At 42.2% G+C, this 221,867-nt stretch overlaps 17 protein-coding genes, 4 long non-coding RNA genes and 1 pseudogene across 26 annotated transcripts; 13 read left to right on the top strand and 9 right to left on the bottom strand.

The window, feature by feature from the left end:
* The first annotated feature begins 7,299 nt into the window (after positions 1-7,299).
* Positions 7,300-12,471, top strand: LOC125373194 (hepatitis A virus cellular receptor 1-like). Its single transcript, XM_048384155.1, has 5 exons — positions 7,300-7,384; positions 8,798-8,887; positions 9,166-9,567; positions 10,594-10,932; positions 11,251-12,471. The coding sequence occupies exons 2-5, from the start codon at positions 8,833-8,835 to the stop codon at positions 12,243-12,245; spliced, it is 1,791 nt and encodes a 596-aa protein (XP_048240112.1). The 5' UTR covers positions 7,300-7,384; positions 8,798-8,832; the 3' UTR covers positions 12,246-12,471.
* An 8,470-nt stretch (positions 12,472-20,941) lies between these two features.
* LOC124112810 (perlucin-like) lies at positions 20,942-26,098 on the top strand. The gene is made up of 5 exons (XM_046472963.2): positions 20,942-22,541; positions 23,795-23,883; positions 25,303-25,393; positions 25,618-25,828; positions 25,970-26,098. Exons 1-5 carry the CDS (start codon positions 22,487-22,489, stop codon positions 25,986-25,988), a joined length of 465 nt encoding a protein of 154 aa, XP_046328919.2. The 5' UTR covers positions 20,942-22,486; the 3' UTR covers positions 25,989-26,098.
* Positions 26,099-30,108: 4,010 nt separating this feature from the next.
* On the top strand, positions 30,109-31,511 carry LOC124112817 (C-type lectin BML-2-like). Its single transcript, XM_046472974.2, has 5 exons — positions 30,109-30,241; positions 30,359-30,441; positions 30,572-30,662; positions 30,940-31,159; positions 31,391-31,511. Exons 1-5 carry the CDS (start codon positions 30,178-30,180, stop codon positions 31,404-31,406), a joined length of 474 nt encoding a protein of 157 aa, XP_046328930.2. The 5' UTR covers positions 30,109-30,177; the 3' UTR covers positions 31,407-31,511.
* Positions 31,512-37,057: 5,546 nt separating this feature from the next.
* LOC124110306 lies at positions 37,058-38,084 on the top strand. The gene is made up of 2 exons (XR_006857246.2): positions 37,058-37,701; positions 37,955-38,084. It is a non-coding gene; the product is annotated as an uncharacterized LOC124110306 (long non-coding RNA).
* On the bottom strand, positions 37,930-44,336 carry LOC124110298 (sialate O-acetylesterase-like). The gene is made up of 9 exons (XM_046469549.2): positions 44,212-44,336; positions 43,711-44,045; positions 43,194-43,332; positions 39,981-40,146; positions 39,799-39,881; positions 39,576-39,706; positions 39,248-39,405; positions 38,418-38,616; positions 37,930-38,211 (listed from the first exon to the last, which is right to left on the bottom strand). Exons 1-9 carry the CDS (start codon positions 44,255-44,257, stop codon positions 37,975-37,977), a joined length of 1,494 nt encoding a protein of 497 aa, XP_046325505.2. The 5' UTR covers positions 44,258-44,336; the 3' UTR covers positions 37,930-37,974.
* A 900-nt stretch (positions 44,337-45,236) lies between these two features.
* On the top strand, positions 45,237-49,758 carry LOC125373157. 3 transcript variants are annotated; one of them, XM_048384063.1, is made up of 3 exons: positions 45,237-45,949; positions 47,320-47,527; positions 47,625-49,758. In XM_048384063.1, the coding sequence occupies exon 3, from the start codon at positions 48,077-48,079 to the stop codon at positions 49,391-49,393; it is 1,317 nt and encodes a 438-aa protein (XP_048240020.1). In that variant the 5' UTR covers positions 45,237-45,949; positions 47,320-47,527; positions 47,625-48,076; the 3' UTR covers positions 49,394-49,758. The 3 variants fall into 3 exon arrangements, with proteins under 3 accessions (XP_048240020.1, XP_048240021.1, XP_048240019.1); XM_048384064.1 differs by lacking the exon at positions 47,320-47,527 and having other exon boundaries at positions 45,237-45,704; XM_048384062.1 differs by having other exon boundaries at positions 47,320-49,758.
* A 1,888-nt stretch (positions 49,759-51,646) lies between these two features.
* On the bottom strand, positions 51,647-54,228 carry LOC124112268 (sialate O-acetylesterase-like). The gene is made up of 3 exons (XM_048384419.1): positions 53,945-54,228; positions 52,412-52,610; positions 51,647-51,990 (listed from the first exon to the last, which is right to left on the bottom strand). Exons 1-3 carry the CDS (start codon positions 53,989-53,991, stop codon positions 51,757-51,759), a joined length of 480 nt encoding a protein of 159 aa, XP_048240376.1. The 5' UTR covers positions 53,992-54,228; the 3' UTR covers positions 51,647-51,756.
* A 35-nt stretch (positions 54,229-54,263) lies between these two features.
* LOC125373538 lies at positions 54,264-56,922 on the bottom strand. 2 transcript variants are annotated; one of them, XR_007218388.1, is made up of 4 exons: positions 56,778-56,922; positions 54,631-54,796; positions 54,457-54,542; positions 54,265-54,361 (listed from the first exon to the last, which is right to left on the bottom strand). It is a non-coding gene; the product is annotated as an uncharacterized LOC125373538 (long non-coding RNA). The 2 variants fall into 2 exon arrangements; XR_007218387.1 differs by having other exon boundaries at positions 54,264-54,542.
* A 2,743-nt stretch (positions 56,923-59,665) lies between these two features.
* On the bottom strand, positions 59,666-67,799 carry LOC124112823. Its single transcript, XR_006857677.2, has 4 exons — positions 67,519-67,799; positions 63,921-64,067; positions 60,113-60,281; positions 59,666-59,937 (listed from the first exon to the last, which is right to left on the bottom strand). It is a non-coding gene; the product is annotated as an uncharacterized LOC124112823 (long non-coding RNA).
* A 4,106-nt stretch (positions 67,800-71,905) lies between these two features.
* Positions 71,906-75,117, top strand: LOC124110307. Its single transcript, XM_046469573.2, has 2 exons — positions 71,906-72,010; positions 74,535-75,117. Exons 1-2 carry the CDS (start codon positions 71,944-71,946, stop codon positions 75,011-75,013), a joined length of 546 nt encoding a protein of 181 aa, XP_046325529.2. The 5' UTR covers positions 71,906-71,943; the 3' UTR covers positions 75,014-75,117.
* A 6,175-nt stretch (positions 75,118-81,292) lies between these two features.
* On the top strand, positions 81,293-85,046 carry LOC124110323 (immune-associated nucleotide-binding protein 6-like). Of its 2 annotated transcripts, XM_048383858.1 has the most exons (3): positions 81,293-81,417; positions 81,578-81,613; positions 83,222-85,046. In XM_048383858.1, the coding sequence occupies exons 2-3, from the start codon at positions 81,611-81,613 to the stop codon at positions 84,551-84,553; spliced, it is 1,335 nt and encodes a 444-aa protein (XP_048239815.1). In that variant the 5' UTR covers positions 81,293-81,417; positions 81,578-81,610; the 3' UTR covers positions 84,554-85,046. The 2 variants fall into 2 exon arrangements, with proteins under 2 accessions (XP_048239815.1, XP_046325551.2); XM_046469595.2 differs by lacking the exons at positions 81,293-81,417; positions 81,578-81,613 and adding an exon at positions 82,137-82,447.
* Positions 85,047-89,602: 4,556 nt separating this feature from the next.
* Positions 89,603-108,164, top strand: LOC124110315 (1-deoxypentalenic acid 11-beta-hydroxylase-like). Its single transcript, XM_046469585.2, has 9 exons — positions 89,603-89,859; positions 92,952-93,120; positions 95,567-95,624; positions 96,076-96,139; positions 98,854-99,009; positions 99,561-99,619; positions 101,140-101,245; positions 101,550-101,609; positions 105,067-108,164. Exons 1-9 carry the CDS (start codon positions 89,729-89,731, stop codon positions 105,209-105,211), a joined length of 948 nt encoding a protein of 315 aa, XP_046325541.2. The 5' UTR covers positions 89,603-89,728; the 3' UTR covers positions 105,212-108,164.
* A 1,223-nt stretch (positions 108,165-109,387) lies between these two features.
* Positions 109,388-148,226, bottom strand: LOC124110348 (nuclear migration protein nudC-like). Its single transcript, XM_046469649.2, has 10 exons — positions 148,058-148,226; positions 138,996-139,073; positions 137,722-137,937; positions 135,920-135,994; positions 131,114-131,224; positions 129,368-129,436; positions 128,406-128,531; positions 121,192-121,275; positions 111,629-111,747; positions 109,388-110,687 (listed from the first exon to the last, which is right to left on the bottom strand). The coding sequence occupies exons 1-10, from the start codon at positions 148,127-148,129 to the stop codon at positions 110,636-110,638; spliced, it is 1,002 nt and encodes a 333-aa protein (XP_046325605.1). The 5' UTR covers positions 148,130-148,226; the 3' UTR covers positions 109,388-110,635.
* Positions 148,227-148,241: 15 nt separating this feature from the next.
* On the top strand, positions 148,242-161,281 carry LOC124110339. Its single transcript, XM_046469637.2, has 4 exons — positions 148,242-148,393; positions 149,609-150,366; positions 151,245-151,392; positions 160,267-161,281. Exons 1-4 carry the CDS (start codon positions 148,344-148,346, stop codon positions 160,424-160,426), a joined length of 1,116 nt encoding a protein of 371 aa, XP_046325593.2. The 5' UTR covers positions 148,242-148,343; the 3' UTR covers positions 160,427-161,281.
* A 554-nt stretch (positions 161,282-161,835) lies between these two features.
* Positions 161,836-162,666, top strand: LOC125373255 (DNA-directed RNA polymerase II subunit RPB1-like). Its single transcript, XM_048384256.1, has one exon. It carries the CDS (start codon positions 161,836-161,838, stop codon positions 162,664-162,666), a length of 831 nt encoding a protein of 276 aa, XP_048240213.1.
* A 43-nt stretch (positions 162,667-162,709) lies between these two features.
* Positions 162,710-163,666, top strand: LOC124112275 (DNA-directed RNA polymerase II subunit RPB1-like). The gene has a single exon (XM_046472309.2). It carries the CDS (start codon positions 162,710-162,712, stop codon positions 163,664-163,666), a length of 957 nt encoding a protein of 318 aa, XP_046328265.2.
* A 421-nt stretch (positions 163,667-164,087) lies between these two features.
* Positions 164,088-164,777, top strand: LOC125373254 (DNA-directed RNA polymerase II subunit RPB1-like). Its single transcript, XM_048384255.1, has one exon. It carries the CDS (start codon positions 164,088-164,090, stop codon positions 164,775-164,777), a length of 690 nt encoding a protein of 229 aa, XP_048240212.1.
* Positions 164,778-165,159: 382 nt separating this feature from the next.
* On the top strand, positions 165,160-166,476 carry LOC124112295 (DNA-directed RNA polymerase II subunit RPB1-like). Its single transcript, XM_048384254.1, has 2 exons — positions 165,160-165,656; positions 166,389-166,476. Exons 1-2 carry the CDS (start codon positions 165,160-165,162, stop codon positions 166,474-166,476), a joined length of 585 nt encoding a protein of 194 aa, XP_048240211.1.
* Positions 166,477-167,505: 1,029 nt separating this feature from the next.
* Positions 167,506-177,790, bottom strand: LOC124110358. Its single transcript, XM_046469659.2, has 5 exons — positions 177,631-177,790; positions 175,907-175,952; positions 174,432-174,868; positions 171,551-172,514; positions 167,506-169,473 (listed from the first exon to the last, which is right to left on the bottom strand). The coding sequence occupies exons 1-5, from the start codon at positions 177,658-177,660 to the stop codon at positions 167,702-167,704; spliced, it is 3,249 nt and encodes a 1,082-aa protein (XP_046325615.2). The 5' UTR covers positions 177,661-177,790; the 3' UTR covers positions 167,506-167,701.
* Positions 177,791-179,300: 1,510 nt separating this feature from the next.
* On the bottom strand, positions 179,301-182,642 carry LOC124112836. 2 transcript variants are annotated; one of them, XR_006857680.2, is made up of 5 exons: positions 182,564-182,642; positions 181,589-181,709; positions 181,011-181,102; positions 180,411-180,471; positions 179,301-179,381 (listed from the first exon to the last, which is right to left on the bottom strand). It is a non-coding gene; the product is annotated as an uncharacterized LOC124112836 (long non-coding RNA). The 2 variants fall into 2 exon arrangements; XR_006857681.2 differs by lacking the exon at positions 179,301-179,381 and adding an exon at positions 180,162-180,211.
* A 12,356-nt stretch (positions 182,643-194,998) lies between these two features.
* On the bottom strand, positions 194,999-201,599 carry LOC124110365. Its single transcript, XM_046469672.2, has 4 exons — positions 201,447-201,599; positions 198,919-198,980; positions 196,733-196,852; positions 194,999-196,304 (listed from the first exon to the last, which is right to left on the bottom strand). The coding sequence occupies exons 2-4, from the start codon at positions 198,971-198,973 to the stop codon at positions 195,961-195,963; spliced, it is 519 nt and encodes a 172-aa protein (XP_046325628.2). The 5' UTR covers positions 198,974-198,980; positions 201,447-201,599; the 3' UTR covers positions 194,999-195,960.
* A 16,198-nt stretch (positions 201,600-217,797) lies between these two features.
* The window catches only part of LOC124110370, a 14,760-nt pseudogene continuing 10,690 nt past the window's right edge, over positions 217,798-221,867 (bottom strand).

The following is a 221,867-nucleotide window of genomic DNA, read 5'->3' as shown; positions in this document are numbered from 1 at the left end:
GGTGACATGCCGTAGGGGTACGGTGATACGCCACAAGGGTACGGTGACACGTCATAGAGGTACAGTGACACGCCATATGGGTACAGTGACACGGCAAAAGGGGTACGGTGACACGCCGTAGGGGTACAGTGACACGCCATATGGGTACAGAGACACGGCACAGGGATACAGTGGCATGCCAAAGGGGTACAGTGATACGCCGTAGTGGTACGCTGACACGTCGTAGTGATACGCTGACACGCCACAGGGGTACAGTGACACGTCACAGGGGTACGCTGACACGCCACAGAGTCACGGTTATACGCCGTTGTGGTACGCTGACACGTCATAGTGATACGCTAACAATCCATAGGGGGAGAGTGACACGTCGTAGGGGTACGGTGACACTCCGTGGTGGTACGGCGACACGCCGTAGGGGTACGATAACACGTCGTAGGGGTAAGGTGACACGCCGTAGTGGTACGATGACACGTCGTAGGGGGGTACGATAACACATCGTAGGGGTACGGTGACACGTCGTAGGGGTACGGAAACACGTCGTAGGAGTCCGCTGACACGCCACAGGGGTACGGTGACAGGCCGTAGTAGTACGGTGACACGTCATCGTGATACGCTGATACGTGACACGTTGTAAGGGTACGGTAATACGCCATATGGGTATAGTGACACGCCATATGGCTACAATGACACGGCACAGGGGAACAGTGGCACCCTAAAGGGGTACGTTGACACGTCGTAGTGATACGATGACGCGTCGTAGTGATACGGTGACACGCCACAGGGGTACAGTGACACGTCGTAGTGATACGATGACGCGTCGTAGTGATACGGTGACACGCCACAGGGGTACAGTGACACGTCGTAGGGGTACGATGACACGCAGTAGTGGTACGGTGACACGCTGTAAGGGTAGAAAGACACGTTGTAGGAGTACGTGGACACGTCGAAAGAGTATGGTGACACGCCGTAAGGGTACGGTAACACGTCGTAGGGGTACATGGACACGTCGAAGGGGTACGGTGACACGCCGTAAGGGGTACGGTGACACGCCGTAAGGGTACGGTAACACGTCGTAGGGGTTATATACGTGTTAATCGCTTACTACATGTAGTTGTACTGCTCAGGCCCCCAAAGACCTCTAGTGGTAGAGTGTCCGCCCGGAGAGCGGAATGTCCGGGGTTCGATCCCCGTTCGCGTCATACCAAAAGACGTTAAAAGATGGTACTTGTTGTTACCCTGTCTGGCGCTCGGCATTAAGGGACTGAAACAAGGACGAGTCGGCTCGGAGTCAGTATACTGTGTCTGAGTGGGTTTTTCATGTTAAACTGCGGCATGGTATCTCAGTGAGCTAGCGTATAAAAATCGGCATTAGTCCGGACTGGTACAAGCAGCCACACACACACACACACACACACACACACACACACACACACACACACACACACACACGCACACACGCATACACGCACAGACGTGCATGCACTTCGATCGCTATAAAAGTGCAATACTCTTCGACGTTAAACCCCATTTCACCTCATCTCATCTTATCCCCAAAACTTTGTATCAGATTAATGACATTAATTAATTTTTATAAACGTCAAGAGGTTCAGCGACAACAGTCACGTAAATGCCTAGCATGAGTAACGCGTTAACACGCAATGTAATATAGGGAGAATAATATAAAGCAAGTAGAACTATGGATAGCTCGATGTATTGTCACTGCACTTCACCACCCTCCCCTCACCCCCACCCCAGCCACCCACCCAACACCACTTATAGATGTCCCGACACCCTGGATAGTAGGACTCACTGGTAACATGTTGAATCTGTGAACAAACACACACGGATATATCAAGATGCACGCCACTTTCTAATACAACTCGTACTCCTTACCTGGATATATTAGCTTTTAATCCTTATTTCCTTTGTATATGTAGGTTTCTATTATGCGAGTGAATCACCAACATTGGCTTCTTAAACCGATAGACAAGGCTCCACCAACGTGTCAACTGGTTTTAATTATTAATCAGGAAACCCTATACTCATGTTAATTACATGTCAATTACTTTCTACACCAATACATTATTATTGTTGCATCGAGTTAATCTGCAGGTAACATGGGCAATGAAAAGTGATTCGCTTGAAAAGGAATACGGGGCACAAATGTCCAGAGTGGTCCCCATATCAAATGATCATGAGTCTTCTCTGGATTATGGATTGACCTAGTGGTTGCAGTCACGTGCAAACACATGCACGCGCTTTTAACAATGATGCACGTTATACTAGTGCAATCTACGATGAAGTGGGTTTTTTAAAATTAATTGTTATTACTTTTTATATTTTATAAAAAAATTATGTTTTTACATTTGGTTTTTTATTTTTGTTATTAGTTTCATACTTTTTTTAACATGTTTAATGAGGAAGTTTGATTTTGCAAACCACAGTCTTAATCTGCACATGTCCTAGCCTACAGAAAAACGAAGTACAATTCGGCGACCCTGATCACGAAGCCCTTGATTTGCTATCTGAAGACAACAATTATTCGTCATTATAGACCAACTGGGCTCACAATGGAGTCGCTTCCTTGTTGGTGACACTCGCCTAGTTTGCAGACTCGTGTCGTCAACTCGGCAAATCCTTGTCTCCCCTGACCAGGACCAGTAAATAACGTGCATGCGCACAAACTCACATTAAACTTCCTGGTAGATCATAGCAACACACAACATGTTTAGTCACTGTCAGATATCTTATCTCTATACCCAAACAGAACATGTACGTTTGTGTTGCGAAGCGTCAAATAACCCTGGTCATCAATGGCGAATGCAGGGATGTGGTGTTGGGGTGTAGAAATGTGGAACACACCACTGTGCATTCACCCGTTGTATGTTTCTAAATAATTGTAAAGAATACGTTTAACGCTATTAGCCAATGTAAAGTGTTTGCATACACGATACATATGTAGAGTGTACAATAATTGTTGCAAGTATCAATACTCTCGTGAAGTTAACGGACACTGCACTTCATACTTGGTGGTATTTCTAGCCATAATGAGGTGACAGAATGGACAAACGTGAGGTGTACATATACACGCTGTTCTGCTGTAACACTGCAGATATTCCGCGGGTACACTGTACAAAATGTCTTTAGATCCTGAACACAAACCTATGCACGTCCCTTGTCCACAAATGTAACGCGTTTGGAAACCAAACCATGTTTTATGACCCTAGTTAGGTGTATTTTGGCGACTATCACGCCGTTAACGCGTACCGGGGCATGACAATACTCTCTAATTAAATCAGGCTAAACTCTACAGCTAAACGAAGGTGCTCTGTGAATGTAAGATATTCCAAACTGTAATTGTAAAACTGCTGTCCGTAAATATTCGCTTTGACATTAATATTTGATTTATGATAAACTTGCATTGTGTTTCTTGTCTTGCACACATCTACATGCATATGTACTTTCATATAGCAGTAAGTTAAATACCGCTGTGACAATGGCGTTATCCCAGTTGATACGTACTTGGGTAAAGCACACATATGGCCACACAGTTAACGCTGATAACAATATGAAGACTATTACTGTCCCCAAGCTGAACATTATACACGCAAGTGCATTAGACATATATACTTCAAATTCCATGTAAAGTAAAGAAACATATATATATAAACTATGGAACTTTCTGTGTGTATAACCCGCTAAGTGTCATTGTGATATAACAATAGAACGTTCAAACGTTCTGTATTAGTTTGTAATGTGTCAGGTACATCCATTGTTTTCTGTGCATCCAAGTAGTGTCCTACACCTTGTCATACCCTGTTCTCTATCTGTCACATGTGCCAACAAACAATTTAACAACTGTTGACTTAGATACCTGTGTGATGACATGTTACAATGAATCACATATAATTATTTCATTGACAGGGTTAAACTGAATTCAAAGTCGGTTAGTTATATCGTGTATTTTTGTATTAGATCGTTCGTATCACATGAGATATTAAACAAACTATTATTAAGTTGTATACAAGGGCCAGACAAATAATCGTTGTTTTTCTCTCCAGATATTAAACAGCACATACAAGTAATGCTATCGAGAACACGGGGCGTAATGCTGGCCTGTCAGTTGATGAATTATCTTGTGACGTTGAGATTCGGTTTGATGCCCCGTGCAACGTGAACCAGTTATCGGGCGCATGTATACGTACAGCGTCAATATAATGCTGGAATAGTTCCCTATTCATTCACTGACACAAAAACAAAACGTTGTACGACAAACAGTTTTAACAACGAATATGACACTTATAGAATGTTCAGTTCAGTGTGGCAAAAACAAGACAATGTATATTGTGTATAACATCAAGCAAACGTAAGTGTATGGTGCGTTAAGTTAAATATGTGTGTATATTTTGAGTGCTAGTTTATGTCATTGTATGAACCAAGTTCGATTATGCTGACGCTTGGTAATTACGTACAGTGTATGCAAGTAGATTACATGAAGTTATTACAACTTCGGAAATTTCGGAATCTCCCCGTTTGTGATTTTCCGTGTTGGGATAAGCCATTGGAGTGGTTTCGTCCCATCTTATCTACCTTACACTGAACATTTAATTTCATGAAAAACATGAAAACACACACACACACAGACACACACACACACACACACACACACACACACACACACACACACACAGACACACACACACACACACACACACACACACACACACACACACACACACACACACACACACACTAACACACTAACACTAACACACACTAACACACACACTAACACACTAACACACACACACTAACACACACACACACACACACACACACACTGTTATAAACTGTTATAAAAAGTCAAATTAACATTCCTAAATCGGACGAAGACGTTTTCGGCGTCAAGCCTAAATCTGCAAGATAACCGACAAGAAGCATTCTGTTGACAATGCAAACAATACAAACTGACAATCATTGATCATTATTATATACTCTATTTGTAATTCATTATTTGTTCAATCTGGTTCAAGGAGGAATGGTGTGGTATAATGAATAAAAGTAAAATATAAAGAACATGTTCAAACCTTAAGGGCATGGCCCCCCTTGGACCAAGCTGAGTGTGGATTGTCTGGATCTATTGAAAATTCCCTTACCAATTCAGGAGTGGGTTCTTCCACACCAAGATTGTCCATTTTGCCAAACCCATACAAGCATAGAAAATCCACATCGCCTAAGAACTTTTACCTATCTTAAAGGTGTAAATGAGGCGAAGCAGGTGAATATCAATGTAGTTTGTCGACGACTGGGAAGCATAAAACTAATTAAGTCCCATAAAATGCAATTACTTTCGCAAATATACCCTGTTAGTTCGGGGAAATTTTGCGTAGTGCGCGCGTAGCTTTGCAGAAATTTGACAAAATTCCCCTGGAGCTTCTGCTTAGTCTCCCCGGGAATTTTGCGACATAATGTAAATAAATGACTTGGACGTTATAGTGTACGCACAATACATCTATGAATTCAGTGTAGCAGCACACATTTTTACAGCGAGAACGTTAGAAAGGCCCTGTATAGAAAACAAATACGCTTGTACCATGTATATCGTATGGATATGTGATGTGATCTGGCAGACTTGTATTGATATTTGTTTCAGGCACTGTGCTTGCAGTTTTATAGAATATAGTAAATATATATATAAGTCCCCCAGTGTCGGTTGTTATCTGTTACCTCACACAATTCGGGCCGATGGCAATTTAAACAAAAACTCTTTGTCATCTTATTAAACGAAGTACATACATATAGGTACAGGTGGAAATGACATCACAATATACACTGGGGCATCGGCTGAGCGTAGCGGTCAATGTGTTGACTCACCTCGAAGACCTTGGTTTCATTACTGGGAATTGTACATTTCTGGCGTCCTTCTGTCGGGATATGGCTAGAATATTGCGAAAGCACAACCCACCCACTATCTAATAAATACCTAGAAACCTCGTGGCCAAGTGTATGTTGATTCAGTTAGGGTTATGTAGAGGTTTTGTATTAAGGACAACACTGCACATTTAACATGGACTGTTTCTATCGTCATCGTTGATTTCGTCCCTCGTGGTTTAATATGAATCTAGGCATCTTAATTCTAAATGAAGTTAACGTACAATTTAAAGGCATACGGTCCACGATCATGCCATTTCCCTTAACTCAAAGTACACTGCAACCGCTACAGTTGCTTGTTGCGACGTGACCACAAACCTCTGATTAACTTATCTGAGCTAATCGAACTGTGTATATTGTCATAACGTAATTATTTTTTTCCAATTCTCAGTTACCTCATCCCTTTGCTATGGCAATAACTCAGCATACTTGCATGGCGTTTGTATACACGTTAACGTTATGGCAGTTATTAGTTAATAATTGATAAGCAATCTAACGTGAAAGGACGGTGATCTGTGTACATCGAGTCTGGAGTGGACAAACCAGGTATGGCTTAAAATGACACAAACCCTGGCAACCAGGTTACACATTATATCCACCAATGCTGGTGATGTCGCTCTTATTGCACCTGAAGAGCACTCTTTACAACGGATGCTAGATAGTGTAGTCCACTGGTGTTCACAGTGGCATCCTTTTTTCAATGTTAAGAAAATTAAGGTTGTGCATTATCGTCCTATTGCCGTTAAAAGATCGGAATTTAACTTTGTTATTGATTGTGATCAGGTTGAAATAACGCACGCCTTTACATATTTTAGCGTCTGGATACATGAAAACCTCGTTTTGAATTTCAACGCTGACAAAAAAAAGTGAGTGAGTGAGTGAGAATGAGTGAGTTAGTGAGTTGATCTACCCGTGCTCTATTTCATATTTAGTGACTTTATTTCCACATCGAACTGCGGCGCCTTAGACGACTGGGCCACCTTGGTGTTACCCTCTTGATCTTGCTTTAACATATGCTCTGTTTCATATTTAGTGACTTTATTTCCACATCGAACTGCAGCGCCTTAGACGACTGGGCCACCTTGGTGTTAACCTCTTGATCGTGCTTGAAATGTGCTAAAACCTTGTTGGTCGATATTCAAGAGTTCTTTTTCGTACCCGTCTCGTGATACTTGAATAACAATCGATGCAAAGTCAATAATCAACAAAGAGAGATTGATATTCGTTGTCGCCTCATTGGATAAGACGACCGGTCCCTTTGTGTTAATGACGTGAAGAAAGAGCTCCTGGATACCATTGAAGTCTGGAGCTATCGGAATTCAGATTAAAAAAATAACGCAATATACTTACAGTTGTAGACTACAGCTAGTAGCACTCACTAAAATGCAGATAATTATACAAAGGGCCTGTGGTCTGTACTAAGAAGACCTTTACGGAGCCTTTGGACTGCATGGTAGGTACTTGGAAACTTGTATCACATAACGACTATTTAATAATGATTGTATACGAACCTCCTCTAAAGATGTGCGCGCTGCTTTGTTATTATTATAAGGAATTTGAATACTCATAATGTTTTAGGTTGTTGTTTTAATAGCATGGTCTTATGTAATAATTAGTTTGATAATTGGTCTCATTGCTGGTTATGTCGTAGATTATCAATATTAATAATAACCGTCTTTGTATGTATATAAATAGATTGACTTTTAAGCGCCACTCTCTACGTGAGCATACTGACGTTGATAAATGTTTAACAATTTGATTTGTTAGTCAAAACTAGATGTTACCACTGACAACGTCAGTGTTGATGACAAAAACATATAGAAAACTATATGACTTTTATTTGATGGGTTATGGACTGATCACTTCGTATTCCCGAATTCGGAAAACTTGACTTGACAAGGTGACATGAATATCATATAACAGCTCGTTGATTTATTTCTGCAACTCCTTATAAGGAGGATTGGTGTGAAATTAAAGTGTATACTTTTGTTGTTAAACGCCGCACACATTGATGTGACGGTGAGATATAGATAATCGAATCTTGACAAGGCAATGCATGGCCAGTGACTGATACTGTGAGCGTCGTGCCACGTCTTAGGGGCAGGATACAAGCAATCAACCAAACCACCGATGTCGCCTCTAACGACACATATAGGTTTCGGGAGATCTCATCTATCCCGGAATCCCTACGGAATATGTAATCATACATTGTCAGGTCTCGCAGCTGTTGGAACGTATGTAGGGATAGAACATTACCGATAAAATATGTAGGAACGATTTTAAAAGCTTTATTTTTGCCAGATGTTCGTGTGATATCCATGTGTAATTGATGTCAGTATATCTAAGATTGAATGTCACCCGCAAATCTAAAGCATATAATGTTGATCTCTCAACTAAATATATTTTATTTGCACTTACAGTATACTTTAACGTCTCTTTATCTTGCAAACTTGAAAAGGGACGCCCATATCGTCCATCGGAAACAATGACGATAACACAAATCACAACAAACAACACCGGAAAGATTACACAATGTGAGTGAGTAGTGAGTAAGTTGGGTTTAACTCCGCTTTTAACAGTATGCCAGTTCTATCACGGGGTGTCAGCTTAATGTGGGAGGAAAGCCCGAAGTGATGCAGGTATCAGACGTTTACCACTTCGGTGAAACCCACGAGCACGGGTATGGTGCTGACAAATCTAGTAACATAATCGGGGCGAACTGGGATTCGAACAATCATAGGTTTCAGGCGATCCGAAGGGACGCAACTCTGCACAGCGAATCGCGAGCCTTAGACGACAGGACCACCCGTGCCCCCACATATGAAGAAATTGCATAGATTCTTAAGGTATCATGTCCACGCTCCAGGTGCCATTGCAGCGGGAGGATCATACGGAATAAAGATGGTGTCAAAGACGTGGCTGTGGCTCCTTTATTCCTTCACCCTCCACGTCGTCTGTAAGTATGAACACTCAACTCAACAAGTACATACATAGAAGGGGATAAGTAGTGATGTGTTCGCTCTCTTGTTATATCCTTCTGTTTTCTGTTTGATGCAGCACATACCAAAATCTACACAGACTAGAAAACATTGTGAAGTCAGTCTCTGAATTCGAGGGAACATGTACATGTGCTTAATCATTATTATCATCAAAATAAATTAAACATATAATTAAAAACGATTGCGTTTCAAGATAATATGTTATGCTCAGCTTATTTCTTCTTCCACAATACAGATATCGTCGGGACTGAAATGCCTATAAAGGTAGTATGTTATAACAAGATGCTCATCACCGATCCACAATGTGATGCCACTCATGAAAAGATGTATCCGAAAACGTTCACAATCGGCCGCCTTCAAAACCAAGCGTGTTCCAGTAAGATTCATTCGCCTTCGCTAAGACACGATGAATACATACAATGTTGTCACATGAAGGATGGAGACACAGGTGAGACGTATCATCTTCCAGCTGAAGCATACAAGTTTTCTCAACATAACATAATGTACAAGGAGTTTGTGACACAATGCATAGGACAAGCTCGGTGTGAGTTACGCAATCCTGGCGTTGTACACGACACGAATCTACAAGACGGTGACTTAGCGGATTACGTTGCTTTTGAATATGAGTGTGTAGAGGGTAAGTACAGTTACCTAGATTGTTCCGTTCAGGAGTATACTCATGATCAGTACATGATTAAAATCATAATCAATGTGCGCTTTGTGGCACAACCTAATCCCTTGCCGAGGCAAGTTCGACAGGCTACAAGGCAAGGAAACGACCAGCCTCGCTGTCCGCTGCAGTAGGTGAAGGAAAGTGGACACATATTTTAATGTTTAGTGTTTCTATTGAACAATAGTTACAAAACAAAGTACGTATGACATGTCAGCATTGATATCTAGTTGATACCTCACGACCGTGTTCATGTGTTTGATTACCTCCCAGTGATTGTTACGTTCTTGTAGCTGTTTCTTGCAGATCCTGACACCGCACACGAGAATGCTCGTCCAAAGACTTACTTTTACTTCATGTGCGTTAATACATATGACCGTCACAGAAATGGGGCCAAATTGAGTCCATATGAATTTCAATGTTCTGGCCATGACAGCTGCCCCGTGTCCACTGGAAAAGTCAATATCGTGTGATCACATTTTATAATTTAATTCACGTCTATAATGATCGGGTTTCAGACACCAAGTCACACATGTATATTTAAGACCTAAACAGAACTCATCAAAGACCAGAGATGAGATCAAGTTTTTATTGAAGATGTTATCTAAGTGAGGATATCTAAGCAGACCATAATTACAAAGAGGTCAATGATGAATTGTTTCTTATTGCGAACTGTTATATGGAACAGCGGAAATTGTGTGGAAATTGAATTGTATGTCTAGCACATGGTTAAAAGCCGCAGCTAGCTAAGACTTTCATCATCATCGACATTGTCATAGTACAATGATTCCATATTTCTGATGTCCAGAATTCCTTTTCCAATCCCCTACACCGTTTCACGTGACATATGTTATGTTTAATGGAGACCTCAACAAAGTTGATGAATCTTTTGTACAAAAAAAAACAGAGTATAATTAAATCGTCACGTCAATGAATGTACTAAACGCATGGTAGTATATAAAACTGTACAAATGAGTTATGTATCATTTTCAGAGAAACAAATTTTGCATTTCACGGGGGATTCCACTCTAAACGACTCACAGATTTTCTTACTCCACGACCAAGCAGCGCAATCAGTTAAAAACTCTTACTGTGTTGCTTACACATGTCAGTCAAGTATCACAGTTACCCTTGTTGGGAACACTGTGAGCACATCTTCTTGCAACCTCGTCATGTCTGAGGAAGGCCGCACTTCCATCGCTTTCAACTGTCAAGACAACACTACCAGCAACACATTATTTCAAAGCAAAAGCAACAAGATAGGAATCTCCCTGAACATGACTGCAAACTTTGTGACAAGTGCTTCAGAAATGTTGTGGATTCGTGTGAAAGGTAATTTCCTTTCGTCGTGTAATTGGGAGTAACAACTGGTCTTAGTCTCAATTATGAACTGTTTGCATTTACTCTGAATGTATCATTACATGCTTAACAATAGTATGCTATGTTCTGTTCTGGGTATGTAATTGTTCACATGATATAATTTCTAATTTTCATGTTGATAGGTGGTGTGAGCGATCGTGATAACTTGAAATACGTCAGTGTTACAAGAAACACAGAACATACAAAAGTATCTACCTGTACCCTATTACAGTATTAACTTCGAACATTGACTAAAACTTACAAAGCACACGTATTTTTGTAATTTAACAGCTTCTCATGGAGGACTTGTGACTGTGGCATGTGGACCCAAAGTTCCAACAACCGTTACACAACATTGTCCTAAGATGACGACGACCCCTTCTGTCCCATCCGTGAGGCCAACTATCCCAAATACATCAGACATGCCAACTATCCCAGATACACCAGACATGCCAACTATCCCAGACACATCAGACATGCCAACTATCCCAAATACATCAGACATGCCAACTATCCCAGATACACCAGACATGCCAACTATCCCAGACACATCAGACATGCCAACTATCCCAGATACATCAGACATGCCAACTATCCCAGATACATCAGACATGCCAACTATCCCAGATACATCAGACATGCCAACTATCCCAAATACATCAGACATGCCAACTATCCCAGATAGATCAGACATGCCAACTATCCAAGATACATCAGACATGCCAACTATCCCAGATACATCAGACATGCCAACTATCCCAGATACATCAGACATGCCAACTATCCCAGACACATCAGACATGCCAACTATCCCAGATACATCAGACATGCCAACTATCCCAGATAGATCAGACATGCCAACTATCCCAGATACATCAGACATGCCAACTATCCCAGATACATCAGATATGCCAACTATCCCAGATACATCAGACATGCCAACTATCCCAGACACATCAGACATGCCAACTATCCCAGATACATCAGACATGCCAACTATCCCAGATACATCAGACATGCCAACTATCCCAGACACACCAGACATGCCAACTATCGCAGATACATCAGACATGCCAACTATCCCAGATACACCTGACATGCCAACTATCCCAGATACATCAGACACGCCAACTATCCCAGATACATCAGACATGCCAACTATCAGCGCAATACAAGTGAGAACCGGAACAGTGACAACGACCAAATCAACAACAGTTGGGGCAACAGCGGGAACAGCGGCAGCGGCAGCAGCAGCAACGACAACACCGGCTGTTATACGTAAATAGGATCTATCATACATCTACCTATTTGCTAAAGATCTGATACCTTTAGTATATGAGTAATTAAGGGATACAAGATTTAAAGCCAGAATAGATCACGGCGTCTGTTTATAACTTGGATGAAATAAACGTGAATGAGTAGTGTGCTCACTACAAATTAACTACCATATACAATGAGGATAATTCTTTGAACGGAATCTCAACGTATGAGATAAATAGTATTAATAGTTTACCTGATAATAACATGGTTACTGTTACATCATCACGATTAACCTTCTAAATGTAATATGTGAACTAAAATTACATTTAGTACTAACTACTAAATGACTTTATCGCGCGTATCCAAACCATTGGCTAATTACGCCCGTAACCCAATCACCACTTGTAACTCAATCACCCCCGGGTCACCACCCTGCACCGTGCCAGGGGATATTCCCGCGCAAGCATCCTCCCGCCTTTGTTATAGTCCATCATTCGCGCACCGTCTCTCTTCAAGTACACGCGTGTTTCGCTGTATCTAATCGCTTTCGCTTTGTAAGTTTCCTTGGTACGCAATCGCGACCGTTACGCCGATTATGCTTTGAATAACATCTATTTCAACACTCGCCGTATCGCATTTACACAATCGCGACCGTTTTGCCGATTACGCTTTGAATACCACCTATTTCAGCACTCGCCGTATCGAATTTATTTCGTTCTACTCCCGAACTTCATCCTCGTGACATTTTTACACTTGTGGAATACCAACTCACCACCTCGACCTTCAGTGATGCCTCCCAAGAGAAGATCAGCCGTCAACCACAAGCTTGTGAGGGGAGCCAAGCAGGCCAGGACAACCAGAAGACAAACCCCGGGAGTACACATTGTACAGGAGGCAACAGCTGATGGTGAGTCTTCCAATTACGGAAATATCGAAGGTGGCAACACAATTAACGTGCAATCGGCACAGCTCGTAAATGCCGCGCAGGCTGCCAAATCGGCTACCCAGCTAAACGAGCAACTGGAAAAAAAACCTCCAGTTGCTGGAACATTCAGCGCCCGGCCCGGTGAGCGCAAACCAACAGGTAGGGCTTGGTTTTAGTTCTCCCGCCATTTCGCCCAACATAGGGAGAATCCCCGATGCTCACAACGAGGCCGACGGTGACGCGGCTTGGCCAGCCAATCAGAATGCAGGATACGGGGATTCCCTATCCTTCCGTGCGGATGGAATAGACGCACACGTCAAACAGGTGAGGGGAAAAAATCTGGCGTGGCGAGTTTGTCCTATCCTACCAAACACCGAGGAAAGTCACGAGGATGGTACGATTACCATGGCGTACGATTCCTCAGGTAAGATCAATTTTAAACCAATAAAGCAGCAACCTACGACCAACAATTCCGACACAGAATGTCAAGGGACCCCTCACGACGCTGAGACAACATTGACGGGGAGTTGTGGCTGAAGTACATGGTCACACAGCCGGTACGACAACCAGAGGCAGGCGGACGGGGCGCAATGACACGCGTACAGGGGGACATCGCCAGTCAGGTATGCTGGGATTTCAATAAATTTGGCTGTAGCAGGGTCAACTGTAAGTACACTCACAAATGCGGTAAGTGTGGCAAACATTCCCACATCCCTAAACCTGCTTTCGAGGGAATGGGGTCCAACCGACCCCATACAAGCCCAATCAGCCTTTCCCTCACAGAAAACCAGCCGTCAAGGCAGGTAAATTCAATGGCCCCTTCCCCCGTGGATCTCAATGAAATGGCACCTGGTTACACCAATATGCTAAGGTCATTTACAGAGATGCAAATTATTTATGGGTAGGTCTTAGCTTTGGTTTTAAGCTCGAGTTCCAGGGAAGCCGCACTGGTCGCCTGGCACGAAACTTGCGATCAGCCACGCACCAAGACACGGCAGGCTACGTCAAACAAAAGGAAGTCGACCTTTGCAGGATGGCGGGCCCCTTCAAGGACACCCCCCTGGACAACCTCCAAATATCCCCAATAGGCCTGGTGCCCAAGAAGCAGCCAGGCTATGGCCAGCATCTGGGTAAGAATGCGGAGGAATTCCGCCTAATTCACCATCTATCCTATCCCAGGGGTAAATCTATAAACGACTTCATAGACACAGAGGCCTGCTCCGTTGTGTATGCCAGATTTGATTAAGCTACTCATATGGTTCAACAACTTGGAAAGAGAACTACTAGCAAAATTCGACATTTAGTCGGCCTTTAGAATTATACCAGTCCACCCATCCGATTTCGAGCTGCTAGGCATCAGATTCGAAGGTGAGTTCTATCTTGATAAATGCTTATCATTTGGCTGCTCCATATCTTGCGCCATATTTGAAACGTCTAGTACCTTCTTGCAATGGTGCATGCAATCACATCTTCCAACGTGTCAGATCATGCATTACCTGGATGACTTCCTAACGGGGGGCACAGCAGGCACCAGCCACTGCTCAGACAACCTCAACGGAATACACTAGAACAGTTTGGGGTCCCTATTGTGCACGACAAGACGGTGGGCCCCACGACTAAACTGAAATTCTCAGGGCTGGAAATCGACACCAATGCAAGCAGATCAGAATCCCAGAGTCTAAGATCAAGGAGGCGACAAGGGAAATCCAAGACATCCTGTCAACAGGTAACATCAAGGTCACAAACAGGGCTCTTCAGTCCCTCATAGGCAAGTTTAACTTTATGTGCAGGGCTTTACCAATGGCAAGGGCATTCAGCCGAAGGCTAATCGATCTGCTTAGCAAAGGTAAGCAACCATTTCACCACATTAGGATTACCAGCTGGGTCAAGGAAGACCTACAAATGTGGTTAACATTTCTTATGAGTTTTAACGGCATTTCAGTGTTTCAGGACCAACTATGGGTAGACAGCGATTTCCTCCAGCTGTTTTCAGACGCAGCGGGTGGTGCCTACAGTCCTACATGCAGGGCAAATGGTTTAACGGCGCATGGCCAACCCAGTGGGTGATGGATGGAACTACACGGGACTTGACGCTCCTGGAGCTGTTCCCCATCACACTGGCCATCCAACTCTGGGACAAGCAACTTGCAGACAAAAAGGTCCTCTTCTACTGCGACAACCAAGCCGTCGTAGCAATAATCAACAAACAGTCTACCAAGGACCCCAGAGTGATGAGCCTACTCCGTTGCCTAATCCTGCAGTGCCTCCGATATAATATTCTGTTTAAGGCAAAGTATGTCTGTTCCACTGCTAACACTATTGCCGACACTCTCTCGAGGTTTCAGCTCAAATGCTTCCGAGAGGCAGCACCAGCCTCGGACCAGAACCCCACACCTATCCCGTGCAACATATGGCTTATCTGAGGCAGGAAGCCGGCAGACTTCTACAACAATCTCTGTCTACAAACACATGGGCCACTTACCAAACAGGCATCAATGCCTTGCACCAGTACCGGTCCACACACCAGCTACAAGAGGTGTGGCCAGTCCCCCTGGATCAGGTTGTAAACTTTATTGCTTATCTGTCAGTCACTCACCACTCCCCTAACACAGTCAAGTGAGGTGAGGTGAAATTGGGTTTAACGTCGCGTCCAAGATTATTGCACTTATATAGCGACGTGCATGCACGTGTATGTGTGTGTGTGTGGCTGCTTGTACTAGTCCTGACTGATGCCGATTTATAGTGCTAGCTCACTGAGATACCATGCCGCAGTTTAACATGAATACCCCACTCAGACACAGTATACTGACTCCGAGCCGACCAGTCCTTGTTTTAGCCCCTTAATGCCGAGCGCCAGACAGGGTAACAACAAGTACAATCTTTTAACGTCTTTTTGTATGACTAACACAGTCAAGACTTACATTGCAGCGCTGTCTTCACAGCATAAATTCCACGGGCTCACCGACTGTACAAACCATTTCCTGGTGGGCAAGATTTTAACAGGCTTACACAAATCAGCGGCCGGCCAGACACCAGAAAACCGTTCACTGCAGATCTGCTGCAGGTAGTAACCAACAATCTGCCACACATATGCTCATCAGCATATGAAGCCAGACTGTTCAAGGCAGTCTACTGCACAGCCTTCTTCGGTTTCTTTAGGGTTAGCGAGCTGGTCCAAACAGGACCCTCAAAACCAGGTTGCGCCATCCAGAATTTAAGCTTCTTGGGCAACCCCCAGCAGCTTTCAATCCATCCACCACACTCAAAGTCTGATCAGTACAGGATGGGGACAACGGTTACAATGTCATCTATACCAGGAAATCCGCTATGTCCGGTAGTCGCCATCAAGCACTACCTGGAGGCGCGCCCCTCCGGCCCACAACATGCATTCGTTCATTTCGACCATTCCCCCGTTACAGGGTACCAATTCCAGGCACTCCTAAAAAAGGCCTTTGCACACAGCAACATAAACACGGCTTGCTATTCTTCGCACTCCTTCCGCATTGGGGCAGCCACATCAGCAGCCATGAATGGGGTGCCGGAACACCTCATACAGCAATACGGCAGGTGGAAGTCAGATGGCTACAATGCTTACAAATGCTGACCAACAAATTTGATGCTGCACAATTAATTCAAATAGTCTTTTCATGGTACTTACTTCACTTCTTATTGTTTACGGGGGCACGGGTGGGCCAGTCGTCTAAGGCGCGGCGATTCGCTATGCAGAGTTGCGTCCCTTGGGCACGCCAGAAACCTATGATTGTGGGTTCGAATCCCGATTCGCCCCGATTATGTTTCTAGGTTTGTCAGCACCATACCCGTGCTCGTGGGTTTCACCGAAGTGAAAAACGTCCGAGACCTGCATCACTTCGAGCTTTCCTCCCACATTAAGCTTACACGCCATGATATAACTGGAATACTGTTAAAAGCGGCGTTAAACCCAACTCACTCACTCACTCACTCTTATTGTTTAAAGTTTGGATGGTGGGATCCAGCTCCATGGCCAGAGCACGGCAGTACTTGTTCCTGAAGGGCACCAGTCCGAACCAACCGAGGATGCTATAGCTGGCACGAGGGGCGATGAGGTGGAAGGAGCTGGACACCATTCTAGATGCACAGGTCAAGGCGACACGGCGCAGCCCCAGAGCCCTCATCATTCACCTGGGCTCCAACGACCTGTGCTCGGTCAAGGGCAGCCAACTCTACCTTGACATGGTGGCATCAATCCAAGACACCAAGATTATCGTATCCTCAATGCTGCACAGGCGCTACTGGCACGATGCCAGGGATCCACTAAAGATCGAGGGGATGCGGAAGAATATCAACCGCCGACTGGCCAACCGAGTGAAAGAGCTCGGCGGTACAACAGTGCCACATCCCCAGATCCTGGCATCAGACACCTCAGTGACAAAGGACTGTGTTTGTTTACGGACAGTTTATTGCATGCCCTGGCGCTTGTTTTGCGCCAGTAAGGATGTCATCTCCACATGTTAGTGTTTCTTTTCAGTACATAGGCAAGCTGGGCAACAATGCTATCTCCGCGTATCACGTGGCCGTGGGTGTGGGGTAGCACTCTGGTGCTTTGTGGCGGGGTTCTTGTGGGCTACAGTGCTAGTAACAAATTAACTTGCTTCCAAATTAATACTCGTGCTTAAGGCTACCTGCTTTTCAGCGGGAACCTTTCCGGGGTTACCTGCTTCTCAGTGGAAACCTTGTCTTTCCCGACTTTTCAGCCGGGGAATCGTAAAATAGCATACGTTGGGGCAAACAATGGCCACGTATATGGGCCCGGCGGCGGAAGTCGTCTTGTCAAGCGGTAGCTGACAGTTGGGTCCGCGGCGGTAGTCGCGGAATGGTTTTGCTAATGGGGCCAGGCAGTGGGATCTGCTTTGGCCGGCTACCTGGGGCCGGACAGCGGTAGCCTGACTTAGGCCAGCAGCGGTAGCTGCTTTTGGCGGCGTGGTAGTTGCCAAGCAATGGTAGCGTTTAAATATGCTACCGTGGGGGCCGGACAGCGGTAGCAGTCTCAGGCCAGCAGTGCTAGCTGCGAATCAGCGATGGCCACGCTAGTGGCCATGGCAACGGTAGCATTTTGGTATACACAACTAACAGCTTAGTAGCCCACTAGTAGCCCTCGGCCATTTAACCCAATCTCATCTTGTGTTTTTATTATAGGCACGGGCGTCCACGGCTCGGTGGCCCATGCCTCTCCTTGGCATATCGCTGGATAAATGAGTATTAAGTAAAACAGTGACGGGTAGAAAGCGATAGTCTTGTTTCAGTTTTCCTATGGATAACATATGTTTTCAGCAATCGTCGGAACATTTATCGAAGGACGGGCTGCAGGGATTTGTACATGTCTATCCGCCCTTACTTTTGTCATACACAAGAAGTGCAAAACAAAGGTGATCTCTGCTTTAAGACATATCGTGTATTTCTAGAACATTAAGATCAAGTGACGTACAACTAAGGAAAGGCTCAGTTCATCTCGTCTTACAGTCAAATTGTCGCATATGAAATGCGAATTTTAGACATGTTCTCACTAGAAATGTTACTATCCTTCAGTATTATGAATGTATATGTATTGTAGGAGCGACGTGTATGTGGATTTCGCTGTGAACAGAGAACAGAGTTGGTGATCAGCGTGCCAAAGATATAAACGTGGACATGGCCGTTAATACCTTGCGGGTTGGTTTCATATACACAAACATATTGGTGACGTATATGGAGAATATTATTCTCATTCTGGTTAGATACCATAGGAAGTTCACGAGTTTCGCAGAAATGGTGTCAAACGAGAATGAGTGTGGTATTTTATTTATTACCCACGTTAAATATGTATTCAAATGCACATACGTTACAGCTTTCTTTCGTTAACAGACCAAACTTAAACAGGTCGCAAATCTGGTTGCATATGAATATTGATATATGCCCAAATAGGGGCATTGTTGACATTTCTATGCATACGCAGTAACAACATGTTCCTGTTGTTGTGTATGCAAACATGACATCAACGAGACTCAAGATACGTTTTAAAGATTTCTGTAACTTATTGTAGATCTAATTCAAACGCATTGTTGTTTGTACACAAGACAGCTGTAAGAAAACTTAAAAAGTCATTTAGTGTCGTGCTTTGAATCTCGGACCAGCACGTAGTCCTTCGCACCGACAAGTCCCGGCTGTGTATTGAAAATTGTTCGGTTTCCTGGATATATCAGCTGAATTTATAAAATTTGAAAGAGGGAAATCGGAGTGCTCGCCAAAGACGTTTATGTGAACTCTACGACATTATACTGAAGACGTGAAAATCAACAAACTCAAGTCTGCTGTCAATGACAGCTTCGAACGAAGGGCAATTTTGCAAGGTCACCATCAGAATAAGAAAAGACAACCGTGATCTACCCACAGCGTTTTACTCAAGAGATAAATATGGAATGTTATTGTTCACTTTTGAGATGTTTTAGGCCACAAACACAGAAGTCAGGCACATTTCGCGTGATCGCGCAGTCGTGTATGTTTATTCATGAACAAACACCTTCGGAAGCAATGTAACAAAATACGCTTCGAAAGGGGACACTGCTATAAGAAACCGGATTTACGTGTGTTTGGATCGCACAGGAGTGTGGCAGCATATCAAATTTTACACAATGTTTTAAGCAAAGATGTAAACACATAGAGATTCAGAATTGGCATGCTAAAATTATTTCTTCATCATTCTAAACCATTATTCTACATATAAGTCTGTACTCGAACAAGAGAAATATATTATGGAATTATGTCCAAACAAGGATCTTATCCGCATATCATTAAAATTCCGATGTTTGAGCCATAAGTTGGGTGGGTATTCAACACTTTCGTTACAATGACAAAGTCAATACTGATTTACTTAAGTGCAAGAAATGTAATCATAATATAAATTGAAGATGAATACCATTTCCTTTTAGTTTGTCCATTTTATATGGAAAACAGAAAGCTCTACATCCCAAGCTACTATTACCAGTATCGATCACGAGCAAAATTTAATCAACTAGTAGCAACAAAAATGTTAAGCTAATTTAAAATGTTGCTATATGTTTGAAAAGAAATCTGCCTGTATAATGTATTATAAATATTGCATTGAGATAGTATAACAGAATCCACCTGTCCATGTGCAAAGATTTATCTCATGTATTGTACTCTTGGCCATGCGGCCTTTGATACCGAATAATTTTCTTCTTCTTCTTCTTCTTCTTCTTCTTCTTCTTCTTCTTCTACAAATGACACAACCGGGGCATCCAACGTAAGTCTAGATTTCTGTCCGGATAATTTAAACTAACTGCATTTCACCACGCTTAACATTTTACTTTTAATCAAATAAAAGGAGGTCGCGAAAGTGCGTCACGCTCAGGAACCCACGACCTATCGGTAATCGTACATTGCATATGGATATAGCTGATATAGAATGAAAGGCGAACTTGATGCATGTGACGATCTTGTTTGGTTTAATAAAGTATGTGTAAATGTCTTTCATGAGATTCCTTCTGTTCTGCTTTCTTGGTAAAAAAGTGAATGACTTCTCGTATTGTTTTGAATGAAAAACATAGTACCGGTGTGACAGAGGTAACGGCTATCCAAACAAAACGAATAAAACGAGGTCAACCTTGTACGACACACATGTGACGTACGGATTCAGAATCCTACAACCTGTATCTTCACCATGTTGGTAATAAGATCGCATGATAAATATGAGTATTTCAATAATGATATTCATAACTTTAAGAACGAACAACATTTAGTCAACAAGGATAATTATAACATGAAGGTATTCATTACTATTATCAACTACATGTATGTCCCATGGTCATTTCAGAATACACTTGGTCATCCACCTGCCTGGGCTGGTTCTGTCGAAGGAGCAAGTGTGCCTCATTATTCTCAGCTGGATAGCAAGATGCCCCTGCCTGCGCAATTCGGTGCTGCGTCACATCAAACTCCGCATACAGCTAACTCATTACCTCCTATCAGACACATATAAAGTATTGCCATATAAGTATATATGTGTTGCCGTTAGTATTGTTAGGGCGAACTTATTCTAACAGCTACAGGGGGATAGAATAGGTCCGGACGGTTTCATCCTCACGAATGTTCGTTTTTTTCCCGTGTGAAATAATGAAAATTTCCTGAAACGTTGCTTTGTCTGAAAAATCATGATAAGAGGATCTTTTGGTATGCCAGGATAAGATTTGTGATGTGACAAATAACTCGGTATAAGTATCGGTATAAGGTTCCCCCACTGGCGCTTACCATTGTGAAGAAAGGGGTCGCGGGTGATCCACGACAAGTAGTACGATGGATATGTGCTTGTCCTGTCTCGACTAACACTGAGTTCTAGTGGCGAGCTCAATAGCACATAATGGTACGTGGATATGTCAGGCACCAGATCTACAGCAAATTAGATCAAAACAATGTAGAAGTATCGTGACAATGACACTTCTCTTCGTATTCTGATGCAGTTTCTGTATCTGGCGAACAGTGCGCTTGTAAATGTCGAAATCGCCAAGTTTGGATTTGATCACTTGACGATTTCGAAACTTACTTGGGCTAATGAAACTACTCTCACCTTTGTCACGGGCAATACCTTCTGTTATGATGCGCTTTAGCATAAATATACATACCAGTGGCTATGGTAGCTCTTGAGAGTGTATGAGATTAATTTGTACATTGTTTTTTTCATGTAATTATGACAGTATTGGCCCATTTCTCAAGCCTGAGAATGTACGATTTTGCCATGCTTAGCAAGCTTTGACAAGTTTATTTGTTTGTAATGAACAATTATCAAACGACGCTTAGAGAATTCTCGTATCGACTTGTCACACCGACCTCTTAATACTTTGAATATATATGGTATTTAAGTTTGAATATAAGTAGCACGTTATTAACAAGTAATGAAGCATTACTTGCTTGGGGTTTCAATTGTGTAATGCAATCCAATCAGTGGTTGACAAACTGTTTACAGACATAATTATATCCCATCCTTAAGTAATAAGGGGATTTTTGAGTAACATCAAACCAAAACGCGTGGTGAAAATACGTCGCCTCTTTTTTAATGCCGACAGGAATATGTACAGGTCCTTTCCCTTGTCAGTGGAGTAGATAGGGATTCCATGATGACACAAGCACAAAAAAAGTAAACGAGAACGCGCTTTATTGACCTAGGTCCAAATGTCGACTTCATTTTCTATAAGGGTATTATTATCTTATCTTCATAAATATGGTGGCACACCTTAATCTCTGCCTTCGAGTTTTGTATGAAGATATAGATCTGACTACAGAACGTGTTGAGAGTTCAACTTTCTAGCGACAATGATTTTGAACAGTTGCTTAGAATCATTTCTTCTGCTATATTTGTCATCAACAGGTTTGTACTGTCTTCTGTTATATTTGTCATCAACAGGTTTGTACTGTCTTCTGTTATATTTGTCATCAACTGGTTTGTACTGTCTTCTGTTATATTTGTCATCAACAGGTTTGTACTGACTTCTGTTATATTTTTCATCAACAGGTTTGTACTGTCTTCTGTTATATTTGTCATCAACAGGTTTGTACTGTCTTCTGTTATATTTGTCATCAACAGGTTTGTACTGTCTTCTGTTATATTTGTCATCAACAGGTTTGTACTGACTTCTGTTATATTTGTCATCAACAGGTTTGTACTGTCTTCTGTTATATTTGTCATCAACTGGTTTGTACTGTCTTCAGGTAATTATATGTCATCATCAGGTTTGTACTGTCTTCAGTTATATTTGTCATCAACAGGTTTGTACTGTCTTCAGGTAATTATATGTCATCAACAGGTTTGTACTGTCTTCTGTTATATTTGTCATCAACAGGTTTGTACTGTCTTCTGTTATATTTGTCATCAACAGGTTTGTACTGACTTCTGTTATATTTGTCATCAACAGGTTTGTACTGTCTTCTGTTATATTTGTCATCAACTGGTTTGTACTGTCTTCAGGTAATTATATGTCATCATCAGGTTTGTACTGTCTTCAGTTATATTTGTCATCAACTGGTTTGTACTGTCTTCTGTTATATTTACCATTAAATGTCCATTGTACTGACTTTATCTTGTGTTTTCCTGTTAATTATATTGTGTACAAGCATGTCGACAGAGAGAGTGGGTCCGGTTGTCTAAGGCACCAGCATTCGCGGTAAACAGTTGTGCACTTCAGGCATACTTGGATCTAATGATCGTGGTTCGAGATTCGCCCGGATTATGATTCTTGTCAGAACAACAATCCTGCTTTCACCGATGTGGTAAACGTCCGTCCGTCTGCCTCCCACACTAAACTTACATGCAGTGATGAAAGTTGCAGTACATATTGCTCAGTTGTTCAAGCGGCGTTTATCACAACTCACCTACTAACCTCATATTTATGTTGCCCTAATAAAAGTACTTATACATATGCTCCGTTTTGAGTCTACAACGACAGAATATCAATAAAGACTCATGTTAAACATCTGATATACTACAACTGATATGTATCCTAAATCAGTCTGTTACATTACTTTACAACCCGTGTGTGGATTAATGCTGCGTTGAACAGTGATCACATACCTTCTTGGTCAACACTTTATTGAATTTGTATTGGTGAATTGTTTTGCTTCTAGTCACCTCTATTTGCCCCAACGGATGGACAAAGTATGACCAGTCATGTTACTCTCTTTACAAGATGAAGGCATCATGGATAGATGCAGGGGTAAGTTTGGTTTATCATTGTTTCATACGGGTTTTTTATGTTTATATGAAGGCGTTCTTAACCATATTGTCGGTGAAACGGCTTTCATTGTGTAAGAAAATATCCAGACCAAAGGGGTTTCATTGTGTACACAGAATATCCGGACCAAAGAGGTTTCATTGTGTAAGAAAATATCCGGACAATAGGGGTTTCATTGCATGTGAAAAAATCCGGACTCAACAGATTACGATGTGTATAAAATTATCCGCACTAAACAGAGTACGTTGTGAATAAAATTATCCGGACTAAACAGGTTACGTTGTGAATAAAATTATCTGCACTAAACAGATTACGATGTGTATAAAATTATCCGCACTAAACAGATTACGTTGTGTATAAACATATCCGCACTAAACAGATAACGTTGTGAATAAAATTATCCGCACTAAACAGATTACGACGTGTATAAAATTATCCGCACTAAACAGGTTACGTTGTGAATAAAATTATCCGCACTAAACAGATTACGATGTGTATAAAATTATCCGCACTAAACAGATTACGTTGTGTATAAACATATCCGCACTTAACAGATTACGATGTGTATAAAATTATCCGCACTAAACAGATTACGTTGAGTATAAACATATCCGCACTAAACAGATTACGATGTGTATAAAATTATCCGGACTAAACGGGTTTCATTACATATGAAAATATCCGGACTGAAGAGGTTTCATTGTATAACTTATATTCAGAATAAAGGGGTTTCATGGTATATCAATACTATATATATTGATATACAGAGGTACGCAGAGGTACATGTATGTATGTAGGCCAGGTTGATTATGCATAATGTCCAGAAAAGGAACGGATGGCTAATCTCAGATCGTTTTGGTGTACAAGGTTTACGCCCTAGGACGATAAAACATGTATGACATAATGGATCATACAATTCGAAATTTCGTTTAGGTTGGTATATACCTCCATTATTGTCTCTTGCGGTATTCAAAATGCAACATCACAGTCACCCATTATGGAACAGTGTGACGGTACTATATAGCACAGTTGGTTGTACAATTGTTAGTAAGTAGAGTTAGTCGCTGTTGTACAGCTACACACTGGTCAAATAGTTGACTGAAGTACACGTATATTAAACTTGCAGTCTTTTCTTGTAGGGACCCGTAGGGATCCGGGGTAAGAATAGTTTTCCTAGCATATGCTGGCGACATATGCAGGCTCGGTGGCTTGGTTTATTACCTGGCATCGAACCTGGCGCCGTTGGAAGTTGTTCATAATATCAATCACTGGTTTGACTCGATTGTTTACAGATCGCCGGCATACAGCTGGAAAATATTTTTACCATGACGTGAAACAACAGTACAAACAAAATATTCTTGTGTGAGAACAACGTGGCTAAATACTTCCATTTGATTTCAGAGTTACTGCCGTGAATTTGGGGGACACCTTGCAACACTTAACACAACAAGCAAAGTGACCAACATAAAATCGTTTCTGAATTATGTAAATCGTAAGCCAAATACCGCTTTATAAAAAGTGGTTCCTTTACCTTATTGACATCAGTAATTGTATATTGACGTAATGTCATGATCGACGTTTGAATAATGAGTAGTTGATCACAAATATTGAAATAAATGTGAATTATAACATTGTATCATATCGGCAAGTACAGTTTGTACAGACATTAAATCTGCCATTCATATATATCATGAATTTCCTTTTTGTTCCTTCTAGAGAATGCGAACGTTTGGGTCGGCGGTAACGACCTAAGATCAGAAGGGATGTGGGTGTGGGACATTGACCAGGCCAGCTTCACAAACACTGACTGGCACCCTGGTCAACCGAATGGAGGCAGTGAACATTGTCTTGAGCTTTATCAACCCACCCATTTCACGTGGCACGACTCGACCTGCTCTAACAAATATGACTACATATGTGAACGAAGGTATATGTTCACAAACAATAAAGCAATACTCCTCACAACTTACACAAAACATATACACAGAACATATATTCGAGAATTAAACTTTCAAACTGTAAAATTAATTTAACAAAATATAATGACACAAAACCGTGTTTCTTCCAGGTCCGAAGCCTCAAGTTAATATAGTTTGATGTCCCTGCGTCAACAGGTGGTACACCATCAGCACCAAACTCCCAGCGTTTATATCATCGATACCTGTATCGTGTATATAGCCAATAAATGAGTCTCAGAATACTTCTAAAATCAATCTTTATTTTTATGTCACGTTTGTACGAACCATTAGATACTATATTGGAATGATATACTCAACAACAGAAGTTCCCGTGACACCAATATTTTAGTGTATTTTTCAAACAAGTTAAGTTTGGTTTTCAATATTGTAGTACATGTATGGAATCAAGTCACAAAAACGCAACTGCTACAGAAAAGCATGTATTCCATGCAAAAGTTGACTTTATGTAAGCCCCATGCATTTCACTACACAAGAATTGGTGTAAAAACATATGCGTTAACGGGATTCCATGTGCCATGTTTTGCATCGTGCTGACAACAACCACTCAGAAAAACAACAAAATTACGCAATTATTCAACAGTACGAAATGCCACGCCTGTCCGAAAATGAGCGTCTGCGAGGCATTGGTATGCTTGAATCACGATCAAGTCGACGTGATGTTAAGAGAATTTAACGTCCACAGAAACACAATTTGGTGTTTATGGTAACGTTAGCAACAGACGAATGCAGTCAGAGACCATCCTCGGAGTGGCAGGCAACGCGTAACCAATAATCGACAAGACAACTTGATGATCAACACATCTACGAAATCGATTCAAAACAGCAACAGTGACTGCAAGAAGCATCCCTGGCCTTTGACGAATATCTTCACAAACCGTACGTCGTCGCCACAGATGTGCAGGGATTGTCGCCAGAAGACCCTACAGACGTCCCATTTTGACAGGAAACCACCGTCAAGCACGTCTACAGTGGGTTTTTTTTGTCCGTGGGGACAAGTTCTATTCACTGACGAGTCTCGTTTTCACATCAGCCATGGCCACAGCGATGGACGGATTCGAGTGTACCGACGTCGAGGTGAACGTTACTTCAATCATTGTGTCATGGAAGAAGATCGGTTCAGGGGCGGCAGCGTTATGGTATGGGGTGGGGGTGGAAGCTATGGTTCCATCGTGGGATCTTCATTAGTTCCCTGTAGAGTAAGGGCGTTTGTAAGAATATGAATACTAGTATCTAAGGAATAACACATACAAACATAACAGTCTGCGAAATACAATTAAGTGGTGTTTATTTCCATTTTGTGTGGTAAGTTTCCCACAATTTCTACAATGCGTTAAGGTATTTGTAACAATCCAAAATGCTCATATATCCACCAATATATATCTGCGCTGTTTCGCTACCAACTTACACCTATTGAACTTCTCTTGATTGTCGACGTCATATAGCGTCCTTTTTACCTAATACAGTATATGTCCGACATAACTGTTGAATGGTCTATCGTATGGATATGAATGGTAGAGTCGACAAACTCCGCAATGATGACGTTCTTGACACTATTAATATCATTTTCGAACAAGAATAAATGATGCAAGGGCGGGAAACACTGACCAAATTACTAAAATTTCAGTTTTGTATTGATGGTACAGGTAACACCGGACCAAAAACAATCATTATCTACAGGTGCAACTCTAGGCATAGTCACAGTGTTTCCATCCTCATTAACGACAGCAGATTACAATAGACATTGGCAACAATGCGGCGATATCTGAGCATTGAAAATCGTGTCAGAGCTTTTAGGATGTTCCAAATGGTTGATGGTCAACGTCGGGTACAGAACGTTTTAACGTCACTCAGACTCCAAAACCACCGGAACCTTTGCAATTGTCGACCTACACTTAGGGATGATAAGTACCTTCTTACCCTGGTCCTGAGTAGCAGGTTTCTGACCTCACATCATTCATATGGTGATCATTTTCATGACACAAACGTTCACATTATGTTAAAAGCCATCATGAGAAGCAGTTGCCTTCTGGCAGCCTCCATTCTCAACGTTCAAAAAATCATCTATCGCTGACACCATGTCACAGGTAAGATCGTTTCCTTTGGTGCCTACATCAGCGTTGGAATCAGTTCTCTTGTGAGATAAGAGCAGGATCAGTAGATATGGTAGTAGTTCCATGCTGGTCCTGGTGGCATAACAGTTATTTCATTTACACATTCTTGTTGGCAATATCACCGCACAGCGCTACATTAATGATACTAGTATATAATATTAGTCTGAAATGTGTTACCATTAATTTCACGAGACCTATGCGTCGTTATATAGATCTTTCAGGATGGGTTCGTCCCCAACGTGGAACTGTGGTCATTGTCTTTATTCGGCAACAAGGCGTATGCAGTATGTGTTGGCCTGCTTGTTATCTTGACGTTAGCCCTATCGAATATCACTGAGATGAAGTTATAATTAGTCGCCCTGTTCACAGAAGCAAACCTGCGGCAACGTTTCATCCGGGAGAGCAAGGTCACACCATAGGCTGTTATTGCGATACCCGGTAATGATATCGAGGTGAGGGCCCCGGACAGGATCAGAAACAGTGTTGGTTTACACAGATACTGACTACCTACAATGCCCGAAGTATTGTCAGCTGTTGGTTTCAACAAAATGTTACAGGGTACCCTTGATCTGCTCCGAATACTGGCTTCCCTTTGGTTTGATAGCTTTTCATCAATAATGAACTTATTCAACCCTATTCATTCATTTTCAGAGAATATACCTTTACAACTTTCAGAAGTTGTTTTGCCTGTCCCTTATAATGGGAGTCATCCTTCTATACAGTAGACAGAAACCCCGTGGTGGCGTGTTTTATAAATACAAGAAATGAAATCGTATCATGGACACAAGGAAATTCATGCCTCACAGATGTTCTTGAATTCAACATTTACAAACAGCTCCTGTATTACGTTTGGTACTTAAACTTGCTGCCCCCTTCATTCAACATTCAGGATCATTTAACTTACTCTCTATTCCTCAATAAACCGTAAGCGTTGTAAAGCTTGCGCTATGTCATGATCATCTTCCCATCTTGTTGCTTAAGTGAGAATCGCTTGTCGATGTAACCAGCTAAAAGAGCTATGTTAACCATGATGCCACATCCATCCTCGCTCAGCGTCTTCGGCCCAGACAAGGCATAGTCAATAGAGGTTATCACGCGAGTGTGTTTGGAAATGGTAAATATCCTGTATTAGGAATAAACATTGTATTTAGCGAGGCTTGGACTTGTTGGACATATGTGAGGCATGAATTTCCTTGTGTCCATGATACGTTTTCATTTCTTGTATTTATAAAACACGCCACCACGGGGGTTTCTGTCTAATACAGGATATTTACCATCCCCAAACACACAAGCGTAAAAACCTCTTTATCATATAATGTCATTCTTTAATTCTGTGCGTGAAAATCGCTTTCCCTTTCTCACAAACATTACCGAAACATTGCGAGTTTTCCTGGAATGCGCGCATTAATATTTATTACGTCAAAGGGTAAGTGATATGTTAGTCGGACAGAGACAGTAGCCAATATAGTTCCAATTGAAATCTGTTTCTTATACAGTGGCGAAGCAACATATACGCAAAACAACAACTGTTGTTACTTGCCTTTCGCGACAATCCATCGGTCCGTCCGCCAGAGTAACTGCCCTTTGTCAAAGGGAAGCTACTCTTACCCTAGTCTATGAGACGTGACGGCCACGGTCAGACGTTGTTGACAGTCTGGCCTGTCATAACGTTAAGAAGTGCTGTCGGATGTACACACAGCGACAAAACGAAAAAGGGTAACAATTCAAACATATTTCGGCCAAATCCAACTATTTTTATATGTGGAAAAGGTTCCAAGCCGCAGAGGTCTACAAGAACAGATATGTAACGTGATCCCATGTTTGTTTAAAAACATTGAAAGTAGTCCCTACTTGATCTTTGATATTTGCATCTCTATCCGCATATGACACCAACGGATATCGTTTTTATCCGTTGGCTTTATCCGGCCGAGAAACCCATCCATTATATGATAAAGAGAGTCTATCTTACCAATCTCTTTCTTTTAGGTCATGTTTGTCTTCTGTTAAACGAAGCCTCACACTAACACAATTGCCTGCAATCAAATGCTTGAAAATGCGTGTGTTAGATATTTATATCTTATCATATTCGCAGATAAGTAGAAAAACGTGTATTATAAATATTCACAGTGTACATAGGTAGAGATAACCTCGTTCTACTCCGTGTACATTGCTCCGATACCTTCAGTATGCACCGCCTGCTCGCTTTCTGTGTCTGCGTTACACTCTCCAGTTTCACCGTTGAAGTGACAGGTATGACTGAATAACGACTTCCGTTCTAAGTATTAGGATGTACGCTTTCGAAATCATGTATGTCGGAGAGTAATATGTGTACTCTTATAACTGGCATTTGTTGTTGTCATACTACAGGTGTGTGTCCAAATGGATGGACCAAATATGACAATTCCTGTTACTCGTTATTTACCAACAAACATTCATGGCAATATGCAAAGGTGAGTAAGATCTTTCAACGTAAAAGGTAAAGAGACACACAAAGAGGTATTATAATTGGTTGCATAGATGTGCACAAATCAAAGTTGTTTTTAATAGCATTAAATGTGTATGTGTTTATATATTATGCAGGCGTTTTGCATCGAGTTCGGTTCTCAGCTCGCAACACTCAACACAAAGACCAACAATGACAACGCCAAGGAATTTCTCAACTACCTAAGACGTACATTTCTCTCTATATTGTTCATGATTAAGTAAAACGGATATGTTTTAACCAGAAAAGCATCTATTCATTATTGATGCATGACATATAGTAACAATATTATTTTTAAAAAGTGCTCGGTTACTTGTATTATTTACTGCATTAATTTCGACAATCTGTTCTACAAGCACGATAAAGGTACAATACTACGTAATACGTTCACCTTAGTTTCTTTAAGATTATATGTGAGGTCTTTTCTCCAGATAAATCCATTTAATACATTTTTTCTCCTACTAAGTGAACGAAAGTGTTTGGATTGGGGCCAACGACTTACACAAAGAAGGTGCATGGGTCTGGGACAGCGATCAGAAAGCAGTTACCTTCAAAGATTGGGCACCAACAGAGCCAAACCAAACATCTGATCACGAGCAAGATTGTGTACTCATGTATTCTTATCATGGATTCCAATGGGCAGATTCCGGTTGTGCAGTCAAGCACAATTACCTTTGTGAAAAACAGTAAGTGCGTAAATGTGAGCCATAAAACCATGTCTAGAATCCAGTTTGTCGGAACATGTGCATGATGTGATTGCAATTATCCAAGTTGGGACGCTACGATTGCATTTTAGTAAATCAAGGTTTTAAGCTATTGCGAACAGTACATATTGATCCGCGATTTAATGTAACATTTTGCAATGTCAGTGTTAACTGGCTGAATGTTTAGTTAGTAGTAGTTTTCTTTCCTTTCAGGTCAGTTCCACAGTAAAGTCATTACATACGGAACGCAGGACCTGAACGTATTGAAAGGAAATATTTGCCACCCTTGATAGATGTATTTACGTTAAAAGAATAAATTAGATTGAGTTTTCAATGTTTGTTTTTTTCATTATTGATATTATGTGTGTTTTAGGTCTGTCGTTCGTTATAAGATGTAATGAGTTTTGGCATACTTCGATTTTTGACCCAGTCACTGCCTTTGGCCTTTAGACAACCCTCTCTGTGTAAAGTATTGCTCCACTTCCGACATCTCTCCTGAAACGCGTGGCTTTATGAGGCTACAATTGTATGTAGGTGATACCATGTGATGTATTTTGTCCAATATGTCTCACAGATTTCTCATCCAACATATAGAAAATGTAAACTTCGCCAATAACTCAGTTATTTCTGCACATATGATTACGAAATGTGATGAGTAATTATGTGGTGTGACTATTAATAATAATAATAATAATAATAATAATAATAATACACATATATTTATGCAGTGTGATACTCTATATACCGCTGTGGCTTCCAATGGAGCTACGGTAACTATGATGAACAGTTATGCATGTATCATTCCGCCTGTTTGACGGAGACTTCTATTCGCATCCTTCTTTACTTCTTTGACTTCTCTTATCTGTGTACAATATTCAGAAATATTCATGTTAATTTCATCGCTTTGGTTTCACAATGGATTACAGCTACTACATCAAGGTTATATTTTGTGCACCGATACACAATTTACCAGTTTGTTACATACTAGTATATAATATTACACCGCCTTCATTTGATATGTACACTTTTACAAAAAGTTGGGGATCGTGACATGTAAATGTTAATACCAAGTATTAGAAATAAGACAAGTGTTGAAGAAAAAAACATCCTATACATGAACACCAAAACACATCCCATAGTTTGCACGTGCGTAGTGCCATTCCTTTCAAAGAAGGTCGATTAATTTCTGTGGACCATAATATCTGTGGCTATATTTCTAATCCCACTATTTCATTTGTGATTTATTTTGATTTCATTCATTGTTTGTGCACGAACTAGCGAACCGGTGCCTGCAAAGCGCGGAGCATCTACGGGCTATTGGCATGCTGAAAACTGGCAGAAGTCAGCGTGCGTGGCCAATACGTTCAATGTTTCAAAGTTTGTGATAAGCAGACTATAGACCAGGTACCAACAAACCCCAAATTTTGACGACCGACCCCGTTCAGTGCGTACCCAGGTCAACGACAAGAGTGCGAGATCGATTGATCGAAAACGAGCTCAAAATGCGAATCAAATTGCTACAAACATGCATCAGGCGATTGGAGTACGAGTACGCGTCAGACGATTGGAAATCGTCTTCATGTAGCTCATGTTCGACGGCCACGTGTGGTGCCACCCCCTTACAAATCGCCATATTGCCAAAAGACGCCAATGGTGTAAACAACGTCGAATCTGGGGTAATCGTCGCTGGTCGTGTTTTCAGATGATAGGCGTGGTCGTGTCTGGCGACGTCGAAACGAACGTCAAGCCATGTCAACCTGAGACCTCATGACAGATCTGGCGGTGAGGGGTGGAATCACTATGACTAAGCGAACCCCACTCCATATTGTGCAAGGAATGGTTAATGGACACTATCGGGACAACATAGTGACACCCATTGTTGTCCCGTTTGCAAGGCGCGTTGGTCGACGTTTTGTCTTTCAGGACAACAACGCCCGTTCTCGCCGTGCATGAATCGCCAATGCTCACCCTCAGCAGCACAACATCCCATCTTACTCCTATCGTCCTTCAAGATCGTTGGCGGTCATAACATCTACTGTACTGAACTACTGCCAATGTGTTCCAAATTCGTTCATTAGCATCACACAAATGTTACTAGAAAGTAATAATTTTAAGTTATTTCCGAGTATCCCCGAGTATTTCAAGAGTATAAGTCGCGTTCTAACTGCATCATAGACAAACTATTTTAAAGTAGATACTATGCCATACACTATACAGCCGATTGAATCAGTTAGTCGTATGTGTTACAATGTATTTTTTCATTTGTTGTGGTTCTTGTGTGGTAACGTAGAAAGATTAACACCGTCTCCCAACTCATTCTTAACGTGATGACAAAGTCCTTCTTAAGAGATCAAAACTCCTAACAATAATGCTTCCATGTGGCATCGTATGCTTCCGTAGTATGTAGACTACGATGAAGATACTACGTCAATATTTCTGTTGCTGGATTTAAGTCTCCGTGTAGGTTAATTTTGAATTGTGTGAAAATATCAAATGACATTCATTGGGATATGACCTCGATTGGCGAAAGGTGTACCATGGCAGCACTATACATGTACATGTACACAATGTACATGCATACCATTTCCAATTATAGTATATGATTTCTTGGTTTCGTGATAAACGATTAATGTTACCTTTGTTTTTTCGTAAGCGTGATATCCAAAAGTTTGATTGTCTAACTTTAGCCAGGTTATCCGTCAACATATACATTGGTCAGCACTTTCTTTATTGTTCCTCGGAAAGTAATCACTTTGCCCGCACACAACACATGCGATAAAAACTGCTTTTAAAATGTGTTTAAATTCGACTTACCAGAGCAAGTAGCACGGAGAATGTTCTTTTGTCTTCTGAACCATATCGGGGGCACGGGTGGCCCAGTCGTCTAAGGAGCCGCGATTCCCAGTGCAGAGTTGCGTCCCTTGGGCACGCCAGAAACCTATGATTGTGGGTTCGAATCCCGATTCGCCCCGATTGTGTTTCTAGGTTTGTCAGCACCATACCCGTGTTCGTGGGTTTCACATAAGTTGTAAACGTCTAAGACCTGCATCACTTCGAGCTTTCCTCCCACATTAAGCTGACACGCCGCGATATAACTGTAATACTGTTAAAAGCGGCGTTAAATCCAACTCATTCACTCACTCACTCTGAACCATATCTATAAAATGGAACTTCAATTGGCACAAATGTAGCAGAATAAAATCTTAATACGTTTAATTGATGATTTATGAATACACAAACCATGACAGCACACATATACTGCGATAAATAAAGGTTATTCTTTTTAGTTTAAATATATTATTAAAATTATTATTTCCATGTTTCCGTTTTGTTCGGATTTCTAATTTTGTTGTGGTGATTGTCACAAAAAGCTACCTGATATATAAACTTTTCTAAAAATCAGTGTACAAATATATTCTCGAGCTCAGCTTATGCTAACAATCTATAAGATGTTAGTATTGATATTCATTATACTGATAAGATATTAATATTTTCATAACATAAATGTGTAATTCATTAAAAATATGAAATTGTACATGCCTTCCATTGCCGTATAATGTGTATTGACGTTGGCAAGAACAATCCGAAGAACATACATTTATTTTGTGCGTCTGTGTCATAAACAGCGTGTCACGAAACTTCCAGATGTCTATGTATTTAAAACTCTCGCAAGGTTCAGAGAACCTCTGAGATCAAGGTAATCGTCTTAGCTCGACAGCATAGAAAGGTCAACATATAGGTCGCCATGTGTTTTATTCCCTGATCTTTACCTTGGAGTTTTGAAGTACAAAGCCACTGGTGCTATGCACTGAACGCCTCAATACAAAAGCATTTTCCATATCCTACAGTTAAGTACATTTAACATCACTGAAAAAGGCAGAATGTTATACACTAGGGTAGACAACACGTTAGATCGTTCGATCGTCGAGCCAGAGAACCGGGTTCGACAACCTAGTTACACAATGAATTGAGCCTAAGGACGCTTTGAAAATGTACTCCTACATGAAAATCTACTGAAATTCATGACAAATATTACTCAAGTTCAAGATAAATCACTTATATTCATGACCGGGTAAGAATAATGGATACCAAAAACATCGTTTTTTATATATAATAGTAACCCTTCATATATATAATAGCATCGCAACGTGTAGCATATATATTTTACTGCTTACTACTGTGATAGTGCTCCGTACAAATTCGACGAACCCAGTAGACAATCCCTATGTGTAACTATGTTTAACATTCACCTGATGATTTCCACGTGGAAATGGGCCTGCTGGCACAACCACATTATCAGCGGAATACAGCCGTTTTTGAGCTGAAGACAAGTTGGCATTGAACAACATGTGATCTACCAGTGACACCAGCATGTGAAAGAAGTGACAGTGTTTAGGGTCGGGTTTACTTAATTGTGTGTTCTAAAATTTATTTTATCATGTATGATAAGCTGTTCTAAAGGGTTATCGACAGCCATAGTAGAATATGTACTTCGGGTGACAAGCTACATAAACGACGTCTGCAATTTGTATACACAAACACCTTTTTCCACCGATAATCAGTTCAGGTTAATCGTTCTTCACCCTCGTAGTGAGGTTCAGTTTGCAGGTATAACATTGGAAGGTAGGAATGTTTTCAATTGATTTATGACATGATCGGCGCAAAATATATCCGAGCTACTAGAAATGGGAATTTATTTCTTTGTTCGAGGTATGGATTATCCAGCGGTCGATGGACCAGAACAGACATAACGCAGTGTTGCGCCTGTGCAAGGATTACTATACACGAATGTTTAGATGAGCAAAACTGACGCACCTGGTACCCCAGGAAATATATCCTGGCCAAACTACTTAGCTGTAACCAGATCAGTTAATTTTGTAAGGTCCACACGAAGTGTGACGGGGGGTACAGGAACGGAGTCCGTCCGTCCGTCCGTCCTTCCGCTTCTCAATGTTGTCAAGTTTTCTCAAAAACTATTCAAGTTAGAGAAATGAACTTTTAACACTGATGTAACTGATTACGATCTCAAATGAGTTCGAAACTTGGTGTCGTACATAGTGATGGCCCTTGCTCCATGCTTTTGAACTTAGTGCATACTGTGTGAAATTACAAGAATGAAAGTTTGCATGCTTATATATTTAAGGTATAAATTCGCAAACTGGTGCCGTACATTATTGTTTTGCAGAGTCAGTTTGCTTTTCAACTTAGTGCATAGTGTTTGCAATGTGGACAACTTTTTTTCAGAAACTACTGACGTTACATGAATGAAACTTTGCAATCTTATGCAAGAGATACTTGTCAAGACTTGGGTTCGACAATTGGTCCTGCCAAGTATTGTTTTACAGAGTTATGGCCATTGCTCCGTGCTTTTCAACTTGGTGCATACTGTCTGCAATGGGGACAAGTCTTCACAGGAACGAAAGTTTTGCATGCTTATCTAAGAGATACGTGTCAAGACTAAGTTCGAAAATGTTCCCCGTAAATTATTTGTTTTCAGAGTTATAGCCCTTGATCCATGTTATTTTACTTGGTGCATAGTGTGTGCAATGGGGACACTTTTCTCAGAAACTACTGAAGTTAGCTTAGCTATCAAGACTGAGTTAATTTCTGGTGACAAGTGGCTATCTCTTCTAAAGGCTTTATAGGACGCTCTCTCACAGTTTATGGTTTCACGGCTGCATGGATCATGCAGGTGGTCAGCGGCTTGGCTGATTGTATAGTACCCAGACGGCATGGGAGAGTGCGCATATCAACCACTGGCTTCTCGGACCCACAATACAATAGTTGCAGGCTATCAGAATGTAGCTGCATTGCTGCTGAGTGCGCGTCAGACAATTAACAAAACAAACAAATTGTTTCATATGATATTACAATTGATACAGTCAACGAGAGTCTGCGGATCTGGGACAGCGATCAATAGCCAGCCGTCTATACAGCCTGGGCATCAGGAGAGCCTAACCAGACACCTATTCATGAGCAAGACTGTGTTATCATGTATTTCAGTCAGGCATATAAATGGGCAAACTTGGAATGTTCTGACAAACGCCTCTACATTTGCGAAAGATAGTAGGTACCTACGAATAAGCTTCTGACCCTGAAAGTTAAAGTGTTTGCGAGCTAATGTCTGGACCTAATGTATTAAGGTACATGTTTTATGTGTGAAAGCTATGCTAATAATCAAGAAATATGGTCCATCATTAATTATATTTTGGAACGAAACACTTATACTTTTGAAATATAGCATATAAAAGATGGACCATATTTCTGTATTATTATTATTATAATTATTATTATTATTATTATTATTCAGGAACTGTCTAAATAGACACCCATTGGGATGAGAAAGGAACTTAAGTTTTTAATAAAGGTTCCATTTCATCAACTTTACCTGTAACTGTTAGTACATACAAGAAGTTTGGTTTGTTTCAGGTCTGTCCGCCAATGAGTGGATGTTCGTGTTTGTTGATGCGTGTTTAGTCAGTCATTGCTGAAGAGTATCAACAGCAGTTCAACATTTTCCATGGGTATGTTCATGTTCATGTATCATGTCCTTGTTATAATATATAAAGTGTAACATTTCACCGGACAATACTTCTGGCAAAAATATGATCATGACCATCTTTCACAAATCTATCTGAGCCATGAACCGGACAGTACTGTCTGTCATTGGTGGCTATTTGTCCACGAAAAAGGGTTACCAAGAACCAGTAATCATTTAAAACCTTCAAAGATAGTTGTAAAATAGAATCATCAATTATTCATATATTTTATTTGAAGAGAATATTTCCAATCAGTCCCTAAAGTCCGTTGGATGTTTTGAACGGTGGTGCAGGAAGATCGTTGTCCCTGCCATATACAGCGCACGACCTCAAAGGACATGGACTCTCCCACCATAGGTAACGGACATCGGCAGGATGGAGGTTGTTGTTGCAGCCCGATGTCGACAACGTAACTGACGCTATGTCGTGACTTACTATAGGAGCAGCTATCCAGACGTCAAGGGATTGACAGGTCTTGTGCCCAGAACAGCATACCTTTGGCAATGGAACACGTGTAGCACAACCGACCCTAGGATTACTATTTAGGATCGTGGACGCATAACACTGAATGAACTAATCATGCAGGTGATAGCTTTCATGAATCTCAGTGAATTTGATATAAAATAAAAATTATTTTGTGAATGAGTCAATATTTGTAGTTCATAATACATAATACTTGATAAGAAATGTGTTCAACATACCTCGTAACCGTGGTTGTTCCTGACTTCAATCGGCGTCTTCCCATTACTGAACTCAATAGTGAGTGTCTCGGCCGCATTGTCAACTGTATATGAAGACGGGAAGGGTCCTTTATAATCTAGTCCTGTCTTGTGATAGGCTACTGCTAGGGCTGGTAGAATCAGACGGGAAGCCACGTCCTGCTTGAAGCGAGGGTGCACTCTATAAAGTATGACAAATTCCACAAAAGACACAGACCATATAATGTAGTTATTGTTTATCAAAAATGCTCTTTATATCAATGTGCTTGAAAACATAGGAGTGAAGAGGTAGGGACCAAGACCAGGGCCCTGTTCACAAAGCGATCGGAGCGCTAAGATGATCGTAACTCCCATACCTTAACATAGGCTTACGACAGTCGTAGCGCTACGATCGCTTTGTGGAAGGGGGCCCAGGGAGCGATTGACCACAGTCACACAAAACGGAAAGTCATGTCCCACGCTGTGACGATGCTTAAATACTGCTTAAAGGAAAACTAGTATCTGTCCAGTTGGCAGTCCAAATTTGATTCACGTTATTCAAAACCCTAAATGTTTGTCTGCAAGCTCAAATTTGATGAAGCATATCAATCAATTAGTTGACTCTCAGACAATGTCACAGTTGCACCCGTCTAGATATTGACGAAAAATAAATACAAGATCCTTGAGTATCGTTCTCACTTAACATATACTATACCCATTCATAAAGTTTTCATTATAGTATTTACCAATCTAAAGCTATGCTCGATGGAGAGTTACGTAACTGACAATAATATGTTGATAATCTTATTCTGAGTTTGGAAATTCGAACTTACGGCCCCCAAGGGGATGAAAAGTCAGGTAAGTCCAAGGATACAGCCATGAAGACATTCTTCATCTTCGGGTTAGGAACATATCCATAGTTAGCTGTCTGAGCCCAGCGGGTGTCCGGCCAACCGCCGCGATAGTTGCTGTCATTTCTGAAGGCAGCGAGCTGTCGACATGCACACAAAATCACTCCTCATGCTGAGAGTGCATACTCCACACAATATCACGTATATATTCACATATATAAACTATTTATAAATTAACATGGGATATCCTGTAACTACTCGATACCGCGTTGCAGTTGCTGTTTGAGGACTGTGTGTATATTTACATCACCTGTACATATCCAAACGGCAGGTCGGCGTCGGTTTCCCCCATTGACTGTTGGTGCCAGTGTTTTCTCCAGTCTTCGATCATCGTTGGGAAACTGCAGGCGTATCTACTCGCATGGCCGGCGTCATTTTCTCCTTGAATCAAAATAACAGTTCATATACCAACTTTAATGTTATCGCAATATTATGGACTTAGCGTCAAATCCGAGAAACCAAGAGGTCCTCACCTTGATACCAAAGAACACCATATATCGACAGGGGGAGAAGTGGGCTGATCATGGCATTCCACAATTCGAAGTTCTTTGGAGACCTGCAATAATCAGTTAATGATTTCGTACGGATTTAAAGTGGGAATCTGGTTAAAACGTTTCAGCCCATATTTAAATGAAAGTCAAATTGAAAACCATACTCTCGTTTTCCCTGGCTGCTACACTTGGCAACTGCTTCTGGAGAGGACCACCAGTCGATGCTAGTGCCCCACCAGTCCGACTCCACTAATCCAATAGGGTAGTTCAGGTGAGGGTGCATGCGTTCTCCAAACATGAAACATATTGCTGAAAATCCGTTCAGGTCCTCTGCAAAGAAAGTTGTAAGAATGTCTTCTTTGAGAGGCATTTAGAAGTTGGAGTACTAAGTAAGGATAAGATATATGGATGAACAACTTCTTTATTACGAATTAGGAACGACGTTTCGGCGTAGGTTCTAACACCGTTATCAAGCAAGGGATGTACAGAGTATGGTTGACAAGTATATATACAGGATAGGAGGCAGGGTTTATATATAGTTCAGTAGGTTTAAGATGCAGTTACACTGGAGTGGAGAAGCCTGTTATGTACACAGAAGGGTAAAACATATTGGCTGGTGAAGCCAGTAATATAAACAACAAAAGGATTATGACTGATTGAGGTCTTTGATGAGTTAGTGTTACGCTGGTTGTATGTAGTAGCCTTGGTCACAGTTGATTGATTGTTGGTGTCTTGATGTTGATGGCTTCTTGTAGTTTTCTGATTTTGAAGTCTTTGAGGTTGGTGGTGAGGGCTTTGACTTTGTCCCACTGAATGTTGTGGCTTGGGTTATCACGGTTATTGTCTGATGGAGCTGATTTACAGTCATTTTTGGAGACTGAAACTTGATGTTCTTTAATTCGGGTTTTGAGGGGCCTCGGTGGTTTGCTAATATAAACTTGTCCACAATTGCACGGAATGTGGTACACCGCTCCTGATGGTTATTGCTTGTGGCTGGATGGTGGTTTTCCTGTGGATTTAATTGCGTTCTGAATGTTGAGACTTCTTTTGAAAACTACATCAATGTTGGCCTGTTTCTTTTAGAGTCTCTGGATGTTGTGGCTAACTGTTCCAAAGTAGGGGAGGCTGATCAAAGAGTGCAGATTGTTGAAGGGGAGATTTGAGTTTTCTTGGTCATGTTCTGTATTGTCGGTTGTACGGGGTAGTGGTTGTACTGTAAGAACACCTGTTTGAGATGGCTAAGTTCAGTGGTAAGATGTTGCTTCGTAGAACAGATGTTGTCAGCTCGTCTTGTTAGGGTTGAGATGATTCCTTTTTTGACTTGGGGTGGATGATTGGAGGCATAGTGAACCTATTGATCTGTGTGAGTTGGTTTCCGGTAAACAGTGGTCTGGAGTTTGTTGTTGTGGCCTTTCTGTACAATTACATCAAGGAAGGGTAGTTGACGTTTGGCTTCTTCCTCCATGGTGAACTGCATTCGTGGGTTTTGGGAGTTCAGGTGGTCCAATAGGACTCTGGGGTCATTGTTGGGATATAGGATGACAAAGATGTCATCTACTTTGCGGAACCAGCAGAGGGGGTTATGGGGATGTTTCCAGGGCTTTTTCTTCTAGGAGGGTCATACATATCTCGGTGATCAAGGGTGATAGTGGGGATCCCATGGGTTTTTGGATAGAAGTTATCTCTTCAGGTGAAGTATGTTGAGCTGATACAGCAGTGTATGAGCCGGATGATGCTGTCAGTTGTCTAGGTGTCTAGGGATCGGTAGATTTCATTGATGTGGGTTCTGATGATATCAGTGGCCTCGTCTCAGGGTACATTAGTGAACAGGTTGACAACGTCATAGCTGATTAAGGTGCCTAGTTGGGGAAGTCGTGGATCTTCTTGCAGAATTCAGACGAGAGTGCCAAAAAGGACTTGGCATACTTCCCAAGAGGCGGGTTAAGTACTTGGCCGTGTTGTAGTGGACAGTGTCTCTGGAGCAGACTAGAAGACGGGCTTTGACGGTGTCTTTATGAATTGTATGTTTGTCCGGGGATAAGGTGAGGGGTGATGAGTTTTCTATGGAGGGTGGGGACGATTTCATTGTTTTCCTGAAGTTGGTTGAGAAGGGTAATGTGTTCTTTCTGTAGGCTGTTGGTGGGGTCTCTCTTGAGCTGTTTGTAAGGTGGATTGATCATTGATGATGTTGTCGGTTGAGGCATTGAGAAGGGTGGTATTCATGATGACAGTTGCCTTGCGTTTGTCTGCTGAGGCGATGATGATAGTGTTATCAGATTTTAGGTTATTCAGAATTTTCCTTTCGAAATGAGTGAGGTTTGGTTCTGGGGTTGGTCTTTGTTCAGGATGTTGGCAATCTGGTGTCGTAGGAAGTTGATATTACCTCCTGGGGCCAGTTGTTGTAAGCCCTTCTCGATGTTGGCTATGAATGCATCGTTGTTGGTCAGGATGCTGGTTGGTGAGAACTTCAGCCCTTTGGCCGGGACTGCAGTGTGTTGCTTTTTGAAATTCTTGCTGCTTAAGTTGATGACAGTCTTGCTGTGGTAGTTTTCAATGGCAATTTTCAATGGCTTCACCCTTTTGTTTATATTACAGGCTTCCCCGGCCAATATGTTTTACCCTTCTGTGTTCATAACAGGTTTCTCCACTCCAGTGTAACTGCATCTTAAACCTACTCAGCTGTATAAACACTGAGGTTTTAATAAAGAGGTTGTTCATCCATATATCTTATCCTTACTTACTTGTAAGAATGTCGTTCTCCCTAATCAAACGTACATGGTACTGGTCCGACTAAGATTCTTGGTTAGAATAGGTGCAATTAATGTGTGTCGTAAGATTAGATTCATTCAATATGAGAGCGGCGTTTAACAACAAACTAAAACATTATAGAGGTACATTGTAACCAACATACTACTAGGCATACATCCATGTGCTCAGAAATGCTACATTGTAATACCATATTCAGATCTCCTTATGTCGAATTCATTGAAAGCAGAAATAAAAGTATGACACAACCGTTGTGGATGTCTAAATCAAGTATACATTTTCTTCGCCTTGTTTGGAGTGTATATTAAGGAGGAAATAATGTTGTCCATGTATTTTAAATATGTCACATATTGCGACTGAGATGAGACATGATTACATTCATGTTAACATACGGACCTTACAATAGCGAGACAGCCCCACGACAGTCTAATAGGACACATGACACGGAAACGGAATACAATTAATAAGCACGCATATTGGGACACGGAACAGAGGCGTACCAGAGATGTGAAAGAATTATCTCCATGTTTACATCACTTTATGTTAATGACACCAACAAGGGTGGAATTTTGGTAATGCACAAATATTTTGAAGAGATCTGATCTATGTACTTGAATTCGGCGTTGTCCAAGGTATCTTGACCTTCTGTATATCCACGAGTGGTGTTGATGATGTCACATGCTCCGTCTTGAATAGGCGTATGTCAGTGAACTTTAAGCCACTCTGTATTTCATTTGTAGTATTCATAACCTACAAAAATATGATACTTCATATATGGTCCAATCATTACAGAATTACTATCTAACTTCATCGGAATTGGATTAACAAGCAAGCGGTATCCAGCAACTGATACTGGGTATTATTCCACGTCCCAGAAACAGAATATGAGGTAATATTACCAATGCTGTGTTAATTCAAACTGCATTCCTTTGAGTGTCAAATGACAATGTGAAACGTCGTCAGCACATGGTAGGACACACTTGCAAAGACTTCAGTATTGCAATACAGACGAGACACTACGAGCAGGCATTCTTTAACCAGGATATGGAACATGTTATATATGATACTTAAAATATGTCCATGAATATGTAGAAGTACAGTTACGTTATGCGTCATATCACCGAATACCTGATACATGTTAAACTCCATGTTACTCTGTCCGGAACAGACCCAGACATCACCAAACAACACATCATGGAGACTCTTGCTTCCTTCGCTCGATGTGACAGTCACGGCAAAGGGGCCTTTCTGGGTAACCGCTGATAGCTTGACCTTCCAGAATCCTTTCCCGTCCGATGCCTTTGTTACCTTGCCGGTTCCTTGGGCAACACCGTTACCAACTGTTACTGTTACAGTATCGCCTATCCTAGTTGCTCGTCCAGTAATGATGGCATGTTTGGGACCTCGCTGGAGAACCATATGGTCGCCATAGTAAGAAGAGAATGTAATATCCCCATTCACAACTGAAAAGTAAGCATGTTAACCAATCAATATTCCTCCGCGTTTAGTTTTGTATCCTGCACAGGCATTGTACATCATGTACCACCAATATGGAGAATCGAAACAACGCCGCCGTAATGGTCACATTTGAGTCAGTTTAGTTACGTTGTACTTATAAACTAAACTCACCAGACAGAATTAGAAACAAAGGTAATAATCCATTACGAGTCCTCATTGTAACGTCCAAAACGAGAGACCTATTTCACCAAGGTGTGACTTATCTCACTGAAAGCACATGTCGTTTTCCCTGATGCAAAAATGAAAATATGATAGCAACATAATCGGAAGAAAAATCAAGTACACTGTGCATGTTAGTGTCATAGCGTGCTATTAATTCAAAAGGCTAAACTATAATGTCGCCATTTATATTCTGAGTCAAATTAAAAACTTCACATTTTTAAATGACACTTCCGCCTCGAAATCTGTCAACTTCCTGTACACAACACTGGGCGTAACGTTCATGACATCGCCTCCACACCCTCGCCCTACCATCAGCAAATCGGAGATTAAATCGGGATTCAACACTGAAGACGACTTGATTCCAATTCATCTGAGTCCATCGTAAGTGTCGCTGTGCCCACAATTGACGTTGACGTCTGTGTAATTGAGTCAGAATCGGCCCGCAGTATGGCCGTCGTGCTTGAAGGTGAGCAGTTCTCAGACGGTTTCTAACAGTTTGCGCTCTCAGTCTACCCCTAAACACACGTGGTCGACCTGGCCGAGGGCGATCAGCGGTGGTACCCGTTTGCTGTAGACGCGTCTGTAAATCATAAACAGTCCGTCGACTACAACCCATCGTCCTTGCGACTTCAGCTACGGACGTTCCCGTCTGCAACATGCCGATGGCACGTTCACGTTGCACATTTGAAAGGCGTGGCATGACAAATGGCCGTAAAGACTTTTGTTTTCTTGTCTTTTTCTTTTTTTGTTAATGACTGCTAACAAGTATGACTGAAAACACGTGCGGTATTATGGCCACGTGACCAGTTGCACGTGAAAAACCACTTTTGCCACTATAGTGCTGTGCACATGATTTTGATCGATTCACCTGCACAAAAACGGGTGTTATCTGAAGACAATACGTGGTCATTACTGTTTAAATACACAATAAGGGCCCAGTTTTTAATAAGTTTTTAATTTGGTTCAGTAAATATTTACATTTAGTACTAACTACTAAATGACTTTATCGCGCGTATCCAAACCATGGGCTAATTACGTCTGTAACCCAATCACCCCCCGTAACTCAATCACCCCGGGCCACCACTCGGCACCGTGCCCGGGGAATAATCCCGCGCAAGCATCATCCCGCCTTTGTTAGTCGGTCATTCGCGAACAGCCCTTCCCCAAGTACACACGTGTGTCACTGTATCTAATCGCTTTTGCTTTGAATACCACCTATTTCAGCACTCGCCGTATCGCATTTATTCCGTTCTACTCCCGAACTTCACCCTCGGGACAATTTTACGCTGGTGGAATACCTCGACTCACCACCTCGACCTTCGTGATGCCTCCCAAGAGAAGAGCACCCGTCAACCACAAGCTTGTGAGGGGAGCCAAGCAGGCCAGGACAACCAGAAGACAAACCCCGGGAGTGCACATTATGCAGGAGGCAACAGCTGATGGTGAGTCTGCCAATTACGGAAATATCGAAGGGGGCAACAGAATTAACGTACAATCGGCGCAGTTTGTAAATGCCGCGCAGGCTGCCAACTCGGCTACCCAGGTAAACGAGCAACTGGAAAAAATACTCCAGTTGCAGGAACATTCAGCGCCCGGCCCGGTTAGCGCAAACCAACAGGTAAGGCTTGGTTTTAGTTCTCCCGCCATTTCGCCCAACATAGGGAGAATCCCCGATGCTTACAACGAGGTATTCATTTTCATCGTAGTGTCATAGCGACCGAATTGGGACAAAGACTAATTACCCTGCAGCCATGATGTGTATATGTCTAGAATCTAGAAATGGATTAGTAAACAATCGAAGCGCTTATGTTAATACCACTTCATTACCCATAAGACACGATGCAATAAATACATCAGCGAACGTTAGATTAACAAATGAATTGCACATGCCAAGCTAGATGTGTGTATATGAGAAATATATTTGCAGTTTATGTTAAAAAATTCATTTAATTGAACATCTGCCAGTTTTTAATACGAAGTTTTGAATAGAAGCTAATGTTTGGATTTGCTCTTCTTTACTCAAATGCGAATTTCTGCACAGCACTGTGTGTAAAAAATAACCTTGTTGGTAAAAATACATTTCATTTCGAAGAACTTAGTAGTTTGTACACACAAAAGTGTAAAGCATGCTCGGTATGATATCCACAGGAACAGGTTTTAGTATGCAACATGTCTATCATACTGATCTGCATTAAGATCGCTGCAGCCAAGCCTGATGCGAATCTGAATAAATTGACATGCTAATTGCCATTGTTAATCCAGAAGTATTGTACATGGACTGTCTGCCATCCTGAACGAGCCGTGCAACTTTGACATTGTTTATTTCCATAAATAACCACTCACAGTGGTACATGGACATAAATACAAGAAATAGATAACGGAGGCATTCACCAAATTGCATCCATCAATATGTTAGCGATCGTACACCTACATCAGTATGTCCTTACCTGAGAGTTGTGCGTCGGGGTGCATGGCAGTATAGAATGGCAGTCGTTAGTTAGTTACTTGAATGGCAGTCCGGGGGTCCTGTCGCTATATACTTGTCCAACATGAAATGACAGGTTTTAGGGTTTGTGATTTAGTTAGTGTGGGTGATTTTAAGAGTGTTTGTTGAATGGGTGATAATTACTGCTGACGCTATAGATGTAAACATTCATATAATGATGGCAGCAAAGGACAGCCGAAGAGACAATGGCGTTGCCACCACGAGACATGTGTATGGCTTTTACGAGACGGCTAAGGGTATAATTCACTATGTCTATAAATGTTATGTAATCAGTCCTGTAGCGAATCCCTTTCTGAGCAACAGACCGTGTCATTGCATGATTTATTGTGGGCACAACGGAATGGGACTGTAGGCACGTGTAGCTCTTAATCCCATATGAAAACACCAACTTTAGATTCGCGTGGTATCTCTGGTACCACATTCTTTTCTGTAACGCAGATGGCCTAGGTTATGATGATAGTTCGGATAACATTCGTAGAAAATATAGACTGAATGACACGACAGAGTGAGAGCCGATTGACGCCGCTTTAAACAGCATGCCGGTTAGCGAGGCCGACGGTGACGCGGCTTGGCCAGCCAATCACATCGCAGGATACGGGGATTCCCTTTCCTTCCATGCGGACGGAAAAGACGCGCACGTCAAACAAACGGTGAGGGAAAAAATCTGGCGTGGCGAGTATGTCGACCTCGGCACAATCCTACCAGACACCGAGGGAAGTCACGAGGACGGTACGATTACCATGGCGTACGACTCCTCAGGTTAGGTAATTTTTAAACCAATAAAGCAGCAACCAAAGCGCCTGTCCCTGGCAAGCTGGACTTCAGCTTTCCACATTTTCATGTGTATATATGTTAGTAGGCACTCCGAGGTCCGCACAACCCAGGGGTTGCTGTCCTACATGGAAACCATAAGAACGGCGGCACTTCGATTCGGGGGGATGCCTGGTCAACCTACGACCAACAATTCCGACACAGAATGTCAAGGGACCCCTCACGACGCTGGGACAACATCGACGGGGAGTTGTGGCTGAAGTCCATGGTAACACAGCCGGTACTACAACCAGAATCAGGCGGACGGGGCGCAATGACACGCGTACAGGGGGACATCGCCAGTCAGGTATGCTGGGATTTCAATAAATTTGGCTGTAACAGGGTCAACTGTAAGTACACTCACAAATGCGGTAAGTGTGGCAAACATTCCCATAGCTCTAGGACCTGCTTTCGAGGGAATGGGGTCCAACCGACCCCATACAAGCCCAATCAGCCTTCTGCCTAACAGAAAACCAGCCGTCAAGGCAGGTAAATTCAATGGCCCCTTCCCCCGTGGATCTCAATGAAATGGCACCCTGGTTACGCCAATATGCTAGGGTCAATTACAGAGATGCAAACTATTTATGGGTAGGTTTTAGCTCTGGCTTTAAGCTCGAGTTCCAGGGAAGCCGCACGGGTCGCCTGGCACGAAACTTGCGATCAGCCACGCACCAAGACACGGCAGGCTACGTGAAACAAAACTACAAAACGAAGTCGACCTTGGCAGGATGGCGGGCCCCTTCAAGGACACCCCCCCCCCTAGACAACCTCCAAGTATCCCCAATAGGCCTGGTGCCCAAGAAGCAGCCAGGATATGGTCAGCACCTGGGTAAGCATGCGGAGGAATTCCGTCTAATTCACCATCTATCGTATCCAAGGGGTAAATCTATAAATGACTTCATAGACACAGAGGCCTGCTCCGTTGCGTACGCCAGATTTGATGAAGCTACCCATATGGTTCAACGACTGGAAAAGGGAGAACTACTAGCAAAATTCGACATTCAGTCGGCCTTTAGAATTATACCAGTCCACCCATCCGATTTCGAGCTGCTAGGCATCAGATTCGAAGGTGAGTTCTATTTCGATAAATGCCTACCATTTGGCTGCTCCATATCTTGCGCCATATTTGAAACGTTTAGTACCTTCATGCAATGGTGCATGCAATCGCATCTTCCAACGTGTCCGATTATGCATTACCTGGATGACTTCCTAACGGGGGGCACAGCAGGCACCAGCCACTGCTCAGACAACCTCAACGGATGCGCGAATACACTAGAACAGCTTGGGGTTCCTACTGCGCACGACAAGACGGTGGGCCCCACAACCAAACTGACATTCCTAGGGCTGGAAATCGACACCATTGCAATGCAGATCAGAATCCCAGAGTCCAAGATCAAGGAGGCAACAAGGGAAATCCATGACATCCTGTCAACAGGTAACATCAAGGTCACAAAAAGGGCCCTTCAGTCCCTCATAGGCAAGCTTAACTTTATGTGCAGGGCTATACCAATGGCAAGGGCATTCAGCCGCAGGCTAACCGATCTGCTTAGCAAAGGTAAGCAACCATTTCACCACATTAGGATTACCAGCTGGGTCAAGGAAGACCTACAAATGTGGTTAACATTTCGTACGAGTTATAAAGGCATTTCAGTGTTTCAGGACCAACTATGGGTGGACAGCGATTTCCTCCAGCTGTTTTCAGACGCAGCGGGTGGCGCCAGCTTCGGGGCCTACATGCAGGGCAAATGGTTTAACGGCGCATGGCCACCCCAGTGGGTGATGGATGGAACTACACGGGACTTGACGCTACCTTGACATGGTGGCATCAATCCTTCGGAAATACAACCCCAGCTTCCTGACACCAAGATCATCGTATCCTCAATGCTGCACAGGCGCTACTGGCACGATGCCAGGGACCCACTAAAGATCGAGGGGATGCGGAAGAATATCAACCGTCGACTGGCCAACCGAGTCAAAGAGCTCGGCGGTACAATGGTGCCACATCCCCAGATCCTGGCATCAGACAAGACATGGTACGCCTGGGAGGGCGTCCACCTCAGTGACAAAGGACTGTGTGTGTTTACGGACAATTTATTGCATGCCCTGGCGCTTGTTATCTCCACAGGTTTGTGTTTCCTTTCAGTACATAGGCAAGCGGGGCAACAATGGTATCCCCGCGTATTGAGTGGCCGAGGGTGTGGGGTAGCACTCTGGTGCTTTGTGGCGGGGTTCTTGTGGGCTACACTGCTAGTAACAAATTAACTTGCTTCCAAATTAATACTCGTGCTTAAGGCTACCTGCTTTTCAGCGGGAACCTTTCCGGGGTTACCTGCTTCTCAGTGGGAACCTTGTCTTTCCCGACTTTTCAGCCGGGGAATCGTAAAATAACATACGTTGGGGCAAACAATTGCCACGTATATGGGCCCGGCGGCGGAAGTCGTCTTGTCAAGCGGTAGCTGACAGTTGGGTCCGCGGCGTGGGAGCCGCACAATGGTTTTGCTAATGGGGCCGGGCAGTGGGATCTGCTTTGGCCGGCTACCTGGGGCCGGGCAGCGGTAGTCTGACTTAGGCCAGCAGCGTGGAGCTGCTTTTGGCAGCGTGGGAGTTGCCAAGCAATGGTAGCGGTTAAATATGCTACCGTGGGGGCCGGACAGCGGAAGCAGTCTCAGGCCAGCAGCGCTAGCTGCAATCGCCGTTGGCCACGCGCGTGGCCATGGCAACGGTAGCATTTTGGTGCTACGTTCACCTTGGTTCAGATTGGGGTTGAAAGAGAGACAGTCTTAAATTACCTACTGTTCACTGTACTCAACCAAGGCAAATTTAAACATATTTGTATATGTTATTAATTGATTTCAGGAAAACGATCAGACGATTTTATGAATCTCTGTTCATTGATTGTCGAAAATGATACTTTTCGTCAGTTATGTTGCTTCTTATTCGGAAGTTCTGATTGGACTGGGTGTCATATGCTCCATGATGATTGTGGGGGCCGTCTGAATTCGGTGAAATGGCGTAGTCATCACAACCTTGTGCCTTGTCTGATCGTTGGTCATTGACCATGGTATCAACCACTGATTCGATTACTTGCGGGTACAGGTCAAAACGGCCAAAACACGTAACGGCCATGGATGTCAAAGTCAAAACGGACAATGAAAAATGTCAAAACGACAAGTGAAAACTTAAAACGGACAGTTAAAAGGCAAAATTCAAGCAGTGTATATAACATTGTATTTAATGACATAACAAGAACAATATTCATCTGTTTCCACCACAGTGACCACCACACTGTTGTATACATTGCACTTCAATGGCCCATACATTTTCGCGCATATTTTCAGCAACTCAGAGGGTCTGATATCTACTTCTTTGTATAGGTTCAAGGGGGGTAAAGATTTCCTTTTTTTTAGTCGAGGTCTTCTTCACAGTTCACACTACGGGCTTCATATTGGTGAGTGGGGAGTATCTCACTGCGCTTTCTTAGATTTTGTAACCACTTCATCTTCATTGTAGTCGTCTCTTACTACACCCGTTCACCCGGGGTAGAATAGGTCTTCACCAACCCATGCTTAACGTAAAAGGCGACTATGCTTGTCGTAAGAGGCGACTAACGGGATCGGGTGGTCAGGCTCGCTGACAGGATGCAAGTCATTGTATCCTAATTGCGTAGATCGATGCTAATGATGTCAATCACTAAATTGTCTGGTCCAGACTCGATTAATTACAGACCGCCATCATATAGCTGAAATATTGCTGAGTGCGGTGTTAAACAACAAACAAACAAATACTACACCCGCCTGGCCCATTCTACCCCAAACCACTCAGGTATTCATTGTTGCATACATTACAGCTGACCGAGTGTTCTGTGAAAAAGACATAGCAGGGGGTACGTATTGTTTTAAGATAACTTGCATGTTCAGCTATGTTCAATATGGCAGTCAAATTGGCGTATGCAGGATATGGTATGATAAGTTTTCAGCTCACACTGTCCATTGTTTAATTCATATTTTTTTTCAAAAACGTTATTACTGATAGTTGAAACACATTTGAGAGCAGGTGGAGTCAGTTTTCTGATGGCATCAGTCATTTTATTGCATGTATGCATTATATATTCATCGTATATTCAACATGAGAGTAAAGCCCTTTATTGATTCCGGGGTAGTGATATCTACAATGGGCGACTAAAATCCGTCGTATTTCTTAAACGGTGGTGCAGGCAGATCGTTGTCCCTGCCATACACTGCGCATGACCTTAGAGGACACGGGGTCTCATACCATAGATAACGGACACCTGCGGGGTGGCTGTTACCGCACCCCGACGTTGACAACGTAACTGACGCCGTATGGTGACTCACGATAGGAGCTTCTTCCCAATGATCATAGGACTGACAGCTCTTGTGGCCGTAACAGCAAACCTTTCACATTTATTATTATGTAGATCATACAAGTCTGCAATCTGTTGAAAAGTCATACATAAATTGTCAGGTAACGAGCGCATGGTTAAACACGAGACCAACATATATTATGAACAAAAAAGGGAAAGACCATACATATTGTTGGGGATATTGTTATTTTAGTAAAGACTAAGCACACAATTTCATTAATATATCCCAAAAAATATTCAGGATCTTTAACCCTTTATTGTACATGAGTAGCCTTCTGAGTTAGGCATGCTAATATTCTATTGTATAAACTATCTTCAGGGTTGATTTGTATTGCAAAAATTACTTAATTTACTCGGCGGTCAAATATGCTTAATTGACATGTCTTATCTGAGGTCATCAGCGAGTCATTGTTTGTTGTTCTCCAAATCAACTTCACATGTACACAGTGTACCTCATAACCATGGTTGTTCCTGACTTCAATCGGCGTCTTCCCATTGTTGAACTCAATAGTGAGTGTCTCGGCCGCATTGTCAACTGTATATGAAGACGGGAAGGGTCCTTCATAATCTAGTCCTGTCTTGTGATAGGCTACTGCTAGGGCTGGCAGAATCAGACGGGAGGCAATGTCCTGCTTGAAGCGAGGATGCACACTGCCAAGTTCAACAAATACCAGTTGTTAGCAAACAGTGGAATCTTGACGTCATCTACATGTGCTACCATACCACATCTTCAAGGTTCTTCAATGCATCTAATATGGCAGTCTGTACATCATTAACACGCCATCTCACAAACACTATCTGTATTTAGTGTTTATTTATAATACTTTTCTTACACTGGACCGGGCAAATGTGGAGGCCTGAATCGTATGCCTAAACGGACAGAAAAGGTCAGAATTCGCCTCAACATAACCACAGAGGGCGTCTGACGTCAACAGACATTCTGCGCGCATGTACACGAATAGGAGTATCCTGTGTATCTCCTGCCGAAGATGTGTTATAGACAAATGCAAGATCTCCTTCCTTCCATATGCTTAAATATCCTAAATGAAGCAAAATCAAACATTGACACAATACCATCGCCACAATTCTATTGCACGAATATGTCAAGGAGGCCATGAACAGGCCGTGTATGAGACACGCCACCGCGGGAACTGGTTGATAGACTCCCAACACATTCGTGATCGCTTTACAACAGTTACCACTAACGCCTATCTCATTCCTGAAATGGACCCGTGACAATCCGGGGTAGAATAGGTCTTCAGCAACCCATGCTTGCCATAAAAGGCGACTTTGCTTGCCGTAAAAGGCGACTAACGGGATCGGGTGGTCAGGCTCGCTGACTTGGTTGATGCATTTCATCGTATCCAAATTACGTGGATCGATGCTCATAACGTCAATCACTGGATTGTCCAGACTTGATTATTTACAGACCGCCGTTATACTGCTGAGTGCGGCGTTGAAAAACAAACAAACAAACATTCCTGAAATGCGACGGATCTCCGATTAAATCGTGCTTAATCCAATGAGGAAATCTTGTATTCGTGTTCGACATCCTCTCCAACGAAATATCCTGATGCCTCGGGCACATCTAAAGTGAATTAATCGACATCCTGTTAAGTCATTGCTGGGGAGGAGGAAAGTCCTGTTTAGTGGTGAGCTACGAAGGGCAGATGGTAGGAAAAAGGATGTAACAAACACCCAACCTGTCGTTGGGCCTCTGTTGTACATCGTGGCGAGAACTGTTGCTGGTGAGATATGACCTGGATGTGTAGTCGGTGCACACATTGTCGTTACGGTTTAGTTACACATGATTGCATTCAATTATCTTAGTCGGCCTTTCGATGTCATGTTTCGTTTTTTAAGAGTAAATATGCTGATGTTTAGAAATAATTTTGTTCTCTCAAGTTGGTTTGTTCAGACATTTAGACAGGTTTGATTAAACATGTTCTCTTCAATTATCAATCCGGATGTATATATGAACTCACGGGGTATAAGGCGATTCGAAGTCCGGCAGGTCCACAGCTGTAGCCATAAAGACATTCTTCTGTTTAGGATTCGGAGCATACCCATAGTTCGCCGTCTGAGCCCAGCGGAGATCCGGTATACCACCTCGGAAATGACTGTTATTTCTATATCCAGCAAGCTGTCAGGGAATTGTCACACTGTCTCATTCAGCGAAAGAATAACGCAACTGTTTATCAAAACACTTCCGAATTAGTTAGTGAACATATACCTGAGCTATTAAGAGTGATGGTATTTGTAGCTGAGGCTTGATAAGTCTTACCTGGAGAATTGGCTATCAGTTTCCCCCATGGACTCCAGATGCCAGTGTTTTTTCCAGTCTTCAATCATTATGGGAAAGGTGCAGGCGTATCTACTGGCGGAACCAATGTCATTTTCACCTTGACAACAAGAATCAGCTGGCAGTAATGCAGATATATTAGCATATGGGTACAATTATATTTTGTCATATAAGTATGCTTGAATCAGTGCTTACCTTGATACCAAAGAACACCATATATCGAGAGTGGAAGGAGGGGACTTATGATTGCGTTCCACAGTTCGTAGTTCTTTGGAGGCCATCTGCAACAATGGACATGGTTGAGTTGAACGTCCGGCAGATTCATTCATCGTTTACAACCAACGTAAATCCAGATGCAACAAACATTACCCTCGTTTCCCCTGACTGCTGCACTTGGACACCACTTCTGGTGAAGACCACCAATTGATGGCAGTGCCGCCAACGTCAGCTTCCACTAATCCAATAGGTTAGTTCAGGTGAGGGTACATGCGCTCTCCAAACATGAAACATATTGCTGAAAACCCACTCAGGGCTTCTGAAAAGAAAAGGAAATCTGATAATACACCTCAATCAAAATAATTTAACTGGGGAATGTTTAACTTGATCAGTAAAGCTACCTGCCTTCGTTTATTATTATTCTCATACGACAATATAGACTTCAACTGAAATAATGTCTATTTCTGCCAACTTATTTTTTAAAATGTTATTTTGACCTTGCTGATTACGGTTCGTTGCCAAGGTTCGTTGCCAATATTTTTCGAAATACAACTCGGACATGTTAATAGAAATAAGGAATAACTACAATGAAAGTATGCTTCAAAACTTGACACTGAAGCTCTTTCAAGTAAAGTAAGCATAAATTGTGATTCGTTGCTATTTATTATATATGCTATAATTCAGACATGTTGCAAAATACACACATGTACTAATAACATTCTGTAACGTTTCAGTCAAGATAGTAAGGAAGGACGTGTAATATACTCAACAACAAAAGTTCCTGTGACACCACTATGTTAGTGCATTTTTCAAACAAGTAAAGTTTGGTTTTCAATATTGTAGTACATGTATTGAATCAAGTCACAAAAACGCAACTGCTACAGAAGAGCATGCATTCCATGCAAAAGTTGACTTTTATTCAAACCCCATGCATTTCACGACAAAGAATGGGTATAAAAACATATGCGTTAACGGTATTCCATATGCATTTTTTAGCATCGTGCTGACAACAACCACTCAGAAAAACAACAAAATTACGCAATTATTCAACATGACGAAATGCCACGCCTGTCCGAAAATGAGCGTCTGCGAGCCAGTAGTATGCTTGAAGCAGGATCGAGTCAACGTGATGTTGCAAGACAATTTAACGTCGACAGAAACACAATTTGGTGTTTATGGCAACGTTGGCAACAGGAGAATGCAGTCAGAGACCATCCTCGGAGTGGCAGGCCACGCGTAACCAATAATCGACAAGACAACTGGATTCGAACAGCACAACTACGAAATAGATTCCAGCCAGCAACAGTGACTACAAGAAGCATCCCTGGCCTTCGACGAATATCTACACAAACCGTACGTCGTCGCCTCAGATGTGCAGGGATTGTCGCCAGAAGACCCGCCAGACATCCCATTTTTACAGGAAACCACCGTCAAGCACGTCTACAGTGGTGCAGACAACGTCTACGCTGGACGGCCACGCAGTGGGGACAAGTTCTATTCACTGACGAGTCTCGTTTTCACCTCAGCCACAGCGATGGACGGATTCAAGACTACCGACGTCGAGTTGAACGTTACGTCAATCATTGTGTCATGGAAGAAGATCGGTTCGGGGGCGGCAGTGGGATTACAGCAAGACAGAGGACCCGTTTGATAGTGGTAGAGGGAAATCTCAATGGACAGCGCTACCGCGACGAGACGATCATCCCTGTTGTTCTACCGTTTTCAACATGACAACGCCCGGCCTCATATTGCTCGACTTGTTCGGGAATCTCTTCAACAAAACAAAAGGGAATGTCATCCCCTGGCCGGCTCGCTCCCCTGATCTCTCACCAATCGAGCATATGTGGGATGAGATGATTCGGCGCCTTCGACGTCAACCACGTGTTCCACAGACTCTCCAGGAACTTCGAAACATGCTCAAGCAGATATGGACAGATATCCCACAGGACTTTGTGTGACGCCTGGTCCATTCCATGAGACGGAGATGTGTTGCTTGCATCGCAACCAGAGGTGGACACACACGCTATTGATTTGTCAATTGACATTTTGGCATGTTCATGTTTTGTTTTTTTATGGAATCACGCATTTTCTGAAGTCAGTATGGCAAATTAAACCATTTGAACACTTACGGGAGTCTTTTATCTGTTGCAAACCGAAATTGATTCAGATTTGGTAAAAACAAAACTTTGCATTAAATCTTATTCAATGTCACAGGAACTTTTGTTGTTCAGTATATCATTAGGCGTATAGGTATGCTTTAAATGGGAAAGGAAAACATTTGTTTTATATAATGTTTGTACTTGTGTTAGGCGTTGTCCATGGTATTGTGACCCTTTGCAAGTCCATCAGAGGTGTTGACGATGTCACGTGAGCAGCCTTGAAAATCCTAATCTCAAGAAACGATAAGGCCCCCTGTATTTCCACTGACGAATTCAAAACCTACAACACATATGCAGTGCACTTATGCAACTATGTTGACACTTTATGGTTTGGAATATAAAGGCATATATTAAGTATTTACATAGATACCATTTAAACAAATAAAAGTGACAAAACCTTTTCCATAATCATAAGAATTCACTGCTTAAAGCATCGTCCTTTCTACGATGACGACAATATCATTAGCACGTGTTTACGATTCACTTTCAACTGGTCATGATACCAGTTTTTCGCGAAAGGGTGAGCTTATTCTGGCCCCACCGACGGTATCCGTCACAAACACATGCAAAGGCAAAGTAATTGGTTCACCTAAAACATATGGTAGAAGCCAGCATAGGGAATTGCAGCGGACATTGTTTTGGTTACCGATGCGTGAAATATGTAAATGTCCTTCACATGTCAACCATAAAACCTTTTGAAAGCTTTTCTGATGCCATGAATGTTGAAACTTGTCCAACAAAATGTTAGTTGTTTTACTGTCCTTCGTCGACAGAATTTTAAACAGTTTACATATATATTATTAAAGTCAAATTTTGTCTCGTCACGATATGGCTGCAATATTGCTGATGTGACGTTAAATATTAACTCACTCCCTCACCCACAAGTGTTGAGCATGAATCATATGACGCTCTTTGAAATCTTCATAGAAAGAGCATTCTAGATTGTATCTCAAATTTGTGAAACATATAAACCTAAGGCTGAAGCTGTCGTAGTATTATTCGACATAAATGGAGAGTTGACCATATTGTTACCATAGTAAGATGAGAATGTTATATCTCCATAACAAACTGAAAATATACATTATTGTGTTCTCTTGTAGAGTTGCTGATTGTATACAATCTCTGTAAAAGAAATTGTTGTCAGATAAGTATCAACGACAGGAAGTTTTTAACCCAGTACTTGTATCATCTAGACAATGAAACAATGGGCCCATACTGACTTGAACTAATGTTTGTTTCATATTTTATATGTGAACTTACCTGATAGAACTACGAATATACGGAATAACCCTACAAGAGTCCACATGTTGACACTCAAAGTGGCAACAGACATATGAGATTATATAGCCATGGCTCAGCGGCCTGCTTATAATGATCTAGGGCAGATGTAGCATTCTGGATTCTCCTGCTCGGTCAAGGTTATAGTGGGTGTTCAATGTCATGATGATTGACACGTACGTAGGTATCTGGAGAACAGGGGAAATGTGTAACTGATTGACAGTAAAGCATAGCACCAAAGTTATAGAGAGCGTTTGTTTCGTAATAATAGGTTGATTTGGTGCTTTTTAGTATGACCAGCTTGTAACATCAGATCAATGAAATCTTTCAGAGAAGGGCTAAAATAGTTGTTCACGTTTACATTGATGATTGTACAATACCGAGGGCGCGCCCCTGATCATGATTACTTTTATACATCATGTAGATCCAGTTACATATTCGTGTATACGATATTATTTCTCCGATAAAATACTGTATTTATTGGTTGAAATAAAAACCTATTTTCACCGAGGGGAATATCACTTTTGACCCGGACTACTGTATAAAGAAATACTTCCCCAAACTGAAAATGGCTTTATCCCTTTTGTTTCTTGTCTGCTGTTGATTTCATCAAGGAACTTCCCGACATCCCTGATGTTACATCGCGGTTTGAAGAGAAGCCTTGCCGATGATTAAAACTATTTTGTCCACGTTACAACTAACCATTGTCTGACCTATTTGTTTACAGGCATTTTCTTCCAACTCTGCGACCTGTATAGTACCGAATGGTTATAAGCGGCTGATAAGCTGTTTAAAATGTCGGTCCTTGTTTTGAGACAAGATTTCCTTCCCGCTCTCAACCATCGTTATCCTCAATTGTTATAATTTCAAATGGCATTAAATAGTATTCCAAAAATAAATATATTTGTTTTCATTATGGTTGTATAAAATGTCGTTTTGTCTTTTTCGTAGGCCTTGTTGAACTATTCATTCTATCAAATGTGTATTTGAACACCATATCATTAAATATTCCATTGCTTATAATATTCAGGTTGTTTTTGCGTGATTCTGCTTCTCATACTGATTACACGAGCCGACTTGTGTGTTTACGTTCCGATGACGCATTGATCAGACGGCTTGGAATATAACACAGATACAGCGAAATGGGGGATGATCATATGTAATTACATCACACACCCGTGAGAATTCCCAGTAAGAATAGAGGTCCCATCCAACCAATGCTCGTCAGAAGAGGCGACTAAATGAAGTATGTTGTCATCTCGGTGATTTGGTCGACAGTTAAGCTTTGTATCCAATTGCGTGGATCGATGCCCATGATGTTAATCACTGGATTAACAGACGGCCATCATATGGCTTGAATATTGCGAACAGCGGCGTTAAACAGCTCTCTATTATTCTGTTCACAGCTTATTTCCTGATATAACTATAAGTGAAATTAAATGAACGTTTGTTATGTCTGCTGTCAGCTGACAGCATTAACGTTTAAATTACCGAAACAATTGAGAAACAATACATATGAAGAACTAAAACCCTTCTGAATTACAGTGTGAGACAAAATGAAAAATATTTTAAAAATCTGTTTAATTTAATAATGTAATATCCATGGCACCATTCCTATAATGGGAGATGATTTTTTTAAAACTCTGCAGTGTAGCCCTAAGTAAACCGATTGACATCCAACTACCTTTCATTAAGGGATCAACAATGAACACCTTGGAGATGAGAAACTTCAATTTATGCACCAGGTGTATTTACATTTATTAACAGTTATGAGTTATAATAGCAGGGTACACATTCTGAATCGCGGTTTCATTTAAATCCATCGGTCTCCTAAAATGTCTGCGCGGTCAGCTCGTTGTCACGACCATACTGCGCTCTTCGTATCGCTCACGTTCTCTCCAGCCACTCATACTGAACCCCAGACTTGTTGCGGACACGACCAATGCCGTCTGGTGACTCACTATTGGTGCAGGTTTCTTGTGGCCGTAACTGTGATACAGTTTCTCACGATCAGAGCAGTAACCTGAAATGGATAATGTCACTGTAATATTAATAAATGTTGACTGAATTATTCATTTTCACAAGCATTTATTTTATAATTCCATTGATTATGTTATTAGGAGGTATGTTATTCTGCACGTTATATTTTCCAATGCTTACATCAAGTCTATTAGCACATATAAGTTCTTTGCTCATACCGCATAGCCGTCATTGTTCCTGACTTCAATTGGTGTCTTGCCGTCGTTTAATACAAGGATGTGCCTGTTGGGCTTAATATATCGTTATATATTGAGGATGGTTCTTGGTAGTCCAGTCCTATCTTGTGATAGTTATGGCCTAGAGGTGGCAGTGAAACGACCGTGAACACTATAATAGATAGAAAAAATGATTAATGTAAGTGTCCTAACGTTCAGACAATTGCATTGAAGTCCTGTGTAGGAAAAGTATTAAAACGTTACATTAGAGCAAGTTTTGACAGTCGATATCGATATGTTTTAAAGCGTGTTTCAAGTATCCCCACGGCCCAAGGTTCATGTCAACAAGCCATAGATACACTCTTCATGCCGGGACATAGCCATAATGATGTGTCTGGGCACAGTGCACATCTGGCCAGCCCCATCTCATGCTGGGGTCATCACGGAACGCCGCTAGCTACAACTGAAAAACATTACTGGGGTGTAATCATGATAGGAGTGCACATGAAAATCCATGAACTCAATTATAAGTGTATATTTTAACAATTTTTCTGATACTAATGCGCTTGAACAAATCCAAAGGGGAAGGATCCGTCCGTTTACTTGGGGGAGGAGTTATTGGCCATCTCGCTGAGGGTCAGGCCTATACCTACCTGCAGGTTAGGGACAAACTCCCGAATGCCCACATCAAGGGAAAACGTCGGGCAAACTATAAATGTAGAGAGGGCGTGGTTTGATTAACCTGGAGGCTCTTCCTGATAGAATCGTATAGTGCGCTTTTGTACTCATTGCAAACAAGGCATTCCACACTTTTCTTAAAGGTTTTCTGCTCAGGACCAGTCACTCCTCGTTCGAAACCGTCAATGTGTGGTTTTGTATCGAAATGTAAATAAGAAATGTACAATGTCATTATGCTATGAATTTAATAAGACTGTCCAACACATTGTCAGTGGATGCCCAGCTTTGGCACAAACGAAGTACCTTAAGCAACATGATGAAGTGGCACGATCCTTTTACTACCGTATTCGCCATGTTTTTGGTTTTGACAGAGAGGTCCATCCATGGTTCGACCCAGAATATGTAGAGGGCATCATGGAAAATGATCAACATAAAATTCTTTGGAACAGGCCCGTATACAGCCTTAGACGTATACAGCCCAACAAACCTTACCATGTCCTTTTTGATATATCCAATGAAATCATTAATATCTGTATTTTCTGTCCCTTTTGACACTAATGTGATTGACAAGATTCAGGAAAAACATGGCATATATATGCAGACCTCGCTTTCGAAATGTCACGCTTGCATCCCAACTACCAAGTTGTCCGACTCATTGTTCGCGGTGCCTTAGGTTTGGTACCTCCCAATCTGTTGACTGGCGTTGCGAGAGTACCAGGTTTGCTGCTAGGAATACAGCCCTTCTGACAATCTGGGTAATCCAGAAGGCTGCAATGGTGGGAGTCCTCACATTCTCCGACAGATTCTCGGTGGCCAGGATTAGGCAGCGCTTCCTGGGAGAAGTCCCATTCGCTGTCTGGGCTGCTTGTAGAAGGGGCAAGGGCCCTGAGCTGATGATGAGCCTAACCAGCTTGACTGTGTCAGGATCACCCAAATACTCTTTGCTGCATTTATTTTTTAAATCTGTATAATAATAATAATAATAATAATAATAATAGGTCATACATACTCACACGCAAAAAACCGCAAGTCGTGTATGCAGTATACATGTTATTTATTTTCAACAGTAAAGACAAGAAATACTAATAGGGCAAGATTGACAAAAATTTGATGAAGACAGTTTCATGGATTAAAAGGCCTTAAGGGCTTACACAGTTTCGGGTCAATACCCAAAATGTCAGTCAATACCTGGTGTGACCACCATTAGCATTGATCACTGCCACACATCTCCTGTACATTGAGTGGATCAGACGATTTGTGAACGCCCTAGGGATCCTCCTGCACCCATCCAGAGCAGCTGTGCGTAGTTCATCGGCAGTTGTAGGGACTGGGCGCACATTGTGCAGACGCCTTTGAACCTCATCCCGCAAGTGTTCGATGGGGTTCAGATCAGGGCTGAGAGCTGGCCACGGTAGAACACGGATGTTGTGTTGTTGCAGAAAGGCCATGGTAGCTCTGGCAACATTGGGACGAGCGTTGTCCTGCTGGAAAATGTGTTGTTGATGGTGTGCAAAATATGGAACAACGTGGGGTCTGATCACTTGGTCGATATACCGCTGAGCAGTGACGCCGTGTCCCCGACCTTGACCAACATTCACAAAGCACATGGGTCCAAGTCCAATCCCTGCCCATACCATGACGCTAGGTCCACCCCATGGACCCCTTTCCACAACGTTTCTGTCAGCGAAACGATCACCTCGACGCCGCCAAATTCTGACTCCGTCTGCATGGGAGACACAAAAGCGACTTTCATCAGAGAAGATGACACGCCTCCACTCACGATGACGCCAATTGCGATGACCCTGGATAACAGGACGACGTGCTGGTCGGCGACATCTGAGGTTGTTGGAACGGAGACGTAGGATCACAGTGTCCCGGCTCATGTGTCAATTATGTTTTCCTATGGTCTGTTGAGCACTTTCACTTGCAGTTAGGAACGGATGTCGCTGGTGTTGACGGGTAATCTGCCGATCTTGTCGAGGTGTGGTGACCCTAGGACGACCGCTCCGAGGAAGGTCATCTGTGGTCTGTGTAGCATTGTATCGATGCAGGAGACGGTAAATTGTGGTAATGTTAACGTTGAAATGATGGGCAACATCTTGGACAGACTCTCCAGCTTCCAAACGTCCGATAGCCTGGTTTCTCTGGATTTGAGTTAGGCGTGGCATTGTTGACCAAGGAGTGGTAGGTCCAAGATTCGGCCACAGTTTTATACCCACTTCAGTTCGTGACAGTTCGTGCATTTTCGATTTCGCGATAAAGGGGGCATGATACCCACATATTCATTGAAATGGTGCGTTTTGGCTATACGTTTTTTATGTTGCGTTTTTACTCGGGGCTTCCAAAATGCAACCAAAAATATTGATAACACCAACAGGCTTCACTACATGCTAAAATTCGTATCAATTTATGGTTCCGTGTTTGTTACCTATTTGCTTAAAACCACTTGCGTTTCTTTTGCGTGTGAGTGTATATTACGCATATTTCCAATCCACACAGGGGCATGGCCGAAGCCTGCATCTGTCGCCCCAATGTAAAATGTTTTCTCTCGATCATAGAAGGGAAAGCGCATACCATTCACCGTGGCTGGTGTCGTTTTCACCTTGAACATGTATTTAGACATGTTGACAAATAGCATGCATCTCTTCACAGACAAAAGTGTTTAGCCAAGTTCATCGAAGGATAATGATGATCTACTTAAAGAGTATTTGATTGTTTAGTGTACGTTTAAACAGTTTATATTCAGCTTAACCATGATTCCACAGTGCACCGTATTTAGACGAGAGAAGAAGTGGGCTGATCAAAGCATTCCAAAGGTCATAACTATTGGTTGGCCAATGCCCGCTGCAAACACAATATGAAACCAAATGTAGGTGTTATGAATGAAAAACGGGCAGGAAATAGTCATAGATTTATATTTCTTTTCTGTATGAAACAATCACGTCTTCTAAAACATCATCATGCATCCAGAAACATCATTTGATCTACAGTTCCGTACAAATGCTAATACTTCAACCCTCTCGGGCACACACCAATAGTAATGTTCCACTCTGCCCATAAGTCTAACTCACAGTTATTGTGTTTATCCATATTGTCAAACAGTTCACATGCATGTAACAAACTGTGTGCCTACAGAGCTTTCATTGATTCCTAGTTTGACATCACCTCTGGCGAGGACCACCAGTCAGCGCTGTCGCCGCCCCAGTCTGCTTCCACAACAGGTGCAGGTACAGGCGCTCCCCAAACATGAAATACATTGCTGAGAAAGCCTTTGGGGCATCTGAAAATAGCAAAGTATATTTTATATCATTCTTGTACACTATAATGTGACATTTTCAGCAATCATGTTAAACAATGATAGTTCAATATATGACACATCCCACTGACAAGCCAATTGCAGCAGAAATGTATCTGTCATTAGTGCAATAATCAGCAACATAATGGCTCGGTTTCGACTAGGTGTAACAGAAATGATATTGAACAAAGACACCACCAAAAATATATCTATCATTTTTTGCAATAGCTGGTCTCATTATGTGTCCTTCCCATCACCACGCATTAAGCCTTGTCTGTGGTTATTCGTGTCCAGGGCACTTTGGTCAAAAGGTTTGTTCCTTTCGCTTGCAACAATGTAGTTTAAGAGTACTCGTATTCAATTCTGAATGGATTTAACTATGTTGATTAGTTGTGTTATATAAGGAGACATATGTGATAACAGTCCAACAATGTATTGTTTAGAGTGTAGATAATGAATAGCATTGATTAAATCAACTATGGACTCCACTCCAAGAACATTAGGCTACTCAAGGCAGATCACACCACGAACAACTATCCCTGTGTTGATCTGGCGTCTTTGAAAGTGCAGCTAAGCGCTAATTGTAAGGTGATCGTAACTTTAGGATCATTAGACTTTGGACTGTCGTAGCGCTACGATCGCTTTGTGGAATGGGGTTTATTTTGTGCAGAGGTGAAATGCTAATGTGTGGCAATGAAAGTAAGTGATTTTGTGGCAAGAACATTTCCGAAGTAATCAAGGTTCTAAACACTGCACTGTGACAGTCAAAAAGCACGAGACCTTTGGCAGCACCTGACCTTAGACTCGATTGTGAGGAGACGCATATTGTTGTCCTTGAACCAAACGCTCAAAGACACTTTATCAACACATTTAATCATTAAGGAAGCAACAGTTTGGATCATGCGACGTTTGCAGCATGCTGAACGTTTACCTAACATTAACAAGTTGCAGGTGGGCGTACGTCAAACTATTGATGCCCAAACGCTGCAGTCGGCATATTGTTGGCCAGGTACCAACAGGCACATAACGTCGATGATCGACGCCGCTCTGGACGCCCACCACACCAACCGTTAGGAACTATGATATCTGATTGCCTCCTCCTCAACAGATAGGATCATATGATTTCCATTTGTCAATATCATATCTATATCAGAAGATGTGATTCTGATTCCCACTACCCCCTCCTTGTTTGGCATAATATAGTTTTGTCTGAATATTAGGAATGAAGCGCAGAACATTTTCTTATAATACATATACAACTGACTTATCGTTTAGTATAGTCCCGTATATAATCTGTACATGATGGTACATGCTGGATATTGATCTCAATGTTTCTCTGGTAGGAACACACCAACACATCCCCACAAAGGACATCTTGTAGACGATTTGTTCACTCGCTCGATGTGACGCCGCACTCAGCAATATTCCACCTATATGACGTCGGTCTGTTAATAATCGAGTCTGGACCAGACAATCCAGTGGTAACATCATGAGTATCATGCCACGCAACTGGGATACGATGACATGCATCAACCAAGTCAGAGAGCCTGATCATGACCACCTGATCCCGTTAGTCGTCTCTTACGTCAAGCATAGTCGCCATTTCCGAACATGGGTTGCTGAAGATCTATTCTAACCCGGATCTTCACGGGTTAGTGTCTTAGAGACTGTACCTATGCACGTCATGTACAGACAATATTAACCTCCTTTGATTAATTTCTAATTCTACTCGCTCATCAGAATATTCATACTTGAAAAGTATTTATTATCAAGTATTATAGATATCATATATGTTAAAATATGCTACGATAAATAGTCTACGAAGTATTCAAATCGCATAAAGCGCTTTCCATATTTATCAGAAATCTGTACCAAAAGTCGTGTGTAAGATTCCAACTATATCGGTCGTATCTGGTGTTTGCGAAAGGGTTTGCGTTACGTCGTATAACGGCACGGGGCGTTAAGCACGTGGCCACTAACGTGTGAAGAGAGGTTCCAAATAGCTAATGCCACAACGCTTGGTTGTATACCAGCGTGTTATGGTGCCCTGCTCTGATGGTCGTGGGCTGTGGGCATTGAACAGAGATCGGTGTTTTGCATTTGTGACACAGACAGTTATACACGTGCCAATAGTTGATCACATGTCAGAGAAAAAATATATTGCTTCACATTTTAAAGTGAGTGAGTAAGGTTTTACACCACTTTTAAAATATTCCTGCTTTAACAACGGGGGACACCAGCGAACGATGGAATATGTAGGGGTTTGAACATGTTCACGTGTTCTGTATTCAAACGACCTATTTGTTACTAAGTATACCAGTAACTACTTAAGTGAGTGTTTGACATTTCTGTGTGCAATGAGTACTCTTATTGACACGTTCTAAGGGAGCAAGGTTTGCGGCTATTAATCAGCGCTATTAAAATACTATTATATGATGAAAGCATGTGGGTCGGAGGGTATGGACCAGACATTCCAGCAGTCAAAAAAAAGGAAAACCAGCCTGTTGGATGTCGCCCTGTTAGATGAAGCACAGAGAGCAACATCAAACATTTCAACCAACCGTCTCCCCCAGCTTTAGTTCCCACGATACAACGATTTTGCCGAGTTGAACGACTGGTCCCAGTTGATCCCAGAACTACTATAATACGCATATATTTAGGGGATGACAATAATAATGAGCATTGTATATTTCTTCCAATGTGCACCAAATACATCATATCGATAGTGAAGGCTATCAACTGACTGGTGTGGCTATGTTCTTCTAACGTTTGTTTAACTAACAAAGTAGTTGATAAGGCAGCACATCATGCAAATCACAGTAATATTGAACGATAGAGTTGAAAACAGTTTCGTCCTGTTATGCTATTGGTACATATTGTTTGCAACAGCGAAATATAAAGTTGATGACAGTTAGGACAGATATGTGTTCAGCATTTATGCATATGTGTTGACTCGTTAGACATATTCAACTGTGAAAACTTCATCGCCCCAACATGTACTGATAGAAATGAATAAGATAACACGTTAGACACATTAAAACGATCTGCAGTCATGGGTTCCCAGCCCTGTCTACCAAATACGCGTTGGAAACAATGCACACAAACACATCTCAATATTTGAATCTGACATGTGTTGAATTTGTATGCAAGATTTCAAATGAACTGACAGTAAAGCTTATTTCCCTATAGTTTTCATTGTTCCCTTATTCGTGCCCATGAGTATATAATCATCTGGCATTAGCAACCAAGCGATATCTCACACGAAAGTCTAAAATCGGTGGGACAACTTTTACAGATTATATTTATTCCATTTGGCATTAGGAAAAATTGGGGAAATTAGTATGTAATCCGTGGGGTGGTTGATACTTTCTGAGCCCCACAAAGAAAGACTTGACCTAAAGAAATGAAAATGATTAAGGTTTACTTTTCAACATACTTCCCTTCCACAGAAAGAACTTTTGCAAACGACGATGGAAGGATAGTATCCCAGTTTCGTAGCAATCCTGTTCTTGTATTAGCTGTCCACAAAACGTTATCCACAGCTGCTCTTAAGTCTTCGTCCATTAGGAAACAGATAATGTCTGACAGACCTAGATGGATGCTGAATGAGTTCAAGGTCGCCCACTTGACTTGTAGCCATTGCAATAGTTGATTTGTGCACTGGCGCATTGTCCTGTACTCCTGGGACATGCCTACTGAATTCGCTTGTGGGCCATCCCCATTTCGTGGATGCTCGGGGTCATTTCTGGTGTTACTGACGGCACATATATACTGAACCGCAAAAGAAACGTCACTATGGATATATATATATATGAGAAACCTTATTTGTTCAAACACTGTAAACATACTTTGGGACATATTAAAAAGGTGAAACTTGGCAAAAGTGATCATCAAGGTTGAAACGAAAGTGTCAAATGTTGAATGGATGAGGCGGTTGATGAAGGCCATAGGCATTTGAGCCCACACTCTGAGGAACGCAGTTCAGCTGCAGTTGTCGGCCTTGGTCGGATGTCGTTCAGCCGTCTTTGAATTTCGTCCCACAGGTGCTCAATGGGATTTAAATCGGGACTGAGGGCAGGCAACTCGCAGTGTGGGCACGGGCGTTATCATCCTGAAACTCGTGGTTGCGTCGACGTGCCAAATGAGGTATGGCGTGTGGTCTCAAGACTTGCTCAATGTACCAAGCTGCTGTGACACCATTGCCTCTCCCTGGACCCATGTTCTGGAAGGCCACAGGGCCGACCCTTTGTGCAAGACCAATTCCCACCCACACCATGATGCTCGGAACACCCCACGAGTCTCTTTCAACAACACAAGCATCCGAATAACGTTCCCCACGGCGTCGCATAATCTGACGATCCTGACGTCGGGTAGTGACCCTTGGTCTTCCACTACATGGTCGGTCATATGTAGTGTTGGTGGTCCAGCTTGCAATCGTCCAAGGGCTTGGTGTTGCTGATTTCTTGTCAGTCTTGGCGTGTGGTAGCAACTCAATAACGAATGAGTGTTATCCAATCTGGGTGGATTTTTATAGGACAAGAAATGTGAGAACGCATGTACATTTCAATTTGCTCGGAACTCACGTGCATCGGGTTACCATGGCCGTTGTCGTGATGCGTTTGGGCGATCGGTTTTATTGTCATCTGCTTTGGTTTTTTTATCATAATTTTTTTTTTCGGACAAGGTAATGTTAAATTTTAGAAACTTTGACAAAAATTACCCAGATATTTAAATGACAACTTTTCATGCAGTTTTGCTTGGGGTGACGTTTCTTTTGCGGTTCAGTATATAGCAATACATGTACAATAGCGCGTGAAAAATGGAAAATTTTCTGGTGAACTCTGGTGTTAGACAAGGGGGTGTTTTAAGCCGCTTTTTGTTGTTTTATTAATGACCTTGCTTATCAGATTAAGTATAACTGTACTGCATCCTGAAACTGTACAGATGGTATTCATTTACATCCTGAAACATTTCAGATGGTATTCAGCTGCATCCTGAAACTGTACAGATGGCATTCAGCTGCATCCTGAAACAGTTCAGATGGTATTCAGCTGCATCCTGAAACTGTACAGATGATATTCACCTGCATCCTGAAACTGTACAGATGGTATTCAGCTGCATCCTGAAACAGTTCAGATTGTATACAGCTGCATCCTGAAACAGTTTAGATGGTATTCAGCTGCATCCTGAAACAGTTCAGATGGTATTCAGCTGCATCCTGAAACTGTACAGATGATATTCAGCTGCATCCTGAAACAGTTCAGATGGTATTCAGCTGCATCCTGAAACTGTACAGATGGTATTCAGCTGCATCCTGAAATTGTACAGATGATATTCAGCTGCTTCCTGAAACTGTACAGATGGTATTCAGACGCATCCTGAAACAGTTCAGATGGTTTTTAGCTGCTTCCTGAAACAATGAAACTACTCACGTTACTAATTGCAGATATTCTTGTAATGTTTTCAAGTACAGTCAAATGACTAAAATTCAATTAACCAGTTAAGCTGTATTGTGATGAGTGGAATCACGGTGCAAACAGTAGAAACGCAGGTAGTTTTGAAAAGGGGGACCAGACTTTCATATAACGAAATAGGGGTATTTCCAGATCCAGAGGTCGAATCAAATCTTCACAGAAATATTTGGGACTCACGTGAACTGCCGCAAACCCAAGCAAAGAAAGTATCAATTGGTATTTTACAAAGTTTAAAGGGTTTGTTTTTTTCAAAGAGTTCGATACACAAGCTGCGCCAATCATTCTGTTTTCATTTGAAATTTGGGGTTATAGCGACTTTTATTCAGTAGAAACGGTCAACGTATATGCATGTCAAAAATTCTTTGTGCTAAACAATGTGCGATAAAAGTCCTGGTTTACAGCGATTGCAGACGAGTACCTCTTTATATATTTCAGGATAACACTGCTTAAAATACCATGTCACAGATCACCTAAGAAATGTCTACTAAATGAATGTGGACTTGGCTAGATCAGCAAGTATCAAAGAATTCTAATATTTCTATATCGGCTTAACAGCGAAGATATAAGTTCTAAACAATGGTCGACAAATGAGCTAGAATCAAGAAAATGTCCTTTATATTATTTTAAATTCCCACATCAATATCGAACCATATCTCTTTGACATAAATCTGAAACGTTTAGAGTTGCACTGGCCCAGTTTAAATGAAGTTCTCATGGTATATTTATTGAACAGGGAATATAAATGACATCGTATACACAATGTGACTTAACTGTGACGTTTCTCGAACACCTGGCATCATCACTATTTGATAGTGATTCATAAGTGTATGCCTATGATATAGTCAGAATAGTAACATGGACTGTACTTTTAGCGGAGATTTCTTACGATTACGGCAATGATATTTGTCGCTTTTATGTAAATAGAAGACGAGTTTCACTTTTATTAGCCTGTATTCAATATGAGTGCCAAAGAAGAAATACTTTAAATGCAAATGGTATGAAGGCCGAACTCTGCATATATGTACTGTACTGCTTTTCTCAAAAAGTGCCTGTACTATCAATTCTATGTACATATATACTGATGAAAATGAATAATGGAACACTCAGGTTTAGACACAATATAATGATATATTACCATGGGTTCTCAGCCTTGTCGCTGTACACAGTATACTGAACTCTGCGCCTAGCAGTCCTTGTTTTAGCCCCTTAATTTTATATCATTGAGTCTTAAACATTGTATTGTATATTAATGTATGTATATTTTAATATTTAGCTTTTGCTAAAAAAAAATTATTATGTGCCTGTTTACAATGTACCGTCTCTCATAAATCGCTGTGCGATTGGTTGTATACAACTTTAATGTAACTATATTTTTAATTTGTTTTAACAAAAATGTGGTATACAAGTGAGACGTTAATAAAATCTTCTTCTTCTTAATGACGAGTGCCAGGCGGGGCCGTCCCTAGGTTCTTTGATAAGCCGACAGATAATCCGCATGTGCTTCTTTGATGTACCGGCTACAGTCTGTATGAAATAACGCCGGATATTGACATGATACACATTTATACATATATGCATCTATACAAACTTATCAATTTTAATTTATTGATATGTACATCAATATAAATTATTGACATGATAAACATTTATACATATATACATCAATACAAACTCATTCATTTCTTCATTCTGTCTCCGTTTCTTGACTTGAAACTAAATTTGTAGCCGAAATTCACCAACTTTGGAATACAGCGAGGCACTTGTGCGTTTGCCAGATTGCTATGCTATGCAATAGTCTATGACTATCTTGTACTGATACTCAAATTATATAAATCCCCTCATTAAAAATATATTAATTTATAATCAATATAAAATGTGTTCACTCACTGTTTATCATTGACATTAATTTCAGTTTCACCAGGGCCCCTTTCACGAGAATAGACTATAGTCGTCCAACTACCCATGCGCTACCGTTAATCCGGATTACCCCGGATTACCCGCCCAGCTACGTGGGACTAACCCCTGCCAGGCAGTGTCCTATCTACTAACATAGTTTGTCGTGACGCGGTCAAGGGTCGACTCACGGACTTCCGCTCTCTAGACAGACGCTCTATACAATGGACCACGAATGCGGCCGATTTCAAAACAGAAAAAGCAGAATGTAAATTGTGCTCATATTAACGATAATTACATGTAATTAAGTAGTTATCTAAATATAGTTTTCTGACAAATTGTTGAACACCAATGTCCTGCATGAAACATTTTGACATTTTCCCACTGTCTTAAATTGCCGTGCTTTTGAAATATCAAATGTCATTTCAGCAGTATAATATACATATGACCCTCTGAGTTCTCATCCTTCATTCCAAGTTCCAACTGAAACTTGCATGTTCGACATGATGCACGTGGCAACTCTTGTTGGAGCTTTGTTGGCTTTCAGCTGCACGTTTACAGGTCTGTACGACTCCTCTAAGTTTACAGTGAATGTAACAGGGTAGACACGTGACTACAGTACAGGGGTGGATACAGGTGTACATGTATTTAAAAGGTTGGTGTGTGAGGAGGAGAAACACTAATCCCTAACACCCGGGCTGGTACTGTCATGTTGACTTTCACCAAAGTCGGGGCGGTGGGGTAGCCCAGTGGTTAAAGTGTTCGCTCGTCACGCCGAAGTCCCGGGTTTTATACCCCAAATGGGTGCAATATGTGAAGCCCATTTTTGGTGTCCCATGTCGTGATATTGCTGGAATATTGCTAAAAGCGGCGTAAAACCATACTCACTCATTCACTCACTCATTCACATCCATGAGCCGCCTGTTGAGGTTCGGTATCACACTGAGGCGGACATATGTGTGTACGATATGATAGGGTCGAAGTTCCGTTACAGTGATCATTAAAACTGTCCTTTTTTTCCGAAACGAGCTTAATGTAAATTGATATGTATATTCTAGATTCGTTTCAGATGAACAATGAAACTTTGCCTCGCAGGAAATACATACCATGTTACTTCTTGTGTTTATGAAGAAATTCAGTTGCATTTGTGCATCTTCAAATTTGCTGCTATGCAAAACATTAAGTTAAACGTTTAAGTGAATAATTTGAGGCTGTGAAGCACAATCCATTATTGAACGTTGATTGAATTATCATTTGTTAGGTCAACCATATCCTCACATTTTCACATCGTCAATTAAATCTGCGTAAAACATTGTGCCCCTGAGAAGGTATGTCAGTTCTACGTCATTCCAAGTATGTTTATGTATGCCAGACTTTTAAATGTCTGCTATTGTAAGTGTTTGGTTAAACTTGCAAACTATCACCAGCGACTACAGGGATGGTGTAATTTCTGCTGGGGCTACATACATATCGGTGATGTTCTGTAATTCCTGCTGGGGCTACATACATATCGGTGATGTTCTGTAATTCCTGCTGGGGCTACATACATATCGGTGATGTTCTGTAAATCCTGCTGGGGCTACATACATATCGGTGATGTTCTGTAAATCCTGCTGGGGCTACATACATATCGGTGATGTTCTGTAAATCCTGCTGGGGCTACATACATATCGGTGATGTTCTGTAAATCCTGCTGGGGCTACATACATATCGGTGATGTTCTGTAAATCCTGCTGGGGCTACATACATATCGGTGATGTTCTGTAAATCCCCTTGGCCCCACGCATGGTCACCTCTCTCAGGTTGCTGACATCTGTAGCCCGTGTATATATTGTATTGTTATAGAGTCATGTCTTTTTACGCGTACATACTAGTATTAAATACAACTCTGTGATAGTCTTATTGTTTCACTGTCCTTTGTCGACATATTTTATATAATATCTAAATTCATTTATAATAACCGTATCATCGCTATATGACTGCAATATTGCAAATGCGAGTGCAGAGCATACTCCTGAAACTTTATGCTTTATATCTGATGATGTTTGCATCATGGAATTTACGAGAATTGTCATATTGAAAATTGAATAATGATTTTGAATAATTGAAGCCGTCAACATCTGTTGTTGACATTGACGGTGAGTGAGTGTAATATGTGCAGGCGAGTTCAGTCGCCATTGGACAAAGATATAAATATTCTTCTTTCTTGTAATGAATTTTTACATTCGTGATTCAAAAAGAAATGTTTTCTCATATCTATTAAAAGCACCAAGTCTCCAAGAAGGCGTTGATAAGTGCAAACACAATTTGGCACGCTTCGATTCAAAGTGGGGGTCGATTTAATATTGTGCTCACGAAAGGTAGGCAGCGTGATATAACACTAAGGTAATTGGCAACCAAAATTCTAGTACTGTCATCGCCTCCGTGGTGTAGTGGATAGAGCGTCTGCCCGGGGAGCGGGAGGTCGGTGATTCGATCACAGGCCGCGTCATTCCAAACGACGTTAAAAGATGGTACTTGTTGATACCCTGCATGGAGCGCGGCAGTAAGAAGATCAAGCAGGGACTGGTCTGCTCAGAGTGGGTATACCGTGTCAGAGTGGGGTATCTAAGTGGACTGGCGCTATAAAAACCGCATTAGTCCCGATTACTATAAGCACACACACGCGCACGCAAACACCTGCATACACGTCGCTATATAAGTGCAATAATGTTGAACGCGACCTCACCTCACCTCACCTCACTTCACCTCACCTCACCTGGGGGCACGGTGGCCCAGTCGTCAAAGGCGCCGCGATTCGCTGTGCAGAGTTACGTCCCTTAGGCGTGCCAGGAACCTATGATTGTGGGTTCGAATCCAGGTTCGCACCGATTATGTTTCTAGGTTTGTCAGCACCATACCCGTGCTTGTGGGTTTCACCGAAGCGGTAAACGTCTGAGACCTGCATCACTTCGGGCTTTCCTCCCACATTAAGCTGACACGCCGCGATATAACTGGAATACTGTTAAAAGCGGCGTTAAACCCAACTCACTCACTCACCTCACCTCACCTCACTGAAGGTTTACATACTTCTGATTTACTACAGATGCCAGTCTGGAAGAGGAGTTATGGGACAGGTTCCGACTGTGGTTCCACGCCATGGATCACAATTACGACAATATCATTTCCCTAGCGGACATAGCAAACTGTACGGCAAAACACGTGACCGGATCCGAGAACGCAGCTAGAGTCCAAGCGAAGTGTGAGGAGTTTCTTCCCAGATGGCTCAAATTCTTTGTCCTCAGAGGCCAAGACAGCATCACAGAAAACCAGTTCCTCCAGAACTTCATGGCATTGAGAAGTGATGACTTTGATAAATTTGAGAAAGTTGTTTACCAAGGTGCTAAGCTGTACTGGAAAATCATGGACATGAACAACGACAGGGTCATATCAGAGGACGAAGACGCTTGCGTGGGGGACGAGCCGTATGATGCTTTCGTGTTGTCTGTCAATTTCGCCAATTACATATTGTTGGGCGCGACAGTAGAGAATATCGCCGACCCCTTCTGTCCATGGATTTATTAATATACTGGTTAATGAGCTTGATGTTACTTTGAGAATAGTCCTTACTATTGATAATAGAAATGTCTCTTATGTAAAGTCTTAATAAATTAACGATGCTTATGAAATAACGTTGTTGATGTTTGTTTTTAATTTTAATTAATCGATACATTTTCAAATAGAACCAACTGTGAATGAGTCAATGCTATAAATATGAATTGATAACATTGAGCAACAGGGGACAAACACAGTCATCCACTCAGGTGAATGTTGGAATCTCAGGTCTAGGATAGATGTCAGGGTCGTCTATTTCGCTGCGTAACTTTACGTTCTCGGTGTGTATTACGTACTTCATCTTTTCCAATAATAATGATTTATGATAAACATGAAGGATGAAGATCCATGGCAAATTACCACAATGAGAACCGGCTCACTGGGGCCTACACTTAAGCATAGCACAGTTATGACCCTGTGTCTAGGTTTTGGAGACTATCTAAGGGCTAAGATTATTGTAAAGCTGTCCAAAGTAAATTATAGTCTGTGTTCTATCGTATACCTAAGATATCGTAATACAAGCGACAAAAACTTTTCCATGTTCAATAGAACACACTGCTTAAAGCAGAGTCGAATGTACGATTCCGACTATATCATGAGCATGGGCATAAAGAAAGAGACCCGCAAGAAGGGTAGCACAATTGCTGCCTAAATTCTTGCCTAAATGTCTTGCCCCATAATTTTACATTAATGCTATCAATGAGGAAGTCCAGCATTTTAAATATTGTTTTCTCAGTAAACTTAAGATGACATTTGCTTTCATTTTTGACAAATTCTCCTGAATCTCTGAATATAGCTACGTGACTGTATCTGTGGTCACCACGTTATGTAACATAAGCCCCACTGATCAAGGCATGAAGTTTTTCCTTAAGTTTGTCATGTGGGATAGTTGTGTACAAAGTTGAAAAATAAAATCTTTTGACAGAATGGAACTTGGTTCCTTTCTAAAAAACTAAATCAAGAAAATCATTTTGGTTTTTGAGAATCCAGATCATATTAATTCCACTTGTCTCAAATATTTTATGTGAAAAAAAAGAATGTCCTTCCTTGATTGTATTAAGGATTATGGTTAGTCTTTAAGCCTGGGATTTCATGATACATTTCTCTCTTCCATATATCTCTCTTTGTGCGGATTTTATGGAGCTTTGGAATCCAGTACAAAAGAGGAATGGACATGTCTCCAGGTATTAGAGTCAAATCAACAGTACTCTTGCATTAATTTGGCAGATTTGGCCATTTTTGGCAAATGCTTCGACAGGATCCATAAAGTTTTTAAACTTGTGATCCTAATTGGTAGGAGGTTGATCACAAGTCGTTTAAAAAACGGAAGGCAAGCAGGAATTGATGTACAGTAGAACATGGATATAAAGAACTACAAGGGACCAGAGAAATCAGTTCGTTATATACGTTGTCGTTATGTACGTTTTCGCTCGGAAACGTCCGCCATCTTGGATAAAACAAAACACAATGCACATAATTGCCGAATTGACTTGTATTAGCAGTGATCACTTCATAGCATTCAACTGATAACATATCATAACATTCATTTAATAACAATAAATGCATAACAGTGTTCATGCATGGTGTATACACCATTAGATTGTAAAAACAATATGCTATTTATCTAATAAAAGTAGTGGACCTAGTGGACCATTTAAAAATGTGTGTCAGCAAATTGAACTCAGTCCCCAGTGGTTTAATCTTCGAAACCTCATGACATGTATGGCATCTCATTATCTTACTAAATATTACATGTGATGCACACGCTTATTACTGATATATGCTTTTGTCAATGACACAACATATTTTCTAAAATGGTTATGTAGAGAGTGCTTAGTTAAGTGGGTGCGACTGCGCATTTTTAATTCACATTATTCAACTCATTTTTCAAGAGGGCAGCTTAATCGGTGTGAAACCGGTCTTCCGTGGATAACATTGACGTACATCGGTGATATCAATTACAATTGATCTAAAGGCGTCATTTATCAAACAAACAGCGACACGTTCGATAATCAACCAAATCATTCAGAGCTTAGTTATAATTTCAATTAGCACAAGGGTTCGGTGGGAAGTCTAGTGGTTAAAGTGTTCGCTCGTCACGCCGTAGGCCAGGGTTCGTTTCCTCACATGGGTACAATGTGTGAAGCCATTTCTGTGGTCCCCTGCCGTGTCAAATCTGCTGACCGACGCATCACATCAGGGTTGGTGATTTTAAAACACTTCACTATAAAACGAGATAACGAAGCACGTTAAAATACCACCTGTAACATTTCTGACTTTCAAGATATAGTCTCCGATACTCTTTACTGTAAACATTATAGTACAACTTCAAAGGCCGTCAAACACGTGAACACTCAGTCTGGCATGGTGTTGACTAAGCAAAGATCATTATTATGGAAAATCTTGGATTCGAACCCACAATCCTGGCAGATAGCGGCGCCTTAAACAACTGAGGCGCACGTGCCCGCTAATACGTATTTAATACTTAATATTGATATTGCACACAGGACAATTCACCACTCGGACACTTCCCCGCACTGACATTTCCCTCTCAATGACCCACATTTACTATAAATGCCATATCAAACTGGGTAGTATGAAGCATTGTATATGTATCATTTTTTAATTTAAAAAATAGTCCTTTTGTACCTGAGACGTATATAACCACTATATTCCATGAAATGTTTAATTGTTAGATTCGTGTGTTTTTGTTGTTTTGTTTTGTTTTGTTTTTGGTTTTTGTTGTTGTTTTGTTTTTTTGTTTTTTTTGGGGGGGGGAGGGGGTGACAGTGTTTTGGGCAGCATTTTATCAAAAGATACACCTTGGTAAGTAAACTTGTCTTAAATAAGAGAATGTGAGAGTAAGCCAAACTATGACAAGCATTCCTTCAATGATCCTTGATTCAGAGCAGAACGTTGTGGGATAGAAGGCGAGGGAGGCATCTGATACTATGCCGCTGGAACTGGGCATGGAAGCTCCTATTCGCGAAAGGACTTTCACATCGTAAGTATGGAGGACATGGTGACAATATTGAAAATGTCGTTTTGCCTCATTACCCAAGCATGTCTGAATTGCATGTGAAAGGCGATATGTTGTAAGCAAACGACGTGTGTAAGGGTATATGGTATTTTTCTTTCTGTACTTAAGTTTTGACTATACTATGAACATAGAATATTTTATACCCAGAGAGAGGTAATAAAACTGCATATTCCACCTCTTTTTTGAAGTCACCAGGTTTATGAATCTCACATTTTGTTCCCAAATCCAAACAATAATGACATTATCCGAATTGAAACATGGTCGCGCTGGCAGCCATATCTAAATATTTTGACTCACGCTTCTGCCATTTCTCCATGTTTCATGGTAGTGAGTACCTATCTTTTACGAATATTTCATGTATCGTCCAACCTTTACATTTAACCCATCCTTGTTAACGTTGATGCATTTTCGTCAAAATACTCAGACCATCATTCGTGATTCCTGGTTCCATGCGTTATCTGCTATGAACAGTGAGTGTGTCTGCTGTAAGAGTTCTTCCAGTCATGCCTGGGCTCAGTTACACGGTTATCCATTGATGGTGAAGGTACGGAGGCATGGACGGGAACTTCAGTCAAGTCCTGAAATCAGGTATCAGACATTCAATTTTACAAGTAGTACAAGTAGTACAAAGTTATACCTACTCCCGCAGGAGGTGAGGGGCGGGTGTGGTGAGGTGGTTGGGATTGTGGGTGATGCACATACAGTCATCAATATCAAGGGTATGCTTGACGTCAATGGTAAGGTTACTCAAAGGTGAACTGATCGGATTGGGAGTTATCTTGCGTACTTGCGTGGCTGAACCTGCGGGTCGAGAGATATTTTAACAGCTGATGGTTCCAGATAAACCGGGTTACTCACTACTTTGTGTTTAGCCTTTGAAGCAAATGTCATCCATGATGATACACAGATATTACACGAGCATGAATGTGAGCTTCTGAACCTGAAGCTTTATTTCTTGGGCCCTTAGGTTAACACATCCTCTGACCGGTTGAGAGAGTTATCTTTAACAGTATTTCAGCGATATAATTGCTGTCAGGGAGGAAAGTTATGTAGGTCTAAGATCTTTATCATCGGGTTAAAGCCTAGAGAACCGGCGTGGCACTAACAAAACAACACTCATAAATTGGGCCAATATGGGATTAGAAGTCACCCCACGACCAGAGTATTCTGCCACCTCCGAGGGATTTAACTCCGAGCATCCTATTGCGACCCTATGAGATTATACGTCTAGACCAACTGTACTCTCTTATCCCCCAAACAACTGGAACTAAAAGTTGCTTTGTATGTTCCAACCAATGATGACACATATATATTATATACTGGTTTCGGGCATCTTTAAGGAAAGAGCGAAACTATACAGTTAGAACTTCATAATATTACTGATATTATAGAATTGCTATTCATGCCAGTCTACTTGCTTCTAAACCGCAAGTTCCGAAGGGAAAACCTCTACACGTTATTACTAGGAAGAACTGGAAGCGGGAAGAGTGCCACTGGCAATAACATACTGGGACAAGAGACGTTTGAATATTGTGGGGGAGCCAAATCAGTTACACACAAATGCAAACTGGCATATCAAAGAGTCGATGACCGTGACCTCTATGTCGTTGACACACCAGGAACTATGGACACGTGCAACCCAGAAGAGGTGTTACGGGATGTAACGTATGTTTGAGTTTGCTTTAAATACCACGCTCTGTGACATTGAGCGGTATTCAGGTAGATGTAGATATAATAATATTCTATAGATGTATAATAAACCTTACGACCTGTATAATAAACTTTAAGGTTTATGTTGGGTCTAGGCTGATTATAATACCTACAATTTGTTGTCGGGGAATTAGCGTGGACCGCACACCTTAAAACAACCAAGAGAAGCATCTATTAGTGACCAGTCTTTATTCGGTGTATCTCATCAGTCTTTTACATATCACAATAACACATAAGCAAAGTACAGCCTAAGACAATTAAAATATTCCGAAAATTATGAATTCACGGTTACTGTATAAATCTTACTGACAATGTATCATACAATAAACAGTTGCATTTTAAACAATGAAACGAATACACTTTACATTTGGTTGAAAATAAAACACACGTGATATACCGCAATTGAGGACAATGTATTGAAAATAATTAAGATAACTCTTAGGTAAGACACGTACTACATGTGTTACCAATAAATTAAATAATCTTACATGATCTTTGATATTTATGAAGAACGTAATGAAAAGCTTTACCTTAATACAACCAAGCAAGGCACAACTTAAACCGAATAATAAAACTACATAAATATTAATATACAATTTCAATCTGCTTGTTCAATAATATGACTACATCTTTTATATTTAAACTACGGTTTATAACCAAAAATCATATGCCGAACGGCATGTCATTGAATGTGTACACTGTATACATAAATAGAACACAACAATGCTGAGAATATATAGCAATACATGAGCAGCTGAATAAAACAACAAGTGTTATGTGAGCACACGGGTTTTACGTGCACAGTATAGTTACCTAGCTTAATAAGTACATAGTGTAAACATTAATTACATCAAGGGGAGTGTGAATCAATTAAATTGAACACACACACTCATTATTTAAAGATTCATTTATTTACATAACTTTAATTGCAAACATTCCATAAAATATAAGATTGACAACAGGTGCTCAAGAATGATTTTGCTTCCACGAGCCCGATTATGTATGGGCTCCATTGCCAAGTACTAGTCGGACCAAACACTTGTGACAGATAGTTCAGAGTTTAGGGGAAAATGGCTTCCCTTTGAGCAACGTGTTTGTTTTAAATACAACGATCTGTGACATTATATAGTTGTATTAAGGTAGATATCTTCATTATAGTAAAACACATGCCATGACACATTTGTCAGGTGCAAGTAGATTTTGACAGCCCGGGCCACGTCGGACGTAACACTATTTTGAGAGTACAAGTATGGAGGAAATGTGATGGCTTCACTTTGGTGAACGAATTCGTTTTACATACGATTTACTGTGTCTTTTGAAGTAGCAATGGGTTATGTTAAAATGTAATGCCATAATTGGAATATTTATAAATGTAGAAACTACGTATGAATTCATGTTCCATTGTAATATGTATGAATGCACTTTATCTGTATATGGGCCAGTGGCTTTCATACGAATAAAAGACTTGACTTAAACTCAGCAGTAGTCTCAAGTATAGACTATCTTGTAGACAAGGAAGTCATTATATAGGCTTTACGACCTTACACCAAGCTGTCATGTGGGTTGTATTCTATCTTTACCAACCAACAACAGTAAACATAAGCCCGAATCACTCTGACATAAGGTGGGTATATTCATGTGTTTACATGTTAAATGTTTCATTCGGTAAAGATCATATATCTATCTATTGTATACCTAACTAAAATGACTACTTCAGATATTTCATTAAATGTTACATGTAAACATAACAATATTAACACAGCTATATGTTTTTCGTTAAACAGGTTATTTGGCCATATTTGATACGAAGAAACATCATGGTAAGTATAAGCATGTCTTAAGTGTGTGAAGCCCAAGCTTTCATGTTTTAGTGACTTAATTTCATATCTTGATAAATATATCGCCTGTATTGAAAAACACGCTTCTGCATTCTAGCATGTCACCAAACAACCGACATAAATAGTACAAGTATTTGGCTAGACGCCAAGACATGAGAGACATATGCTTTTGAAATTGCATTGCACGTATCGAGGTCGAATGCTATGGGATAGAAGGTGTTTGTATGGTGGCCGAGAGGTGAACGAGATTTTTCAGTCACATTTCAAATTATACCTATGGAGAGAACGTTACATTTGTCTCACTATTTACTTAAATATAAACAAACTGTACAGACGTGACAATCCACTGATTTCTGCGTAAAAAGTAACTGATTTATGTATGGTCCTATTTAGGAGTGTTATGGGACTATCACGCCGTCAGCGCGTGGCGTGACAATAATCTAAATACTAATGCAACACATTCATTTCTTGGAAATCGAACATGACATCTCCCATTGTAGGTTGTGGAAATAGCGAAATAAAGACAGCCACTGGGGTCCCCCACCACCCGTGGTATAGACATACATGTTACCCGCTTCGTGGGAAAGTAAAGGTCATATCAGTCATGACTGGATATATGTACCTGGTTAATATACATGTCTTTATGCATGGTCATGGTATGGTGGTGGTGAAGGGACGGCCGCTACAGTCATGGGAACTCCTGTCAAGTTCAGATATCCGGATTTATATCTCATTCAAATTAACACGAATATTTCATAACAGAGGCAGGTTTCCAGATAAACAGGGTTTCACGCTATTTTGTGTTCGTCCTTCCAGGTAACTATGATACAAATATTTTATAAGTTGCATGACCCCGTGGTGATTCTAGGTTAGAACAGACCTCAAACAACACATGCTGGCGTAAGATGCTACTAAATGAACCGGGTGGTCAGGCACGGTGACGTGGCTGATTGTGAGCTCCGTACGGCCTATTTTGGATTGTCTTGTCCAGACTCGATTATTCACAAGCCGCCATCCTATACATGTAATGTCGCTGAGCGCGCTGAGTGCGTCGTGAAGCAGCAAACAAGCATTAAGTTTAACATCTCCCCTTAGTGAATGAGTGAAGAGTATTTCAGTGATATTGCATGTAAGTTTAAGCCTTAGGTAGTTTCAGAACATAACATGTATAACCCTGATATTTTGGTTTTTACCCTGCGTACAATAAATATGGATTCAATAAGTAAGTAAGTCAAAGGTTGCTTCAGCGATATGTTCATCTACATGTACATTGAAGGTTGTTTTCATTTCTAACATTAGTTAACAGGCATGATCGGTTGTCTAACCGCCAATACACCACCAGCTTGATGAGGCCACGTTCCAATACAACGGATAATGGGACATACTTCTGTCTCTTTACGGCTCTTAATTTATATATGGAATGCACGTGATCAAACTTAATAATTCTCATAAACGTGTTTCAAACGTGCAGTATAGACTGGTTTCTAAAATATTTCAGACGAGCGTGAAATCATGCTAAGAAATGGTAAACCTTCCAACAAAAACATTTATGTGTAAATTAAAATTATAGTTCTTCCGTTTGCTATTCAGGCCAACCTGCCTTCTTTATCAAAACCGGGAGTTCCGAAGGGAAAACCTCTACACATGTTATTACTAGGAAGAACTGGAAGAGGGAAGAGTGCCACTGGCAATACGATACTGGGACAAGAGTCGTTTGAATATTGTGGGGGAGCCAAATCAGTTACACACAAATGCAAACTGGCATATCAAAGAGTCGATGACCGAGACCTCTATGTCGTTGACACACCAGGAACGATGGACACGTGCAACCCAGAAAAAGCGTTACGGGAGCTCGGTAACGCAGTCGTGTGTCTACCGGAAGGGTATGATGCATTTGTTATTGTGCTGAAACAGGGAGATCGGATGACAGAGGAGGAGAAAGATGCCCTGCAAAAATTGGAAATTATTTTCGGACCAAAGATGATGCAGTATGCTCTAGTCGTTTTCACTCACGGGGACAATTTTTATGCTGAAATAACGAAGAAAAAACAAAACATCACTTTCGATCAGTTCATTGAAACGACGGGAGATGAATATTTGAAAGGATTTCTATCACGTTGTGGAGGAAAGTACATACTCGTCAATAACATGTGTAGCACCGATACTGAAACGAAAAAGGAAACGGTGCGAATAATCAAACATATCGACAAAATGATCCTCAAAAACGGGTCCATACGGTATACAAATGCCTTCTTTGATATGGCAAAGAATTTGACTGGAAGTGAAAGTTCGAGAGTGGACGAAGTAGTAAAGGAAATAAAGAAAACGGGTGAATGTTTTCCAGGCAGATCCATTGTGATAACTGCTGACGCTGGAAGAATATGCATCAAGGACCTAACCGTGGGTCAAAATGTGCTTACTTTCGGGCTTAAAGGACAGCGAATCTGGACCGAGGTTTATCTCTTTGGCCATAAGTTAGAATGCTACTGCTCGACGTTTGTCTGCCTGAAGACCAAGTCTCATGTACTGAAGCTATCTCCGAAGCACCACGTATATGTTGTGACATCAGGCGGCCTGCAGACCATGTATGCCCAGGATGTGAGGGTGAACCATTGGCTGCCTGTTCTGGACAAAGGTGGTCAGTACCAGACCAATGAACAGGTGACCGATATCTGGCTGTCCGAGGAGGAAGGTATCTACGCCCCCTTCACTATGACTGGCACCATAGTCGTTGACGGTGTCCTTACGTCATGCTACGTCGGTGTCCCCCATGATGCCGCCCACTCACTGCTGTGGCCCGTGCGACAGTTGTACAAGACGTCGCCGACAGCACTCGCCGTCATCAGCAAGACTCGTGAGGACGGTATGCCGTGGTGGATCAAATGGTGTCTGGATCACAGAATAATGGACTTGACAAGTTAGCTGTGAGCTGTGTCATTGGATGTATGCTGTAGATGTCAGTGTACAATTACTTTGTTAGAGTATATGTATTGTTAGAAGAGTTGTTCCAAATGTTATAGAAATAGAAATGATACATACTGTTTATGTCAATAGATGGCGTGTTAAATTTACATTTGCATTGTAATAGTGAGTGAGGTAAAATTTAGCATCACACTGCGCGTGATGTGGATTCAATGATGTTGAAGTACATATCACCATTAGCCCCCTGGATGCCACAGGGACATATATGCCCTCCTCTACAACCCTCACTTTGAAGTCGAATAAAATTCAAAATACATCATCCACACAAATACACTTCACAGTTTTAAATAAGATGGGAAATTCTCTGTTCTGTGCTACCATACACTGGCATTTTAGGCCAAGCAAAAGTACTGAAAATGACCCCTGAAAATTAGGTACATCGTAAATGTCGCCATTTTTTACACATTACTAAATCACCACTCACGGCGTTATTTACAGCATATGTTTTGAAATCTAAATTTAGGATATTTACTCGGAGAAATTAATTTCAAAAATAGCATATTAGTGATCACGGGTATCTGTCTTTCATGAAATCACCCATGATCATTCCAAAACGTCTCCGATAACCCTAGAATCGTTTAGAATGTTTTGGAAAATACGCAAACACGAACGCCGAAGTGAACTTTCCGCCATATTGGATAGTGTTTACAAAATCACGTTTCAGGTACACCGGTTATGAGACGCGTGTAACATCACGTATATTTCAAACTTAGCTGCGATACATACATCATTAAATTCCACATACATTTTAGAATCAAATGACTAATGGTCTTTGTCACCAATACAATGTGGCTGGGTGAAATCAAGCAAAATAAGTGAGGTGTGAAAACGAACGCTGTGCTCGAAAAACTGCACCTGCTTGAAATGTAAACAAAGCAAAATTCAAATTGTACACATTGTAGCAGTTTCTCCTATTTTGAACTATCCATTCGTCTATTCGTTCAAGATATTGGCTCAACATTTTCAGAATATGCATGGGAAGAGAATCGTAGGAAGAAATTAATGAATTTGAAATAGATACATTGCAATGATTTGATATTTTCAACAGAAATTGCCAAAGTTACCGTTCTCCGTGACGCCATAACTAACGCAAAATCACGCACATCGACAACGGCATTTATCGGAATTTCTGACTATTTCCGTTGGTTTCAATTAAATATATAACAACAAATAACAGTACATAGATTGTCAGAATGTTTCTGATTACTTACATATCACATTTATGTATATGCGATCCCTGAATCAACGAAAGTCCCCTCGTAAAATCCGGCGTACTGTTGACAGTGAACACGACATTTTGTAAAAGTGGGTTACAGGTAGTGATGTCATACATCAACCTTGTTGTACATATTTGGTAATTTCTTTGAGGTGAAGGTCCATGAACATGTTGAATGAGAGTGCACGCGATCATTTTATCATGCTGTTTACAGTTTCTGTTATGATGTAGATTTTGCATATTTTTAATACATTTTTGACACAATTAATTTCACTTTGGATATTTGTCAATATTCAAAATGATATCATACATACATATAGGCCACAAGATGTATGAACGAACCTGTGATAATCTCCTGTTTGTTTGAACATTGTTTACATAACAATTGATAGGTTTTTGTGCCGAATTCGATATTTCTTTCCTTTGGACAAGTGTTACAAGATGAAGTGTAAATGTAACTGCAGCATGTACATATTTCTTTGGATGTGTAATAGTCAATATTATAAGTTCATATAACCAATGTCCATGAATAGCCGTTTCATTTTATTTTATAACTAAAACTGAATATATTAATCACTTCGACAAAATGGATAATATTTTTCGGTAAAATATATGCACACATTTCTGAAAGAATTGTCTTGGTCTTGGAATTGTTTTTTATGTCGTTTGATACACAGAACAGTGATATCTAACGATTCGCCAGGTGCGCGTTAGTCACAAACAATTTCCGAATTATCCGTTTTGCATTATATAATCAATGGGTTCATTCTTTTTTCAATATTGTGATCACAGGATATTAAACTGTTTACTTTATTTCTCCAGGAATTGTAAAATGTATAAAAATAAAACCCATGCAAGGTACCCCGTTGGTTCAACCTTATACGATTATCCTGATAATTCTATACCAATAGAGCTTTCTTCGCATCTTTTATTGTGTAAATCTGAGACGAGATGAAGAGAAATAATAGCATAATAATGAACAAACATGTCCAATATTGAATATAATTTTGGTTGTTTTGAAATATTCTTTTGGGTATTTCATTACGTAAATTGATGCCCAATTAAGATACACGATAAACTATCTAATTGTTAACATATTCAAGACATTATTTACTTGGTGAAAGCAGTCATTTTATGTTGTGTCGAAAAATCGTCAAATTCCGTTTTACACATGGCGATTTTCGATACCATGAACGAAAATTAGGGGAGATATATATTGATCAAAATACCAGTGTCGTCTTTCCCCGACGTTATCAAAGACAAAAACAGCCATATGACGTCAAAAGGAATGGTACTATTTTGGGGGTATTTCATTACATTTGATGATAAAGCTAGTACTCCATTAGTAATGATGCAACATTAGTCAAATTACACTTACACAATCAGGATAAGGTTGGAATCTAAGGACTAAGTTATATCTTAGATAGGGCCATCCTTTTATCTATTACCTCTTTTTTTATGAAGTACGATTTCCTCATTTCTTATGGGTTTTGTTTATAACTAAACTGGCGCTCGGCATTAAGGGGCTAAAACAAGAACTGGTCGGCTCGGAGTCAGTATATACTGTGTCTGAGTGGGGTATTCATGTTAAACTGCGGCATGGTATCTCAGTGAGCTAGCACTATAAATCGGCATCAGTCCGGACTAGTACAAGCAGCCACACAAACACACACACGTACATGCACGTCGCTATATAAGTGCAATAATCTTGGACGCGACGTTTTAAAAACCCAATGTCACCTCACCTCACCTCACCTCACCTCACCTCACCTCGTATCGTGTATGGCTTATGCTCAGCGGCACACAACAATGGAGGGTGCTTGACGATAGCGCCATTATTTTATTTGTTTGTTTGTTGTTTAACCTTGCACTCGGCAATATTCAGCTATATGACGGGAGTCTGTTAATAAACGAGTCTGGACCAGACAATCCAGTGATTGACATCATGAGCATCGATCCACGCTAGTGGTATACGATGACATGCATCAACCAAGTCAGCGAGCCTGACCACCCGATCCCGTTAGTCGCTTCTAACGACAGGCATAGTCGCCTGTTATGGCAAGATCTTCACGGGTCGCCATTATTTTTACAGTACTTCCGAGTGTCTATGCAGAGTCCGCGTCGGTTTGGATTCATGCATAAATATTGCATAAATGTGCATGTTCCGTATTGGGTAGTATAGCTTTATGAGGCCTTGTTTTACTATTTATGCCTGATGTTATTATATCAATAATTCATTTATTGACATCAAAAAATGAATTATTGTTATCAAAAATTCGATTTAATGATATCATAAAGTTATTATTGATATCATGAAATAGTTATTTATGTCTCAAATTCGAATTTTAGATAGCATACATTGAATTTGTATCTAAAAATGAGTTATGATGTCAATAAATCGAATTCGTGATATCTATATGTCTTACGCAATTGTTTTAAATATTTGATCAAATTCAGTTTTTAGATATCAGCAACTCATTTTTCGCCATCAAATTATCGAGTCTGTGATGTCAATTATTCAATTTGTGTCACAGGAACTCGTTATTGGTCAGTAAATAAAAATATATACCCCCTATATGTAAGTAGAAACTTACATATAGGGGTATATATTTTTATTTACTGACCTCTACTTACATATAGGGGGTAAATATTTTTATTTGCTGACCAATAACTAGTTGTACTTACATATAGGGGGTATATGTTTTTATTTACTGACCAATAACGAGTTGTACTTACATATAGGAGTATATATTTTTATTTACCCACCAATAAAGAGTTGTACTTACATATAGGGGTATATATTTTTATTTACCCACCAATAACGAGTTGAACTTACATATAGGGGTATATATTTTTATTTACTGACCTCTATTTACATATAGGGGTATATATTTTTATTTACTGACCTCTGCTTACATATAGGGGTATATATTTTTATTTACTGACCTCTACTTACATATAGGGGTATATATTTTTATTTACTGACCTCTACTTACATATAGGGGGTATATATTTTTATTTACTGACCTCTACTTACATATAGGGGGTATACATTTTTATTTACTGACCAATAACTAGTTGTACTTACATATAGGGGGTATATATTTTTATTTACTGACCTCTACTTACATATAGGGGGTATACATTTTTATTTACTGACCAATAACGAGTTGTACTTACATATAGGGGGTATATATTTTTATTTACTGACCTCTACTTACATATAGGGGGTATACATTTTTATTTACTGACCAATAACTAGTTGTACTTACATATAGGGGGTATATATTTTTATTTACTGACCAATAACGAGTTGTACTTACATATAGGGGTATAAATTTTTATTTACTGACCTCTACTTACATATAGGGGGTATATATTTTTATTTACTGACCAATAACGATTTGAATTACATATAGGGGTATATATTTTTATTTACTGACCAATAACGAGTTGTACTTACATATAGGGGTATATATTTTTATTTACTGACCAATAACGAGTTGTACTTACATATAGGGTATATATTTTTATTTACTGAACAATAACGAGTTCCTGTGATTTGTGTACACATAATAGTTTTGATTACTAATGTAGTGACTGCGTGCATGTATATTTACGTATAGCTTCAGTATGGCGAGGACACATAACCCGAAAACAACGCGCATATCCCGACAAGTGCCTGTGTTGGTTCAGTATTGCTGTGTGTTTATCACTAATAGAGAGTCACGAAAAGAAAAGTTTCAGATGTGAGGGTCACGTGATGAAATCACGTGATTTACATGTGATTTATACACTAGTTCAAAATGACGACCAGTTTGTTTGGCCGTGCGAAGAAGTGCTATTGCTATCTTATCTGTGATTGACACCCCACGTACGCACAAAACACCACGTCGGAGATGGCGGCGAGAGAGGTGAAACTCGGGACAAGGACAGTACAGTTTCCATCAACGTATCTGCAAGAGTTGCAAGATTGCAATGATAAACTTGATGATGTGGACGCTCTGCACAAGGAACTCGATGATAAAGGGTATGTTAGAGGTGAAATAGGGTTTAACATCTCGATCAAGATTATTACACTTATGTAGCGACGTGCATGCACGTGTGTGGATGCTTTTTTCTAGTCCGGACTAATACCGAGACACCATGCCGCAGTTTAAAGGGGCACTGATCTAACGGACTGGTTGTTGCCTTTGTTATTGTTTTTCCCCCGTGAGTACCCGGATGATACGCAACGCAACTGAGCGTGACCAGAGACTGGGGTACCGTCTGCAAGGACAGCTAAATAAACTTGGAGGCTGGAGGCAATATTTGTTTTACGCATTTTTGAACACTGATTGGTTAACTGTGATCTATAAAGATTTCGACAAAGGGCGCATGTTAATTCATTTCTTCAGTCTAAACAAACAGACAAAAAGAACAAGGGAGCTCATGGGATGTCGTCATTTGGAAATACCCCAGATGGTTATAGTCTAATACTAAAAACAGTATCCATGCAGTGAAAGCATTTTCGGATTTCGGCTTGCGTCGATAATACGATTACTACTCCCTTGTTGTCATCCACGTTTTCTCGTATAACCCTACACTTGTGTATTTGTCGTCATTCACTTGATGCTCAGTTAATGAATTTATTACAGGTACAATTAGTGGTAGCACCACTTATATTACCTGACAAAGGTTCCCATTTGGCATTTATTGTGTCTGGGGTAATTATTCAATCTAAATCCAGGTTTGAAGTGAGGTGAAATGTGTGTTATGTAATATGCACGTGGCAGTCCAGCAAGAGATGAATGATCAGTTGATTTACTTTTTTTTGTAAATCAACGGATCGTTCCTAGTCATCAAAGGATTAACAGAAAATACGTTGATTGATTAATCACTGTTATCTTGCACAGTGGATATGTCAAGAGTGAGTGTTTACATGTCTAGTTTTACTAAAACAAAGGGAATACACTCATATCATGGCGCGAAGTGCCGATGTAAAAACAACATACTTTGTTCAAAGGGTTAACTGATAATACGTTGATTGATTGATCATTGTTATCTATCACTCAATGGAATTTTTAGGAACCGTGGACGCTATGAAAATAGTTGTCACGTGGGCTTTCTCAGCCGACCATTGAGACTTGACACCTATGTAAAACACCTGAAACAATCCAAGCGATCAGTTGAGAAACAAACACGGGTTATAATATCCCGAAACGATATATATCTTTTAAAATATTTGATTGTTACTGAGACACGTGACATCGAATAAGTTTCTCTGTACAGCTGCAGACGAGTGGGATATTGTTCCTTTGTGTGGATATTCACGGATACATTCCTCGAACAAGGAAGCTGCCTAAAACTTATACACATAAATTTGGTAGGTTGTAATTATGATATCTGCATTTTGTTTTCCAGACCTTCATTTGAACCGATTCGTTCTTGTTTCTCTACGTCTTGGTTGGGAAATTCTTCAATGCGCGATAGTCGTTGTTGTCACAGGTCTTTTCCTTTGTAAGCGTGTATATATTACCGTCAATTTGTAAAATGTGATTCTCTCAGGCAATTTATAAAATGTGTAAATATTTCAGTCATTTATGTCCAGATTGATCAAGACGATCAAAAGGGCCTACACACATCACAACAGATTATTATGTAGGATTAAAAGCCAAACAACTTAGAAATGTACTTTTCAACGTTACATTTTCAGTCTCTTGGTGATGACATTAAACATCAAAATGTTTGGAATTCGTTGTCATAATAATACAGATGGAAATGTTTTTCAGTCACTTTATAAAATAACTGAATATTTAGACGTTTAATAAATGTGTTACACATTTGACAGTAAAAAAATATACACACTATAAAAAAGCATATGCTCAGGTGAAATATATACTTTGTGTTGCAAGTCAAAATAGTGTAAACGAAAATCGCAAAATTACCAAGCAAGTGACTTATCAAAACTTCGTCACCATTACCGATGTTACTCACAAAGATACCTACATTTCTTTATTATCTCGAAAACTGTATTTCATTTTGTTGATCAATGTGACCATACGCCCTTATTACTACCCATAAAAGTGACTAATGCGCTTACGAATGGCGCAGCAGAGGTAGCGAACTAGTCTAGATTTCTGCTATACATCCGGGTACTCACTGGGAAAAAACAATAACAAAGGCAACAACCAGTCCCGGGGAATTGCGTTAGATCAGTGCCCCTTTAACCAGTTAACATAAATACCCCACTCAGTATGCTGACTCCGAGCCGACTAGCCGAGAGCAGCGATGGGGTCTTAGGGTAGACCAGACCGCGTGCCAGGCATCGTATCAACAAGTGTCATCTTTCTACGTCTATGGTATGATGTGGCCAGGGTTCGAACCCCGGACCTTCTGGGCTGACGCTTTACCACTAGGCCACGTAGGCGGTCTATTCATGTTAGCCAGGCACGGATCATTTTAAGGTTCCCAACGATGATTACTTTATTTACAGATCCACCGAGCCACAATTCAACAAAAATACTGCTGTTAAAATACTCAGGCAAATTGACCAACCTTGTCAACCGATCTATAGCCAAGTGTAGGATGTTTAAATGCTATCACAGTCTTATCGACTCCGTTACCATGGTAACAGTATTTAGATATATGTACTGAAAACATATTTTAAAAAGTGAAAAATAGCCATAGTTCAGTCCATTTTCTTCCCTTGTCATCCCTGTTAATTTATTTCAGAGTAAAAAAAACACAGTCACAGGTATATATATGTATTTGCACAGAAAAATTTCTTTCACTTAATGACCTTAATCTAAATTTGTTTGTTTGTTTGTTTGTTTGATGTTTAACGCCGCACTCAACAATATTCCAGCTATATGACGGCGGTCTGTAAATAATCGAATCTTGACCAGACAATCCAATGATTGACATCATGAGCATTGATCCACGCAATTGGGATACAATGAAATGTATCAACCAAGTCAGCGAGCCTGATTACCCGATCCCATTAGTCGCCTCTTACGACAAGCATGGGTTGCTGGAGACCCCGGATCTTCATGGGTCGACCTTAATCAAAACATCAGTTAGTGGAGTGCTTGTAAACCAGCACAATGGTATGATTGTGTGTTATGGTGATGTGTTTTTCAGGTATCTGTTCATCCGTGGTCTCCATGATCGGGAAGAGGTTCTGGCGGCACGCCTGGCAGTCCTACAGTACTTAAAGGACCAGGGGGAGGGGATCCTCCACCCCTCGGAGCCAGTGGAGAAGGGGGTCCTCCAGCAAGGCTGTGGGGTAGGGTGTGTACCCACAATGGAGGTAGGTCATATATCTGCTGTCTCTGTGTCAAACTGAACTGACAGAATGAACAACGTCCCATGCCTTGATCACCCTGCAAAATTTAATTGCCTCCTGTAACTAGCAATAGGGTGCTGATGACCTATTCTTACGCCAGTTTGACTTAAGCTACAGTCACACAGATAATGCGACCGCGATGCAACCTCTTGGCAACTGATTTCCTTTGCGACCGACTGGCGATCACCGAGACCGGTGCAACTACTTCTGCCCATATTTGGTATTAGGGTATGATCACCGATCAATCAGTGATAGGTTTTCGGCAACTGTTTACCGCAGATACGGCGAAATGTTTGCAACTGGCTGAGACCGATCGGTTCACTAGTCACTTTTGATAAGTCAGCTAATCTCCGGTGACTTGTTGCAACTGAACGGGGACTGGTCGGTGACTAGTTGTCGATCGATCACCAATAGACATAATGCATAAAAAGGGTGCTTTTCTGAATCAAATCATTTGCAAGTTGTCAATATGTTAACAGCAGAACAGTAGCAGTTGCTCCACCTGCAAAGAATAAATCAAAATGCTGCAGTTGCTGCCATGATGGTGTACAGAAGATTGAGAAGGACAAGGCAGTATTGGCAGAAACCTTGGATTACAAGAAGGCCACAGCTGGGAGACTAGGAGAATCTGATGGCAGAGTCGGAGAGAGTAACGTCGTGGTCATTTCGTTGGCTACGTCAGAATGGAGCAGACTTGTGCACCACAGCAGTTGTCTCTATTGTATGTTCTACAATTTCTGGTTCTTTTGTATTCCTGCCTTTACGGACCATAGTGATGAATGGAAATAATTGATGTGAACTCTCTGAGTACTTATGACAAAATGATGCTGTAATGCCCAGACAGGTCTTTTATAGATGGTGACATGTTGCAAGCCCAACTGGGAATGATCGACGGACATTTGGAAACCACTTTGCACCCAATCGACAACCGGTCACCAATGAAACGACTGCCGATCACCGTCTCATCACTGAATAATTAAATTTTCGTTGTGTTCATGGAAATTCCTGCATTCTGATTAGCTGAATTTGTCACGTGTTATTGCATTCATTTCCCAATGAATGTAAAAAATTAAGCCACGCCCACCGCGGCGCACTACTTTTATTACTGTGGAATGTCGGGGAATCTCAATATTACAGTCGAGGGAATTCCCTTTCTGCTCACGTGTATCATCATGCACAGGATATTTAGCGACTTTCATGCATATTCATTGTCTAAACTACCCTTTGAAACCGAAGGCCGAGAATGAATGAAACAGCAAACGTGCAGGCTCGCTCGCCTTTTTTTTTCCCGCTCACCTCGGTTCAACTTTCATGTCTTCAGGTTTCATTTCTAACTAGCATTTCTCCAACTGTGTTTTACCCTAATCAGGGAAGTAATGTTTGAATCACGAAGTAAATGACCATGTTATTTGAAACAGCCGCCTTCTCTCGGACATATTTCTTCCGGTTCGTTACAGTCTGACTGTGCCAGTTCTTTCGCCTCTTGCCTTAATTGACAGGTCCAATGAACATTCTTTTAATCCCACTCTCCGTTGATTGGCTACTGATTGTGTAGGCATGTCAAGTTATGTGCATAAATTAAACGATCACCTGATTCATGTCACGCCACTGTATGTATTCCTACACCTGGAATGTTTATCAATGTCGTCATTTTTGTCTGTTTTGATATATGCAACTGTTTGGGGTTAAACTATTGTAGATAAAACATGTTTTACCTTGTCAAATTTAATTATAAGCATTGACTGTATATTTTTTTCGGTTCATTGAGGTATGAATCGAAAAACCGATGTGCAAACTTGTGTAAGAATCCGCTATGCGGATTCATACAGTTTGCACATCAGTTTTTCGATTCATACCTCAATGAACCGAAAAAAATACACTGTCAATCCTTAATTAATCACCGATAGGTCACCACTAGCTTGCAAAGAGTCAACACACTTGTGGTGTAGACAAAACCAATCGCCGCACAGTGGAAACCAATCTGTTAAAATAACACCACTTAGGGACCTGTAGGAGACCAATGAAACCTCCGTGCGACCAAATCGGTCGCAGCCAATCTTTTGTGCATGTTCCAAAGACTGTTTGAGACCGAATGGGTTTTGCGACCGCTCTGAAAACTTTTAGTGACTTCGGTGAAACCTTTCAGAGACACCAGAAACCTCATTGCGATTGTCAAATATTTTAGCCGCCAGGAGGTTGCATCACAATCGCATTGTCTGTGTGACTGAGGCTTTAAATAGATATAGGCCTATCATGTTCTTTGGATGGCCAGCACTTTTCACAATCAAGTATGTCCCATGCACATGATAGGATGTCTGGACTGAATGCTGATGTTGGTGCCCAATAACAATATCATTCAGCATAAATGACTACATGAACTGTTTGACATGTTTGATTTTCTCACATGCAGGGCGTCCCGAGTATCACCCACCGAGATCCTGTCAAAGCAGTCATTGAAGGTCCTAGACGTAAGTAGGAGTAAACAAGTCATTTCACTGTTACATGCTAAGCGGCAAGCAGGGGAGCAATAGGTGCCACAGGGATTTATCTGGACCTGCTCACAGGCCAATATTTGGCACCCAAGTCTGCTGCAATTGTCAGTAAAGATGGCCAAATGGTAAATAAAAATGTCCTTTTCATGTAAATATAGTTATAACTTAAGTGATGGTTGGCTGAGGTCACATCTAAGCCAATGGTAACAGAAGCACACCCCCAAAAATGACAGCAAAGGGGCGGGGGTGCCACAGACACATGAACACTATTATACTTCTGGCAGTGTTTAGAGGCATCTTAGGTTGTATACTTCCGAGGGAGCTGAGAATGACACATGAAGTGCACACTAACCCATTAATAAATATGCAGAATTTCAATCGTGTATTGTATATGGAATACCCAAATCTCATTCCTATTTATTTACAGCTTTCAGTTTCTTCAAGAAGTTCTTTGGTAAAGATGTTACAACACTGGACTTCAAGTGGTTACGGTAGGCAAGAGTTTGGGTCACTTACTGATGCAGTGATAATTAATTACCATTGATTGATAAAGCAGCAGGGAAGAGACAGACTAGTTTCTCAGCTGTGGTGGAGTGTACATTCAATGTCAATATTCCTATAGAGGGATTTGTCTTAACCTGCTCAGTGGCCAATATTTGGCCCCAAGTTTGAAGCAATTGTCAGTTAAAAAATCATCCCAAATTTGAATAAAAATATTGCCAAGTCATGTTATGATAGTGATGACTAATGTTATCACTTGCAGAGCCAACATACATTTCACTGATAACAGGACCAATGAACAAGAAGATGTTGTCATGTTTAGTTTACATTTTAGCATTGAATGAAGTATTAAGATAACCCTCTATTTCAGAAAAATAGTACTTTCAAGAAAATACCAATTTTGAACAAACTTATTTTTCTTCCCCAAATTTGTCTGTCCCTGATATGGAGTCCCAACAGGAGGGAAGTATGAGATGAACCTATAATTGACCTGCATGCTCCTGCATCATATATAGCAGTGATGTCTGCAGTGTACAAGCAAGTTGACCTACTGGATGTAACCCATGAAGATCTGGGTTTGAACTGGCCTTCAGCAACCAATGCTTGTCGTAAGAGGCGACTAACAAGATTGGTTGGTAGGAGTCACTGACTTGGTTGATGTATGTCATTGTATCCCAATTGCGTAGATCGATGCTCATGATGTCAATCACTGGATTGTCTGGTCCAGACTCGATTATTTACAGACCGCCGTCATATAGCTGTGGGGGACACGGGTGGCCCAGTCGTCTAAGGTGCCGCATTTTGCTGTGCAGAGTTGCATCCCTTGGGCACGCCAGAAAGCTATGATTGTAGGTTTCGAATCCTGGTTTGCCCCAGTTATGTTTCTAGGTTTGTCAGCACCATACCCGTGCTAGTGGGTTTCACCGAAGTGGTAAACACCTGAGACCTGCATCACTTCGGGCTTTCCTCCCACATTAAGCTGACACGCCTCAATATAACTGGAATACTGTTAAAAGCAGTGTTAAACCCAACTCACTCACTCACTCACTCATACAGCTGGAACAGTGCTAAGTGCGGCATGAAACAACAAACAACAAACAACAACAATGTACTGGACGAATAGACCATTTGACATTCTCGATATCAAGCATCTTATATCTCCATCCTATAATGATAAACACCCTGGACCCATTTATCCCCACAGCTGCATTGTGGAAGTGCCATCATCATCTCAATCACTGTAATCTCTAACATTGCTCACAATTTCTCTCGCTTGTGAGAGTTATTTCATTGGATAGCTATTTTGAACATTGTGCTATTCCATACAGGCTCAGTAGAATGCTATGGCAGTGTTTAAAACAACCGCCCGAGATGGTCTATTTTGCTGACAGTCTTTACTTACTGTAAACGTCAAACCCATTATTCTGTCATTTCCTCATATGTTGATATCAAGTTTCTGTCATCATTTTCTATGGGCCAAATGCTCGAAATTATCCAATCAGAATGCATGTAGTTAATGTTTTAGGCTCATATTCTTTATAATGGTGAATGTGCTAGTATTCTATAAAATTGTGAAGCTTACTGGGTAATTTTGCCAAAATTTTAAAGTTTCAAAGTTGACAATCTACCAGTTTATTGTTATTTTCTGAGAACTAACATTAGACAGTACAATTCTCATGTTTACTCTCTTGTCACTTGTGATTGCTTGTCCAGAAAATTCTGGACTGGCAATATTTTATCTGGTAACTTTGCAAAGTTGTCAGTCCTGTTGTCTGCAGTCCTGCAGGGCTGTTCCCACCGATGCCTTCACCGGGGTCCAGGGATACTCACGTTGTTGTTGTACATTCTGTCTCTTGCAGGGCTGTTCCCACCGATGCCTTCACCAGGGTCCAGGGATACTCACGTTGTAGTTGTACATACTGTCTCCTGCAGGGCTGTTCCCACGGATGCCTTCACCGGGGCCTAGGGATACTCACGTTGTAGTTGTACATTCTGTTTTCTGCAGGGCTGTTCCCACCGATGCCTTCACCGGGGTCCAGGGATACTCACGTTGTAGTTGTACATTCTGTCTCCTGCAGGGCTGTTCCCACGGATGCCTTCACCGGGGTCCAGGGATACTCACGTTGTTGTTGTAGTTGTACCTTCTCTCTCCTGCAGGGCTGTTCCCACCGATGCCTTCACCGGGGTCCAGGGATACTCACGTTGTTGTTGTTGTTGTACCTTCTCTCTCCTGCAGGGCTGATCCCACCGATGCCTTCACCGAGGTCCAGGGATCCTCACGTTGTTGTTGTACATTCTGTCTCCTGCAGGGCTGTTCCCACCGATGCCTTCACCGGGGTCCAGGGATACTCACGTTGTTGTTGTAGTTGTACCTTCTCTCTCCTGCAGGGCTGTTCCCACGGATGCCTTCACCGGGGCCCAGGGATACTCACGTTGTTGTTGTTGTTGTACCTTCTCTCTCCTGCAGGGCTGTTCCCACCGATGCCTTCACCGAGGTCCAGGGATCCTCACGTTGTTGTTGTAGTTGTACATTCTGTCTCCTGCAGGGCTGTTCCCACCGATGCTTTCACCGGGGTCCAGGGATACTCACGTTGTTGTTGTTGTTGTACCTTCTCTCTCCTGCAGGGCTGTTCCCACCGATGCCTTCACCGAGGTCCAGGGATCCTCACGTTGTTGTTGTAGTTGTACATTCTGTCTCCTGCAGGGCTGTTCCCACCGATGCCTTCACCGGGGTCCATGTGGACAGTGTGTATATGAGTCGTGGCTCCCAGTCCCTCCTGACCATGTGGACTCCAGTGGGGGATATCAGCATTGAGATGGGTGTCCTGGCCATGTGTGAGGGATCACATCAACTACCTGGGTCAGTTGAGATAGTGAGGGAGTGAGTGAGTTGGTTTGATGTGGGAAGAAAGCCTGAAGTGATGCAGCTCTAAGACGTTTACTACTTTGGTGAAACCCACAAGCATGGGTATAGTCGTAAATATTGCAAATACATAACGGTAAATTGGATTACAGCGTACATGTTAAATAAACCCTTAAAGTGTTTTATACAGTATTGTTGGGATATAATTGTTGGATTATACTTAAATAATAAGTAGTTTCATTTGTTTTATTGGCTTCAGTTCAGGGATGTAAACATTCATCTTAAAGATGTTATATGTGATCACGTCTTAATGAAAACGTGAAATACTTACATATTTAGAACCACCACCTACACCAAATGATAGTAAATGTCTACACTGTGTTAACGGCCCAGATAACCTGTTATCAATTGTGAGAACTGATTGAGAATATGATCAGTATGATTGAGCATGTCATAGATTATTGTTGTGGGGATTATTGACTCACTGATAACACAGTCACGAGAGCCTATTAGATTATTAGAATGAGCATTGTTATTGAATATTTCAGGTTTGCTCAATTCCAAAACACATATGGCAATCTTGACGCAGAGGAAGCAAGGCTCAAAGGTAGCTGTGGGACTGTTGTTTTATCCATGCTGAGACAAATACACAAACAGACATTATTATCGTAATAGTATCTCAGAACAGTTTCTGGAACATTTCTACAGAATCACTATTGAATAAAGTGTATTCACATATTGCAGTGCTTTCACAGTGTATCCACATATTGCTGTGCCTTCACAGTGTATTCACATATTGCAATAACTTCATAGTGTATTCACGTATTGCAATAACTTCATAGTGTATTCACATTATCAAGGCATTGCAATATTGCAGTGCCTTCATAGTGTATTCACATATTGCAATACCTTCATAGTGTATTCACATTTTGCAGTGCCTTCACGGTATATTCACATATTGCAATACCTACATAGTGTAGTCACATATTACAGTGCCTACATAGTGTATCCACATATTGCAGTGCCAACATAGTGTATTCACATGTTGCAGTACCAATATCGCGTATTCACATGTTGCAGTGCCTACATAGTGTATTCCCATATTGCAGTGCCAATATAGCGTATTCACATTTTGCAGTGCCTCTATAGTGTATTCCCATATTGCAATGCCTCTATAGTGTATTCACATAGTGCAGTGCCTCTATAGTGTATTCACATATTGCAATGCCTCTATAGTGTATTCACAGTGCAGTGCCTACATAGTGTATTCCCATATTGCAGTGCCTACATAGTGTATTCCCATATTGCAGTGCCTCTATAGTGTATTCACATATTGCAATGCCTCTATAGTGTATTCACATAGTGCAGTGCCTACATAGTGTAGTCACATATTGCAGTGCCTACATAGTGTATTCCCATATTGCAATGCCTACATAGTGTATTCCCATATCGCAATGCCTCTATAGTGTATTCACATAGTGCAGTGCCTACATAGTGTATTCCCATATTGCAGTGCCTACATAGTGTATTCCCATATTGCAGTGCCTACATAGTGTATTCCCATATTGCAGTGCCTACATAGTGTATTCCCATATTGCAGTGCCTACATAGTGTATTCCCATATTGCAATGCCTCTATAGTGTATTCACATAGTGCAGTGCCTACATAGTGTATTCCCATATTTCAGTGCCTACATAGTGTATTCCCATATTGCAGTGCCTACATAGTGTATTCTCATATAGCAGTGCATACATAGTGTATTCCCATATTGCAGTGCCTACATAGTGTATTCCCATATTGCAGTGCCTACATAGTGTATTCCCATATTGCAGTGCCTACATAGTGTATTTACATATTGCAGTGCCTACATAGTGTTTGCCCACATTGCAGTGCCTCTATAGTGTATTCCCATATTGCAGTGCCTCTATAGTGTATTTCCATATTGCAGTGCCTACATAGTGTATTCACATATTGCAGTGCCTACATAGTGTATTCACATATTGCAGTGCCTACATAGTGTATTCCCATATTGCAATGCCTACATAGTGTATTCCCATATTGCAATGCCTACATAGTGTATTCACATATTGCAGTGCCTACATAGTGTATTTTCATTTTTCAATGCAGGCACTGGGTGGTTTACAACAGATCCTTTTGAAATAACAGACAAATTTGGAGGCCAATGGAAAACCACAGACTTTAAGGCGGGTGACGTCATGGTATTTGGAATGAGGTGAGTGAGTTGGTCTTATCTGTCGGGAAGTACTTGCATTCTACAGACCATAGTGTAGTACACAGAATAAAACATAAGCTCACTTGTCTTTAAAATTCCTGTCTTTCAGGTACCACCCAGCTTACAAATAGTCATAATAAAACAAGATGTATGTGGAATAATGAAATTAGGATGCATGTTGGAAACACTTGTTCACACCTATAAAACACTGTCCACCCATACTATTAATGGGCTGTGTTTCACACATGGTAAACATAGGAATTAGGATATTATTTTTATGACTTGATCTTGGTTTGATGTACAGGACGGTGCACATGTCTACCTGCAACCTGACGAACCTTGCCCGCATCAGCTGTGATACACGGTACGTCCCAAACATTTCCCCTCCCTTTACTCTCTCTGTCACTGACCCCAGCATCCACACTTACAAATGGACTGTAGTGTATTCCTGAGACATAATGATGATGCAATGATCACTTTTGAAGTATACAATATTAAAATGATTAAGTCTACACAACAGTGTTTCAGTATTATTTATCAATCAAGTTTTGGACATTTTGAAGCATGATGTCATCACACATTACAAGAGAACAAATAACTGTAATGTGCTTATTTGACAGCAGTAGCCAATTTTTCAAGGAATTTTATTGAATTTTAAGTCCTTTTCGAGAAATCTTAGATTTTAAGTCATTTCAAGGCCCAACAATCAATTCAAGTCTGAATGATTTATTTTATGGACAGTAAAATATCATCTCGCCCAGTACAGCCACATTACTGATGTGTCTGTGTCTACAGTGAAATATCATCTCACCCAGTATAGCAACATAACTGATAGGTCTGTGTCTACAGTAAAATATCATCTCACCCAGTATAGCAACATAACTGATGGGTCTGTGTCTACAGTGAAGTATTATCTCACCCAGTACTGCCACATTACTGATGGGTCTGTGTCTACAGTAAAATATCATCTCAGCCAGTATAGCAACATAACTGATGGGTCTGTGTCTATAGTGAAGTATTATCTCACCCAGTATAGCCACATTACTGATGGGTCAGTGTCTACAGTGAAATATCATCTCAGCCAGTATAGCAACATAACTGATGGGTCTGTGTCTATAGTGAAGTATTATTTCACCCAGTATAGCCACATTACTGATGGGTCAGTGTCTACAGTAAAATATCATCTCACCCAGTATAGCCAAGGTTTATGAAAGTGCCCTGTGTGGAGTCCAGGGCAGAATGTTACCCTGAATCCTATGCTTGTTATAAGGTTGGACTAGTGAGCATTGGTAGGCTGTGTCACCATACCCAAAATGCCATGGACTGTCATCCACCCCAAAATGTCATGGACTGTCATCCACCCAAAAATGTCATGGACTGTCATCCACCCAAAAATGTCATTGCCAGTCATCCACCCAAAAATGTCATTGACTGTCATCCTCCCTAAAATGTCATGGACTATCATCCACCCCATCCACCTTAAAATGTCATGGACTGTCATCCTCCCTTAAATGTCATGGACTGTCATCCACCCCAAAATGTCATGGAATGTCATCCTCCCTAAAATGTCATGGACTGTCATCCACCCCATAATGTCATGGACCCTCATCCACCCCAAAATGTCATGGACTGTCACCCACCCCAAAATATCATGGACTGTCATCCACCCAAAATGCCATTGACTGTCATCATACCCACAATATCATGTCATGGACTGTCATCCTCCCTTAAATGTCATGGACTGTCATTCATCCCAAAATGTCATGGACTGTCATCCTCCCTAAAAAGTCATGGACTATCATCCACCCCAAAATGTCATGGACTGTCATCCACCTTAAAATGTCATGGACTGTCATCCACCCCTAATGTCATGGACTGTCATCCACCCCAAAATGTCATGGAATGTCATCCTCCCTAAAATGTCATGGACTGTCATCCTCCCTAAAATGTCATGGACTATCATCCACCCCAAAATGTCATGGACTGTCATCCACCCCATAATGTCATGGAATGTCATCCACCCCAAAAAGTCATGGACTGTCATCCACCCCAAAGTATCATGGACTGTCATCAACCCCAAAATGCCATTGACTGTCATCATACTTACAATATCATTTATGGTCTGTCATCCTCCCTAAAATGTCATGGAATGTCATCATACCCATAATATCATGGACTGTCATCCTCCCTTAAATGGCATGGACTGTCATCCACCTTCAAATGTCACGGACTGTCATCCACCCCAGAATGTCATGGACTGTCATCCACCCCAAAATGTCATGGACTGTTATCATACCCACAATATCATGGACTGTCATCCACCCCAAAATGTCATGGACTGTCATCCATCCCAAAATGTCATGGAATGTCATCCACCTCCAAATGTCATGGACAGTCATCATACCCACAATATCATGGACTGTCATCATACCCACAATATAATGGACTGTCATCCACCCCAGAATGTCATGGACTGTCATCCACCAGAAAATGTCATGGACTGTTATCATACCCACAATATCATGGACTGTCATCCACCTCCAAATGTCACAGACTATCATCCACCCAAGAATGTCATAGACTGTCATCCACCCCAAAATGTCATGGACTGTCATCAATCCCAAAATATCATGGACTGTCATCCACCTCCAAATGTCACAGACTATCATCCACCCCAGAATGTCATAGACTGTCATCGACCCCAAAATGTCATGGACTGTCATCCACCCCAAAATGTCATGGACTGTCATCCACCAGAAAATAACATGGAATGTCATCCATCCCAAAATGTCATGGAATGTCATCCACCTCCAAATGTCATGGACAGTCATCATACCCACAATATCATGGAATGTCATCCACCCCAGAATGTCGTGGACTGTCATCCACCAGAAGATGTCATGGACTGTCATCCACCCCAGAATGTCATGGACTGTCATCCACCCCATAATGTCATGGACCGTCATCCACCCCAAAAAGTCATGGACTGTCATCCACCCCAAAATATCATGGACTGTCATCAACCCCAAAATGCCATTGACTGTCATCATACTTACAATATCATTTATGGTCTGTCATCCTCCCTAAAATGTCATGGACTGTCATCATACCCATAATATCATGGACTGTCATCCTCCCTTAAATGTCATGGACTGTCATCCACCTTCAAATGTCACGGACTGTCATCCACCCCAGAATGTCATGGACTGCCATCCACCCCAAAATGTCATGGACTGTTATCATACCCACAATATCATGGACTGTCATCCACCCCAAAATGTCATGGACTGTCATCCACCCCAAAATGTCATGGACTGTCATCCACCAGAAAATGACATGGACTGTCATCCATCCCAAAATGTCATGGAATGTCATCCACCTCCAAATGTCATGGACAGTCATCATACCCACAATATCATGGAATGTCATCCACCCCAGAATGTCGTGGACTGTCATCCACCCCAAAATGTCATGGACTGTCATCATACCCACAATTTCATGAACTGTCATCCACCCCAGAATGTCATGGACTGTCATCCACCAGCAAAATGTCATGGACTGTCATCCACCCCAAAATGTCATAGACTGTCATCCACCTCTAAATGTCATGGACTGTCATCATACCTAAAATTTCATGGATGGTTGCTCATTCCATCAACCACTGGGTTGCCTGGCCTGATTATTTGCAAGCTGCAATGACTTGTAGCTCAAATTTTGCTTTCATAAAAGAACATTCAGTCATTAATTTGGGTAATTACTGTCGATTTATTCTCTTTAAGTCTTGTAACTCCATGCCTATTGACAAATTTCATCTGATGTAGATGGCAGCCATCCGATGAGCCAGCAGACAGTCGCTACATGGAGGGCAGTGAAGGACCAGAGTTAGCATTTGGTCTCCATGCGAAGGACGAGAGCTCTGCCAGCGAGACCACCATGGAATCACTCCGACTCAGATGGGGGCTGTGAGAAAGGCTCATCTTCAAAGTTTTCTCTGTTTCAGACAATATTTAGAAAATATAAAGCTAATTGAAGTGCTGTAATTACTCAGATCTTTCAACCCTTGTGGGTAAAATCAACCATTATGTATGTAATATGTACTTGTACTTTGTACATGTTGTAAGATATTTACTGGAAATGAACTAGTTTCAGGAAAGATGTACATGTGGATAAATAGAAGGGATCACAAGAATGGAACAATCAGTGGTCGTGACGTGTATGTATAATACTTGTCATAAGAGGCGACTAACGGGATCGGGTGGTCAGGCTCGCTGACTTGGTTGATGTGTGTCATCGATCCCAATTGCGTGGATCCATGCTCATGATTCACTGGATTGTCTGGTCCAGACACAATTATTTACAGACCGCCATCATATAGCTGGAATATTGCTGAGTGCGGTGTTTACCAACAAACCAACCAACCAACCAACAGTTATGTAAAAGACTGTTCATGATTGTGACCCCTTTGGACCCGGACAACTACGGTACCTGACTTTGTTGTTATTGTTTCAACTTGTAAGCCACATAACCATAACACAGTACTTGCTTGTTCAAGACCAGAGCTGAGGCAGTCTAGACTGGAGTTAGGACTCCTTCTTGAAATTATTCTCTAGGGTCTGGGAGACAGACTTTGGTTGTTCCTGTAATTGTAAAACCCTCAAGAAGTGAGCTTTGGTCTTCCGTTTGGTCATACAGAGTCATGGGGTCGCCTCGTGGTTACATCATTGCATCTTACAGTAAACGCCAGAGTTTCACATGTTTCATATGAGCTGTTCTGTCTGAGTTTCGTGTTATCATGTTTTATCTGGCCAAAAATGTGAGATCATGGCAATCTTTGATTCAACATAGTCTTTGGCTGTGCTTTAAGTAATCTAAAGGCTCAATGCTTCCATTTGAGTTTTAATACAAGACAAAGACGGTTTGCTGGATGGATGGATTATCTACTGAGCTGTGGCTGAAGCGTTTAAATATTGTTAAAATAGAAATAAAGGTGGGTCTTTTATGCCAATTCTATCACCAGCAGGGGAATCATGGTAATTGTTACTTATATGACCAACACACTACTTAATGTGCTCAAGAAGAAAGTAATTCAATGGCACAACGAGGATTATCCCCCGTCATGAAGAGGAAGGGGATATAGGAACGGAGTTCATCCGTCCTTCCGCTTCTCAAAGGGGACAAAGTTTCTAAAAACTATTTCAGTCAGAGAAAAGCAATTTTACACTCCGATGTTACTGGTCATGATTCAATAATCGGTGTAAGTTCCATTTTTGCAGAGTAATGGCCTTTGCTCAGTTTGCTATTCAACTTAGTGCACACTGCGTCAAATGTTTTCTCAGAAACTACTGAAATTACATGAATGAAAGTTTGCATGCTTATATAAGAGATACATGTCAAGATTAAATTTGAAATTGGTTCCATAATTAGTTTTTTTACAGAGTTATGGCCCTTGCTCCATGCTTTTTTACTTTGCCCATGGTGTCTGCAATGGGGGCAACTTTTCTCAGTGACTTACGTTAGATGAACGAGTTAGTGAACTGTGTGTATCTGCAATGGGGACATTTCTCAGAAACTTCTGAAGTTTCATGAATGACAGTTTGCATGCTTATCTATGAGATACTTGTCAAGACTGTTTGAAAATTGTGTGTATCAATTTCACATTTAATAATTGTTTCTGATGACATAAAACAACCAGAGTGTCCATCTCTTCTTACTGTTTAATAGGACTCTCTTTTTTATAGTTCATATTCAGTACTATATGAACAAAATAATTCTAATGTGCCCCATGGCGAGGGATAGTGATAATGCTGTTTTCTTGTTTTTACATGTTTTTCTCATAACTGGGTTACTAAACATATTTTGCTGTCCTGAGTTAAATGTACCATAAAACAGGAACTTGTTTCCATTGTCGCTGTGCACGGACAATTCTTCTGTAGTTGTGGATACATTCAGTTAAGACAGTTGGGGCATTATAAAGCCATATCCTGAACACAAAGACTGTAAACACTGCATCCAAGTCCTTGATTGTGTCCACATGCTACTGAGCTATTCAATCATCTCTTTAAGATTTGGGTACAAAATATATGAGGCTGTTTGTTATTCTGCTAATAAAGGTACCTGCTGCAATGAGCAGGTTGGTTTTAGCGCCACTTTATGCAGCATTTCAGTGACATCACAGCATGGCGGCTTGAAATGGATGGAAAGCCCAAAGTGATGCAGACCTTACATTTACCACTTTGGTGAAACCCATGAGCACAGACGTCGTGCTGACAAACCTAGCAACATAACCTCGGGAGACTGGGATTCGAACCCATTATCTTATGGTTCTTGCTGACCTTGGGGACACAACTCTGCACAGTGAGTGCCGGCACCTTTTCATCTACCACATTGAGAGCATGAGCTGGGGATCTTCATATGTCTTTTGACTGATATTTTGAATTGAGTTAATACATTACACTTCAGGTCATAATTGTTAGATGGGTTTTTTCATGTATTTTAGTAGTAATTGGCAGTGATTTATAAATTATCAATTTAATGTACCTGTAAATGCTTGGTTTTTACAATTATTTGTGCTTGGATTTCCTTCATTTAGTTGGGTTGTTTTCATTGGAGCAAAATGCCTCACACATCCATTTGATGTATTTTTACATGTATGTTTAGACCCTATGCATCTTCTCTCTTGCTATCAGTCTTTGATGTCAGCACATTATTATCCTACTCTGACTATTCACTCTTTTTCAGTAACTCCAGTGTCAGTGTATTTCTGGCTGGCGACCCTATATTTTACAACTGCTAAGTGGTATGAATGGTCTCAAGTGTCTTTCGTAAGTTTAGTAAAACAAAATGTAATTATTATTTTGAACTTTTATATATAAATTTGTGTAAATACAGGTTTTGAAAAATTCCCATAAATTATTCTTATTATTCTTATAAAAACAGACTATTGAATACAAAATCTGAAATATACAATGGTAAAAAAAGCATTTATTTCATACAGATCAGTTAATTCATGTTTACTGTGAAAAAAGTTTGAATTTGAAGAAAAAATAATTTTGGACAATTTTATTAATGTTATTATGACAATTTTCTCCCAAAGGAACAAGGGGACTACACTTTTTAAAAATCATTTTAAAATAACTTTAATCTAAAGTAGTTACATTTGCAATTCTTTCCATTTCTACATAGGATTTGTCTGCAACAATTTTAGTAATTAGCCTGTGCTGAATGCTAGACCCTGGTGTATGACCAACAGTCCCCAGTGCTGAATTGTAGACAAGGTTTTTTAGGACTCTTTGTCTTTTGTCTATCATCCAATCACCTGAACGTTTGAGGTATTTCAATGGTCATAACTAGATGAAATACAGTGCCCACAAAAATGTACATACTCTCCCAACACACAGCACATACTCCATCAACACTTATTTACATGTAAAAATGGCTGTAACATGAGCAGAGTTTGAACTCAAGTCAGAATGTAGCTCACATTTTCCTTTCAAAATTCAAATCTAATTTTACATGGCTGCTATGTACAATGGTAATTTTTAAAGTGACCTTATGCAATACTCGGGTGCAGTATCATTCTAACAGTTTGTTGTGTGTTTTGATTTTACAACTTCTTGAACATCCATACTTGTTACTATAGTGGCCATGACAAACATGGGTTGGCCCTTCACTATACATGTACCACACATTCATCAGTTTCAGCTGAAGTGTAATATAGTAAGACCCGGGACAGAATAGGTCCGCAGCAACCCATGCTTGCCACAAGAGGCGACTATGCTTGTCGTAAGAGGCGACTAACGGGATCAGGTGGTCAGGCTCGCTGATGCATGTCATAGATCCCAATTGCATGGATCGCTGCTCATGAGATTAATCACTGGATTGTCTGGTCCAGACTTGATTATTTACAGACCACCATCATATAGCTGGAATATTGCTGTGTGCGGTGTTAAACAACAAACCAACCAACCAAATCAATATGAGTACCATATTCTTTTTCTGAACTTAATAATTTAATAATGCATTTATTCAAGAAAGCTATGGATGCACACACAACAGAACCTTGTGGCTCTATGTTATTGACTATTCTGCCTAGATTTCGTCTACTTCGAAGAGCATATATAACAAAACAGACCATACCAAGACTGATGATTGAAACCATTTATTACTGATGAAATGACAAAGAAACTTTTATGAATGTTCAATCAACAGCTTCATCGATGAAGGATTTTCTCAATCTCACTGTGAATATTTGACAGTCCAGAGTCATCACTCACTCCTGTTGTGAGATAATGGTGTATTGATATGGAACACCACTCTGCAATAATATATACAGTAACGAAACAAGAACATAGTACAGGGACATCATGATCACGTGACTTGCTGGACAACTACTGGTCACACACTCTTCATACACTACACAGCATTGGCCCACAATACTACATTGGTAATAATCTCCATCGGAAATTTTCTACATTTAAATATAAATGTATGGTACCTGTCTGGAACTGAGTGGTGAAAAGCATGCGTACTGTAACCATGGTAACCTTTCCTTGTCTTTATAAAAAAAACATGGCCATACCAAAGAGTTTTATCAACACTCATGAAACAAACATCAATAATTTGAGTTCCCTCACAGCATGTTCATAGTGTGTTTAAGACCTTTAGCTGACTTATTAACGTGGATTGGTCAACATGGTCAAATTTAAACGTAATTAATTTTTCAGTTATATTTGTCATCCAGTTGATTGGGATAAAAGAGGGCAGGAATTTTCATGTTTATATCTCAGTGTAAAACATACGATGCATTTGATATTGAAACTTAGTTTGCATCATTATAGCAGTTGTACCTTTTTTTTCCAAGCATTTAACATGATTTAAGACAATGTAAGATAGAGCAGTTGGAAAATATAATTGATAATTTTTTCTGAACATGGTTTTCAGCTGTGGTTGGTTAATTGCTTTGTGTGACTTCGATATTTCAGTGTCTGATCAAAGTCATGAATAACAAAACGGACAACAAATATATTGTAACAAATCTCCAAAATATCAAAACCACGAAGTTAGACTGCATAAAATATCCATTATCACTGGTTCTACATAAACCAAAATGTATCACAAACATTGTCATATCTACCGTATTTAATGTGAGTCTTATTCAGAAAATGAAGACGACATAAACATGTTAAAGGAATGGTATGCATTTGAGGGGGTGACCACTGAAACAACACGTTCAATACAAATGCTGGTGAACAGCTGGTTTTTCCGTCACAACACAAAGACAGTTTTCATACAAAAATTGGTGTAAAATGGAAATGTGTTGTTGATCTGTATGTACACGAAACAAGGAGTTGTTGATCACATTTGAGATGGTTGAGTTATCAGCAGTGTTTATCATGTAAATTTGCACTTGGAGAAGTCCATTTCAGGATGTTGTGTCATGAACCTGCAACATGAGACAACAATGCATGTAATTATTGTGTACAAGGATGATCGTCAACATGGAGAGAAACTCGTACCAATTGGCAGTCCTGGCAAATTTGACCTATACTGGTCAGCAGACTGGAACATAGCATCCCGTCATCATCACTCATCAAATCTAGTGAAAATCTGCCTTCATTGGGTATATAGAGGCACACCAAGTTACAGCCATAACCATAACCATAACCAGTCAATCTACGACTAAATAGTACTTTAGTTATTTTTCGTGTTTCTTGTATGTGAAGATAAAGCACATAACATATCAAAAGTTCAGCAATATCTAAATAGGGGAAAGTTTTCTATGGCAGGATTTTTGCCCTCTTTTCATGTTTCGTTATCACTAGCATTTCCCTAGAGTTATTTTTTTCAACATAATGTACAATGTTATGATATTGATGGAAAGCTGAGACCTTCATGCTGCATGATTGATTCAAAATACTTTTAATAAAAGTCCCCAGTTTAAAATTAGTACTGGAAATCTCAAGAAAGCTGCCTTCTTATTGGCTAATGTTGACTTCTCCTGTCATTCATGTCATTGGTTGGTCAAAGTTCACGAAAGGTCTTCCTGACCTGCAATGGGATGTCCTTAGCAGTTGTGAGAGTGAGTGAGTATGATTTTACGCCGCTTAGCGGTTGTGAGAACTAAGATCTGATGTTAATGAGAGTGAGGTAATCCAGACATGTGATCAATCCTGTTTTGTTTATTTGAAGGAATAATGGTATGTTTTACTTCTCCTGCATTACTCCTTAATTTGTGATCACAAGAACCACGGGAATGGATCCAGGGGTTAGTGTAGGTTTACTGACATGCGAGCCCTGGCGATATAGAGGATGCTAACTGGATTCTAATATACTACCGAAACATGAGATCGTTGACATGCCAGATTTGCAGTCCCCGCGACTTACTTGTTGAGGATATCCTGTTTCTTCTGCTCATCTGATGTGGGTAACCCCATCTCTTTCTGTCTCTGATCAAACATCATCTTCTCCACCATCGCCCGCGTCTCTCCATCCAGGTCAGACAGCTGCAACAGTCAGGGTTACATGTCTTAACTCAAAAATCATTCCTGGTTTTCTTTCTCTGGACCAAACTGATTGAATATCAGTGTCGACCAGTGTGTATGCCTGACTCAACAGATCCCCACCTCCAGGATAGGGGAAGAACTACTCCCCAGGCAACAGAGTTTGTCGTAAGAGTCGACAATGGAATGGGTGCTCTGGACTCGGGGACGAGGTAAATTGCATTCTTCGATAGTTGCTCATGTTTACTGTTCTAACTGGTCAAGACTTGATAATGAACAGGTCTCCGGAATACTGCTGACTTGTATGTAACAGATAATCTCACCTGATTGTCTGTTGATATTAATATTTATTACTGCTGCTCGATAAATCGAGATGTGGATAATATAGTTGTTTGTTTTTATATTCAATTAGGTATTTCCGCTATCAAAAGTGTGCAGTGAGGCTGTCTCATTGTTGGTAGTCATTTTGGAGACATACATGCAAAGTTTAATAATGTGAGCAAAGACAACTCACATTTTTCACATTTAATTCACAGTCATGTTAATTTCAAGTTTCACAGTATTAACATCATCTACGCAATTGTGTTACGATGACCACCCAATCCTGTTAGTCACTTCCTATGACAAGCAAGGGTGGCAAGGGAGTTAACTGGCTAAAAAAGTCCAGTTTCCACCCTTGCCAAACTAGGCTGGTATTATGGAGCTACAACTTGGCTGGGCTAACAAGTCTGTGCATAGTCAAATCAAAATCGCATACTGAAATCAACATCCGGTTCGTAAACAGTATGGACTTCAATGTGCAAAACAAAAATCTTTTCATGTATTTAATCAAGGTGCTTACATGATTTTATGCACCCCGCGAGGTAAGACCCGTTCTATTACAAGATAGATCTTGATCATCGATCATATCGTCTTGACTGGGTGACGCCATTTTGTTTAAAGCAAATGCAAGTGATATGCTAGGTGGAATCTGATTGGTCAATAGGAGGGATATAGAAGGGGCATAACTCACAATAGCCACTGGTGGAAATTTTTACAAACCTGTAGAGGTTATGAATTCTCTGATGAAATCCTCCTTGGGGCACTTATTGCATTTTCCTGGCTCAAGAAAATCTACATGACATAGTTGTAACCATTTTCCTTAATAAAAATGTTACCACACAAAAACTTCGTTTTTGTATGATATACGACCACCCTTACGGTGCCTCACCCTCCACGGCGCGTCACGCCAAGGGAAGCAACCCTCACCCAAATCACTTTCCATATGTCTAATGCTGACGGAATGAGGGGAGGTGGGTGGCCGTGCCCCAAGGAGGATTTCATCAGAGAATTCATAACCTCTACAGGTTTGTAAAATTCTCTTTCAGATTAAATCCTCCTTGGGGCACTTATTGCATCCAGACAGACTCCTAAAGATAATCTAGGAAGTGGCATCCGTCAGCAACAAGCGTAATAAATACATCGTATTTTGAATATTCAGTGAATAGACTAAGAGTTCAATAAAATGGAACCAACCTTGATCGTGAGGCACCACCGTCGAGAGGCGGGGGCTGGAGACAGGCGTGGTCGACCATATACTATGATATAAGCCTTCGTGGCTGATCATATTTTGAGAACTCAAAACACACACCCCCCCCACACTTTTTTTAGCGAGTGATATAGGGGCGTAGAACACGAGAGACGTATAACCGCGCTGAGCTAGGCCAGAGAGTCTCCAAGGATCTGAGGAGTGCCGTGCAATACGAGTATTATCGATTAGTATGGACGGATAATTAATCGACCGTAGAGGATATAATCCGGACCGTTACTGAGCAGTTGTATAACTGGTCCGGGCGAACTAAAATCTCGAAGGCTCAATCGGCTAGAGATTAGAACTTTGCCCAGTTCGGAGAACTGACTGACCAAACCGAGCACGCTCGCTTGAGTGCTTGTCGAGTTGGTAGTGTTTTATGAACATGCTCGGCTGGCTCCAAATAGCCGCGGAGCAGATCTCCTCAATGGGCAGAGCCGCAGCAAACGCTTGTGACGTAGCTACCGCTCTAACCGAATGAGCCTACAACCTGGTAGGGGGGTCCCTGCCTTGAAGTGTGTACGACGTACAGATAGAAGAGACTATCCACCTGGAGATAGTTTGTTTGCTCGCAGGTGAGCCAGCCTTCCTACCGCCATAACAGCAAAATAATTGGTTATCCTTACGGATACCCTTAGTTCTGCTGATATAGGACTTGAGGGTCCTGCGGACATCCAAGACATGAGCATGTCTTGCAGTGGTCCCCGACGAGGAAGGCTGTGAAAGAGCAGGTAGCTCAATAGGAGCCGTCACGTGGAAGGCGTGTGCGACCTTAGGACGGTAAGAATTCGGCAACCAAATACTGACCCTGTCCCGGTGAAAGACAGTTAGTTCGGGATCGGCTGACATTGCGTGAATGTCGCCTACCCGTCTGCCGGACATTACCGCCACAAGGAACGCCGTCTTCCAGCTCAACAGCTGAAGAGAGAGAGACGACAGATCCCGAAAGGAAGGACCGGACAGCCAATCAAGAACGATTGACAAGTCCCAATGGGGACTGATCCGCCAGACAGGCGGTCGGATCCTGTCCACACCTGCTAAAAAACGCTGTACTAATGGGTGCGGACCCAGAAGTGCCCCGTCGACAGGGACGTGAAAAGCTGCAATAGCTGTAGAGTACCCCGGACTGTTGATGCGGCCAGGCCGTCATCTAGTCGTGACTGGAGGAACTCAAGCACTGCTACGAGATCTGCAGAAAAGGGATCTGCAATCCCTCTATCGACACACCAGCGCGCATAGCAGGCCCATCTATCCTCGTACTGAACGTTCGTCGAATCCCTCCGCGAAGCCAGTATTGTGTCTGCAACTCGTGCAGGAATACCGCTCTTCTGGAGGCGATTCCTGACAGTAGCCAAGCCACCCACTGAATCCTGGGATTCGGGTGGAGGGCCTCGTTCTGGGATAGAAGGTCCGGTCGTAAAGGTAATAGAACAGGAGGCTGAGCCAGAAACCTGAGTATTACTGGAAACCAGCTCTGCGCCGACCAAAGAGGTGCCAGGAGCACAAGTAGTCGCGCAGGCTGAGTGGCTAGCTGAGATAGGACCTTGGGGATCAGAGGTACTGGGGGGAATGCCCATAGTATTCTGTCCGTCCAATCTAGCTGGAAGGCGTCCGCTGCCAACGACCTCGGGTCGGGGACTCGGGAACAGAACGTTGGTGTCTGGAACGACCCGTATAATTGGGAGATAATCCCGAATATCCCCGGGTCGAGCCTCCACTCGTGAGGAGCGAGGATCCGGCGAGACAGAGCGTCCGCACGGACGTTGTCCACCCCCGGGAGATAAACAGGTATCACCCTGATATCATGTGAGTCGCACCATAGGAGGAACTGTCACGCCTCTTGGAGAAGCGACAGTGACACCGTTCTGCCCTGCTTCCGGATGTAAGTCATCGCCGTTTGGTTGTCCATCTCTAGACGAACCACTTGGCCACGAAGCAGATCCAGGAAGCGTTGGAACACCAACCTGACCACTCTCAGTTCTAGCATATTGATATGCAGTTTGATCTCCTGCTGGGACCATAGTCCCGAGGCTGTGTGATCGTTCAGAACGCCTCCCCAGCCGGAGAGTGACGCGTCTGTTTGAACTGTGAGAGACGGAATGGGAGTGTCGAGGGGGAGCCCCCGGGACAGATTCCCGACCTCGGTCCACCACTGAAGGTGTGTAATGAGCCACTGCGGGGTCTCGAGAACAGTTTCGAGATCTTCCGAGTTCACCCAAAGTTGGAGTAGTGCTTGTTGAACGGGTCTCATTCTCAAGCGCGCCCGCCAAACAACATCCACTGTCGCCGCCATGTTGCCCAGTAAAATTGGAGCCATGTACGAGCAGTGTGTCTCATGGCCAGAAGAAACTGGGAAGTAACCCTTCTGACCTTGAGTATGCGGTCTTGTGATAGAGATACAAGTCCGCTCACTGTGTTGAAGTTCGCCCCTAAGAAGACAAGATTCTGAGTAGGGCTCAGCTCTGACTTCTTGAGATTGACTATCCACCCTAGTGTGATCAGAATGTCTATCACAGCTTGTGTAGCTATCTGACTGAGGGATTGCGATAGAGCTCTTAGTAACCAGTCGTCGAGGTATGGGTGACAGAACCGACCCTTCGACCTGGCTACTTGGGCAGTAATCAACATCATCTTGGTGAACACCCTCGGGGCCGTGGCGATCCCGAATGGTAGAACCCTGAACTGATAACACCTCCCGTCGAAAGAAAACCTGAGGTATTTCTTGAACTCGGGGTGTATGGGTACGTGGAGATATGCGTCTTTTAGGTCTATTGACGTTAGCCATTCTCCTGTCTCGACCGCTGAGATCACTGAGCGCAGTGTCTCCATCCGGAAGAACGGTACCTCTATAAGATTGTTCAACCTTCTCAGATTGAGAATAGGTCTGAACCCTCCGTCTTTTTTGGTGACTAGGAAATACGTCGAGTAGAATCCCTCGCTTTCCTGTCCCACGGGAACCGGTTTGATCGCCGCCTTCATAAGAAGTGCGTCGATCTCGGCACGGAGAAATTCCGCCTTCTCTCGGGTAGCAGGCACCGGAGTGTGCTTTATCCCGGAGAAGGTGGGCGTATGATGTTTCCACCGAGGCAAGTGGCCATCCCTTAGAGTGGACAGTGTCCAGGGATTTGAGGTGACTTTCTCCCATTCCCTTAGGAATAGAGTCAGTCGGCCGCCTACAGGGACATCCGGTTTTAGGCAGTGGACCCCTACTGTCTGCAGTTCGATAACATGCGACCGTGGGTCCGCCCAGGGCACTTCAGGGCGCTAATGGGTTCCCGGCCCCGCGAAAAGGCTGCTGGCCTCGACCAGCTGCCTTGCCCCGGCCCCTGCCTCGCTTGCTCTTCCCGTACCCTTACCTGAAGGAAGCGGCTGCTTCCAAGCAGGTGCTGACTTCTGAGCCGGCGCATCAGCGTGGGAGAAGTCAAGCGGAGAGGCCCGCTTACGCGGTTTGACGCTAGGTATCTCCAACAAGGCCTTAGAGTCCTTGATAGAAGCATACATTTGAGCGGCCTCTCTGACCACCTGCTGAGCCCCAGGGAAGAGGGTAGAACCCATCTTATAAGGCAAAGCTAGGAGATCCTGGCGTGTGGACGTCGAGTACTTAGATACTGACATCCACAGCCTGCGCATGCCCATGACTGCGCACATCATCTGCGAGGCACAGCTACGAATAGCGTCCCTCGCGAGGGGACTATGGACCTCTGTCAGTTGCACCGCCAACTCCGACAAGTCGGCCGTCCCCTCTCCCACTAGCTCCCTCTGTACAGCGGACAGATACGCGGAGTGTACGGATATGCAAAGCTGTTGGCATGCATTACGGTATTGCTCCTCAAAGCAAACGTAAGCAGCCTTCAACTCCGCGCCGCACATGGGAAAGGGGGGCAACCGCCGGCCCTGCTTGGCCTTAGCCAAGGCGGGGGTCGAAGACCCCCCCAGGGTGACAGAAGTCCAGACGCACTCGTCGACCACTGGCACCTCAAAATCACCGTCCTCCGCTAACGGGTACCGCTTATTAAGTTCGGGTAGGTCGAACTTCCTGCGGGCACCCGAGAGCAGAGGGTCCATGACCTCGTGTGTCAGGGAGGACAAGATACGGAGCCGCACCTGGGGCGCCTTGCTAGGAGCAAAGGCGTCCCCCGGAAGGCGGAACTCAGTCGGATCCGACTCGGGCATAGGCGCAGCCACCTGAGGCAGTACCTGGACAATCTTGTCCAGTACGTGCCTCAACGAGGATGCGATGGAAAAAATTCCCGAAGCCTCCGAGTCATCCCCTCCCTCCTCCATCCACTCCTCATCTCTCGATTCCGAGCCGACCGTAATCGACTAGTCCTCAAGAGAGTAAGCGGACGAGGTAGGAAAAGGATGCCCGAAGGCCTGGGCCTTTGCATCCCCGGGCTGCCCCCGGCCCGAAGCCGAGTCCCGGTCCCGAGGTGCAGGGGGTTCAAGAGAACCGACCCTTCGACCTGGCTACTTGGGCAGTAATCAACATCATCTTGGTGAACACCCTCGGGGCCGTGGCGATCCCGAATGGTAGAACCCTGAACTGATAACACCTCCCGTCGAAAGAAAACCTGAGGTATTTCTTGAACTCGGGGTGTATGGGTACGTGGAGATATGCGTCTTTTAGGTCTATTGACGTTAGCCATTCTCCTGTCTCGACCGCTGAGATCACTGAGCGCAGTGTCTCCATCCGGAAGAACGGTACCTCTATAAGATTGTTCAACCTTCTCAGATTGAGAATAGGTCTGAACCCTCCGTCTTTTTTGGTGACTAGGAAATACGTCGAGTAGAATCCCTCGCTTTCCTGTCCCACGGGAACCGGTTCGATCGCCGCCTTCATAAGAAGTGCGTCGACCTCGGCACGGAGAAATTCCGCCTTCTCTCGGGTAGCAGGCACCGGAGTGTGCTTTATCCCGGAGAAGGTGGGCGTATGATGTTTCCACCGAGGCAAGTGGCCATCCCTTAGAGTGGACAGTGTCCAGGGATTTGAGGTGACTTTCTCCCATTCCCTTAGGAATAGAGTCAGTCGGCCGCCTACAGGGACATCCGGTTTTAGGCAGTGGACCCCTACTGTCTGCAGTTCGATAACATGCGACCGTGGGTCCGCCCAGGGCACTTCAGGGCGCTAATGGGTTCCCGGCCCCGCGAAAAGGCTGCTGGCCTCGACCAGCTGCCTTGCCCCGGCCCCTGCCTCGCTTGCTCTTCCCGTACCCTTACCTGAAGGAAGCGGCTGCTTCCAAGCAGGTGCTGACTTCTGAGCCGGCGCATCAGCGTGGGAGAAGTCAAGCGGAGAGGCCCGCTTACGCGGTTTGACGCTAGGTATCTCCAACAAGGCCTTAGAGTCCTTGATAGAAGCATACATTTGAGCGGCCTCTCTGACCACCTGCTGAGCCCCAGGGAAGAGGGTAGAACCCATCTTATAAGGCAAAGCTAGGAGATCCTGGCGTGTGGACGTTGAGTACTTAGATACTGACATCCACAGCCTGCGCATGCCCATGACTGCGCACATCATCTGCGAGGCACAGCTACGAATAGCGTCCCTCGCGAGGGGACTATGGACCTCTGTCAGTTGCACCGCCAACTCTGACAAGTCGGCCGTCCCCTCTCCCACTAGCTCCCTCTGTACAGCGGACAGATACGCGGAATGTACGGATATGCAAAGCTGTTGGCATGCATTACGGTATTGCTCCTCAAAGCAAACGTAAGCAGCCTTCAACTCCGCGCCGCACATGGGAAAGGGGGGCAACCGCCGGCCCTGCTTGGCCTTAGCCAAGGCGGGGGTCGAAGACCCCCCCAGGGTGACAGAAGTCCAGACGCACTCGTCGACCACTGGCACCTCAAAATCACCGTCCTCCGCTAACGGGTACCGCTTATTAAGTTCGGGTAGGTCGAACTTCCTGCGGGCACCCGAGAGCAGAGGGTCCATGACCTCGTGTGTCAGGGAGGACAAGATACGGAGCCGCACCTGGGGCGACTTGCTAGGAGCAAAGGCGTCCCCCGGAAGGCGGAACTCAGTCGGATCCGACTCGGGCATAGGCGCAGCCACCTGAGGCAGTACCTGGACAATCTTGTCCAGTACGTGCCTCAACGAGGATGCGATGGAAAAAATTCCCGAAGCCTCCGAGTCATCCCCTCCCTCCTCCATCCACTCCTCATCTCTCGATTCCGAGCCGACCGTAATCGACTAGTCCTCAAGAGAGTAAGCAGACGAGGTAGGAAAAGGATGCCCGAAGGCCTGGGCCTTTGCATCCCCGGGCTGCCCCCGGCCCGAAGCCGAGTCCCGGTCCCGAGGTGCAGGGGGTTCAAGAGAACCCACCTGGCTCTGGGCCATAATTCCGCTAGCGGGAGCCTCGGCCTCGGAGAAGGCGTCTGACTCCGCTAGGGAGAAAGGTGCGGAGGTAGTGAACGAGCCAGCGCTCGCCACCCCTCCGCTGGGGAGCGACCTCGAGCCGGAGCCGGAGCCGAAGCCCGGTCTCGGGTCGTCCCCGAGGTCAAGTGGCCTGCCTCGGCCGACGCCGGACATTCCGCAAGACCTCGAAACCGCGCCCGGCGCCGACGACGGGGGAGGCCCAGCCCGCATCTCCTCTCGGAGCTGGGACTTGACCTCCTCCATCATCGACGGGGGGGAAATGGCCTTCTTAGAGTGAATATCCACCCCCGCCTCGAGTAGACTTTTCTAGTGTATCAGGTCGGCATGTCGCCTTTTCATTGTTTTGGGCGTGAAAGCCATGCATGTGGAGCATGTCTGATCATCATGCCCGTTCTCAACCAAGCACTTTAGGCAACACGTATGTTGGTCTTGGGGCGGAATATTTAGCCCGCATCCCGTACAAAGTTTGAAGGTCTGTAAAAAAAAGACCGTAAATTTTGAGTTGGGTTGGGCGGGAAAAGTGTATCAGTGCGATTAAAGATCGGCAAGATACGTGCTTTTAATAAATTGTGAAAACAGAAGCAAAGGCGTAATGTGTAACGCGATTGTAGCGCGATACTAATAGCCATTGTTCGTTGTATAATTTTTTTAAATACACCAAGTGGGCGTGTTACGCACTAAGGTGTAAAAACCCTTTTAAAAAAGGTATGTGTAGTTATAATCTAGTACAGCACCTTGGGTTTTGTAAAGGAAAAAATGTGCAGGTGTAATCTGGATGATTAACCAAACCCCAAGCCATTTTGTTGGCTTTGGGTTTACATGTGTCAGACAGTGGAACCGCACAATGGACGCCATTACGGACATTTGAATTCACATGCGCCGTACACATGGCGTTTCTTCTAAGAGAATTACATCGTTATAATTTTACAATGTGAGGTATTACGCCTTTGCAAGGTAATAAATGTACCATACATACAGTTTGGTCAGCCATGCTGTCTCAGGTCACGATCTTTCGTACTTAGAAACTTTTCTCAGAGTTGCCACACGTCTTGTCAGAATGAATGACATAAAGGAAAGTGATTTGGGTGAGGGTTGCTTCCCTTGGCGTGACGCGCCGTGGAGGGTAAGGCACCGTAAGGGTGGTCGTATATCATACAAAAACGAAGTTTTTGTGTGGTAACATTTTTATTAAGGAAAATGGTTACAACTATGTCATGTAGATTTTCTTGAGCCAGGAAAATGCAATAAGTGCCCCAAGGAGGATTTAATCTGAAAGAGAATCCAGCCTAATTCGGCATGGGTGGAAACTGGACTTTTATAGTCAGTTAACTCCCTTGCCCTGGGAAGTAACCTTTTACCATGCCTACGCCAAGCATGGGTTTGCTGAGGATCAGTTCTTACCCCGATCTTCACAGATCGGTTGGAACAGGTAACACAATCAGCCTGTTCAAGCAACAAGCAGTGACCTGGTTCTATATAAACTTAAACAACAAACATGGTCTCTCACCTTCGAATTCTCTGGTTGCACTTTCTTTGTGTTTATTTCTGGGTCTGTTGTGACAATTCGACTCCACCATTCCATCTTGTTAATCTGCAGACAAATGACAAAAACTCATCTGAGACACAGAGTAACAACTGCCACAACATGACAACATTCAGTATCTGAGCACTACGGCAAATGATAGTAGAAAATTTATGATTGTCGGTTTGTGACCGTGTCTCAGTCATAGATTTAGTGATCCGACTCATTCATTTTCTTGTGATTTAATGGCACTCTCATACCATGTATTAACTTGATGTATGTTATCTCGTATATGTTTGCTACCTTATTCATGTATTGAAAATGTTTTTGTAACTATGATTTTCACACATTAGGGGAATTTTGTAGAATTTTCCTATTCGGAATATTCTATAAGTAATACGTTACCACTGTTATACCGAGGCTGTTGTCTCCCACAACTGCTGCTATAGCGAAATTTACCACAGAGATCTCAATTACCTCATGCAGCATGTGTGTAGCCACCTAGCTGCCATGCGACACCCTTCACTCTTGTCTCTTGCGAGAGCAAGTGCTCAGGGGACGGACGGACGGGCGGGCAGCAGCCCAGTGGTAACGTATTACTTATAGAATATTCCGAATAGGAAAATTCTACAAATTACTTTAAGTAATACGTTACCACTGTTAAACTGAGGCTGACTACCACAGTAGGCGGCGGGGAGCACCTACAACCCGAATCCTCACTGCTAGCGTTCCTTCCGACCAGCGGAAGTAAACACCAAGGCGGAAGCACTCGATGTGCATGCACCTAGCTAGGCGTTACCCTATAGGAATACCAAAGCACTGTCAAGCGCATACCGTAAGGCTCAATCGTCATTGCCAAAACGATTGGTGACTCCAAACGGCCCCACTGGATAGGTATTTCATCACCGCAGCGGATGAGAACACTGTATCTGCGTGAGCTAAATCTTAGATCAGGTTAAACAGTCGAAAAGAGGGAAATTAATTTCATTCGGACCGTATATCCCAGAGCAAGCCTACTGAAAGTATGCATTAGGCGCGTGACCCAATTCCAGTATTTGTAAGCATGCATCACAAGGTTGGGATACACGACAGACAATTAAATACATAATTGTCAAAATACAAATAAGGACAAAGCACACAAAAAGCCGCCCTCACCTGTGGTGTGAGTGCGCTGGTTTGCGGGACCCCAACTCCTGTACCCACGGCAGTGGGAACATTGGAGTCGACCCAGATTGACCACCGTGCAAGGTCTGACGCCTGAGGAGTTCGGAATTGCGCTGGGCACACCCCTTAGGTGACCGCTTGCGCCGCGATCAGCGGCCCAAGACGGTGCACACCCCCCACGTCGTCATCAGCGACCTGTTTGAGGAAATGATTGGCAAATACCGAGTCATAACGCCAGTAACAACCTTGTAATATTCTGCGAACAGAGATATTCGAGTGTAGGGCAAATGTTGCCGCTAGCGCCCTGATCTCGTGCGGGTTTGACCCCGCTACCGGTAACCCCCGAGACCGGTACGCCAGATTGACGACAGAACAAAGCCATAACACAATCGAGTTGCGAGTTATGTCAGCAGTGCGATTAGGGTTACCCGATATGAACAGACGGTCACGCCCTTGTCTGTGTTCATTCAAAGCCTTAAGATAATACTTAAGGGCCCTAACCGGACACAGCGACCTGTCCTCAGTATCAGTAAGATGTAAGATTTCCTTGAGTGATCTTACAGTGAATTCTCTCTCCGTTTGGCCCATGTCAAAGGAGAGGAGAAATGCTGTTTACCAAGTCACATGCCGGAACGAAGCACTACTCAAGGGCTCATACGGAGCTTCCGTAAGTGATTTAAACACTAAGGAAACATCCCAGGCCGGTGCCCGAAGGCGGCCTTTCTGAAGATCTTGCTGTTTGAAACCCTTGATAATACCCCGAATCACCAGCTCTTATGAGAGACTGGTACCCATAGCAACGTCCCCTACTGTAGCAACGGAAGAGACATAGTTGGCAATGGAACCCCCGGAGAGTTTCCGGGTCTCTCGTAAGTAAGACATGAAACGAGCAATATCCTGCACAGATACCTTATCTGGCGAATGAATGTGATGTTTACAACACCACTTCGTGAAAATAACCCAACGTGCATTATACACCTTCTGGGTAGAATCACGATGCATTCAACGTATGCCCGAGACGCCCGACGAGAAAAACCTTTACTCCTCAGACGCTCGGTGACAACATCCACGCGTGCAGATTGAACTGCCCTACGTTTGGATGAAGCTGACGGGTGGATCAGGAGATCCGGTCTCACAGGCAGTGGGAGTGGCGACTGCGTGACCTGGGTCGTGATCGATGGTCCTTGGGTCCGGGACTGGTGATACAAACAAGGAAGTTAGGATCGGCACCCAGGCGCCTATGCAGGGACCCAACAAGAGCAAGTGTGTGCCGAGAGTCCTCGGCAACGTACTCCAGGGAAGCATTTAAACTGAGCAGGCAGTTGTAAATGCGCTGGTCATGGTCCGTGAGTTGATTGTTGAACCCGGTTGCGAACAGGTCGACCATCGGAGGACCCAAACGTTCGCACAGCCACTGAAACACTACTGGGTTGAGCATCCACTCTGTGGGGCTCGGATCCCATGCCTCGATAGAGCGTCGGCCAGTACGTTCCGCACACCTGGGATGTGACGGGCGCGTACCTGGCACGGGACACTGTCCACCAGAGCGTAAAACTCGAACGTGAGATCGAGTAGCGAGTGACTGTGGGTTCCCCCCAGTTTGTTCACATAGGACACTACTGTCGTGTTGTCGGTCGCCAGCATGAGCCAGGTGTCGACGAGACGATGCTTCCAGTGATTGACTGCGTTTATCACTGCCTTGAACTCGAGACAATTGATGTGAAGACCTAGTTCGTCTACGCACCACAGCCCCGAGCTCACCTCCCCCTCTAGATGGGCGCCCCAGCCCACTAGAGAGGCGTCTGTATACAGGTTCAACGTGGCCCGGTAGGGCCGCATAGAGACTCCTGATAAGACATTGTCAGGGACCGTCCACCACTCCAGATGCGGGCAGAGCCGATCTACGAGGGCTACGGTCGCACTGTTCTCCTCCTGTGCTAACAACTGGATTGGAAACCGTTGCAGCGGGCGGAGTTGGAGACGACCCCGATCGGTGCAGTCCAGGGCGGACACAGGTAGCCCTAACAGCTGTTCCCAAAAGTGAACAGTCTGTGGCACCGCTAAGACTTTGGCAATCATCGCCTGAATCTTGTGCCACCGATCTGGGGGGACAAAGAGGCGATGGGTCACCGTGTCAGTCGACAGTCGGTTAACTCGCTCTTGGGGAGATTGACAATCCACCCCAATTGCTCCAAGAGCCAAAGTGCAAAATCGAGCTAACGAGACAGCATGTCCGTCATTTAATTTGCAACTAGTGAGTCGTCCAGGTACGCGAAGTACCTGACACCCCTCCTGTGGAGGAACCCCACTATGGGGGTGGTGAACCGGGTGAACAGCCAGGGAGCGGACGTATGAATTATTCTGAGTTCGACACTGTCCTACTTGGGAACGAGAAATATCCTGGAGTAAAACCCCGGTGTTATTTCTGGTAGAGCTAACTCCCGTACTGCCCCTTCTCCACCAACCTGCCGATGGCATCGGCGAGGATGGGAAAATCGGTTTCCGAATAGAAACCTGCCGACGGGGCAACGGTGAGCGGCGGATTCGCTTTGAGATCGAGCCGATAGCCGTACCGAATCGTGTTGACCACCCACGGGTCGTCGAACCCTTGTTCCCAATTCTCCCAGTAAGTCTGGCTCCCACTGGGGAATGAGAGGGGGGCCCGGACAGGCTGCGGCAGGCGCAACTGTCCAGGGCCAAGTGACTCGGGTTCGCCTAAGGGCCAACCGAAGTTGGCGCTGTCGGCATACGAACCCCTCCAATGAGAGTCACCTGGAGGGGCCCTTGCCGTCCTTAGATGACTTGGGCTTCCCCCAGTTCCCCGTCTTCCCGCGAAAGCGCAGCTGATTGCCCATACCGGAGCCCTCAGGGCGGGGCTTCTTCCGAGAGGAAGAAGAACCCGACCCCTCAGACCTACCGGCCGCAGCAGCCTGGGGCGCGCTCCGGTTAGGAGCGGCACCCAGGCGCCTATGCAGGGACCCAACAAGAGCAAGTGTGTGCCAAGAGTCCTCAGCAACGTACTCCAGGGAAGCATTTAAACTGAGCAGGCAGTTGTAAATGCGCTGGTCACGGTCCGTGGGAGAACCTTCGACCAGACTGGCCGCTGCAGCCAAGTGAGTGTCTCCGTGAGACATGGCAAGCATGGAGTGCCGAGCGAGGGCGCCAGCTGGTGCAAGGTAGCTTGCGTTACCGTAGCAGCCGGTGGGGCACGGACACCCAAACGCTCAACATGGGCCTCCGCGGTAGGACCAGTCTCGGGAAAGGCAAGGTCATGTACCGGGAATAAACCCTTTCTCCACGACGTCGGAGGCAACGGGAGACCCCGACCGGAGGCCGCCGCGAAGGCGTTCTCCAAGGAAGGCTTGATACCGCGCAGCAAGGTTGATGCGGGGAAAGCCGTGTCGGAAGGCTCATCGTATACCTCGGAGGAACCCACAGAGCCGTGGATTCCCCGCGGTACCGGCCGGGGCCGTGGCATGTCCTCAAAGAGGTCATAAACCATGGCCACGCGGTCCTTAACCGATAGCGGGAGCAACGGTTCGGGGGAATGACCGGTGACCACGGGAGCCGCCGCCGTACCGGTGGACCCCGCGTCCGACCTCGCTGCCACCAAAGTGGCCAGGGACGGAACAGCCAGCGGCGTATCCTGAGATAAGGCCGCCAGCTTGGAGTCCACAAGTTTTGCAAGTAATGCAGCGACGGAATCCCCGGACAGCCCATGGGCCGCCAAGGGATCCGCCGCTGCCGTGGTGGTGGTACCCGCAAGGGGACCCCGACCGGACGAGCCGGCCACCACAGGGGTGGAAACGGACTGCACATACAGCCGGTAGCGCTCGCTTGCGGCACACCCTGCAGCTCCTGGTTGCGGGGGTAGAGGGGGTGGAGGACGGCGAAACATCCATGTCAGACATTTTGTTTGTACTATGAACAAAGAGCAAAACATGGTTACAACACACGCACCACAAATAGTCACAAACGAGTATTTTCACCAGAAAATAAACGAGCAATGCGAATATAGAACATACACATATAACATATAGAGGAATAAGTGATGTAAAAACCCCAAGATATACTAGAACAGGGGAACGTAAGACGCAACGTGCATACGAGACACCCCGCAAGTATATAGAAAAAAGGGCGGGAAAAATATTTCCTTTTGGCGGGAAATATATTTCCAAGCGTAGTTACAGCAAACCCCCCGTAAAAGCACAGTTTATTAGAGAGAATAAACAGTAATAAATATCACCGAATGGTCGGAGAAACAGGAACGCTTGAGCAGTTTATTGTACGTCTTGCTAGAGCAAGCGAAGAGACGAGTGAAGGGTGTCACATGGCAGCTAGGTGGCTACGCCAGTGCTGCATGAGGTAATTGAGATCTCTGTGGTAGATTTCGCAAAAGCAGCAGTTGGGGGAGACAACAGCCTATAGGTATAACAGTGGTAACGTATTATTTAATGTAATTATATGTAGATATATGAAGATTAATAGTTCTCATGTATTTATATTAATTTCTGCATCATCACTAATTGTACATAGCTTGTTAATCTTTAATGGTACCGTTGGATAGCTTATGTTCAGCACTGTATCTGACGTCTGCGAGCAGTGTATATGTATTCTGTCAGATCTTGTGTCTTTCGCCCCCGGGACTCGTTAGGCCATTTGTATGGGTCGATGTGCTACGAGGTGGTCACGTTCGAAACTCAGGTTTTGTTAGTAAATGGTTACGGGACACCTTTGATCTATTATTGACTTACTCTGGTTGTATTGATCTAAACTTAGTACTGTATTTTCTTGAGTAAAGTGAGCACCCATTCATTCATTCAGAGCATTGAGTTAATTGACTCAGGTTTTAATTGTAATCTGGACGGTATCTTGACAAAGTGTTCTTTTAACTACTCTCATTTTATTACTGTAATACATGAATATTTGCTCTGATGTAATTAATCAGTAATTTGTCTCAGCCCAGATTGGGTTTATAGGATTCTTTCATTGTCATCTATTGGTACCAATTGTTGTCAATGATTAACCTGTGAACCTATTACCACGTTTTTTTTATCACTTTATTCTTGTTTAATGACACCCCTGATAATTGGAGCACAACTCTGTGACAGGATCAAAATACAATCTCATGAAAATCAAATCTTAGTTCTCGCTACCCTTTATCAAAGACCTGAGGACATCCAATTATGGGTCATGTCAGAACATCCTTTCATCTGACCAATCAGAGTATCGCTTACCAGATCAGGAAAGTGACAGTCTGAATGTGTTTTCTAATCAGGCAACCTCGAAATCGTTACCTACGACAGGAAGGGACTGTATGACTGATTCCATTAAAAACAATGTCAATCTCTCGCTTAAATATGCTCAATGGGATAAACATTACAAACGGAACTGACTTTCCATAGCCCGAGGAAAGTACTGCCATACAATCTCGGCCATCTATTTATCATTTTTGTTTGTTCAGTATTTAAATTTTGAATCAGTATTATTCAAAGCATTGTCTGGAATGGAAGTCGCCAGTTTTAAACTGGTGTTGTAAAGCTTGAGAAAATTGATTTCTGATTGTCAACTTCTTGTTAGTCATTGTTAGTCTTGTTAGTCATTTCATTGTTCGGTCAAAGTTAGCAAAAGGTCATTCTGGCGTGACCCTTAATGGGATGTGTCTCAGTTCAAAGTGTTGAACCAAACTAAAGTTTCACAATGAGTTTGGGTTATCATTTTTAATGAAATTGCATTAGATTGATTTTTGTCCTGTTGGATGCAATTTCAACTTGGAACATACTAAATCACTGTGAATGATGACATACAGGCTTGATCTGAATGAAGTGAACCACTTTCTGTCAGTCTCAGCAAATGCTCAGTGACCATGTGGACACTGTGGTTTTCACAAGAAATCAGAAAGAAAACATAACCCAAAAAACTTTGCTTTTCTTGTCAAAAAACACATTCATCTCATTTTGTGACCTTAAAAAGTTGACATGTTCTGCTCCTGGCTGCATCCCCCATGAAACGATGGATATTGGATATTCACTGACCTTCTCTATGTTGATGACCAGTACTTTCTTGTCCTGGATGACCCAGGTGGACTCCTCCATCTTGACACTGTTGTACAACTCTCCATCAATAACAGGGGGCTGACCTTTCAGGCCTGCCTTTAGGTGCTGCAATCAGTTCAGAATAATTACTACTTAGTGGAGAAATTGAGAATCTGTTGATTCTGGAACATGTTTGCCATGTCTTCCTCATGGAATAATTGAAAACGACAGTCTGACTGTTTCACGTGTAACATTCAAAATTATGACTGGTCCCACAGAAAATATTCTTGTTAAATAGAAACAAGAATTCTAAACAATTTTTCTTACATTTACCAAGGATACTGGTCCAGATTATTGTTAACTGGCATTTTCCTATTGGGGCACTTATACAAATGGCAAATATATTCATCTTATAGCAGCCTGTTTGATGAAAGTCAAACAAGTACATACAATCACATTATACAGGTAATGCAAGGTCGTGCTGCTAATGTAATCATATTAATAAAGATTGTATTTTGGTAATGTGCCCTGTCACTAGGCAACGGATGCAACTGAAGAATACGGAAGATATGAACCCCAAACTATATATGTTTACGTGAATGAGACTTTGTGTACATGACACAACATAGCTTGATGAATAGTTTTCATGACACTGCTTATATTACAAAGAAGTCTTCATCACGTTAATCATAACTACCTGTCATATACAGTACATGATACATACTTGAATACAAGACTATCGTGTTTGATGTTGTGAATGAATTGAACACTAAACCTCCTGTGTGTGTGTGTGTGTGTGTGTGTGTGTGTGTGTGTGTGTGTGTGTGTGTGTGTGCACACACAGTTTGTGGTGAGACTACTGTCTCTCATAATTTCACACACTTGCATTTATTTAGGTCACCGGTACACATGCTGTAAACATGATTAAATCAATACACTGACAACAATTACTTGTAACTTACCTTTTTCTGAATGTCTACAACCAAATCTTTCCCCTTGAGATTGAACTTAACATCAAACGGAATCTTTATCTGAAATCCAGAGTTTTCTCACATTATCAAGCAGAATTAATCATATGTATAAAAGATGATGAATGCAACCATTCTGAAGAGATACAGTTTCTTACATACATGATAAAATACAGATTCACATTTAGAGGTAAAGCTACTGTGTTTTGAAATTTGATGTAGTCCCCCGATAGAGAAGATACCTCTTATTTTTATTTGGCGCCGAGTGCTTTAGCACCAGGTTTCAAATGTCTAAATATGTCTCTTTAGAGAATGTGTAAAGATCCGGGGTAGAACAGGTCTTCAGCAACCCATGCTTGCCATAAAAGACAACTATGCTTGTCGTAAAAGGCAACTAACGGGTGCCGTTATACAAAACAACCTTAGCACCATGACTGTCATAAGTCTATGCTAAGGTATGTGAGTTATGATCACCTCAGTGCTAAGATCGCTTTGTACAACAGCACCCTGGCTTGTGAAAGAGACCCAGCGTGTAACAGAGGAAATATTGATATGTTCCTATGGGGGATAAATCGGCAGCCCTTTTTTATGAATCGATATGTAGGCTAAGGATGTATTCATACGCACGGTTTTTGTGTGTAAAGGTTTAATATATTTCAAAGCGGTTTCCGTAGCAAAAGGAAACCTCTCTTTAACCAATCAGAATCAAGCATTCTTCAATGTCATGGTAGAATGTACATTTAACATGATTAACAAAGCAGGGCCCATTCCACAAAGTGATCGTAGCGCTGAGGTGATTGTAACTATTTTACATAGACTTAAGACAGTTATGGCACTACGATCGCTTTATGGAACAGGGGTCAGTAGCAAAATTATCACAGTGCTCCAGATAACTTTTCAACTATTTGAGTACAATACTACTGATTATTATCAGAGTTGACAAGTACCAGATATATTTTTGAAACCAGTAAGTACTGTACTGTTTGTTTGTAGATTTGATGAGTACTTGTATGATATATAGGCGAGGTTAAATGGGGTTTAACGTTGCATTCCAGATTTTTTCACTTATAATGAGTGAGTGAGTGAGTGAGTGAGTATGGTTTTACGCCGCTTTTAGCAATATTTTAGCAATATTTTAGCAATATTCCAGCAATATCACGGCAGGGGACACCAGAAATGGGCTCACTTATAATGTGATGAGCATGCATGTGTGCGCTGCGCGTTCCGTTCCAAATTCAAATTAGCGAGGTTAAATCTACAGGTAACCTAGCTCTACAATGAAAACACAGTACCATATTTGACGTAAGAAGCGCCTAGGGCTGTCTCAAAAATAGAAATAGGGGTCTCTTATTAGAATATTATTATGGTGAAAAAGTTGAAAGATAAATTTCATGGTTTATGCTGACAGCCTGAAATGTTTATGTACGACAGATGTATTTTTCAAGAATTTAATTGCCAATAATAAAGGGTGCATATAACACATGAGTGCGTATTATAGGTGAATAGGGGAAGGAAGGGGTGCGTATTATATGAGAACAGGGGTCAGAAGGGTAGCTAATTGGGATTGTTCACTAGCCAATATATTAGCAAATCTCGCCGTGGGCGCTTATTAGAGCGGAGCGCTTATTACGTCGAATACGGTATGTTAATCTCCTAATTAGACACTCTATAGTATATTCTTGATGACTCACACTTGTGCACCTTGAGAATATAAACAATAAATGGATGACCAGTGGTTACCTCAACTTCCTCCAGCGTCTGGGTCCAGCGATAATGCTCCATGTCAGCTCCATTTTCAGAGTTGGGTTTCAGCTTGCCTTTGTCCTTTTCATCCTCATCATCATCATCAGACTGCAAGGTAAACAAGGTAAGTATCAAGCAGGAATCTCGGATGCAGCCTGATAGGACCACCACACATAATTTGTTGTATCAACATTAGAACCATCTGAGTAAGTGAGTGAGTGAATCGGGTTTAACGCCGCTTTGAACAGTGTTCCAGTTATGTGAGCCAAATTTGGAAGGAAAGCCTGATGAGATGCAAGTCTCAGACATTACCACTTTGATGAACCCCTGTGCACAGGTGCTGACAAGCCTAGACGTACTAGATTTGTTTGTTTGTTGCTTAACGCCGCATTCATCAATATTCCAGCTATATGATGGCAGTCTGTAAATAATCAAGTCTGGACCAGACAATCCAGTGATTGACATCATGAGCATCAATCTACACGATTGGGATATGATGACCATGTCAGCATGTCTGACCAACCGTTAGTTGCCTCTTACAAGTATCAGTTGCTGAAGATCAATCATAACCCGGATCCTCATGGGTAGAAATGCTGGTAACATAGGGAATCCAAGTAATCGGAGGGTGTTTTGGGGTGAATGTTCTATTTGTTCTACGCTGTTTCACGATTGAAGCAAGAAAGAATATTGCATAAAAATATAAGATGCATTGGATATGAAACACTGGGAATCAGAGTATTCCCCTTATATAAATACTTATCCTGACACAACAGTATGCAATATTCCTTCTTGGTTTCGATCATATAACAGTGTAGAACAATGTAAAACAATCACCGGAACACACGCTCACGCTCCTAGCATGCTCCTGTACTACTCATCACTTTTCCCCACGATTGCCAGTACACAGGTAACAAGTTAAGTTGGTGCATTTATCCCACAGTAGGGCAGTTGGTTGGATCAACTGCATATCCCTATTAGCCATTTAGTGGTTGGGTCAGAGCACAGACTAGACTAGACTGCCACTTTGTCTCCAACCCCAGGGTGTGTTCAACTTTCACAAGTCCCATAATACATGCATGATTACAGGTAAGGCTGGGTCTGAAATTACATTGCAACTGGAGACACTCGAAATATTGGAAACCATAGTTGCCCTCACGATACATAGTATCATTAGTACTGAGTTAAGTCAATCCGCAGAAAGCATGCAGGAGTACTGGTATGGTTGTCCTTGATAGCAGTCCTGTTCCCACCAAGTCACAGCGATGTGGAGGGGCAACAGGTTGTTGGGCTTGACAAGAGGACCCAGCTGGTGGACTCTGTCGATATCCTCAACAGACAGATCCCAGAGGTAGAAGTTGGCAAAAGTAGTATCGGTACGCCAAAAACAAACCTAGACGATGTGTATGATGGAGCTGTTGGTGTGGATGGCCATCATGGAAGCCAACACCTGAATTCCATCGGATTGGAAGCTTCAGGCGGATCCATACTGAAATGGGTGTAAGCCTGAACAGTGGAGCAGCGTGACCAAAATGACAGCATATTTTGGAGATATTCCTGCGACCCTCCTCAAATGTCGGTAGGAAAAGGCGTTTATGTTGGTGCCAAAAACAATACGTCAATATAACAGGGTAACTCACAAAGAGGGCGGATGTGTCACCAGAACCTACAATGTTAGTCAGCAGGGTGTTTGTGAAGGTGTGATCAGACTGACCAGGCAATTGATTTTTGGCAATAAAGTCCCACATTAAGCCAAGATGTACCTCCTCTGGTGGTGATACAGGTAGATCGGGAGGTGCCAAGGACCGAGTTAATATGGCTGAAACATGACTGGCAAATGGTGCCGCCTGACAGCTGTTCAGTCTGTCAGAAGTAGCGAAGGAGTCTGTCATGAGTGGAGTTGTCGCCAAAGTAGGATCCATATCGTATTAATGGCAATAAGTCTGGAAACACAACAACTTCAGGGCATACAGGGATGTGGTAGAAGGGCAGTTGTGTCTGGCAATTGCCACTCCTTGGGGCCATGACTGACTGGGGTGAGAGAGAGTGTCAGCAAGAATGTTGGAAACACCCAGAAGTGGCGAGCTCTCACCTTCAACAGAATGTAGTCTATGAGACGGTAGAATGCGAACGTGAGATCCAGGAGACTGTGAGTGAGTGGATCCCAACCGATTGATGTAATGATAAATTGTGACATGAGTTCCCAGCAAGATCGGCTGCCATGTCTGAATGGCCAATAAAACTGCTTGAAACTCCAAACAGTTGATGTGCAAATGGAGAAATGGGGTGGATCACAGTCCTGAAGCCCAGAGATTCCCAAGATAGTCTCCCCACCCTTCATTTTGATGCATCCATCAATAGGTGACGAGTTGGAATGAAGTTGGTCAAAGATATCCTGTTAAAGACATTTGAATCAAGGGTCCATCAGTGGAGGTAGGGTCGTAGTGGGAGAGAGATAAGACGTCGTCGGGTGTGTCTTGATCGAACCACAGCTGGAGAAAATCTGCAGACGACATAACTGCTGGCATACACAGCAGTTTTGAGTCCTGCGCCAGGCGTTGCCAACTGTGTATCTCAAGTCCAGATGACAAGCCTGTTTGGACCAGAAGTTCCACCGTGGCCATGAAACAAAGAGGAGGCTTTGATGTGTCTTGAATAGTCACTTGATGAAGTGAAGGGTCCAGGAAAGAGTCAACTCTGACTTGTTGAAATTAATCTGCCATCCAAGCTGCTGAAGGAAACGGAAATCCAATCTGTCTGAAGCAGCCGAGACAAGGAATCACTCATAAGGCAATTGACAATGTACAAGCTGAAGGGGATCCCCTGCTGGTGTAGGAATGTCCCTAGGCTTTTGGTAATAGGAGTGAAAACCAACTGGGTTGCAGAGATGACAAACAGTAGGACTTGTCAGCCAATTTAAAATGGAGATACTGACGATGGGCTGGAAAAGTGGAGACATGCAGGTAGGCATCCTGGAGGTCGAGTGAGGCCAGGAAGTCGCCAGGTTGAATGATAGACCGGGGCAGCGGTAGCATAACCATCCAAAACCATTGTGGCGTGTCCAAGAAGTTGCGGTTGAAGACACACAGATTGTGAATAATACGTATCTGGGGACGAGCTCCAAGTGTTATTTCGGGCACGGTAGTTGGAGCAGCAATACAGTGAGAGGAGGTTGCGCTAGTAAGGGTAAGCGAGGTACCGATATATAGCAGAGTCTGAATGACCCAGCGGTCAGAGAAAAGAGTTGGTCATAGCTTTGCCAGAACCGATGGGGATGTCTGCCGACAGGAGAGTCATAAGGAATGAAGACCAAAGGCGGAAGATCCCAGTCACCCACCCTGGAAGGAGTATCTGCCTGCCGTGCAGGGAGCCAGAGTGTTGTCTTGTGGCCCTGTACCGAGCGCCCGAGGAGGAGGGCTGAGTGTGGCCCCTTGCCGATCTGGCCTTAGAAACCTGAGAAGTTGTGGCCTGCATTGAAGGTTTGGAGTAGGTGTTTAGCCTTAGGTTGATAGGGCATCCTCCATGTGTATTGGGTACCCAGGCGAGTTATACACATCGGCAAAGTCTGAACTGTAGCTTCAGCCTAGGCAATGGAGAAAGATTTTTCATAAACCTCCTGAACCTTACTGTTGAAGAGTTTCATAAATGACCAAGGTTGGCAAAAGAGTTCAAACAAAAGGGATGGGTGCTATCCAGCCTCCTAAATATAACATAACGACACATAAGGAGGAGGGAGCCCGTAGCAAGCATAAGAATTGAGTCAAGTCCTCGAAGTCTCATACAAAGTTGAGAGCAAGTCCCTCAAAAGGTATGTCTTCCACTGGCCAATCCAATGCCTGCATGAAGATGGTAATGAGAGAGGGTAGCTGTAGTGTGCCCTCTAGCGTAGTATAAGTAGGTAAAACTTGAAAAGGTCATGGATACGTGTTCACAATCAGTGCAATGCTGGTCAAAGGTGCAGGAGACCATGGTGGTCCTGTGCTGATTTCTTCCAAAGCAGTCCACGAACTTTCGAGGAGAGCACAGAAAGGACCAGTTTGTCCATAATTTCTCAAAATCTAAAACAGAAGAAGAGAATTAATATTGACAAAAATCATGAACATTAAACAAAATGCAACCGGCTTTCACGTGCCTCAGGGAGCAATGGTGGGGAAAGAACGCCTGTGAGGAAGAAAAGGAGCCATTTAATTATATTTATCGATAAATAACAAACAGGGACCCTGATAATTATGCACTAAGGATGATAAATCGAAGTCAAACCCAAATGACAAAACCAATCCATTCATAATTGTGGGATGGAAGCACAATACGTCCATTCACCACAGGTGATGAAAGAAAAAGTGACGAGTAGTACAGAAGCATACTGGGAGTGAGGTGGTCAGAGGGTGTGTTCCTGTGATAATTTTACATTATTCTACACTGTCATATGATCGAAGCAAGAAGGGGTGTGTGAGTATTGTTTTACGCCGCTCTTAGCAATATTCCTGCAATGTCACAGCAGATTACACCAGAAATGGGCTTTGCACATTGTACCCATTTTGGGAATTGAACCTGGGTCTTCAGCATGACAATTAAACACTTAAACCACTGGGCAACCCCACTGCTCCAAAGCAAAGAGGAATATTGCATACTGTTATGGAGGGATAAATTACAAAAATACATATTCATAATATTTGGTTATGATCACAATAGCCAGTGGTTAGAACATAGAGTCAATACATCAGTGCTGTCTTGACAACCACCTAACCTACTGGCATGCCTCTCTACAAGGCACATACAGATCAGGTACAGTCCCTGTCTAATCACCTCCTTGTCACCACTCCCGCTATCATCTTTCTTCGATTCACCATTAACTTCAGTGCTTTCAGCCGGCTTGGACTTCTGTAATGAAAGCAGTAACACTTAGCATGGTTGACAACCAAATATTTGCTTATCATCAGTTTTTGTTGGTTAATATATGAAGAATTACTCATATTCAAGAGATTCTAGATTGGTTTGTCGCACAAACGAAACATACTGTTAGTGTTATGTTGCAGGAACCGACGCTCATGAGCACATCACTTGTAATGTCATAGATCCATGACTGGAGATGCACCGTTTGTCTCGTGCAGGATTAACGTGTAAAGTTTGGAAATCATGTGCAGCATGTCGTGATAAGAATAAAGACACTCTGTGGTGACACTTGACTGATTGTTAATTGGTCATGTGGTACACATTGGAAACATCTCTTCTTGACATGCATAGTTCTCTATATGTTTCTATGGTTTGCGTTTCTTTTGGCGGTGAGTATATATATATATATATATATATATATATATATATATATATATATAAAAATGAGGTAAATGTTCACTCGGTGTACATGTAATATATAATTGCGCGGAGAGTATGTACCATCGTGTCGGAAACGGATAAAAGAGATTTAAGATTGAAAGAATTAATGGGGTATCTCAGGAAGCTAGGATATCCGCTTCGCGTCATAAATGACGCAATAGAAAAGTCTTTAAAAATTCCAAGACATACTCTCCTGAAACCTAATGAAAAATCTGTGGGCGATCAAATTATACCGTTTGTGTCCACCTTCAATCCTAATAATTGTGATATCATGCCAGTCATAAGGGACAACCTCCCAATTTTACAGCAAAGCGATAAAATGAAACAAGGACTGAATAAATTTAAAATTATAAAAAGTACCAGGCAACCAAAAAATCTCAAGCAGATTCTTTGTCCATCCAAATATTCTTGTACAAAGAGTGTACCATGTGTAAGTAGATGTAACACACCAAGATGCGGCACGTGTAACATCATAAGTGAAGGTACTACTTTCCTTTTTGCAAATGGCAAGGGTTTCAATGTGAAAGCCGACATGAACTGCCGCAGCAAAGATGTGGTGTATGTTATGAGATGTTCGGGATGCGGCGAAAACTACATCGGTGAAACCGGCATGGAATTAAAAGATAGAGTCACTGTACACAAACAGCAGATTAGAGACCCTAATGTTCGATGCTTAGGTGTCAGCAAACACATTGATGATTGCGGAAACGGGAAATTTACTATTTTTCCGTTTTATAAATTGTATACAAGTAACAAGCAGCTGAGACTGGAAAAAGAACAAATGTTTATCCAATTGATGAAACCAAAGTTGAACTCTAGAATGTATTAATAGATTTGTCATTTCAATCGTAAATGTTGCACTGTTACTTTACAAATACTGTATATTTAATTCAAAAGTCTCCCTACAATTGTTAAATTACTTGGTGTCGTCGCTGGAGTGTGTAAATACATTGTGACGTCACAGTTGTAATTTATGACGTCATCATAAGTATGACGTCATTATATGTCATTGTCAGTTACACTGAAGAGCTGTCATGAGACAGCGAAAGTACTATGTATGAAACTGATATAAAGAAGATGGACTAACGTGGACTTTATTATTTTATTATATATATATATATATATATATATATATATATATATATATATATATATATATATATATATATGCTTCAATTTGCCACAGAGAGGACTACTTGACTTTATATAACACTATGCTGCTGACATTGAAACACATCGGAAATAAATATGAAAGTATAACAGCCGCATCAAACCTGTGCAATTTCTTTCTGTAATTTCTCAGCCTCTTCATCAGTCAGTTCTTTGATTTTAGGTTCCTCTTTCTGACCTTCCTGTTCTTTCTCCTCTGTAGCTTTCCGTCTTGCTATTTTCTCTTGTCTGCGTTTCTCTTCGGCCTCCTTCTCTGCTTTGACCTCAGCAGCCTTGGCTTCAGCTTGAGACTGGTACTTCTTAAACTTCTCCTGAATCATCTGAAAAACACACTGGAGAATACAGACTGGGTTCTGGCAGCAAAACAGCATCATGAAGTACAAAATATCTGAAGACGAAGTGAGTGAGTTTGGTTTAACACCGTTTTTAACAGTATTCCAGTTATATCATGGCATGTCTGCTTAATGTGGGAGGAAAGCCCAAAGTGATGCAGGTCTCAGGCGTTTACCACTTCGGTGAAACCCACAAGCACAGGTATGGTGCTGACAAACCTAGAAACATAATCAGGGCAAACCGTGATTCCAACCCACAATCATAGGTTTCTGGCATGCCCAAGGGATGCAATTCTGCACTGCGAATCGCGACGACTTAGACGACTAGGCCACCCATGCCCCCCTGAGGACCAAGTGAAAGTTGAGGGTATAAACATTACTAACTACTGCTAAACAAACATCAGAGGACATCCTTTCATCCAACCAATCAGAGCATCGCTTACCAGATCGTCAAATCATGCAACCTTGAAAAGGTAAACACGGGGTAAGCCCAACGGCAGGTACAGGCTGTACTACTGATTCTGTCAAGATCATCTAACTTTCGCTTGGAACGGAAGAGTCTTTCCATAGCCTTGGGAAGTACTGCCTAACCATCTTGGCCATTTGTTAGACATTCCAGATTTACTTTCCTTTGTTCAGTTTTCAAATTTTGAACTGAGAACTTTGACAAAATATGTTTACAAAGGGTCAATCGAGTCTAGAAAGGAAGTCTCCAGTTTCAAACTAGTGCCGCAAAGCTCAAGCTGCTTTCTGATTGGCTAATGTGGTCTTCCTATTGGTTATTTCATTGGCCAGTCAAAGATCACGAAAAGTTGTTCTGACGAGACCTGTAATGGGATGTCCTCCTATCTGTGTGTGGTGATAGCAAGCACTAAGATCTGATATTAATGTTATTGGGTGTCATGGATCAATACCATGACGTAACCTCGGCCAACAGTTACTGCCCCATGTGCTGCAACTAGAAATGTTATTCTAGTCACAAAATACACAAGGGAGTGTGGGTGCATATGGAATATTTTAACCAGATCTGCTGTTGAACAAAGTACCTTCTCGGCTGCTCCTTCCCCACCACCCATGTAGAAGTCGGTTTTCCTCGACAAGAAATTGAAGAGCACATCCAGCAACTGCAACCAGAAATAAAAATGAAAATAATTTTGTTGTTGGCTACTATGGTTCCTGTTCAACAAACATTAACACATACATACTGACAGTGTAGTGACAACCAACAACATATTTTTCACACACAAGGCATATTCAAGCTATTGCAGTGTTTAGCAAATTGCAATCAAGTTTAGCAAGGTTTGTTTGACACACTGAATCAGCCATAAAAATTTGTAGTTGAAATTTTTACAAACCTGTAGAGGTTATGAGTTCTCTGATGAAATCCTCCTTGGGGCACTTATTGCATTTTCCTGGCTCAAGAAAATCTACATGACATAGTTGTAACCATTTTCCTTAATAAAAAATGTTACCACACAAAAAACTTCGTCTTTGTACGATATACGTCCACCCTTATGGTGCCTCACCCTCCACGGCGCGTCACGCCAAGGGAAGCAACTCTCACCCAAATCACTTTCCATAAGGCTAATGCTGACGGAATGTGGGGAGGTGGGTGGCCGTGCCCCAAGGAGGATTTCATCAGAGAATTCATAACCTCTACAGGTTTGTAAAATTCTCTTTCAGATTAAATCCTCCTTGGGCCACTTATTGCATCAAGATAGACTCCTAAAGATAATCTAGGAAGTGGCATCCGTCAGCAACAAGCGTGCATAAATACATCATATTTTGATTATTTCAATGAATAAACAAGAGTTCAATAAATGGAACCAACCATATCGTGAGGCACCACCGTCGAAAGGCGGGGGCTAGACACAGGGCGTGGTCGACCATACACAATGAAAAAAAGCATTCTTTGTGGCTTATCATATCGAGAACTTGAGACACACACACACCCCATCCCCCCTTTTTTGAACAAGTGATATGGGGGCGCAGATCACGAGAGACTATAAACCCTCGCAGAGCTAGGCCAGAGGGTTCCTGTGAATCGAAGGAGTGCTTGTGCAAATACAATTAAAATCGAGTAGTAATGGCTGGTATTGTTATCGACCTTAGAAGATATAATCTGGACCGTTACTGAGCAGTTTTATAACCGGTCCGGGCGGTCTAAAATCTTGAAGGCTCAATCGGCTAGAGATGCAGAACTTTGCCCAGTTCGGAGAACTGACTGACCAAACCGAGCACGCTCGCTTGAGTGCTTGTCGAGTTGGTAATGTTTGATGAACGTGCTCGGCTGGCTCCAAATAGCCGCGGAGCAGATCTCCTCAATGGGCAGAGCCGCGGCGTACGCTAGTGTCGTAGCCACTGCTCTAACCGAATGAGCCTTCAACTTGGTAGGGGGGTCCCTGCCTTGAAGGGTGTACGAAGTACAGATAGTAGAGACTATCCACCTGGAGATAGTTTGTTTGCTCGCAGGTGAGCCAGCCTTCCTACCGCCATAACAGCAAAATAATTGGTTATCCTTACGGATACCCTTAGTTCTGCTGATATAGGACTTGAGGGTCCTGCGGACATCCAAGACATGAGCATGTCTTGCAGTGGTCCCCGACGAGGAAGGCTGTGAAAGAGCAGGTAGCTCAATAGGAGCCGTCACGTGGAAGGCGTGTGCGACCTAAGGAAGGTAAGAGTCCGGCAGGCGAATACTGACCCTGTCCTTTTGAAAGACAGTTAGTTCGGGATCGGCTGACATTGCGTGAATGTCACCTACCCGTCTGCCGGACATTACCGCCACAAGGAACGCCGTCTTCCAGCTCAACAGCTGAAGAGAGAGAGACGACAGATCCCGAAAGGAAGGACCGGACAGCCAATCAAGAACGATTAACAAGTCCCAATGGGGACTGATCCGCCAGACAGGCGGTCGGATCCTGTCCACACCTGCTAAAAAGCGTTGCACTAATGGGTGTGCACCCAGAAGTGCCCCACCGACAGGGACGTGAAAGGTTGCGATAGCTGTAGAGTACCCCCGGACTGTCGATGCGTCCAGGACGTCATCTAGTTGTGACTGGAGGAACTCAAGCACGGCTATGAGATCTGCAGAAAAGGGATCTGCAATCCCTCTATCGACACACCAGCACGCATGGCAGGCCCATCTATCCTCGTACTGAACGTTTGTCGAATCCCTCCGCGAAGCCAGTATTGTGTCTGCAACTCGTGCAGGAATACCGCTCTTCTGGAGGCGATTCCGGACAGTGGCCAACCCACCCACTGAATCCTGGGATTCGGGTGGAGGGCCCCGTTCTGGGATAGAAGGTCCGGTCGTAAAGGTAATAGAACAGGAGGCTGAGCCAGAAACCTGAGTATTACTGGAAACCAGCTCCGCACCGACCAAAGGGGTGCCAGAGCACAAGTAGTCGCGCAGGCTGAGTGGCTAGCTGAGACAGGACCTTGGGAATCAGAGGTACTTGGGGAAATGCCCACAGAATTCTGTCCGTCCAATCTAGCTGGAAGGCGTCCGATGCCACCGACCTCGGGGTCCCCCCTGCTTCCGGATGTAAAAAATCGCCGTTTGGTTGTCTATATCTAGACGCACAACTTGGCCACGAAGCAGATCCAGGAAGCGTTGGAACACCAACCTGACCGCTCTCAGTTCTAGCACATTGATATGCAGTTTGATCTCCTGCTGGGACCATAGTCCCGAGGCAGTGTGATCGTTCAGAATGCCTCCCCAGCCGGAGAGTGACGCGTCTGTTTGAACTGTGAGAGACGGAAAGGGAGTGTCGAGGGGGAGCCCCCGGGACAGATTCCTGACCTCGGTCCACCACTGAAGGTGTGCATTGAGCCACTGTGGAGTCACGAGAACAGTCTCGAGATCTTCCGAATTCACCCAAAGTCGACGGAGCGCTTGTTGAATGGGTCTCATTCTCAAGCGCGCCCGCCAAACCACATCCACTGTCGCCGCCATGTTGCCCAGTAACTGGAGCCATGTACGAGCAGTGTGACTTGCGGACAGAAGGAACTGGGAAGTAACACTTCTGACCCTGGTAATGCGATCTTGTGACAGAGATACAAGTCCGCTCACCATGTTGAAATTCGCCCCTAGGAAGACGAGATTCTGAGTAGGGCTCAGATCTGACTTCTTGAGATTGACTATCCACCCTAGAGTGATCAGAATGTCTATCACATCTTGTGTAGCTATCTGACTCAGGGATTGTGATAGAGCTCTTAGTAACCAGTCGTCGAGGTACGGATGGCAGAACCGACCTTTTGACCTGGCCACTTGGGCAGGAATCAACATCAGCTTGGTGAACACCCTCGGGGCCGTGGAAATCCCGAATGGTAGAACCCTGAACTGACCCCCCCTTCCATCGAAAGAAAACCTCAGGTATTTCTTGAACTCGGGGTGTATGGGTACGTGGAGATAGGCGTCTTTTAGGTCTATTGTCATTAGCCATTCTCCTGTCTCGACAGCTGAGATCACCGAGCGCAGTGTCTCCATCCTGAAGTACGGTACCTCTATAAATTTGTTCAGCCTTCTCAGATTGAGAATAGGTCTGAACCCTCCGTCTTTTAGGGGGACTAGGAAATATGTCGAGTAGAAGCCCTTGCTTTCCTGTCCCACAGGAACCGGTTCGATCGCAGCCTTCATAAGAAGTGCGTCGACCTCGGCACGGAGGAATTCCGCCTTTTCTCGGGTAGCAGGCACCTGAGTGTGCTTTATCCCGGAGAAGGGGGGCGGATGATGTTTCCAGTGAGGCAAATGGCCATCCCATAGAGTGGACAGGGTCCAGGGATTGGATGTGACTGTCTCCCATTCCTGCAGGAATAGAGCCAGTCGGCCGCCTACGGGGACATCCGGCTTGAGGCAGTGGACCCTGGCTGTGGGCAGTTCCATAACATGCGACCGTGGGTCCGCCCAGGGCACTTCAGGGCGCTAATGGGTTCCCGGCCACGCGAAAAGGCTGCTGGCCTCGACCAGCTGCCTTGCCCCGGCCCCTGCCTCTCTTGCTCCTCCCGGCGCTCTTACCTGAAGGAAGCGGCTGCTTCCAAGCAGGTGCAGACTTCTGACCCGGCGCGTCAGCGTAGAAGGAGGCAATTACGCGGTTTAACGCATGGTACCTCCAACAAGGCCTTAGAATCCTTGATGGAGGCATACAACTGTGAGGCCTCTCAGACCACCTGCTGAGCCCCAGGGAAGAGGGGGGCACCCATCTTATAAGGCAAAGCAAGTAGATCCTGGCGTGTGGAAGCCCAGTATTTGGATACCGACATCCACAGCCTGCGCATGCCCATGACTGCGCACATCATCTGCGAGGCACAGCTACGAATAGCGTCCCTCGCAAGATGACTATGGACCTCTGTAAGTTGCGCGGCCAATTCCGAAGAGTCGGACGGCCCCTCTCCCGCTAACTCCCTCTGTACGGCCGACAGATATGCGGAGTGTACGGACACACGGAGTTGCTGACATGCGTTACGATATTGCTCCTCGAAGCAAACGTAAGGAGCCTTCAGCTCCGCACCGCACCGGGGAAAGGGTGGCAACCGCCGGCCCTACTTGACCTTAGCCAAGGTGGGGGCCGAAGACCCCCCCAGGGTAACAGAGGTCCAGACGCATTCGTCCAACACCGGTACCTCGAAGTCACCATCCTCTGCTAACGGGTACCGCTTAATAAGTTCGGGCAGGTGGAACTTCCCGCGGGCACCCGACAACAGAGGGTTGATGACCTCATGCACCAGTGAAGAGAGAATACGGAGCCGCACCTGGGGCGCCTTGCTCCAGGGCGTCCCCCGGAAGGCGGAACTCAGACGGATCCGACTGGGGCATGGGCGCAGCCACCTGAGGCAGTACCTGGACAATCTTGTCCCATACATACCTCAACGAGGAAACGAAGGAAAATGTTCCCGAGGTTTCCGAGTCGTCTCCGAGTCGTTCGGAGAGAAGAGGCAGACGAAGTCGGAAGGGGACGCCCGAAGGCCTGGGCCTTCGCATCCCCGGGCTGCACCCGACCCGAAGCTGAGGTCCTGGTCCCGAGGGTTCAAGGGAACCCACCTGGCTCTGGGCTAGGAATCCGCTAGAGGAAGCCTCTGCCTCGAAAGAGGCGTCTGGCTCCGCTAGGGAGAACTGTGCGTCGGTAGTGAACGGGCCAGCGCCCGCCACCCCTCCGCTGGGGAGCGACCTCGAGCCAGTGCCGAAGCCTGGACTGAGATCGTCCCCGAGACCAAGTGGCCTGCATATCACGAGGTCTCGAAGCCACGTCCGCTGCCGACAATGGGGAAGGCTCGGTCCGCATCTCCTCTCGGAGCTGAGACTTTACCTCCTCCATCATCGACGCCATCTGCGACCTCAACAACACTGGGCATGAAAGCAACACTGGGCATGACCCATCGTCATGCCCGTCTTCCGCCAAACACTTGAGGCAAGTATCATGCCTGTCTTGGGGGGGGGATAGATGCCGAACACCCCGTACACAATTTGAAGGTCTGTAAAAAAGACCGTAATTTTTTAGTTGGGCGGGAAGGGTAATAAAGTGTATCAGTGCGATTGAAAGATCGGAAAGATACGTGCATAAATTTGTGAAACTAGAAGCAAAGGCGTAATTTAGAATGCGATTGGTAACAAGATACTAATAGTGGGCGTGTTACGCGCGAAGGTGTAAAAAAACCGTAAAAAAAGGTAAGTGTGATTTAAATATAATTAACACACCACCTTGGGTTTATTAAAGGAAAAGATTGTAGGCCAAAGTCTGATGATATAACATTAAAAACCCCAAGCCGTTTTTAATGGCCCTGGTGTTACATGTATCATACGTGGCACAACAATATGGACGCCACGACGGCCTTTGTTCAAAGGTATCGTACACATGTCAAATAATTACAACTCTATAACTTTACAATGCGAGGTATTACGCCTTTGCATGAAAGAAATGTACCATACATACAGTTTGGTCTGCCATGGTTCTTGTACGAACGATTTATCTTGTACTTTGTAAGTCTTGAAAAAAACAGCACGTCTGTCTTTGTCAGATGACATAAGGAAAGTTATTTGGGTGAGAGTTGCTTCCCTTGGCGTGACGCGCCGTGGAGGGTGAGGCACCATAAGGGTGGACGTATATCATACAAAAACGAAGTTTTTTGTGTGGTAACATTTTTTATTAAGGAAAATGGTTACAACTATGTCATGTAGATTTTCTTGAGCCAGGAAAATGCAATAAGTGCCCCAAGGAGGATTTAATCTGAAAGAGAATGGTCATCTTCCGTGATTGCTGTTGATTCTGTAGCCCATAAACATGGTAATTTACCCTTGTTTAATAATATAACCACGATGACAATTTGGGCTGCCTATGGGTATAAATCTGGGGAGATTGATAATCGTCAACTAAATATTGATCAATTATTGCTATTCGCCAGCCCTAATGACAATACAGTGCTTCAGAGTGCTTTAAAGGAGCCTATGCTTGACCTGATGCCCACTTCCAGTCCTGGTACCCGTTCCACAGAGCGATCTTAGCACTTTGATTATCTGAAGTCCATGTTGAAGCATGGATGATCGTCTCAGTGCTAAGACCGCTTTGTGGAACAGGACTCAGGACTAGATGTTGGAAATATCAAATGCTGTGTAAACCATCACCTCAGTGTAATGAGGGTTGTAATAACATTTTCTTAACATGATCATGATGTTTTATTACTGATCTAATTCCGAAAATCTAAATTCCCAAAGAAACACAATGAACACAGTGCTGGTAATCACGTTCCTGTGGTGTCAGAATGACATGAATCAAACTTGCATGGACTGACAATTTGTTGAAGCCTTGTCACCCTTTAATACTCATGTATGGCTGAAGCAAGTGAATACATATGAACATGATGAAAGATGGGTCAAGCATCATTGCCCTCAGAAACATGGAACTATGCACTCACATCATGCATATGACCAGTGTTAGAAATTGGCAGTAGTCCTGTGGTCCTCGCCAAACTGTCCAGTAGGTAAAGTATTATAAGGACTCATAGAAATTTGCCATTATTAATAGTTTTGCTATATATTATTATTATAAGGACTAGTGCACTAAAAATATAAGTTTCTATTGCCATGATTGCTGATGACTCAGAAATTGACAAAAGATAGTGTTTGGCATGCTGCTTTTTTTCTGGGGTTAACATTGTCAATGACAAGGGCTCCTACTAAAGTGCCAGTGTGAAGCACTGAAAATTGCAATATACCATTCTTGGCTGCAGGAAAATCCTTGTATAATTCATTTGACAGGACATTAGCCGAATCATGGTAATACGATGTCAGTCAGCATGATCTGTGAAGGGTATAGCGTTCTACAGCTATGTTTAATGGATGCATCAGAATGAGGCTGCCAACACCCTCTTCAGTCCTGGTGCATGTAATTCATAGGTCTTACTTAGAGGGTACTTAGGATTCAGCATGTTCATCACGGAACACAAATAAAATTATATTTGGCATAATGATTCAACATATACATGGTGTATTTATAAATTTACTTTAGATATTTGACTTTTTCAATTTTTTGGCAGTAGTTGTGTCTATGATTAACATTCTGCCTTTTTAGAGTGAATTCTGAGATGCTTTTGAGACTTGTGTAATTATTATTCAGGATTCAGGGGTGAGCAAAAGTAACACAAGAGTGAAAAATAAGATTTGGCATTAAGGGGAGGGGGTTGGCACTCTCCAGAATGTATGAGCATGTGGACAATAGTCTTGTATTTGGTCAAAAGAGTGAGTGAGATCATATTTAATGTCCCATCAGCATTATTTCAGCAAAATCTGCACTACATCTACTCATGTACTTGTCATGGTGGTTACCAATTCACTGAACAATTAAAAAACCTCCAACCAAAATCATAGTGATTAGCAAATTTTGTACAGCTGGCCTCTGTATTTTTCAGTCAACAGTCACCCTCCCCTTACGTGTCTATCTGAGGCACTGCCAGTTACCTCATGTGCTTTGTTCAACATATGATTGGATAAGTGTGTACCCCACTTTTCAGAATCATGTAACTGTTTATCCATTGTATTCCATCCGCCCTAGCCCATTTTTCAAGACACCAGTGTCTAGTCTGGTGCAGGCAAAAATGGCACCTCAGCAAAATGTCACCGATTTCTAAGACTAAAACGTCACCCCTTTTGGCGAAAAATGGCTACTAATCATGCTAATTGTCGGGCGAAAACGACACCTCAATTTTTAATAACAATAAGAATTATTTATGCAGTAGTAGTATATATGCTTTATTATGTTATGTTGTAGTATATATGTTTTCCTTGGGCGGGGACACAGTCTGTTATCCAAAGGAACATTCTTGGCTGCAGACAGAAAGGGGAGATATATATATATATAAAATATCCATAAAATTACTTTTGTATTTCCTACTAAGTAAAATGAATATTTCCGCCAGGCTCAGTTTCATCTTCACATTGAGTTAATTGACCTACGGTCTCCCAATCAGAGTTGGTGAGTAAATTGGACATAATTTAATTTAACAATTATTTGTGTTTGCAAGTGACCATGTAAGTTTAATTTCATTTATTTTACTTCAAAGCATGTGATGTCTTCACATATAAGTATAGATCTAGTTGTGCCTCCAAATCAGAGTCGATGAGTAAAGGCTAGTTTGTAATGTACCAGTAAACATTTTTTAACATTTCACAAAATTATGTTTGTGTTTGAGGTTGATTTCATGTATTTCAGTGCCAAGGTTAAAAGAATAATATGGTGCCGTTTTCACCATAGACAAGGTGACGTTTTCGCCAATCGATGCCATTTTCGCTCAGTGAGGTTTTGCTGAGGTGCCGTCTTAACTAGGCCTATAACCCGTCTACTCCATGTGTTTTGGTCCACTTTGTGGTGCACCCCCTTTTTCACACTCCTGAATCTGTCTGTTTATACATGTTATCCCACTGAAAACGAAAATAACAAATATACACCATGTCATGATACATCCATATGGCAATAGCTATCATGATCCTATTTTAGAGAGAGGGTTCATTTTGTCTGAATATTGTAGACGGTTCCAGATCGCAACTAAGATCTTCGCTTCGTGCCTTGTTTGACAATACTCAATAGCACGTAATGAGCACATTCCACGATTTTACCTCTTGAACACCTCCTTCACATTGTGAGGCCATGCCGAGAAGCATCCCGTCAAATCTCTCAGGGTCTGCCATTGTCGTCTTTGGTTACTTTCGCTTTTAGTTAACCTAAGTCTTGAAAGCACAACCTACACTAGCAACTTTGCACGCTAATACCCACTTCCGGTTATTGATACAGGAAATTGGCAGATACGCATGCGTCGTATCCAGCATAGCTCACATCCGTAAACAATGTCGGCGTCTCTGTTCTGTAAGTGTGACAGCTAGGCCTAAGGAAACCTCAGTGACAATGAACCCCGACCCTGATTTCGTTCTCCGTGGGAAATCCCCTTCGTACTGGTATGTTTCTTTCCTAGTCAGCTTGCATGCGAATATTTGCAGTTTCTGGACTGAATGACTGCTTCGATGAAACGGCGGGCGGTCACAACAAAACAAGTGTGAACACGACTTAGTCACAGTTCTACAGCACAAAGTTCACGAAAGAAATGAAAAAAAATAATAGTTTGGGAAATTCATGACAAACACTTTATAAGATAAGATAAAATATCTATACTGAAATTAAAACGTTTTATAAACTTATTATGAAAGACATCAGAACAAATAATATCCCAATACTGTTTTCAGTCTTATAGCCTGCAACCTCAGGGTATCGCGGTACTTGTCATGTACGCTAAACGGAACAAAATGCACTCACTAACCTTTATGATTATTCGTGTTCTCTATATCAGATATCATTTATTTTATCAAATAATGCATATTTTACTGATAAAAGTTCACTATTTACATCAGTAGTAAAAGCCGGGCCTCGCGCTCTGTTTGACAAGGGAGAGAACTCCATTGTATCGCGGTACAGAGAAAAGTTGTGTATGGAGGTCCGAATTGGACAAAAAGAGGACATAATTCTACCAACCAATGGTATGATGCTGCCAGACATCAGTGATTTGTCCAGACAAGTGCAAAGACAGCACAAGTAAAATTCTAAATGTGTTATCAGTAATAGGTATTCAATGCATATTTACCGAAAATTAAGACAAAAATATTTTTATAAGTCAACAACAAAATATCAGAAATGATATTCTAAGATTCTTTATAAAAAAATTGGATGACAATAATTTGTCACAAAATGGAAAAGTGTTTAACATCAACAATAAATATATATAAAGCACTTCTAGTATGCCCAAAGTATGTATTTATCTTTTGGCTACTAGTGAAGAACGTATTTCTAAGTTTGGCATTATGGCCCTTATGATCTCCCAATAGATTCTTGGCACAGAGCGGGAAAAAATATGCGGACTACGTAACTTCCGTTTCCTTATTAGTCGCCATGAATATGCAGATGATCTAGTTCAGGTCGATAGAGAATGTTTACTAGGGGAACTGCTTTCATATTGCTCACTGAGGCATAAATGTATCATATAATAATATTCACTAACCATGCTAACTTTGCATTAAACATATGGAACATTGTGTTAGATAAAGAGAAATATTTAACGTCTAATGTTGTGTCTGACACTTAATTGTCAGAACAAGTATAACTATGGATTATGTTTTCAGGTCCAAACCTGGATATCTTAGCAACAGTCAACTAACCACCACAACAAGCGGAGTGGGGAGGTATTCTCCAGAGTGTTACCATGACAATTATGACAACCAGAAATTGTCCCAGTCATTAAGAAGCATGAGTCATAATCTAAACAGAGTAAGCAGTAATTTAAAACAAACACTACTTGGAAAAGATTCAGAAGCAACTAACTTATCTCAATCTAAGGATTTCCACAGCAGTTTACATACAAGTGCTACAGAGGCTGAACTGGCTCGATTAATGCATCACAACTTAGATTTGGAAGATTCCTATGCTGGTAGGCCACGGTCAAGAGAGGAATCTCAGTGGTACACAAGCCCAGTCCACATGTCTCAGACGTACCTCCGGCCATCTCGGTCCACTTCGCCTATACATAACACAACTGGTACCCTTGGAGCATTACTGGATGAAGAAATAGCTTCAGACAAGCAGGTATATAGAGAAATTGCCTATAAAGCACAAGCCAATGAAGGTGGTCTTGCAGCCACATATTTTCCAGTTACTCTCGGTGCAGGTTATTACATGCAAGCAGCAGACAGGCAGACTGGGCCTCCCCTGTCATCCACCAAACTTGTCAAGACTAGTCCATCAAAGTCACGGTCAAACACTGGAATATTGAAGAAATCTAAGCGTGCAAAATCTGCAGCCAGAGCGGATGAGCTTCTTGGTAACAGTGAATACAGGAGACATGATAACATGCACTTCCTGGTGAATGAGGCCCCAACTATTGGTAAGCTGGAGTTTAGGGTCAGCAAGTTATGGAAATGTGGGATATAGCTAAATATCATTCAAGAGTTTTGTAGGTTCTTTAAATGTTGTCTACATGAAGGACACTAAAGAATGCTCTACATGCACAGTTTTTTATATTTTCATTTCTCATGTTCATGAACTATGATTCAAGAATTGGCTTCAATAATGTCTGTGGTTATGAAGATATAAACATAAAAAAATGATGTGCATGCTGCGTGAATCTGCATAGTATTGAACCTTGAATTACACACAAGGGCAAGACTAGATATCCTGTTGTTTTAGATCCTTGTTAGATCCATTACCTTTGTTCAAACAGTTATTCTTTTAGATGACAGTGATAGAAAATTCTTCTTTTTAAGTGTGCACTTCAGGCACCAGGAACATATTAACCATGATGAATATAGCCATGGCATTATCACTCTAATACAAGGAACCCTGGATTATGTGTTTAATATAAAGAGGGAGATTGTACGGATGTCAACTAATTCTGATGAGGAACACAGCGTTTCGGAGTATGTACTTACTCCTTCAGGTGAATGAATGCAAGGATGCAGAGGGCATATATGTACCTGTAAGAAAATAAAAGCAGTAAGATAACAACTTGATGGAAGCCAACAGTTAATTAGCGCTGATTCAGTGATTGGTTATGAGCAATGGACAAATGGAAGCCAACTAGATTAATTAGCTTTGATAGAAGAATAAGGTGACAGATAGATGGTGACACAGATTAATAAATCAATCAGTCCCAAGCACGTTGTGTTCCTCATAATAAAAAGTTGACATCCATAAATTCTCTTTTTTTATGTGTATCACTTCTAAAAGACATTTGAAGACTTATTATGTTCAATGTTGATTCAGCGTCAGCAGTGAAGTTGATAACAGTGACGCCCTATCAGACTGAGCTGGCTCGACTGCGGATGGAGAGACTGAGGATGGAGGAGGACAGGTTGCTGGAGCTGAAGAGACAGGAGGAGTTGGAGAGAATACGAGGGCCCAAGCAGAAATGGTAAGGTATCTTTTGGTACTATGTGAGATTGGACATGCAAAGGGAATAATTTTTTCAGGTCTGTGTTATTGCATATTCAGATAAAGAAATATTTTGGTTACATTTTTTGTTTTTCACTTAGCGATAATAAAGGTCGGGAATCAGTCAAGGGCTAACAGAGTTGTGATGCCAGTACTCTGGGTAGTCCCTGCATGCTTGCTTCAGTGACTTTGTCCAAGGAAGCACAAATCAGAGTTCTGTAGTTGGAATTGAAAATCAACATTGTCAAGAGGCTTAGAACTGTGTCTGGCAGTTTCATAACATGTAGAAAAATATTTCTGATTAAAAGTCATATACCTGTTAGTATTGTCTGAAATGTCAGTAATATATGTGTTAAAGAAGGGTAATAAATGCCTGGGTTTTTTTTCCAATGTCAGTAAACAACAATGCGATTACTGTTAATCTGATATCTACATATGGTACCAATAACTTTTAAATTGGGGAATGCAGATGTTTTATTTTGTGGTTGAATTGTTTTCATAACTGACAGATGTTGAAGCGGTGTTGATGTTGGTGGTGTCTTACTGATGTGAGGGTTGGGTGTGTGTGTGGTGTCTTACTGATGTGTATGGTGTTTTACTGATGTGAGGGTTGGGTGTGTGTGTGTATGTGGTGTCTTACTGATGTGTATGGTGTTTTACTGATGTGAGGGTTGGGTGTGTGTGTGTGTGGTGTCTTACTGATGTGTATAGTGTTTTACTGATGTGAGGGTTGGGTGTGTGTGTGGTGTCTTACTGATGTGTATGGTGTTTTACTGATGTGAGGGTTGGGTGTGTGTGTGGTGTCTTACTGATGTGTATGGTGTTTTACTGATGTGAGGGTTGGGTGTGTGTGTGTATGTGGTGTCTTACTGATGTGTATGGTGTTTTACTGATGTGAGGGTTGGGTGTGTGTGTGTGTGGTGTCTTACTGATGTGTATGGTGTTTTACTGATGTGAGGGTTGGGTGTGTGTGTGTGTGTGGTGTCTTACTGATGTGTATGGTGTTTTACTGATGTGAGGGTTGGGCGTGTGTGTGTGTGTGGTGTCTTACTGATGTGTATGGTGTTTTACTGATGTGAGGGTCGGGTGTGTGTGTGTGTGTGTGGTGTCTTACTGATGTGTATGGTGTTTTACTGATGTGAGGGTCGTGTGTGTGTGTGTGGTGTCTTACTGATGTGTATGGTGTTTTACTGATGTGAGGGTTGGGTGTGTGTGTGGTGTCTTACTGATGTGTATGGTGTTTTACTGATGTGAGGGTTGGGTGTGTGTGTGGTGTCTTACTGATGTGTATGGTGTTTTACTGATGTGAGGGTTGGGTGTGTGTGTGGTGTCTTACTGATGTGTATGGTGTTTTACTGATGTGAGGGTGTGTGTGTGTGTGTGTGGTGTCTTACTGATGTGTATGGTGTTTTACTGATGTGAGGGTTGGGTGTGTGTGTGTGTGTGGTGTCTTACTGATGTGTATGGTGTTTTACTGATGTGAGGGTCGGGTGTGTGTGTGTGTGGTGTCTTACTGATGTGTATGGTGTTTTACTGATGTGAGGGTTGGGTGTGTGTGTGGTGTCTTACTGATGTGTATGGTGTTTTACTGATGTGAGGGTTGGGTGTGTGTGTGTGGTGTCTTACTGATGTGTATGGTGTTTTACTGATGTGAGGGTCGTGTGTGTGTGTGTGGTGTCTTACTGATGTGTATGGTGTTTTACTGATGTGAGGGTCGGGTGTGTGTGTATGGTGTCTTACTGATGTGTATGGTGTTTTACTGATGTGAGGGTTGGGTGTGTGTGTGGTGTCTTACTGATGTGTATGGTGTTTTACTGATGTGAGGGTTGGGTGTGTGTGTGTGTGTGGTGTCTTACTGATGTGTATGGTGTTTTACTGATGTGAGGGTTGGGTGTGTGTGTGTGTGTGGTGTCTTACTGATGTGTATGGTGTTTTACTGATGTGAGGGTCGGGTGTGTGTGTGTGTGTGTGGTGTCTTACTGATGTGTATGGTGTTTTACTGATGTGAGGGTCGGGTGTGTGTGTGTGGTGTCTTACTGATGTGTATGGTGTTTTACTGATGTGAGGGTTGGGTGTGTGTGTGTGTGTGGTGTCTTACTGATGTGTATGGTGTTTTACTGATGTGAGGGTCGTGTGTGTGTGTGTGGTGTCTTACTGATGTGTATGGTGTTTTACTGATGTGAGGGTTGGGTGTGTGTGGGTGTGTGTGTGTGGTGTCTTACTGATGTGTATAGTGTTTTACTGATGTGAGGGTTTGGTGTGTGTGTGTGTGTGTGTGTGTGTGTGTGGTGTCTTACTGATGTGTATGGTGTTTTACTGATGTGAGGGTTGGGTGGGTGTGTGTGGTGTCTTACTGATGTGTATAGTGTTTTACTGATGTGAGGGTCGGGTGTGTGTGTGGTGTCTTACTGATGTGTATAGTGTTTTACTGATGTGAGGGTTGTGTGTGTGTGTGTGTGTGTGGTGTCTTACTGATATGTATAGTGTTTTACTGATGTGAGGGTTGGGTGTGTGTGTGGTGTCTTACTGATGTGTATAGTGTTTTACTGATGTGAGGGTTGGGTGTGTGTGTGTGGTGTCTTACTGATGTGTATGGTGTTTTACTGATGTGAGGGTCGGGTGTGTGTGTGGTGTCTTACTGATGTGTATGGTGTTTTACTGATGTGAGGGTTGGGTGTGTGTGTGGTGTCTTACTGGTGTGTATAGTGTTTTACTGATGTGAGGGTCGGGTGTGTGTGTGTGGTGTCTTACTGATGTGTATGGTGTTTTACTGATGTGAGGGTCGGGTGTGTGTGTGGTGTCTTACTGATGTGTATAGTGTTTTACTGATGTGAGGGTTGTGTGTGTGTGTGTGTGTGGTGTCTTACTGATATGTATAGTGTTTTACAGATGTGAGGGTTGGGTGTGTGTGTGTGTGTGGTGTCTTACTGATGTGTATGGTGTTTTACTGATGTGAGGGTCGGGTGTGTGTGTGTGGTGTCTTACTGATGTGTATGGTGTTTTACTGATGTGAGGGTTGGGTGTGTGTGTGGTGTCTTACTGATATGTATAGTGTTTTACTGATGTGAGGGTCGGGTGTGTGTGTGTGGTGTCTTACTGATGTGTATAGTGTTTTACTGATGTGAGGGTTGGGTGTGTGTGTGGTGTCTTACTGATATGTATAGTGTTTTACTGATGTGAGGGTTGGGTGTTGTGGTGTCTTACTGATGTGTATGGTGTTTTACTGATGTGAGGGTTGGGTGTGTGTGTGTGTGTGGTGTCTTACTGATATGTATAGTGTTTTACTGATGTGAGGGTCGGGTGTGTGTGTGGTGTCTTACTGATGTGTATGGTGTTTTACTGATGTGAGGGTTGGGTGTGTGTGTGGTGTCTTACTGATGTGTATGGTGTTTTACTGATGTGAGGGTTAGGTGTGTGTGGTGTCTTACTGATGTGTATAGTGTTTTACTGATGTGAGGGTTGGGTGTGTGTGTGTGGTGTCTTACTGATATGTATAGTGTTTTACTGATGTGAGGGTTGGGTGTGTGTGTGGTGTCTTACTGATGTGTATAGTGTTTTACTGATGTGAGGGTTGGGTGTGTGTGTGTGTGTGGTGTCTTACTGATATGTATAGTGTTTTACTGATGTGAGGGTTGGGTGTGTGTGTGGTGTCCTACTGATGTGTATGGTGTTTTACTGATGTGAGGGTTGGGTGTGTGTGTGGTGTCTTACTGATGTGTATAGTGTTTTACTGATGTGAGGGTTGGGTGTGTGTGTGTGTGGTGTCTTACTGATGTGTATAGTGTTTTACTGATGTGAGGGTTGGGTGTGTGTGTGTGTGTGGTGTCTTACTGATATGTATAGTGTTTTACTGATGTGAGGGTTGGGTGTGTGTGTGGTGTCTTACTGATGTGTATAGTGTTTTACTGATGTGAGGGTCGGGTGTGTGTGTGGTGTCTTACTGATGTGTATAGTGTTTTACTGATGCGAGGGTTGGGTGTGTGTGTGGTGTCTTACTGATATGTATAGTGTTTTACTGATGTGAGGGTTGGGGGTTGGGTGTGTCTCATTTTACCCCCAAACAGTTTGTGGGTTGAGCTTTGATCCCAATCCCACAAACTTATATCGCATTTCCTCCCAGGAGAAAAGGAATGTTTCACAGGCTGCAATATAATCTATTGATCAGAACGATCTTGACGTTTTGTTAATGTTTATGTTGGTTATTAATCCACTAAACAACATTCAGAGAGTCTGGAATCTGCCATGAAGATCATATGGATTAAGTATCTCCCAATTAAACTTTGTTAATAAGATTCATCTAGCATCTTTATCCACAAGTATTTCATTTCCTATGGTGACTTTTTGACCACTTGGAATAGATGGAACACTTCACATGGACCTTGCTTACACTGCACTGTTTTCAATCTGGCAGAGGTCCTTGAGTGTAGAACATCTATATGAAATCATTTTTAATTATATAAATATCATATTTATGTGTTGTAATACATTTATATCATTGAAAATATAAATGACTAAATGACAGAACAAGGATTTTTTAGGGATTGCTCATTGTGTAATCATTGTGATTGGTTGTTCTTTTCAAACTCATGTCTGAATAAGATATGACATTAATTATATTTTCCCTTGTCCTCAATGTTACAAGTCCTAACTGAATTTTACCAGTCTCAGAGTTGAAGATTTTTCTTAATTTAGAACCCTGATGAGCAAGAAACGTCTCTGATGAGAGAGGTAAAGATTGTGCTGTCAGTCATGCAGCTGTGGTGAAAAAAGGGTCAAAACATTTTTGATATATATTTGACATGATATAAAACTAAAACTTTGTAAAAGCTATGTCCAGTGGATTGGTACGAGATGTTGTAGGTGGGGGATGTTGGTGGAGATGGATGTAGGTTGGGATGTTGGTGGAGTTTGATGTTGATGGTGGATGTTGGTGGAGATCGATGTAGGTTGGGATGTTGGTGGAGATCGATGATGATTGGGGATGTTGGTGGAGATCGATGTAGGTTGGGATGTTGGTGGAGATCGATGTTGATGGGGGATGTTGGTGGAGATAGATGTAGGTTGGGGATGTTGGTGGAGATCGATGTTGATGGGGGATGTTGGCTGAGATCGATGTTGATTGGGGATGTTGGTGGAGATCGCTGTTGATGAGGGATGTTGGTGGAGATAGATGTCGGTTGGGGATGTTGGTGGAGATAGATGTAGGTTGGGGATGTTGGTGGAGATCGATGTTGATGGGGGATGTTGGCTGAGATCGATGTTGATTGGGGATGTTGGTGGAGATCGCTGTTGATGGGGGATGTTGGTGGAGATAGATGTCGGTTGGGGATGTTGGTGGAGATAGATGTAGGTTGGGGATGTTGGTGGAGATCGGTGTTGATGGGGGATGTTGGTGGAGATATATGTAGGTTGGGGATGTTGGTGGAGATCGATGTTGATGGGGGATGTTGGTGGAGATAGATGTAGGTTGGGGATGTTGGTGAAGATCGATGTTGATGGGGGATGTTGGTGGAGATCGATGTTGATTGGGGATGTTGGTGGAGATCGCTGTAGGTTGGGGATGTTAGTGGAGGTCGATGTTGATGGGGGATGTTGATGGGGGATGTTGGTGGAGATCGATGTTGATGAGGGATGTTGGTGAAGATCGATGTTGATGGGGGATATTGGTGGAGATCGATGTTGATTGGGGATGTTAGTGGAGGTCGATGTTGATGTGGGATGTTGGTGGAGATCGATGTCGATTAGGGATGTTGATGGGGGATGTTGGTGGAGATCGCTGTTGATGGGGGATGTTGGTGGAGATAGATGTCGGTTGGGGATGTTGGTGGAGATAGATGTAGGTTGGGGATGTTGGTGGAGATCGGTGTTGATGGGGGATGTTGGTGGAGATAGATGTAGGTTGGGGATGTTGGTGGAGATCGATGTTGATGGGGGATGTTGGTGGAGATAGATGTAGGTTGGGGATGTTGGTGAAGATCGATGTTGATGGGGGATGTTGGTGGAGATCGATGTTGATTGGGGATGTTGGTGGAGATCGCTGTAGGTTGGGGATGTTAGTGGACGTCGATGTTGATGGGGGATGTTGATGGGGGATGTTGGTGGAGATCGATGTTGATGAGGGATGTTGGTGAAGATCGATGTTGATGGGGGATATTGGTGGAGATCGATGTTGATTGGGGATGTTAGTGGAGGTCGATGTTGATGTGGGATGTTGGTGGAGATCGATGTCGATTAGGGATGTTGATGGGGGATGTTGGTGGAGATCACTGTAGGTTGGGGATGTTAGTGGAGATCTATGTTGATGGGGGATGTTGATGGGGTATGTGAGTGGAGATCGATGTTGATGGGGGATGTTGATGGAGATCAATGTCGATTAGGGATGTTGATTGGGGATGTTGGTGGAGATCGATGTTGATGGTGGATGTTGGTGGAGATCGATGTAGGTTGGGATGTTGATGGGGGATGTTGGTGGAGATTGATGTTGATTGGGGATGTTGATGGGGGATGTTGGTGAAGATCGATGTAGGTTGGGGATGTTAGTGGAGATCGATGTAGATGGGGGATGTTGATGGGGGATGTTGGTGGAGATCGATGTTGATGGGGGATGTCGGTGGAGATCAATGTAGGTTGGGGATGTTGGTGGAGATCAATGTTGATGGGGGATGTTGGTGGAGATCGATTTTGATGGGGGATGTTCATGGGGGATGTTGGTGAAGATCGATTTTGATGGGGGATGTTGGTGGAGATTGATGTTGATGGGGGATGTTGATGTGGGATGTTGGTGGAGATCGATGTTGATGGGGGATGTTGATGGAGATCGATGTCGATTAGGGATGTTGATGGGGGATGTTGGTGGAGATCGATGTAGGTTGGGGTTGTTATTGGAGATCGATGTTGATGGGGGATGTTGGTGGAGATCGCTGTTGATGGGGGATGTTGGTGAAGATTGATTTTGATGGGGGATGTTGATGGGGGATGTTGGTGGAGATCGATGTTGATTGGGGATGTTGGTGACGATCAATGTTGATTGGGGATGTTGGTGAAGATTGATTTTGATGGGGGATGTTGATGGGGGATGTTGGTGGAGATCGATGTTGATTGGGGATGTTGGTGAAGATCAATGTTGATTGGGGATGTTGGTGAAGATCAATTTTGATGGGGATGTTGATGGGGGATGTTGGTGGAGATTGATGTTGATTGGGGATGTTGATTGGGGATGTTGGTGGAGATCGATGTTGATGGGGGATGTTGGTGAAGATCAATTTTGATGGGGGATGTTGATGGGGGATGTTGGTGAAGATCGATTTTGATGGGGGATGTTGATGGGGGATGTTGGTGGAGATCGATTTTGATGGGGGATGTTGATGGGGGATGTTGGTGAAGATTGATTTTGATGGGGGATGTTGGTGGAGATTGATTTTGATGTGGGATGTTGATGGAGGATGTTGGTGGAGATCGAAGTTGATGGGGGATGTTGATGGAGATCGATGTTGATGTGGGATGTTGGTGGAGATCGATGTAGGTTGGGGATGTTGGTAGAGATCGATGCTGATGGGGGATGTTGGTGGAGATAGATGTAGGTTGGGGATGTTGGTGGAGATCGATGTTGTTGGGGGATGTTGGTGGAGATTGATGTTGATGGGGGATATTGGTGAAGATTGATTTTGATGGGGGATGTTGGTGGAGATCGATGTTGATGGGGGATGTTGGTGAAGATCGATGTTGATTGGGGATGTTGGTGAAGATCAATTTTGATGGGGACGTTGATGGGGGATGTTGGTGGAGATTGATGTTGATTGGGGATGTTGATGGGGGATGTTGGTGGAGATCGATGTTGATGGGGGATGTTCGTGGAGATCGATGTTGATGGGGGATGTTGGTTAGAGATCGATGTTGATGGGGGATGTTTGTGAAGATCAATTTTGATGGGGATGTTGATGGGTAATGTTGTTTGAGATTGATGTTGATGGGGATGTTGATGGGGGATGTTGGTGGAGATCGATGTAGGTTGGGGATGTTAGTGGAGATCGATGTAGATTGGGGATGTTGATGGGGGATGTTGGTGGAGATCGATGTAGGTTGGGGATGTTGGTGGAGATCGATGTTGATGGGGGATGTTGGTGGAGATCGATGTAGGTTGGGGATGTTGGTGGAGATCAATGTTGATGGGGGATGTTAGTGGAGATCGATGTAGATGGGGGATGTTGATGGAGATCGATGTAGGTTGGGGATGTTGGTGGAGATCAATGTTGATGGGGGATGTTGGTGGGGGTGTTGATGGAATATGTCAATGAACAATGGGGGATGTTGGTGGAGATCGATGTTGATGGGGGATGTTAGTGGAGATCGATGTTGGTGGGGGATGTTGGTGGAGATCGATGTTGATGGGGGATGTTGGTGGAGATGGATGTCGGTTGGGGATGTTGGTGGAGATCGATGTTGACGGGGGATGTTGGTGGAGATCGATGTTGATGGGGGATGTTGGTGGAGATCGATGTAGGTTGGGGATGTTGGTGGAGATCGATTTTGATGTGGGATGTTGGTGGAGATCGATGTTGATTGGGGATGTTGATGGGGGATATTGGTGGGGGTGTTGATGGAATCCGTCGATGGGGGATGGTATCAATGTCACTGACTGAATTTTTCATTCATCACTGATGTATTACCATTTGGAGAGGATATTAGCAATGCACTGTTGGAAGCTAATGGGGATCCTTGAGGTTTGCTACAGTAGTATTATAACCTGCGGACCCCTAAGTCTTGGAGTTGAACAGGGCTAGATTAAAAGCCTTGGCTTTCCTGCTTCATTTTCTAACAACATTGTTTAATTAACTTTTCCACGCTTGTTTCCTAGGTACGAGATGAAGACCCCAGAGTTCCACTACGAGGCTCACAAGAATAATCAGCTGATCAGGTCACGTGACAAATGGCAGGATCTGCTGACATATCGGGAAGAGCTGAGTCATGCCTCAGATGACTTTCACCGTTCCTGGGATTCACCTCTCACAGCTTGAAACTTTACAACCTTCCTGCATACAGTTGACCCATGCAGCATACAGTTGACCCGTGTAGCATACAGTTGACCCTTGCAGCATGCAGTTGCCCCATGCAGCATACAGTTGACCCTTGCAGCATACAGTTGACCCTTGCAGCATACAGTTGACCCTTGCAGCATGCATTTGACCCTTGCAGCATACAGTTGACCCTTGCAGCATACAGTTGACCCATGCAGCATACAGTTGACTCTTGCAGCATACAGTTGACCCATGCAGCATACAGTTGATAATAATATTGATCATGATCTCAAATGAATTTTGTGGAAGTACCTGAATTTAGAGAATTTGATTTAAAAACATGGCTTATGGAAGAAAAAAAAGGAAGTTTTTATTGGTCTTATTATTTCAGCATTTAGTTTATTGTTTATCTAATTTATTAAAGTTTTTATTTTCTCCCGTAGAGGAGCGTGTAGAATGTAGTGTTATTTGTTTCACTACAAGTACAAGAGCTACATATAATTGAATAATTGAATTGCATTATTGGCAAATAGTATCACAATGTATAAATCATTTTTATATATAATATATAATATAAAATACAAAGGAATTAAATATGTAACTAGCAAACTGAAGTTTCAGTTATGCCTTTGAATGACGTTACAGTTGACTATAGTGTTAGCAGAATGTGACATCCGTTCATTCTGTCCATCTGTTGTTATTGATAGTTAATTTTGAGTTAATGAATGTCCATGTATCTTCTTGTGCTTGGTCTGGTCATTCTATAATGTCAGTATACAGGAAATAGAAACTTTTAGCCATGAGATGAGACACAATATATCATGAAATATTCTACAGATAAATTATAAAATGTGTTTTTCTTTTTGTTTCTTCTCAAAACAATGTGAAAAATTGAGTTATCATTGACAGTTCTGGTCAATTTGCATTCATTAAGTCTTTTGGTGTTACTTTGTTGAAAATATATTACCAAGTGATTGAGTCATAGTGTACGCTCGGTCATGAATTAAAGTTAAGTATGCTTCAAATAGGTGGGGTGCACACCCCTACACACCAAGCAGGCCTCAACACACCCTTCACCACACCACGGCACACCCTCACCATGCCAGCACACATCCCTGAACACCCCTACGCACCCTTCACACCACGGCACACCCTCTCCATGCCAGTGCACATCCCTGAACACCTCAACACACCCTTCACACCACGGCACACCCTCTCCATGCCAGTGCACATCCCTGAAACACCTCTACACACCCTTCACCACACCACGGCACACCCTCTACATGCCAGCACACATCCCTGAACACCCCTACACACCCTTCACCACACCACGGCACAACCTCTCCATGCCAGTGCACATCCCTGAACACCTCTACACACCCTTAACCACACCACGGCACACCCTCTAGATGCCAGTGCACATCCCTGAACACCCCTACACACCCTTCACCACACCACGGCACACCCTCTACATGCCAGCACACATCCCTGAACACCCCTACACACCCTTCACCACACCACGGCACACCCTCTCCATGCCAGCACACATCCCTGAACACCCCTACACACCCTTCACACCACGGCACACCCTCTCCATGCCGGCACACATTCCTGAACACCCCTACACACCCTTCACACCACGGCACACCCTCTCCATGCCAGCACACATTCCTGAACACCCCTACACACTCTTCACACCACGGCACACCCTCTCCATGCCAGCACACATCCCTGAACACCCCTACACACCCTTCTCCACACCACGGCACACCCTCTCCATGCCAGTGCACATCCCTGAACACCTCTACACATCCTTCACCACACCACGGCACACCCTCTCCATGCCAGCACACATCCCTGAACACCTCTACACACCCTTCACCACACCACGGCACACCCTCTACATGCCAGTGCACATCCCTGAACACCTCTACACACCCTTCATCACACCACGGCACACCCTCTCCATGCCAGCACACATCCCTGAACACCTCTACACACCCTTCACCACACCACGGCACACCCTCTACATGCCAGTGCACATCCCTGAACACCTCTACACACTCTTCACCACACCACGGCACACCCTCTCCATGCCAGTGCACATCCCTGAACACCTCTACACACCCTTCACCACACCACGGCACACCCTCTCCATGCCAGTGCACATCCCTGAAACACCTCTACACACCCTTCACCACACCACGGCATACCCTCTACATGCCAGCACACATCCCTGAACACCCCTACACACCCTTCACCACACAACGGCACAACCTCTACATGCCAGTGCACATCCCTGAACACCTCTACACACCCTTCACCACACCACGGCACACCCTCTCCATGCCAGTGCACATCCTTGAACACCTCTACACACACTTCACCACACCACGGCACACCCTCTCCATGCCAGCACACATCCCTGAACACCCCTACACACCCTTCACCACACCACGGCACACCCTCTCCATGCCAGCACACATCCCTGAACACCCCTACACACCCTTCACACCACGGCACACCCTCTCCATGCCGGCACACATTCCTGAACACCCCTACACACCCTTCACACCACGGCACACCCTCTCCATGCCAGCACACATTCCTGAACACCCCTACACACTCTTCACACCACGGCACACCCTCTCCATGCCAGCACACATCCCTGAACACCCCTACACACCCTTCTCCACACCACGGCACACCCTCTCCATGCCAGTGCACATCCCTGAACACCTCTACACATCCTTCACCACACCACGGCACACCCTCTCCATGCCAGCACACATCCCTGAACACCTCTACACACCCTTCACCACACCACGGCACACCCTCTACATGCCAGTGCACATCCCTGAACACCTCTACACACCCTTCACCATACCACGGCACACCCTCTCCATGCCAGTGCACATCCCTGAACACCTCTACACACCCTTCACCACACCACGGCACACCCTCTCCATGCCAGCACACATCCCTGAACACCTCTACACACCCTTCACCACACCACGGCACACCCTCTACATGCCAGTGCACATCCCTGAACACCTCTACACACTCTTCACCACACCACGGCACACCCTCTCCATGCCAGTGCACATCCCTGAACACCTCTACACACCCTTCACCACACCACGGCACACCCTCTCCATGCCAGTGCACATCCCTGAAACACCTCTACACACCCTTCACCACACCACGGCATACCCTCTACATGCCAGCACACATCCCTGAACACCCCTACACACCCTTCACCACACAACGGCACAACCTCTACATGCCAGTGCACATCCCTGAACACCTCTACACACCCTTCACCACACCACGGCACACCCTCTCCATGCCAGTGCACATCCCTGAACACCTCTACACACCCTTCACCACACCACGGCACACCCTCTCCATGCCAGTGCACATCCTTGAACACCTCTACACACACTTCACCACACCACGGCACACCCTCTCCATGCCAGTGCACATCCCTGAACACCTCTACACACCCTTCACCACACCACGGCACACCCTCTACATGCCAGCACACATCCCTGAACACCCCTACACACCCTTCACCACACCACGGCACAACCTCTCCATGCCAGTGCACATCCCTGAACACCTCTACACACCCTTCACCACACCACGGCACATCCTCTAGATGCCAGTGCACATCCCTGAACACCCCTACACACCCTTCACCACACCACGGCACACCCTCTCCATGCCAGTGCACATCCCTGAACACCTCTACACACCCTTCACCACACCACGGCACACCCTCTCCATGCCAGCACACATTCCTGAACACCCCTACACACCCTTCACCACACCACGGCACAACCTCTCCATGCCAGTGGACATCCCTGAACACCTCTACACACCCTTCACCACACCACGGCACACCCTCTCCATGCCAGTGCACATCCCTGAACACCTCTACACACCCTTCACCACACCACGGCACACCCTCTCCATGCCAGTGCACATCCCTGAACACCTCTACACACACTTCACCACACCACGGCACACCCTCTCTATGCCAGTGCACATCCCTGAACACCCCTACACACCCTTCGCCACACCACGGCACACCTCCATGCCAGTGCACATCCCTGAACACCTCTACACACCCTTCACCACACCACGGCACACCCTCTCCATGCCAGTGCACATCCCTGAACACCCCTACACACCCTTCACCACACCACGGCACACCCTCTACATGCCAGTGCACATGCCTGAACACCTCTACACACCCTTCACCACACCACGGCACACCCTCTCCATGCCAGTGCACATCCCTGAACACCTCTACACACCCTTCACCACACCACGGCACACCCTCTAGATGCCAGTGCACATCCCTGAACACCTTTACACACACTTCACCACACCACGGCACACCCTCTCCATGCCAGTGCACATTCCTGAACACCCCTACACACCCTTCACCACACCACGGCACACCCTCTACATGCCAGTGCACATTCCTGAACACCCCTACACACACTTCACCTCACCACGGCACACCCTCTCCATGCCAATACACAATCCTGAACACCCCTACACACCCTTCACCACACCACGGCACACCCTCTACATGCCAGTGCACATCCCTGAACACCCACCTCTACACACCCTTCACCACACCACGGCACACCCTCTCCATGCCGGCACACATTCCTGAACACCCCTACACACCCTTCACCACACCACGGCACACCCTCTCCATGCCAGTGCACATCCCTGAACACCTCTACACACCCTTCACCACACCACGGCACACCCTCTACATGCCAGCACACATCCCTGAACACCCCTACACACCCTTCACCACACCACGGCACACCCTCTACATGCCAGTGCACATCCCTGAACACCTCTACACACCCTTCATCACACCATGGCACACCCTCTACATGCCAGCACACATCCCTGAACACCCCTACACACCCTTCATCACACCACGGCACACCCTCTACATGCCAGTGCACATCCCTGAACACCTCTACACACCCTTCACCACACCACGGCACACCCTCTACATGCCAGTGCACATCCCTGAACACCTCTACACACCCTTCACCACACCACGGCACACCCTCTCAATGCCAGCACATATCCCTGAACACCCCTACACACCCTTCACACCACCATGGCACACAATCTACATGCCAGTGCACATCCCTGAACACCCACCCCTACACACCCTTCTTCACACCTCTTTGTATCCCTGCTCACCTGTGAAGATCCGGGGTAGAATAGGTCTTCAGTAACCCATGCTTGTTAGAGGCGACTTAGGGGATTTGGTGGTCAGGGTTGCTGACTTGGTTGATGCATGTCATCGTATCCCAATTGCGTGGATCGATGCTCATGATGTCAATCACTGGATTGTCTGGTCCATACTCGATTATTTACTGACCGCCGTCATATAGCTGGAATATTGCTGAGTGCAGCGTTAAGCAACAAACAAATCCTACCCCTGCTTAGCCCTCCACACCCCTCCTCTTGGTCCATGTATGTTGTAAGAACAGATATTGTCAATAATGAAAATGTAGTAGTTATCAGATCAATAGCCGAATACACTCTTCATATCCCAGCATGTCAGCTTACTGTGGGAGGAAAGTCTGATGTGATGCAGGTCTCAGACGTTTACCACTTTAGTGAAACCCACAAGCACAGGTATGCTGCTGACAAACCTAGAAACATAATGTAATTCGAACCAACAATCTTAGGTTTCTGGCGCATCTAAGGGATGCAACTCTGCACAGTGAATTGCATGGCCTATGACAACTGGGCCACCCATGCCCCCAATAAGACCAGAAGAGGGCTGCAATTGCTGATAATGTGTGTGTGCATTAACAAGCATAAGAATGTGCATTGTAATTCAGCTGTCCAGAACCATGACAACAGACAGTAGCTCACAGGCACCTCACATCTAAGTGACCCAATGGCACAGTACATTGTTCTCTGTCATCCATCTGTTCATGTTTTACTTCTCTGACCTGGCTAAAGGGATGAGCCTGAAACTTAATGATGAGGTTTAGCTCCATAATAGGGCTCAGATGTGTTCATGGCATCAAACTATAGAAAAAAACCTGGGTGTTTATATGAAAAATATCACTGGACGAGTGACTTTTGGCTAGTCTGTTGATTTATTCAATCTTGCAGTTCTAATTTGTATCATGTAGTATGTAGTATGGAAAGTGATCCCTTAATGAGTGAGTGAATGTTGTTTTACTGCTGCAGACTGCAACATTACCCTATGCTACAGCAGCCCATCAGGGTGCACACAGTCCACTAGATCACACCTTGTAACAACATCCTGGTTGTGTTGGGGTGGTGGCGTAGCCTAGTGGTTCAAACATTCGCTCATCACACTGGATACAATGTGTGAAGCCCATGTCTGGTGTCCCGCACCCGGATATTGCTGGAATATTGTTAAAAGCGATGTAACACTATAACCACTCACTCACTCCATTTTGTCTGGACTTTTACAAGCATTGGGGCCTCAACACTTGAATGAGCAAGGGGAGATTATGAACGCTTTTTGGGATGAGCATGACCTTTACTGATAAAATACCCAATGACCAAATGCTTGGCCCACAAATCTGTACTTTTAATTCAGTTGTAGAGGTCGAGCTGGTTAAAAAAATATCAAACTGTCATCTCAACATTCTCTTGTTTATTACCAGAGAGATGTATATTGGCTGAATGACTTTTAATCAAAATTTATCTTGGACTTAAAAAGTTTCTACTAAATTGAGCTATTTGATCCCTGATCTACCAAATAAGGGGACATGTTCCATATCGCATATCATGGTCTGTTCTACCTGTGAGTGGAATTAGACTGGGGTAAGGAGTCAACCGGAGACGTATCAAGATTGAGTGATATATTTACGATTTTACCTTAGTCTCATTTGCCATCCTTCATCTTAGGAACAATGCAGGTAGTTTAAAGTTTGAAATGTACTGAAAGCTGGTACTTACTGGATGTGTATGATTAGATTCAGGATTAGATACATCTAACGTTTACACAAGGCTCTGTTGTGGTGTTTAAGAAAACAGTATGGAAATCAGGTTATAAAATATTTATTCAAGAGAAAGAATTGCAAACAGTATCTTTGATATCCCCATAGCATCCTTCTTCAGAAGTAAATGGTTATAAACAATATCCGAGCTACATACACATTCGTATTTGTCTAGCACAGGCGGAGTAATTATCATTCATAGCTAGACCTCAAGAAAGGATTATTTTGTCACCGAATGTTCCTATGACATAGGTTCTGTCGGGGACAGAGTTGCAGCTGTCGTGGTCTCTGTAGACTGCGTTGAGCCGGGGCAGTAGTTCCTGGCTTGTTCGGGAGGACATTCCCAGCTCCCATCACATGCACAGGTGCATCTGAAAGAAATGCAGCCTTTCCGCAGTTTGAACTCCGAGTTTCCAGGATATTTCCTACCCTGAACAACACACCTCTGGCATGTTTCCCGACTCACTGTTGGCTCACTGGAAGGTTTCTTACAGATATCCACAGCAGCATCTGTTTGACATCCCCATCTACCATCACACCGGCAGTGACATGGGTACACTTTGCAGCCTCTTTTCACCTTGAATTTAGATTCACCCGCATAATCCATTCCATCCACCATACACTTCTTACAAAGGTCTTCCTTAGGAGTCGGTTGTGTGGTTGGCTTCGGTTGAACAGATGTTGTCTGGCATATATTAACAGCGGTTCTGTCATCACATTCCACGGATCCACTACATGTACATCTGCATTCCTTGACAATACAGCCGCTTGTTGTCTGGAATGTCGAGTTTCCTGGATACTGCCTTCCCTGAACAAGGCACTTTTGACAGGACACTAAGTCTTTCTTTGATGGGGATTCCGTCTCATTACAGCCATGCTGCGCCTGGTATCTCCTACAGGTGTGCTTACCATTGCATAAGCATATGCATCTGTTGGTGTAACATCCATTCTGTAAGTCAAACTGAGAATTTCCATCATATTGTGTTCCATTAATCATACATTTCTTGCACTCCTGGGGTCCTGGTGTCCTCACATTATCAGTGGCAATTACCTCGAACAGAGGCTTTACGGATGGTGGACGAGTACCACATATGTTGACAGCACTTTCCTCGTAACACTCGACAGTTCCACTACAGGTACACGCACAGTTGAGAGCTGTACACCCAGTGGTGAACTTGAACGTTGCATTTCCTGGGTAGTGCACTCCCTGTAAAAAACATCCTCGACAGGGCCTCAGATCATCAATTGATCCATCATCAAACCCTGTGTCGTCGTTGCAGATATTGCGTGCCCAGTTCCGAATGCATGAGTACCTTCCGTTGCATAAGCAGAAACAAGTGTCAATGTAACATCCCACCTTGGCGTTGAACTGTGAGTTCCCATCAATCAGTCTTCCTGCCACTACGCACTTTTGGCAGTCCTGCAGCTCCACCCTCTGCTTGTTCACCTGTATTTCTAGCTGCGGCTGTGGAGTTGGCTGTGCTGACACGCATCTGTTCACTGCACTTGATTGATCACACTCTATGGTCCCGTTACAGCTACAACTGCAGTCAGTAGTGATGCAGTCCCTAGTGTACTGGAACCTAGATTCTGAGGGGTGTTCTATGCCTTCAATAAGACACTTCTTACAGTCACGATTTGGTTCCGAATCGAACCGAGATGCCTCTGATCCTGTTTGACTGTTTGGGACACAAGTGTTCTCTGTTTGGTTTGGTGAACAAGCTGAGGTGCCATTACAGAAGCATTTGCATTCTCTGAACAAGGTGCACCCATCTTGTAGTTCAAACATGCTATTCCCTTGGACGATTTCTCCTTCAACAGTACAACTGCTGCATGCAGGTCTTTCTCTCTTTTTCTCTATACCTTGTTCACAGACCCTCACTTTGTTCTGAGCTGGGCAGTCATAGGAGCCATCACAGTGACAGATACACTGGTACTTGTGACAGTCCTCCTCATAGGAAAATCTAGAATGTCCACGGAAAGTCTGGTTTCCAACTTTACAGTCTGTGCAACCTAAAACAAACGTTCAGTCCTTGTCAGATTTTCATAAATATATATAAATATAATATATACCACAAATAAGTATTCTGCCAATATGGCAGTGTGGGTATATATATATATACTCTTCAAAAAAAGAAACTTGACATGTAAAACCACTTTTTGTCAAATATCTAAAATAATTACATTAAATGAGAACCAAATAAGTCAAACAGAAGGATGATGTGTCTGTAATTCGCGAAAACACATGCAAAGCACATAAACGTAGCGTTTGGGGATCAATTTTACAGCTTCATCCAAACGCAACCGCCTGTAAGAAACGTGCAGCACAGGATCCTGCATTTAGGCATGCAGGCACCCCTGCTGAATGGGTATAAAAATCCACATCAACGGCTGTTCATACAGTCCTTATAACGGCAGTAGAGGCGGTGACAGAATGCCAAGACTGAATGCAGCTCAACGGAACAACGCCATTGGGAGATTACAAGCTGGAGCAACTCAGCAAGAAGTGGCCAGGCACTTTAGCGTATCCAGACAGACAATCTCCGCACTGTGGAACCGATACAACAACACCAACAGAGTTGACGACAGACCAAGGTCAGGAAGACCAAGGGTGACAACCCAAGCACAAGATCGATACATCCGGCTGCGACACCTCCGAGACCGCACTACCACAGCCACGTCTACAACCACACAGATCCCTGGGGTACGCAGAATATCAGATCAAACGGTACGCAACAGACTAAGGGAGGCTGGACTTTTTGCACGAAGACCTGTTCGACGTCATGTATTGAACATGGCAGACATCTGGCAGACCGTTTGCTTTGGTGCCAACAGAGGGTTAGATGGGCACGTGCAAGGTGGAGAAATGTACTGTTTACTGACGAGTCCCGTTTCCTACTCACATGTACTGATGGGCGCGCACGTGTCTACAGACGTCGGGGTGAACGTTACGCCCCAGCCTGTATGCAGCAGGTTGTCCCATTTGGCGGCGGGAGTGTCATGGTATGGACCGGAATTCATCACGGTGGTAGGACGCCTCTCGTGCATGTGGCAGGTGCATTGGCAGATGTGCGTTACAGAGACTTGATCCTACAGCCTTACGTTCTTCCTCACGTCAACGTTCATGGCGGACAGTTCCAGCAGGACAACGCTCGCCCGCATATTGCAAGTGTGTGTCAGATCTTCTAACAACACAACAACATCCAGACATTACCTTGGCCAGCCCGGTCACCAGATTTGTCCCCGATTGAGCATCTGTGGGACGAGTTGGATCGACGCGTTCACAGAAGGAATCCAATGCCCCAAACACTTCCGGCGTTTCTTGATGCACTTCAGAATGAATGGCAGCACATTCAACAGCGTGTTATTGACAACTTGATTGCATCTATGGGTCGTCGGTTTCAAGCAGTGATTGATGCACGTGGTGGGCACAACCGATACTGACATTTTCTGTACCCCTGTGACATTAACTGTATCGTGTACGTGTGTCTGTCTAGGTGACATGATTAATGTTTTGAACATTGTGTACATTGATCTTCAAACAGTGTTTCAATTATGGTTTCTGTGTCCTATTTTGAAACAATCGCATTATATTACATTTTGAAAGTCAGTGTCAAGTTTCTTTTTTTGAAGAGTATATAACTGAAGTTGTTTTTTTATCAGTCTATCCTTAAAATATCACATGGAAACACACGAAAGCCTTATGATGTGATTTTGGTAGCGTTCTTTTTTAAAATCCGAAATGTCTCCTTATTTCAACTATTTTCTAGACAATGAGTTTTTTCGCGGTACTTCGAATAATTTTTTCATTATTTCAAGTTTATCGCAAAAACGAAATTTCGAGAAAAACTCGACGTGACGAGAGAAAAACTCGAAGCAATAAATGAAGTAACGAGTTTCTTAAATAAACTTGAAATAACGAGAAAATAATTGACATTACAAAACTATTCTAAATTGAAATAACGAGAAATTTCGATTTAAAAATAAACATATATATATATATATGCTACCAAAGTGGCACCATAAGGCTTTCGTAGAAACGGACAATGCTTTGACTAAACAAGAAATGTATAAAGAAAATACCACTTACGGCTCCTAATCAACTTTTCATATTCAGAGCGTTGCTGACTTGCTGATCTTGCAGTAGTGGATGTTGGACTGGTGGTTGAAACACTATTCCGTTCGAGGCGTGTATCATTCTCAGACTGTTCATGTTTCCCTCCGAATGGCATTTCTCTGTCGTGTGTACCCTTAATGTTCTCTTCAGATCTTCGCTTTTCATAGTATTCTTCCTTTTCCTTCATCAGCTTTTGACGTTGTGCCTCTTCTTCGAGCCGAAGTATCCTCGTAACTTCCTCATTCTGTCCTCTCTGTTTTTCCAACTGTCTTCTTCTCTTTTCTTCCAACTGTCGTCTGCTCTCTTCTTCTCTGCGTCTTTTGTCGCCTTCAACTTGTCCTGTGCCGACTTTTTCTAGGTGACGCCTCCTTTCTTCATCTAATGTTCTTCTCCTTTCTTCATCTAATTTTCTTCTCCTTTCTTCATCTAATTTTCTTCTCCTTTCTTCATCTAATTGTCTTCTCCTTTCTTCATCTAATTGTCTTCTCCTTTCTTCATCTGAGTTTCGTCTAGTTTCTTCCTCTAACTGTCGCCTTCTTTGTTCATCTACCTGACGTTGCCTTTCTTCTTCTAAATGTCGTTGTTTTTCCTCTTCTAACTCCAGTCTCCTGTTCTCCTCCAGTCTCATCTCTTCCGACGGTCCATTGCCTTCTACCTGACGATGACCATTCTGATGTACGCCCTGACGGGTATTAGTGGCATTAGCTTCATTGTCTGTTAGTTTCTGTCCGTCTTCACCGAGTCGGTTAACTCTGCTCCTATCAAATTGAGGATCTTTCTTTTCTGGTTGATGTCTGCTCTGGTCTTTGGGTTGTCTGTCTCTCTCATTATATATCAAACTCTCGGCATCTTCATCTCCTCCCTCTGCACCTTGTGCTGAAGACGTCCTGGTTCCTCCTTGCAGTCTGTTAATCCCTTCTTCTTCTTTCCTTGAGACCTTAAAACAAATATGTTCTGTTCACAACACAACTTATAACCACTCTTATTGAAAAACCAACTGTCCTTTTGTTAACAAACACAATGCAAAATATCACAATATTGTCCTGTGGATTGTAAATTAATAATACATTGATATGGTAGCAGTATATATGTTACAAGAAATATGTATAATCAGGGAATATGTGTATTGTCTGATTCACTAAGGGAATATACATAATCCCTCAACTTTTCAGGTATTATACATATTCCCTGATTTAACATCAAGTTTTTTAGACAAATTCCCTGAAAGTACTTTTGAGGCTCTCATATGGTAAAACTTGATGAAAAAAATCGAGAAGACAAATTTATTTGACATGATAACAAATACCTTTCACAAATATCATAGGTGTTGTGATTGAATGTAGTGACAATGACTTGTACACAATAGCTGTGAAAGGTGGCACACTGAATGGGAAGTTCTCTCGTAACAAGTTTGATGTTTGTGCTACAGCATTGTACTCAACTGAAGACGTTGTCTCTGACAAGAAGATTTCACTTCGCCAAGCTGTGCAGTTTGAATCCAACTGTGGAGGACAAGGTTTCCCCCGGTGTAACTGTGCTGGTACAAAGAAATGTCAGACCAACAGATGTAGATCTTTCAAGGCTAAGCTGCTTTGTAACTCTAGGTGCCACTCAAGTCTGACATGTGTCAACAAAAACTAAATTGTTCTTGTTTGTTAAGTCAAGAAGACTAATTGTTAAGTTAAGTGAAAGGTATTTGTTATCATGTCGTCTCATAAATAATTTGGTTTTTTTATATATCAAATTTGACCACATAAGAGCCTCAAAAGTAATTTCAGGGAATATGTCTAAAAAACTTGATGTTAAATCAGGGAATATGTATAATACCTGAAAAGCTTAGGGATTATGTATATTCCCTGAGTGAATCAGACATTAAATATATTCCCTGAAAATTTCAGAGAGTATACATATTCCCTGATTATAGATATTCCCTGTAACATATATATGTTGGGCGACAGCACCCAGATGACATACTGTTAATTAACCTGCGTATGGTTGCCCTTGGTATTGGGCGCCATTCCGCCTGAAGAACTACCCTAAACTGGTCCATGTTGGCGGATGCTGATAAGTCTTTTGCGTACACACTCCGCCCCGAGAACTACCAGATATGCTCTTTTGGGGACGTGCCAGGGCATCTTCAGTCCAATATCCGTATGCCTTCTCGTTGAAGATAATCAGTGACGATCTGGGCACTGTGTGGTCTGGCATTGTCATCGTGCAGCTCAAAATTTCTGCCGATAATTCAAGCGAAGGGAACAACGACAGGACGCAAAAGTTCGTCAACATATCCCACATAGCCAACGCACATCAACAATACCCAAATCAGTTCAAGTGCCATGTGTGATGCCGCCACTGACCATGACACAACCGCCCCCGTACCGAACATGGCCAAGAATTGATGCCTGGCATACGGCTCGCCGCTACGTCGCAAAGAACGTTTCCTATAATCTGTGGATAGGAGGCAAAACCATGATTCGTGTGGAAACATGGTGTAACGCCATTTGTGTACATCCCGTCCCTGGTGTTGCCTGACCCACCCCTATGTTAAGCTATTAGGGTCACACCCTTCACAGGACACCTTGCTTTCAAGCGGGCTGCATAGAGCCGGTTGTTAATGGTAGGTGTTGAAATCCGCCTCCGCGATTTTTTATCGACAATAGACAGCTGGTATTCTTATTTAAAACTATGGGTGCTGATTCTTTTAAAAAGAAAACACCTTGTAACTTTTGTGGCAGACATTTCATTTTTTGAAACGGTCTGAACCACAATATGTTTTTTACGATAAAATCCAGCATAACAAATGGTCGGTACCTAAGACAGTAATTGCAAGCCGGGAGTTTTTATATCTCCTTACCCTCCGTTCGTGTTCGAGCCGTCGTTTCCGTTCCCACCTAGCCTGATACCTGCGATTGCCTATAGGGACCCGTCTTCTAGCAGCAGCCAGCATTACCGCGGCTCCTCTATGTCTCTTAGAATTTCGGGCCCGTTTAGCAGCTTCCTTCGCCTTGAGATCTTCCTCTAACCTCCTTCTGGCCAGAGCAACTGCTACTGCTGACCTTCTGAGTCGTGCATTACTTCCGCCTTCCATCATGGCAGCCCAGGTCTTGGGTGAATTTGATTCCCGGAACGTCACGGATTTAGTTTCGGCTCTTACGACGATTCGTTTCTTGGTTGTTCCTTGGTTGGTGAACGACGACTGGCTCATGGCGTTTGCAAAGAGGTCGTGCTGACTTTTTGTTTGTCTGAACACTTCCCTACCAACCTTGGCTGATTCGGGATGGTCTGCATTGCCTGAATGAATGATACAGATTTATGCATATATTATTTCACTCCAAGACATTGGAGATAATCTTTTTTTCAAATTTTAATTGCACCAAGCGTGATGTGCATAATGTATTAACGTTAATAGTTACACATTTGCAATCACGGTTAGGATACACAAACGGTGATGAATGTAAGGTGGGAAACGCACCCGTTCAACACCTCAACAATATTGAGTTATAACTTAGTAGCCTTTTCATGAGTAACAGTTGTGGTGAATCAGCGTTAGTTTGTTTGTTGTTTAACGCCACACTCAGCAATATTCAAGTAATATAACGGCGGTCTGTAACTAATGGAATCTGGACCAGAAAATCCAGTGATTAATATCATGAGCATCGATCCACGCAATTGGGATACGATGACATGCATCAACCAAGTCAGCGACCCTGACCACCCGATCCCGTTAGTCGCCTCTTACAAGCATGGGTGTCTGAAGACCTATTCTACACCGGATCTTCACGGGTCGAATCAGCGTTAGGACAGGTCCCCATCAAACTATGCTCGTCGTACGAGAAGACTAAAATGGGTTTGGTAGTCAGGCTCGGAGAATCAGGTGGTTGCGTGTCATACCACACCAAAGGCGTGAGACGTTGCTCAATATCATTCACATTTGTGTCTGGCCCATATTTAGTTATTTGTAGTCCGCCATGATATAACTGGAATATTACTGACTCTGGCGTTCAACAACATTATCGCAACCATGTGGTTATAGGGGCAGAAGAGGAAGCAAGTACCCCATACACCAAGAGAGACGTTACATAAATGGACACCTAATGAATATGATTTGTGCATTGAAAGGCCATTCCCCCAAAAGACATTCTCAGCTGAATTCTCAGCTGAATAAACCAAATAAAGGCCTTGCACATACTGGATCCATCCCAGAATACCAATAAGTAGTTGAATACATAAGCTTTAAATAAACTTAAGTTAGCTTCACGTACGTATGGAAAAGCTAAACCTGTAATCACCCGCAACTAATGTTAACAACAGAGGATTAGATAAACTTACATGCGGACTCTTTGAAACTGCAGCAAAGTATTCCGATGGCGACAACCTGCAACATCAGATGGATGGTAAACGAGAGAGAAGACTGATAAGGGACGCATGTCTGGATCTTTACTCTACATTTCACATTTCATGGAACCCATGTGTGTGAGAGAGAGAGAGAGAGAGAGAGAGAGAGAGAGAGAGAGAGAGAGAGAGAGAAGTGTGTCATTTATTTAGGACTGATCTTGCAATTTTGTCTGGTTATATGTGTTGGGTTATTGGTGTGTTTGTGTGGCCGTGAGATGCTACTTCAAGTGTACATGGAGTTGCCTGTAGCGGCTTCAGTATCACACAGTCCACAGCACGCCAAGTTGGGGGATCCGGTCATTGATGGCTTATTCCGGTGAAAGTTAAAGTGTTTCTTCTCTTCACTTGAGCTACAGGGTGTATCCGAAGATGTACATTTCGATAGCGTTGTTTGTAGAACGTATTTTGATAGACATTGCTACCAACTGTAACGTGTGTTAGTGACAGGTACACATTTCCCATTTACTCATACACGTGTATACGTTCTCTACACAATTCAAGGCTCGGTTTATATAAGGAAATTGATTTAACTTACACCAATGCCTAGTAGCACCAGACAAAAAAACAGGTTGCACCTGGTCCCATAAATTTTTACATACACTGAAGTACCTACGGTTTGATGACGTCAAGCCCAAGAAAGCATGACAAGTTAAACATAACTCGGGGATTATTTGATGCAGTATGGCAATTAGAAATTAGAGGTACTGAATGTGTTCAAAGACCCTTCCGAGTAAGGGGTAGACGAAAAACAGGTTGGACCCTGGTCCCATCAATTTATCAAAATTTAAATGTGAACAGTACCCGCAGTTTGATGACTTCAAGCCCAAGAAAGCATGACAAATTCTACTTAACATCAGGCAATAACATAACATCAGGGATTATTTATGTAGTATGGTAAATAGAGGTAGGAGGTATTGAGGTATTAGAGGTACAAACATTTGAAAGATTTTCACATGCACTTGGTGCATATAGACATAAACATAAGATTGCATTTTTCAATAATAGGATGTACTGGTGTATGGTTTATATGGCTAAATCGAGCCCTGCAATTATAACATACGTGGAGTAATACATTAAATAAACCCCGTCAATCCAGAACCTTGTATTCTCGGACAATGCTATGACACCTTTCATTACCCCGCGTTTGATTTGTCTGGAAAGTGGCGTGTTTATAGCATGAAGAAAGTATATAAACTGGTTGTATGTTCTGATAGCGGAACAAGCCAATACAGTCATCATAAATGGCATGGGAAGGTATCAAAATAAGATGATACGTTTATCAACTATCCCAGTCATCGTTTACGTCTATTGCCTTTTGAGCGGAAGTTCGAAGGTTCGATCCCCGGCCGGGTTATACCAAAAGACGTTAAAAGATGGTACTTGTCGTTACCCTGCCTGGCGCTCGGTTCAGGGGCTAAAAGAAGGACTGGTAGGCTCGGAATCGGTATGCTGTGTCTGAGTGGGGTATTCATGTTCAGTGTGCTATCACTATAAATGTCAGCATTAGTCCGGACTAATATAAGTAGACACACACACACACACACACACACACACACACACACACACACACACACACAATTGCCATATACTACTAATCAACAGTGCCAGAGCATATTTTCCTATACAATGAAAATATACTGTAACCACCGAAGACATACCTGCCCCCATATCTTGCTGCGACTGGCCATTGTGGAGGTGTAGCGTCTAGGCCTCGTTCCGGAGAGTGCAGATGGCTGGAGTAAGGCGGGACCGCTGAACACACGTCAGGAAACCTCCTCTTCATCTACTCTCCATCACTGACCGCGATGTATCACTACATGTCCTATATATTTGTGTAGTAGGCCAGACACCTTAGGGATAGACCATTTGATATTCTATTCCCCTCCACCACCACACCCCCACATCCAAGAATGGTCGATCCCCTATATGATCAGACTGAATGTCGAGTCGGTTTTAAGTTGTTAGATAATTTGTTCATAAATATATATCTCATCTTTGCACTCTTTCTTATCATCTGTTTATGACTGCAGGGTGTGTATTATTTTATGCTTACAAATATTCTCTCAAACACTCGACAAGAAAAGTGTCAGTACAAGCTGTGATAGTACATACATGCCTCTACATAGCTTGACATACATGTGTGAACTGGTGGGTTTGGTTTGAGCCGTTTTAAACAGAATTTAAGTCATATAACGGCATGTCAGCTTCATGTGGGAGGAAAGCCCGAAGTAATGCGGTTCTGAGACATTTCGCGAACATAATCAAGACCCACGAAATTTGATTTCTGGCACGTCCACGGGACGCATCACGGATTGGCATATTGGTTTCACGAATCGTAGTGATTTTGAAAGAGCATATAAATCGAACATGTCGTACTAAGTGTTCATGAGATAATGGATGTTATCGAAAAATTAAATTGTCAAAGAATTCTTGACAAAAATAATTGTTCTTCAGACTGTGAGAAAAAATAAATTGCCTGCCACAAAATTACATTGTCACAGGGTGTTTTTCGTAAAAAATATTTAGGCTCATTGTTGTAATTAAATAAATATCTTGTTTTGCAGCTGTAGCTGAACTTATATATAATCTTCAGACAAAATCCTCTCCTCCCCCCACCCACCCCGAATGGTCTGTCAGTTATATGATTACGCTTGAAGAATGTATGTTGATTCTGTTTTAAGATGTTGGATAAATAGTGCCTAGATATATACTTCATCTGCGCACTCTTTCTTATCATATGGTTAGGGCTGTAGGGTATATCTTTTTTAATGCTAGGGGCGGTCGGGTAGTCTAGTGGTTAAAGCGTTCGCTCGTCACGCCGAAGACCCGGGTTCGAATCCCTACATGGGTACAATGTGTGAAGCCCATTTCTGGTGTCCCCAGTCGTGATATTGCTGGAATATTGCTAAAAGCGGCGTAAAACCAAACTCACTCACTCACTCATCCACTATTTAATGCTTACAAATGTCGTTCTAAGTGTTCATGAAAACAGAAGAAAGCTAGTCTATGCCACTTACTTTCAACATCCACGTGACTGATGGGGAAATCATTTGCGATAGCTTGGTCATTACATACTTCCCGTCCGTCGTTTGTTACTTCGATGTGTTGTCGAACTACTAGTGTGTTACGTAACAAAAAGAGTGTGAACTGTGTTCATCATTGTATGAAAGGTCGTCATTTCAATCTAACGATAATTCCATGTGTGAAAATATACACGTATTGTGTTTAACACCGCATGACCTTGCACCCATAAAGATGTTTCGGGAACACAGATTCGACAGATGTAGGTATCGTCACACATTGCACAACTAATAGATCTAGAGACACGTTGGTGACATAACCGTTTAATAACTTTTCAAAAATACGGCTGCATCATTCAAGGAGAGAAACCTTTTTATTGGCCACTGACCTACAAAGAAAAGAATGAATTATTATTTCTGCACATGGAGTATGCAGTGATAGAAACGAGAACAACCGGTATCGTTATTTCTCGTTAATTTAATTATTTTCTCGTTAATTCAATTATTTTCTCGTTACTTCTAGTTTTTTCCTCGTAAGTTTGAGTTTATTAAAAAAAACTTGAAATTTCGATTTTTCTCTCGTTACTTCGAATATTTTCTCGATATTTCAAGTTTATTTCGTCGTTACCTCGATGGTCTTTCTCTTATCATTTCGATTATATTCTCATTATTATAAGTTTATTTGAAAAAATCGAAATTTCAATTATTTTCTCGTTATTTCAAAAACTCGAAATTTTGATTTTCTTCCCGTTACTTTGATTATTTTCGCTTTATTTCATTTATTTTATTCGAGATTTCGATTTTTTCTCGTTATTACGATTATTTTCTCGTTTTTTTTTCAAGTTTATTTAAAAAAACTCGAAAATAATTGAAAAAAACGAGAAATTTCGATTTAAAAAAAATAAAATATGGTACTAAAGTGGGACCAATACGCTTTCGTAGAATCCCACCTACTACCATGGCGTCGTCTTGGAAGGGACATTACCGTCTTTATGTCTCGTATCACTAAGTAAACTAAACAGCATATTTTTCTAAGATGAAACGAATTAGTTTCGGCTAATTTAGCGAATCGGTCTCAGAACGAAGGTGTCGTAGCGACTGGGTCAGTAGTATTTCCATACAAGAATGGAGATCAACCACACAGGAGACTCAAAGATAAGAAACGTACTTACGATAAGATTTTGTTGATGCAATACAACCTCTCTCCATGCACAGTCACCTTGTTATGTTAAACCATAATTTTCAAAACTTTCTCACGAATGCAAATACAGGGACATTATGTCTAATGTATAACTGCCCAATATATTTCTCAAAGTTTACAGTTCACGTAATGATAAAACTACAATTAGAAAATATCAGTTAGACAATTATTTAAAACTTCTGTGTATGGTTTTTTCATAAACCTAAATTATAATCACCTTGCTGCGTGTAGTCTGTTTCACTTGCGGATAGCATCCGTTTTGCTGTCACCATCTGTCTCTGAAAATATACGGAAACAGTGGCAGTGTGTGAGTGAGTAAGTATGGTTTTACGCCGCAGTTAGCAATATTTCGTCAGTGATGTGTACATGACTGTGATGTGTGATTGACTTTACAACTATTGTAACAATGTCGGAAATCGAACCCAGACCTTTGGTACCCCAAGTGAGCAGTATAACGTCAAGACTACGCCTCCGCCGTGTCGATAAATATGACTTGTATATGAGTGAGCGGGGGAGTTGTGGACTGACACTCACATGAACAGGATTTCGCTAATACCATACGTGTTTGTTTAATATGGGAGGAAAATCCAGAGTGATGCAGGCCTCAAACGTTAACCGCTTTGGAGATACACTGAGCGGGGAGTAGTGCTCACAAACCACGAGTCATAATCATGGCGAACTATAAGCGGATCCTTATACGACTAAGGGGTGCAACTATCCCCAGCGAAATGCGGCGCCCTTGACCTGACCATTGAGTTGTGTAACATATGGAAGTTTATAACAGGACATAAATAAAACAATGTTTGTAGAAACCTACGTTTATAATCGTCGATTACTTTTCTCTCTTCCTCACTCTCCATAAACGACCGTCGATCGTCCTCCCTTTTCTGCAGTGCAGACAGACTTTGCCTAGAATGGATATCAAATACTTAAACTTCATCCTTTGCGCTAAACATAAATTCCTTTTCGTCAAATACCAAGTATGTATGGATTCCCAGAAGGGACATTGTCGTGTTGTCGCATGTTCACCCTTTTGTGCCCAAAACAATATTGTTCAAAGAGCAACAATGCGACAACTCGACAGAGCGACTAAACGTCAGTTATTAACGTTGTCACATTGTCTCGCTTAGGCTAAATTTGACGTGTTTGTGCGCGGGCGACAACGCCCTCAAGGGTTCCATACATATGTTGTAAGCTTAATTAGACAACCAAAATATAAAATTACATAGTTCTTCTGATTGATTACCCGTTTTGCCAGATGGGTTTACTGATACGGGTCGATGAACTGTAGGTAAAAGTTTGCCAAGGCGAAGTAGGGAATGGATTTAAGCATTAAACAATGACACACGTGTATGCATACAAAGCCTCAACTGGCATAAAGAAAATCTTCCTTACGCTTTACTTTCCTTCCTGCGGCTTCCTTCTCGACGGAAGACGATATTGATGAAGGAGCTCACAAGAGGAAGCAGCACAAGCAGCACTAGCATCAGCTTCATGTCTGGTGAAATATTTAGCTCTAGAAAGAAAAATACAATAATATATCCTCCAAAATGCCATGCCAGACAACGGCGAGGATTTATGAAGGTCATTTTGCAATGTTTCAATATTATAAAGTAAGGATACTACTATTACTACTACTACTACTACTACTACTACTACTACTACTACTACTACTACTACTACTACTACTACCACCACCCCACCACCACCACTACAACTACTACTACTACTACTATTTCTCTGCCAAGCTCGGCTTTAAGGTACGAAAACTGATAGGCTCGGAGTCAGCATACTGTGTCTCAGTCCGGTACATATGTTAAACTGCTGTCTGGTATCCACCATTAGAATGGAAATAGCTATACTGAATTCAAGATTGTCAATTTTCTATGAAACCATGGACAGACATATTAAGTTCATTTGGTTGACATCTCTTGTTACGTTCCTGTTACCATACACTATTGTTTTGAGATAAGACAGTGCTTGTAATGTTACGATAAGTAGGAAAAGTGATGAAAAAGTGAAGTGGACAAATAACAACAGCGCTGACATGATGCAATATGTGCAATATCTCTTTCTGCGTTTTGATGATTACTTGTCAATTTTCAGGATAAGTCAACAACGTTTTGATGTACAACTGAAAATTGATATATTCTGGAAATCGAAACCAAAACTGCCTTCGTCGTGAGTAACGACAAGCATAGTCGCCTTTACGGCAAGCATGGGTTGCTAAAAACCTATTCTACCCCGGATCTTCACGGGTCCCCATACCAATGAATAAGAAGGCATGTGCATATGGCATGATGAAAGGTCGCTATAAAGGATATGTTTCTTCCAAATAATATACTCTTTGACCCCAAAAATTATACTCACATTCTGCCAACTTCAAGTCACCGTTTCTCCGCTGTATAACAGAGTACTGAGGGTTACTGCCCTTTATAAACACAGGAACGCCTACTTTCCACTGACACAGGGTGCGGACGCCAGCCGTGACAGAGATGTGATGATGTGATATGTGCAATACTGATATGACACGAACTCCTTTCACACCCGGTTCGTTTGTCAGTCCCGTCTGGCCTTCATTACGTCCCTACCTGAGTGGATTGGAGAATCTTTTCCATTAAGTTACAATCTGCGTTCACTGTGGGTTGTTTATAGGTACTCTGTATTGTTTGTCGTTTGTAGAAGGGGGCGAAGTATACAAATATCATTACTTGCATTAACACCATTGATGCACGCAAACTACACAACGGATAGCAATATCAGTGGAAACATATTGCAAGCTTATTTCAGTTAGCATTTACACACTGGTTGCACGTGTTATGATATCTATAAGGGGTGTCAATACTCAGGCGGCAACTGCGCAGTTTCATCTGGTGATTTTGGTAATTATTGGATAGATTTGAATCAGGTGATTGCGACAAAGCAACAGAACAAATTGTACTTCTACAAATACACATGCCTGAAAAACCTGGGATGTGAGGGTAGGTGATGTGAGGGTAGGGTGATGCTAGGGTAGGGTGGTGTGAGGGTAGGGTGAGGGGATTGTAGGGTGATGGAAAGGTAGTGTATAGGGTGATGGGAGGGTAGGGTGATGCTAGGGTAGGGTGGTGTGAGGGTAGGGTGAGGGGATTGTGGGGTGTTGGAAAAGATAGGGTAAAGTGTAGTGTGATGGGAGGGTTTGGTGTGGGGTGATGTGTAGGGTGATGGGATGGTAAGGTGATGCGAGATTAGGGTGATGTAAGAGTAGGGTGATGTGAGGGTAGGGTGGTGGTGAGGGTAGTGTGTAGGGTGATGTGAGGGTTTTGTGTAGGGCGATTGAAGGATAGGGTGAAGTGTAGGGTTATGGAAGGGTAGGGTGATGGGAGGGTTATGGAAGTGTTGGGTGACGGGAGGGTAGTGGAAAGTTAGGGTGATGAAGGGTAGGGTGCGACGAAGCAATAGAATACACTGTACTTCTACAAATACACATGCCTGAAAAACCTGGGATGTGAGGGTAGGTGATGTGAGGGTAGGGTGATGCTAGGGTAGGGTGGTGTGAGGGTAGGGTGAGGGGATTGTAGGGTGATGGAAAGGTAGTGTATAGGGTGATGTGAGGGTAGGGTGATGTGAGATTAGGGTGATGTGAGGGTAGGGTGATGTGAGAGTAGGGTGGTGGTGAGGGTAGTGTGTAGGGTGATGTGAGGGTTTTGTGTAGGGCGATGGAAGGATAGGGTAAAGTGTAGGGTAATGGGAGGGTTTGGTGTAGGGTGATGTGTAGGGTGATGGGAGGGTAGGGTGATGTGAGATTAGGGTGATGTGAGGGTAGGGTGATGTGAGGGTAGGGTGGTGGTGAGGGTAGTGTGTAGGGTGATGTGAGGGTTTTGTGTAGGGCGATGGAAGGGTAGGGTAAAGTGTAGGGTGATGGGAGGGTTTGGTGTAGGGTGATGTGTAGGGTGATGGGAGGGTTTGGTGTAGGGTGATGTGTAGGGTGGTGGGAGGGTAGGGAGATGTGGGATTAGGGTGATGTGAGGGTAGGGTGGTGGTGAGGGTAGTGTATAGGGTGATGTGAGGGTTTTGTGTAGGGAGATGGAAGGGCAGGGTGAAGTGTAGGGTGATGGAAGGGTAGGGTGATGGGAGGGTTATGGAAGTGTTGGGTGATGGGAGGGTTTGGTGTAGGGTGATGTGTTGGGTGATGGGAGGGTAGTGGAAGGTTAGGATGATGAAGGGTAGGGTGCGACGAAGCAATAGAATACATTGTACTTCTACAAATACACATGCCTGAAAAACCTGGGATGTGAGGGTAGGTAGGTGTGAGGGTATAGTGAGAGGATTGTTGGGTGATGGAAGGGTAGTGTTAAGGGTGATGGGAGATTCGGTGTGTGAGTGTTGGGTTTAACGCCGCTTTTAACAGTAGTCCAGTTATATCACGCCTGTCAGCTTAATGTGGGAGGAAAGCCCGAAGTGATGCAGGTCTCGGACGTTTACCACTTCCGTGATGTGAGGGAAGGGTGATATGAGGGTAGAGTGAGGGGATTTTAGGGTGATGGAAGGTTGGTGTGAAGGGTGATGGGAGGATAGTGTGATGGAAGGGTAGAGTGATGGAAGGGTAGGGTGATGGAAGGGTAGGGTGATGGAAGGGTAGAGTGATGGAAGGGTGGAGTGATGGAAGGGTAGAGTGATGAAAGGGTAGAGTGATGGGAGGGTAGGGTGATTGAAGGGTAGGGTGATGAATGGATAGGGTGATGGAAGGGTAGAGTGATGGAAGGGAAGGGTGATGGAAGGGTAGGGTGATGGAAGGGTAGGGTGATGGGGTAGGATGATGGAAGGGTAGTGTGATGGAAGGGTAGAGTGATGGAAGGGTAGAGTGATGGAAGGGTAGGGTGATGAAAGGGTAGAGTGATGGGAGGGTAGGGTGATGGGAGGGTAGGGTGATGGAAGGATAGGGTGACGGAAGAGTAGAGTGATGGAAGGGTAGGGTGATGGAAGGATAGGGTGATGGAAGGGTAGAGTGATGGAAGGGTAGAGTGATGGAAGGGTAGGGTGATGGAAGGGTAGAATGATGGAAGGGTAGAGTGATGGAAGGGTAGTGTGATGGAAGGGTAGGGTGATGGAAGGGTAGAGTGATGGGGGGGGGGTGTAGGATGATGGGAGGGTAGGGTGATGGAAGGGTAGGGTGATGAAAGGATAGGGTGATGGAAGGGTAGAGTGATGGAAGGGTAGAGTGATGGAAGGGTAGGGTGATGGAAGGGTAGAGTGATGGAAGGGTAGAGTGATGGAAGGGTTGTGTGATGGAAGGGTAGGGTGATGGGAGGGTAGGATGATGGAAGGGTAGGGTGATCGAAAGGTAGGGTGATGGAAGGGTAGGGTGATGGAAGGGTAGTGTGATGGAAGGGTAGGGTCATGGAAGGGTAGGGTCATGGAAGGGTAGTGTGATGGAAGGATAGTGTGATGGAAGGGTAGAGTGATGGAAGGGTAGTGTGCTGGATGGATAGTGTGATGGAAGGGTAGGGTGATGGAAGGGTAGTGTGATGGAAGGGTAGGGTGATGGAAGGGAAGGGTGATGGAAGGGTAGTGTGATGGAAGGATAGTGTGATGGAAGGGTAGGGTGATGGAAGGGTAGGGTGATGGAAGGGTAGAGTGATGAAAGGGTAGAGTGATGGGAGGGTAGGGTGATGGAAGGGTAGGGTGATGGAAGGGTAGGGTGATGGAAGGATAGTGTGCTGGATGGATAGTATGATGGAAGGATAGTGTGATGGAAGGGGGGGTAAGATGATGGTAGGGTACTCAGTAGGGTGATGGAAGGATAGGGCTGTGCAAGGGTAGGATGATGGGAGGGCGGAGGGATTGGAGGGAAATGGTGGTGCAGGATACTTTGAAAATAAGAATTCCATTGCTAAGATTTAACAATATCAGAGAAGATAGTTGTCCTTCGTCACTCTGCTTGTCTCAGAGCGGGATTAAAGTCGTTGTCCTAGAACTTGTTTCAACACGTCTTAATAAGTTTCAGTTAGATGGGGATTTTGCTGATTGTAACGCAAAAGAAAGTTATATAGAGTAGAAAAACAATTCTTGTGCATGACATATCATATTATTTACTTTATTTCATTTCACGGTATTTTGTATGCTAAAAAGTCGTTTTCCTTCTTATTTCTAATTGACTAACATGTCCAATAAAGCATTCGTAAAATATCTGACACGCTTCTTACCATTTCATTGAACATTTAACAGGGTCGCTTTGTTCAAGCCAGCTGCTGGGATCAGCGCTTGGCAGAGCTTGAAAGCGCTGGGAAGCAGTGTCTGCAACAACCCTCCGCTGTATCTGCGCACATCGATAGACAGGGCGTATGTGTATGTGTAGCAGCAACAGATTTTGTATATTTCTTGTGTTTTACATGTTACGTATGATTCATGTACATACTTAAATGTTTTAAGTCCTCTTATTTTTATTTCTCAGCCTACTTTCAAAATGACGCTGGCATTCATAGCCCTTTTACTTTAGTTTGCGAAATTCACACCCTGTGCACTTGGCACAATAGCCCCTTTCCTCACTCAGGCCCTGTTGTCTTCATCTTCAGTTTGGGTATTCAGCTCAGCTGTGTACTGGACACATCAGGAGGTCTGTGGTCACTCCACAAATATTCTTAAAAAAATAAACATATATCTATATTCTGACTTGTGATTCGAAATGATTTTCTCATTGGGAGCTTTGGATCATATTCCAATGTTAGTATTTTAGTATTGGATTGATGAGATATTGTTTGTATGGGGTATTTGGATTTTGTATGTGTGTTGAGACACGAGTACGCGGAATATGAATTCGTGATTATCAGTGCTTTAAACAACTAAATACGTATCCCAAATTCATTAAAATGTGTATACCCACTAAACTAAGAGTAATACGAGTAATTTTAGTAATATAAGTAGAACTCATTTGTGATATAAGAGATAAGTCTAAGCGAGCATGCATGTGATGAATGAATGAAGGTAAGCATAAAAGAATCAAAGCAAGTGAAGTGAATGAGTGAATGAGGCATTTCATAGTATTGCTGTATCGTGATCACCTACAACAATACGTGAGAAGGTATTAGTATTGAGCTCCATATTTGTTCTCATGGGCATGTCTGCATACACTGTATATATTGTTATTTTCTCTGCAGACGAGTAGGTATTTAGCACAGCATCGTCCCCAGGTGTGGCATCAATCCAGGCCCACACACCTGGTACGTTTACATGACGTTTATTTATCGTTTATTTGCATTGCTTATGTGTTATGTATTAACTGTGTATATTGTCTATCTAGTGGTTATATATCGAGACAGAAATACTTTTGCAATGTATATATATAGTTTGAGTGAGTTTATTTCAGTAAAGAGGCCACCGGCGCATTATACAGTTATGGTTACAGTGGATTACAACAATAGCAGGCGCCAGATAATATAAGTGATATACATAGTGAAACAATTGAATTATTGCATACATTTGAAAAACTGTTGTTTCTTAAAAGCAAGAAAAATATATTTAGCTAATTTATTAATAACATGTTCATTTTGGCAAGACATAAGAGTGCAAAATTTATCAAATGAAGGTTGTAAATGGAAATACTTAGGTATAAGACTATTTCTCAGACCTGAGTAAAATTGACATTCAATGCAGAAATGATACTCAGTTTCAATTACACGGACTACACAAAATGGACATAAGCGTTCATCTCTAGAAAGACCCATTTTTCTTCCTTCTTCAAGCATTAGGTTATGGCTAGAACAACGGAAAGAACTAAGAGCAAATTGATATACTCTAACAGGTATTGATGTTAAATATCTTTCTAATACAATGCATGGTTTAATTTGTGAATACATTGTAAGTTTGGAAAATGTTTTTAATCTACTTAACCAAGTTTGCTGATGTATATCTATACATCTTTGCTTAAAACAAACAGTAAACTTATTTACATTTGGAACATCTTGATTACACCAGACAGAACCAAAACCATATGATGATAATAATTGTTTTACATGAAAAGCCCAACATTCAATACCTTTATCAACCAAGGACACTTGATAATCATAGACATGTTTCATGATGTTGATTATAAGTTTGAAATATCAATTAGTCCAATAATTAATAATTTTCATATATTGGTTTACTTTAAGTGAATAACGACCTATCTCCCCTCTTGCAACAATATCAGGTGTACTCCGTCTTAAATGTAAATTATCATGGAATGTATTAATATCTGGTGAAGGATGAAACCCCCAGACTTCACTGCCATACAACAAGATTGGTAGAAGCTTGAATCAAACAGATGAGTCAAAACATGTAAAGGTTACTTGTGAAAGTCATTTATGTTTGTTTTTAGTGACTGCAAAACTTTGTTGACCTGGAGTGTTAGAGTTTTCTGTGTATTAAACCATGAACCAGAGCTTGAAAGATGTACACCTAAATATTTATACACTGAAACAATTTCAAGCGGACATGTATTTAGAGAAAATAATTCATATTTCTTTAATCGACCGCCTTTGCGAAAGACAATTACCTTGCTCTTGACGTTATTTATTTGCAGCTGCCATTTATCACAATATTGGGACAGTTTATTTAATCTCCTTTGAAGACCAATAACTGTACTATCTATTACTACAATGTCATCTGCACAAAGCAGCATAAATAACTGTAGAGTACCTATACTAATACACCATTGCTTATCTTGTTGCAAAAATGCAAAAAATCTACAATGTCATTGAAAAAAAATGAAAATTAAAAAATGGTGACAACTGGCAACCCTATCTAACTCCAAATGAACAGTCAAAGAATTTAGTAAGTCCAGAATTCAGAGACACGCATGATTTCACATTTTCATACATATTTCTAAGTAATCTAAAAACAGAACCTTTAATATTACCAGTCCAAAGTTTGTACATCAGAGCACTATGTGACACAGAGTCAAAAGCTGCTTTTAAATCAATAAAGGCACAGTATAGTCTACCTTTATGTAATCTTAGATACTTATCAATAATAGTTTGAAGTATAAATATATTATCCACAGTTTGAAACCCCTTTCTAAATCCAGCTTGTTCAGGGATAATAACATTTCCATCAGTTGCCCAGTTGGTGAGTCTAGTACATATAAATTTAGAAAAGATTTTGCCAGATATTTCTAAAAGAGTAATTGGTCTGTAATTGCTAGGGTCATTTACATTACCCACTTTATGCAAAGGAAGAATGACACCTAAAGTCCACTCCTCTGGATAAGTACCAGACAATAAGATTTTATTAAACAAGGATAACAGCATTTCAAAACGCATGGGAGGGTCATATTAAAAAATTCAATGGGTACATCACTAAACCCTGGGGCTTTTCTATTTGGCATATCATCAACAGCCTTAAATATTTCATCTAATGTTATTCTACTATCTAACTCATTGTCATCTACAGTAGAGTTAATCAACTCTTCACTAATAGATTCTACAAAATGTTGAACATCTGTATAAAACTGTTTCTCACATTCAGCAAAATCAGTGCCTTGGAACAAATGATTGAAATGCAATAACCAAGAATCCGGTGAAATTGAATTACTTTTAAATGACATTTTTTTTTAAAAAAAAGACCAGAATTGTCTACTATTATGCGTTGATAAAGCATTGTTAATCTCTGTGATATAACACTGAAACACAAATGTCGATTTCTGTTTGCATAGGCTTCTGTACGACCTCAACGAGTCATTATACCGTTGTCGGTTGTTGTCACTGCTAGAATCATGATATGCACGGAGAAGACGGCGAGCGGTTGCACGTGCGTCCCAACATTCTTGATCAAACCAGTTATGCCCCTTCCTTATGCTTTTTCGAATTTCTCTTGGTGTTTTTTTACAAAAGTCTGCACACCATTCAATCAAATTTTCATTGGATATATACGAATTGAAAGTACTCACAAGGTTTTCTGGTAAACAATCCCAGTTTTGACGGTAACGGTTAGCTTGTGATTCATCCCAAACATATCTAGGTTGAGGTGGTATTTCTGCCTGTGGAATGTCATCGTGTCAATTTCAAAGAGTAGGTCAATGGCATGTGCGAACTTTCAACTTGACTATAAAGTACTTCAAATTTAGTGATGAGGTTAAATGTGTTTTCAAGGCACAAAACGTAGTCCACTACACTATTGGCATCATTTACAAAACATGTGAAACGACCGATATTTTTATCTTTACCCAGTCTGCCGTTGCATAATCTTAGACCTGTTAGCTTGCTCATACCAATGAGGGAACGTCCACGCTTATTGATGCTCTTGTCTTGAGAAACTCGTGGAAGTTTGATATCCTCAATATTTCCCACATCTTCATCAATTGGTAAATATGTGGTATCGTTGTCAATAATGTAGTCACAAAAGGAGCCATCACCTGTCCGTGCATTTAAATCGCCCTGAACAATGATGTCACAGTCCTGATCTGCCGTTTTAAACTTAGCAACGTCAGCCCTTAGTATTTCAAATAATGATTCGTCTGCATGCTTACTCGATCCTTCAGGTGAATAATAAACAGTTGCATGGTAAACATTTCTATGATCTGGAATTTAATTTTTAACCAAATTATATTACAAGAGTCACTTTTAAGGAGAGTACAAAAGTTTACAATAGATTTCTTTTTGTAAACTTGGATTCCACCAGAGTTTCTATAGCACCGTGTGTTTTAGCACGTATTGAACTAAAACCTGTATAGTCCTGAATGTCCACACGGTCATTATCACACCATATTTCCACAAATGAAATTAGATCATATTTGTTAATAAAATTAATAAAGTCGGATTTCTGTAAATGCTTTCTCAAAAGGGATAATATTTACGTTGTTAGGACCTTCGCCACACCTTTATTCTTTAGCTTTACGTGTTTTTGAGAATGTTTTTACGAGCTTAGTTGTGTCGGCTTCATCGTCCCATGTATATATTTTGTTGTCAATAATCAGTTTATCAGATCTCAACACAGAGAAACTTCCATTTTCACGAGCTTCATCCATGATGTCTTTCAATTTGGCCCTAGATTCTCTCACTTTCTTCGTGAAGTCCTCTGCAACCCCAATCTTAGTTCCCTTAAGTTTTCCTGTTGATTTCAGCACTGAAGACTTCGACTTAAAGTCTTTAAACTTAACAAGAATGAGTCTTGCGCCTAGTGATTTACTCGGTAGTCTCTTCACACTGTCAATCCCGACGTCATCGTCTATTTTCATCGTCCTTTCAATGATGTATATCCTTTCAACAATGTATACTTATATATATATATATATATATATATATATATATATATATATATATATATATATATATATGAATGTGTATTTTCTTGCTCATGACAAGACTAGCATGTATTTACTTGAAAATATATGAACACTGACAACCATAGCCAGTGCATTTGCAACAAATGCTAAATGCTACCTACTGTATTAGTACGTTTGTGAATTGAAGTATACACCTGTGTTTGTAATATATTGTTTTATATGTGTTATAATGTAGAACTAATTGTTTCAGGGTTTACATTCATACCATCTGGAATAAACATATTGGCCATTGACGAACATAGTAACGTCTGTTGTCTGTGAGCGGCTGACGAAGTCCTACTACGTATGTTACGAAGCAGAACACCATACAAAACATATCTTCTGACGCTTTGGTGTAATGTAAATAATTTTATCCTTACTGGTGATGAACAACAGGTACATATAGGCTAAAGCAATATGCTTACCCCGCCCTGATCCGTGATGGGTAATTTGATAGCATGAAACTCCTTATGCAAACATGTTAGTTGAAAGAATAACCAAAAACTGATTGATAGTAGTAAATGAATAGGCCTCGCCTGATTGAACATCGGTAACTTCATTTTTCTTTTTCTTCACAGCACGGCCAAGGTTCTCCCAGAGTTGCCGACTTTCGTTCTTTATCGCTGTGTCACAGCCTGGAGTCGTAAAGCACAGCGGTGGGTAGTGACAGGCATAGTCCAGTCAGAATGTACAATTCATTGGTGCATTTAGTGTAACATAATCACCTTTCTCATAACATTTTGTTGCACCATTTGCTCGGACATCTACGTTTAAAAGGTGTTATGTCATAGACACATAAGGCAATGTGGTTAAGAGATCTAGATCTACATACATATACATATATCTGCACACTAGATTGAGACACAATTGCAGCACACAAAACCCATTCCATTTCCTTTTCGAAATCACTTTATATGACATTATTATCAAATATTGTAGTCTCAGAGTGCAAGAAGCTTTACATAGTATTTTATTTGTTGACCTAAACCTAAACGTTTCCTTAAGACAAATATATTCTTGTCTGTACATAGATTCAGTAGTAAGCAAAGTATTGTTTCCAAATTGGATTTGATTAATATTTTCAAATCTATTATTAAACATTTACTGTACAATCTTTGCATATGCATGAGATGTACACTATTGCCCCTTTCCAGTACATTGTACATAGTCTTTTATATCAGTACTTTATATACATGTCATTCTTCAATTGTAATTGTTTTTGTAACTGGAAAAAGAGGAACCTTCACGGAACCATTGAAATCCAAAAGAACAAGCCATTAACAGAGACCAGGTTACGGTATCTACTGTGCTTCAATCACATCATCAACCCCAAATGGACCTTATGGTCGCTTTGTAGTTGTTGCTGCTTCTGCTGTTGTTGTTGAAGTCAGCATCATATCTAATTATGACATGGTCAATTAAGGTTCAAGTATTAGTTGTTATCCTTGTAGATTCTTTAATTACACGATGTAAATTGTTCCTTTCCATAAACTCGGTAATATTGAATGTTTTACGACTCATGACACTGTCATTAAGATCCCAACAAGAAGAAAAAAAGGGAAAAGGAGAAAAAGGAGAGGAGAACGAATGAGAATGAGGAGCAGTAGAAGACAAAGAAGGAGGAGGTGAGGTGACATTGGGTTTAAGGTCGCGTCCAAGATTATTGCACTTATATAGCGACGTGCATGCACGCGTGTGTGTCCGCACTGATGCCGATTTATAGAGATATCCCACTGAGGTACCATGTCGCAGTTTAACGTGAATACCCCACTCAGACACAGTATACTCACTCCGAGCCGACAAGGCCTTATTTTAGCCACTAAATGCCGAGTAATGTCACGAAAAGTACCATCTTTTAACGTCTTTTGGTACGACGATGGCCAGGGATCGAACCTCGGAACGTCCGCACCCGGCGGACGCTCTACCACGAGACCACGAAGGCGTTCAAAAAAAGGAGACGGAGAAGAAGAAAGAGAAGGGGAGGAGGAGAAGAATGACAAGAAGGAAAAGAAGAAAAAGAAGAATGAGGAAGAGGAGAAAAAGAAGGGAGAGGGGAATAGGAGGAGGAGGAGAAGAAGAAGAACATGATTGCCTACAAACAGCTCTATATGGATGTAAGGAATGGACATCTGTGTCTACAAACAGCTCTATACGGATGTACGGTATGGACATATGTGTCTACAAACAGCTCTATAAGGATGTAAGGTATGGACATATGTGTCTACAAACAGCTCTATATGGATGTAAGGAATGGACATCTGTGTCTACAAACAGCTCTATACGGATGTACGGTATGGACATATGTGTCTACAAACAGCTCTATATGGATGTAAGGAATGGACATCTGTGTCTACAAACAGCTCTATACCGATGTAAGGTATGGACATATGTGTCTACAAACAGCTCTATAAGGATGTAAGGAATGGACATCTGTGTCTACAAACAGCTCTATAAGGATGTAAGGTATGGACATATGTGTCTACAAACAGCTCTATAAGGATGTAAGGTATGGACATCTTTGTCTACAAACAGCTCTATAAGGATGTAAGGTATGGACATATGTGTCTACAAACAGCTCTATAAGGATGTAAGGTATGGACATATGTGTCTACAATCAGCTCTATAAGGATGTAAGGTATGGACATATGTGTCTACAAACAGCTCTATATGGATGTAAGGTATGGACATCTGAGTCTACAAACAGCTCTATAAGGATGTAAGGTATGGACATCTACGTCTACAAACAGCTCTATAAGGATGTAAGGTATGGACATATGTGTCTACAAACAGCTCTATACCGATGTAAGGTATGGACATCTATGCCTACAAACAGCTCTATAAGGATGTAAGGTATGGACATATGTGTCTACAAACAGCTCTATAAGGATGTAAGGTATGGACATATGTGTCTACAAACAGCTCTATATGGATGTAAGGAATGGACATCTGTGTCTACAAACAGCTCTATACGGATGTACGGTATGGACATATGTGTCTACAAACAGCTCTATACGGATGTAAGGTATGGACATATGTGTCTACAAACAGCTCTATAAGGATTAGGGTCAGCGGGATAGATCTTGGTCATACCTACGCCCGTATTAAACTCCTTCTTCGAAACCTTTAAACATCATTATCCGTTGTTAGTATTAAACCCTTACTTATTTAGGTTGAGGGTAGGTTATAACCTAGGTAAAATTTGAAGCAGTGCTTACGGGCGGAAATCTTTCCCATGACGTCACAGGAGGGTTATTAGAAATATCAGTGTGTAGTATATACATGTTTGTTTAAGGTAAGCAATTCCTACAACACCATTGTGTCTTGCATGACCGTCGCTGAGAGGCAGGTAGAGGAAATGGCGAGTTCACTTCCCGCAATAATAACATCAGTAGTAAAGGATACGGAAATTAACACTGAAGCGGTAAGCTTCCTTTAACCAGCACACAATTCCTAGTGCAATTTGGAAAACCACGCAAGAGGAAAAACTCCCCAGAGAAACTCATTGATGGTGACCAACAAAACAACAATTCTGCACACAAGTTTATTGTTTACATGTGGACACAAAAATGTGACAATGTGCCAACGGTGGCTTACAGCACGGACATCAGAAGAATTTTACAAGAGGGCACTATCCACGAACAATGTATTACATTTTTGTAAATAACCTGATCCGAAAAGCACGTTCGACGACTTCAAGGCGCATGGCCAGGACGGTCTGTCGTAACAATCAAACTTGATACGTAATGTCCAGTGAAATATGATGAAACCAACACACAAATGTCCCTGTTGTAGGCTTGATCCACCCAGCCGCAATCTGAATGTACAGTCAGAAGTACTTTCACCAGGTTTCACGTGCCGATAGGTCTATACACTAATGTTCACTTCCAGCACAAAGGTCATCTTCGGTACAAAGGTCATTTCCGTGAACCTCTCCACAATGGCGACTCCCAGTGTTTACCATCTCCTCGGTCCAAACGCGGATGCTGGGTTATGGAAGGGTGAGGAAGAATTTAAATGCCAAAATATATGATTCAGGATGCATTTTGAAATTATTACCCACACATTAGTCAATTAATAGCTAATTTTTGTACAAGCCAATATGATGAGTGTGCTTCAAAAGGGTGTGTATGTGTGCGTGCGAGATTGTGTGTACCTCCTCCACTATAAAACCTTTCATAATGTCCCGCTATGATGTGAAGGGAGGGTGGAGATACCTACGAATATTCCGATTACCAAGTTTTAATTGGCCTTAAAAGAGGACTTATTAGAACGTGTCTGCATATGTCAAATCTGCACACCAGACAATTTCATTAAAGGCACATGTGTGACATGCATGCCTCTGTGAAAAAGGTAAATCCGTGCAAATATGTGTTTTCGTATATTTTGCAAGAGTCATTTCATGTTATTTAAATTTTTTTTATATCTTTTCGCCTTAAACCTCTGGAACGAGGTTTGTTATGCAATGTGCCAAAGGCAATACACATACGATTTAGTACATCTTAATGATGACAATTGCCATTAAGGCATTGATGACAATACATTGATTGCACGAAGCAAACGTATCTGCGAAAGACCCAGGGGACCCGAACATTACATCATATGGAGTCTTCTCCACGGTATAATTATAATCACTAAGAATAAGGTTCCCTCCCTTGTACAACAATATATTACGACCTTTGGGAGTATGTGATTCCACCCTATTACTGGGTAGGTTGAACTCGAAAGCATAATCTACTCGTCCAGCGTTCATATTCGCCTTCCAGCCGTTTTGGTAATTGTTCTTCGCTATTGCCTCCTTGCCGTGGGCTGGGCTCAGACCAGTGCCGTACACTCCTGAAACCAGACGGAGATAGTGAACAAGTGAACAAGATGCTAGGGGTCATCAGTCACCCGCAAGCAAGGACCAACAGATTGGAACAGACAGCAACTCCTGCTGCTGACGTCATGCTGGGACAGATAATAACTTCTGCTGCTGCTGTCGTGCTGGAAGAGATAGTACCTCAGTGACATCCTAACAAAGTGGATAGGATTCTGCTACTGCCGTGGCTACTGACATGCTGGAACATATAGTAACTCGGTCACACATATTTATTGAAAGGATTATTAATATTCACTTATATCAATTCTGCATCAGGCAATGTTGAACGATATCATACCCATGTTACCCTTCTGTTACCTTGCTGTGAATCATCAATACAACACACTACAATTTAGACGTTCAGGATTTAACAGGCGGAACCGATATCTGCACAAATACGTACCTGTTCCAAAGTGGGCATGTCTCGGATTCGTACTCTGTTTAATAAAACCACTTTGTTTTATGCCGTCAACACCAGCTTGGTTGGTGTAGTGATAGAAGACTGTTGCATATCCGGGAGCAGCTGAAAGTACAATCGTCTTTGAATAATCCATCAGGATGAATACGATTTTCCGTAGACTAGTATTATTGAAAACAGTTTTGATAATGTAGCCGTTGTATACTTATGATTTACTGAATAAGGCATATTAAATTATCAGCTGGACATATCAGTGACGTGATTGGAAACAAGTTAATGTCAAGCAACAAGAAAATTAGCAGATCAAAATAATCGAATGGTTTCCCTATCCATCAACCAGAGTGAGGCTTCCCGTTAGAACACCGATGCTAAACATATGGTGCCATTGATGTCAACAATTAGGATATCCCAGATATCTGATGTGGGGTATTGTGTTACATTACAGTTCAGAGAATCAGTTCATTACCATCCCGGTACCTAGCCGGACCACGCCTCTGGCAGACCAACTATCAATCAATGATGTCAAGTGTGAAGAGTAATTTTATCTTGCCGAATGGTAAAACGACAAATTTCAATTCACGTGTATGCCTGATTATCCAGCTTCGTACATTTCCATTTTCAAATGATAACTGCCATGGACACGCCGCCACTATACCTTTGTTTTAGCCGGATTCGAATGACATGTAATTTGGGGTGTGATGATATGTGAGATGGCGATTTGTGCGTTATTTCCGACACGAAGCCATGGTGCTGAATGGGAACATAGAATGGAGATATACTACGCTTACGCTGATTGTTCCTTTCTAATATCTGCTACACCTCCTTCGTGGTCTAGTGGTAGAGCGTCCGCCCGGAGAGTTCGATGGTGTGGTTTTAGGAGTGTGTGTGTTAGTTTTGGCGCCGCTTTTAACAACACTCCGTTAATCTCACGGTGTGTCAGCTTGATATATGAGGAAAACCTAGAGGTGGAGTTTGTGGATGTTTTAGAGAACAGTACTGTTTGGAGGAGAATGGTGCACTGACTGACTATCGACTATTTTAGCAAATAACAAGTATCAAGTGTGTGTGTGTGTGGGGGGGGGGGGGGGGGGGAGGCTATTTTTCAGCTGCAGCTTCAAAAACTGATATTTCTTACTGAAAACACTGAACCTGATTTTTTAATCGCCAAGACACCTTGCAACTAAGCAATTTATGTTGCAGGCAATTTTCTTTTTCAAAAGTAAAACATCCTATCCCTACCAAGGCCTTGCCTCTTTCAGATCTCCCGCCGCATCAAGAACAAAACCAACATAGATGTGACCTTTTCTGGCGGTAAGTCTATCGAGACCCATCTACAAGCCAGTGTAGAGACACAACCCCCGAGGATGTATATAACAGATCCCCAGCCATGAGCCATGACCAGGGATCCTATTTGCCCAGTGCTTGGGATTTATTGCTTTGATCTTTTGTCAGTGCTAATTATCTAACTGGCTTCCATGTGTCCATTGCTATTTCCATTCTATTACCTATTAATGCTAATTACTTCCCGGCCTCCCGTTTTCTCATTGTCTATTGCCCATAACCAATCAGTGATCATTTAAGTCCTGGCTTTCATTTGTCCATCATAATCATCTATCAGCGCTATTTACTCTTAAGTGTAGGTTTCCATGTGGCTAAGTTTCCCTTTTAGTTCCACCTTTGTTATCTCATTACTTTTGTTGTTCTTAAAGGTACATAATATATATTCACCTGACGAAGGAGTAAGTAAATACTCTGAAACGTTGTGTACCTTATAATAAAGAAGTTGACATTCATAAATTCTCTTCCTTATGTGTATCACTTCTAAATGCCTTTCAAAGACTTGAAAATAGATACATTGTAAATTTTTTTTGTTCCCATAACAAGTTGTTTTAAATGTCAAAATTTTAAATTCAAGCGCAAACCAGCGTTCTTCTCCATTAGAGATGTACAACACTGTGAAGGGAAAGAAAGTTTTAAGCTTGACTTTATTTTATCCAAAAATCGTTTTGACCTGAGTTGTAACTTTGTAAGAATCCATATTACAAGAATGTTGTTATCAATGTGAAGTTGAAAGTTGGTTCAATTCTTCTCACACCTGTGTAAACATCATATTGAGGATATTTGAATATTATTGGAGCAGTTAACGTCTTATTGATCATTCAGACACTCACCAGATATCAGTATAAACGCTATCTGGAGTCCGACCAGCTGCTTCTTGAAGTTCATTCTGTTTCTGGAGAAGGACAATTTACAAAACATACACACTATGTCATGTATTATACAAAAGTGGTATATAAAGTACCACTAACTAAGGGGAGTGATTTAGGAATGACTTTGACAATGTCGCGGCCTGTTTAGATGGCGTTTAACGAAGGACGAGATGCTTTTTCAATTTAGTAACCAAGTCGAGCAGGACGAACGGGTTTCCAAGGTCAATCTTAAAAGAACCTCCAATGGAACCCTGATAAAGTGAATCGTAAGAAATGCTCAAATAAAGTTATTTTTCTAATTTAATAATTTTCACAGTTAGAACATCTTCGGAAATGCTTTCCACATTTATATTCTTAAAATAAATGCAAAAGTTGTAGTAAATATTTTCAAAAGTAAATTTCGTGGATAAAGCATGCCATATTACTGGATAATAAAACTGGAAATTACATTAAAACAGATTAAACTTTTGACGGCATACGAATGACCCAATGTAATGTACATGGACCTAATACAGATTACCCTGCATTTTACAACACACTATCGAACAATATTATAGACTTTGACAATGAAGCTATCGTATTTTGCGGGTACTGGAATTTGGTTCTTAAACCTTAATCGACCTTGACAGTTATCAAAATTGAAACAATTCTAAAGACCGAAATGTATTTTTGGAGACTATGGAAAATGTTGATCTCCTTGATATCTTGATGGAACTATAAAATAAAAAGAGAAAGGACCTAAGACAACAAGCGAAGCTTGAATTTTATCTGGTATCGAAAGAATGTATAAATCTTTCTTTGCATTGTAATATTCTACCAGGTTAAAAATCTGACCACTCTGTGATTACTTTGGAATTTCTAATGTCTTCAGTAAAACTAAGGGTAAATGATATTGGTAATTCAACACATCCTTATTGTACAAAGAGGAATACATACAATTAGTTGGAGACTTATTATAGACTCAACATTTGAATATGCGCAGGATAAAAAGGACATTGAAGTAATAGATGATTTATTGGAATAACGATAAGTGATTCTCTATTTCTTTACACTTTTCTTGTGAAAGTTAGAGGCAAATCAATTTCTTTGGGTTCATACTATAAAAGAAAACCGAGTGAAGAAAATGAATTTCTTTAAAAAAAAGTAAGTGAATTAGAAAATTTCATTAGAGAAGATGTCCAAAACATAAATGAATCAACATTGGCAGATTTAAGTAAATATAAATCCGAACTGAATAAATTCAGAGAAGAACATGTGAGAGGAATTCACGAAGTATGAATGATATGAGGAAGGTGAAACACCAACTAGCTATTAGGAATTATACTAATAAAAACGTACAAACAATTTAGTAAATCATAGTGGTGATATAATTACTGATGAAAATCAGATCATGGAAGATCAAAAGATATTTTATGAAAAATTGTATTCTATTTCAGAAAACATAGATGGTGATCACCGAAACTTTTTAGACAAAATAACTCCCACCTTAGACCAAGCCCTCTACACACACTAAGAAAAACCAATGAAAATGAATGAAATTTCAAAAGATGGTAAAATAAAAGTCCACGAATTGACAGTTTTCCCATTTAACTTTTCAAATGGCAACAAATTATCAATATTGACATTTCTGGCGAGGAAATATTTTTACAATACAGAAATGTATAAAATATATTTAGATGTTAGACTTTCAATATAGATTTATATATATATAATTATTTATACCAGAATTGTTTATGATGAATATTAATCATGATAACAATTGTTCCTTTTGTGAGAAGGAACCAGAATCTTTGATGCATGTTTATATGGAATGCCACTATGTAGATTCAGTTTGGACACAACTAGAGAACTATCTTCATAGTTTACCTTTTGAAATTCAATTTGATGAAAACCAGGTATTATTGGCCTATTGGCCATCAATGACAAAAAATACTTAATCATGTTATTATGATAAATAAGATATATCTATACTTCTAAAATTAAGAAGGAAAAACAAACACTAATGTCTAATCAATATTTTGAAGAATTTTTTTTTTATCTTTTTGAAAAATTCTTGGCCAAAAGAGAAACACAATGAAATCTTTTCTTTACAAATGGTCTGATCTATGTGACCTCCTTTGCTAAATCGTATTGGGTTTCAAGAAATATCTTATACGTGGTGACAAATAAGATTTAGTATTACTGCTTCTGTCCACACGGCATATCCTTTGTTTTCTTAAACAATGATATGTAATTTTATATAATGAAATACACCCTTAAATAATAACATGATGTGACAGCGACAAGGAAATATTGGTTTGCTTTCCTAATGGGTAATTTAGGCGAAAGAAAATAATGCGCGAAAGACTATTTGAGTAATTTTGTATCTTTTTAGGTACATTATTGAATTTCTATATTCTTAGAATATCCCCCGCTCCTCTGCTTTTCTTTCGACTAAAGATTCTACAGAAGCAAAACAAACAAGTGTCTGAAAGGAAAATTATACTCACAACAAAAATGAACGTCTTCACGACTCGAGCAGTGATGACAAGATGAAATGGAGATGTGTCCGGGTAGGGTCATGATCACGTGATGGTGATTGTCCGCAAGTGTGAACAATGCCCTCATAGTTAACGTCCTGTTTGTGATCATGTTTACGTTGCAAATTTCTGAAACAGTGGTATATGAATACATACGATTCTTGGGGAGTAAACGGTCGAGTATGGACCAGACAGTCCATCGAACCACGCAGTTTGGACACGATGACATGGTGGTGGGGGGCCTTTTGGGCCCCGAAGTGAAGCAGTGATGCAGACGAGACGTTTACCTCTGTGTAGAATGTGGTATTCGAACCCACGATTATATCATCAAAACATCGATATACGAAAGCAAAAAAAGTGAAACACAGAACTAGACTCTGTGGTTTGAATAATTTCATGCATAAAATCACTGTCACCAGCTGACTGAACTGACTTTGATAATTTAACATGGATTAGTTAGGCAGCATGGCCAATCGGGTGAAACTTAAAAAATTGAAGCTGAACTGAACGTATGAGAGAAAACGAATTACATATAATTCTTTTAATTATGAGACTCGTGACGATCCGGATTAGAATAGGTCTTCAGGTAATGCTTGTCGTAAAAGGCGACTAACGGGATCGGGTGGTCAGAATCGCTGAATTGGTTGACGCTTGTCGTCGTATCCCAATTGTGTGGAACGATGCTGATGATGTCAATCACTGGATTGTCTGGTCCAGATACGATTATTTACAGACCGCCATCATAGAGCTGGAATATAGTTGTAGTGTGGAGTTAAACAACAAACAAACAATTTTTTTTTTTGCAACAATTACCATAGTTTTCAACATCGATTTGCATATTTGCTGCTTGTTGGTGTCAGAGATGGTGAACAATGCGTTAGTAGGACTTTGGACAGGGAGAGGATGTCCTGTTAGAAACTGCAGATCACGCACGTGGTTCAGCGGAAGTATGTACTCAGAGGATGGCGCAATCACTAATACTGCATTATATGTCCTCTTGAATATACAGGATCCTGTTAATACATGTGTGAGGAAATGTTAGGAGATACGTGTATGATGAAGTGTAGAGAGATACGTGTATGATGAAGTGTAGAGAGATACGTGTATGATGAAGTGTAGAGACATACATGCATGATGAAGTGAAGGTAGATTATATGCATGATGAAGTGTTTGGAGATACAAGTATGATGAAGAGTTCGGAGATACATGCATGATGAAGTGTAGGGAGATACATGTATGATGAAGGGTAGGGAGATACATATATGATAGAGTGTAGGGAGATACATGCATGATGAAGTGTAGGGAGATACATGCATGATGAAGTGAAGGGAGATACATGCATGATGAAGTGTAGTGAGATACATGTATGATGAAGTGTAGAGAGATATATATATGATGAAGTGTGGGGAGATACATGCATGATGAAGTGTAGGGAGATACATGCATGGTGAAGTGAAAGGAGATACATGCATGATGAAGTGAAGGGAGATACATGCATGATGAAGTGTAGGGAGATACATGTATGATGAAGTGTAGAGAGATACATGCATGATGAAGTGTAGGGTGATACATGCATGATGAAGTGTAGGGGGATACATATATAATGAAGTGTAGGGAGATACATATATGATGAAGTGTAGGGAGATACATGCATGGTGAAGTGAAGGGAGATACATGCATGATGAAGTGTAGGGAGATATATATATGATGAAGTGTAGGGTCATACATGCATGATGAAGTGTAGAGACATACATGCATGATGAAGTGTAGGGAGATTCATGCATGATGAAGTGTAGGGAGATACATGCATGATGAAGTGTAGGGAGATACATGTATGATGAAGTGTAGGGAGATACATGCATGATGAAGTTTAGGGAGATACGTACATGGTGAAGTGTAGGAAATTACACGCATGATGAAGTGTAGAGACATACATGCATGATGAAGTGTAGGGAGATACATATATGATGAAGTGTAGGGAGATACATATATGATGAAGTGTAGGGAGATACATGCATGATGAAGTGTAGGGAGATACATGCATGATGAAGTGTAGGGAGATACATATATGATGAAGTGTAGGGAGATACATGTATGATGAAGTGTAGGGAGATATATATATGATGAAGTGTAGGGAGATTCATGCATGATGAAGTGTAGGGAGATACATGCATGATGAAGTGTAGGGAGATATATATATGATGAAGTGTAGGGAGATACATGTATGATGAAGTGTAGGGAGATATATATATATGATGAAGTGTAGGGAGATTCATGTATGATGAAGTGTAGGGAGATACATGCATGATGAAGTATAGGGAGATATATATATATATGATGAAGTGTAGGGAGATACATGTATGATCAAGTGTAGGGAGATATATATATATGATGAAGTGTAGGGAGATACATGTATGATGAAGTGTAGGGAGATACATGCATGATGAAGTATAGGGAGATACATGCATGATGAAGTGTAGAGACATACATGCATAATGAAGTGTAGAGACATACATGCATGATGAAGTTTAGGGAGATACATGCATGATGAAGTGTAGGAAATTACACGCATGATGAAGTGTAGGGAGATTACGTGCATGATGAAGTGTAGAGACATACATGCATAATGAAGTGTAGGGAGATACATGCATGGTGTAGTGTAGGAAATTACACGCATGATGAAGTGTAGGGAGATTACATGCATGATGAAGTGTAGAGAGATACATGCATAATCAAGTGTAGGGAGATACATGTATGATGAAGTGTAGAGCAGACATGCATGATGAAGTTTAGGGAGATACATGCATGGTGTAGTGTAGGAAATTACACGCATGATGAAGTGTAGGGAGATTACATGCATGATGAAGTGTAGAGAGATACATGCATAATGAAGTGTAGGGAGATACATGTATGATGAAGTGTAGAGACATACCTACATGATGAAGTGTAGAGACATACATGCATGATGAAGTGTAGAGACATACATGCATGATGAAGTGTAGGGACATACATGCATGATGAAGTGTAGGGAGATACATGCATGGTGAAGTGTAGGGACATACATGCCTGATGAAGTGTAGAGACATACATGCATGATGAAGTGTAGAGACATACATGCATGATGAAGTGTAGGGAGATATATGCATGATGAAGTGTAGAGAGATACATGCATGATGAAGTGTAGAGACATACATGCATGATGAAGTGTAGGGAGATATATATATGATGAAGTGTAGGGAGATACATGCATGATGAAGTGTAGAGACAGACTTGCATGATGAAGTTGAGGGAGATACATGCATGGTGTAGTATAGGAAATTACACGCATGATGAAGTGTAGGGAGATTACATGCATGATGAAGTGTAGAGAGATACATGCATAATCAAGTGTAGGGAGATACATGTATGATGAAGTGTAGAGACATACAAGCATGGTGAAGTGTAGAGACATACATGCATGATGAAGTGTAGAGATATACATGCATGATGAAGTGTAGAGACATACATGTATGATGAAGTGTAGGGAGATAGATATATATATGATGAAGTGTAGGGAGATACATTTATGATGAAGTGTAGAGACATACATGCATGATGAAGTGTAGGGAGATATATATATGATAAAGTGTAGGGACATACATGCATGATGATGTGTAGAGACATACATGCATGATGAAATGTAGAGACATACATGCATGATGAAGTGTAGCGAGATACATGCATGGTGAAGTGTAGGGACATACATGCATGATGAAGTGTAGAGACATACATGCATGATGAAGTGTAGAGACATACATGCATGATGAAGTGTAGGGAGATATATATATGATGAAGTGTAGAGAGATACATGCATGATGAAGTGTAGAGACATACATGCATGATGAAGTGTAGGGAGATATATATATGATGAAGTGTAGGGTCATACATGCATGATGAAGTGTAGAGACATACATGCATGATGAAGTGTAGAGGCATACATGCATGATGAAGTGTAGGAAGATATATATATGATGAAGTGTAGAGAGATACATGCATGGTGAAGTGTAGAGACATACATGCATGGTGAAGTGTAGAGATATACATGCATGATGAAGTGTAGAGACATACATGTATGATGAAGTGTAGGGAGATAGATATATATATGATGAAGTGTAGGGAGATACATTTATGATGAAGTGTAGAGACATACATGCATGATGAAGTGTAGGGAGATATATATATGATGAAGTGTAGGGACATACATGCATGATGATGTGTAGAGACATACATGCATGATGAAACGTACAGACATACATGCATGATGAGGTGTAGCGAGATACATGCATGGTGAAGTGTAGGGACATACATGCCTGATGAAGTGTAGAGACATACATGCATGATGAAGTGTAGAGACATACATGCAAGATGAAGTGTAAGGAGATATATATATGATGAAGTGTAGAGAGATACATGCATGATGAAGTGTAGAGACATACATGCATGATGAAGTGTAGGGAGATATATATATGATGAAGTGTAGGGTCATACATGCATGATGAAGTGTAGAGACATACATGCATGATGAAGTGTAGAGGCATACATGAATGATGAAGTGTAGGGAGATACATGCATGATGAAGTGTAGGGAGATACATGCATGGTGAAGTGTAGGGACATACATGCATGATGAAGTGTAGAGACATACATGCATGATGAAGTGTAGAGACATACATGCATGATGAAGTGTAGGAAGATATATATATGATGAAGTGTAGAGAGATACATGCATGGTGAAGTATAGAGACATACATGCATGATGAAGTGTAGGGAGATACATGCATGGTGAAGTGAAAGGAGATACATGCATGATGAAGTGAAGGGAGATACATGCATGATGAAGTGTAGGGAGATATATATATGATGAAGTGTAGGGTCATACATGCATGATGAAGTGTAGAGACATACATGCATGATATAGTGTAGAGGCATACATGAATGATGAAGTGTAGGGACATACATGTACATGCATGATGAAGTGTAGGGAGATACATGCATGGTGAAGTGTAGGGAGATACATGTATGATGAAGTGTAGAGACATACCTACATGATGAAGTGTAGAGACATACATGCATGATGAAGTGTAGAGACATACATGCATGATGAAGTGTAGGGACATACATGCATGATGAAGTGTAGGGAGATACATGCATGGTGAAGTGTAGGGACATACATGCCTGATGAAGTGTAGAGACATACATGCATGATGAAGTGTAGAGACATACATGCATGATGAAGTGTAGGGAGATATATGCATGTTGAAGTGTAGAGAGATACATGCATGATGAAGTGTAGAGACATACATGCATGATGAAGTGTAGGAAGATATATATATGATGAAGTGTAGGGATATACATTTATGATGAAGTGTAGAGACAGACTTGCATGATGAAGTTGAGGGAGATACATGCATGGTGTAGTATAGGAAATTACACGCATGATGAAGTGTAGGGAGATTACATGCATGATGAAGTGTAGAGAGATACATGCATAATCAAGTGTAGGGAGATACATGTATGATGAAGTGTAGAGACATACAAGCATGGTGAAGTGTAGAGACATACATGCATGATGAAGTGTAGAGATATACATGCATGATGAAGTGTAGAGACATACATGTATGATGAAGTGTAGGGAGATAGATATATATATGATGAAGTGTAGGGAGATACATTTATGATGAAGTGTAGAGACATACATGCATGATGAAGTGTAGGGAGATATATATATGATAAAGTGTAGGGACATACATGCATGATGATGTGTAGAGACATACATGCATGATGAAATGTAGAGACATACATGCATGATGAGGTGCAGCGAGATACATGCATGGTGAAGTGTAGGGACATACATGCATGATGAAGTGTAGAGACATACATGCATGATGAAGTGTAGAGACATACATGCATGATGAAGTGTAGGGAGATATATATATGATGAAGTGTAGAGAGATACATGCATGATGAAGTGTAGAGACATACATGCATGATGAAGTGTAGGGAGATATATATATGATGAAGTGTAGGGTCATACATGCATGATGAAGTGTAGAGACATACATGCATGATGAAGTGTAGAGGCATACATGCATGATGAAGTGTAGGAAGATATATATATGATGAAGTGTAGAGAGATACATGCATGGTGAAGTGTAGAGACATACATGCATGGTGAAGTGTAGAGATATACATGCATGATGAAGTGTAGAGACATACATGTATGATGAAGTGTAGGGAGATAGATATATATATGATGAAGTGTAGGGAGATACATTTATGATGAAGTGTAGAGACATACATGCATGATGAAGTGTAGGGAGATATATATATGATGAAGTGTAGGGACATACATGCATGATGATGTGTAGAGACATACATGCATGATGAAACGTACAGACATACATGCATGATGAGGTGTAGCGAGATACATGCATGGTGAAGTGTAGGGACATACATGCCTGATGAAGTGTAGAGACATACATGCATGATGAAGTGTAGAGACATACATGCAAGATGAAGTGTAAGGAGATATATATATGATGAAGTGTAGAGAGATACATGCATGATGAAGTGTAGAGACATACATGCATGATGAAGTGTAGGGAGATATATATATGATGAAGTGTAGGGTCATACATGCATGATGAAGTGTAGAGACATACATGCATGATGAAGTGTAGAGGCATACATGAATGATGAAGTGTAGGGAGATACATGCATGATGAAGTGTAGGGAGATACATGCATGGTGAAGTGTAGGGACATACATGCATGATGAAGTGTAGAGACATACATGCATGATGAAGTGTAGAGACATACATGCATGATGAAGTGTAGGAAGATATATATATGATGAAGTGTAGAGAGATACATGCATGGTGAAGTATAGAGACATACATGCATGATGAAGTGTAAGGAGATACATGCATGGTGAAGTGAAAGGAGATACATGCATGATGAAGTGAAGGGAGATACATGCATGATGAAGTGTAGGGAGATATATATATGATGAAGTGTAGGGTCATACATGCATGATGAAGTGTAGAGACATACATGCATGATATAGTGTAGAGGCATACATGAATGACGAAGTGTAGGGACATACATGTACATGCATGATGAAGTGTAGGGAGATACATGCATGGTGAAGTGTAGGGACATACATGCATGATGATGTGTAGAGACATACGTGAATGATGAAGTGTAGAGACATACATGCATGATGAAGTGTAGGAAGATATATATATGATGAAGTGTAGAGAGATACATGCATGATGAAGTGTAGGGTCATACATGCATGATGAAGTGTACAGAGATACATGCATGATGAAGTGTAGGGAGATACATGCATAGTGAAGTGAAAGGAGATACATGCATGATGAAGAGAAGGGAGATACATGCATGATGAAGTGTAGAGACATACATGCATGATGAAGTTTAAGGAGATATATATATGATGAAGTGTAGGGAGATACATGTATGATGAAGTGTAGAGAGATACATGTATGATGAAGTGTAGAGAGATACATGCATGATGAAGTGTAAGGAGATATATATATGATGAATTGAAGGGAGATACATGCATGATGAAGTGTAGGGAGATATATATATGATGAAGTGAAGATACATACATGCATGATGAAGTGTAAGGAGATATATATATGATGAAGTGTAGAGACATACATGCATGATGAAGTGTAGAGAGATTATATGTATGATGAAGTGTAGAGACATACATGCATGATGAAGTGTAGGGAGATATATATATGATGAAGTGTAGGGAGATACATATATGATGAAGTGTAGAGAGATACATGTATGATGAAGTGTAGGGAGATACATATATAATGAAATGTAGGGAGATACATGCATGATGAAGTGTAGAGACATACATGCATGATGAAGTGTAGGGAGACATATATATGATGAAGTGAAGGGAGATACATGCATGATGAAGTGTAGGGAGATATATATATGATGAAGTTTAGAGACATACATGCATGATGAAGTGTAAGGAGATATATATATGATGAAGTGTAGGGAGATACATATACGATGAAGTGTAGAGAGATACATGTATGATGAAGTGTAGAGACATACATGCATGATGAAGTGTAGGGAGATATATATATGATCAAGTGTAGGGAGATACATGCATGATGAAGTGTAGGGAGATGCATGTATGATGAAGTGTAGAGAGATACATGTGTGATGAAGTGTAGGGAGATATATATGTGATGAAGTGTAGGGAGATACATGCATGATGAAGTGTAGGGAGATACATGCATGATGAAGTGAAGGGAGATACATGCATGGTGAAGTGTAGAGACATACATGTATGATGAAGTGTAGGGAGATATATATATGATGAAGTGTAGGGAGATACATGCATGATGAAGTGTAGGAAATTACACGCATGATGAAGTGTAGGGAGATTACGTGCATGATGAAGTGTAGAAACATACATGCATAATGAAGTGTAGGGAGATACATGCATGGTGTAGTGTAGGAAATTACACGCATGATGAAGTGTAGGGAGATTACATGCATGATGAAGTGTAGAGAGATACATGCATAATCAAGGGTAGGGAGATACATGTATGATGAAGTGTAGAGCAGACATGCATGATGAAGATTAGGGAGATACATGCATGGTGTAGTGTAGGAAATTACACGCATGATGAAGTGTAGGGAGATTACATGCATGATGAAGTGTAGAGAGATACATGCATAATGAAGTGTAGGGAGATACATGTATGATGAAGTGTAGAGACATACATGCATGATGAAGTGTAGAGACATACATGCATGATGAAGTGTAGAGACATACATGCATGATGAAGTGTAGGGACATACATGCATGATGAAGTGTAGGGAGATACATGCATGGTGAAGTGTAGGGACATACATGCATGATGAAGTGTAGAGACATACATGCATGATGAAGTGTAGAGACATACATGCATGATGAAGTGTAGAGACATACATGCATGATGAAGTGTAGAGATATACATGCATGATGAAGTGTAGAGACATACATGTATGATGAAGTGTAGGGAGATAGATATATATATGATGAAGTGTAGGGAGATACATTTATGATGAAGTGTAGAGACATACATGCATGATGAAGTGTAGGGAGATATATATATGATGAAGTGTAGGGACATACATGCATGATGATGTGTAGAGACATACATGCATGATGAAATGTAGAGACATACATGCATGATGAGGTGTAGCGAGATACATGCATGGTGAAGTGTAGGGACATACATGCATGATGAAGTGTAGGGAGATATATATATGATGAAGTGTAGGGAGATACATATATGATGAAGTGTAGAGAGATACATGTATGATGAAGTGTAGGGAGATACATATATAATGAAATGTAGGGAGATACATGCATGATGAAGTGTAGAGACATACATGCATGATGAAGTGTAGGGAGACATATATATGATTAAGTGAAGGGAGATACATGCATGATGAAGTGTAGAGACATACATGCATGATGAAGTGTAGGGAGATATATATGTGATGAAGTGTAGGGAGATACATGCATGATGAAGTGGAGGGAGATACATGCATGATGAAGTGTAGAGACATACATGCATGATGAAGTGTAGGGAGATATATATATGATGAAGTGTAGAGAGATACATGCATGATGAAGTGTAGAGACATACATGCATGATGAAGTGTAGGGAGATATATATATGATGAAGTGTAGGGTCATACATGCATGATGAAGTGTAGAGACATACATGCATGATGAAGTGTAGAGGCATACATGCATGATGAAGTGTAGGAAGATATATATATGATGAAGTGTAGAGAGATACATGCATGGTGAAGTGTAGAGACATACATGCATGGTGAAGTGTAGAGATATACATGCATGATGAAGTGTAGAGACATACATGCATGATGAAGTGTAGGGAGATATATATATGATGAAGTGTAGGGTCATACATGCATGATGAAGTGTAGAGACATACATGCATGATGAAGTGTAGAGGCATACATGAATGATGAAGTGTAGGGACATACATGTACATGCATGATGAAGTGTAGGGAGATACATGCATGGTGAAGTGTAGGGACATACATGCATGATGAAGTGTAGAGACATACATGAATGATGAAGTGTAGAGACATACATGCATGATGAAGTGTAGGAAGATATATATATGATGAAGTGTAGAGAGATACATGCATGATGAAGTGTAGGGTCATACATGAATGATGAAGTGTAGAGACATACATGCATGATGAAGTGTAGGAAGATATATATATGATGAAGTGTAGGGAGATACATGCATGGTGAAGTGTAGGGACATACATGCATGATGAAGTGTAGAGACATAGATGAATGATGAAGTGTAGAGACATACATGCATGATGAAGTGTAGGAAGATATATATATGATGAAGTGTAGAGAGATACATGCATGATGAAGTGTAGGGAGATACATGCATGGTGAAGTGAAAGGAGATACATGCATGATGAAGTGAAGGGAGATACATGCATGATGAAGTGTAGAGACATACATGCATGATGAAGTTTAAGGAGATATATATGATGAAGTGTAGGGAGATACATGTATGATGAAGTGTAGAGAGATACATGTATGATGAAGTGTAGAGAGATACATGCATGATGAAGTGTAAAGAGATATATATATGATGAATTGAAGGGAGATACATGCATGATGAAGTGTAGGGAGATATATATATGATGAAGTGAAGATACATACATGCATGATGAAGTGTAAGGAGATATATATATGATGAAGTGTAGAGACATACATGCATGATGAAGTGTAGAGAGATTATATGTATGATGAAGTGTAGAGACATACATGCATGATGAAGTGTAGGGAGATATATATATGATGAAGTGTAGGGAGATACATATATGATGAAGTGTAGAGAGATACATGTATGATGAAGTGTAGGGAGATACATATATAATGAAATGTAGGGAGATACATGCATGATGAAGTGTAGAGACATACATGCATGATGAAGTGTAGGGAGACATATATATGATTAAGTGAAGGGAGATACATGCATGATGAAGTGTAGAGACATACATGCATGATGAAGTGTAGGGAGATATATATGTGATGAAGTGTAGGGAGATACATGCATGATGAAGTGGAGGGAGATACATGCATGATGAAGTGTAGAGACATACATGCATGATGAAGTGTAGGGAGATATATATATATGATGAAGTGTAGGGAGATACATGCATGATGGAGTGTAGGGAGATGCATGTATGGTGAAGTGTAGGGAGATACATGTATGATGAAGTGTAGGGAGATATATATATGATGAAGTGTAGGGAGATACATGTATGATGAAAGGTAGTGAGATACATGTATGATGAAGTGTTGGGAGATACATGTATGATGAAGTGTAGTGAGATATATGTATGTTGAAGTGTATAGAGGTTATCACGCGAGTGTACTTGGGGATGGTAAATATCCTGTATTAAGAATAAAGATTGTATTTAGCGAGCCTTAGTGTTCATTCCTAATACAGGATATTTACCATCCCCAAACACACAAGCGTGATAACCTCTTTATCATATAATGTCATTCTTTAATTCGGTGCTTGAAAATAGCTTTCCCTCTCTCACAAACATTACCGAAACATTGCGAGTTTTCCTGGAATGCGCGCATTAATATTTATTACGTCACAGGGTAAATGATGTGTCATTTGGACTGTGACAGTAGCCAATATAGTTCCAAGTAAAATATGTTTCTTATACAGTGGCGAAGCAACATATACGCAAAACAACAATTGATTTTACTTGTCTTTCGCGGCAATCCATCGGTCTGTCCGCTAGAGTAACTGCCCTTTGTCAAAGGGAAGCTACTCTTACCCCAGTCTATGAGACGTCATGGCCACGTTCAGGCGTTGTTGGCTGATGCCTAGTGCCCTCGCAAAATGGTTTCGAAATTGATATCTCCAAAGTTGCCAAAAGTTATAAAATGCCTTAGCTGCATCACAGTTAGACCCTGATTTTTAGTATATTAGACTGTTCTTTTGATGATGATAGCAATTACCTCTTTAGTTTATCCAGATTCCCGATGGTTAATTCTGACTCGATCGCCGAATGACAAGGGCGACGTCATGTTTCTTTGTAAACACTGAAAGTAGTCCCTACTTGACCTTTGATATTTGCATCTCTACCCGCATATGACCCCAACGGACATCGTGTTTATCCGTTGGCTTTATCCTGCCGAGAAACCTACCCATTATATGATAAAGGGAGATACATGTATGATGAAGTTGTCGGGTTCAAACATGCATATTGACCTGAGGGCAGAAATACGTATGTGATATGTATGTTCAAAGCAACCCGTTGCCACATGCATACGAGCATGTGTGTCAAACTGAATTTCCGAAACGAATGTAAGAATTCTTGCATTTCCCGAGCGAGAGCGATGGTAATGCATAAATTATTGCACGAGTTTCTTAAAATTCATTATGAACATGCACTGATTACCACTCGGCGATCGGGGATCGGAAATGTAAGACCTCGGGGCTTCGCCCTCGGTCTTACATTTCCTCTCCCCTGTCGCCTCGGGTTTTACATCCCCAAGCATAACCTCGGAGTCGTGCTTTATCCTATACGTACTTAGGAACCTGCAGTGGTGTACATGCACATAGGAACCTGTAGTGATGTACATGCACATTGTAACCTGTAGTGATGTACATGCACATAGGAACCTGTAGTGATGTACATGCACATAGGAACCTGTAGTGATGTACATGCACATAGGAACCTGTAGTGATGTACATGCACATAGGAACCTGTAGTGATGTACATGCACATAGGAACCTGTAGTGATGTACATGCACATAGGAACCTGTAGTGATGTACATGCACATAGGAACCTGCAGTGATGTACATGCACATAGGAACCTGTAGTGATGTACATGCACATAGGAACCTGCAGTGATGTACATGCACATAGGAACCTGCAGTGGTGTACATGTACATAGGAACCTGTAGTGATGTACATGCACATAGGAACCTGTAGTGATGTACATGCACATAGGAACCTGCAGTGATGTACATGCACATAGGAAACGCAGTGATGTACATGCACATAGGAACCTGTAGTGATGTACATGCACATAGGAACCTGTAGTGATGTACATGCACATAGGAACCTGCAGTGATGTACATGCACATAGGAAACGCAGTGATGTACATGCACATAGGAACCTGCAGTGATGTACATGCACATAGGAAACGCAGTGATGTACATGCACATAGGAACCTGTAGTGATGTACATGCACATAGGAACCTGCAGTGATGTACATGCACATAGGAACCTGCAGTGATGTACATGCACATAGGAACCTGTAGTGATGTACATGCACATAGGAACCTGTAGTGAAGTACATGCACATAGGAACCTGCAGTGATGTACATGCACATAGGAACCTGTAGTGATGTACATGCACATAGGAACCTGCAGTGATGTACATGCACATAGGAACCTGTAGTGATGTACATGCACATAGGAAACGCAGTGATGTACATGCACATAGGAACCTGTAGTGGTGTACATGTACATAGGAACCTGTTGTGATGTACATGCACATAGGAACCTGCAGTGATGTACATGCACATAGGAAACGCAGTGATGTACATGCACATAGGAACCTGTAGTGATGTACATGTACATAGGAACCTGCAGTGATGTACATGCACATAGGAACCTACAGTGGTGTACATGTACATAGGAACCTGTTGTGATGTACATGCACAGAGGAACCTGTAGTGATGTACATGCACATAGGAACCTGTAGTCATGTACATGCACATAGGAACCTGCAGTGATGTACATGCACATAGGAACCTGTAGTGATGTACATGCACATAGGAACCTGCAGTGATGTACATGCACATAGGAACCTGTAGTGATGTACATGCACATAGGAAACGCAGTGATGTACATGTACATAGGAACCTGTAGTGATGTACCTGCACATAGGAACCTGCAGTGGTGTACATGTACATAGGAACCTGTTGTGATGTACATGCACATAGGAACCTGCAGTGATGTACATGCACATAGGAAACGCAGTGATGTACATGCACATAGGAACCTGTAGTGATGTACATGCACATAAACTTGTAGTGATGTACATGCACATAGGAACCTGTAGTGGTGTACATGTACATAGGAACCTGTAGTGGTGTACATGTACATAGGAACCTGCAGTGATGTACATGTACATAGGAACCTGTAGTGATGTACATATACATAGGAACCTGCAGTGATGTACATGTACATAGTAACATGTAGTGATATACTTGTACATAGTAACATGTAGTAATATACTCACTAACCTACATGGATATTGTTTGCATAGTAACCATATAAGAATTGAACGTCAGTTTGGATGGGTTCATTGAAGTGTGAACGATTTAAAAGCGTGGGTTAAACTGTGTGAACCTCCGAGCTTGAACGGGAGCATGAGGATGAAATTTATACTTACTGCTGTTGAAAATGAAGTTTATGGAACAGCTATGGAAAATACCCCGAAGCATGAACACGCCCGTGGCACTAGCAAATTGGGAATATCACTGATTTATGAATGTCTTGCTTGTGTTTGGATAATCGCAAACCAATTCGGACGATGTGGAATGGAATGGTGGGGATTGAACGGGGAGCTCTGAAACGTGTGTGTTTTGTGTCAGGGTGTGTTATATTTGGAGTTTGTGATTTGTTGTGTGCTAATAATTTTTGGGGTTTACCATTTTAGATTTGCTGTGTCTTGGTTTCTCAAAATCTTGGAGGTTTTTTTCCGATACGATAGTGAATCGGGTTTTAGTTTGGGATTGACCAGGAGCAGTCTCTTTGATCTGTGTCGACGGCCACATCTGAGCAGGCCACATCGTTAACACCGATCGAGAATTCGGGCAAACCCCGGAAGTTCCGGAAAAGTTCACTCGATCAATTTCACAAAAAAATCGTGTAAACTTTTCCGTCCGTTCACAGGTGTGTGAACTCCAAATATCCGATCACGTGACTACCCATTCAGCCAATCAGCATGAAAGAAGCAGTGTTAACTTTAAAGTATGAAATTATATACACATGTATTTTATATTCTGTAGTGATAGACAGTACGTGGCTACCTGTAGCGATAAGGTTGTTTTCATAATGACCAGTTTAAGGTTTTTCCAAATATTTACTCGTCATCATATGGAATAATTATCTTTCATTAACATTTATTCATTCTTTTCACATAACTATTTCCGTGTGATTTAAGTAGTTCTGATACAATATATATATATTTACAGTATAACAGGGACGTGAGCTACACCAAGCTACGCTTTGTGAGTAATGTGGGTTTCGTAACTCGTGTTGAAGCAGAATTACTTTTATAAACAGATCTTATTTAAATACTCGATACAATGCAAATGAAGAGACGTCCATCTGCGACATCTCAACACCACGGGTTTACAGGATGACAATTCAACTATATTGAAAGGATGTTACAACTTGTCGGAAACTACTTTGTACGTCCTTATCAGCAGCGGCAACGAACTATGTCATCATGAGCGAACAATTTCTTGGGAACAGGTTATGTAAACTCGAGTTTCCACGAAACTGTAATATTTTCAAAATGGATGGTGGTATTGATGTCTCAGAAATTAAAGGTGCGTTTGTGTTGGCATAACACTAAATCGAAACCACAAAGCATTGTGACTCCGTGGCTCAGCTTCCTTATTGATTTTAGAGATATCCCATAACTATTTAATTTCACATACTTTAACTATCGCTACGACAACAAGTATTCTTCTTATCTATTAAAGCAACAAAACCATTTACATAAGCATAATATATCTGTACTAAGAGATTCCTTTGTGTGATTCCGACGACAACATAACCCCTTGTTTCTGGAGCACTACGACATAGTCATGAGCGTATCCTGTCCGAGATCTACATACTTCTGCCAACGATGCTGGAGTGCCTCGATCCCACTGATGTACGGGGCTTACTCCTGGTGGTTTAAAACCTCCTCCGCAGCAGATATGGTATCATCATCGTTTGAATCAAGCTTCCAAGCCAGTTCTTTCTTTAAGTTTGGGAAGAGTTGGAAATCTGACAGTGCCACATCTTGTGAGTTCAGATGATGTTAGCTGAGTTCAAAGCCACAGGCGTGTATTGCAACCATGGCGACAACGGACAGGTTTAAGAAAGTTAGAGGCAAAAACACATTGCAAGGAGAAGATTAGTGTTCATTTACAACAGCATCATGATGCTGAGATCTGGGCTGATCGGTCACTGCCAGAGCACAAAGACTGCAAATCGTGAATTTCATGAAGTCTGGTAGACGTCTTAGAGGGTCTTGCTTGAGAACTCTTGAAATGTCTACCTGCTCCACCAAATCACCTCGCTATTTATTCAGAACTTGACCTCAAATTATCATACGTCTCTCTCTCTTTTAGTGTATTAAAAATATTTATAACAAATATATATATTCATATAATAAGTATACAAATAATACCATAAACAAAAAAAAACAGATGTAAAATACTTATCATTATCCAATCGATCGATACACAGCAAATACATTTATTAAATGCATACAAGTTTATTCAACGAAAGCAAGCAATATGATAAAAAAACATATATGTATCTAATCGTTATTACTGCTAACTGTCTGTTTCAAGCCCTCCTGGTTGTAACTAAGGAAGGAAGCGTTCTGGCCGAACACATAATGCTGAGACATTTCTGGAGAGTATCTGCTGGCTGGCGGTTGACGCCCGTATCCTTCCGCGACTATTCGCATGTAGCTGGCACTATTTCCGCAACATAGTCCCACGTACTGTACTCCCAGATCGAAAGCCGCCTGGGTGAACTTGGCAATCTGGGTTCGGCTGCACAGCTGGGCAGACAGGTCGTGGGGGAACGCCCGTTTACCTGGAAAAGATGTTATAGTAAATATGTTTGTATACCATTCAACTTCAGATAGCAATGACTTCGTCATGATGTTTTCCAACTTATGACTCATAATGTGGTATGTACATGGCTTCCTCATACTTGAGTAGTATTATATATGATCGTGAAATATTATAAAAGAAAATATTATATCATCTGGGTTTTTTATTTTAAGGTTTTAAATGGTCATAGACTGGCTGGATGGGCATGTCGTTCTTGATCTCATGGAACTCTCGAACTAAACATCGGCTATAACACACTTTAGAGCTGGGAGTAAGATTCGTATATTGAGTTTCAGTCATATTGCGCCTTAGGTTAATATTCGAGCCCACAGTCACGACGGCTGTGGATGTGTGTGTGTTTGCTTGTTGTTTAACGCCGCACTCGGCAATATTCCATCTGTATGACGGTTGTCTGTGAATAATCGAGTCTGGACTAGACAATCCAGTGATTGGCATCGTGAACATCGATCCACGCAAATGGGATATGATGACCTCCATCAAACAAGTCAGTGACTCCGACAACCCGACCCCGTTAGCATGGGTTGTTGAAGAGAAATTCTAACCCGGATCTTCACGGAAATCCGAAGATGTCATCTGTTTAAAAGTGAGTGAGTGAGTTGGGTATAACGCCACTTTTAACAGTATTTCAGTTATATCATGGCGTGTCAGCTTAATGTTGGTGGAAAAAGTGATGCAGGTCTCAGACGTTTACCGCTTCGGTGAAACCCACGAGCACGGGTATGGTGATGACACACCTAGAAACATAATCGGGGCGAACCAGGGTTCGAACCCACAATCATAGGTTTCTGGCGCGCCCAAGGGGTACAGCGAATCGCGGCGCCTTCGACGACTGGGACACCCGTGCCCCCTCTGTTGAAAAAAATAACTTGAAGTATAGTTGTATGGTGCTAGGAGAGGCATTCAACACCCTGGATCCCTTAGTGCCATGTGATCAATGGTTCAGGAAATGCAACTCTGACTGTATAAACCCTTGTTCCTCAGATTACAACGGCATCCTTATTGAACCACAACATATAGTAGGACACAAATAAACGTGAGTAGAAGTTATAACGGTGAAATGCAAGCAGGTACAACACCTGTTTCGGGGTCCTTGAGCGACTGCATCGTGGGAAAATCCGCCGTGGTTCTGTACGGGACGGGCAGAGCGGCGATAGGGCCCTGGGAGCAAATAAACTTGGTATGAGAGTGAGTGAGACATGTTTTACGTCGCTTTAAAAGTACATATGTATCACAACGGTGTATCAGACCACCTTAACAACCGTTGCGAATGTTCGAACGATCAGCGGATTCTAGCTTGGCTAAGTTACTGCGTTTTAGCCAACTGTGAACGCCATCTGGCACACAATCAGCCAAGCCACACGCAGTAACCTACCAATTACATTTCAAGAACAGGGAACTGGGGACAATTTCTGCCCCTGCTTCTCCACCTTGGCTAAACAAGAGGCGGGATTCCTTCATATCAATCCTACGACTGCCAACCACCCACCTTGCAAGCCCTTCTGACTTCCTTCATCAGTGTCAGTGTTGTCTTGGGGCCCCTGTGGCAGTTTAACCCTACCACAGCAGCCCCTGCAGCCTCGAGTCTGCGACACGCCTCCGCCATTGGGACACCGTCGTGCGTGGTGTCGACAGTCTGTGGGGCAAGGGTGACGACTGCAGGTAGACCTGCCAACACAGTGAGTGAACGTCGATTGCACGGCACAGTTACATCGAACATAATAACTTAAAGGAAGCCATCGATCGATACCAAAAGGATGGAAGACCCAAAGTCGCACGTGATGTTTTCTTTGTTTGTTGTTTAACGCCGCGCAGAGCAATATTCCAGCTATATGACGTCGATGTGTAAATAATCGCGTCTGGACCAGACAATACGTTGACTGACATCACGAGCATCGATCCACGCAATTGGGATACGATGACATGCATCAACCAAGTCAGCGAGTCTGACTACTCGATCCCGTTATACCCCCCTCACACCAAACTAGTTCTCAATATGTTCGTAAAAACTTTGTCGAACGGGCTCCAACTGTGTATGAACGTAGTGGACGTTATCCCGTCCATCCCGTTCTGCAATTTGTCGGATTGACAACGTACTCAAAACAAGAAAGACGTATTATGAACGGAATTGCCGTACTTCGAACGGAATTGCCGAACTTCGAACCTACTAGAGACTAGGGACGTGTTACTACGTGGTCCAGTCCGACATAAATTTCAGTACGTGTGCACACCGATCGGGTTGACTTCTCTTTGGAGGCATGATGCGTACAGCTCGGAGCCCTGAACTTGAATGAAGACCAGGACGCAAATACACACGCACTTTGGACGAGATGAGGACGTACTGTGAACGAGTTGGTCGGGTTAAGAATACGTTAGAACTGGCTTGGACTTATTGTGAACGGGGTAGAACGATGTTGAACTGGTTAAGAACGGGTTCAGAACGGCTACGGAAGTGCTCGAACTGCTTCGAAACGTTGTCGGAATGAGGTGAACGGGCACTTTTACACGATCTGAACTGGATACAAACGGACTGCAGACTGGCTAAGAACGAGATAGACGTATTGAGGACGGCTTATGAACGAACTAGCATCGTAGTTTAATGCCAAACTACGCGTTCTACCGTGATCACAGCCCGTTCTAGTGTTTTGTTTAGAACGGGGTAGAACGGGAAAGAACTACTTTGGTGTGATGGTAGCATAACTGTTAGTCGCCTCTTACGGCAAGCATAGTCGCCTGGCACGTGATGTTATATGTCTCGTTAGAATTACCTTTTTGCACGACAACAGTATTATCTATTGTTTATGACCATCTCGCGCCACGACTTATGGATAGAAAACGCTCGTGACACTTAAAAACACAATAAGGTATGCGTCGGTTTTTTTAATTGTCTGCGCTTTACTTATGCCTGAGTGAGTACTCCGCTTTTAGCAACAATTCAGCAATGACACGTGGGCTTCACACATTGTACTCACGTGGGGAGGACGTAGGAGAAAAGACCAACTTGCTGTAGGTGTTAGACATTTACGACAGGTATTATATTGCAGATCAAGAGTCATTAAAACGGGGCGAGTCTTAGGAACCTAGCCTTCTACCCGCGGATCCTTGCAAGGCTGACAGCGCCTAAGGGACCGACCATTTGATATTTTTGGGGGCCTGGGATTTTATGCAAAAAATGTTTTGAAAAAAAAGATTATGCTTCTGACTGTTGAGAAAAAAAGAAATTGTCTGTCACAAAAATTACATTGTTGAAAGATGTTTTTCTCTTAATATCAAATCTCGATACAAAAAACCCAAATCACATGATCAAGAGGATCCCGTATATGCATGGGGCTTCTGTTAATAAGATTTA

The sequence above is a fragment of the Haliotis rufescens genome, unplaced genomic scaffold (genome assembly GCF_023055435.1).
Source record: "Haliotis rufescens isolate VD_foot unplaced genomic scaffold, xgHalRufe1.0.p SCAF_5, whole genome shotgun sequence".
NCBI classification, from domain to species: domain Eukaryota; kingdom Metazoa; phylum Mollusca; class Gastropoda; order Lepetellida; family Haliotidae; genus Haliotis; species Haliotis rufescens.
The sequence above is the reverse complement of the archived record's forward strand: the minus strand, read 5'-3'. Positions and strand labels throughout refer to the sequence as shown.

Excerpts from the sequence above, each read along its gene's own strand:
- LOC124112295 (XM_048384254.1), top strand. The coding sequence starts at position 165,160 with ATGCCAGTGCACATCCCTGAACACCTCTACACACCCTTCACCACACCA. Across the intron at positions 165,657-166,388 it reads ACCCTTCTTCACACCTCTTT|TACATTGTTCTCTGTCATCC; the intron begins GTATCCCTGCTC and ends CCAATGGCACAG.
- LOC124110315 (XM_046469585.2), top strand. The coding sequence starts at position 89,729 with ATGGCGGCGAGAGAGGTGAAACTCGGGACAAGGACAGTACAGTTTCCA. Across the intron at positions 96,140-98,853 it reads CTGGACTTCAAGTGGTTACG|GGCTGTTCCCACCGATGCCT; the intron begins GTAGGCAAGAGT and ends TGTCTCCTGCAG. Across the intron at positions 101,246-101,549 it reads GTCATGGTATTTGGAATGAG|GACGGTGCACATGTCTACCT; the intron begins GTGAGTGAGTTG and ends TTTGATGTACAG.
- LOC125373157 (XM_048384064.1), top strand. The coding sequence starts at position 48,077 with ATGGCCCCTTCCCCCGTGGATCTCAATGAAATGGCACCCTGGTTACGC.
- LOC124110365 (XM_046469672.2), bottom strand. The coding sequence starts at position 198,973 with ATGAACTTCAAGAAGCAGCTGGTCGGACTCCAGATAGCGTTTATACTG. Across the intron at positions 196,853-198,918 it reads AGCGTTTATACTGATATCTG|CTGCTCCCGGATATGCAACA; the intron begins GTGAGTGTCTGA and ends TTGTACTTTCAG. Across the intron at positions 196,305-196,732 it reads ACATGCCCACTTTGGAACAG|GAGTGTACGGCACTGGTCTG; the intron begins GTACGTATTTGT and ends GTCTGGTTTCAG.
- LOC124112275 (XM_046472309.2), top strand. The coding sequence starts at position 162,710 with ATGCCAGTGCACATCCCTGAACACCTCTACACACCCTTCACCACACCA.
- LOC124112268 (XM_048384419.1), bottom strand. The coding sequence starts at position 53,991 with ATGGCTACAGCTGTGGACCTGCCGGACTTCGAATCGCCTTATACCCC. Across the intron at positions 52,611-53,944 it reads TTCGAATCGCCTTATACCCC|TGTGCATCCTCGCTTCAAGC; the intron begins GTGAGTTCATAT and ends TGAACTTGGCAG. Across the intron at positions 51,991-52,411 it reads GGAACAACCATGGTTATGAG|GTTTGCTGTTACGGCCACAA; the intron begins GTACACTGTGTA and ends TAAATGTGAAAG.
- LOC125373254 (XM_048384255.1), top strand. The coding sequence starts at position 164,088 with ATGCCAGTGCACATCCCTGAACACCCCTACACACCCTTCACCACACCA.
- LOC124112817 (XM_046472974.2), top strand. The coding sequence starts at position 30,178 with ATGCACCGCCTGCTCGCTTTCTGTGTCTGCGTTACACTCTCCAGTTTC. Across the intron at positions 30,442-30,571 it reads ATTCATGGCAATATGCAAAG|GCGTTTTGCATCGAGTTCGG; the intron begins GTGAGTAAGATC and ends TATATTATGCAG. Across the intron at positions 30,663-30,939 it reads ATTTCTCAACTACCTAAGAC|TGAACGAAAGTGTTTGGATT; the intron begins GTACATTTCTCT and ends TCTCCTACTAAG.
- LOC124110348 (XM_046469649.2), bottom strand. The coding sequence starts at position 148,129 with ATGGCAGACCCTGAGAGATTTGACGGGATGCTTCTCGGCATGGCCTCA. Across the intron at positions 139,074-148,057 it reads GTGAAGGAGGTGTTCAAGAG|TTGCTGGATGTGCTCTTCAA; the intron begins GTAAAATCGTGG and ends TTCTGGTTGCAG. Across the intron at positions 135,995-137,721 it reads TACAGAAAGAAATTGCACAG|AAGTCCAAGCCGGCTGAAAG; the intron begins GTTTGATGCGGC and ends CTTTCATTACAG.
- LOC124110339 (XM_046469637.2), top strand. The coding sequence starts at position 148,344 with ATGAACCCCGACCCTGATTTCGTTCTCCGTGGGAAATCCCCTTCGTAC. Across the intron at positions 148,394-149,608 it reads GGGAAATCCCCTTCGTACTG|GTCCAAACCTGGATATCTTA; the intron begins GTATGTTTCTTT and ends TTATGTTTTCAG. Across the intron at positions 151,393-160,266 it reads CGAGGGCCCAAGCAGAAATG|GTACGAGATGAAGACCCCAG; the intron begins GTAAGGTATCTT and ends CTTGTTTCCTAG.
- LOC124110298 (XM_046469549.2), bottom strand. The coding sequence starts at position 44,257 with ATGAGGACTCGTAATGGATTATTACCTTTGTTTCTAATTCTGTCTG. Across the intron at positions 43,333-43,710 it reads TGGAGTTTAACATGTATCAG|GTTATGAATACTACAAATGA; the intron begins GTATTCGGTGAT and ends ATATTTTTGTAG. Across the intron at positions 39,882-39,980 it reads AGCAGCCAGGGAAAACGAGA|GTCTCCAAAGAACTTCGAAT; the intron begins GTATGGTTTTCA and ends TGATTATTGCAG.
- LOC124112810 (XM_046472963.2), top strand. The coding sequence starts at position 22,487 with ATGATTTTGAACAGTTGCTTAGAATCATTTCTTCTGCTATATTTGTCA. Across the intron at positions 22,542-23,794 it reads GCTATATTTGTCATCAACAG|TCACCTCTATTTGCCCCAAC; the intron begins GTTTGTACTGTC and ends TTTTGCTTCTAG. Across the intron at positions 23,884-25,302 it reads CATCATGGATAGATGCAGGG|AGTTACTGCCGTGAATTTGG; the intron begins GTAAGTTTGGTT and ends ATTTGATTTCAG.
- LOC125373255 (XM_048384256.1), top strand. The coding sequence starts at position 161,836 with ATGCCAGTGCACATCCCTGAACACCCCTACACACCCTTCACCACACCA.
- LOC124110358 (XM_046469659.2), bottom strand. The coding sequence starts at position 177,660 with ATGGCCAGTCGCAGCAAGATATGGGGGCAG. Across the intron at positions 174,869-175,906 it reads CAGTTTCAAAGAGTCCGCAT|GCAATGCAGACCATCCCGAA; the intron begins GTAAGTTTATCT and ends TCATTCATTCAG. Across the intron at positions 172,515-174,431 it reads GGCTCGAACACGAACGGAGG|GTCTCAAGGAAAGAAGAAGA; the intron begins GTAAGGAGATAT and ends ATTTGTTTTAAG.
- LOC124110307 (XM_046469573.2), top strand. The coding sequence starts at position 71,944 with ATGTTCGACATGATGCACGTGGCAACTCTTGTTGGAGCTTTGTTGGCT. Across the intron at positions 72,011-74,534 it reads TTTCAGCTGCACGTTTACAG|ATGCCAGTCTGGAAGAGGAG; the intron begins GTCTGTACGACT and ends GATTTACTACAG.
- LOC125373194 (XM_048384155.1), top strand. The coding sequence starts at position 8,833 with ATGGTGTCAAAGACGTGGCTGTGGCTCCTTTATTCCTTCACCCTCCAC. Across the intron at positions 8,888-9,165 it reads CTTCACCCTCCACGTCGTCT|ATATCGTCGGGACTGAAATG; the intron begins GTAAGTATGAAC and ends TCCACAATACAG. Across the intron at positions 9,568-10,593 it reads TGAATATGAGTGTGTAGAGG|AGAAACAAATTTTGCATTTC; the intron begins GTAAGTACAGTT and ends TATCATTTTCAG.